The following is a 282820-nucleotide window of genomic DNA, read 5'->3' on the forward strand; positions in this document are numbered from 1 at the left end:
TCAAGAAAAACAATGCAGACTGACCAAGAAACAGTCAACCGGGTTGTTCCTTCGCAGGATTGTTAGAAGCACATGTAACTTTCCATGTGTATGTAAGAAATTAATTTGACATGCCTATGTGTTGTTATTTTTATCTATGAGTGCTGTGTCTTCCTGTTAACGGTTTGTACAGAATGCAGACCCACCAGTTGTTCTAAGAACAATAAACGTCTATATAAACTTTTCTATAGTTTCTGAGCATTCAGGTGTCATTGCTCTCCTCCTTCCCATAACCTCTCTCCTGTCTCTTGTTTAACTTTTCAGCATTTTGTATCATTGATTCCAGATTTAGGCTGGGGCGCAGTGGGTAATGCTGTCGCCTCACAGCTAGAAGATTCAGATTTGAATCCTTTCTGTGTGAGTCTGCGTGGGTTCTCTCTGGGTTCTCCTGCTTCCTCCCACCTCAAAAAAATATGCACTTCAGATGAACTGATCATTCAAGAATTGTGAATAGGTGTGTGTGTGTGTGTGTGTGTGTGTGTGTGTGTGTGTGTGTGTGTGTGTGTGTGTGTGTGTGTGTGTGTGTGTGTGTGTGTGTGTGTGTGTGTGTGTGTGTGTGTGTGTGTGTGTGTGTGTGTGAATGATTGTCTTTTGTGTGGCTACACAGTGTACCGGCACCACTTTTGGAGTGTCCTCCACCTCTTGCCAGTAAGTTAGCTGGGATAAGCTTCAGTAACCCCCATGACCCACAAAAGCGGACAAAGGAGATTAGAAGATGAATGATTGATTCTTGATTTCTTCATAGGACCATATAGTACCTCAGTCTCTCCCTATGAGTTCCGGTCTTCTGTTCATTGGTTATTGGCGATTTGATCCAACTTCCTGGAATTGGTCTGACGGTCCAAGACTACAGCTTCTACATTGTAAACAAACAAAGCCAGACTCTTCATAGAAAATGTTTTCTTTTCTTTGTTGGACCAAAGATTGGATGTTTGATTTGGACTGAAGTTTTGGTGGTGTTTTACAGAAACAATTTAGGTCAACGTGGTCCCCATGGTAGGAGCACTTGGGGCAGTGACCCCCAAACTGGAAAAGTGGCTCCAGCAGGTTCTTGGAACAACATTTGAAGCCTCAGTCCAGAAAAGCGAAGTCCTTAGATACTGCACAGAACCCTCAGACCCCCAGGCCTCGGGTAGAGGACCTGAGCTTGAGGATGACACACAAATACCACCCTAGAAGGATGAGAGGGAAATTATTTATATTATCTATCTACAGTATCGATATACTGTATCTCTCTCTCTTTATATACAGTGTGTGTGTGTGTGTATATATATATATATATATATATATATATATATATATATATATACAGTCAAACCTCGGTTTTCGAACGCTTCTGTTCTCGACCAAATCGGTTTTCGACCAGAAAATCCGAGAATTTTACGTCTCTGAACTCGACCAAAATTCGGCTCTCGATCAAACCGAAAGAAGCCGAACGTACCTGAACGCGACTCACTTGGGAGCCGAGCGAACTGCCCAGGATGCTTCCTCCGTAGCGCATTCATGTTCAAAGTTCGATAGGATATCTTTTATTAAAATAAAACACAGTGTCTATTTCTAATAGTAAAAAAAAACTTAGAAAAAGTTGTTTTTTAGACTTGGAATGGATTAAAAGGATTTACATTAATTATAATGGGAAAAATAGTTTCGGATTTCGAACAACTCACTTTTCGAACAGCCTTCTGGAATGGATCATGTTCGAAAACCGAAGGTTGACTGTATATATATATATATAAATATATATAAATATATATATACTGGATATATAAACACACACAGACACGCACATTCCAACAATCAAAGGATGGACGAGGAAACAATCTCTTCATGTGAAAAAATAACTAGTGTTTTTTGGTGTTAATGCACATATATAAATGCCCGTGACACACACACGCACGCACGCACGCACGCACGCACGCACACACACACACACACACACCTTCGGCTTTTATAAGTGGAAATTTTAGCTCATAACATAGTCAATGAGATGGTAGACAATTTCAATATCACATTTTGTCTTTTCTCTCACTTTATCTTTGCCCTCCTCTTCTCGGTAGATGGATGAACATCTGTTCACCATCAGTGTTAAGAACCCACATGTCAACACAAACACACAGTTGCAGCTATATGTGTGTACAAGAGGGTGGAAGTGAGGTTAACATGTTCTACATGTGATAACATGTGTTGTCTACAAATGAACTCCAGCTGGTTATGGTCCCTTTGAATTCATAAATTCACATGGATACAGCAATCGCATACAGATTTTTATATTTAATTTGTCAAAATCCAAGTTAAAAATATGACAACATAAGTTAAGTATATGCATTTTACTACAGGATACATTTTACTACATTGCACTACAAATTTGGTAAAATCTTCTTAACTCTAAAACCCACAAGATTAGAAAACAATGTCTCTCTGTTCTTTAACCTCCTGAATAAAAATGTTAAAAATAATAGACAATAAAAATAAAAACAATAACACAATGGATTTCAACCCAAATTCATTTAATGGAGAAAAAAATCAAGAATCACAAAAACACAGCCATCTCTGACAATAGAAAATGTGTATAAATAAATAAACGTGTAAAGATTCTTGAGGTGAGAAGCTGAAGGTTTCTCCGAGACTGCAGCTCCACCTGCTGTTAGATAAAAATGCCTCATGAGAGCAGACATCATCAATACTTTTCAGACTGTACATGAACTCATCAGCACACCTTCTAATAACTAAAGCATTAAGAGTTCTGTCACTTCAGCTTGACATCTGCTTTAGCTGTAAAAGATCTTCAAACACGAGAGGAAGATGAACCTACATCTCTATGTTTTAGTTAATTTTACATAATTTAGGAGGATTTTCTATTAATTCTATTTTTTCAGTTCACTGTGTTTGTAAAATACATTTCAGCAGTTATGTTTCCTTAGTTTTCATTCTATATCTTTGTTGCTGTTCTAACTTGCTGGTAATAATCTGATTTCACATTTGAGTGCACTTTCAAACAGCTCTGCTGCAAGAAAATCTAATCAAGAAGATGGACAAGAAAATTTGGATTAATTTGCCAGTTCTTTTTTTTCTTTTTTATATCTGGACTTTTTCTGAAATATCAGTCAACATTTATCACAAATTCTTTGAGCCCAAAATGATGTTTGTTTTGTCTAACCAGCAGCCAAAAATGAAGTGAAATGAAGTTAAAAGTCAATAGTAATGGTTTATACTTCAAGAATCACACAAGCTAAACTAGTGGTATGACACCTTTGGAAAAAGTTCTTATCTTAGTATGATACTCACAAATCTACAGTTTTACTTCCTGTTGTTCAAACTTGATGAACAATGGTTGCATATTCATAGATTAAGAAAAATAATTTTCCATATTCGAATGGCATGCGAGAGGAATCATTCCAGGACCAGAGAAGAATAGAGAAGTGAAGAATAACTACTGCCTGCCTATAATTACTGCCAGGTAGGAAGCATCTGTTTATTCTATTAAAAATCTAAATCTATTCCTTACAGAAGAAGCTGCGGATTACTGAAGTATGATGGTACATGAACATATCAGACTAGAAATCACAAGGTTGTTTTTTCCTGCACTGATAAGAGACTTGAAACTGACTAAACCTGTTCAGTCAAATTATAGATAAGCTCACAAATTAACATTTATTGTTCAAAAAATAAAAATAAAAGATTTAGCCGGAAACCTGAAAATAATTATGAATACTTGGTATTGTATTTTTGGCTTTTGTCCTCTGTCTCCAGTATTCATGCAAAGCTACACTAATCAATACTTGGCTCCAACGTTGGACCCAACAGACGTACATTACCCGTCATAACTTAACATATACCTTCTCATTTAATGGTTTACAGTACTTTATTTTAATGACTGTTCACGTTGTGGATTGCAACTGTCGACATCAACACTATGGACAAAGAAATATGGAGTTATGTAGTTAAAAAATATAACACAAAACCTGTTTTACATGTTATATAGATGAATGAGAAGGTGTGTCAAAACTTCAGACTGGAAGTGTACATACCACTAAACTGTTCTGTTCCTCAGATAGTTTTCATTTTGTTGTCAGATAAGTGAGAAAATATCTTGCAGATGTGGAAAAACATCCAATAATTACACATCTATCTCACAATTATGCAAGATTCCAGAGTATCCTAAAAATGTGACTTAACTGCCATTTAGTTGTTCACTGACAGTGAAATATTTACTTTTACATCAGTATCTCACATTCTCGCCAACAAAAATAGAAAATACACAACACCTAATAATTTTACAATCAGTGCAATGAGAATGTGTGTGTATACGTGTGTCTATATGTATGTGTGTGCGTGTTATAATAAGAGTTCAATCACTTTCAAGTGAAATATAGTATTTCTAACTGTATTTTGGTATTTTTAGATAAAGTTCACATTAGGTGCTTTGTTAATAAACATTCACATGAACGGGTGTTGACCCTGCTGATGACCTGGTTCTCACTGTTCCTGGTTTGAGGGATCATGTTTGGCATCAGTTTTGAAAACTACCTCAGAGATCAGATCAGATTCAGTGTCATCAGATGGTTCACATGCAGACTCAGGCGTGACTTTGTCTATGATTGGTCGGGTCCATTAACTCTCTGTCCGTCATGGCATCCTGTATCTGTTTGTTGAGCTCAGCGATGATTCGATCTTCATGAGTGTAAACTCCTGTCCGCAGCAGAGTGTCCCTCTCCTCTAAAAGACGGCTCAGGTGATCTTCAGCGCACTCATTCAGTGTCTGAGGACCGGTGGGGCCACTAGAGGATGGGAAGTGGTCTAATTTTTCCTCCTGCTGTTTTAATCTGAGACATAATATGAATAATTTGATTAAACATTTTTAAGGAATTAAAAAAATTATTCAATACAGTTAGAAATGTTAGCATGCTGCTGTTAAAGTGCATTGAATAAAACAGTTATATGTTTTTGTCTATATGAATCTATTTTAATATTAAGACTCAAATTTCATCAAAATGCTTAACCAGAATGTTGGCTGATGTTAACGTTTCACCAACGCTCAATAACAACCTAACATAATTTTGTAGAACACTTTAAAATGACATGTTAGAAGGTTTGGTCAAATGAACATTTACTGTAAAATTGTATACTATAACATGACAAAACAAAACATACTAGACTGTAAAACTTTTAAAAGCTGTAGGTGATGTTTCTTTTCTTTTGTAGATGATTTATCTTCAGATGATTGCATTAATTGCTCAAGAAATTGTTTATTCTGTACAATGTCAGAACAAGGAATATGAAACAAGAAAAAAGCGAACCAGCAAATTTACAGGTTCTCAAAAAATGTTTCAAACACAGAGCATTTCTGAAATTATGGATTTTTTAAATTTACAAATTAATTAGCAAACTCCTTTATCTTCATTCATTTTAATGTATTAACTCAAATGCTCAAAGCACTTATGTCTCTAAACTTTGACTCAATAAAGAGATGGATGCTTCTGGTAAGAAGAACCATTTCTCTTAATGATTATGAATGTGTAACTAATTTTGAAAAGTGTATCAAAATAAAGATCAGACATCATCATCATCACTACCTGTTGAGTTCATTCCTGATGTTTTCCAGTTCCTGTCTATCTTGCTGGACTGCCTCCCGCTGCTCTGTTGCTAGGTAACGCTGCCTCATGGACTCAATCGCTGCTTGCTCCTTCTTCAAATGTGCGATTGCATTTTCTTGCTCCCGCTGCAAACACAAAACACAAATCACATGAGCTCAGAGAGTTAATTGTTGGCTGTACATATTCTTATCATGTGAGAGTTTATGGTCACTCCACAACCAGCACTGTGATTTCAGACGTGTTGACTTTGTCCGGCTGTTGTCTACATATCAAATCTTAACTGAGAATATTTAAAAACAAACCTCTGAACCCACTGCTGAAATGTGTGCATTTAGATGCCAAGGAACTGCTTTTCTTCATTACGCAGTGTAGCGTTCAGTGATTAATTTGTCTGGTTTTACATTTTCATAAAGCCTCCCTGAGAAAAATGCTGCATGACCTGAAGAATTCACACTAAGACCAACACTAACATGATGAGAACAGAAAGAAAACTTCATAAAAATGTCTAAAAGTCATATTTCTCTCAGCTGCTCTGACCCTCAGACTGGCCAGACTTCCCAAAATTACCCATAATACCAACCCGGGCTTTACAGACTTACAGCTGGATACTAATAAATCAAGAGAACTGTCTGAGGAGGGAAAACAAAAACACTAATCTCTGATTATAAATCAAGTTCGATACAGTTTAAAGGTTGCAGGTTTATATCCAACCACCTGGTGGGAAAATCTAGCTTCAGAGAGTGAATGTATGATCACACACACACACAGACATGCACGCACGCGCACGCACGCACGCACGCACTCACACACACACACACACACACACACACACACACACACACACACACACACACACACACACACACACACACACACACACACACACACAGAGATTTCTTTTGACTCTCCCAGTTTGAGCTGACGTTTGCAGACTAGAAGATTTTCAGATAGTGTTCGAGTCTGGATCCCTCGTTCCTACAAATGTCAACATTGAAACAACACCAACATTTGAATGAAATAATAATTTCTTCTTCAGTTAAATCAAAGATTGTTTGAAAGAAATGGCTGAAACCTTGTGGTTGTCTGGTCACTCTGCTCTGATTTGAACCAATTACCATTAATCATTGTCAGGGTTACAGCATGACAGAGTCTAAAAATGATGACAAACCAGATGCCTGATTGTGGTGGAGCTGGAGAAGGTTTAAAAAGATAAAGAAACAGCAGTGTGCAGCAGGAACATACTCTTATATTCAGGCTGAGAGAATACTTACTACTATTACTACATTTTACTGCTGACACTAAAGAGTTGGTCAAAGCCCTGGTCATGGGCCAATTTATCTGGCATAATAGTCTCTTAGTACACTTAGACATCTTGTCATGGACTGACAAGTGTTGGATTAACGTACAAACCAAATAACAAATGAATCAAATTCTTTAGCTAACAGGGCAAAAGTGGAAAACATGCCAGCCAGCAGACTGCAGGCAGTGGGAAGGTGATGTGAGAACCTGGAATCTGTCTGTGTTCTGGTGATACAGAGCAGAGCGACCAGCCAGCTGACTTTGGATGGGAAAGCTAACATTTTCACATTATTGCGGAAAGCTTCCATTTTCACACGCCTGACCATCTCAGATCCTAACAGAAAAAAAAAAAAAAAACAACCACATTCACAGTCACATATTAAAAAACACAATCTCTCATGAACACATCACACACACACACACACACACACACACACACACACACACACACACACACACACACACACACACACACACACACACACACACACACACACACACACACACACACATACACACACAGATGGTGTGTTGACACAGGCCCAGCTCTCTGTGGACCATTAGCCGTCTGTATTACAGGCCGTTTTAGGGCTAATTACTACAAAAACAAACATGCTAAACATTTTCTCTAGTGCCCGCTGCCAAGGACAATCTGAGGCCGGGTCCTGAAACAATTAGAGGATGAGGTGATACTGAGGCCTCGATGGGGGAGAGGAGGAAGACGGGTTGAAGGAGAAAAGCTATTAAAACTCAGGGCGCTGCAGCAGATACGTTTTACAGTTACATCATGGACCTACAGTCACAGATAGTTCATAAGCCTGGATAATGTAAACCATTCACTGTGAAGGGTTCCCTACACCTGCTGACCTTACTGCAATCAATGAAACTACCTGTATGCTTTATTTTCTCCCTTTTATTAATGTATTGTTGCTCTTTCATAAAACTATTTCCATCACTATATTGATTTGTATAGTATGAATGAAAGAATTTACAGCTGCAGCACGCTAGGTGTAGAAGACAAGAGTTTCTAACATTTATAATAGGGGGAATTATTTGTCCACTCTAGTGTTTGTTATTTATTGGTGTTAATGCACATACAGTATATACTTAACATGTAAAAGGCCCGTGAGACAGACATGCACGCACGCACGCACGCAAACACACACACACACACACACACACACACACACACACACACACACACACACACACACACACAAAGAGGCCTGCAAGCATGCAAGCGTGGTGCGCCCAATGAGAAACTTATAAAGGGGATGGGGCCTTGCTAAAAGGCAATTCGGCAGTGCCCAGGAGGTGACTGTTAGTTCATACTCTGAAATTTTTTTCCCGACATGGATCTTGACCCGGCCACCCTCCAGTCCCCAGTCCAACAAGACTTAGTGGATTGAGCTTCTGTCGCCCCATAACATCTGAAACATCTGTAGCTGGCTGTCAAAAGCTGGGCTGCAGTGATTTATGCAACAAACATTAAGTTCAAATGAACATGGGTCACGATGAAGATGTCCAATAATCATTCATTAGGTGACAGATCAACCCTCTGGGGCAGCAGAAAGTTCTCCACTTGTTTAAATATTATTAAAGAGTAAAACAATAAATGAAGAGGATGTTATTCTTAACATGCATGAGATCACAAAAGAAACATGATATCATGTACAAAGCAGCTTGGCAGCAGAAGATACGTCCAATAGTTCAGACGGGTCAAAAGACGGCAAACTAGATGAAACCCAGGCAAGCTGCATTCAGAACAAACACAGTGAGGGTGGGGTGTTGGATCAGGGGTGTTTTTTGGTGTAAATGACCAGTGTGCGACTTCTCCTCCCCCAATCCATTACTCCCTTCTACTTTCAGAGGTCAACAGTTGGAGCAGATGTGGGAGGACGTCTGGTACAAACACTTTAAACCCATTGCTCACATGGGGACTCACTTCTCTCACATGTAAGTTTTCTGAGCAGCTCTCCACCTGCAGTGGTTCAAGGGAAGTTTATTTTCAATGCTGTTTTAGTTTTTTTCTGTATATGATGGGTAAAACATGGACACTCGCACCAGAGACACTAAGGAAGAAGGGTAATCTTGTATGGACAGGTAGTCCTCAACATACAAACACAATTGGTTCTAAGAGGCTGTTTGTAAGCTGAATTGTCGTGAGTTGTTATTTATTAAATTAGCATCATTTAACACCTAAATGATTCCTAAATAATTTAACTCCTACAGGGGACAACCTGACAACATAAATACAACCCCCTAAAAGTCATTTTGATTAAGTTGTTTTTGATTATATGTCGGTTTAAAAGAAATACAAAGAAAAATAACAATAAAGTTCAAGCCATTTCACTCAACTAAATGCCCATCCACCACAAATATTGGACTCTTATAATCACTAGAAAACTAAAGCACATAGTATCATGTTACTGTACAAAAAATAAGAATAAAAATCATATTAAAATACGTATGTGTAGTTCCAATATCTACCATTAAATGTCACTTGTGATTCATGTGATTGCTCTAAATTCAAATTAGTGTACAATATACTTTTGCTCCTTATAATTTAATCCTTGAGGAGAACAAGAATAAGACACTTCAAGGAATTCTCAACCAGTTTCTTAAGCGTAATCAACAACAATAGCTAGAGTCAGCTGTTGATAATGACGATTCAATGTATGATACTGTAGCAGCGTGTAGCTACAGGTAGTGGCAGAAAGGAACTGCAGTACAATAGTTGGATATGGCAGTGCGCGTTTGTGTATCTCCGAATGTTCGTGAATTAAATGTTCGTAAGTTGAGGACTATCTGCACATTGCAATTTGAAACAGCTATATTAGAGGAAAACTACATTTGAAAATGTTTTATTTTTGCAATTGTTTTTGTTAGTTTCCTGTTGGAAAGGTTAAAGCAACAAATCCTCTCAATATTTTTCGCCAATTGTTTTTTTTAGTGATGACTAACTGACCAATCATTTCAGTTCTATTTTAACACAACACACACATTTATGATCATTTATGCTTTCTTCAATGTATATTGTATATATTTTTTAAAAAACCACTTAAATTACTCGAATAGCTATTTAGGTACAATTCATTATTACATAATGTTCTGCATGTATGTCTGTATTTTTTTGAATAGATATTTTTACAAGTACCAGGTTGGGGCTAAATTAACCTAATATACACCAGCTGTAGCTTTTAAACCATTCTCAAAAGAAAGTGTGAATGAGGTCCTGCCAGAAAGAGTAAAGGTTAAGTTTTATTATGAAGGTGTCAGAATGATTTAGATGAAACAGAAATCATGCAAGCAAACAATGAGTGAAGGCCTTCTGCATCAACTACCAGACAGCGAAGGATGACATGTTTGAGATGAGTGGCCTTCATTTACATTAAGATGTGATAAATTACACTGCCTTGGGTATGGTAAAGTATATATTGTGCAGCCTGGGCATGAATCATGGCAAGAATGTACTGTAAATGTAAACCATAAACACTGAGTTGGTATTATTATCATCTATCACTGCTGGTCAAGATTTAAGTGAACTGGTACCATAATCAGTGGCCTGAGCAAGGGTCTAAGGAACCTGTCCCATCTAATCGTAACTAGAGCTCTGATGAGATTAGATTTACACACATGGTTAAAGAAGTCTAAAGTTGCTTTATATCAGCTGTAACCGTGTGGATTTAGTGTCTGGAAGGGTTAAGATCAGTATTTTCAGGCTGCTCTGTTCACTTTTTAAAGCGATAAGAAGGAGATAAGAGACACAGGAGTAGAGTTTAAGAATGTGGTGTGTTTGTCTGCGATAGAAGCTGCTGGTCTGGTCCATGTACCTCAAAATATAAAGATAAAAACTGATCCCACTGTTACTCTTTGACTACAACTGGACATGGTTTGAAAAGTACTGTTATTCACAAAAACACACATCTGAATTTCATTTAAAAGAGGCTTAGGGTTACATACATTAAATGGCAGAATGCAGTTCTTAAAAGTTCATAAATGCAAATACAGGTCCTTCTCAAAAAATTAGCATATTGTGATAAAGTTCACTATTGTCTGTAAAGTACTGATAAACATTAGACTCTCATATATTTTAGATTCATTATACACAACTGAAGTAATTCAAGCCTTTTATTGTTTTAATATTGATAATGTTGGCAAAAAAGTAAAGAAAAAACAAAAATCCTTATTTAAAAAAATTCGCATATTTCATCCGACCAATAAAAAAAAAAGCGTATTTAATACAAAAAAAGTCAACCTTCGAATAATTATGTTCAGTTATGCACTCAATACTTGGTCAGGAATCCTTTTGCAGAAATGACTGCTTCAATGTGGCGTGGCATGGAGGCAATCAGTCTGTGGCACTGCTGAGGTGTTATGGAGACCCAGGATGCCTCCATAGAGACCCTAAGCTCATCCACAGTGTTGGGTCTGGTGTCTCTCAACTTCCTCTTCACAATATCCCACAGATTCTCTATGGTGCTCAGGTCAGGAGAGTTGGCAGGCCAATTGAACACAGTAATACCATGGTCAGTAAACTATTTACCAGTGGTTTTGGCACTGTAAGCATGTGCCAGGTCGTGCTGAAAAATGAAATCTTCATCTCCATAAAGCTTTTCAGCAGAGGGAAGCATGAAGTGCTCCAAAATCTCCTGATACAGTAGATAGCTGCATTGACCCTGCCCTTGATAAAACATACTGGACCAACACCAGCAGCTCACATGGCACCCCAGACCATCATTGACTGTGGGTACTTGACACTGGACATTATTGCGTTTTTGAGTAATGAACCTGGCTGGGAGTTTTTAAAAGCCTCAGGAATCTTCTGTAGGTGTTTAGTTAATTTGTTGTTTCAGATAATCAGGTTAATAGCTCATTTAGAGTACCTTTTCATGATATGCTAATTTTTTGAGATAGGAAATATTCCAGTTGGTGTGCAATGAATCGAAAATATATGAAAGTTGAATTTTTATCATTACATTATGGAAAATAATGAACTTTATCACAATATGCTAATTTTTTGAGAAGACCCTGTATTGTTAAATGATTGAACTCCATTAACTGACTGACTAACATACTTGAGTGTGCATTCTCAATTTCCCTTCGGGGACAATAACAGTATATAAAATTCAAAAAATAAATTAATAAGTACTCCAAATGTCTACAAACCAGTTATGGTGAATATATGGTGAAATCTCAGTTTTGCTCTACACCCTTCAAACATTAGCACCACTATACTCCATGAATGCCAGACAATGGTGACATCTGCTCTTTGTGAGACAGCTTCGTACAAAAAGACTAATGGCACCCTGACAGAAGACGGACCACCAAACACTGAGTGTGAATGCTTTGACAAACTGAGAACAAGATATGATGATGGTGAATCAATGCCAACAAACTGACTAATCAACAAGGATGTGTGTTAATTTAGATACTGAAACATTTGTTAAATCTTTCACAGTTTTCACACCATAAACCGGATCTGAATGTTTGTCCAGACTTAACTATTTAACTATTTCACCTTCCATCATCCTGGTTTATTTTTGTAAGGATATTTTTCTTTATAAAAACATCTTCAGATGTATTTATTTTGGCAAACGTCCAGCTGTTATGAAGCAGAAATAATTACATAACAAGAACCAAGGCAGTCAGAGACTGTAATATCTTGCGAAGGGTAGGTCAGGGTACCCTGAAAGTAGTACCTTACAAGTGCATGCACTAACTATGCTATGCACTAACTTTGCTTTGATCTATGGTCTTACGTCGGCCTTCTCCCTCGTCTATTGATCTTATCCAGTTCGATACAGACAGACAGACAGACAGACAGACAGACAGACAGACACAGACAGATAGACAGACTTTATTCATCCCAAACTGGGAAATTTAAATGTTACAGTAGCATTTAAATATAAGAACAGACAGAAACTGGGAAAATATACATTGAAGAAAATTCAGACAATAAGGAAAGGGAATAATAAAATATTAACAATATTAACAATAACAGTACCCAAGCATGGCTGGCATCAAGTTATAAATAGTGTGGCACTCTGTGGCCATACACAGGACCTAATCAAAGCCATATCTAAAACCTCAGACTGGTGGAACTCTATCTGATATTTTAGAGCTGTTGTATAGAGCAATGGCTTTGTGGCAGGAATGACTGCCTGTACATGTCCTTTCGACTGCAAAGCTGTAGCAGTCTATGGGAGAAGGAGCTTCGCTGTAAGTCTGGTGTGTGGTGGAGAGGAGGGGGTTTGGGAGAGATTGGTTTGGTTTATGTTGAATTATTAGTTGTTACAGAATAGTTTACTCCTGGATCAGATAGACTGTTTTTACGTCATCGTAAAAAAGTGATTTTCACAATAATAACGTCCAGGCCATAAAACTGACACAAAAATGAAATAAAAATACTTCACATTCATTGGAAACCATTTAATAATGACACTTTTTCCTAATTTAGTATTTCATTATCATTACCAGTTACACTTAAGGTGTCGCACTGATCTGTTGCCAGAGATCTCAGATCAATTCGATAATCAACAGAATTCTTTAGGAGACTAACCACTGCTTGGACTTTTGTACTGACATCTAATGTTACTGTTACTATTTCAACATATTCTGTCCTACTTTCTTCTTTATGTATGATAAAAATGACCAAGTTTAGTTGTCCCCCTAACCATTTAAATGTCAACTTAAGCTGTCTAAACCATATAGTCTTCAAAAATACCAAATTTAGCTCCTCTGCTCAGAACTTTAATCTCTTTGTCCCAATATTTTTGCTTGAAAAGACCAAGTTAAGCTCCTTGTCCCAATATTTTGAATATAAAAAGACAGAGGCCAACTCTCTAATCTAATACCTCAGAGCTGTCTGGATATTAAATCTCGTTCTGCCTCTCTGGCTGCCCGCACCTCCTGGTTTGAAAAGCACATTATTCCTCGGACAAGAATTTTTATGATCCAACTTGAACTAAACAGCACGCCATGCAAGGCGCTGAGAGGAGAGAATAAATAGACGACGAGAGGCCGGGAAAAACCAAACAAGCGCCTGCTTTAAAAACCACAGAGCGCCAAGACGAATGGTCGTGTAAACACACGCCTGATATTTTATAAAAAGTGAGAGTGTGACATCTGAATAGTTAGTGGTTGGCTAGTTTGTAGCTCAAAGCAATCCCAAAGATGATTAATAGTGGGTAGTGACACTTAGTACTGAACCCCCTTAGAGATGCATAAATCACACTATGTTTTCTTTACAATGACGTACTTAGAGGGGGGATGAAGAAGGGATGGCCAGGGTAAGAAGGAGCGAATGAAGGAGAGCCAAAAGGGCAGGAAGAGAAGAAAAAGAACAAAAAACTGACCTGAGGTGTGAGGTGTGAAAAAGAAGAGCATAGGGCACAAGTGCATGAGAAAGGTGAAAGAACTACAGACAGGAGAAAGATTAGACCATTTGATGGATGTAGAGAGCAGAAAAAAAAAGAATGAGGGGGTTACTGTAAGATAAAGTGAAAGAGAAAATGGAAAGAGTGAAGAGGAAGAATGAGAGTGGGTGAAAAAATAATGAGTCAAGAAGGGAGAGATAAAGAGAGAAGGGAGAAAATGAAAAACTGACAGAGGTGACAGAAGGGACGAATGGGAAAGGAAAGAGACGTGAAAATAAAGAGGGGGAAGTGATACAAAAGAAAAGAGTAACAAAAAAAAGTAAAAATGTCTATGCAGTTTTCCAGCTGGTTAACGTCAGTAACAGTTATTAGTTTGTCAGATAAGGTCTGTGTATGTGTGTGTTTACATTAGTCTTAGGCTGACTAAAGCCCCACTTAGTGCTGCGTTTTTGTGTGTGTGTGTGTGTGTGTGTGTGTGTGTGTGTGTGTGTGTGTGTGTGTGTGTGTGTGTGTGTGTGTGTGTGCGTGCGTGCTTGCGTGTGTGTTGTTAAGACCTGGTGGCTCTCACACAATTCATTGTCTACTTCACCTCAACTAAATATTTGGTTCTAGTGTAAAAACACACCTCTCTCTCCCTCTTTCTCTCCCTCCTTTATTTTTCCCTTCACTCAGGCTAATTTAACCAAAGGGATGATACGTTTCCACGGCAGCCTTTCAGCAGGTGTTAGCCACGACATGCCGGGTGTCAAAAATGTCCCTTGTGTTATTTCCTTCCCTCTGCAGCTGACTGAACCCTGCTTTTATAGAAAACCCCTAAAAAGAATTATTTTCTGTTCTCAAAAACCTCACATTCAACTTGATCACAAATCCACAAGCATCACCATCGTGATCAGCTGGGTTGTGAAGATCTATGAAACCTGATTCCTGAAATTTGATGGAGAAAAACGATGAAATAAATTAAGCTGAAAAAAATAAAGGATAAGCCTGTCAATGGTGGTTGATGCACCAAATAAATGAACTCTTTCATGCATGTGATCGGCCATCAGTGTGGTAATGTTTGATGAATAATCAAGCATTAATGATTAAATTAAACTAATAGCTTCATTACAGCACTAGAAGTAGAGGTAATTAAAGTCAAAGTACAAGTACAAGTTTAATGTGGGATTTTGATGTTTTGCTGCTAATATTTCTGTATTTGTGCTAAACTAATTGGAATCTAAGCCCCAGTGTGTACATCCTCAGCTGCCTTTCCACACATTAATCGCATACATACAGTACATATATACTGTACGTACTTGTGTACTCGTGTATTTGTAGTTGCTTCCACAACTGTGATGAAGTGTCAGCTGAGAGATGCCGGATGGGCTGAGCTCAGTTTCCTCTGCTTGCCCCGTGTCTTTAAACAGAGCTGTTAAATGTCCTAACACTGTCAGATCTCCTCCAGCAGCAGATTAAAAACCTCTAGTGTTTGATCTCTCCGATGTCCCAACACAGAAAAACTACTATTATCTGCTGTGAAATATGACTGCTGTCAGGACAAGCCTGAGCCTGGCTTTCCATGATGGAAAGCTGAATATGAATCACTTAACTGTTTGTCATGAAATTTAAAAACAAAAACAAAGAAAAAACAAGACATTTGAGGACAATAGCGATGACAATGGGCAACCCTTGAACTACTTTCTGCTATTTTATGAGCCAAAAAAATAAAATGATTTACCGTATTTATTCGAGTATAACGCGCAAAATTTTCTACCTAAAAAAGAACTCAAAGTTTGGGTGCACGTTATAAACGAGGGCTGGGGTGACACGCTTAGATGTATTAGTATATTATTTGCGCAATAACTTATTGGTCGAAGATATCGCTGACCACAATCGCAAAACATTGAATGCAACCACATCTCTCGACCCACAAAACGTCCATGGTCGATTTTTAGTAACAGTATCCAAATCATTTACGTGGGCGATCTAAAATAAATACCGGTAATTCATGATGGCTCATGCGCATCACTCCTGCAGAGGCGAGGCGTATCTAAGGAAATGGTATTCAAAAATCAAATGCCTCATCAGCAGACCTTGTCGGATGGTGTCATTTCCGAGAATTCTTATTATCCGCTGTGACGTATGATATTTGATTATTGATTAGCATTTTATTAGCTACGCCTTGTCTCTTCATTTCCTTTCCTCGCCTCGGCCACACTGAAACGTGAGTTACCGGTAAGCATTGCTGGTGTATCTGATGATGAATCGGACTTTGAAGGATTTTAAATACCGGTAAATATTGTTAATTTTATTTTGGTATTGTGTTCATAGTTTACGTTGTCAATAAATGATTTTTATCATGGACGCACGTGTTTAACAATGTTTGGCACTTACAATGCTTTGTCTGAGCCGAGAAAAAGTGAAACAAAATTTTATACCGATTTTTAATCGAAAATTAGGTATGCGCGTTATACTCGAATAAATACGGTATTTAAAAAAATGAATTCACAGGACACTAACTGTTAGTAGCATGCTGTCATCAGTTTCTCTGTGGTGTCTGAATTTGATTCAGTTAAAACAACACTGCCTGACATGGAACCTATTCAAGTTTCATTGGCTAAAACAGTCAAAATGGGGAAAACTTCACAAATAGGTCTTTAGAAAATGAACTGTGTTCAGTCTCAGGAACAGTACCTGTTTGATCCTGGCCAGCTCTTTTAAGGCTCGCCCCCATTGCTGCTTGTAGTGCAGTTTGGATTTGGTGGTAGACTCCAGCTTCCTCTCCAGTTCCACCTTCAGAACAACAGATTACAAAAAACTGGACAGTTAATATTCTCCTTCTGCAGACTGATAAACAGTCATGTTCAAAAACAGACATGTTCACCTAATTGGATAAACTGGCTAGGGCTAAAATCTCTATTACAATTACCGTATCCAATTATTATCAATCATTATCGATCATTAATGTTTAGGGAAAAGTCATTTTACTGCATTTTCTGCACAAGAATATCAGAATGAAGAGAAACACTCTCTTCTTTGACATCAAATTAGCATTTCTTTGGTGTTTCTCTTAAAAACCTTTGTGTGTCCCTTCATTAAAAAACAACGCAGAACAAAACAATTTCTAAATATTTTGAATCACACATTTTTTAGATATTAATCATATATTATCTTACAAGGCAGTTGTCTTCTTTGTTACATCACTTTTATATTCTTACATTTAGTACAGTAATTCCTTTGGTAAACCCATGGATTTTTCTAAAATATTTTGACGTTTCATGGTTTGTTCGTCTCATGATTGCACAAGAGAGAAACAAAACAGATACTAAGTCACAATTAAAGTCACCCCTGTAAAGTAAAGCTGTAAAACCAGTGCCTGGTGTGTTACAAATATTCTGTCAGTCGTCAAATTTAACTAAGTTCACTTAATGAAATATCTGAAAAAAAAAACTGAACTACTTGTACTTGTGTATTTTAATCTTATGTTACTTTATACTCTTACTCTCATACTGTTCTCATGACTTGCCTGTCAGATCGATTACTATATCAATGAACTAGTAACTTGTTCTTCACTACAGGTCACACAGACCCACATTTGCCAGCTGTGACTGTCAATGATTCTAAAAAAATTTGAAATTGCTCATTGAGCATAATGAATACTGTTATCTATGGTACCTCAAGCATATAATGTATACTGTCGCTCATACACATTTACAGGTACACACTTTACACAATCATCTTTTCGCTGGATTGTGTTGGTTTTGTTTTGTTTTTTGGACTGGACCAGTTACTCATCACATATTTCTTTGGTATTTTTCTTGGTAACTTGATGAGAATAAAGGACAGCCAGCAGATTACCTTCTGTAGAGTAAGTACATTGACCTCTGACTGCAGTTCAAACCCAGGACTGACATTCTGTTGTTCTCTGTAGAGCTGGAACTCTTTCTCCAGCTGCTTATACCGAAACTCCCCATCTGAAATCTGGAAAACAGAAAGCGAGGAGAAGCTGTAAGAAGAATTTATTTTTATATAAACTAATTCTTTAACAAACTCCTCTCCGTACCTGCTGCAGCAGCCGGGCTCTCTCCTCCTCCATCAGTCGCTCTTTGTCTCTCTCCAGCGCCACTCGGTGGTCACACTCCTGCTGCAGCCTCCTACTGGTCTCCTGTATCTCCCTCTGGGCAAGTTCATTTTCTGCCAGTAGCTTCCTCTGGATCAGATCATGCTCCACCTGCAGCGACCTCTGCAGCCTTTGCGTCTGAACACAGTCAAAGGTAGAGGGATTCACTCTTTAGTTCATTAGATTCAACTACAAACATGAAAAAAATAACACGTTGTAATTCACTTTATAAATCATATCACTGAAAAACAAACATGAAACATGAAAACATCCATCCATCCATCTACCTCCGCTTATCCGGGGTCAGACGAGCAGCGGCTCGACTCAGAGTCCCTCCCGGATGACCGGACTTCTCACCCTATCTCTAAGGGAGAGCCCGGACACCCTGCGGAGGAAACTCATTTCGGCCGCTTGTATCCAGGATCTCGTTCTTTCGGTGGGGGCAGGAACATAGATCGACCGGTAAATCGAGAGCTTTGCCTTTCGGCTCAGCTCCTTCTTCACCACGACGGACCGATACAGAGTCCGCATCACTGCAGACGCTGCACCGATCCGCCAGTCGATCTCCCGTTCCATCGTAAACTCACTCGTGAACGAGACCCCGAGATACTTAAACTCCTCCACTTGGGGTACGATCTCATCCCCAACCCGGAGAGGGCACTCCACCCTTTTCTGACTGAGGACCATGGTCTCAGATTTGGAGGTGCTGATTCTCATCCCAACCGCTTCACACTCTGCTGCGAACCGCTCCAGTGAGAGTTGGAGATCACGGCTTGATGAAGCCAACAGCACCACCACCATGCAGAGACGCAATACTGAGGCTACCAAACCGGACACCCTCAAGGCCTTGGCTGAACCTAGAAATTCTGTCCATAAAAGTTATGAACAGAATCGGTGACAAAGGGCAGCCTTGGCGGAGTCCAACCCTCACTGGAACCGAATCCGACTTACTGCCGGCAATGCGGACCAAACTCTGAAATCGGTCGTACACAGACCGAACAGCCCTTATATCAAGGGGTTCGGTACCCCATACTCCCGAAGCACTCCCACAGAACCCCCCGACGAACACGGTCGAACGCCTTCTCCAAGTCCACAAAACACATGTAGACTGGTTGGGCGAACTCCCATGCCCCCTCAAGGACCCTACAGAGGGTGTAGAGCTGGTCCACTGTTCCACGGCCAGGACGAAAACCACACTGCTCCTCCTGAATCCGAGATTCGACTTCCCGACGGACCCTCTTCTCCAGAACCCCTGAATAGACCTTGCCAGGGAGGCTGAGGAGTGTGATCCCCCTGTAGTTGGAACACACCCTTCGGTCCCCCTTCTTAAAAAGGGGGACCACCACCCCAGTCTGCCAATCTAGAGGCACTGTCCCTGACATCCACGCGATATTGCAGAGGCGTGTCAACCAGGACAGCCCCACAACATCCAGAGCCTTAACTCCAGGCGGATCTCATCCACCCCAGGGGCCCTGCCACCGAGGAGCTTTTTAACCACCTCGGTGACCTCAAGCCCAGAGATAGGAGAGCCCGTCTCAGAGAACCCAGACTCTGCTTCCTCATGGGAAGGCGTGTCGCCGGAATTGAGGAGGTCTTCGAAGTATTCTCCCCACCAAGTCACAACGTCCCGAGTTGAGGTCAGCAGCGCCCCATCCCCACTATACACAGTGTTGATGCTGCACTGCTTCCCCCTCCTGAGACGTCTGATGGTGGACCAGAATCTCCTCGAAGCTGTCTGGAAGTCGTCCTCCAAGGCCTCACCGAACTCCTCCCACACCCAAGTTTTTGCCTCAGCAACCACCAAAGCTGCATTCCGCTTGGCCAGCCGGTACCCATCAGCAGCCTCAGTAGTCCCACAGGCCAAAAAGGCCCGATAGGTCTCCTTCTTCGGCTTGACGGCATCCCTTACTGCCGATGTCCACCAGCGGGTTCTGGGGTTGCCACCACGACAGGCACCGACCACCTTACGGCCACAGCTGTGGTCGGCCGCTTTGACAATGGAGGCGCGGAACATGGTCCACTCAGACTAAATGTCCCCCGCCTCCCCAGGAACATGGGTGAAGTTCTGCTGGAGGTGGGAGTTGAAACTCCTTCTGACAGGGGATTCCGCCAGGCGTTCCCAGCAGACCCTCACAATACGTTTGGGTCTGCCAGGTCGGACCAGCATCTTCAGGATTTTTTAAATAGAGTGCATTATCTCAACATCGCAAAAACAGGTGAGTCCGACCTCCAGCTCAGCCTCTGCCAGCTGCTTCTCTCTTCTCTCCAAATCAGACAGAGTCTTCTGGAGTTGCTCCTCCAATGCATTATACTCCACCTCCTACAATGACGAGGAAATACGAGTAGTTAGAACAAGAGTCAGGAGTCAGATTTGACTGCAGCATGGGTCAGTGTAAACAGGACATGTTATATATACAATGTAATGTCTCAAAACAGTGTGTATTGGTATAAGTTGCTGTAAGCTCTGCACCTTCTTCTTGACCAGAGCTTCCCTCTCTCTGTCTCGCTTCTTCCACTCCTCTGCCAGAGCCTGCATGTGGTTCAGCTCCTTCTTCCTCAGCTGAAACCAGTAACACATTTACTGTATACAATTTTTTTGGTTCACATTTCACTCAGCATAATGTCAAAGATGACATTATTTTACAGAATACAGTGTATTCTGTAGGAAGAAGTAGGTTCATGTTAAAAAATAATCAAAGCAACACATTTTCCAGATGTGGGCCTAGTTAATAAATGGACCATTAAATACTGTGACTACTTATTCATGTATTCTACTCATTACGTGTAAGGAATAATAAAGATTTAATATCTAATTGTTCATGAAGTAAAAGTAAGATATAAATAAATAAGCAGTGCTTAATTTTATTGGGGGTTTTTATTTGTCCATCTATCTTCAGTCTTGTTCATACCTGATCATCAAACAGATCTTCCTGCTCCTCCTTCCACAGCTCCAGCTCCAGTGCGGTGCGGTATTCTGGGGTGTCTCTGGGACCGCTAAGGGCTGTGGGGGCCACTGGGGCAGGATTCAGGCAGGGATCAGTCGGTCTGGATGCTGTGGGGTGGCAAGGTGGCCGTGTAGGGACTGCAGGTTCATTCTGATGACATGCAGATAAAGACCAGGAAAACATGAATACAGATCTTCACACAGCGGTCTGTCAGTTTAGTGGGTACCCTAGAGTCATGCAAGGGTTTTGCAGCTTAAAGAAGAAAAACTGTGTGTCTGCGTCTGGATATTAAAAGTCTCTTAATATCATCATAATATAATCATATCATAATCATAATATAAATGTCAGGACATACCGAGAGACATTTTATGTAACAGCCAAGATATCAACAACCAAGAATGACTAACATACCAGAGTGTGCATTCTTAATTTTTACGCACACACACACACACACACACACACACACACACACACACACGTCACTTTACAGAATAAAGTGGTACAACAAACTGCTCCATAGAGGGAAAATGATGCACAAATGACGAATCAAAGTTATAGAACATTTATTATTGAACTTAAGGTATTAAAATTAAACTACAGTATGACTTAAGACATTTTAATATCAGAAAATATATTTATTGGGATTTAATATATTTAAATAAGCAAAAGTACTCATTCATTTATTAATAAATTGTGTGATCAGTAGTTTAAATAAAGCCATTTCACTAAGTATACACACTATTTAATATGTTACTGAATCACACCAGCATGCATGATACGACCAAATTCTGAATGTTCACACAAACAACGTACCTGTAAAGAGTCAGACACTAATATTTCTCTGGCTTTAACAAATCCCAGGTCCTCCAGTGTCGCCACATAACTAAGTTCTGCCACCTTTCCACTGAGAACAACAGAAGCAGCTGTTGATCCCTGGTTGACATGCATCATATGTCTGTCAGTCTGGGATGTTTCTTACTGGTTTGTTTGAACCACAGGCACCCTTTCTTGGTGACTTTGTCTCCATCTCTGCACTCCTGTTGATGCCAGGAACCTGCTCTTCTCAGACCTTAGCAAGTGAGACAGTTGGATGGAGGCTTGTCCGATAAGCTGGTCTCTTCTGGTGGAGTCTTTGTGCCACACCTCTGCCACCAGAGGAACTCTATACGATGCAGACATGCACCATGTGAATTCAAACATGAATTTACAATACTCAGAGAAAAAAGATCCACAAACATTTCCAAAATCCTCACTTTGATCCATATCAGTCTTTAAAGATTATTGATCCCTTTATTAGTCCCACCTAGGGGAAATTATTTTTTCCACTCATGCTAGCAATTATTACACACGTGTGTATGTATAATATATATATATATATATACACACACACACACACACACACACACACATATATACATACATACATATATTTATATATGGTACAAGCCTGAACGCACACACACACAAGGAACCTGTAGGGCATGCAAAAGATGCTGAGATAGAAAGGTGGGGCGCCCCAATGAGCAACTTATAAAGGGGGACGGTATCTTGCTCAGGGGCACCTCAGCAGTGCTCGGGTAGCGAACTGGTACCTCTTTACTGCCAGTTAATAACTGGCCACCCTCTATTCCCCAGCCCAACATTTAGTGGACAGAGCTGCTGTAAAGCTATCCCATGAATCTCATCTCTTCTGTTCCAGGGCCACCTATCAACTTTTGTTAAACCCACTGAGTACTATTCTGATAGCTATCTAACAGACAACAATGAAACTGTAGCCTCTATGGCAGCTGGAGCAATGTCAACATACAATCCTATTGCACCCCCCATTGGACAAAAATTGTTCTGCAGGAAATACACAAACATTTTGGAAACATATTTTCTGAAAGGATTTGCTTACTCATTATACACAAGGATATCATTTTAGGCATAAAAGTGCAATATTGGAAGGTAAATTGAGTTTTCAGGCACTTGCAGTTCCATTCCATAGATTCTTAAAAGTTTTAATTACGTAGCAGATTACCAGTAAATAAATTTAGGATTTGTGATGGCATAACAGGATACCATGTATTTAGTACACGCTGTGTTGTGCATTATCCACCTCTATTTTAACTACAATAAATTAAAGAAACTGATATTCAAACAATTTCTTATGGTTTACAGTCATAGTGTGCTCTTTACCTGAGGAAGGTGTCCTGTAGCTGAAATGGCAGAGCAGCAAATTCAAAAGCGCAGTAGGACTGAGGCAGCGACACCTCCATGTTCCTCTGTACCTCCACAGGAGGGTTGGTGATGATGGGAGCTGGACTACCAAAGAACCGGTACGAATACCTAAAATAGAGGAAACATTCCACCATCAGTAAACATTAGAATAGACTGCTGGGCTGATATTTGGATATTATGCTGCGATCCAGTCCAAATGTAGATGAAGTCTATTACCTGATCATAGCAGCAATAGAGTGTGTCAACCTGAGACTTCCCAGGCTCTGGAGCTCCAGAGTGAAACAATAGTGATGGGCAGAGGATGGAATAGAGACTTTGGGAGCAGAGACACTGAGAGATGATGCTGCACCATCTGCTGCAGCTTCAATATGATTCTCCTGTGGCACAATAACCTGAAAATCTGGAGCTGGACACACAAACTTTCAGTGAGCATTTTCCTCCAGGATGAATGAATTATGTGTGTATGTGTGTGTATGTGTATGTGTATGTGTGTGTGTATGCGTGCGTGCGTCCGTCTGTTTATCTATCTATCTATCTTATCCAGCTTTGGCTCAGTCCAAACTGAGGGGTGATTTTTGCTGTTCAACCTCACCTGTCTGTCCTCATTTCTCTTTACCTTGCTGAGGCTCTTCCAGTAGACTCTCTGCATCGCTCTCTGTATGAGAGGAAGATGGAAGAAGAGGTGGAGCAACAGGAGCTGATTCTGGAGGTTTTTGGACTGGAGAGGAGCTTTGAGGTCTCTTCTCAGGAGGAGGAGCACTGTGAGGGATAGGAGGAGGAGGAGGAGGAGGAGGAGGAGGAGGATGAGGATGCGACTGCATGTGAGTTCCATTTCTTTCTTTGATCCTGTCAGACTGGAGAAGAAACAGAAGTTATTAGATCAATGCAAAGTCATGGTGAGTGAAGCCAAGTGTCACTGTGTTCAAATCACAGGACACCCACTGTAAGAGTCAGTGACAATTACGGTGAATTAAAATTGCTCAAGGGTGTTTGCTAAGTTTGCATACCTGTGGTGGGACGTCCTCCCTCCTCAGGGTAACAGATACTCCTACAGTTGGCTGCAGGTCGGCAGGCAGAGCCGGCAGCTTCTGTTTGATCTGTGTTGGAGGATGGAGCACAAACGCTCCCTCCACAACTGCTGCCTTCTTCTCCAGATCCACAGAAACAGCTGACAGATTAGAAAGAGAAACATCTGTGCTGCCAAGAGAATGATTCCCACAGCACAGGTGGATCTGAGGACAGACAAGGTCATATAATGAAAACCAAGAAGACGTGGATGTGAAAGAGCTATTCATCAGACACTTCATCACCTGCAGGCTGGGCTGCTGGGACAGGAAGGTCTTGAGGATTCGCTGGCTGCTCCGGATCCGAACAGAGGCACGCTCAGGCTCAAAGTCAAGGCACAGCAGGTTATGGAAAGGCTCACTTGTGATGTCATTTCCTAATATAGAGTAGTAGAAGAAGAACTCTGACCCCACTGCAGACAGTTTCATCGTGTTGGGAATTAACTGTGGGAAAAGAGCATTTGGTTGATTTTCTTGGATTTGGCAGGTCAATAAATTGTTTAGTGATTGTGATTCAAAATATTTGTCAGCTAAAGCAACAGCCAATAAATGAAAAGTGCAGTATGTATAATTTCAGAAAATAAATTTGATTAGCAGCTGTTTATAACCAAATGTCATCATAATCGTCTTTAATTTAACTCAGTTTTACTTTTGTTTTAAAAAAGCCCTGTGTCTTTGTTTAGCTTAGTTGCACTATTTAAATTGAGCAAAATTAATGAAAACAATCACAAATTGAGGTAAAACCTCAAAACAATAAAGTGAGAATCACAGTGAGAATAAACAAGACAGATTTCATTCTACAAACACAAAAAATTCTCATTGTGGAATTATTTTGGCAACGTTATTTAATTATCTGGAGAGACACTTACAGTCTGGGAACAGTTTAGGTCAGATGCCCTCGCTCAGAAAAAGTGCACTGTCCTCACCTGCTCCAGTTTGGTAGCAAAGGCCACAGTAACTGACAGCACGAACATGTCAGAGCAGTGATCTGCAGGGCCGACTTGATGATAACCCTGGTCTGGAATCAGTATGGCTTCCAGGTTTTCTGGAAGAAAATCAGTCACTGCAAGAGAACCTAAAATATGAGTTCAGCAACAATTCAGAGAAAAAAAAGGATTCTTTGTATTCATGTAAACATTTCCCATTCACGTTCTTTTCTACACTTTCTGAGGTTGTTCATTGTACAAAACTAACAATATTCATTTCCATTCTTCTTTTCTAGGACCTAAGAAATATGTCAGACATTCAAATGTTTTATCCTGTGGCAAAGATTTTAGTATTCAAGTGTGTGATGTATGCTCTAGTGTTTTTGCCTTGTCACAAGGCACTAAATTATTCATTTAGTGATGTTTTTGTACACCCAGAACTATTATTCAGTAGAAAATATGCAGAGTCATGTATTATAAGATATCAAAATACATTAAATTTCATTCATTTCATTCATTTATCATTTCTTACAAAGTTATACTGCTTCAAGCTATAATGACTAACAGTTCTACAAATTCTATATTTCATGTGTCAAATTTCTTCAGTCAAGACATATTTTCTGCAGCATATACACAACAAAGTGTTGAACAAAGTGATAAACCATAATTAGAGCTTAAAAAGGATTTTGGTAGAAAAAAGTCAAATGCTGTACATTTACTGCAGAAAATAGCCAAGAGTGATGTTGGAGTATTTGAATGACTGGAGACTACATGACCAAACAACACAAAAAAATGTTCTTTAGAAACAAATGTAGGTCAGCCATCGGGTATGACAATAAAGTCGACAGACGACCAACAAAAGAGTGCATCACAAAGGCGCTTCTCTTTGAGAGACTGTTTTTAGTCACATCACTGATTAACATGGTCATTCAGCATCATGCTGGTTACCAGTGCACCACTGAACAGTTAAGTAATATACGAAAGCAGTGAAATGGACATGCAAACCTTGTCGAGGTGGGGCCTTCTTGGCTTTGAACCTCTCAGGAGATGTCACGGAGGGCTCAAGCACAATGCTGACGAGGAGGGATGGCTTCTGTTTGGTGTATTTACTGCTAAGTAATGGATACCAGCGAGGCTCCTGAAAACAAAAGTCACCTTCACACCACTGAAAGCAGGTAAAAATATGTGTTTTCACCAGCCCCAGCAGATGGACTGATTCAACTATTTGAACAACTCGAACATGTTGCCACAGACGGAGAAGAGGCTTACCTGTCTGACCTCCTGCACAGATCGGAGGTCCAGGATGATGTAGCCAACACTCTCTTTTCTCTTACTCACAGGATCCAAAGTGAAACACTGAAGCTTGATGGGAGTTCTCTGCAGTCTGGAAGGGCAGTCATCAGGATGCAATAAAATATTACAAACATTAGTAAAAATGTTGTTCACCATCAACAAAAACGTCAATATTGCCAACAAATACAGATAGTCCTCAAGACAGGAACATCCGACTTACGATCATTTGTAGATTCGAATAACTCTATGTCCGAATACTAAAGTTCCCTAAATGGCGATTATAAATCAATTAAATAATGACCTACAAACAATTCATCTTACAAAAAGCTTCTCGGAACCAATTATGTTCATATGTTGAGGATTACTACTTGTTTATGAAGTGTTATTTCTTCATGGGATTCTAAATATGTAGCTACATTTATTTGTATTATAAAGTAGTAAGCCAAAACAGACATTAACTAGCAATTATTTTAAAATCAATGAATAATTTATTAATCTAGTTTGTTGTTGTGAAATTTAAACCACTCAGTTAAGTCCACAAAGATGCAGCTTGGGGTCTGGAGGGTAGCTGGATCAAGTCCAGCATGGATCAAAGTATGGAGTGTGAACTGCAGTTATCACCTCTGGAGCACTGCCGAGGTGCCCGTGAGCAAGGCACCGAGACCCAAAACACTTTTCCAGGGCGAGGATGACCACCAGTCCACTATCTCTCTCCATGACTGCACGTCTACAGGCCGTGTGTGCGTGCGTGCGTGCGTGTGTGTGTGTGTGGTCAGTCTGTATGTGTGTTTAATATATAGAGTGTAAAAAGAATTTTCCCACTGAGGATTAACAAAGAATTTTACAATTTTAAATGATGCAGACCTGTGTTGGTGAAGCGTTCGACGGTTGAGTTCCCAGGCCAGCTCGGTGTTGAACTGTGGCTGATCTCTGTGCTCTACTGGATCTGTGGCCAGCTGCTCACCATCAAAACTGGCCTGGACCACCAGACTGAGCCGGGTAGTCTTCGGGAAGTGACGACCTATGTATAAAAAGACAGGTTTACAAGTCAGTTCAAAAGATTTTACCTTCAGTCTCAAAGCTAGTAAAACAATTTTGGACTTGTTTAATGGCACTGCTCATCCAGCAACCACTTTATTCTGCCATTGTTTCAGATTTCCTGCTTATAAAGAGTTAGAAAAAAGTGTTTAAGACACATAAAAATGGTTAAGAGAGACTAAGAGAGAGTTTTTTTTAATCAAAGAAAAAAGTCCACTGTCACTGACTTAACATCATGGAAGGCTCTTGCTGCTTTTCCGTGAAGATCTTTAACACTTACTCTCCCAGAATTCTGCAACTACTAGAACACCCATAGGCAGTCATTTTGACTGCTCAAACATTATTTGTATATAACTTAGATGATTATTGAAAATATCTAAGAATAAATTGGTGGAATAGGTAAAAACACACCAGGACACTAAATCAAAGCTATAATGATTGAGTGTTTTATTTATTTAATTGACAACAAGATAATTTCTCTTCAATTACATATCCAAACTCAAACCATGAAATAAAAACAAATGTATCTCTGTGAAACCGAAACGAATGTATCCTCATCTTTAGAACTTAACAGTGCAAATAATAACCAGGCAGTCACAGAGTGCAAATTCATAATTTTACCCTGACCTACTTGTATAGGTCAAAGATCAAAGTTAGTGATCTGACCTACTGTCATTGATCAAAGCTAGCGTTTATCTATGGTCTTACTCACACTGACCTTCTCCCTCGTCTTTCTATCTTCCTGAGTGTACACAAGTTGAAATTTTACCCTGACCTATTTTTTTCCAGGTAATTTTTTCCATCTCATTTTCATCCCCTTTGCCGCCCTAGTAATGTGCTTATGGTTTCATCTTTCTAACTGCAATGGTTGCAAAGAACATCAGTGTTTTCAGCTCGCTGGCAGCCATCACACCTTTTTGGAATATTCATAATAGTTAATAATTTTCATTGTTAAGGTCTAATGATGACCCCAACCTATTTTGAAGCAGGGTACATTTTTTTAAATTTCACAGAGTTACATTTGTTTTTAGTTCAAAGTTTGAATTTAGATGTGTAATTGCAGAGAAGCTATGTTATGTCAATTAAATAAATAAAACACTGAATCATTATAGTTTTAATTAAGTGTCCTGATCTGTTTTTACCTATTCTATCAATTTATTCTTGGATATTTTAATTATAATCCAAATTATATACAAATAATGTCCGAGCAGTCAAAATGACTGCCTATGGGAGTTCTAGGTAGAAACACTCATATCTCTTGTGTTTTGAAATTTTAATGATCAAACAATGTCAGAATAAAATATACCGTACACACATTTAGGAAAAGTCAGGGTCCTATTGGTACATAGTTTTTTTTAAAGCCAAGTTATGACATTGAAAATTTTGAAAACAGTCAAAATGACTGCCTTGGGAGTTCTAGTGTTAAGACTACAAACAGAGTTTGTATGAAAGAGCACACACTAAAGTGTGATATATGATATATGAATGGGATTAATAATCACAGGAAAGAACATATTCAATATCACAGTGTGTCTAGAAGCAAATACACAGTTGGAAGCTAAATGAATCCACTTCAACCCCTGAATTGCATCTCTCATAAGAGCACCCGCTTGCAGATCAGATGTTTAAAATACTGTCACCTTCATTAACTTACTTTAGCAGGAGCCACACAGTGTTCAAAGGACTAAATTTAATCGTTGTGTGCCTGAACACCAAGACATAGCAAGAAACAAAAGTCCAAGAAACACGGCTTTCTTCATGCTATTGTTTGGAGCATTGACATAAATGCATATTGTCCATCAGGATTTTCAGGAACACTGCCAGAGTGGGCTACATGCGATTTGTAGCAATAACAGCTAATGGTTCTGTTTTAGAGACGCGTGTCATTATGGGATAGAATGGTGAGACAGCAGTAAAAATGGTATGTAGTTAGGGGAAGAACAATTGTTTTACCGCTGTGCTAGTTAAACATCGTTGATTTGGTTACTAGAGATGATAAATGGTACGTGTTCACAATAAACAGATTCTAAAATAGAAATCGAATGACAGGGTTTCAGGCTCCGCTTAATACAGGTGTTAAACACAATATCAACCATGAGAAACTTAGAGATTAATGACATGAGGTTGAACAGGTTGTAGTCCGTCTGCTGCTTACCTTCTACGATGGACACGACGATAACAAGTTTATCCGACTTGGAAGCCATGACATTTGACAAAACTAACAGGAAGCGTTTCAACTCCTACTTTCTAAACTACAAAATGTTTTTAACTTATTTCACGGGTGATAACTAACAAATGTAAATAAATTGTAAACAAAACCCAGATTTTGTTTACCAGTAAGTTGATTGACCGTTAGAGGAAGCGAAGAGACGCTTTGTTGTCAAGCTTTGGCGCCACCCATTTTGTTTCCAGAGCGGAAGTGATATCAGAGACACGCGAGACTGAAGCGACTCCTGCTGGTCGGAAGGAGAACAGCAGCGCTAGGACGCCACATTGTGGTCTACAATGCTAATCTTATAGCTAATTATAGTAATGACTTTATGGATTCGGATGATAAAAATATTAAATAAATGTTGATATAGATAGATAGATAGATAGATAGATAGATAGATAGATAGATAGATAGATAGATAGATAGATAGATAGATAGATAGATAGATAGATAGATAGATAGATAGATAGATAGATAGATAGATAGATAGATAGATAGATAGATCTCTCCTGCTAGAGTGGTTCTTTCTAATTTTTTTATTGCCTGTGGGTTTGAGAGGACTGTAATGTCATCTGTGCTGTTTGTCGTGCATATATGGTACATTTGACAATAAAGTTGACTATAGTATGACTATGCTAGATAGAAGAAGTACATTTGAATGATTCCCATAGGGAAATAGTTATATTTTCACTCGTGGTTAGTAATCATGCATATATATGTTTTTGTACCGGCCCCTGAAACAACCAAGCACACACACAAGGAGCCTGTAGGTATGCAGTAAATACAGGAAGGCTGAGTGACAGGCAGCCCCATCTTTGGAGCGCATCAAATGTGGAGGAGACGGTGCCTTGCTCAAGGGCATCTCGGCAGTGCTCGGGAGGTGAGCTGGCACCTCCCACTGCCAGCTAACACTCTAAAGGTGAATGGTCGGGAGCGGGAATCGAACCGCTGATCTCGGATCATTGGACAACCTGCTCTACCGACTGAGTTACCGCCCCCCCCCCCCAGATAGATAGATTGATAGGGACACACTTCATTAAAGGGGGGATTATTATGTGTTTTACAGTTCTTGATACTTTTTAAATAATGCTTTGACTTATAATAGTGTTGTTAATGCATTCGTTAGAGTAATCACAGTAAAAAAAAAAAGGACTACATTTGTAATAATACTTTAGTCTCCTCTCTAAGTGCTCCAATACATAAATTAACCTGCTATTCTAATTTAATTTAATTTTTTTAATTTAATTTAATATACTTTAGTAATCCCCAAAGGGAAATTAAGAGCACACTCTAGTTAGTCCAATCAAATCACATGCATATGTGTGTACAGGCCCTGAACACAGAAACACACACACATGGGGCCTGTACATATGCAGAGGTAGAGTGACGGGCAGTTCCTTTGTGGTGTGCTCCAAATGAGCAACTTGTAAGGGGGATGGCGCCTTGCTCAAGGGCGCCTCGGCAGTGCTCCGGAGGTGAACTGACGCCTCCCACTGTCAGCTCACCTCTAGGTGTTTTTTTTGTAGGAGCGGGAATTGAACCGCCGATCTCTGAGCATTGGACGACTCGCTCTACCACACGCTTTACAAGTGAGCCACTGCCGCCCCATTAATTTTAAGCAGGAATCATCCATACATCCATTTTCTTTCGCTGTATCCACTGCAGCAGATCACGGGGAGTTGGAGCCTATCCCAGCTGACATAGGGCGTGAGGCGGGGGAAACTCCGGGCACGACGCCAGTGCGCCATGGAGCCAAACACAATGACAGACCACCACGCACACACACACACTCCCTCCTACGGGCAATTTGAGACCGGCCAATTAACCTGAAGTGCATATTTTTGGCGGTGAGAGGAAGCTGGAGAACCAGGAGAGAACCCACGTAGACATGGCGAGAAGATGCAAACCACAGAGCGGGACTCGAACCAGGAACCGCCTTGTTGTGCGGCAACAGCGCTTCCCATTGTGCCACCGTGCCGCCCAGGAATCATTCAATAGTGGAAAAAAACATGATCTTTTTTACCTCTAGTAGATCCAGTAGAAGCCTACATAATCTATTGTACCTCAAGGCATCTTCTGTCATTCACCATTAAGTGTGCATAAATAAACTGAATAAATGTTAGAAACACAGCAGTAAAATATACGTAGGAATCTTGTTAAACTATTAAACACTGAAAAGGTTAAAAAATTTTGGAATCACATAATAAAAAAAATAAACATACAGAAGAATATATATATAAACATCCTTTAATCATGATTGCCAAACATATGAATTAAGGCATATACAGTATAAAAAAGCAACAGCAGGATTCATGTTTATACGATCTCAGTGTGTTGTTAACTGGATATACTGGGTGAACAAACTGAACATATCAAGCAGCCTTTATAGGACAACACTGTGTCTTCCAAAATATGACAGCATTTTGTAAACATAGTTCATAGCACTATATTCAAGTAATAGAATGATCACTGATAAGATGCAAGTAAGGTACGGTGTAAATGAAGCAGAGCGACTGATAGATGAGGGTGGGCCATTTGTATTGGGCCTTTACATATTGTGATTAATTCCTGACTCCATCGTATTATCCTTTTCTGCATTATGCCACACTGACAGAAAGGAAGGAAAAAAGTAGACCCTGACTCTTTCCCACTGTCTTCGTTATTCCAAGATGATTCCTGTAATGCTAGCCATATTGCAGTGACTCAACCAAAGCTCAAGCTTTGTGAATTTAATTACATGTGTCACAGATTTTTGTCGCTGTTTGTTATAAATCAAGTCAATTTAATTTTAATTTAAAATTATATTAGTAGCCAATTTGGCCGCACATTGTTGACAGGCTAACTTTATTTAGCATAGGTCTTTGTCGGCATGGACAAGATATCATCAATTCCTACTTACTACTTACCACTGACTGAACAATTGGTGTCAATTTGGGATTACATTAGTGAACAATAATCAAACTGTGCAACATTCTGAAGAACAAGCATCCACATCATTGATGAGGAAGACAATGTGGACAACAATGGGACATATCAACAGTCAATAATTTGAATTCATTAAAGACATTTGTACATATCACAATTGCAAATGATTTGTTAACAATGGCTGACAACATATTGTAATGACAGAGATGTTTGTTGATTCTGGGGGATGGGAATTTCACAAGCCAATTGGCTTCCACCCGTCAACCCTATATTTTTCGGATGTTGTTGTTGATGTAAATTTGATGAAGGTGTGAAGTCTGTTATATTAACATGTCCGGGAAATAAATAAATAAATTAAACATTAATCAAAAGTTGTCTTTAGAGTAACCAGTTACAATGGAGGACAACGTGAAAGTATGAGGTCAAGTCGAGGTAAATTGGGGCAATGAATATCAAGAGTTTCAGAACAATAAAATCCAACCCCATTCTGCCTTCACATAATTTTTTGTAAGTCATTGCTTGCATTCTACTACTTCCAGATGCATCATGAATGCACAAAACTTTGGCAAATGATCCTGAACATGACAGTAATTTACAGCCGGATGGTAGCAATGTCAATGGCATTAAAGGACAGAATTGTAAAGGGCAGCCAGAATGAATTCCTGTACTTGCAACTGTTGCAGAATTCTGTTGCAGAATAGAGGAGCACTGTTGTAGAATAGAGTAGTTTGACATATTCTGAAAAATAAAATATTTCAGTTTCTATCTATCAGAGGCTCTGCGGTGAGTTAGCTCACTGGTCAGATCTTGGAAGGAGGAGCAGGGTAAAGGATTGTGGTCCGTCTGATGAGGATGCATCTCCACTGGCATTCCCAACAGAAACATTTGGGTATTTCTGTAATGGACAATTCCAGTGTGATTTATTGAATTTCAGCACCACTGTGTTTTTTAGTGCTATATTGTAGAATATACTTTAAACAAGCTTTAATTTGGGTCATAGTTTGTCTTTCTGATAACTGATATACAAGAATTGATCTCAATGGAGAAGTATGCTTTTGAGTCGCTACTCTATAAAATAAACAGATTTGTTTAGCATCTTCAAGTATGCTTTTATCATTAAAGTCATACATTTAGGAAACGTGTTGGAACAAACACTCAAACAACAACGCTTGTTTTTGCAATGAACTCACTACCGTACCTGAGCAAAACATCAAATTCTTCAGTCTGAGTATTGTGGGACAAATGCTGCAAAACTCAATGTAAAAACTGGAATTATCCTTCAGAGGTACCATGCCTAAAAGTATGACTAACATGTATATTCATGTTCAAACATAATATCACGCCTTCACACACACAAACAAACACAAGCACTGAATTAATCACCCAACGTATGCCTTCTGATTTCAGAATTTTAGTCATTAGAAATCTGTTGATTGTATTTTAATTATATTATACCATATTAACAATAGACGGTACTTACATCCACGAAGATCCACTAAAATCAGAACCCTCCATTAATCAGTTCTGTACCAAAGTCTGATGGCGTCTGTTTTGACCCACTACGTTTCACAAAAATTCCCTCTGAAGAATTCACATAAACCTGCTGGAATGTCAACAATTACATGAACACATAATCTCTTTGATGGCACTAAGAACTCACTGTTTCATCAACTGTTTAAATAATTTATCAGCTCTGAATACTTGAAGTTTTATCCCAGATCCTTGCAGACTCTTTCAGATACTTTCCGAGTATTTGACATTATTTGACAAAAGGTGAGTCTAAATTTCTTCACCTCAGCAAAGGAAGTGTCTGTACATGATAGTTGGCTCCTAGTCCAATCTAGTTGCCATTTTTGTTTGGGGCATAGTCCAAATTTTTAATTGTTCATAAAGCGTGAAGTAAACAGTGGTTCATATCTGCTGTCTTGACTGCAAACATTAAGCATCAAGTCCAATCAAGCTTTGTAAGCTGTTATAAAAAGCTTTTTCTCATGTGGCCCAAGAGAGACACTGTTTTCCACAGCCTTCCATCACAGACACAGATCATTTGTAAATGCTCACGAGTTTCTGGCTTAATTTTGAAGAGGATCAAGGTCTGCTGATGACAAAATACCTGTTTAAAGTTAATTTGGCTAACATTCTCCTCATGAGGTCCATTTTAGTACCAATTCTGGAACTTTCAATTGTTTTACACAAATAGGTAAAAAACAGCAGTTAGAGCACACCGTCCACTCTGAGAATCAAATTTCAATTTTAACTTTGATGCAACCGTAGTTAATAAGTTCTTCAAATCAGATTTTAATATCTTCAATCCTAGGACAAATCCCAGGGCAAATTCCTTCTTGAGTATAGTGTGAAACAACTTCTAGGTCAAAATGAAAATCAATTACTCAACGGACTTCAAGATGACATGGATCTGCCAACTAACTGCTGTAATCTATAGTCAACTGTTTGTAGTGGTAAAAATACAGATCCCATGTAAAATTACTCGGATTGACTGGGTTGGGTGAGCATTGTTTGAAAGCTGTAATCCTAACACTGAGAGGCACGACTGGGGCTAACATTTACAAAACCACACACACACGCACGCACGCACACACACACACACACACACACACACACACACACACACACACACACACACACACACACACACTCACACACCACACACTGCTAAGCTCTAACCAAATGGAATATGTGCAACATAAATTACATCAATAGAGCTTGTGCCTGAGGTACAAACTGCTGCAGGTGAACTGACTTCGGTCAATAAAGACATAGTGTTTCTTTTTCTGCTGTTTTTTCTGCTCTGCCTGCTGCACCCCTGCATGGCAAACGGACGTCAACATAGAGTATTATGAAGCATGTTAGTGCTTTGACATGAATCTGTACAGAATATATACACCACTGGGTCCCTACATGGCACGAGGCAGGTCAATGTGAAGGTTTACTCTCACATAAAGACATTACAATCAACATGGTTACGCTCAAGTACAGGTCAGCTTTACAAATGTAGGGTCAGCACTATGGAGGGAGGAGGACCACTTCAATAAAGAGAATAATAAGGGTAATAATAGACTTTTTAGCTTCCTAATGCTGTATCCCAATAGGAGTTAAAAAAAAACACCAACAGTATTGGGATAATGTAAGCAGTACATTCAGTCATATCATCATTACAATACACTACAATAAATGTGCATTTTATAAAGCCGTGTCTGGGCTGAGTGCACGGTGCTCTGGTTTTATTTTATTTTATACACGCCACCTGCTACTGTCAAAATCCTGCAAAATCGAAAGCTTCAAAAGTCAGTGATCTGTATTTGTACAATTAGATCGTCCTTCAAAAAAAGTCCCAATCCCACTTCCTGTCCCTCAGTTGGCCCGTATGTTCTTCCAAGACATGTTACAAAAGAGGTGGCAGCCATTAGTAAGAAATGAAAGAGGTTTTTAAATTTCTGTTTTCTGCCTCTCAACGAGGCGAAGCTTATTCAACACCACGGAATTGATGTCTGATAAATCTGTTGTTCCTCATGTGACTCGTGGTCACATGGTCCTACTTCTTCCCTTCGCTGTCTGTGGAGACAAGAGGAGAAAACATAGATTTCAGTCACAAACAAATACTGTCAGAACACAAATACTGCAGGTCTGTTTGGACTGGAAGTGATGTGATTGCTTCCACAAACTACAAAATTGAAGTGCTGGTAGTTTTGCTTGAATAAAGCAGAATAGAAGTAATTTGATATGTTTGATTTGGATTGTTGAGCACACCTTAATGAAAAATGCTGACAGAACAGACAGTTTCATCAAAAATTGGTATACGAAAGATTTCACTCATGATCTGAAACTAAAACCTTTGGCTGGTGTTGATGTGTGAACTGTAAAAGACCAGGCGCCTGGCAAGACAAAATGCCATTATTTGTGAACTGAATCTCAAACAATATCTTAGCAACACTCATCAAAAGTCACTGATTCAAAGGGCAAGAAGAGGGGCAACAAGGCAAAACCAAGACAGGGAGCAAGAGCAACACTTATCTTGAACAATCTGTAAATGTTCTGAGTCATATCCTACCCGGGTCATTCGTATAAAAGTGTTCCAAATAATACCAGGCAGCACTCACAGAGGACAAGTCTCTGCCAAGGTAGCTGTGTTTGCTTGTCATTACACCTAAAAACTGCTGTCCCAGTATGGTTTGACCCCCATTATATGACTCACTGGATGAAAACCTACCCCTCAGGACTATGTTCAAATCTGTGGCGTGATTATTTGTCACCTCACATCAGTACGTTAAATGTGAGTCATATTAACCAGATAAGGAATATTACTGAACATTATCAACAAAAAATTGTGTCTGTCAGAAAATGGTTGTTGACAAGAGCTGGGAAGTAGATAAACAATTAGTGCTCCTCAGATATCTAAATACCTAAATATTAGAAAACACTGCAGCTTTTGGGATGTGTGGAAAACTCCATGTATTATTCCTTGTTTCTCCACTGTCAGCATCATTCTTCTCTATTTCATTGCAATTACCATTTAAAGGTAACTGCAGTCAATGCGCCAAAAAGGCATTCATGACATTTTGCTGTTCAACTGCTACCATGGTTCTCTTTGAAATATTCCACCATTTTAAACAATGGCAGTGATATATAGCTCATGAGAATATATGGAAATTTCTGCAAAGCAGACAATGATCTCCTGGACAACACTTTAGGCAGCAAAATACCGGCTTCAGAGAACTGATTAAGCACTGAGCTGTGATTCCCAGAAGGGAAGGCTTATATATTTGATTTATTGACGGGCCAGATGCTTGAACATGACTCAATTCTCAATTTTGTTCTGCACCCAGCTCACGTTTTATCAAAGATACATTTATCCGGTTCATTTCATAAGTTCCAAAGTTAGAGGACAATGATTCTGTGAGCCAAAAAGTTAGTGAGCACACTGCTTTGAACGCAGTATTTTCTGTTTGGAGAGTACAGCCTGTTGCATTTAAATGCAAGCCTATTATTTAGCCTTAACTTTGAGTGAAAACTACCCAATGGACATTTTAGAAAATGCAATTCCCAAATGACAAAGCTGCTCTGAAAATATAAACCTTAATCTCATTTTTGTAATGCATTTTTTAAAACCACAACAGAATGTTTTATAATCCAAATAAGCAGGAGCATAGAATTAATGAATTCATGTAAACCAATTGTACTGCAACAAATTAGACAAATTAAATAGTCCCAGGACGACATAAATAAATTGAAAAAGATCAGACTAGGAGTTGGCATTCATGTTTGATTATTAAACTCTGGTTGTCATTATTAAGAGCAGTTTTTGTGTTTCAAACGTACCAGTAGAGGAATGCCCTGACACCTGCTGACTGGAGACCAGCGACCTGGAGCTCAAACCTTCAACACAGTGAAAGAAACAGCAGTAAAAACAACAAACATCAGAAAATAAAGAAAATGTCCTGTAATCATCAAATTATATTATATATATTTTTTGTATTATATTATATATTATATTCCGAGTATATCATATTATATTATATTATATTATATTATAGCATATTGTAGCATATTATATTGTAATGCCAAGTCAGGTCAGATCAGATTCCTTTATAGACAGCTGTGGAAGAAGAAGAATAAAAATAAATACACTGAGGGAAATTATTATGTTTGTGGATTAAATTTAGCTGAGATTCAGTACAGCTGTTTATTCAGATTTTCTTTTTCACTTGTCTCTCTGAAAAGCAGCATACTTGACTGACTGGAAATGTAACATTCACAAAAAAACAACAGTTATTTAACTAGCATAGTACAACGAGGAGGAGGAAAACAATGTGTTATTTTTTTGTCCACAACACTCTCTACTTCACTACAGCTCAGACGGAAATATCTCACCTTACTACATGTATCTGTTACAGAATGCCAAATTACTGTTGCACACAAGTTTATGAGAAATAAGTTTCATTACATGGCGGGTCCGGGTTCGAGTCCCGCTCTGTGCGGAGTATGCATGTTCTCCCCGTGTCTGCGCGGGTTCTCCGGCTTCCTCCCACCTCCAAAAACAGCACTTCAGGTTTATTGGCCGGTCCCAAATTGCCAATAGGAGTGAGTGAGTGTGTGTGTGGTTGTCTGTCTTTGTGTGTGTGGCTCCGCAGCACACTGGTGTCCCCCGCCTCACGCCCCATGCCAGCTGGGATAGGCTCCAGCTCCCCGTGACCCGCTGCGGGGAGCGAAAGCGAAAGAAAATGGATGGATGGAAGTTTCCTCATTAGATTAAAATTACCAAATAATGTAGTTCACTAAGAAGTGACCTAAATCATAAATTTATCAAGCAGTTGACATATGATTAATTAGAAACAATACTTTTTCATGTAAAATTTCTAAATATTCCATCGTTTCATTCTCTTAGTTTTCCTGCTCTTGCTTTAAACTATTTATTACTATTAAACCAATTATTTTAACTGTTTTCTGACATTTGGACTAAACAAGTAATGGCACAGGTATTTGAGACAGAATTTTCTGACTGTTTAATGAATATTAACAATTTCATGAGAATATAATAGTTGTAAAGAACATACAGTATTATAAACTCACTACCGTGGTTTTCAAAAGTCACATTTCTTTTATTATACAGCACAAAATCCATCCATCCTTTTTCTTGAAATGGAGACGTTAGCAATCGTCTCATCTACAGCTTATCTGCCTTGCGGGTCACAGGTCTGCTGCAGACTATCCCAGCCAAAAGCGGGCTACAACCCCTAGATAAGACACCAGCACATTACGGAGCCACAGGTAAGACGAACAAACATACAATGTGGTGTGACCAAGATGCATGTTAGATGCATGTTTTTTGGAGGTGAGAGGAAGCAAGAGAAACCACAGAACCCACACAGACATGCGGAGAACATACAAATTGTGCATGGGAAGGAATAGAACCAAGAACCGTCTTGCTACCCACCGCATCACAGTGCCACCCATATGAAATCATATGTATAAGATAAGATAAGATAAGATAAGATAAGATAAGATACGATAAGATAAGATAAGATAAGATAAACCTTTAATAGTCCCACAGGGGAAATTTGTACAACTACGACAGCGGGGTGTGTGTGTGTGTGTCATACATACACACATAACTGTAATTGTATTTAACTGTATTTGTTCATATTTATTTATTTGTATTTAACTGTATTTGTATTTATTCATAACTATAATACTGTATTAATATTTCTAGGCAATGCAATGGTTGACGATATCATTCCAAACACAACTAACCGTAGTCACTCAGTTTGACTCATTGTGATGTCATACCTTGGTAGATGTCATACTGTCCTGACATCAGGTTGTAGCTCATACCCAGGTGTGTGTGATGGTGTTTGTGCAGGTGTCGGCCGTATGACATGTGGTTCCTCTCTCTTTCCGCGTCTCTCTCTCCCTCAGGGGAACCCTTCTCACCTGGCTGTATGAACACAGACATTATCATCCAAACTTACATTAAAAGATTAAAGATTAAATTCATTCTGTTGATTCCTCAGAGGAGAAATTATCTTTTCACTCATTCATGTACATGCATATATATATATATATATATATATATATATATATATATATATATATATATATATATATATATATATATATATACATATACTATTTTTTCCCTGAAAACACCAACCATATACCTCACCATATACCTCAACCTTTTTATTCCTTATTGCTTCTCTTCCACCTTTTAATGCACCCACATCGCGTCAAGTTCCTCGTGTGGTAAGCTTTATTGTACCTGGCAATACATTATTTTCTGATTCTGATTTCTGAAATGAATTAACTTTTTACACCTTGAATTTATTTAGTTGAAAAACAAATTGAAAGTAACTGGAACCCGCATCTGCTGGAAACACTGAAGGGATATCTACAATGCATTATCACACATATGTAAAAGCACCGGGGGTGGATGAGATTTGCCCTGAGTACCTCAAGTCTCTGGATGTGCAGGGACTGTCATGGTTGACACGTCTCTGTAACATCGCATGGCAGTCGGGGACAGTACCTCTGGATTGGCAGACCTGGGCAGTGGTCCCTCTTCTCAAAAAGAGGGACCGGAGGGTGTGTTCCAACTATAGGAGGATCACACTCCTCAGCCTCCCAGGGAAAGTCTATTCCAGGGTACTGGAGAGGAGGATAAGACCTATAGTCAAACCGTGGATTCTGCAGGTACAATGCGGTTTTCGCGCCGGTTGTGGAACACTGGACCAGCTCTACACTTTCCTTCGAGTGCTCAGGGTTTTTTGGGAGTTTGCCCAACCAGTCCACATGTGTTTTGTGGATCTGGAAAAGGCATTCGATCGTGTCCCTCATGGTATCTTGTGGGGATTGCTACAGGAGTATGCTGAGGGCTGTCCGGTCCCTGTATGACCGAAGCCAGAGCTTGGTTCACATTGCCAGCAGTAAGACAGACCTGTTCCAGGTGCATGTTGGACTCTGGCAGGGCTGCCGTCTATTACTTGTTCTGTTCATAATCTTTATGAACAGAATTTCTCGGCGCAGCCAGAATCCGGAGGAAGTCTGGTTTGGGGACAAAAGGATTGCATCTTTGCTTTTTGCAGGCAGTGTTGTCCTGGTGGCCTTAGCAAACCTGGACCTTCAGCGTGGGATGGTTTGCAGCTTAGTGTGAAGTGAGTGGGATGAGGACCAGCACCTCTAAATTCGAGGCCATGGTTCTCGACAGTAAAAGGATGGTGTGCCCTCTTCAGGTCTGTGGAGAGTCCTTGCCCCAAGTGGAGGAGTTTAAGTATCTTGGGGTCTTGTTCATGAGTGAGGGAAGGATGGAACGTGAGATTGACAGACGGATTGGTGCAGCTTCTGCAGTGATCAGGTTGCAGTATAGGTCCGTTGTGGTGAAGAAGGAGCTGAGTCACAAGACGAAGCTATTGATTTACCGGTCAATCTATGTTCCTACTGTCATCTATGGTCATGAGCTTTGGGTCATGACCGAAAGGACAAGATCCCGGATATAAGCGGCTGAAATGAGTTTCTTCCGTAGAGTGGCTGGGAGCACCCTTAGAGATAAGGTGAGGAGCTCAGTCACCAGGGAGGAGCTCGGAGTAGAGTCGCTGCTCCTCTGTCTCGAGCGCAGCCCACTGAGGTTGCTCCAGACATCTGTTTCAAAGGCCTCCTGGACGCCTCCCTGAGGAGGTGTTCCGGGCATGTCCTACTGGGAGGAGACCTCGAGGAAGACCTAGAACACGCTGGAGGGACTATGTCCTCGGCTGGCCTGGGAACGTCTCGGGCTCCCCCCGGAGGAGCTGGAGGAGGTGTCTGGGGAGAGGGAAGTATGGGCATCCCCCTTGAGACTGTTGCCCCCGCAACGCGGCCCTGGATAAGCGGTAGATGATGGATGGATGGATGGATGTATAGTTATTCTTGTAAAGTGATGATAAAGATCATAATATGACTCTTGTTAATTTATTATCAGCATAAGCCTTATTTACTGTCAAAATACATTTTCTAGTGTCCTCGTATTCTGCTTTAAAATTGCCTGTAATATCTTGTCCACACTTCTGCTGTTCCTGGTTGTGTGTAACAAAAACAGTGTGAATGTGTGTACAAGAGAGTGTTGTCTCACAGCAGGTGATTTTCCATGGTATTGATGGCTTTGCTGCTGCAGCAGCTCCATGGCTGAGGAAGAGGAGGATGAGTCGTTGCTCTGTTTGCTGCTAACAACTCCTCCTCTGCTGGGTGGAGTCACCTCTGACTCCTCCCTGCCCGCTGTCTTACCGTACAGAGGGTAGTGGAAACCTACAGAATAAAACCAAAGATACACACACACACATAGCCACAAAAATACACACAGATTATGAATTCATACAAACATGGAGAAGAAATTCTACATTTTGAGTCTTAAATTTATGATATCTAAAGATCACAGTTGTGAAGGGCCTTGTGTGCGACTACTGGCAGTTAGTGGTGTAGATGTAAACATTAGTGATTCCTGTCACTTATAGTAATCCCGAAAATCAGAAATCATTACATATTAGTGTTGTCTCATTATTAGGGAAATTCACCACATGTAAGGTAAAATACAGAAAGTATATTGTCTATGTGGATACAGGGCTTGTTTCAAAAGAACATGCTAAAAAAAATTACTGAAGGGCACAATACTGCCAAATTGTGCCCTTCAGTAATTTTTTTCTTTGTAAAATATTTGTTTGGTACATCATGACACAATAGGTTCTTTTTGTTTCCCAGAATAGCATCCATCTTTATCTATCAAGCTATTGGCTGCTTGATAGATAAAAGTATGGACCACCTGATACATATTTACACATTCAGCAGGCACAGACTGGAATGATAACCCCAATGATGAGGTGTTTGTTAAAGTCTAACAAATCTAACAAAGTCCAATAATCTTCTTAAAGCTTTAGTTTGATTTTAATCTCCATCTTCTGAGAGAACTATCTGACTTTCAACTGTGTGTCTGTCGTCTGGTATCAGGCAGGAAGAACTTCTACTAAGAAAGTTCAAGAAATGTCAAAGAAAAACTTTATAGCAGACAAAAATTATTATTTAGACTCTTACCTGGATAATTGTGAACCAGGGTTGGGGACACCCCTCTATAGGAGCCCCCGCTGCTCTCACATATTGTTAGGTATGGCGCATAAGAGGTGTGCTGGTACTGGATATAGGGCTGGTGGGTGGTCATGGGAGGAGATACTGCTGCCCGGGCACACTGGGACTCCTCAGATAGCCCTCCCAGCGGCTCCTGACCTTGATCATCTAGCCCCTCCAGCCTATCTGACTCATCTGTGTCGATGCTGGGTAGCAGATCGTGGGATCCATGTAACCTGATTTTTTTAGCATCTCCGCCTCCACCCCTCTCTGCTCCAACTCCTCCTCCTGAAGTCATCTTGGCCCCGGCAGGCTCCATGGTGGCTCCCCACTCTTTTCCCCTGTCTGCTTCACCCTCCTCGGCCTCCTCTCCATGCTGGCTCTGTAGCTCTGAGTATTTGCTGTGAACCAGGCAGTGAGCCCAGGCCGGGCCGTCTGAGGGCTAAATCGATGAGGACAAGTGTTGGTGCTAGTTGCAGTGTTTCCCCTATAATTCTTTATTAACAGTGGTGGGTGGAAGTCACTATGGGGTTTGTTCAATTTCAGTCCATATCCCTGTCCCAGTTTTTGTTTATATGGCCGGTTGCATCTCCTAAACTAAATACCTACTTTAAAACTCTGTTAGCCCTTCAGCGGTTATTTCGTTCTTGATTTTAGGATGGAAGGGAAGACAAATTAATAACTTCTATTTGCACATTTTCTTTTTAGCAGAGTTGGCAACCTTTTTTCTGTGGTGGCCCACCTCTGCTGAATGACTATAGAGGAAACACTGTGTACTGGAGTGAACAGAACCATAGACAGACCATCTATCACTGGCTCTGGGTGTGATGTCGATGAAGGATGACGATGTTTCGACAGCAGGCGGTCATTCACAGGTGGAATATGAGGAGTGTGGCGTCCCTCTAATGACACGAATTGAGACATGTCTCACACATGGGCAACTGCAGAATTTAGGCCAAACTGAAGAAAAAAAACAACCTACCCTTCAAAACACAGCTTTCATTCAATTCATACAATCTTTTTTACATTACCCAGAAAGCTAGAGTTAGCATTAACTGCATCATGAGAGGACATTGTTAAAAATCTGTACAAGCTTTCTGAAAAAGCAGCTCATATCAAAAACATTTATAGTGTTTCGTTTGTTTCAGTGTTTGTGTTACATTTACAGCTAAAGTGAATTATACATTTGCCTCATTACTTTTACTATAAACATTAAAACATTTTTATCCATTAATCAAACAGCATGACTTCATTTTCAAAAAAAATGACCAAGGTCATATGTCAAAGAAGAGCTACAGCACCACAGAAGCCACATGGTCTTTGTTATTAGCACCTATTGGTTTGGCTGTACACAATGTGTGATCAATCTCTTTGTGACACTCAACAACAGTCAATAAAGCACACCAACAACACCATCAGCGGCGACGACGGGTTATAGACAGAGGGAAAAACTTACACTGGAAAAGGAAACATTTGAGTCCAGATCTGTCTGACTGTTTGGGTTGTGGAGTGAAGAAGAAGAGGAAGAGGAAGGTGACTTGATGTCATCGCAGTCTTTCATTGAGATTGGGTGCTGGTCCATCATTCCACTGTGCACAGCCTTTATGCCTAGACTTTGTCCCCTCTCCACCCTCTCACTCATCTCCACGTAGGACAGGATGGGTTTGGGACAGCATCCTTTAGCACTATCTGGACCTTTACCTAGCATGGGTCCACCACTTAAACCCCCAACCATATGTTTATCATCATCACTGTCTCTCATCCCATGTCCCCTCTCACTCCTCTGCTTGGCACTGTGTGTCTGGTCACAGCATTTAGAGGCCAGTAACAGTTTCTGGTCCATGTACAATCCTCTGGAGTACTGGCCATAGTACAGTGATTGGGCCAAGGCAGTCTGAGTCTGACTCATAGCCAGTTGGAGCTGAGACTGAGGTGGCCCATCACTTTTCTTTGAGTCTGAGAACTCATGGGAGCAGCTTTTATTATCCTCTTTCACATCATCCTTCCTGTCTTTCCCTTTTCCATCAAGAGCAGAGCTTTTGTGGAAAGCAACACTGCTGCTGTTTTGTCTATCAGACTGCATGTACCCCTGCAGGTAGTACGGCTCATAGCTGTGATAATATGGGGATTGGGGGTCTTTTGATGATGGAACAGATGCTGCCGGTGGGGTTTTAGCTGAATTACCATGATTACTGTTAGAGCTCACCTCTGAAGAGGTTGATGAGCTAGACTTGGATCTGATTCCATCTGAACGACTTTCGGAAGATCCCCCATCATCTCCGGCATCTGAGATGTCGGAGTAGGCAGGGCTGTTGTTCTTACTATTGCTGTCTGCTGTTGCCAGACAACTACCACTGGAGTCAAGCCTTGATGAGCCACCGATGGAGGGACTGGGGGCATTGTCAGTGAAAGTGTAGACCTTATCAGCCTCAGCTCGAATACTGGCCATCCTGCTCTCCTGGCTCTCTGTGAGCCCATTGATTACATCCTGTTTGCTGAGATGCTCCTTCAGAAGGCTTCCAGAAATTTCTTTGACTCCAATTTTAGAACAAACACCATCTTCAATTTTGATTCCATTGTTGTCTCCATTAGGCACCCGAGTTGTCACCTCTTTATTATGTTTGTCCTTCAACCTACGCTTCTCTTTCTTTCTGGTCTCTTTGCTGCAGGTTACAAGAGTGGCTTTGACAAGGCTTGGTTCAACAACAATGCTAAGCTTTGGTTTGATGGGTTTCAGGGGAAGGTTTTTACTGGTGAGCCCTACTACTGCCATGGGGGAGGGCTGCTGTGAGGTGGCAGTATCTGCTGCGCCGCTTGGATATGCTGTGTTGGGTATGGCAATAAGCTTAGGAGGAGCAGGTGCTGGAGCGATTGGTCGATTGGTCCGTGACTTGGACAACTTCTCTACCTTTCCATTAGTCTTCTTGCCTTTATCACATGTTCCTCCTTTCTTATCAATTAGACCTTCTGCTTCCAGCTTAGGCATTTCCACCATGGAGTTTCTGTCTGGCACCATGCAATTTTCCAGAACCACAGTCATATTGGAGATAATGGGCAGATTGCTAAGGTCATCAATCAATCCATCTTTCAGCAGTGAAGTTCTTCTTGTCTTGGTATTGGCCGTAGGTGTGTGGTCAGTACTGAGGAGTAGCCTTCTGTTCTTGGGTGATCCCACAGTGGTAACCTTATACAGAGGAGCAGCTTTCTTAGAGGAGCTATTACCATTGGAGTTGTTATTTGTCTCTGAAAGATCGGATGTTATGCTGCTGATGGTGTCCTCACAGTCCGATAGCCTTTCCTCACTTTCCCCATCCTTTGCGGGCTCCATCTCAGGCTTCCTCTGCTCCTCAGCTTCCAAGTGTGCATGTGTCTGGTGGTACCGCAGGCCATTGATGTGCTTGTAGCGTTTAGTGCAGTTGGGATGGGGGCAGTCAATGAGGATGGGTGGAGGAGGTGGTGAGGAGGCACAACCTCCCGGGTCCATGAATGAGGGATCGGATTTTCCCTGTGGCGTGGATGGGGCACTGCGGGATTTGGCTCGAATCCTTTTCCCATTTCCATTTTTGATGTCGTCCGAGGACACCAGGCTGAGATCCAGGTCAGCTGGTAGTTTGTTCTTTCGTTTCCCGGAGGAGAGAGAGGATGTGCTATTGGCAGATTTCACCTCCTCAACAGTAAAGAAAGAAGGAGGTGTTCGGCAGTTGTTATTGATGAGGTTCAGGCTTCCTCTCCGTCCCTTGCTGTGGGTGGGGGCAGTGGTTCCAGCCACAGCACCTCCACGGCTCCTATGCTGTGACAGACCCCTGACTTTGGCAGCTGGGGCTGGTTCAACGCAGGGTCGCTCAGCCATGGCCATCCGCATCCGTTTTCCTCTGCCACGCCCACCTGGAAACTCAGGGTCACTGGAGGGAGACTCACAAAACCTAGAACAAGCAAAGGAAATACAATAGATAAAGGAAGTTCCTTTCAATAAGCAGTGTCCACAGCAGCGCTGTGGTGTGAGGTCTTTATTCTGACCAAATAATCATCATATTTACATTAAAAGATGGTCACTGAAAAGCTAAGCATCTACAGACATAAAAATGACTAGTTGTGTTAATGGATAATATAGTGCTCCATCAAACAAACACACGTCAAGTTAAATATGTGGAAATAGTGACAAAAATATGACATTGACAATGATTATGCAAAATTATTGAGGTTTATTCAAATCATTGTGATGATATAAATATGCATGACTTGCATATTGACGTTACACATGTATCATTTCAGATTGTTTTAGTTCACCTAATATGTTGTATTTTTGAATTATTGAGGTTTATTCAAATCATTGTGATGATATAAATATGCATGACTTGCATATTGACGTTACACATGTATCATTTCAGATTGTTTTAGTTCACCTAATATGTTGTATTTTTGAATTGTATAATGTAGTTTGAATTGAGTTGTAAAAAGCTTGTTAAATCCTAATAAATTAACTTAAAAAAAATCAATTTCCCCGGTTAGTCAGAATGCTGCTGTTCTCCTTCCTGTTGCTGCTTCTTGAATGATTTTACCCCATGAACAACTTGTTCATATTCTCTCCCAAACTGAACTGTTGTACCTTCTGACAAAAAACCTTGGAAGATAGATTATCATTCAAGACTCATGTGAACCACTTTACTGAGACGTCAAGGATAAAAATTGATTTTCTCTGCACAAAGCCTGCTTCTATTTTGATCACATAAGAAAAAAAAAACCTGTACAACCCATGGTTATCTCTGGATTTGATATTGAGGGATTTTGTATTCGCATGCTGTCATCTCAGCTTTGAAAGGTTTTGATGCTGTTTACCACAACACTTCTCATCCTAATACTGAATATACTTCTCTACTCCTCTCTGCCAGGAAAGTGAAAATAGATTGTGTTATATGTTTATATACAGAATAAAGCTCTACTCTCAAAACTTGACCCCAAACCTTGCATCAGTGCTGACCTTTAAATGCACTAATGACAACACATCATAGGACCGCTTGATGTAAAATACTGAATGACTGTACTCTGACCTTGGTAAGACTACTTTGGGTGTTAATCACCATATTGATGGAACAGATTTCAACTAAACATTCTTGTTCCCCTCTGTGATGTTAAACCAATGATATCTCACATTTCCTATGATGTTTGTAATTGCTTTTTACACCAGTGTCTCTAAGTGTCACTGGAGCCGCTGGATGTCTAGATAACATTTTTTGTATTTAATTTGGCATTTCCAGGTTATTTATTCGGCGGATGCTTTTAGCTGGGTTTGTTTTTCAAACTCAAACTACCTTTCTTTATTTTACTTTTTTTACTTATTATTTAATAATTACATCATTTGGTTAGAGCTTCATTCAAAGGTAGATAATGAATCATTTAATTTAATTCAGATGAATTCTATAATACATCCTCATTTGGCCCAATGCTAAAAGCTATTTAGTTCTTTTATAGTTTTTGAAATTAAAATGTAATTACCATGACAACAATCATTCACACTCATGAGCAATGAATGCAAGATTTCAGGGACAGTCACATTTTTCACTTGACAAAAAATACACACACACATTTGTCTAACAGTTAGGATGGAGATTGAAGGGAGCTTTTGTTCATAGCTCATGAAACAACAGCTAATAGCACCTGAGCCAATTTAGCTGCTAAAGTCTTAGATGATTTTAAAAGCACATTAAAATATATAGTTTTTAGTCAATCAAATAGACAGTCAGAAGAAAGTGAAAGAAGAACAATGACAATGAAATCATGCAAACTAATACTAACAACAAACAAAGCAAATATAGACTCATTATATGAGGCCTATCCTTGAAATGTGTTTACAGTTATAATTAGAATTGATTTCAAATTGTAGGTGTCATAGTACGTATTTAAATACATACAGAGTAATGCCTATGTATATATGTATATATCAATGGTGGGCCATGCATTTCACACCTAGACCTTCAGTGATGTTATCCTTAGTCAAACTTGCATAAATAAATCCCATCATGAGCAGCTCCCACCGCTGCCACCAATGTAGCGTTCAGGACTGAGGTTTATAACTTCTCTCAAATGGGACAAAAACTGGCGACAGCCCCAGTCCTTTTATTGTCACTGGCACGGAAGAATCGAGAGGTAGAACGTTGGTAGAAGGATGCTGAATAGTGAATATATTGGTAGAAGGATGCTGAGTTTTGAACTGCCAGGCAGGTGGCCTAGAGGAAAACCAAAAAGGAGGTTTGTGGATTTAATGTGGGAGGACATGAAAGTAGTTGGTGTGAGAGAAGAGGATGCCAAGGACAGGATTAGATGGAGGCAATTGATTTGCTGTGGCGATCCTTGAAGGAAAAAGCCAAAAGGAAAAGAAGAAGAAAGAAGACAGAAGAATCGAGCGGCCACACCTTGCATAGAAGTCACTCAACTACGTCACAGAACAAAACCGACTGAAATGACCATCATTTGTGACACCGCAGCTAGAGAAACTAAATACAGACATACACTAACACACTACTAGATGTTGCATCATCTCTATCATGTATAAAACAGGCAATTTTCCAGCAGGGACACACGTTTCTTTGTGTATTTCCACTACAATCACACAGCTGTGCAAGTGCACCACATCATTTACACACATTGCAGAAGAGCAAGCTTCTTTTTTTTTTTTTAGTATATTTGTCATTTTATTTCGTTATAATTGATTTGATATAAATGAAATGAAATTACAAGAACATTAAATATGAAAACTTAGATCAATTAAATGCTTGTACTCACCGAAACAGCTGTTCAAACGGCTTATTTAAACACAAAATCCATTCTACTTTCATTCCTCAAGAACACTCCATTTGCTAGAACAGGTTATTAGTTCAGGTTAGCTAGATGAGGTTAGCTAGCTCAGGTTAGCTAGAACAGTTTAGCTAGAACAGTTTAGCTAGAAGAGTTTGGCTAGTTCAGGTTAGCTACAACAGGTTAGCAAGAACAGGTTAGTTCAGGTTAGCTAGTTCAGGTTAGCTAGAACAGGTTAGCCAGAACAGGTTAGCTCCTTCAGGGATCGGACGGTCGTCTCACTAGAACTCCTCTTCAAATGTGCATTTGCATGGCGCCGCCTTCTCAGAGTGAGTATCCAATCACAGAACACGTACATGTCAGGTGAACGTGAAGCCAGCTAGAAGGCCATAGTGTCGCCAACTCGTGATCTGATTGGCTATCGCATCTATTAACTATATGTTCCCATTCTCTCACAGTGCAAGGAGACTTGCATTCTAGATTTTGAAGGTCCTGGGCAGATTTCATTCAACCTATCAACACAAGCCTGCTGAATTCTGATTGGATAAAACCCATGTAACCTCAAAAATAGAACACTGACCCAGTCTTGGCCTATGTCATATTATATCGAAATGTATAAATACATATATTTATACATATATTTGAATATATTTTTAAGGAAAATGCATTCAAATATAATTAAACTTTATCAGAAATATCATGATTTCTGGTTATGTTAGACCAGTGGAGAAGATATAGATATAATATATGTGTGTGTGTGTGTGTGTGTGTGTGTGTGTGTGTGTGTGTGTGTGTGTGTGTGTGTGTGTGTGTGTGTGTGTGTGTGTGTGTGTGTGTGTGTGTGTATATATATATATATACATACATACATACATACATACATATATACAGTTAAAAAAAAGTCCCTCTCACCCTTGTGGGGTGGTATCTGTGTGTCATCCTCAAGCTTAGGTCCTCTACCAGAGGCCTGGGAGTCTGAGGGTTCTGCGCAGTATCTTAGCTGTTCCTAGGACTGCGCTCTTCTGGACTGAGGCTTCAGATGTTGTTCCAGGAATCTGCTGGAGCCACTCTTCCAGTTTGGGGGTCACTGCCCCAAGTGCTCCTACTACCACGGGGACCACATTAACCTTAACCTTCCACATCTGTTCCAGCTGTTCTTTCAACCCTTTCAACCCACAACCTCCTGCATTCAAGTCAGTTGACTTAACCACTGTACTAAGCAGCTGGATAGTACAGTGGTTAAGTCTACTGACTTGAATGCAGGAGGTTGTGGGTTCGAATCCCGGTCGGGACAAATATATATATATATATATATATATATATATATATATATATATATATATATATATATATATATATCCGGAAAACACACAGCGGACTCCTGAACCCTTTGGTTCTATGGATGTCTTTTCTCCATTACAGATCAGTCAGCTGATTAAAATAGTCTCCTCAGCTAAACCATCCTCCTGTCTATTAGATCCAATTCCAACTAAATGCATCAAAAAAGCCTTACCTTTACTTAACAACCACTTCCTTTGTATAATTAACCTGTCATTATCAACTGGATATCTACCATGGTCCTTTAAAGTAGCTGTAATCAACCCACTTCTCAAAAAACCTAACATGGACCCTATTGTTCTAAATAATTATCAACCAATCTCAAATCTCCCGTTTTTTTTTGTTGTTGTTTTTTTTTAAATTTTATATACTCGAGTAATCCCCGAAGGGCAATTAGTGGCACACTATATTTAGTCCATATCAAATCACATGCATGTTAGTTAGTGTGTACAGGCCCTGAACACACACACACATACACACACAGGAGCCTGTACTCATGCAGAGTAGGTAGAGTGGCGGGTAGCTCCTGCTTGGTGCGCCCCAAATAAGCAACTTGTAAGGGGGACGGCGCCTTGCTCAAGGGTGCCTCGGCAGTGCTCCAGAGGTCATCTGACACCTCCCACTGTCAGCTCACCTCCGGGTGTTTTGGGTGGGAGCGGTAATCGAACCGCCGATCTCAGATCATTGGATGACCCGCTCTACCGCACGCTCTGCCACTGAGCCACTGCCGCCCCATTAATTTTAAGCAGGATCTTGGAGAAAATAGTCACTAATCAGTTTTGTGATTCCTTTATTTGAGAATTTCCAGTCAGGTTTTAGGGAACATAATAGTATGGAAACGGCACTTGTCAAGGTTAGCAACGACCTTCTAACCGCTTCAGACAGAGGACTTGTTTCTATATTGGTTCTCTTGGACCTTGGTGGGGCTTTTGACACAATTGACCACAATATTCTTCTGACACGACTGGACAAAACAATTGGTATTAAGGGATCAGGATTGAGCTGGTTTGAGTCATATTTAACTGACCATTCCCAGTTTGTTAACGTTAATAACAAGAACTCCCAGTCAACTACAGTTAGCTATGGAGTTCTTCAAGGCATCTTCATCTCTGCTACTTCCAGCTCTGTCTCCTGTCTTTTCCTCAGGGACACTGTCTCTAGACCAAACAACATCGCTGGTCTCACCACAGTTTTGTACACCTTTCCTTTCATTTTAGCTGAAACTCTTCTATCACACATCACACCTGACACTTTTCTCCACCTGTTCCATCTTGCCTGTACATGCTTTTTCACCTCTTTTCCACACTCTCCATTGCTCTGGACTGTTGACCCTAAATACTAAAGATCCTCCACCTTCTTGATGTCTTCTCCCTGCAACATCACTTTTTCACCTGGGTCATTCTCTTCATGAACTGTGATGCAAACATCACAGTCCATGGAGATTCCTGTTTACCTTGTCTGTCATCTTGTCCATTGCCATAGCGAACAAGAAGGGGCTCAGAGCTGATCCCTGATGCAGTCCCATCTCCACCTTGAACTCCTCTGTCACACCTACAGCACACATCACCACTGTCTTACAGTCCTCATACATGTCCTGCACTGATCTAACATATTTCTCCAACACTCCAGACTTCTACAATTCCACAGTTCCTCTCTGGGCACCTTGTCATAAGCTTTCTCCAATTTTACAAAGACACAATGCAGCTCCCTCTGGGCTTCTCTGTACTTCTCTATCAACATCCTCAAATGAAATACTGTACTCTTTTGGCATGAAACCATACTGCTGCTCACAAATGTTCACTTTCTGCCCTTTGTCTAGCTTCAACTACTCTTTCCCATAACTTCATTGTATGGCTTTGTTCTTTTGTAGTTGCCACAACTCTGCACATCTCCCTTGTTCTTAAAAATGGGCACCAGAACACTTCTCCTCCATTCCTCAGGCATCTTCTCACTATCTAAGATTGTGTTGAACAACCCAGACAGAAACTAAACTGCCACCTCTCCTAGACACTTCCATACCTCTGCAGGACCGAATGCCTTTCCACTTTTTGTCCTCTTCAATCACTTCCTCACTTCATCCTGACTAATCTTTGAGACTTTCTGGTCCACAACAGCCACCTCTTCTAGTCTTTGTTCTCTCTCATTTTCCACATTCATCAACTCTTCAAAGTACTGTTCCCTTCTATTGACTACTGGCACCTGTCAATACACTTCCCTTCCTATCTTAATCACCCTAACCTGCTGCAAGTCCTTCCCATCTCTGTCTCTCTGTCTTGCCAACCTGTATAAATTAGTCTCTCCCTCCTTACTGTCCTACCAAGTACACAAGTCATCATAAGACCGTTGTTTGGCCTTTGCTTTTCTACTTTCCCCTTACGCTGCATCTTCCTGCATTCCTGTCTACTCTCCTCAGCCCTCTCAATGTCCCACTTCTTAGCTAACCTCTTTCTCTGTATACACTCCTGAACCTCCTCATTCCACCACCAAGTCTCCTTATCTACTTTCTTTCCAGATGACACACCAAGTACTCTCCTACTTGTCTCCCTGACCACATTAGCTATCTGGAAGCACTTCCTGACCACCCAGAAACAGTCTTAACTCCTTCCTAAAAGTCGTGCAACACTCTGCCTTTTTCAGATTCCACCATTTCATCCTCTGCTCTGCCTTTGCACTCTTCATCTTCCTCACCACCAGAGTCATCCTTCACACCCCCATCCTATGCTGTTTGGCTACACTCTCGCTTACCACTACTTTGCAGTCACTGATCTCCTACAGATTACACCCTCTACACAAGATGTAGTCTACCTGTGTGTTCCTACCTCCACTCTTATAGGTCACCCTATGTTCCTGCCTCTTCTAGAAGAAAGTATTCACTATAGCCACTTCCATCCTTTCTGCAAACACAACCACCATCTTTCCTTCTGCATTCCTCTCCTAGATACAAAACCTACCAATCACCTCCTCATCACCTCTGTTTGCTGCGCCAACATGTCCACTAACAAGTCTCTCACTTCTAGATGTGCTCTGAATCACTTCATTAAAGTCCAAACAGAATTTCTCCTTCTCCTCCAGCTCACATCCTACCTGTGGAGCATACTCACTAACAACATTGATCATTACACCTTTGATTTCTAGCTTCAGACTCATCACTCTATCTGACATTCTTTTTACCTCCAAGACATTCCTAACAAACTCCTCCTTCAAGATAACTCCTACTCCATTTCTCTTCCTATCTACACCATGATAGAACAACTTGAAGCCTGCTCCTAAACTGCTAACCTTGCTACCTTTCCACCTGGTCTCCTGGACACACAGTATGTCTACCTTCCTCCTCTGCATCATGTCAACCAACTCTCTACCTTTTCCTGTCATAGTTCCAACATTCAACGTCGCTACTCTCAGTCCTATACTCTTGGCGGTCCTCTTCTCTCTCCCCACGAACACACTTTCCTCCTCTCCTTCTACCAATGGTAGTCCAATTTCCACCGGCACCCTGTAGGTCAACAGCGCCGATGGCAGTCGTTGTTAACCCGGGCCTTGACCGATATGGTATTGAAGTCATAGATTTGATTTGCATATTGATTTGGCAAAAGTTTTACGTCAGATGCCCTTGCTGATACACTCCGCTGTATTTATCCGTGCTTGGGACTGGCACAATAAGACACTGGCTTGTGTCCTTTTGTGGTTAAATTCGCCCTCTTGTGGCTACATGTGGCTTGCCTCTATTTTGGTCTATTTAAGGTTACTTGGTCAACTTATTACATCCCGCTTCAAAGCAATGATGTATTGTAATTGTTAGTGTTCATGTGTTCGTCCGTCCGTCCGTTAGTCCACCAAATATCTTCGCAACCGTTACAGACAGCAAGATGAAACAAAAAGCACATTACTCGGGCAGCAAAGGGGATGAAAATAATATTATAACCTTGACCTTGAGAAAAGTACATGAGGGTCAAATTTCAACTTTTGTACCAGGAACCAGATAAGATAGACAGACACGGGAGAAGGCCAGTATGAGTAAGACCATAGATCAGAGGTAGTCAATTAAAACTCACAGAGGTCCAGCTATTAAGATTTCCTCTTAGTAAAAGGTACGAACCCAAGTCCAGTTTGTGTCTTATGTCCACATATTCATGGTTTAAACAACATTTATTGTCAATTTTCAATGCAGGATATGTTTAACTGAGAGCACAGCTGGCCCCTTTACCAAAATAAAACTAGATTCAGGCAAAAATAATTAAAGCCTTTATGTGAGATTGAAGAACACACAAACCTCAGAACTAAAAAAAGAAATTACGAAGAGTGAACTGAGTCGATTAACCCTTTTTTCTCATAAATTAAAGTCGTCCCAACCTAAAGAACTGAAGGCCCACACTTCAAGTCAGTATAAAAATACAGTATTAACATTGTCTGAAAGCCATAAATAAAAAAAATATTGGTTGGAATGGACTCAGTGCCATTCTCAAGCAGACAAGGATGTGTTCATTGGTGAGCCTAGAATGGTAATTGTTTATAACAACGTTCAAAAACAAAAAAAAAGCTGACTTTCAGCTTTAAGTCGATCCAAACACTGTCAAAATGTGCAGTGCTACTGTGGTTGGATCAGGGAAGACACTCACGCAGTCTGTAGCCAAAATACTCTCTTAATGCAGCATTTCCTTACAGATCAATGAACTGAATCTACAAAGATCTTGCATGTGTCCACTCGAATGTCTATGTCACCTCCTTGGAAAATATTCGTGAAGGAACCGGACATACACCAGAAGCTGGACATCACTTGTAACATCTGTAGACTCATCAATGGCCAAAGATATACATGGTGAATGCTGAATAGCTGCATCAAGCAATATTTCTGGTTTTCTGGTTGCTGTTGAAGCTGACATCGGGATTTGTTTGAGTTTTTCCACAAATCCCATCTTTCTGTTTTTCCTCAAATAATGTCTCAACAACTGTGTTTAAGCACTTCTTCACAACTGTCCCATCACTATTTTTTATGTTGCCCCAAAATTCACGATACCTTAAGTAACATTTGTTCAATAAAGGTATCGTTTACTGGGCTGTAAATGTATGCGTGATGAATAGATCTCTCATACTGCACTTGGAGGTTCAAAGCCCCAGACATCAATAGCGACTTTAAATCCAGTCCTGAAGGACAACATTGGAATAAATACAGTTCAGGTGTGTGGGGAGCTGTTAAGTCAGAATGAGTAAAATAGAGTTGTAGTAGCGATCCAGGAGAGTTTGGACCAATATGCACATGCCTGATTGTGCATGTGTTGGTATTGGCTTGTGGTAGGAGGAGTGGCACTGTGGGTGTCTTCAGAAATTAATAACTAATGCCACTCAACTGTGTTGCCCAGTTACTAGTAGTTATGGCGTGGGTAGGACTTTTGAATGCTTTGAATGCCTTTGGACGTATGGTATTGTGAATGCATTTGACATTATGGTTATCTGTATCATTATCTCTGTTTTATGGGCACTCAAATATGACTAAGTGTCAATCGGTGTGCAGCGTGCACGTCATCAGTTATCTCCAATGTTTAGCCTGCGCTGTGGTAGCTGTTTCATCATTTGATCATTCCTCAGCCGTAACAAGAGTAAGTTTGAACAACGTAATATTAGTTATAAAGATCCCTGTTATACATGTTTTCAGCATTTACACTGAGTTAAACTAACAAGTTAACAAGTACCTGGCTATAGACTTAAATGTACTCTTCAAATATGAGATTTGCTGAGTTTTGTCAACAATGCAAATAGGGGAACCTAATGTCAGGCAGCAAAATGTCACTTTAAAAGCCAATGGTTATACACATTTTTTAAAAAACATTACAACTGGTGTCTGTGGGAGTTCATGGAATTTTGTGTGAAAATGTGTTTGTGTGATTACTGAAGAAGGCATAGTCAGACGTGCAATTTGGTAGTTCAACCTCACAGCTGACAGGGGGAACTCCAGAGGTGGCATGGTACTTGAAATGAGGACCCACCAGTTCCAAGTTAAAGCAATGTTGTCATGTTTGGTTTTCATTTCTTCCATCATGATTATTATCATTCATGATATTCTTTTGTAATTGATTGCCCAGAGACACGCGGCAGTAAAATGATACAAATGATACATAATACAATTCATGGTTGCGTTTCATTTTTCCATTTACAGTATGTTTTAAACCTCTTTTCTGGTAAGTCTCACTGATAATTGATAGCTCTCAGCTGTAGCAAAGCTATTATGCTGCTACACAGGACAATTTAACCAGAGACTCATAGTCTGGGTTGAAGAATATGGTTTTAATATATTTTCAAGTCTTGACTGTATTAAATGATTTATTCCTATTAATAAAGGCAGATGGTTAAGGGAAGTATTCAAGCCTTTTCAAAACAACGTTGATGTTGGTCAGCTAGATTTGGGATATTTCTGTTGCTGGTTATGGCCAAATAAGCCATCTTGAATAATGGATCTGGGCCAGATGAGCCGCTTTATGAACACTTCCAGACCGGGTTCGGACGGCTGAGCTGCTTTATTAATGGATACGGATTGGCTCCGCACCTGATGTGGTTTGGATCCATGGTCCTTGTCTGCTCCGGGTTTGTCATTTTGTGCAATTGGACTCCATTCCCGGCCCGGTTCACAGCTCCGTAGCGAAAACTGGTGGCGAAACCAGGGCGGTTCCGAGGTGGACTGAAAAGGCTATCAGGGTCTGCTGTAACAATAAGTGGTAGCTGCAGCAAGTTGTCTCACTTCCAGGTGCACTGACAGCGCAGGGTAAACAAACGATCTGATTGACTGGACTGAGTGGCGCTATTACCGTATTAACCTGAGTAGCCGCGCGACCGTCAGAAAAAAATGCTTCACAAAAATCTACGCTCATTAATTTATCGTGGTATTTATCATGATATCATTATCCGATGACACTGCGATAGTGGCATGTGTCTGGGAGGGTGATGAGGGGCGTACAGGGCATTGGTGGCTGACTTCGTGGAGTGGTGCCAACAGAACCAGCTCCAGCTCAACATCTCCAAGACGAAGGAGATGCTGCCGGATTTTCGGCGGTCACCCCCCTCTCCACAGCCAGTGATCATTGAGGGCAGTGAGGTGGAGGTGGTAGAAAACTATAAATACCTGGGACTGCAGCTAGACAGCAGACTAGACTGGTCACTCAACTCGGACTGTGTGTGCAAGAAGGGGCAGAGCAGGATACTTCCTGAGGAGGCTGGCTCTTCATCATCTGTCCTAAGCTCCTTCTCATGTTCTATCAGTCCATAGTCTCCACTGTGCTGTCATATGCCATTGTGTGTTGGGGTGGGGGGGCCAGGAAAAGAGATATGGACTGTCTGAACAGACTAATCCGCAGAGCGGGCTCAGTGGTCGGGCTGAGCCTGGACTCTGTGGAGACAGTTCTTGAGAGCAGGACCATGTCTAAATTCAGGGCCATCATGAACAACACCAGCCACCCCCTGCACACCACCTTCTCTCAGCAGAGAAGCACCTTCAGCGGCAGACTGCTGTCACACAAAGCCTCCACAGAGAGGCTGAGGTCCTCCTTCGTGCCCCGTGCCATCAGGGTCTACAATGACTCTCTCAGGAGGAGTGGGGGGGAGGTGGTGAGGTCAGCACGCGGTTGAATGGATTTCATTTAATATTATACTGTTTATATTTTAATTTTATACTGTTTATATTTCAATTTAATTTTATACTGTTTACATTTTAATTTTATACTCTTTATATTTTAATTTCATACTGTTTATATTTTAATTTTATACTCTTTATATTTTTAGTTATAGTTTAGTATATATAGTGCTGCATGTGTCTGTTAGTGTAGTGTATGTCTTGTGGTATGTCCTGTGATGTCAGTGTTTCTTTTTCTCCTGGTGTTTAATCCACTATTTATTCGTGATGTAATGCCAGAGCAGTGGATATGTACAATTTCCTCCAGGATTAATAAAGTATCTATCTATCTATCTGGAGTTGTCACGGGTCCGGACAGAACCATGACTCGGTCCGGATCTGGACGGCGGTCCGCGATTTGATAGTGCCTGCCATGGATCAAAGCCAGTGCTTTGATCTATGAAAGTATGGCAGAGCACTAGCTCTGATTTTTGACCTGTGCAAGTAGGTCAGGGTACAATTTTGAATTCAGGGGTGTCGCGGGATGTTGCAGTCTGTGACTGCCTTGGTTCTAGTTACATCCTAAAGTGGCTAATCAGTTTTGTGATTTCCTAAAATCCAACAGTTTATTTGAGAATTTCCAGTCAGGTTTTAGGGAACATCATAGTACGGAAACTGCACTTGTCAAGGTTAGCAACGACCTTCCAACCGCTTCAGACAGAGGACTTGTTTCTACAGTGGTTCTCTTGGACCTTAGTGCAGCTTTTGACACAACTGACCATAATATTCTTTTGGCACGACTGGACAAAACAATTGGTATTAAGGGATCAGTCTTAATGTGATTTAAGTCCTATTTAACTGACCATTCCCAGTTGGTTAACGTTAATAAAGACTCCTCCCAGTCCACTACAGTTAGCTATGGAGTTCCTCAAGACTTTGTCCAATATTATTTATCTTACAGAGTAGAGTAGAACTTTATGGATCCCTTAAGGGGGTTCCGTCAGGGAAATTAACTTCTCCATCGCAGTACACACAGCAGTGACTAAAAACACAGAAAAAGCACACAGAGAGCACCAGCACATAGAAAGCAGTACCAACACCAAATAGAAAGAGTAATAAATAACCCATCGAGAATATACAAACAGAAAGGTAAAAATAGGCATAGGAATAAAAAGGCATAAATAAACAGACGTGGTTAGGCATGGGTAGAGTGAAGTGTCTATAGTGTTTGCATTGTTTTTGGTGTATGTGTGTATTATGTTATACATGCTTCCTCTAGGTAATTTGATAAGGAAACACTCCATCATCGTCCATTGTTGAGCCAATGAAACGCAATTGTATCTCTCGATTAAACCTGATGAAGTCAATCAGTTGTGCAAATTACAGGTGTGTATCAAAGAGATTAATGATTGGATGACCAATAACTTTTTGCATCTAAATTCTGGTTAAACTGAGGCCATTGTGCTCAGCCCAAAAACCGTTACGAAGGTAGTGCCCACTGATGTAATAGCCTTGGATGACATCACATTTGAGGCCAAAACCACTGCGAGGAACCTAGGTGTCATCTTTGATCAGGATCTCTTGTTTAACACACACATAAAGCAGGTTTCTAGAACGGATTTTTTCCATCTCTGAAACATTTCTAAAATCAGGTATATTTTTAAAGGTAATGATGCAGAGAAATTAATCCATGCTTTCATCACCTCCAGACTAGATTACTGTAACTCACTTTTTTGAGGCTGCCCCAAAAAGTCACTGAAGAAACTTGAACTAATTTCGAACACTGCTGCCCGTGTTCTGACTAGGACCAGTACCCGAGACCATATTTCTCCTGTGCTGGCTTCTCTGCACTGGCTTCCTGTGAAGCTAGGATCTTCTTCTTTTCCTTTCGGCTTTTCCCTTCAGGGGTCGCCACAGCGAATCAATTTCCTCCATCTAACCCTGTCCTTTGAATCCTCTTCTCTCACACCAACTATCTTCATGTCTTCCCTCATAACATCCATAAACCTCCTCTTTGGTCTTCCTCTAGGCCTCCTGCCTGGCAGTTCAAAACTCAGCATCCTTCTACCAATATGTTCACTATCTCTCCTCTGGACATGTCCAAACCATCTCAGTCTGGCCTCTCTGACTTTATCTCCACATCCTCTAAGATGTGCTGTCCCTCTGATGTGCTCATTCCTGATCCTATCCATTGGTCACTCCCAAAGAGAACCTCAGCATCTTCATCTCTGCTACCTCCAGCTCTGCCTCCCGTCTTTTCCTCAGTGACACTGTCTCTAGACCAAACAACATCGCTGGTCTCACCACAGTTTTGTACACCTTTCCTTTCATTTTAGCTGAAACTCTTCTATCACACATCACACCTGACACTTTTCTCCACCCGTTCCATCCTGCCTGTACACGCTTCTTCACCTCTTTTCCAGACTCTCCATTGCTCTGGACTGTTGACCCTAAGTACTTAAAAACCTCGACCTTCTTGATCTCTTCTCCCTTTAACCTCACTCTTCCACTTGGCTCCCTCTCATTCACACACAAGTACTCTGTCTTATTGCGGCTAACCTTCTAGGATGGATTTTAAAATACTCCTCCTTACTTACAAAGTCCTTCATGGCCAGGCACCGACCTATCTGAAGGAACTTTTAGTTCCATATAATCCATCTAGAGCATTATGCTCTCAACATACTGGCCTATACTGGTTCATAGAATATACAAGAGTAGGACACAGGCTAGAGCCTTTAGCTATCAAGCCCTTCTATTGTGGAACCACCTCCCTCCCTCAGTTCGGGAGGCAAACACCCTCTCATTATTTAAGACGAGACTTAAAACTTTTCTTTTTGAAAATTTTACAATTAAGGCAACTTAGGCTGCTAAGTTTTTTCTTATAGATCTACACTGCTGGAGACTCAACATCCAGACTTACTGAGCTCCTCTTTCCTCCTCCTTCTCACTAACCATCTCTGTTACTCCTCTTCCTCTACGACCTCACATTCCAAATCTCCAATCACACCCTACTAACTCAACTTCTTCCCTGGAGTCTCTGTACTCTATGTCCTCATAGGTTTTCTTAGGTTCACCCCTCATCCACCCACATGCTGTGGACCTGCTCAATCCATCCCACCAGTATCACCCCTCACCTAACCACCAGCTGGGGTCCGGCTGCCTTTCTTCCTCCGTGCAACCATACTGTTCTACCCCTCATCTGCTCATCCGCTGTGGACCATCTGCTGTGAACCTGCTTCTCCCATCCCACCAGTACCACCCCTCACCTAACCATCGGTTGGGGTCTGGCTGCCTTTCTTCCTCCGTGCCACCATACTGGTCCACCCGTCATCCGCCCATCCGCTGTGGACCATCTGCTGTGGACCTGCTCCTCCAATCCCACCAGTATCACCCCTCACCTATCCATCAGCTGGGGTCCTGCTTCCTTTCTTTCTCCGTGCCACCATACAGTCATCCATGCAGCTGTAATTGTGCCTTGAATTTACCAATTACATGATGGGGAACGTGTATTGAAGTCAACAACCTAGGAGTCAGTGAACGCATCCTGACTTTTTTTCATCCCCAATTCAGTGCCTGCATCACATCATCTAACTATAACCATAAAGACACTGACCATCTGGTCTATCTGACACTCTCTCTCTGTCTCTCTTTCTCTTACCCTGTCCTTATCTTCCTTTTGTTTTTTTCCCCACCCAACCGGTCAAGGCAGATGGCTACCCATAAGAGTCTGGGTCCTGCCCAGAGTTTCTTCCTCAACGAGGGAGTTTTTCCCCGCCACTGTCGCTTATGATTGCTCTGGATGGTTCAGTTGGGTTTTTCTGTCTGTTAAAGCGCTTTGAAATGTCTGTTGCCATGATTAAGCGCTATATAAATAAAACTTGATTGATTGATCCTGCTTCAAAGCGGTGATGTATTGTAATTGTCAGTGTCCGTTTGTTCGTCTGTTCGTTCGTCTGTCCGTCCGTGCGTATGTCCACCAAATATCTTCGCAACCGATGCAGATAGAACGATGAAACAAAAAGCACATTACTCAGGCGGCAAAAGGGATGAAAATGTGATGATGACCTTGAGCTTTAGAAAACTAGGTCAAGGTCAAATTTCAACTATTGTACACTCAGGATAAGATAGAAAGATGAGGCAGGAGGCAAGTGTGATTAAGACCACTGATCACAACTAGTGCATAGGTAGATCAAAGCCAGTGACCTACCCTGAAAGTAATTCAGGTAGGTCGCGGGATGTTGCAGTTTCTGACTGCCTTGGTTCTAGTTTCTTGTGTTATTTTGTTGCACGTACGCGGTGCATTTGATCAGACAGAGCTGAAAACTGCTCGTGCTGCATTGGTCATTACCTCTACTCCAGTTGTTTTTTAACTTTTTTTACCTGCTAACTTTCTAGTTCTCACCTCAGTTCAAACTAGAACCAAGGCAGTCACATCCTGTGACGCCCCTGAATTCAAAATTTTAACTGACCTAATTGCATAGATCAAAGATGAAAACTTCTGCTCTGACATATTTTCGTAGGATACAGATACGGATACAGATAATTTAGATGATTGAACAGATACAGATGCAGATTGTATTTTTGCCTATCCCTAATATACACAGAGAGAGAGAGAGACAGAGAGAGAGAGAGAGAGAGAGAGAGAGAGAGAGAGAGAGAGAGAGAGACAGAGACAGAGACAGAGACAGACAGAGAGACAGAGAAATACAGATATATACTAACCCTCAGCTCACTGTTTTTCAGAACTTTCCTAAACTGCTCAGATCTCAAGTCTCAGCAGGGAGCTGAGAGGGAATTTGTAGATGTTTGGGTACGCTATAGAATATCTTATTGTATGTGTTGTTCTTTGTGGCTTTCAAATTCCCTGTTGAGAAGCACAGAGGCAGAAAAAGGCAAATAAAACATTGCAGAATGAAGTTTCACCTTGGAGGAGCCCAGTCGTGTTTAGTGCAGTCTAACAGAGTTCCCACGTAGGTTCTCTTCCTCCACGTCACATTCACCACCAGCACACCTGACAAACACAGTAGAAAGTGGGTTTATGCTAGACATTTAGATGATATCTGAAAACATAAAGAAACAATATTTCTGGTCTTTTCTTGGTGACACTTACAATGCATTAAAAAAAAGAGAAAAAAAGACCTTAAAATTAATTTTCAAAAGCTCATTTATTACTGGCTTGCAAAAAATCAAGTTAATTTCAAATACATTATATTCTGTCTCCACTTTTTTCATACCTTCTGAGCTTCACTAGGTTATTTGTATATGCTGTACAGCTAGTCCTCAAACTACAGAAGCTGTTCATAAGCTGAATTGTTTGTAAGTCGTTATTTGCTATATTTTCACCCTCAATTGCTATTTGAGGTCATTTGAATCCCATTACTACTCTGAAACAAAAGTACTATTTCCTAAGACTTACCAGAAACAATTAAAGGACATAAAAACAACACGTAAATGAAATAAAATACAGGTATACATCAGCTTGCGCTGTTTTAAGTTAAGACATTCTCAATTATACGTAGTTTTCCAAAAAAAAATTAAAATCAACTCAGTGGTGCCCCGGTGTCGCACCCAGAGTGTCCCCAACCTCTCACCCGTATGGCCTCTGGAATAGGCACCAGCAACCCCTGTGACACACAATAAAGTGGAAGAAGCGAGGAACAAGATGGATGAATGAATAAATGAATGAATGAGTGAATAAATGAATGAATGAAAAGCAAGTCCCCTACAAATACATGCAAACCTTGGTTTTCGAACGCTCTAGACATCGAACAAATCAGAATTCGACCAAAACATTCAGAATTTTTTGTCTTAGAAGTCAAACAAAATTTGGAAGTCGAACAGGAAATGAACGCATTTTTGGGGCGACTGTGGCTCAGTGGTATCGTGGGTCATCCAATGATTTAAGATCGGCAGTTCAATTCCCGCACCTGCTGAGTCATTTGTCGTTGTGACCTTGGGCAAGACACTTTACCCTCCTTGTCTCCAGTGGTGTGTGAATGTGTGTGATTGTTCCGCTGGTGGTCGGAGGGGCCGTAGGCGCAGATTGGCAGCCACACCTCTGTCAGTCTGCCCCAGAGCAGCTGTGGCTACATACATAGTCTACCATCACCAAGTATGAATGAGGAGTGAATGAATAATGGGTCCAATGTAAGCGTCTTTGAGTGTCCAGAAAAAGCGCAAATAAATCTAATCCATTGTTATTATTATTATTATTATTATTATTATTATTATTACTATTTCTCACCGCCAAGCACGAAAAAAGGCGAGAAAAGTCAAGAGAAAACGTGACGGTAATGTGCTTTTTATTTCAGTTTACTGAATTCAATAATTTTTCACTTAATTTGCATTCTATTGCCTATGGTATGAGTTATGGTACCGTAAACTTCTGCCCAAAGACGACGGTAACTCGTACCTTAGGCTGACCTGATCACGTTGATGTTTTCTTTTTTCTTTCTTTCTTCCTTGTGTTTGCTTCTTTCTTTTACATTTCTTTGATATGTTTCATTACTATACTTCTTCTTTTCCTTTCGCTTTTCCCTTCAGGGGTCGCCACAGCGAATCAGTTGCCTCCATCTAACTCTGTCTTCTGCATCCTCTTATCTCACACCAACTACCTTCATGTCCTCTTTCACTACATCCATAAACCTCCTCTTTGGTCCTCCTCTAGGCCTCCTGCCTGGCAGTTGAAAACTCAGCATCCTTCTACCAATATATTCACTATCTTTCCTCTGGACACGTCCAACCATCTCAGTCTGGCCTCTCTGACTTTATCTCCACATCCTCTAACATGTGCTGTCCCTCTGATGTACTCATTCCTGATCCTATCCTTCCTGGTCCCTCCCAGAGAGAACCTCAGCATCTTCATCTCTGCTACCTCCAGCTCTGTCTCCTGTCTTTTCCTCAGTGACACTGTCTCTAGACAAAACAACATTGCTGGTTTCACGGCAGTTTTGTACACCTTTCCTTTCATTTTACCCGTTCCATCCTGCCTGTACACGCTTCTTCACTTCTTTTCCACACTCTCCATTGCTCTGGACTGTTGACCCTAATTACTTAAAATCCTCCACCTTCTTGATCTCTTCTCCCTGTAACCTCACTCTTCCACTTGGGTCTCATTCTTCTCATTCGCACACATGTACTCTGTCTTACTGCGGCCAACCTTCATTTCTCTCCTTTCCAAGACAAATCTCCACCTCTCTAGATTCTCCTCCACCTGTTCCCTGCTCTCACTGCAGATCACAATGTCATCTCCAAACATCATAGTCCATGGGGATTTCTGTCTAACCTCGTCTGTCAGCCTGTCCATCACCCTAGTGAACAAGAAGGGGATCAGAGCTGATCCCTGATGCAGTCCCATCTCCACCTTGAACTCCTCTGTCACACCCACAGCACACCTCACCACTGTCTTAAAGTCCTCATGCATGGCTCTAACATACTTCATTGCCACTCCCAACTTCCTCATACAATACCACAGTTCTTCTCTTGGCACCATGTCATAAGCTTTCTCCAGATCTACAAAAACACAATGCAGCTCCGTCTGGCCTTCTCTGTACTTCTCTATCAATATCCTCAAAGCAAATACTGCATCTGTAGTACTCTTTTTTGGCATGAAACCATGCTGCTGCTCACAAATGTTCACTTTCTACCCTTAGTCTAGCTTCCACTACTCTTTCCCTTAACTTCATTGTATGGCTCATCAGCTTTATTCCTCTGTAGTTGCCACAACTCTGCACATCTCCCTTGTTCTTAAAAATGGGCACCAGCACACTTCTCCTCCACTCCTCAGGCATCTTCTCACTATCTAAGATCCTGTTGAACAACCCAGTCAGAAACTCTACTGCCACCTCTCCTAGACACTTCCAAACCTCTACAGGTATATCATCAGGACCAACTGCCTTTCCACTCTTCATCCTCTTCAATGCCTTCCTCACTTCATCCTGACTAATCTTTGCTACTTCCTGGTCCACAACAGTAACCTCTTCTAGTCTTTCTTCTCTCTCATTTTCCTCATTCATCAACTCTTCAAAGTACTCTCTCCATCTTCCCATCACATTACTGGCACCTGTTAATACACTTCCATCCCTATCCTTAATCACCCTAACCTGCTGCACGTCCTTCCCATCTCTGTCTCTCTGTCTTGTCAACCTGTATAGATCAGTCTCTCCCTCCTTACTGTCCATCCTATCATCCAAGTCATCATAAGCCCCTTGTTTGGCCTTTGCCACCTCTACTTTCACTGTACACAGCATCGCCCTGTACTCCTGTCTACTCTCCTCAGTCCTCTCAGTGTCCCACTTCTTCTTAGCTAACCTCGTTCTCTGTATACACTCCTGTACCTCCTCATTCCACCACCAAGTCTCCTTATCTACTCTCCTTCCAGATGACACACCAAGTACTCTCCTACCTGTCTCCATGATCACATTAGCTGTTGTTGTCCAGTCATCTGGAAGCACCTCTTGGCCACCCAGAGCCTGTGTTAACTCCTTCCTAAAAGTCATGCAACACTTCCTTTTTTAGCTTCTACCATTTCGTTCTATGCTCTGTCTTTGTCCCCTTCAACTTCCTCACAACCAGAGTCAACCCACACACCAGCATCCTATCAATTTGATATATAAATGACATTATGAAATAAGTGTCTTGGAACGGATTAAGATCATTTACATTATCTGTAATGGGAAAAATGTATTTGGAAAACAAATCAGTATTTGAACAGCTTTCCGGAATGAAATGTGGTCAGAAACCGAGGTTTGCCTGTATTGTAATTGCACTTAAAAGCACATAATAACATGTTACTGTAAAATAAAAAGGAAGAAAAAATAAGAATAAAATAAGTATGAATAAGAATAAAATACAATAAGAATAAGGCAGTCAGAGACTGCAACATCCCGCAAAGGGTAGGTCAGGGTACCCTGAAAGTAGTACCTGACAAGTGCATAGCTTTGACCTTTCAGGGTCAGTCAAAGCTTTGACCATAGATCCAAGCTAGTGCATAGGTAGATCAAAGCACTAGCTTTGATATATGGTTTTACACTGGCCTTTTCACTCATCTTTCTATCTTATCAGGTTCCTGAGAGTACAAAAGTTGAAATTTCACCTTGACATATTTTTCTCAAGGTCATCATCTCATTTTCATCCCCTTTGCCAACTGAGTAATGTGCTTTTTGTTTCCTCTTTATATCTGCAACGATTGAGAAGAACAGAACCACGGATCTGTTCTACACTAATGCTAAGGAGGCATACACCACCACCACCACCCTCCCTCCACTAGGTAAATCAGACCACAACCTAGTGTACCTACAGCCCACCTACATCCCGCTGGTGAAACAGCTGCCAGCAACAACATGACGACGGAAGCAGAGTAAACCTTGATGACGATTAAAATGTTCCAACATAGATAACCACAAGTTAACTCCCAACATGTAGAAAAACATCTTGTTGTTCTTGACCTTGTGTGTGATCTAAACTGTTCCGACGCCTGAGCGCGTCTTTATCTAACCCTGCTCTATCCATTTTTTAATAAAAGAAAGCAGCCGGGTGGGACAGAGTCAGAGTCTACTTCGAATTGCACCAAGTCAAGTGCATCTCTTCTGTGCCTCTCCCTGCTGCAGCTGGTAAAACTTTAAAACCTCTCTGGGTGCCTTTGTCTGATGACCCTGGTCTAGCTTAGAACAGTTTTTGAGTGAGTGTTCGAGATTTAGACCCAACATTTCTCTGGTGCCGAAACCCGGGACCCAAGACCTGGACTTCAAATCGACGCGGGAACGCAAAGGCCATTGAACCAAACCACATTCCATCACACTACGTTCGTCGCTCCGAAAAAGGCCAAACTCGACTTCCTGTGCCGAAGAGAAGCTCCAGTGACGGGTTCCCCGTGAACCAGGGCAACATAGGACAAGGTAAAATCTGATGAATAAAAATAATTCAAATGAAATTTTGTTGTGTTGCAAGGCTGGACCATATAATACCAATTTAAACAAGCAAGAGATCTCCTAATAGGTTCAGTCCGTCCGGGACGACTGACCGGGCCCCCTCCCACCTAAAGTAACTTGTGAGAGCTGGAAAAGGGGTGCCTATTGAGTTGAGTTAGGACCTGAATCTTCCTGCATTCACGGCAGTGCACGTCGAGTTCCGGGAACCGACCCACGGTGTCTCAAACTGATTCCGCGGCGAAAAAAACGTTAAGAGTCCGTCAAGACCGACATAGTGTGTCTTCGGTGCAACGTTTCCGCGTACCAGAGTCGACTATAAAGAAACCCTAAATTTTAAGAACCAAACGTTGGTCCAACCTTCACAGAAAATACGTTAAAAGCCCAGAGAAGGAAAAGTGCACTATAAAACGGTTCGAGCCCAAAAAGTGTTTCATTGTTTCAAGTCATGTCTGTCTTCGATGTGTCCACTGCTTGGCTGTAAATGCGAAAGTTAAGAGTGACACACACACACACACACACACACACACACACACACATACACACACACACACACACAATCATCCTTTTAATTGTAAGACATTATTACTCACATTTAATGTAAAGAACATTTCCCCCACATGAAATTTCTGAAATATTCTGATTTTATTTAAAACTGGAATTAATTTTTCTTTTTCTTTTTGTTTGTTTTAATTCCTGGTTGAAGTTTGGGACACTACAAGCCCTCATTCCTCACGCACGCACGCATGCACGCACGCACGCACACACACACACACACACACACACACACACACACACACACACACACACGCACACACACACGCACACACAAACATTTGCACCATGGGACAGACCCAAGCAAAAGATATTGCAACCAAACCCGACGTCCGCTTTATGCAACAATGTCATGCGGACTCATGTAAATTTCTGGAGAAATGGATCAAGAAACACAGATTCAACCCATGTTTGAAGAACTCTGAGGAAATGACAGAATTGGTTGGAAGATTGCGAGAAGAGCAAAAGGAAAAATTGAGGAAAGGAAAGAAAACGAATGTGAAAGATGAGGAGCTGAAAATGGCCAAACTTTGGCTCAAACAAAGCACAAAAAGAGTCCTCGCCATCCGAGAGAAAGACGAGAAAAAGAAGGCAAAACAGTCAGCCACGATGGCTGCGCTGGGCATCTCCCCAGACTATGAGACAACGCCCAAACAGCCATCCGAACACTCGACTGAAGCAAGTGATCGCCACGAAAGCCAAAGCAAGTCTGACGAGAAACAGGAAGATCCTCAGAGCACCCTCGAGGGGCGGACCCAAAACAACCGCCTCAGAAGAAATGCCAACCCACGCCTACCAGATGATAGCTCACCCTCCCTCACCCATTATGCTCGCAGACAGCAAGAACGCTTGTATCCTGAGCTGCCACAAGAGGGCGTGCAAACCTCACCCCAACAAATGAACAACCCATTCGCCACCAGCAGCCCTCCAGCATACACAGGCAGCCCACAGTTTCAACCACTCCCCAAAGCTGATGGCCCCCTCTCATGGCCCGAAAGCCCAGCCCAAACAACTGGAGCCGTCACTCAATACCCCATGTTCGCCGTTGCAAATCCGGCCTACACAGGCCAGCCGGATGGCCAGCCACCAACCATCCTGGTACACCGCCCATGGACTCAGCAGGAATGCGCCGAAGCTTGCAAGGGCCTTGGGGACGTCGAAAATAACCCCACAGAATGGACAATGAACTTCCGCAGCTTGGCTCTAAGCTACCACCTCAACGGCAGAGAAATGGAAAGCGCCCTTAGAATGGCTCTAGGACATCGCTGGAGCAGAGTGCGAGGCTCCTTCAACCCGAACGGAACCGATGGCGCCCCCCTCCCACACGACTCAGACGACCTAGCCGAAAGGACAGCAGCAGTCGTCCACAGAGTGGAACAAACCTTCAGAAAAGTCCCAGACTACTCCAAGATCTGCCAGTGCCGCCAGCAACCCTCTGAGTCTGTCGAGGAATACAGAGCCCGCCTGGAAGAGGTCTTCAGAGCCAATAGCGGCCTCCAAGATGACCAAAACCCAAATGGTGCTTACCAAAGCCAACTTAAGAGTCACCTCATGGATGGCATGCAAGAGTCCATCCGAGGATTCATCCAGAAACACCTCATTACCTGGAGGACTGCCACAGTCCAGGAAATCGTCCAGTGGGCAACGCATGCCACTGAGGTGCAACAAAAACGCAAAGCTTCGGACGCAACAGCCAAACTCATGACTATCCTGGAAGGAGTCGACGCCCTCACCACGGTCGACCCCCCAGCGCCGACTGGCATTTACTACCAAAACGCCCGTCGCAGCAGAGGACGAGGCCATCCCAACCAGGACCACAGACGCTACGCACGCCGCACGGCTACTCAAGACGACATCTGCTACAACTGCAACAAGGCAGGTCACTTTGCCCAGGACTGCCCCCTTCCCAAAACTGGATACAGAGGCCCTTCAAGACGAGATCCCCCGTTCAACCCCAGTCATTCACAATGACTAGCACGGGACCGCAGTGCGGACAATGGAGGAAGTGACACACAAGATCCAGACGCTCCCCTCCAGATCCTAGACCTGCAGGCCATTTTCTCGTCCCTAGTAATTCCAACTGAAGCCACCAGAACCCTTCTGGTAGGCCCACTGCAGACAGCCGTCATCTTCATCTGTGACACTGGAGCTGAAGTGTCTCTCATCCCTGATGAAGTTCCAGGTCTGAAACCCTCCGGTCGGAGCATCCTGGTGGTAGGGGCCTCTGGAAAACCAACGCCCAACCCCTGGTCCAAAAAATGTAAAGTCATTGACGAAGATGGAACAGAAGTCATGACCACCTTCGTTCTAAGCCCACACTGTCCAGTCAACCTTTTAGGCCGAGACCTCCTTGTAGCACTCAACCTCAGTATAATTGCTGACGGGACGACGCTCAAAGTCTCTAAAGTGGACAACACATCACTATTGGTCCTCGAAAGTCCGTCCACGCCTACCACTTTCTATGCCTTGGACCTAACCACAGCAGGGCCCTCTTCGGTGACCCTAGACCTCCTCGCACAGACCAAATCTTCAGTCCCATGCCTTTCTACAGTCATCCAAACGCAATTCCCCCTCCATGTGACCATCCTCCGCCAATGGCTATTGAGGTTCCACCGCTTACGGCCCTCACAACTACACATCAAATACCTTTTGTGGGGTCCGGACTGGGCCTGTGCAGTCACAACCGTCCAGGAGGAACTATCAGCCATGATGCCCTGTGATGCAACGCCGCATGTATCCTTAGCTCGTTCTGCTGAGATGTCATGGCAACAGCTGAACCAACACACATCAGCAACTGAAAAGACACGTCACTGGGAACAAGTTGACCCAACCACTTTTCGTTTGGACCATAGCTACTACGGCACTATGTGGAAACGCCCCCTCGGATGGACTACTACAGCCTCTCCAACGACTCACTTGTCTGCCTGACAACCAGTCCAAGCCCTTCATGTAGCCTCCGACTTCCCACAGATTCCACTGAAATTCTGGTCCACCTCCAAAGCCGACGTGGGTCTGTTGACCACAGCCTCCCAAGTGACAATCGAACCAAAGACAATGTACAGACCCAGAGTGAAGCAATACCCCTTAAAGCCCGATGCCAAGGAAGGCATCCGTCCCGTCATTGCTACCATGATTGCTGCCAAAATCCTCGTGGAGTGCCCCACAGCTGAGTGTAACACACCCATCTTCCCAGTTCGAAAGGCAGACTCCACTACGTGGCGCCTGGTCCATGATCTCCGAGCAGTCAACCAAGCCATTGTCCAACGAGCCCCGTGCGTTCCAGATCCACATACTCTACTGAATGAGCTCCGCCCGGAGCAACGATGGTTCACAGTCATCGACCTCACCAATGCCTTTTTCCCCATTCCTCTCCACCCCTCTGCCATGGGTTGGTTTGGGTTCACTTTTGATGGAAAGAAATACACCTATACGAGACTCCCTCAAGGTTTCTCCGAGAGTCCCACCATCTTTTCTCAAGAAATCAACAACTGCATCGCACTCCATGGCCATGCCCAAAGCACCCAAATCCTGCTCTACGTCGATGACATCCTCATAGCCAGCCCTACACCAGACGAAAATAAACTCGAAGCTGCATCCTTGTGTACACACCTGGCCAGCACAGGAAACAAAGCCTCACTTGCCAAGATACAATGGTGCCAGCAGGAAGTCACCTTCTTGGGCCACAGGATCTCCGGAGAAGGTCGACAACTGACCGCAGAAAGAAGAGACGCTGTTCTACAAGCACCTCGCCCTGCCACGAAGAGACAGATGATGGCCTTCCTGGGTCTGACAAACTACTGCCGTGCATGGATTGCGTCCTATGCTGAGAAAACACAGCCACTACTAAACCTCATATACTCAGAGGATTTGCCCCTGTCTGCCCGCCTGGATTGGACCCCCGAAGCTGCCGAGGCCTTCACAGCACTCAAACAAGTCATCACTGACTCCGGGGTCCTGGCCCTACCCAAGTACAAAAAAACCCTTCACCCAAACGGTTGATTGCAAAAGCGGCTTCATGACATCTGTCCTCCTCCAACCCCATGGCCAAAAGCTCAAGCCAATAGCCTACTACTCCAAGAAAATGGACCCTGTCGCCGCTGCGCTACCCCCATGTGTTCAGGCCATCTGTGCCGCCGCCATGGCTATCACCATGTCAGCCGAATTGGTCCTGTTCCACCCTCTGACCCTACTTGTTAACCATGCAATCGATATTTTGCTCACCCAAACCAAAATGTCCTTCCTCTCGCCAGCTCGACATCTCAACGTCACTGCTACGTTGCTCTCACAGCCCCATTTAACCATCAAACGGTGCGGCACCCTGAACCCAGCTACACTATTGCCTACTGCCAAAGATGGTGACCCACACGACTGCCAAGAACGCACGTCCGTCTGTTGTAAGCCCCGAAAACATCTTCAGGACACACCACTTTCGACTGGTCATATTGTGTTTGTTGATGGTTCCTCTTCCAAAGCCCCTGATGGATCGAACCACACTGGCTATGCCGTAGTCACACAAACCTCTACCCTAAAGTCTGGAAAACTGCCTGGCAATTGGTCTGCCCAAGCTGCAGAATTAACGGCCCTCACAGAAGCATGCAAACTTTTTCGTGGAGATGACGTCACAATCTATACGGACAGCCAATATGCCTTCTCCACACTCCACATTTTTGCCGCCCAATGGGCCAGACGCGGTATGAAGACCTCCTCGGGCCGACCCGTCATGCATGCCACGCTCCTCCAAGACCTTTTGGAGGCCGTCCTCCTACCCAGAACCATAGCAGTTTGCAAATGTGCTGCCCATACGTCAGGCACCGACCCAGTCTCCCTAGGCAACGCCAAGGCTGATGCAGCCGCCAAGATTGCAGCCAAACACGCCGTCTCCATGCACCTTCATCAAGCCTCCAAATCGCGTGTTCCTGAATCGATCCCCCTAGAAGTCCTCAAAGACATGCAATCGGCTGCCCCGGACAAAGAAAAGACCTCATGGATGCTGTCTGGTGCTACCTTCACCGACGACCTTTACCACGTTGAAAAAAAACCATGCATTCCCCGCAGCTTGTTCCACACGATTGCTGTGCTGAGTCATGGCAAGAGCCATGTCTCAACAGGAGGGATGATATCAATAGTGGAACAAGCCTTTCATATGTCACAAGGCCTCCAAACTTTCTTCAAAAACGTTTGTAGGAACTGCATCACATGCTGCCGCCACAACAGCCAAGGCAACGTTAGACCAAAACGAGGACAACATCCAGTCGGCTCCTACCCATTTGAAATCATCCAAATGGACTTCATCGAGCTTAACACAGTCCAAAACTACAAGTACTACCTAGTGTTGATTGACACACTAACCAAATGGGTTGAACTAGTTCCATCCAGACATGCAGACGCACTCAACAGTTGCCAAAGCCTTATGCAAACACATCATCCCAGAACACGGTATACCACGCGTCATTCGTAGCGACAATGGTACACACTTCGTCAACGAAATTGTCCAAAACATAAGTAAACACCTTGGCATCGAACTAAAACATCACTGTGCGTATCACCCGCAAAGTGCAGGCCTAGTCGAAAGAACAAACGGTACGGTCAAATTGCGACTCCGCAAAACCATGGAAGAAACCAAAAAACCATGGCCAGAGTGTTTAGACTTAGTCAAAACATACATGCGCATCACACCCGCAAACACAGGTCTGACACCATTTGCAGCGGTACACGGCCGACCATTCAACCTCCCACTGTGGGAAGGTCAAACGGTACAAGAACAAATAGGCCAGCTCGATCCCCTTACAGAATGGCTGTGCAAACTCTTTGAAAAAAGAGAAATCCAAAGAGCAAATGATCTGCCCCCTTCCTCTTTATCTCTGTCGCCCACACAGGAGCTGCTGAGACCTGGGGACCTGATCTTGCTTAAGGTGATCAAGAGAAAAAACTGGTCAAGTCCCAAGTGGGACGGGCCCTACAGAGTATTGATCACCACCCCCACGGCCGTCAAAATTGCTGAACGAGACACGTGGATACACCAGTCCCATTGCAAGAAGGTCCAAGAATTACAATGAAGGTTCAGCAACTCCTGGTAACAACCATTGGACTCCTGATGGCCACTCCAACTAACCAGCAGAACATCCAAGCAAAAATCTGGGGGGACGAGTACAAAGCAACAGAATGCCCAACCACCACCAGCTATGATAGAGGTGTTCGACCTTACACATACTGCCTACCCCTCAATGGAACCAAGGCATCGATCACCATCCCCTTGGAAGGACTCACCACCTACTGCTACCATTGCAACTCCTGGAGGAAACAAGCCAATAAACAACGACACAACAGAGTCAAATACCACGACTTCTACTGGTATGCTGGAGCACCAAGGAATCCTCAAGTGGTCCACTATGGCTCCAACCAAGGAGAGCCCTACGAGGAACCACGGAGTGAAGTCTTCCTCTACACATATTGGCCAACACACTCCGGCGATCAGTACCAATGGGCAGTATCGAAAACTGCCAAAGCCTACCGTCAGCTATTCCCCAAGATGTCAACAAACGACACCCACATAGTAATAACAGTTGTGCCCACCACCCCAGGATGCGTCAGATTCAGCCTGTCCCCAGCAACAGATGGCCCGGACCCAGAATTCAAAATTCGCGTCTGTGTCTTATCACCTAAAACCATTCCCTCCGTAGTCGGAGGCAACCCTGCTCTCCCAGCAGCTAAAAGACTCATCGCCCCAGCCATTATCCCGCCAGTACCACATGACGACCCCAGCCACTTTGGGTCTACATGGACTATACACGACAATGAGAACGACCCCGATCATGCTTCTCCGTTCCACGCCAACCTTTGGTGGAAGTACGCCAACCTTACAGCCCATAAAGCCAACAAGTCTGGTTGCTATGTTTGCTCCATCCTCCCCCACGCTGTGTCCCAACCACACCTCTACGCATCCCCACTCAGCGAAACCCACTCTCTCAGCATCCTGAACCAGACCCTGGGACTCACCCCCACAGACCCAAACGCAACTCGGTATACCCTACTGCCACGTTTGACCAACGCTAATCCCCTAGGTCTTAGAGCAACTCTCAACCACAATGACCTAGACCACTGCACTGGTATCAATGGCACCTGCTTTCAATTGTGCGTCAACATCACTGGAGCCAATCTGAAAGGCTCCATCATTCCAAGTCACTGCAAAACAATCCGTTCCATTCCCTCTACTACTCACACCATTGCCCTGGACGAGATTTGGTGGCTCTGCGGTTGGAGAGTGTATATGGCCCTGCCCTGAAATTCATCTGCTATCTGTGCGCCAGTTCGCGTATCCGACCACACCTACCTTCTGACTCTTGAGGACCTGCCCACCAGAAGAAGCCGATATGTGGATTTCAAACCTCATGATCCCATCTGGGGATCCGATGTCCCCTCGGAAGACAAACATTGGACGACAGGACAAAAAGTCCTCCTAGCCCTTTTTCCAAACATTGGGGTAGGAAAAAACATGTTGCGCCTTGAGACCATCGACTATCGCCTCCAAAGTTTTATCAACGCCTCTATCACCGTCAATGATGCCCAGAACAAAGAACTTACTGCCTTACGTGTCATGGCTCTCCAAAACAGGATGGCCCTCGATCTTAGTCTCGCCCCCCAAGGCGGTGTCTGTGCAATGATTGGTGAATCCTGTTGTACCTACATCCCAGACGAGAACTCCACCATCATCGATGCTATGCGTACTATGACGAATCTTCGCCGCGCCATGTCCGCGGACCCTCACCCCCAAGCAGGCTGGCTCGATTGGCTCTTTCTGGCACATGGTCCAAAAGTGTTGATAAAACTCATCTTTCCCTTTGTCGCCGTCGTCATCCTCTTCCTCCTGACATGTGCCTTTTGCTCGTGTTGTGTGATCCCCATGTCTAAACGCATGATGAGCCAGATGTTCGTTGCCCACCTCCATGCTTATAACCTTGTCAAAATTGAGGATATTGACTCTGACATTGACGAGGAACTATCCTCTGTCTAAAGGACTTTCTCCTTCGTCAGGGGGGCAGGCACCCGCCTGGTCCCCTGCTGCGTGGTATAGCCACCACCAAGCACCCGTCGCAACTTAAGCGATTGTGGCGCCTTCGGTCAGGCTCACCCTTTTCCCACAGGTCATCCAGGTCATGAGACTGCCGCTCCATGCGGAGGGTAGGAGGGGAATTTTCCCTAACTTTGCATTTCTCCATGTTCCCATTCCAAATTGCTTAGGGTTTTTCGCCCCTCCCTGGGTTGACCACCTGTATGTGAAGTTTCTCCCATGATGACACGATAAAAAGCTTTCGAGACAAGTTGTGTTTGATGTTTAGAAACCCACAACAGGAGGGAAATGTAAGATAAGCTAAAATTTAAATGAAGTATATGTGTGTTTCTAAAGTGTCATAATCTATCTTAGAAGTGCTGCACCCGAATGTACTAACAAAAACATCCTGTTCCAGTTAATCACCTACTGCAGACAGCTACAACCTTGATGATGATTAGAATGTTCCAACATAGATAACCACAAGTTAACTCCCGACATGTAGAAAAACATCTTATTGTTCTTGACCTTGTGTGTGATCTAAACTGTTATGACCCCTGCGCGTGTCTTTATCTAACCCTGCTCTATCCATTTTTTAATAAAAGAAAGCAGCCGGGTGGGACAGAGTCAGAGTCTACTTCGAATTGCACCAAGTCAAGTGCATCTCTTCTGTGTCTCTCCCTGCTGCAGCTGGTAAAACTTTAAAACCTCTCTGGGTGCCTTTGTCTGATGACCCTGGTCTAGCTTAGAACAGTTTTTGAGTGAGTGGTCGAGATTTAGACCCAACACTGAGGAAGGCCAAGGAGGCGTACGGGAGGAAGCTGGAGAAGCAGCTGGGGCGCAACCAGGTGCGGGAGGTCTGGAATGGGATGAGAACCATCATTGGACACAGGAAAGGGCACAGCACTGCGGAGGGGAACAGTGAACGAGCGAATGAACAGCTTTTTCAATCAGTTCAGCTCCCCCACCACTCCCCGCTCCTCATCCCAGGCCTCTCCCGGCCCTGCAGACTGCTCCACTGATGCTCCCTCCTCCTGTGCTTCCTCTCCTTCCACCCCTGCCACTTCTCCTTCCACCCCTGCCCCTGCCACTTCTCCCGAGCCCACTCCAAGAGCTGCGAAGCTCAACGGCCCCACCTCAACCACTGGACTTCCAACCTCGCCAGGACTTCCTGCTCCCACCACGACCGAGACCGTCATCACTGCAGGCCTGGTGACGACAACGCTGCAGAGGCTCCGTCCCTATAAGGCGGCTGGACCGGACAAGATCTCCCCAAGACTCCTCCGAGCCTGTGCTTCGGAACTAGGGGACCCCTTGCAGCGATTGTTCAACCTCAGTCTGTGGCTGGGGAGGGTCCCGTCACTGTGGAAGACCTCCTGCATCGTCCCGGTACCCAAGAAAAGACACCCTACTGAGCTCAACAACCACCGACCGGACGCTCTTATCTCCCACGTAATGAAGACCCTAGAGCGACTGGTCCTGGAGCTCATGCGTCCACAGGTGCAGGTTGCAATCGATCCTCTCCAGTTCACCTATCAGGCCAAGGTTGAGGTTGACGATGCTTTCTTGTACCTCCTCCACCGTGTGCTCTCCTACCTGGACACCGGGGGCTGTGCCGTCAGTGTGCTCTTCTTTGACTTTTTGAGTGCCTTCAACACCATCCAGCCCCGGCTCCTACAGGACAAACTGACCTCCATGGCTGTGGACCCCTACCTCGTGTGCTGGATCACAGACTACCTAACGGACAGACCCCAGTACGTACGTATGGGGGACTGTTTTTCTTCTATGGTGACCAGCAGCACGGGGGCGCCACAGGGGACCGTGCTCTCCCCCATTCTCTTCACCTTCTACACATTGGACTTCAAGCACAACTTGGATACATGCCACATACAGAAGTACTCCGATGACACTGCGATTGTGGCATGTGATGAGGGGGAGTACAGGGCATTGGTGGCTGAATTCGTGGAGTGGTGCCAACAGAACCAGCTCCAGCTCAGCGTCTCCAAGACGAAGGAGATGGTGCTGGATTTCCGGCGGGCACCTCCCTCTCCACAACCAGTGATCATCGGGGGGCATGAGGTGGAGGTGGTAGGAAACTATAAGTACCTGGGACTGCAGCTAGACAGCACTGGTCACTCAACTCGGACTGTGTGTACAAGAAGGGGCAGAGCAGGATGTACTTCCTGAGGAGGCTGGCCTCCTTCAACATCTGTCCTAAGCTCCTTCTCATGTTCTATCAGTCCGTAGTCTCCAGTGTGCTGTCATATGCCATTGTGTGTTGGGGTGGTGGGGCCAAGAAAAGAGATATGGACCGTCTGAACAGACTAATCCGCAGAGCGGGCTCAGTGGTCGGGCTGAGCCTGGACTCTGTGGAGACAGTTCTGGAGAGCAGGACCATGTCTAAATTCAGGGCCATCATGAACAACACCAGCCACCTCCTGCACACCACCTTCTCCCAGCAGAGAAGCACCTTCAGCGGCAGACTGCTGTCACACAGCACCTCCACAGACAAGCTGAGGTCCTCCTTCGTGCCCCGTGCCATCAGGAGGTACAATGACTCTCTCAGGAGGAGCGGGGGGGAGGTGGCGAGGTCAGCACGCGGTTAAATGGATTTAATATAATTTTATATTGTTTATATTTTAATTTTATTCTGTTTATATTTTAATTGTAATCTTTTTTATTATATGTACTGTTAATGCTACATGTGTCTGTTAGTGTAGTGTATGTCTTGTGGTATGTTCTGTTTTGTTTTTGTTTTTTCCTGGTGTTTAGCTGAGCAGTGGATATGTGCAATTTCCTCCGGAATTATTAAAGTATCTATCTATCTATCTATCTATCTATCTATCTATCTATCTATCTATCTATCTATCTATCTATCTATCTATCTATCTATCTATCTATCTATCTATCTATCTATCTATCTATCTATCTATCTATCTATCTATCTATCTATCTATCTATCTATCTATCTATCTATCTATTTGGTGGACATACTAACAGACGAACGAACAAACGAACAGACAAACAACGAACGGACGAACAAACGAACACTGATAATTACAATACATCACCGCTTTGAAAGGGGATGTAAAAAATGAAATGCAGTACAGGTACAGGTCATTTCGAGTTAAATCTTTTTTGATTGCTGTATATGTCGGTTTAAAAAACATTTACGGAAAAATGATTTACGTCATTTCACTTCTCTTAACGTCTATACAGGACTAATATTCAACTATTAAAACTGTTAAAAGCACATAACAAAATATAACTGTACAATGAATGAGAATAAAAAAGTCAGTCAGTCAGTCATTTTCATATTACTACCGCTACATCTGCCGCAGCGGGTCACGGGGAGCTGGAGCCTATCCCAGTGGCATAGGGCGTGAGGCAGGGGACACTCCAGGCACGATGCCAGTGCACCGCCACACACAAAGACATACAACCACTCACACACACACTCACTCCTACAGGCAATTTGGGACCGGCCAATCAACCTGAAGTGAATGCTTTTGGAGGTGGGAGGAGGCTGGAGAACCCGGAGAGAACCCACGCAGACACGGGGAGAGCATGCAAACTCCGCACAGAGCGGGACTTGAACCCCGGTCTGCCGTGTTGTGAGGCGACAGCGCTAACCACTGCGCCACCGTGCCGCTCAAAATATGTATGTATTATACATATATCTACTGTTAAGCGTCACTCATGATTCATGTGATTGCTTTGATTTACAAGTAGTTTACAGTAAACATGTTGACAATCCACTATACGGTACTGTAGTATGTAGCATGTAACTTACCTTTAGAGCGTAGGAAGTGGGAGGAGTAGTTATCAGTGAGCAGCAGAGTTGTCATCGGAGAGATGGTCACCACTACCACTATCTTCACTAGCCTTTGCTTTATCATCTATAATAAACAGTAAAGTATGCAAGCCTGCCGCGCTGAGATAGAACAACAAGAGGGGGAGACAAGTGTTGTGCTAATGCAGCGGTGCTGCTTGGTGGGTGTTGTGATACAAAGGGGAACTGTAGTACAATAGGTAAATAATGTTTGTTCATAAACCAAAATGTTTGTAAGTCTAATGCTCATATGTTGATGACTATCTGTACATACATTCAATTATGGTCTATATCAAGGACATAGACGGCTGTGAATTGTCAACATCAACAGCTGACTCTGACTGTTGTTGTTTGATGTGTTTAAAAAACTGGTTGAGAGTTTCATGAAGTATTTTCTTCTTCTACTCATGGATTAATTTATAAAGAGCAAAATCTTACTGTAAACTAATCTGAATTCAAAGCAATCACATGACTCACGAGTGAAGCTTAATGATAAATATTGGAGCTATACATACGTATTTTAACACAATGTCATTTTTTTATTACGTCCCGCTTCAAAGCGGTGATGAATTGTAATTGTCACTGTTCATGTTTTTGTCCATCCGTTCGTCCCTTCATTAGTATGTCTACTAAATATCTTTGCAACCGTTGCTGATAGAGAGATAAAACAAAAAGCACATTATTCGGGTGGCAAAGGGTATGAAAATGAGATGATAACCTTGGCCTTAAGAAAACTAAGTCAAGGTCAAATTTCAACTTTTGTACACTAAAGAACCGGCTAAGATAGAAAGACGAGGGAGAAGGCCAGTGTGAGTAAGACCACAGATCAAAGTTACTACTTTGATCAATGATAGTAGGTCAGAGCACTACTGTAGTTTGACACTACTATGTCGCAGACAACACAGTAGTGATGGGACGAATCCAGAACGATGATGAGTCCAAATACAGAGATGAGGTGGAGCACCTGGTGCACTGGTGCAGACGCAACAACCTCTGCATCAACGAGGGGAAGACCAAGGATGGTGGTGGACTTCAGGAGGGAAAGACACTCCACCCCCCCCGCACTATAAGGCGCACTGAATTATAAGGCGCACCCTCAATGAATTGTTCGTTTTATAACTTATTTCATATATAAGGCGCACCGGATTATAAGGCGCACACAATAAAAAATAAATAACACTTATTTGATAAACTGCAGTGGCTGTAGTTGCGCAATCCATCCACTAGATAGAGCCGCGCTGCTCAGGCAGTCATGATTGTATTCATGACTTCCTGACAACCTTTGAATGGCCCCTATTGTTATGTCAATAAGCCATTCTGAGCCTCATCAAGGAAAGCTGATCACTTGATCACTTTGCTATCTTAGAAAGAAGTCAAGACGCATATTAAAAAACCTGTCAATAAAAACTGGTTAAATTCATTACGAGTGCAGTCAGTGCGAACAGAGAGGATTATTTCCTAATCTGAAGTTCGAAGCAGATATTTAAGCTCAGACGTTCGGCCTCGTTTATTAATTAAATATTGTTTTAACGTCGGTGTCTCACCGCCGTGAATCTCACAGCACGTTGCTGCAGACAGAATACACAAGTCTAAATGCACCCCTGTGCCGCCCGCCCAGAGCTATCAACTACATTTGTAAATCAATTGCAGCACACCTGTTGGCACGTTTGTTTAGCAGTGACTGCTCTTGAAATTTCAGAAAAGGCTGGAAGTTCAGCTTTGAGGGTCTTTCATTCACCTTTATGCCAGTTTCTCCGTGTGTTTCCACAGACTAATAGAATGGACCGTCACTAGATTCCAGATGACAGCACACTGGCATTTTTCAGACCAATTAGTTTAAAGTGGGTTATTTCCGACGCCAAATAGTTAGGAATTACTGAGATCAGTCAGTCAGTCAAACTTTATTAATAGAATTGTTGAAAGTTCCTTATGTTTTGCTACATAATCACCGGTGCTCCTACAGTCTGTTCTACTGTCTGAGAGCAGCTCAGTCAGAGCCGGGACTTCAGTGATGCCCCTTGACTACCGTTGTTAGGGGGCGTGGGCCCGAATGCTTTGTGAGGGGGCTCCTCTGGTGGCGGATGCGGCATGACTGGTGGCCAGACTGCCGGCTTTTTTTCGGCGATCATGTTTTTAACCAAAATTAATATGAATATTAATCCATATATAATACGCACCGGATTATAAGGCGTACTACGGGTTTATGAGAAAATTTAAGGCTTTTAGGTGCGCCTTATAGTGCGGAAAATACGGTAGGTCAGGGCAAAATTTTGAATTCAGGAGTGTTGCGGGATGTTGCCGTCTGTGACTGCATTGGTTTTTGTTATGTGTTGTTTTTATATTGTCAGGTTGTCCTCTGTGGGAGCTAAATCATTTAGGAAGCATCTTAGGTTTACATGTTAGGTTTCTGAAGTATTGACAGTTTTTTGACAGCTGAACGCTGAACTCTGGAAGTTTTGCTATTTGATTTCAACTATTGGTTGACTTAACTGAGAAATTGAATGGAAAAACAAGTAGTGATGTATTGTAATTGTCAGCGTTTGTGCGTTCATCCGTTAGTCCGTCTGTTAGTCCACCAAATATCTTCCCAACAGTTGCAGACAGAAAGATGAAACAAAAAGCACATTACTTGGGTGGCAAAGGGAATGAAAATGAAATGATGACCTTGACCTTGAGAAAACTAGGTCAATGACAAATTTTAACTTTTGTACACTCAGGAACTGGATAGGACAGAAAGAAGTGGGAGAAGGCCAGTGTGAGTAAGACCGTAGATCAAAGCTACTGATTTGATCTATGATAGTAGGTCAGAGCATTAGCTTTGGTCTTTGACCTATGCAAGTAGGGTAAAATTTGGAATTCAGGGGTGTCGCAGGATGTTGCAGTCTCTGACTGCATTGGTTCTTTATATGTTTTTATTTCTATTTATTGTACAGCAACACGATATTATGTGCTTTTAAAGTTTTCATGTGATTTTAAGAATCCAATAATTGTGGCAGAGATATGTGAAGTTGAGTGGAATGACATAAGCGTGATTATTTTACCGAAATAAGATCAAACTCGAAAAACCTGTAACTGTATTTTATTCTATGATATGTAGTTTTTATGTCCTGTTACTGTTTATGGTCTTAATGAATAGTACTTTCATATTTAGACTAGTAATGGCACTTAAATTCTCAAATGGAGAATATAGGTTGAAATCTAATAAATAACGACTTACAAACAATTCAACTTATGAACAACCTTTCGGAACCAATTGTGTTTGTATGTTGAGGGCTGTATATATTGGTAAATTTAAAATTAATTACTTTTTCTTTTAGTTGGAACCAAGTAACCACATAAGGTGAGGTATATTTGTACTGTACTACTGTAGCGTGCCTTTACAGCGAAGGAAGGGGAGGAGGAGGGAGAAGTTATCATCACCACTACCGCTATCATCACTTGCCTATTAGTTTTTACCAATACAACTAGCACTAGCCTTTACTTTATCAGCCTTGATAAACAGTAAAGTATCCAAGGCTTACAAAGTCTGACACCTTAAGATGCTCACAGAGACATGTACCAGAACAAGAGGGGGAGATGAGTGTTGGAAATGCTCACACAGCTGTGCTGCTCAGTGGGTGTTGCATTGGAAAGGGGAACTATAGTAGTCAGATATGGCACCGCGCGGTTGTTCATATCTACGATTGTTTATAAATTGGATGTTGATATCTTGAGGACTACCTGTATTTATATATGTATACTACAATCAATCTAAGCTTTTCATGCATTGTCATTTTCTGTACTTCTATCTGGGAAAGTAATAAAACACTGATGACAGAAAAATATGAAGCAATCTGAAGAAAAATAAATACTGTACCTTGGAATAAAAAAAAAATCAATGTGACGATTCTGAGAAGAGCAGCAGTTAATGGGTCGGAAATAAAAAGCTGGCAGCCTGACGGATGGAGTTCACGGTCTTAAGAAGCTCAAATTGTTTTCAAAATGGTCCAAATTGTTAGTCACAATCTATAAAATTGCTTATTAGTCAGCAATGCCTGACGAAGAAAATACAGTCCTACATCTCTTGTCAGGTTTTTGGATGGAAGTAGAGCTTCAAAGTCTTCAAGATTTAAGCTTTAATAAAAACAAATGATGACCCTTAAGCCAGCTGAAATACATGTCTCTCTCCTCTTTTTCTTTCTCACTCACTGACATTTGAAAACCATTAACCTCCATTTTGTGATGTGCTTGCGGCAATGTCAAGCAAATCAAATTTTAGCTGCATTATAGCCTTAAAATGAGGTTTGACTGCAACACACGACTTCTTGATCTTCAATTAAGCTTGACAGTTGCCACTGTCACAAGGCCCTCTCACAGATAAATGAGAACTGGAAACACTGCCAAGAGTGTCATTGCCTTCAACAAGAGGTTGGGGGGTGATCAAGCAGACTTTTGCTGTTCATCAAAATTAATGAGCTTGATAGGAGAAACAACGAGAATGCAGTGTCCTTTTTAATATCCTCTTAAGCACCAAAAACAAAACACTATATTTTATGGAACACATATATTTACTCAAGTTCATTGACAACTATCATCTTAGAATGAAATAGTTAAATGAAAAAAATTTTTTTTATTCTTTTACACTTAATATGCCGATTATGGTCAGAACAAGTTTAGCAAGTTTTGAAATAAAATTGTATGTTTAATTCTTGTGTATTTCATACAATATAAATATCATAAAATGTTCATATTCGGTATCCACAAAATGACTTTGTTCTCAGAATGGGGAGGGGGCTGTGCTGCCCTGAGACGATCGGTGAATCTTAGAAAAACTGTAGATAATTAAAGTATTGGCTTTCCCATATGTCCAGGAAACTCAGACCTTGTACGTCCTTGACAGTACAGTTTCCTCTTCAGTGGTGGAGGATGCTTCAGTCCAATAAATCAAGGTTGATTTATGATTTACAGCCATTATTTCCAAAGAGGATGTGGGACATTTAGAAGATGATGTTAGCCATGTCTCTTGAATAAACTGCAATCTATGATGATGAAGTTAGTTTCACAAAAATAGAAATGTTTCATTCCAATAAAAATGAAACTAATCTTGTAAAATTACCGAGGACATTTCTTGCTCTAGTTCATTCAGGTCCCACATTCATCAATCAAGGAAGATGTGAGGATTACTTTTTCATTTTTTAAGCATCTAGGTGTCATTTGGGTCCGGTTCAGGGTCAGCACTAACAGCAGAGGTTTTACTGTTCACTCCTACTTTGGTGGGCCTGAATTGTGATGGTATTTTTATTTTTAGTCATCCTAACTGTGTTTCATCTTCAGAAAATGTCCAAACACTAGAGTGCTCTTCATTTTTTGTGTCATTGCTGGTGTTTCTATCAATAGAGTGATTGAACTTGTTTGAGCCTGATAAGACTGAATTTGTATAGAAATACTGTAGCTGAGTTAGGTTACACCTGTACAACAACAAACAGCTCATGTATGTGTATTTATATGATGGAGAGCAGAGATCACAAAGGTTTCAAGCATCAGTTATTTCAGTGACTTTCTACTTTCTGTACAGTCTCCTGCTCCTTGCCTACTGCACATAGTTTCAAAAGACATTGAGTGAAAATCTCACATTCATTCCTTCTGTTAACTGCTTTTACAGCATCTTTATTGTCTCATATGATGCTTTTCATCTGATTTTCCTGAACTCAAAGAAAAAACATGTTACGGAGAAAATTCTATGAGCCATTTAAAGCAATCTTATCCAATTCTCTGCAACACCTATATGTTGCATCAGTTCATTGTTCTCTACACCTCTTTGGAGTTTCAGTATTTGTACTTTCAGTACTGTATTTCCACATTCATTTTCTACTCCTGAATTGCTTTACGTTCATAGCACAATCTCTGTAGTCCTACACCATCGTGAGTCCAGGGAAATGCGTTTCTGTGGCACTGAATTGTTTGATATATTACATTGTGCCGTCAAATACAACAGAGATTTTGCACAGAGAAAAGTCTCTTTGAGCAGATGAAGAGTTACACGGATACTTGTTTTAACACAAAACAAGCATATTTTTCTAAGTTAATAGAAAAAGTATTCCTGCCAGCATCAAGCGTTCATCTTAATGTATGTGACTTCCCAAATTACTCCAGGTGGATAAAATCATATAAATCTTCATGTTTATCAATGTTACCTAACATGGCTTTAAGTAAAATATTGTAGTTCTACAAATGGCTTGGATTGGGCTGAGGTTAACACAGACCAACAAACTAATAATCAAGGAATCAGACCCAGGAATATCTATTTTTCACCTCATGTAATATTTTAACTACTGACTAAAATTTGTCAGTTGATGGTGTTCTTAAATTGGCAACATTACATTGTCTCCCCACCTGTATATTTGAATAAGCTCACTTGAAAAATCTCGTGGTGTCACTCTGTCACCAACTCCACCCACTACCTGTCAATCAAGCAGCTAACCAATCACAGCGCCCAACCAATCACGGCTGCATCTTCCAGAAGGAATCACGTGAACAATATGGCGTAAGACGGTATTCTTTTAAGGAGATTGGAAGACGAAGTTGGGATTAAAAACTCAGCACTAGACTGGTTTAGGTCATATCTATTCGACCAATTTCAGTTTGTCTATGTCAATAATAAATCTTCAGATTGAGGGACTCTCACCTGTGGAGTACCTCAAAGATCTGTTCTGGGGCCTATTCTGTTTAATCTGTATATGTTGTCACAATCCGCTCCTGGTTTTCCCCTCATCCGCCCAGCTCTACCTGCCTTCCACTCCAAACTCATCAGTGCAACTGCCTTCACCTGTGTTTCCTCACCTGATTAGCACCTGCCTGCTCAGTACATATACCCTCCCATTCCTCTGAGTCTCTGCCAGATTGTCTTTGTGTCATGCATAGCTCTCTCGTGTTGATCTCCGGACTGCTTCCTCGGTTTCGACCCTGCCTGTCTACGACCCGTCTTCCTCGTCTCTGCCCCGGTAAACTGACCAGCCTTCTGTCCTTGACTACTCTGCCTGCTCGTTCCTCGTCTGATACCTGTCACCTGGGATTCCTGTTTACGGAGACTGTCTGGAATATTGCTGCCATTCTGTGCGAACCCCAGAATAAACTGTTAGACTATTACTGATCTGGTCTCAGTCTGTGCTGTACGTGGGTCCTACCTCTGACCCGTTACATATGTTACCATTGGGAAATATTATAAGGAAACATAACAATAATTTTCATTGTTATGCTGACGATACTCAATTATATTTATCAATTTAAAAAATGAATCTGATCAGCTAATTACATTGGAAACCTGCCTGAGGGACATTAAATCCTGGATGGTTCACAATTTCTTAATGTTGAACAGTAACAAAACTGAAGTTATTATCATCGGGCCGAAGCATCTTAGAGAGGATTTCTCTAACATTGCAATTCACTTAGATAGCATTGCTCTACCCTCAACAAACAAAGTCAGGAACTTGGGAGTGATTTTTGATCAAGATCTGTCTTTTGATTCTCATATCAAGTTTGTATCCCGGACAGCCTTCTTACACTTGCGAAATATTGCTTAAGTTAGAAATTTCTTATCCTTTAAAGACACAGAGAAAATCATTCATGCGTTTGTTACTTCTAGATTGGATTACTGCAATTCCTTATTATCGGGTTGTTCTAGCTCCTCTAATAGGACTCTACAGTTAGTTCAGAATGTAGTTACTGACTCAAACTGGGAGGAGAGAGCACATCTCTCCTGTCCTAGCGTCACTTCATTGGCTCCCGATTAATTATATAATACAATTCAAAGTCCTCATGATCACATATACAGTAAAGCTCTCCACTGTAAGGCTCCGTCTTACATTGAAGATCTTATTGAAGTGTATCACCAACCCAGTGCCCGTCGATCCGAGGATGCAGGATTTCTGGTGACCCGTCGGGTTTTTAAGAGTAGAACAGGAGGCAGAAGCTTCAGCTATAAGGCCCCTTTACTCTGGAACGATCTCCCAGCCTCGGTCCGGGGGGCAGACACCCTTAGCTTATTTAGAGTAGATTAAAAATCCTCCTCTTTGACAGAGCCTACAATTGAAAAACACATACCCCACTAGATATGCTGCTATAGGCTTAGGCTGCTGAGGGTATTTTTCTCCTCTCCCATTAAAGGGAGATACTCTGGAGCTCCTGTCACTTCTCTTTCGCTTTCTTTATCTTTCTATGCTCCTAGAATTTATTATTACTGTCAAATCACACTCTTTGTCTGCACGATACTGATGCTGTCTTTGTGCCTCAGTTCCACAGGTGGACAACGCTGATGGAAGACAGGATATCCAAAGGCCTGGAAACCCCGCCCCCAATTCAGCGACAGCACACTATGGACATTAAACTCAAACTGGCCTATCTGCCACTCTCTCACTCTCTCTCTCTCTCTCTCTCTCTCTCTCTCTCTCTCTCTCTCTCTCTCTCTCTCTCTCTCTCTCTCTCTCTCTCTCCATCTGTCTCTTACTTGACCTATCTCTGTCCCCAATGTATTTCTCTTTCCCAACCAACAAGTCAAGGCAGATGACCGCCCTCCAGAGCCTGGATCCTGCCCGGTGTTCCTTTCTCAATGAGGGAGTTTTTCCCTACCACCGTCATTGTATTATATGCTTGCTCTGGAGGGCTTGGTTGGCTTTCTATCTGTAAAGCGCTTTGAAATGTCTTAAGATGTGATTAAGCGCTATATAAATAAAAGTTGATTGATTGATTGATAAGACATATGTTATGTTAGGAGAAAAAATAACAATACATATACAATACATACTGGACTTCCCAGTTAACATAATTTTAGAGTGTCATAACTGTTCCAACAATTTTCATGTTTTTGAGCAGAGAGTCCAAACAGTAGGAATTACACAGAAAACGGCAACAAATTCTGAGTGAAACTAACTGGCTAGCACGAACAGTCTGTCCAGCCATGGTTTCTGTTTGGAATGGGACAATCGATGTAGTATCCAAAATGCTCCCACGGCATCTGACAAAAATGGTCTTTCAGTAACTACATACAGTTCCGTTCATGTAGTCAGCTAACAGAACTATCACTTCTCTAACATTATTTTCCACTTGCTCTTTTGACAGGTGCCTTTTTCTTTAACGTTAGCTCCTTTCCCAATCTCACAATTAGCTTTCTTTCTCCAGCTAGCCTGCTAACATTCATCTATGGATTCGCAATACCCGCCCAGCACAATCCATGATTTGCCAACACAAAGTCGTTACATCACCACGTTCATTTTTGACTATGTTGGGTGTCCTTGGTGTATAGTACCAATACATTTGTTTTCATATGTTTGGTATAAAGTCTGATATTATTATTTTATTGTGGAATTTCCAAGGGGACCTCGTAGTTTTTTTTATTACATTCATTCAGGTGGAGCTTTCATTCATGGTGGCTTACAGTATAATAAATGCATTTATTAGATACTAAGGGCGGCACGGTGGCGCAGTGGTTAGCGCTGCTGCCTCACAACACGACGGACCCGGGTTCGAGTCCCGCTCTGTGCAGAGTTCGCATGCTCTCCCCGTGTCTGCGTGGGTTCTCTCCGGGTTCTCCGGCTTCCTCCCACCTCCAAAAGCATGCGCTTCAGGTTAATTGGCCGGTCCCAAATTGACTATAGGAGTGAGTGTGTGTGTGAATGATCGTTTGTTTCCGTGTGGCTCCGCGGTACACTGGCGTCGTACCCGGAGTGTCCCCCGCCTCACGCCCTGAGACTGCCAGGATAGGCACTGGCTACCCCGCGACCTGCGTTAGCAGATTAAGCGGGTTGGAAAATGAATGAATGAAAAATGAATAGATACTAAGGATTAGTAAGCCAACCAGTCACAACTCTAGGTTGGAACATTCATCCTCAAACAGAAATTGAAACTACAAGTCAACAACATGAAAAAAAAGAAGAAAACGAACCAAAACACAACAGTTCATCTTGAAAAATTGTTCTCACTGGAAAAGCTAGCCAATAACATTTTAGGGAGTGATGCACGATGTGGCAAATGATATTTGAGAAGGATGCGTGGTGCCACCAATGTCCCTCATGTTAGGCACACCCTGTAGACTGTTTATAGAGATACATAAATGAGGAATTAAAAACTGATCTGATCTAAACTGTTCCTTTAAACTTCATAATAAGAGAATAGAAGTGATTCCTAAATCAAGTGTGTTATTCCTTTAAGGGCAATTAACAGCGGGCAGCTACAGTTAAACAGTCTAATCATTAACACAGTTTATACATTGTTTGTAATCGCTGTGATTTTCTGGCATCCATTCAGACAAACAGTGAGACAGTCAGTCAGTCAGAAAAACAGTCTGTGGAGTTGAGCCAATCACCACCTGATTAGCGCTCATCAGACCCTGGTCTCCTGCAGGGAGGAGGAGAGGAGGCGGAGTGGGCTTAGAAATGGTGGTCTCATCGTCTTCTTCTCCTTTCTGTCTTTCTAATTAGTATCCTGCTAAATTAACATCCAACCAACATCTTACCCTCGTATCACTCCTCCCCACAGCAGCAGGGAGGACTTATCAGGATGAAAAAGGAAAAATACTATCTTGTGTCTCTTTGTATCTTTGTCATACTTTTCATCTCTTTGACTCACTTGACATTGACTGTTGAAGTGATCATCTGTTTCCAACTCCATATTTACATTCCTCTCCATCTCTCCAGCTCACTGTTGGTTTAGAAATATAGACAAACCCTCTGTTGCCGTTCTGTCCATCTTTCACACTTCTCTCTCCATCTTATCTGTACATTCTGTCAGCCTGGACTTATCCTTCCTTCTTCCATCTTTCAGTGTTCTTCACACTTGTATATTCAACAAAATGAATACTGCACATTTCATTGTAATGATATGATAATATGCCTCACTATATTTATGTTTGTTGTAAATACCTAACAGTACACGCAGTAAATAACAGTCCAGGTTCATTTGCAGTTATTTATGTATCCAGTTATCATGTTTTTCTTGTGCAGCTCATTCACATAAACCTGAAAAAAATGTTTTGATGTTTTCTGTTTGCACTTACTTCTTCAACTGAGTACCTGATGCATTCAATACTGCTTGTTTTTTCTTTGCTTCTTGGAAGGAAACCTCACAAACATAAACAGACTTTTTGGTGTGCAGGTATGATGAAGTGAGTCTTTTTTTATTTTAAGATACAATAAAGATTGTCAAATACTCATGCAATTTCTTTGCAAACCTCTCCGCTCTCCAAATTCTTCTTTGCCACTATTTGAATAATAAGGATTTTAATTACAATAAACCACACATGATAAAGGTTTGTAAGCATTAACAATACCGGTATCCTTCCACTCCATCAAACCAAACCTACAGTACATCTATATAATTCAAAGAAAAGATTCAGCAGTGGAAGGGGATATTGGCTACAATTTTAATAGAATTATTATTAATATTATCATACCATCCTGTCATTCACACGTCTCATGCTTGCTCTGTCTTAATTTTCTGCTGTCATTGTCTGGGGCTGTCAATTGAGATATCAGTTGTTCTCATCAGCTGGTTAAATCTCATCAATTACACAGTGACGCACCCGCATACATGCATGAATCTTCCTCCCTGGGCCATGTTTTGTTCTTTTTGTTTGTGTGTGTGTGTGTGTGTGTGTGTGTGTGTGTGTGTGTGTGTGTGTGTGTGTGTGTGTGTGTGTGTGTGTGTGTGTGTGTGTGTGTGTGTGTGTGTGTGTGTATAGATTCCTGCATTAATATGATTATATGATTATCTCTATCCATCTTCTCCATTCCTGTTGCTGTAATGTGCACCCTCCACTGCCTTATCAACCCTCAAATATTACAAATTCACCAACTTCATCATTTCATCAGCCTTCAATCTGAGAAGACTCATACACCACCACAACCATGCACCAAGATTTACTTTTCAGATCCCTCCAACTTTCAATCACTGAGGTGCTAAAGCACCAAAGCCTTCCAGACAGAATTATCATACATTATCTGCTGTAATAAACGAGATTCACCTAAATAATGACTGTTGATTGGAAAATTCTTCATTATCATATAATTATAAAAGATATTGAAACACAAAATGTATTTTTTCTCCGTATGTCTACACCTGTGAAAACCGGTTTGGAACTTAGCCCCCTGACGCTTCCAAAACATCAAAGAAGGAAGTGCTAACAGTCCTGTGACGTTCTCTATCTGCAACAATTTTTTCATGGTTCATTCAAATCTGGATTTGATTGAAATCCCTTACAGAACTAAATATCTGAACACATCAGATAAAAATCTGCTAGTATTTTTAAGGGAAACTTAATTTAGCTCAACTGTAGTTTATAACATACATAAATGCATGTTTACGTGGAAAAAAAAAAGTCCAAGGTGACATTGTATTGTTTTTCTGAGCCATTGGAAAATCGTTACAATGGAGACCTTGAAACTACTGTATTATGTTAAGTGACTTGACACATTGAATATTCTCAGAATTGTGTACAGAGCTCCATTGAAGGTCATTGTGAACTCTGGTTCTTCATTTCTTGCTTTTGTTTGAATTTTGAATCTTTGTAGGAGTAATTTCAGTGTTTGTCATTTTTATTTTCTTCCTCGAATTTCTTATTTTTCCACTCATGTCAAGGTATGGAAGCAGGCAATTAAATCTCCTTGTAAGTGTTTTTGCTGTAGCCCTTTTTTAAACTCTCTTTAGAGATGGAAGCAGAAGATGTATAATTCACATTCTGTATTTCCTCCCCTGGATTCACCATCTTTCTGGCCTGGTTAGGAGCGCTCTTTGGTTTAGGATATATTCCCCTGTGCTATGTTTGTTTTTCTTCTTATTCTCCTGTTTTATTTTTACACTTGCAACTTGAGTATCTGCAGTTAATTAACACTGGGCTGGAAAACAAAATTCTCTCTGTCAAGCGAGATGGACACAGAGAAATGGGATTTATTCATTAGCAGCCTGCAGTAAGGTATTACACATCCACTGAGAGGCCGCAGCGCTGAGTGCTGTCCTCGTTAACAGCCTATCAAAGTACAGCAGCGTCAAAATCGGCGGGTGAATCATCAGGCTTTCTGATCCACTGCCCAGTACTCCCATGGTATCATTTTGTAGTGTTGGACAGGAGGCTGGTTCTAGTTTTCTTTTTGCATTGGGCTCATGATCCTGTGCTGCTCAGTGCCAAAGCTGCTCTTATGATGTCATGTTTAAAAATAACATTACTTTGTCCTTATTTTTGTTTTGAAAGTGCAAACTATCCATAATTACAAAGATAAGAATCTCCTTTTCCCTTGCGGCTTATGTTTATATAACTCACACTAATTTTAATGAAGCCATTTGGCCAAAGAGACAAAATATTTTTCCGGACCAAACTGTGTTGAAATATAAGCTTCTTTTTATATCAACAATTTCACTACTTACTAAGAGGTAATATTGCAATGTGAAGTACAGGCTGTGCCAACCGGAAAAGGTGCTTAAACGGAGATAAAACATTGCTGCTTTCCCTCAGTGACAAATAATACCCCAGGAGCAGCTAGTGACCTGATGCCCAAACCATGTGCATCACTGTCTTTCAGAACTATAAAAATTGATTCATAGGACTCGTTTCTGATCTGCCACACAGATTTGGCCTGCTTGTTTCTGGATCAGAAAAAATACTGCAGCTGATCTAGTTTAAAATGAATTACCATTTATTGTTGGATGGAACCAATTGACAGCTGTTTTCCTGTGTCAGAACTGGACAGCCTTGTGTCCCACAATATTTTGACAGGTCATAGAAGTCAAACAGTAGTTATGTTAATGTCCACTCAGAGGAGGACATTTAGTATAACCAAGGCTTCATTAATGTTACAACACACACACACATTTATATAAACAGTTAAAGTTGTTGGTTTTTCCAGGAGGCACGATCAGTTTTATTTTAGAACCACAAAAAGTAAGCCAATTAAACCTTAAAGGCCACCTCTAAGGAGGTGTGAATGTTTACTACTAGGCTCCCTTAGAGGTTTGTGAAATTTGGGTGCTGAACTGCAGTCTGCAGTCTGTCCTACAAAATGACACCATCTTCAATTTTAATGAGTAGAACCAAAACAAACCATTTGCTGAAAATTCAAACCTCAGTATTTATAGTGTGCCCTTGTTCCTCTCAGTTAATGTGTTCGAGGAACCGCATGTGATTAACGAATTCTGCGACAGAAAGACAAACTATTTATGTTATTATTCACGATAATTTAAAGGTTTATAAACCCTCCCCATACTGATATTAAACCACCTTCTATCTGTATTACCTTTTCCCACACTCTTATCGACTGTGTAAAGGATTTTTGTGTTTCATGTAAGTCAAAGACTCACGGAACGGAGCGCACTTCCAGATGCCGTCAGCCAATAGAATAGGAGTATGGTATCACGTGACTGCCTACCAAAAATCCGCGATGAGGTGAAGTCGCGAGTGTTGATGCGCAAATGTGCGAGGGCGCACTGTAAACCTGGTTTTCAACTGGCAAACAGCCAGTGTTCTGCTTTCAGTCAGGCTGTGTTTAGCTTCACTTGTGATTGTCAGCTTCTGTCTGTAAAGTCTGTTTAGAGATTGAAATTAAATGGGCAGGTATTATCACTAATGTGCAAAATGTGACACTTGCAGGGAAAATAAACCTGACAGAGTGCAGTGAAGGGTAACTCTGGGCTTTACAACGCATCAAGGTAAAGACAAGTTTCAAAGTCAAGTCTAGTTTGAGGATCAGAAAAGCCGCTAATGGATTTCCACCTGCCTGACACCACTGAAGCGTGACAAAAGCATTTTATTAAGTCATGTTTGACACTTAAGACTTTCCACATCTTCACATCACTTTGTCCCTGTCTGGAAACATTCACATTCAGCCATGTCAGTCTGTTGTATAAAAATATATTATCTTTGTTTTTTGCATGTTTTAGCCCATTATCTAGAATTACATACTAATGTCATTTACTGTTCGATGTAATGCTGTCTGTCCTTAACTATGAAGGCAGTGACTTATTATTTTTTTAGTTGAGAAGGAAAATAATAACATTACACAGAAACTATAGAAACATTATAATAAAATAAAAAACACACATATACTGTACATACAGAAAGCAGGAAGGACTGAAGACGTTGAGAATAAACAAATGTTCTTTTTATCTCTAACCAAGCTTCCATTCCTTTCATTTATAAGGAATGGAAGCATTTGCCTATAGTGACGGTGGAAAAATATAAATAATATGGACAATTATAGTGTTGGTATTTTAGATATAATTTCTTCTCAAAAATATCTTTCACACATTATTAAGGAAATTACTATTATAGCACAATTAATGAGTAGTTTTAGTTCCTGTGAGAATAATAATGGGTTGAATTTATATAGTCCTTTTTTCTAAGGACTCACACTAAGACTTACACCAAATCCATTATTCATTCAGTCCACAGTCACACTGGTGGCGGTAAACTATATCTACTGCACAGCTGCCCTGGGGCAGACTGACGGAAATGTGGCTTCCTATCTGCACCAATAGCCTCACCATCACCACCAAATACATCCAGACACCATTTATAAACTTTTAACATTGAGACGATAGGAGTGATTCTTGAGGCAATATTGGTGAAGTGTCTTGCACGAGGCAGAGAATGACTGGGATTCAAACCCCTGATCCATTTTGTTATTAGACGACCAACTCTACTTCATGAGTTGCTAACCGTTTCTATGTGGCAGCATACTGAAAGATCTAGAAGCAACTTGATCCTTCAACTAATAATGACCTTTATATGAATTCCGCATTCGTCTATTAGCACTTCAAAGAACACGGTATATTCCATTCACCTCCATTGAACTGTGATACTGACATACTCCTTACCTTCCTCAGTCTCATGCCAAACGATGCCTTCCAGGTTGACACTGGTCCCCGGCTGGCACGGGCCCAGACAATCACCCTCTATTGCACCTGAGACGCTTCCATCCTGGGTGTTAGTGCCTATAGACCTTGTCCTCACAACTAGCTGCTTAGGGCTAGAAGTGGGGAGGGCTGGTGAGGAGAAGGAGGGGGTGGAGGGCAGAGAGGATCCGGGATGACCTGTAGCTGGAGGAGCTGGCACTGTGAACATGGGGTCCACCTGCAGAGGAAAGATGAGCAAAGAGAGGATTCATTAAAACAGAGATAAATAGCTGTGCATGGCAATGTGAAGTTTCACTTCATTTACATTTTATTTTTGGTATTAATTTTCCACTTAGAGATTTAATGAAATTTATGTGCATATCTGTGCTTCTTCAATACAATTCAAAAAGTACTGGAAGAAAAGGACAGAGAGATAAGATCAAAATGACAAGCAGAAAGATAATTACTGTTACGATATTACTGGTATGAATCTGCCTGAAAGCTGCCTATTTGAATGTGGAACGAGGAGACATTTTTAAAAATGTCATACCATTCCTTTTTCTAACCTCAGCCTGACTTACCACCGTCCTAAAATTAAGCACCAACAAATCATCTTTCATCTATATCCGGACTTTTTTTTTTTTTAATCTACCATTTATTCATCAAGAGTCCATAAAAATCACCCTCCATCACTAGTGTCTGGGAGGAGAAACTGTTTTTCCTACTAGCACATGCAGTACATTACGTAAAGAAGCTTGCAAAGCGGTAATAAAACAACATGGCTGGAGCTCTTCAGCGTGGCGATAACAGAAATAATGACTCCCCTGTTGACATGGGGAGATAGATTTGTATGCGGTTTAAGTCTTCTTTAGGGATCCACTTCTCTAAAATGAGGATTTCTGTGGTCCAACAGTTTAACAACACATTAACAGGGATCAACAACCCAGTTGCTAGCATCTGCTTTATATCTGGATCAGTTTTTTGAATAACTTACTCATTACCACACTTCCAAAATTTCAAAGGAAATTAACCGATTGAAACTTACAGATTTTCCAAGAAACGCAATGCAGCATTTTGCAAATTGTAGCTATGAGCTATTGATTTGACCGTGAGGGTTTTTATAAAATACTACATTACATTTAGCTGTGATCAACATTTCTCTTAATAGATTGCATTTCCCAAAACTGTATTAGTTACATACAAAAACAGTCAAAAGGTTATGAGGTAAACATATAAAAATAAGTCTACTATAGTACATTTTTGATTCTATTTGTCTATGTAACCTTGAAAGAAATCTACCTACAATTGGGAGAAAAATAGTGGATAAATGTTAAATTTTCATGAAAAAAAAAAGTGCTTTAAGCTACAGCCTACTCCTAAAGTTACATTCTCTGATTAGAATGTAAAGGAAAACATTTGTCCCACTTTGAATGAATAAATTAATAACACAAGCCAGAAACTTGACTGAACATGAATTAATACTGCTGAAACTAGGTCCCACAGAAGAAACTAGGTCCCAAACAGAAGCTGTGCTACCTGAGAACATCCATACATCTCAACCATCCATTTCCTTTAAACGCTTATTCTCTGCAGAGCCTCAGGGGGCTGAAGACTGTCCCAGCTGACATGAAGTCAGGGGCGGGGTTCATTCTGAACTAGTCACAAGTTCATTACAGACAAAGTAAACAAAAATGCATGCTCTTATTTATACCAGCAGACAATTTAGATTCCCCAGTCACTATGCAGTGGATGTTTTTGGAAGGTGAGGAAGTCGGAGAACTAGCCCAAAAGAACAGGCACAGAAAATCACCTGGTTGAGCTTCAAACCGAGAACCTTCTTGCTTTTGCAAAAGTCTTCAACATCAACTAGTCTCCATTAACTGAATTATTTAAATAAAATACTATATTCACGTAGAGCAGAGGACCATTGAACAAGCAGAGAAAAAACACAGCACTGACTACTGTCTCGTTGTTGTTATGGCTGATGTGCTGGAGGCATGCTGCATGTGCTGTTGTCTTTTTCACCATTTTGTTGAGGACATTCTGCTGTAGACTCTGTTTCATCTTGTGTGTTGTATTACTGACGTATGTGATGAACAGCTAAACTTTGTACATTTGTGACATAATTTCTACTGAGGTTATAAAGAAACTGGTTAGGTACACTGTTTGGTCAGAGATTATTATCACAGCATCTTCAATATGGATTATTCTACTTAGCAGAAACTGATGGATGTAATTTCTAAACAACCAATCAACTTAACTGTCATTGTAGGAGAGGAATCTTTTAGAAAAATCTCTCAAGAGACGAACTAGAGATGTGTGTCGCGTTGAAGATTAGTTTTGCATGGTATCCCTATGATAACCATGGCTACCATGCTTGAGTGGAAAATGACCTCTGGGAAAGTACTTGATACCAAAAGGACCAAAAACAGTGTTCGAATTTTAAGTGTGTGAGTGATGTAAACCACTGCCATCACCACAGTTGCATGTAATGAAATACTAAGTCAGTGATGCCTGTAAGAGCCACACTCTTATCTTCACCGCTTAATATGGTTCCAATTATAGTAGCTCAGGGAAATGGTTCTGCTGAAAGGGCAACAGCAATCAGCATTGAAGGATTTTTCTCAACGTTATGACTCAATAAAGATTGCAGACTTGAGAGATAACTCATTGCACAATATTCTTGCTGTTTTGACAATGAAATAAATAAATAAAGCCTTTTCACAAAGCATAGTCTGTAAATACTTGAGAAAACATTGCCTCTTTGCCAAGTCCAACACAGAGCTCTTGATGGCGTTTGGTGTCCCAGATGATGAGCTTGAGCTTCTGTTTTGTTAGTATGAAGATCAATCAGTTGTTCACACACTTTACTCTGCACAATGAATGAGAAATTACTATTTTTTTCTCACCTGTTTGGATTTTAAAAAAAAGATGTATGTTTGCTTTTCTTCTAAGCCTCTCTGCTGTTTTTTCTCTATAGCACCTCAAGCTGCAGCAGCTCCTGCCAAGGTTACAAATGAAGTTCCAGCAGAGACTGTGACCAGTAAAACTGATCAGGATGTCCCTGATCAACTAGGATGTTTTCTATAATGCTTCAGTATCATTTTCTCTACAATTATTTATTGCTATATTGCACAACTGCTTCTCAATATGTTAGTGACTGAACCACAAGAGAGTTCATTTGTGGGGCCAGAACTATTTATGTGAGAATATTTCCAGTCATGCTAACTGCTGTTAACTTACCTTATCATTATGGCTGTGAATAGCAACACAACTGCTTTTCCCTCCTCTGCTCCTGTTGTGCTATATGTCGAGGGCACATTTCAATACTTTAGGGATTAGGTTTAGATTTATATTACCATGTTTCATTTGCACTGCATCTACAGTCCAATACTATAAGAGGCTTTGCTATGAGGCTTTGTTGTGTTATGTTAAACCCAGATAAACAATGCAAATTTATCATGCCAAATAGTAATAAAACAAAAGACAGATGATCCTCTGTGTTTCCTGAAACCTGCTAACTCCCACACAGATGCTGACAAAGACCACCCAGGACTTCTTCTGTGAAAGCACAAAGCAAATTAACTATAAGAGTGGAATCACAATCCCCAGTGTTTCCTGTTCCACCGTTAACGCCCCACCACCACCCCCCCTCAGATCCCCAGAATAACATCTCTCCATTGCTATTCACAGAGCAGTCAAGGCAGGCACAGAGTCACGCGGCAAAATAACAATAAAAGCACAAGCTGGCTCCCGCGTGTGTCAAATGCTTCAGACAAATCATCTTTTCTTACACTCTTTCTTAATTAAAAACTTCAACAATACACTAACAACATAACAGAAGTGCAGACTTAGCACTGAAGACAAGACACATGGAAGGCCTGTGCACTGTGCCAGCCTGAGCAGGATAGTTAAAAAAAAAAAAATCATTGGACATATTTCTTTTAAGTAACTGTAGAGCTGAACAGTGAGCCTACATTAAACTGGGTGGGTATTCCATTTCACACAGAAGTTGACACACCTCTGTGGCCAGAGTATGTGAGGTTCTCATTAAATCAGTTTTATATTCATCCATTTCATATTTTGTCTCCTCTTGTTTCTTTGTACTCCTGCATTGCCCTTTGTCATTGTCCTGATTGACCTCCTTTCCTTCTGAGCCACTTGGTGACATCCTCACCTAATGTCCTTGCAGCCAGTCTTTATCGTCATGTGTAAGTTTGCTTCAGTTTTAACCCTGCCTGGCCCTTTACTCTGTCCTGGCCTTTTGTCTATTGTATGGTTTGTCTTTGTTTTGGATTACCTGAGCAAACAGACATAATTCAGAAAAGGCTATGATTTTTATCCCCCTGTATCAAGAGTTGTGTTTCTGAATTCTGTTTTTTGCTCATACCGGTTCTGAGATCATTTCATCATATTTGTGTCTGTATGATGGGTTGACTGTCTGGTACAGATAAACACTGATGTGGTATTAAGTGTCACTGCTTGTTGCACAAGAGTCAACTAGCTTGAAAGTTGTTGTTTATGAAGGTAGTACTCATGATGATTTGAGGTACGTGCTAATGTCTACATGCAAATATGATTACATTCACAATAAAGTCCTGGCTTTATAATGATTAGTTTTAGTTGATGGTTGGAAATTATGGTTAATATGGAGCTCAACTATCTGTCTGTAGGGTAAAAGTAAATATAAAGTAAATATATAAATATAAATATATATAAAATAAATATAAATCTTAAGATTGGAAACATAGAGGCAGCACAGCCTGTGGATTATTCCGGAAAGCGGACTTAATAAACCTTGAGCTCTAATAGTCAATTTGAATTACATTTGACATATTAAACCAATCACACGTCATTCAGTGCCTCTACCAGTAGCCTTGAAGCCAAATTCAGTGTTTCAATGCATACAAATGTCCTCGTCTTTTATATCCTGCTTGGTAAAGTAAGGCAAGTTTCATTCAGTCAACACAAAAAAGGCAGAGAACCACCACCACCTCTGACAGAGGCAGAGGAACTAGCCTTGAGCAGGAACACTGATGATGAGACATTGCCTACAGAGGCTTACGGAGCCTTAAAGTACATCGCATTATTGATGATAAGTACTTTAAGATTCTGGCCATTAAATATTGATGTTATTTTGATTCTGCTTTAAACCGGGCAAATGAACACAGTGAGGTGTTCAGTAAATAAAAGGTTAATTTTGCATGTAGAGCTCTAAAACTTAATGTTGTCCTGTTTCCCAGTTGCCAGTAAAGGGCTTATACAGAGCGATATTAATAAAGGTGGCAAAAACTGTACAAGAATTATCCTGAAGCAGAAAATAAGAAAAATAGATCTCAACAATGGATTACTTGAACACCAGTTAGAGGTCGCTGCAGTCACAGGTGAATTATGTTAATTGCCGGACTAATGTAACATTTGCATTTTTATTTGTTGGAAATAAAAAGACAAAATGAGATGTGATTGACTGGATTTTATTTCACTACTGCTGTGCTGTGGGGTGGTCTTATTTAATTCATAAAGCAATTACAGCAAATGATGTTGTCCCACTGCTCATCTCAGAACATCTTCAGGGTTGTTAGGATGGTCTTCAGGGTTAATTGTAGGGCAGGGTGTTGCTCTCTTCTGATAGTGGTGACATTCTGAAGAATAACACAATAATGTGACACTCTCTGGGGTTATCCTGAGTTTATGCAGACAATGGAACGAGGTTTTGATTATAGCTATGGTCATTTAAACCCAGACTCTTGTCCTGCAGAGGGCCACATTAAAATGCCATTGAACCAGGAAGAAGGCAAGCATGGGTACACTCCATCGCCAAAACTGACTCTTTATATTAATTATATTGTGGCTACATGTCAAGGGGCACAGGAATGTTTGTACAAAACTTGACTTGCCATGTGCAAATATGTTGCTTAAGGTTACACTAATAAAACATCAGTGAGGCATGCTCCATCAAAGAATGGGGATCTCAGGGTCAAAGCTGTCCGGTCACAGATGTGCTTTAGTTTAATCAGTTTTTGCCTCTGTTTGTTCAGATTTGTCTGGTCTATTGTTTTCTTTCATTTTAAAAATAAATAAAACCTCATTTAAAAGTTAAGTTCCTGTCATATGTCATGTCACTGTGATATTTCTATCTGCAGCCTAATAGAGAACAAACCACCAAAATAAAAACCCCATCATGTTGCTGACTACAGATTTGTATTAGACAATTCAGAAAATACATAAACACATTTTACTTTATGTTCAAATATTTAGAGTCTTAAATGGATATTTCCTTTAAACATGAAGATTTTTCCTAGTCAATAACTAGCACTTTCCTCAACATAGCCACACTATTTGACAGTTAACACTCATATGACTTTTATCAACTGAAACACACTGTTGTTTGGGTATGGGATTTCATCTAGTAGTCCATAAGCTAATGGTCATATTCACAGTATCAGTTCTTTTCTTATTTCCTCCTCATGCTGATCAAATCTCTGAATCAATTATTTTGGATTTTTTTCCCTGAGACTCAAGCATTTTTCTTGGTGAAGCTTTTCTAAAAAAGATAGAACTAAAGTAGTGCTGTTTTCACTAAACCACACAGGAAAAAGATATACACAAAGACCCAAATAACACTAAAATATGCATGGCCCCTGGAGCTGTACACAGACTGAGTCTGTCCTCCTCAGTTTATTTCAGATAAAATCCACCCCCATCCTTCTGCACACAGTAACACAGTCACCAAACAAATTTCTAAACCTTTGTGCTCCAAAAAAAGATGTTTTGTTGGATTTATTTCTTGTTTGCAAAAATCACAGACATTTAGCCCCATATCAAAATAAAAAAACGACCAATTGCACTCACACAAGCAAAGAAGATGATATTGTTGTGGTTGTAATATTTATATCGGAGGAATACATTATTTTTTCAATGTTATCTCAAAAAATATTCAATACACATGCCATCATGTATTTTGGAAGAAAAGATGACATTGTGATAACACTCTGGATCTCAACAAAAGGTACTTCTAGCAGTTCTTGGTATCTTAAAAAGATATCTCGTTTCCACAATTCTTGAGATAATGACACCTTTATTAACATTGATTCTAACTAATTAGTGACCTGCACTATATTCAAGGCCTATATTTGCACATTAGCAGATAATTACAATTGTCTATAGGTTACAGATAATATTACAAATGTGCAAGACTGGAGGAAGTATTGTTCAGCATTAGAGACAATGCCTTCATTCATGTTATGTGTTACCCAAGATCATCCTAATCCTAAAAACTCCAAGACATTGTTTTCTTCACGTTCATAAAATCCATAAACTATATTTCTGTTGTCTGTGTAGATTCTCACTCATCCAGGTCTAGGTAAATAAAAAACAGCAAAAAAGAATCAACTGGACTTGCTTTAGGTTGGTTGGTTTCATCAATCCAGGGTTCTTTCTGTTCTGTGAGGACTTAAGAAGCCACTTGGATGAGAGGTGAAACATCTTCAACCAACCTAAAGCAAGTCCAGTGGATTCTGTTTCACTCTTCTTGACATATTTTTGTTGGCTGTAATTTCTGCTGCCTGGGGAAATCATTCAGTCATCTCTATCTGTCATGATGGTCACTGATGGTCACCGATGAAGGCAATCAATCAACTCAATCAACTTTTACTTATAAAGCAATGACAGAATTCAAAACATTCCTGCCATGCATTGGCCTATATATATGGGACCATACTCTGATCAATTACTTTGGCTATCTTTCGCAGCCTTATTGACGTCATCAGAATGTAGTGAGTTCAGGGAAAAAGAATGTGACCAAAAATGTCGTCCATGTACTGCAGGTGTGGCATTGACTGTATTGTTCTATTGTACTATTTGGAAATCTGAAAGAAGGCTGTGAATATAACCGTGACTTTTCTTCCTTTTCCCAGTTTAGTCTTGCTGCGCCACAGGAATTTCACCCAGGGGAGAAAATAAATGAAGAAAGAAAATTGTCCATTGCAGTAAATCATATATAATAATTAATCTGCGAAAAGTGTCCAGGGTAATTGCGATTGAAGGGCATCTGCTCTGAACAACGGTAAGATGAATTCTGATAAGGTCCTAACACAGGTAGTGCTGGCGACTGATTCATCGACTAAAACTGATGAGGATGAGACTAATGACATGATCACATTGATAAATCTCCAAATAGATGCAGGTGACGAGGAGGTTGAGACCATGCATAATAGCAAGAGAAGAAAAAAGATATGCAAGATGATTATGTATAAAGAGATAGCAGCGAATGACAACTAACAATGTCGTATCAATGCACTGAAGGACAGACGTGACTGGCTGAAGCAGACAGCTGGTGTTTCAGTCAGGGTGCAAATGGGTAGCCTTCGTCACCAAACATGTCCTGGAGATTTATTATTCATCTTCTGCTCTGCCATGTTTTAACCTCTGTAGACTTTACAGTCCTATTGGTCAACATCCACTGTTGAGGAAGGCAAAAAAAGAAAAGAATTCACATTCTTACAACATGAAAAAAAAGTTGGATCAGGCTATTAGGAGATGTTCCTGAGCCAATGCTTTTATTCAAATCATTGTGATTCAGAAACTGTACTTCAAATCTGCTACTGTTGATGTATCTTATCAAGAAAACAGAAACATACAGAAAAGCTTTGTCTGTAAACAATCAACCTCTTAATGCCTCCCCAGTGTTAAAATGCACAGGGTGCAGTGAGTGGGAGGAAAGCATATCCGGTGCAGTTCAACCTAAAAGGGACTTATGTTCCCTCCGACACGCTGGAGCTTTGTGTTGATGCTGAATCCAAATCAGCTTTACAAACACGCATACAGAACTGGATTTATCCAAATTTATCAGGAGAGGGAGTGGGATGTGTGGAGAGTATCAGGAGAGCTGGCTGAGTTTGCTATTAATTCTGCTTCAAAAAATCAATAATTAAACAGAGACAATTCATTTCATGCTCATTTTTTAAAAAATATTCAGTCCCATTTTTGTGCACCTCAGACAACAAGGACTCAAGTGCTAAAAATAATTTTAATCAATCCAAATACCCAGTTATCTGTCTGTCTTTTCAATTATCCACCCAACTCTTTACCCTCTCATCAAGCTCTGTTTTTTTATGAATGTGGGTAGATAAAACTGAATTGTGCAGCCTCGTTAGAGGAAATGCCGCATTAACTGCATTTATCACTCTCTCTTTCTCTCTGCTGTTTCATCAGCTCTGATCCAATCTGTTCTTAGTCTCTCTCACCTCTCTGTTTTACTTGTCCTAGCCCTCATCTTTTCTTCTTGTCCTTGATTGTTCCTCTGCAGCAATTCACGTCCTCCATTTTTCCCTCTCTTACCTCTCATCATCTCTCCTTTCCACTCTTCTTGTTGCCTCCTGTTGTGCATCAATGTCTTAATTATTTTGCACCTCTTTTCTTCCCCTCACTTCTCCTTGTCTTACTTCTTGTCCTTTTGTCTTGCTCATTCTTTACATTCCATTTCATCCTTACTCCCCTCTTTATCATTTTACCTTCCCTCTGTGTTTTTTTTATTGTACTTTGCCTTTCCCCGGTCTTGTCCTCATGTCCTCCCATCTCTCCCCTCCTCCCCTCTCGCTCCGCCTCCCCTCCTATTAAATCCCCCAGTGAGCAGCCACACTGACATTTTTTCCCAGACAGAAATCATCCCTGATTTTATTGTCAGGCTGCTGAAAGAGGCGGATGTGCGTGTGTGTGTGTGTGTGTGTGTGTGTGTGTGTGTGTGTGTGTGTGTGTGTGTGTGTGTGTGTGTGTGTGTGTGTGTGTGTGTGTGTGTGTGTGTATGTGTAGCCGTTCTGTGGTGTGTGGTGGAGTGTGTGATGCATGTGTGCTGTTTTTTTGTGTTTTGTGAAAGGTAGCCATCTTTTTTTTACACAGTATTCTCTCTCCAGTCTTTCATCTCTCTGTTCTCTTCTCCATTCCCTACAGTATCACCCTAAGAACACACAAACACACACACACACACACACACACACACACACACACACACACACACACACACACACACACACACACACACACACACACACACCGCTTACCTTCGTACTGAATGACAAGCTGTAATGGCATGACATTACTCACTGCCACAATAACTCCTGCTGCTGCATATCATTTCAAACCCAACAACTGCTCTCCTTCCTTAAACAACACCACTGCTGCACAACCATTAACAGTAATTATCTTAGCCCCATTCTGCATAAATTAATCTCTGAGAGTTGCAGTGTCTGCAAGCAGTATTTTCATAATGATAGAATTATAAAGCATCTGAACTAAGTGAGACACATGCTTTCAATCTGGCAGCTGATGTAACACCAGAGACACTAAGCTACTGCTAGGAAATATTAAATCTTTAGAAAAGCAGAGCTGACTTGCCTGACACAGAAATTGTACGTGTACAGCACATACACATACAACACATTTCAAGTAAATACGAAATGCCTCGGAACAATTATCTTTTCATTCAAATTACATTTTAATTGCACAATAACCCAGCACGTGGAACACTAATGTTGACTTCTAATTTTCAACAGCAAATATGTATGTTGATACTAAACAAATCAGTATGATGCTCAATGACAGTGAATTTCATGTGATTTTGTACACTAATAGTAACTAACTATCAAGTAGTAACTCTATGAGAGAAGAGGATGCAGAAGACAGGGTTAGATGGAGGCAAGTGATTTGCGACCCCTGAAGGGAAAAGCCACAAAGGAGGGAAGAAGTAGTAACTCTATCTATCTATCTATCTATCTATCTATCTATCTATCTATCTATCTATCTATCTATCTATCTATCTATCTATCTATCTATCTATCTATCTATCTATCTACCTACCTACCTACCTACCTACCTACCTACCTACCTACCCACCCACCCACCCACCCATCCATCCATCCATCCATCTACAGTCAACCCTCGGTTTTCGAACATAATCCGCCCCAGAATGCTGTTCGAAAAGCGAGTTGTTCGAAATCCGAAACTATTTTTCCCATTATAGAAGAAGAAGAAGAAGAAGAAGAAGAAGAAGAAGTATACTTTATTTATCCCCGCAGGGAAATTACACAGTCACTCAATACATGCTGTTGTGTTAGTTCTTTTTAACAATCAATGTATACACCGGCCCCCTGAACACAGCACACAAAGGGGCCTGCAAGCATGCAGTTAGTACACATCAAGCAACACACGTCAGGGAGGCAGAGTGACGGGCAGCGGCTTCTAGAACGCGCCCCAATTGAGCAGCTTGTGGGGGGGACGGTGCCTTGCTCAAGGGCACCTCGGCAGTGGCTGGGAGGTGAGCTGACGCCTCCCACCGTCAGCTCACACTCCTGGTGGCATCCTGGCGGTAGCGAGATTCGATCCACCGATGGTTGGGGCGATCTGTCTACAAGACGTCTGCTCTACTGCTGAGCCACTGCCGCCCCCACATTATTTAATAATGTAAATAATTTTAATCCGTTCCAAGTCTAAAAAACAACTTTTTCTAATTTTTATTTTACTATTTTACACCATAAACTGCACTGTATAGTGTTTACCATAGATAAAAAGGGGTAGAAATAGACACTGTATTTTATTTCAATAAAAGATATCCTATCGAACTTTGAACACGAATGCGCTACGGAGGAAGCATCCTGGGCATTCGAGTTCGCTCGGCTCCCGAGTGAGTGGTGTTCAAGTACGCTCGGCTTCTTTCGGTTTGGTCGAGAGCCGAATTTTGGTCGAATTCAGAGACGTAAAATTCTCGGATTTTCTGGTCGAAAACCGATTTGGTCGGGAACAGAAGCGTTTGAAAACCGAGGTTTGACTGTAATTTTCCTTTCAGTTTTTCCCTTCAGGGGTTGCCGCAGCAAATCAGTTGCCTCCATCAAACCCTGTCTTCGGCATCCTCTTCTCTCACGCCAACTACCTTAATGTCCTCTTTCACTACATCCATAAACCTCCTTTTTGGTCTTCCTCTAGGCCTCCTTCCTGGCAGTTTAAAACACAGCATCCTTCTACATATATATTCACTATTTCTCTCTGGACATGTCCAAACTATTTCAGTCTGGCCTCTCTGACTTTATCTCCAAAACCTCTAACATGTGCTGTCCCTCTCATGTAATCATTCCTGATCCTATCCATTATGGTCACTCGCAAAGAGAACCTCAGCATCTTCATTTCTGCTACTTCGAGCTCTGTCTCCTATGTTTTCCTTAGTGACACTGTCTCTAGACCAAACAACATCGCTGGTCTCACCACAGTTTTGTACACCTTTCCTCTTTTTTTAGCTGAAACTCTTCTATCACACATCACACCTGACACTTTTCTCCACCCGTTCCATCCTGCCTGTACACGCTTCTTCACCTCTTTTCCACAATATCCATTGCTCTGGACTGTTGACCCTAAGTACAGTGGTACCTCTACTTACAAATGTCTCTACTTATGAAATTTCTACTTATGAAATTTCTCAGCAGGAATATATTACCTCTAGTTACGAAAGAAATTTCGACTTACATAAGGTAACAACATATTATCGGCTGATACTCGCAGCTCCCACAGGTTCCTGAACACAACATTCTTATAGCTACTCTGCCATTGACTATTAACTAGTATCTTCCTGGTATCCCATTGGCTAAAAGGGACCTCTGTGTGGAGCTAGATCGGTGTTTATGCAGGATCCTCGTCATTCGGCTCTCAACCCATGAGGTGTTCTGATAGTTTTGCGCAAATATACTGTTTTAACTTTTTGAGTATTCGCTTTGGACCCAAAGAAAGTGACGGAGAAAAGAGGAAAAGAAAAGATGAAGAAAAGTTTTTTGTCCATACAAACAAAGCAAGAGATCATAGAAAAGCATGAAAAAGGGATGCATTTGGTTGCTCTCACCAAAGAATATGGCCGTAATGCATCTACAATCGCCACGTTGTTAAAACAAAAGGAGGTATAAGGAGTTTAAGGCATTGCATGGGTGGTTGGAGAAGTTCAAAAGGAGGACTGGAATTCACTCTGTTGTTCGGCATGGTGAGGCAAGAGCGCATGAACCAAAGAGGGCAAAAAACAATGACGACAGCAGTTAAAATATAAGTACCTGGGGCTGCAGCTGGACAGTAGACTGGACTGGTCGCACAACCTGGACTGTGTATACAAGAAGGGTCAGAGTAGGTTGTACTTCTTGAGGAGGCTGGCCTCCTTCAACGTCAGCTCTAATCTGCTCAGACTGTTTTACCAGTCCATTGTGTCCAGTGTGCTGTTTCACGCCATTGTGTGTTGGGGTGGTGGTGCCAGGAAACGGGACACAGAGAGAATCCACAGGCTCATCCGGAGGGCTAGCTCTGTGATCGGTCAGGATCTGGACTCGATACAGACTGTCCTAGAGAGGAGGACTATGTCCAGGTTTAGGTCGATCCTGGGTAACACCACCCACCCCCTGCACACCACCATCACCCAGCAGAGGAGCTCCTTCAGCGGCAGACTGCTGTCACCAAGCTCCTCCACTGAGAGACTCAGGACCTCCTTTGTGCCTCGTGCCATCAGGGGGCACAACCACTCTCTCAGGAGGAGGGGGTCTGAAGCCGCAGGGTCATCAAGGTCGGGTGAGAAGGGATAGACGTGGGGGGTCTGGGACGCACTGTGGATGCGCTGTGGGACACTTTGTGGGGGTCCTTAACCAGTTAACAGCTCGGCTCATTCACGTGTTACTCATCACACTTCATCGACTCCCAAAGCTCTTTCTTCTCCTCTTCTCCCATGTGCCTATGCTTCCTTCCTTTTATTTTAGGCTATTCTTTTTCCTGTTGTTATAATTATGTAACAGCATGTATATAATGTTACTTATACTTTCTGTCATGTGTGTATTTATTGTATTTATTGTATCTCTTGCGAGCAGATGTCACCTGAATTTCCCTTGGGATCATTAAAGTATATATCTATCTATCTATCTATCTATCTAAAAGGTAAATGACGATCATTTTTATTCTTTGCTCTATTCTTTGTTTTTTATGTTATGCACAATTATCATTAATGTGTAATAATTTAATTGTAACATGTATTTGTTACATGTTTTGATGCATTTTCGTGCTTTATAAAACATTTATGTCTGAATTTTGGGGGGCTTGGAACGGATTAAGGTATTTGCATGAAAAACGCGTCTCTACTTACGAAATTTTGTACCTACGTAATTTCTTCCGTAACCAATTAGAGGTACCACTGTACTTAAAATCCTCCACCTTCTTGATCTCTTCTCCATGTAACCTCACTCTTCCACTTGGGTCCCTCTCATTCACACACATGTACTCTGTCTTATTGCTGCTAACGTTCATTCCTCTCCATTCCAGGACAAACCTCCACCTCTCTAGCTTTTCCTCCACCTGTTCCCTGCTCTCACTACAGATCACAATGTCATCTGCTAACATCATAGTCCATGGAGATTCCTGTCTAACCTCATCTGTCAGCCTGTCCATTACCACAGCGAACAAGAAGGGGCTCAGAGGTGATCCCTGATGCAGTCCCATCTCCACCTTGAACTGCTCTGTCACGCCTACAGCACACGTCACCACTGTCTTACGGTCCTCATACATGTCCTGCACCGCTCTAACATATTTCTCTGCCCCTCCAGACTTCCTCATACATTATCACAGTTCCTCTCTGGGAACCCTGTCATAAGCTTTCTCCAGATCTACAAAAACACAATGCAGCTCCCTCCGACCATCTCTGTATTTCTCTATCAACATCCTCAAAGCAAATACTACATCTGTAGTACTCTTTTTGGCATGAAATCATACTGCTGCTCATAAATGCTCACTTCTGCACTTAGTTTAGCTTCACCTACTCTTTCCCTTCTCCTTTGTTCTTAAAAATGGGCACCAGCACACTCTTCTTTCATTCCTCAGGCATCTTTTCACTATCTAAGATCCCGCTGAACAATCCAGTCAGAAACTCTACTGCCACCTCTCCTAGACACGTCCATACATCCACAGGTATATCATCAGGACCGAGTGCCTTTCCATTTTTCATCCTCTTCAATGCCTTCCTCATTTCATCTTGACTAATCTTTCCTACTTTCTTGTCCACAACAGCCACCTCTTCTAGTCTTTGTTCTCTCTCATTTTCCACGTTCATCAACTCTTCAAAGTACTCTTTCCATATTCCCATCGCACTATTTGCACCTGTCAATATACAGTACTTCCATCCCTATCCTTAATCACCCTAACCTGCTGCACGTCCTTCCCATCTCTGTCTCTCTGTCTTCCCAACCTTGTATCGATCAGTCTCTCCCTCCTTGCTGTCCAAACTAGCATACAAGTCCCACTTCTTCTTAGCTAACCCTTTTTCTGTATACACTCCTGGACCTCCTCATTTCACCACCTCATCTACTTTTCTTCCAGATGACACACCAAGTACTCTCCTAACTGTCTCCCTGATCACATTAGCTGTAGTTGTCCAGTCATCTGGAAGCACCGCCTGACCACCCAGAGCCTGTCTTAACTCCTTCCTAAAAGTCATACAACACTTCTTCCTTTTTCAGCTTCCACCATTTCATCCTCTGCTTTGCCTTTGCCCTCTTCATCTTCCTCTACACAAGATGTAGTCTACCTGTGTGTTCCTATCTACACAAGATGTAGTCTACCTATCTGCTCCTGTTAGTAGTCCTCTTTCTTTATGAGTAATAAAGTTTATATATTCATTCACTCATTCATACCTGCTGGTGGGAGAACTCTGTGATGGGTGCGCTTGGTTTATAATACCAATACATTTGTTTTCATATGTTTGGTATCCCCGTGGCCCGATTCTGGATAAGCGGTGGAAGATGGATGGATGGATGGTATGAAGTCGGTCATTGTTTTATCATGGAATTTACACGAGTTCCCACTAGTGTGTGTGTGTGTGTGTGTGTGTGTGTGTGTGTGTGTGTGTGTGTGTGTGTGTGTGTGTGTGTGTGTGTGTGTATATATATATATATATGGGATGTCACTCTCACCCTTGTGGAGTGGTATCTGTGTGTCATCCTCAAGCTCGGGTCCTCTACCAGAGGCCTGGGAGTCTGAGGGTTCTGCGCAGTATTTTAGCTGTTCCTAGGACTGCGCTCTTCTGGACCGAGGCTTTAGATGTTGCTCAAGGAATCTGCTGGAGCCACTTTTCCAGTTTGGGGGTCACTGCCCCGAGTGCTCCTACTACCACGGGGACCACAATAACCTTGATCTTCCACATATGTTCCAGCTGTTCTTTCAACCCTTGATACTTCTCAATCTTTTCGTGTTCCTTCTTCCTGATGTTGGCGTTAGCTGGAATCGCCACATCTATCACCATTGGTCTTTTCTGCTCTTTGTCCACCCCTTCAGTTCTGATCATCTTGACTCGTCTTGATACCATCCGGCCACATTTGTCTCATCCAAATGACATCCCTATGTCGTCGCTGTAGACCCTGGTGGTGTGGATCAGTGAGTCAATTTCTCGCTCATTCCTGGCATACAGCTTGATGTCATCTATGTAGAGAAGATGGCTGATTGTTGTCCCGCTTCGGAATTGGTATCTTTGTGATGATGTGACTGAGGGGGTTCAGGCCTATACAGAACAGCAGTGGTGATAGTGCATCCCCTTGGTATATGCCGCACTTGATGTTAACTTGGGTAATTGGCTTTGAGTTCGTCTCCAGGGTTGTCTTCCACATTCCCATTGAGTTCTTAATGAAGGCTCTTAGTGTCCTGTTGATCTTATACAGTTCCAGACATTCCAGTATCCACGTGTGTGGCATTGAATCGTAGGCTTTCTGGTAGTCTATCCAGGCGGTGCACAAGTTGGTCTGCCTATTCTTACAGTCTCTGTGTACTGCTCTGTCCACCAGTAGCTGGTGCTTGGCTTCCCTGGTGTTACTACCAACTCCTTTCTGTGCCCCGCTCATATATTGATCCATGTGCCTACTCATCTTAGCTGCCATGATGCCTGATAGGAGCTTCTATGTTGTACAGAGACAGTTTATTGGCCGGTCGTTGGATGGGGTAGATCCCTTCTGTGGGTCTTTCATGATCAGGACTGTCTTGCCTTCAGTCAACCATTCTGGGTGCATCCCATCCCTTAGCAGCTGGTTCATCTGTGCTGCTAGACGCTCATGGAGTGCTGTCAGCTTCTTTAGCCAGTATGTATGGATCATATCGGGGCCCGGTGCTGACCAACTCTTCATCTTGACACTCTTTCTTGGATGTCTGCCATTGAGATGGTTACTGGTTCTTGTTCTGGGAGGCTACTGTAGTCAGTCCTCAGGTCCACTAGCCACTGGGCACCGGTGTTATGTGATGCTTCCCTTTCCCATATGCCCTTCCAGTATGTCTCCACGTCAGCTCTTGGGTCTGACCGGCTGCTGTTATTTCCCTGCCACTGAGAGTACACCTTTGCTGGTTGAGTGGAGAAGGTCTTGTTTATTCTCCTGGCCTCTATCTCCTTGGTGTATCTCTTCAGTCAGGTAGCCAGAGCCGTTAGTCTCTGTTTGGCAGTTTTGACTGCTTCAGGTATGGAGAGCTTGTTGTATTTCCCGGGTACCCCTTTATTCACCATGTTCCCCTTATGCAGCTCGGCTATCTGGCTGACTTCTATCCATGTCGCCTTTATCTTGGCCTCTAAATGTCTCTTCCATAGAGGGTATTGCTTGTTATGCCTTGCGTTGATCTTATATCCCAGCATCTCGAGGATTACTGTTGCTGTACTGTGAATCAGCTTGTTGGTCTCAGCTATGTTCCCTGTGGGGATGGTTCTTATTGCAGCATTCACATCTTGTAGCAGATCTTCTGAAGCTACTTAGCTTCGGTACTTGTCGGAGGCTCCAGGTTTCTATGTGGGTCATGATCTTCCTTCTCAGGTCAGCAGCTCTTGGATTGAGGCTATGTCTCTTGGGGCTTGGTACGCAATCTCGGATTGTGGGGGGGGGGGTGTGAAATCCTCCCGCTGACCTGGCGTCCTGGCTCCCCCTTGCCGTAGCATTGTTGTAGTATTTCATCGATCTCTAGTTGTGGTAGCAGTTTTCGGTTACGAATGTTGGAACACTGGGCTAACACCTGTTTCTTTGTTAAACCTTGATTGTGGGTTTTGAAGCATCCATTGGTCCCACATCCGCCCCAAATATCCCCTCTCTCTGGGATTACTCATGTAATCCCAGAGCATTCCAACAACTCCGTATTCTCCTTCCTTGTCCATGTGTGTCTTGTTCCAGTAACCCATTTCTCATCAGATTGCCCTGGTCCCCTAGCAACTGACGCTATACAGTATATATATATATTTTTTTTTTTTAAATTTTTTTTTTTTTTTAAGACTCCACATGTTTGTTTTGGTTTGAAAAGCCTCTAGAGTCCCCAACCCCCCGGGCCACGGACCGCTACCGGTCCGTGGGTCATGTGGTACCAGGCCGCACAGAGAGAAAAAATAATTTACATTACTTAAGTTTTATTTTATTTCGGTGTCTGAAAGATGTTTTATTTTGAAAAGTGACATCTGCCGAATGCATATGTCTGTCCTGCTTGACAGGTCTCGGTCATGTGACAGGTTATCAACCCACACAATTAAGCGTCCAAAAATGCGCCAGTGTTCTGGATTAAAATCAAGGCAGATTATCCTGAGATCGCCCAAAAAGTATCAGAAATCCTGCTTCCATTTCCGGCGTCCTATCTTTCTGAAACATGATTTTCTGCGGTGACCATAAAGAAAACCAAACTGTGGAGTAGACCGGACGTACGGGACACTTCAGGTGTCATTGTCTCCCGTTACCCCTAGATCAGCGGTCCCCAAGCACTAATTCTCATGATTGTAATTATTATTTGATTGACTTGTTCACCCTTGCATTGGAAATGATGGTATTTCTCTTACGTTGAATGTATGATTGCAAGTCGTTATATTTCAAAATAAACCTCATCAGTGCAGTCACTTAAATCTAGTTTTTATATAATTATGTATTTCTTACAATTATTTTGTTTACAGAGATGTTGATTATCAATTTATGAAAAAAGGTTGTTTATTGTCTGTTGATGTCTGTATTTTACAAAAAACCACCGTGAATGATTTATCATTAGACTACAGCTGTCCTGGCATTATTAAAGGGACAGTAAAGTTAATTTTAAGTGGGATATACAGTATGTTATTCATCATTACAAAAAATAGAAGAAAAAATAACTTTTATATGTGTAGCATCATCCCTTTGGTCAGAAAAGTTTAAAATCTTTGCCGCAGCAGCTTCTGCATTCAGTTGTTACGTGGGCGTCATAGTCACTGGCGCCCAACATAGCTTGGCAGCCATAAGAAATTAAAATTAACTTTACTGTCCCTTTAATGATTATCGAGCAAATGAAGACCGGTCTGTGAAAATATTGTCTTAGATGAAACTGGTCCGTGGCACAAAAAAGGTTGGGGACCGCTGCTCTTGAGTATACCCATAAACAAAGCATCATCTTAAACATTTTTGATAGAATTGTAGAAATTCTTTCATTTATTTATGCAGCGAAGAGCTTTTAGAATGATATAAAATATTGCAAACAGAGTATAACTCTAAATTGCTTAAGATTTTGGACACGTCCACATTCAATTCTACCCCACTAAATTCCATCACACTGACCAAATCAGATGATAAGATCTTCAGTCTGGTTTAAGATGAGTCACTCAGTCTGAGCAGAACTGCAAACCTAGCTGTGTAAGAAGTTTTAAAAAATGTTCCTAGATTAAATGTAAAAGGAAAGAGAGGAGAAGGATATGTGATTCTTCAGACGTAAAGAAGGAGGTGATATTTCCTCTGTTTCAGTGTTTCCTTCAGTATTGGAGGCTGTGGTGAATGAAGGCAGAGGAAAACCTGCCAGAGTGGGTGGGTGTACCATTATATCATGAAGCCCTTTCAAACTGGTAAGCATTGATACTTCAGTGGCTCTCCTACAATTAAATTAGGGGTGCTCCCACCCCCTCTTTAAGGTCAAGTTAATTGAATTTTTCTTTCGATTTACAGTAATGCCAAATCGCAAAAGAAGTCACTTAAGGTTGTCTTTCCTATGCAAAAGACTACATAAACGAAATAGCCTATTGTTATTTACCAACAGTATGTTGTTTCTGTTTGGGTAGGAAATACTAAATAAAAACTGCCAGCGATCCATCTAACAAGTTATAAGTGACCAGCAATTTTTTTCTAGTCGCTATTGTCTTGCATTGATCATGCAGATAATTGAGCACAGATTTACTACAGGCAATTCAATTTAGCAATGTTAACACAATATATTAGTACAGACATATCGTTAAGTAACTCACTTCCCCTTTCTAGTTTTATCTTTATGTCCATGTATTCATTATAACAGGTCTAATTGGATTTTCTTCGTCTGACTAAACAATCTTCTACATAGAGAATTAATCTGGACACAAGAAATAGTTTTGCTTTTATCAGCTTACTTCACTTAAAAGAAAACAAAATGGCCATCTTGTAAAGATTTTTAAAAATTTAAAATTAAAGCAAGGCATGACTGAGCAAAGTTCAGCTGCTATACTTTAACACCAGAAACTAAGTGTTATAAGCTTACACTTAGACTTCCTTTTATTATCATTGCACAGAGACTCAGAACAGTGAATCTGGCGATGAAATGTCGTTGCTTGGCAACCGGAGTACACAGCATTTGTTCGCATCGCTATTTCTATAGTGTTAGGAAACATATAAACAGTGTGAGGATAGACATAGACATGTTTTAAGTGTTATTAACAGTATGAGTCTCATCAATAAAATTTAATAAATAGTACATTATATTGCACGGAGCCTAAGGCCTGGCATGTAAACTTGAAATGTTGTACATTTTTATGTACAATTATGTACAGATTATAGATATATTATAGATAGATCATATTACATAATTATAATTATAGTATATATATATATATATATATATAATGTATATATATATACTGTGTATATATATAATGTATATATATACACTGTGTGTATGTGTATATATATATGTGTGTGTGTGTGTGTGTGTGTGTGTGTGTGTGTGTGTGTGTGTGTGTGTGTTTGTGTGTGTGTGTGTGTGTGTGTGTGTGTGTGTGTCTATATATATATATATATATATATATATATATATATATATATATATATATATATATATATATATATATATATATATATATATATATATATATATATATCAAGAAGACCTACCAATGGCTGAATAAAGATGGACTGACAGACAGCACAGAGGCACTGATCATGGCAGCACAAGAACAGGCCCTAAGTACAAGGGCAATAGAGGCCAATATCTACCACAGTAGATCTGACCCAAGGTGCAGGCTATGTAAAGAAGCCCCAGAGTCAGTCCAGTATGTGGTAGCAGGGTGTAAGATGCTCGCCAGCTCAGCATACATGGAAAGGCACAACCAAGTAGCTGTGATAGTGTACAGGAACATCTGTACCCGGTATGGACTAGAAGTACCCAAATCCCAATGGGACATACCACCGAAGGTGGTTGAGAACGGCAAGGCTAAGATCCTGTGGGACTTCAGCTTCCAGACCGACAAACAGCTACTGGCTAACAAACCGGACATAGTGGTGATGGACAAAGAGCAGAAGAGAGCAGTGGTGATAGATGTGGCGATTCCAGCTAACGCCAACATTAGGAAGAAGGAACACGAAAAGATTGAGAAATATCAAGGGTTGAAAGAACAGCTGGAACCGATGTGGAAGGTTAAGGTTAATGTGGTCCCCGTGGTAGTAGGAGCACTTGGGGCAGTGACCCCCAAACTGGAAGAGTAGCTCCAGCAGATTCCTGGAACAACATCTGAAGCCTCAGTCCAGAAGAGCGCAGTCCTAGGAACATCTAAAATACTGCGCAGAACCCTCAGACTCCCAGACCTCTGGTAGAGGACCCGAGCTTGAGGATGACACACAGATACCACCCTGAAAGGGTGAGAGGGACATTTTTTTTTTTTTTTACATATACAATAAGAATAATAAGAATAATCGATTATATTATATAATTATGTACAGTGTCGGTACTTAGCAGCTAACATTAGAGAAGAATATTGCCCATGGGAATGTTGTAAAAGGCACAGAAGTGCAGTTTGAGATCATGAACGGACCGGGGGAGATTTATCTGGCATTTAGCAATCTAATGGCCAGGGGAAAGAAACTGTTTTTTAATCTTGTTGTTTTGCAGCGGATGCTGCGGAACCTTCTGCCTGACGCCAACAAGGAGAACAGTCCATGGTGAGGGTGGGTACGGTCAGACTGAATCTGGTGTGCTCTGGCTAGGCAATGTCCTGGTTGGGGGGGGGGTGAGGTCCCCATGATCTTCTCCGTTGTCCTCACCACTCTTCGCAGAGACTTCCAGTCTGAGGCCCTGCAGTTCCCGGACCAGACGCAAAATCAGCTGGTCAGCAGGCTCTCGATGGTCCCTCTGTAGAAGATGGAGAGGATGGGAGGGGGGAGGGATGCTCTTCTCATCCGTCGCAGGAAGTGCAGACGCTGCTGTGCTTTCTTTGCCAGGGAGGTGGTGTGAAGTGACCAGCTGAGGTTGTCTGTGATGTGCACCCCCAGAAACTTGGTGCTGCTGACGACCTCCACTGCTGTGTCATTGATAAGTAGAGGTGTGTGGCTGGGTCGGGATCTCCTGAAGTCGACGATGATCTCTTTTGTCTTGTTGATGTTCTGGAGCAGGTTGTTTCTCCTACACCATTCCCCCAGATGTTGGACCTCGTCCCTGTAGGCCAGCTCGTTGTCATCTTGAATGAGGCCCACAACTGTCGTGTCATCCGCATATTTCAGGATGTGGTTGGTTTTGTACCTGGGACGACAGTCATAGGTCATCAGGTTGAACAGCAGGGGGCTCAGGACACAGCCCTGGGGGGAGCCGGTGCTCAGGGAGATGACACTGGAGGTGTTGTTGCCCACTCGGACAGACTGGGTTCTATTGGTGAGGAAGTCCAGCAGCCAGTTGCACAGGGGGGTGTTGAGCCCCGGAGGGCCCAATTTGCATACCAGATCCTGGAGGATGATCGTGTTGAATGCTGAACTGAAGTCCACAAAACAGCATCCTCACGTGGGTGTTCTTCTCCTCCAGGTGCTTCAGTCTCAGGTGAAGAGCAGTGGAGATGGCGTCGTCAGTGGAGCGGTTTGGTTGGTACGCAAACTGGAACGGGTCGAATGATGCGGGCAGTTTGGATGTGATGTGGTCCTTAACCACCCACTCGACGCACTTCATGATGGTGGATGTCATTGAGGCAGGAGATGGTTGGTTTCTTTGGCACTGGAATGATGGTGGCTGACTTGAAGCATGGGGGGACAATGGCCTGGATGAGTGATGTGTTGAAGATGTTAGTGAACACATGGGCCAGCTGGTCTGCACACTCCTTGATCAGTCGTCCTGGGATGTTATCCGGACCAGCAGCTTTCTATGCGTTGACCTTTCTCAGAGCTTTCCTCACAGCAGTGCTTTCGAGCCTGAGGACCTGATCATTAGGATGGGGGGTGGCTTTCCTTGCCAGGGTATTGTTTAGAGCTTCAAATCTTCTGAAGAAGTTGTTGAGCTCGTTCAGGAAGCCAATGTCTTCTGGGCAGCGGGAGGGTGTAGCTTTGTAGTCTGTGATGGACTGGATTCCCTGCCACAGCTGTCTGGTGTTGCTGGGGTCCTGGAAGAAACCATGTACTTTCTGGCTGTGGGCACGCTTTGCCGCCATGATGGCACGGTTCAGATTGGCCCTCGCTGATCTGAGTGTCACTGCGTCACCAGATTTGAAGGCTGCATTACGCTCCCTCAGCCTCGTACGCACCTCCTTGTTCATCCAGGGTTTCTGGTTGGCCCGTGTGATTATTTTCTTGGTTGCTGTGACCTCCTCCATGCACCACTGGATGTAGTCAGATACTGATACAGCGTACTCCCCCACATCCGTGTGCTGATTGTCCGTCGCAGCCTCCCTGAACATGCCCCAGTCAGTACACTCGAAGCAGTCCTGTAGTGCTGACACAGCTCCCTCAGGCCACACTCTCACCTTCTTCACCTCGGGTTTTTCTCTGATGAGCAGGGGCTGGTATGCTGGTAAGCTTTAATATTCATGACGGACGTTCAGCCAAAAGTGAAGAACAATTATCAGCTTTGTCTTGTGAAATGGCACTTTGTTCATGTTAAGGCAAAAAATCTGTCAGGATATAGAGGCAATCTAAATTTGGGTCACATGCTACTTAAAGCCAACCCCCTCCACTATTAGGTCTTTCTCATCATCCACCCTGCAGCTGTTGTGATCATCTCTTATTGAAAAGCTTGCAGTGAAGGTGCATCAAAGAACAGTGCATCTCACCCAGATGTTAAAGATATGAACAAAACATGTTTTTTTGCCCTGTAAACAAGGTTGCATCTTCATAAAAAAGACAGGTTGGATGGACAATTAGCCAACTGCTCATCACGAATCCACTGAACTGTCCAAGGAGTTTTTGTATATGATAAAAATTTGGTTTTCATCCGCCACTTATGCTGTCATTTTATTTTCAGCATACTTTCTAATGGCAGTTTATATCATGAACACCTAATTTATTCAGTTGTCTGTTCTATCTGTCACATGTTGTATTACGCCCATGTCAGAGAACACAAGGTTAATAACATACTGATCCCTATAGTCATTTATAATGAGACGCTATATGTATATTTTAATTTTCAGTAGAATTATGTTTTTCTTGAAGCTCGTCAAATGAAAACTCACAAAACCAATTCCCTCGGTTATGCTTTTAACTTCTTATTCGTCTTAAATTCTAGAAAATGCTTTTTTTGTCACCTTGTACTTAAGCAGGGAACACCCATGGATATTACGGTCAAGGCTGTGTGGTTTGAAAAGCGAAGCCAATGTGGAACTGCCTTAAGCATTCTGTTACCCTCTTGAGAAACTCAAATGAAGCCCAATTGTGTGTAAACAGTTTCTTAATGAATTTATGGTCTCTTTTTTTCATCCCCGAAGTCCTTTGCAATACAGCAAGATGGTCATTTTACACATTATGACCCATTTAGAGTGAATTGAGGATAAAGCAGGGTTTCCTTTAGGCTACTTTGTAACTGAAATGACACTACCACAGCTTGTGCTCGGATTCTCATTGAGATCCAATCAGAACAGAGATAACTGTCCTCTATTTAACATATAGTCTGTGAGAGCATCTGTAGCAGACAACTGTCAGATGACAGTTCTATGTTTTTTACATTATGCACAACTCTCAATTATTGTGTAATAATCTAATTGTAACATGTATTTGTTACGTTTTGATGCATTTTTGTGCTTTATAAAACATTTATGTCTGAATTTTGGGGGCTTGGAACGGATTAGGGTATTTGCATGGAAAACGCGTCTCTACTTACAAAATTTTGTACTTACGAAATTTATTCCAGAACCAATTAATTTCGTGAGTAGATGTACCACTGTATTCACTCTCTGTCCTCTGGACATGTCCAAACCATCTCAGTCTGGCCTCTCTGACTTTATTTCCAAAACCTCTAACATATAAATTTATTTTCATTTCCATTTTTATAGTCGTTATTAACCTTTTTTTCTTTTTTTTTAGTGTTGTTTCCTGAATGCACCTCAGTAATCAGAATAAACAGAATGATTACTAATATGATTTTTAAATAACATTATAGTGAGCCTGTAGAGAAACAGAGTATTATTTCATCTTAGTGATAAATTGGAATTGGAGCCTCTCACCCTTAGCCATCTGGGATAGGCTCTAACGTCAACCCTGACCCAAAAGGTGAAAAAGCAGCTGAAGATGAGACAATTATGTTCATGTTGTCTTCGAGAAAATGGATGGACATACAGACGGATGGATGGATGGATGGATGGATGGATTGATGGATGGATCAATCAAGTTCAATCAAGTTTTATTTATGTAGCACTTTATCATGGCAACAGACATCCATCATGAATGGATGGATGGATGGATGGATGGATGGATGGATGGATGGATGGATGGATGGATGGATGGATGTGCAAAATTGCAATTTTGTGCAATTTCCTCCAGGATTAATAAAGTATCTATCTATCTGGATGGACGGACGGACGGACGGACGGACGGACGGACGGACGGACGGACGAACGGACGGACAGACAGACAGATGGATTCATCCATCCATCCATCCATCCAACCATCCTGTTTATCCCTGTGGATGATTAACTTGGGTAAGCAAGTAAAGGTTGTGTGAGAGTTCATGCTTCAGTGCTTAAATGAGATTTTCCTGCTCACCTGGTCAACAAACATTTTCACTGACCTTCTCACCAACAAGGTCTTCTTTGTTGAATTCCATCAAATTCCCATGTTGTTGGGGTGAAATATGGATTTGTCCAAGACTGGATAGAATAATTCAAGCTATTTCATTTACTCCTAAAGATTTTTATCACAGTTATCCTCAGAATGGTGAGGTGAGGCATACTGATGAAGTACGTGTTTCAGAAAAAAGAACTTTCAAGGTCACCTTTTCATTTTAAAAAAGCTTCTAAAGCTTCTGATTTTTCACAGATTCACCAGGGGGGCTACTTTTTGCCTTCTGCCTGTCTGATTTCCATGTTTTCAAGCAATAATCTCCTGTCAATCACAATTGAGTGGAGACGACAGAAAAGACCAAAGTAAAACTTCACGAAATTAGCTGGTATGAGGCACAGAGAGGGAAGCTGGGTTTTTAGGTGGAGCTTTATTTGAGGACTTGTTTCTTAAGAAAATGAACAAAAAATGGAAAGATGGTTATTTTTAACAAGAATAAGAATCTGAAAACTGGCACAAAACAGTAACATATTTAGTAAGAATCAATATTTAAATTGTGATTTTTTTGTTTCTCTCTTTCTCTCTCTGTTTTGGAAATTGGCCACCTGGACAATATATGTTAAATAGCCTTTGAAGTCCTCCATTTTGATTCAAACATCACATAGCATTGAAGATCTTTTTCGGACATGTTCCACACTTGCCCAGTATTTACAGGTCACCCAAATGATAAAAAGGCCTTTGGCGTGTCTGCATCACTGTACTGATTTGTTCATGTAGCACAGATGTGCTCTAAAAAAGGACATTTAATATCACTGCGTTTCAAGTAAATAGCAAAGAATCAACACAATCAAGATCAAACACAAAGTACACAAGCGGCTCGGACAAAAGCAGGCATTTCATCCAGGTTTCATAAATACTCGTAACTAACATGTTCTGAAAAGTTTACAGGACTGCAAGCCAGACAGAACAATAAATAAATGCTATTATCTACAACATTCGCATTCACAATTTGCACACAAAAAACCTTAAAATTATATTAGGTCTGATTGTTGTGACTTTATTTGAAGGATGTGATTTGCTACATAAATATTCATAACTTAATAATTCATGTCAGACAGTTCATCCGATATTTGTTAAATATGTAGTTAAAAGAATATGTATTTTATTTCATAGTATTTTTATTAGGAAAAGGGGAATAAGTTAGGAGCTAAAAATTGAAATTGATTACTTGTTTATGGCGGTCTGATTTTAGTGATGCACTAGGTGCGAAGAAGTAGAAGAAGCAGAAGAAGAATTGTTGTTGTTAGCAGGCAAGCTAAGAAGCCTCAGTTGTTTTGGGAGATGTACAACCCTTTTTTTGATTCAGTAAAGAAAGCTGCCTCAGTACAAGGACAGAGTCTCGTCTCGTCATTTTGTGGAGTTTAATTCATTACATTTTTTGGTGCCGAAACCCGGGAGTGGGATAAGCTACAAGACGTGGCAGACGACGATGCTGAAACGCGACCGGACTTCGGAGAACGTGTTGAAAAGTTTAAACGGAAACGTCGGACAATACGGAGTTCAACTACGAGGCTGTTGAATCAGATGGATGCTGAATTACTAAAGGATGATTTAGATATGGATCGTGTACGGGAGATGCTGGCTGTGTTGTCAGCAAAGGAGGACAGCTTGAGCTTGCTTGATCGGGAAATTGAGGAGTTCACTTCTCTGGACGACGTGGAGGCAGAACACAGAACTCGCAGAGGAATATAAGGACCATATCATCGGGATGAAATCACGAGCTCACAGGATGCTAAGGGCTCATGAAACTGTGAGTAACGCAAACCTGCTCGTCTAAGTGATGCAAGTGCCAACTCGGCTGGATCTCATCACAGCAATACCTCAGTAAAGTTGCCAAAACTGATGATTGAGAAGTTTAATGGAGATGTAAGTTTGTGGCAGAAATTTTGGAGCCAATATGAAAATGCTATTCACAGCAATTATGTACTTTGTAAGAGAGAAAAGTTTAACTACCTGAAAACGTACCTGACAGGACCGGCTGCAAAGGCAGCAGCAGGACTCACACTCTCAGATGATAACTATGATGCTGCAGTTAATATACTCCAAAACAGATTTGGAAGGAAGGATCTCATTGTAAATGCACACATGACAAAGCTACTGAATCTCACTCCTGTGAAAAAAATCCTCTGAAGTCAGTGCATTGAGACAGCTATACGATGAATGTGAAATACAAACCAAGAATTTGGAGTCACTCGGAGTAGTATCAGATACTTATGGAAGCATGCTATGCTCAATACTACTGCAAATGATGCCGGAGGACATGGCTCTTGAATGTAGCCGTCAAAAGGGAGAAAGTGATGAATGAAGGGTACCTCTAACGTTCCTGCAGAAGGAGGTTCAGAGCCGAGAGAGAACTTTGCAAATGATGAGATCATACAATCAAAAAGAGAGCCAGCCCACATACAAGCCATGGAATAAATCGCACTTCTCCAGCGACATGAAACTCAGGAAACCGAGCATGGCATCTGCAGCTGCGTTACATACAGTTACCCGAAAGACACAAAACTGCCTGTTCTGTGAAAGCACTAAGCACAGATCAGAAAAATGTCCAGACCATGATGTTGCTGCTCGCAAAGACAAACTGAAACGGCTAGGCAGATGCTTTATCTGCTTGGGACCTAAAGACATCGCAAGGTTCTGCAGATTAAAGGGCATGTCATGTGCTCCATGTAGAGGCAGACATCATGTAGCCATCTGTGAAGGGAATGAAGTGCGCACACCTGCAACTCCAGAAAACACATTTCTTCAGTCATTCCCCAAGTTGAACAGACCAAAACTGGCTGTGAGAACACTGTATTATTACAAACTGCCAAGGCATGGGTGATAAGGCCCACTGGTCGAAAGATTTTTCGTTGCTTGCTGGATGGAGGAAGTCAAAAAAGCTTTGTGCATGAGAACGTAGTGAAAGCATTAAAGCTACCCATCATCAAGCAGGGGACCTTCCACCTACATACCTTTGGCTCCTCCGCTCCGACTACAGTGAAGCGCAACATCGTGAAACTCAATTTAGAGAATGTCTGGGATAAGCAGCAGAGTATCGAGATAGAGGCAGTAGTAACACCTCAAGTTTGTACGGCTGTTTTGAAGGTTCCTGGTGAGCACATACAAACTGAGATGAAGAGGAGAGGTCTATTACTCGCTGATTTTCCTGGAGATGAAAAACCCGAACTTTCTCTGCTAATTGGCTCTGATTACTATTGGAAGATAGTAACTGGACATGTAGAGAGACTGACAGAGAGCTTGATGGCGCTAGAGACCACATTTGGACGGGCAGTGCAGGGCCCAGTAGCATTGTCCAGTATGACAGAGATGACATGCATGCAGATCCAGCTAAGTGAGGCTGCGCAGATTGATAAGCAGCTACATGCATTATGGGAGCTGGAATCACTGGGCATCATAAATGAAAAGACGGAGTGCCCAGAGGGAACGGAAGCTCTGCAGAGGTTCCATCTACAAAGATGGGCGTTATCAGGTGGAGTTGCCATGGCGACAAGATCATCCTCCGCTCCAGAACAACTACCACATTGCTAAGAAAAGGCTGGAAAGTTTGAAGGTGAAACTTAAGAAAGATGTTACGTTTTTCAGCAAATACAATGATGTGCTGGAGGACTACATAAGACAGGGAATAACTGAGGATGTGCCGAGCGATCATACACCAGTACCTGGCAGTGAGACTTACTACGTACTTCATCATGCTGTATTGAGAGAGGATAAGGTGACAACAAAACTGCGAGTCATGTTTGATGTTTCGTCCCATGAAGATGGAAGTACTGTCTATGACTGTCTATTAACAGGTTCCAACCTGAATCCGGATTTGATAAGTGTCTTGATTAAATTCAGGCTGCATGAAATTGCATACATGGTAGATCTCAAAAAGGCATTTCTGCAGATATCACTGTCAGAGCAAGACCGAGATGCAGTAAGGTTTCTGCGGATAACGTCCACCATCTGAGGAGAAGGATGAAAAACAGCGCGTGTTAAGGATGACAAGAGTGGCTTTTGGAGCTTCTTCAAGTCCATTCTTACTTGCAGCCACCATAAGGAAACACCTGAAGCGATATGAGTCCGAATACCCACAGGTGGTGGAGAGTCTCAAAACCTCACTTTATGTGGATGACTTTATTGCAAGTTCAAAGGAGGTGTTAGAGGCACACTCAGTGACAATTAAAGCAAAGGACATCATGGCTGCTGCAGGTATGGACCTTTGTAAATGGATGACCAACTCCCCTGAGTTGAAGGAAGAATGGCAGGAGAGCCACATGGACTTTGCTGTAAAGCCAGAGACGCACGGGTCAATTCTGAAGGTTCTGGGCTTAGTGTGGAAGCCAGCAACTGACGAATTTGTGTTCGAACTCAGGAAATTGACCTTAAGTGAGAGGCAGAACACAAAGAGGAGTGTCTTGCAATCATCTGCTCGCATCTTTGATCCTTTAGGATTTGTGACCCCTTTTACAATCAGGATAAAGTGCATGTTCCAGGAAATGTGGGAGAGGGGGCTCAGGTGGGATGAGGAACTGCCACCTGATCCAGCAAGAAAATGGCAGCAGTGGTGTTCAGAACTCCCTCAACTACACCAACTGTCAATCCCAAGGTGGTACAGAACAGATATGCAGTCACAAAACAAGTTAAAACTACATGTGTTCTGTGATGCGAGCAAAAAGGCTTACAGTGCAGTTGCTTATATCCAGGGAGAAACAAGGGATGGAGAAATGAGTTAGTCTAGTTGCATCCAAGTCCAGAGTTGCCCCACTCAAGAGGAAGACACTGCCTCGTCTGGAGTTAATGGGAGCTGTAATAGGAGCCAGACTAGGGGGCACTCTCATGAAGTTACTGCAAATAGACAGAACACAACTCAGACTATGGACAGACTCAAGGATAGTGTTACATTGGATATGTAGTTCCGCACAGAAGTGGAAACAGTTCTTTGCAAACTGAGTGACAGAAATCCAATCACTGTCTGACCCAAAATCATGGTCACATTGTCAAGGAAAAATAAATCCAGCTGACCTTCCAACCAGAGGTCTGTCTGTACAGGATCTAAAACAGAGCACACTGTGGTGGAACGGACCTAGTGCTTTAATGTCATGTGATCAGTTGGGAGGGGCCAAGAACTTTGTTCAGGATGAGGAGGTGAACTCTGGACTCAGAAACAAATACCAAGTGACTGTACAGCTAGTGAATGAGGAGGAAAAAGAGCTCACACCAGTTTACACCAGTGTTGTGCCTGGAAAGATACAGTAGCTTGAGAAAGGTGTTCAGAGAGACAGCCTGGATAAAGAGGTTCTTGACCAACCTGCTTGCGACCACAAAAACACATGGTGAGCTGACTGCAGAGGAGCTGCATGAAGCTGAAAAATATTGGATCAAGGTGACTCAGAGTCAGAGTTTCAGCTCGGAGATCAATCTCTTAAAAGCAGGAAAAGCCCTCAATAATGACTCCAAAATAAAAGAGCTAAAACCATTTCTGGATGAGGATGAGCTGCTAAGTGTTGGAGGGAGGCTCCAGTTTTCAGACTTGACAAACAGAGAAAAGCACCCATGGATTTTGCCTAACGATCACAGATACACAGAAATGTTGGCACAGTACCAACATGAGAAAGTGATGCATGCGGGTGTAAGAGACACTTTGGTTCAAATCAGAGAAAGATACTGAATTTTGAGGGGAAGGCAGATAGTTAAGAAAGTTGTGTCACGATGTACTCTTTGTAAGAGATTCAGGGTAAAGGCTGGACAACAGACTACTGCACCATTGCCCAAGGACCGAATAACAGAGTCACCACCATTCGAAGTCACAGGAGTAGACTTTGCAGGGCCGCTCCATGTGAAGGCACAGGGTTCCATAAAGAAATCATACATCGCATTATTCACATGTGCAGTGACGAGAGCAATCCACTTAGAACTAGTTTCTGATCAATCTGCAGAAAAATTCCTGTTGGCCTTGAAAAGGTTCACCTCAAGGAGAGGATTATGCAAGGTGATCTACTCCGACAACTCAAGAACATTCAAAAGAGGTGACAAGGACTTAAAAGAATTATGGGAAAGCGTCAAAGATCCACAGCTGTTGGAGTTTTTCTCAGAAAAGGGCATCACCTGGCGTTTTATAGCTGAGAGAGCGGCATGGTGGGGAGGATTTTGGGAGAGACTTGTGCAGTCTGTTAAAGTTATCCTAAGAAAGGTACTTGGGAGAGCTAATGTCAGTTTTGAAGAAATGTGCACCATTCTGACGGAAGCTGAAGCGGTGATAAACTCAAGGCCGATAACCTATGTGCACAATGTGGTAAAGGAACCACAGCCGCTGACACCTGCTCATTTTCTAGTGGGCCAGAGACTCACTAGCCTTCCTCCAAAATCATCTCCGGCGGATCCACACCATCCATCAGTGAACAAGGAGGAGATGACTCAGAGATGGAGGTACAGACAAAGACTCATGACCAGCTTCTGGAACAGCTGGCGAAAGGAATACCTGTTGGACTTAAAATCAGCTCATCGCTGCGAGACGCCACAGCCTTCCCAGCTGAACATGGGGGATGTTATTCTCATCGGGGAGGATAACACACCAAGGCAGTCCTGGAAACTAGGAAGAGTTGAGGAACTGCTTCCAGGTCATGATGGAATTGTCCGCTCATGTGCCGTTAGCACTACTTCAGGGACTGTTTTACGTAGACCAGTTCAGTTGTTATATTCTCTGGAGATTTAGATGACACATAGGTCATCGGGGGGAGGATGTTGTGACTTTATTTGAAGGATGTGATTTGCTACATAAATATTCATAAGTTAATAATTCATGTCAGACAGTTCATCTGATATATGTTAGATATGTAGTTAAAAGAATATGTATTTTATTTCATAGTATTGTTATTAGGAAAAGGGGAATAAGTTAGGAGCTAAAAATTGAAATTGATTACTTCTTTATGGCGGTCTGATTTCAGTAACGCACTAGGTGCGAAGAAGTAGAAGAAGAATTGTTGTTGTTAGGAGGCAAGCTAAGAAGCCTCAGTTGTTTTGAGAGATGTACAACCCTTTTTTTGATTCAGTAAAGAAAGCTGCCTCAGTACAAGGACAGAGTCTCGTCTCGTCATTTTGTGGAGTTTAATTCCTTACACTGATGCCTTACCAGTTCATAAACAAAAATTAGTAGCATGTTTAATCTAACTTAGAACATAGAAGCAGTCTGTGGAATGTCCTCTTGCTTACGCTGAATGCTGTAATAACACCCAGTATGCTTGTAGCCCTTTCACCATAGAAAGGGCTACAAACACAACAGCTGCACAAATGGATTTGATTACAAATAATAAATGCAAACAGAATTATTCTGTTTTATTGTTTGTAGCATAATAATATGAATACTAGGTGAAAAAATATTCATTTTAATTAATCGTAACCTGACTTTTTGAAGTGCTGAAGTGCAGCCACGTTAAAAATGTCGCCTTGATATTTACTATTAGTCAAACCTGCAGTACATTCACAAAACGTGCCATGGTGGCAGGGTTAGAAGGTTGAAAGAGTATTTTTCATGATGAAACAACAAAACAACCAACTCATGGGACAGCAAGAGTCCAAGATAGAGACCATCTCAATGCATTTTGGTGGAAAGGCCTAAATGCAAAAACTGATTCAGGGATGACAATTTTAAATAAGAAGTGAGCAGGACCCTGAATAAATCCTGCTTTCTCACACGGAAGTTAGAATACAAAAAAATGCACCCTCATCTTTCATGCAATATGTTGGTTAGACTTTCAAATAGAAAAGCAGTTTTACTTCTGGTAGAAAGGAAAGGGAGCTGCATTTTTTTCCAACAGCATATACACTAAGCTGAAAAGTTAAGCAGACTGACAATAAATTCAACATTCGATGTGGAACCTTATAATCAGGGCATTCTTTTATTCTGTTTTTTCACAAGTAAAATTGTTGTTTTACTTGTAAATATACACATACTGAAACAATTCAGTTGCACCACATTGTGTCAAGACAATATGATACACAATATTTTTATTCAATCTATGTTTGTCTTGCTTGCAACCAGTTTCAGGTAAATTTTCAAAGAAAATTCATGCCTTTTTAACTGGAACAAGGGTTGGCGCTATCTAATTGATCAGCGTCGCATTGATTTATGCCTGTTTATCCCCATGTTATTCGAAGGATTGAGGCACTGCATTGTTTTTTCAGTGGTCTCCTTCTTAATGCAGGTTTGATCTCTGGATTCTGCTTCACATAAAGATGGATAGCCTTTTTAAACCAAAGCTCAGCATTTATAAGATAGTGGATATGACACCATCTAACTGCTCTAAATGTTTGAAAGTCTTTCCTGGTATCAGAACTGACATCAGGCAAATATGAGTCAAATCCTTAGTGCTATAAAATCCACATAAAGAGTTGGGAGTTAGACATTTTGTGCATTTAGAAAATGTGTTAGGGTTTTTGGAGAGACATCATACTGACTGGTTGCTTTTGGCCATCTGAGCGTGCTGCCTGACTTGGGTTCACTCCAGACGATCTCATTTGAAAATCAAAGTATGACAACATCAAAGTGCTGATGATTATCAGGCTCAGGAGCAGACTGGACACATCATGTGATGTGGGTTTGATGCATCTGAAGACAGATTCCCTCTTTCTGACAATAAGACAGCAAAATAAATGGACAGTCCACTGACTTTCACTTCAGGAGGGGTCTGAACTTAATAACTGTTAATAAACACAAACAGTATGATTTAATTATGTCTTTCCACTTTCTCTGTCATTAAAATGGGTTTGATAAATAAATGATAGATAAATGATGGAATCCTGGACTTAAATCAAAGCATCTTTCTGCTACTTAATGATCTTCAATAAGAATTGTAAGAAAGAATCTGAATCTGTCATTATTGTTTGGATACTAATACTAACCTCACAGTTTGAATAATACGATTAATCCAAATAAAACTCATTCATAATTAAAATGAAATTGGTTTATAATGTGGTGTCATACAGGAACATGTATTAATAAGCAAATGCTGTAGTGCTTAAGATCTGAATTTTATATATTTCCCTCATATTTTTTACAAATCTGGACTTTACTAAAGTGATTGCTCATTTCCTTCTATTATATGGTGTTAATGGTTTAATTATGTCATTTTGTGACATGCTGGTTGCAGGATGTAGATGTTGTAGCTCCTTGCTGATTCTGTTAAAGGTGTCCATCTGTCATTCTGCCCCACCCTTGAAAGTAATAGCTCAGGAGATTTGGCACAAATGTCCTCTCTGCCTGTAAGATTAAGTGACTAGATTTTAGTGACCACAGGTCAAGGACATTCACCTCACAACAGCCCTACTCGCATGAATGTTTCTTCAGGGGAACGCATCGAGACAAAAGTCTCTGTTGTGGTCCCACCTGGGGAAGGAAACTGTTACCAAACCCTGTTCTGTCTGAAGTGTCAGAGACAAAAGGATGTATGATGTTTCCACAATGATCAAAATCCTCTCACCACTTCATCTCTTGTGGCTGCAGGAGGTTGCAAAAAGTGCATCAGTTGCAAGAGGATTGCTCTTTAGTTCACAGGTCTTTGCTTCTGTCAGGGAGAATATGTGACCCTTCTCTGAGATCTCTCACTTAATCAAACATCAAGATGTCACAGCAAGACCCATGGAGAGTAGTCTCCTTGTAATGAACAATTTACACAATTTATACAGAATGGTTCAAATAGTACACACAGCAATTACATCTGCCATTTCAAATAAGTGAAGCAGCAAAGATAATAGCTTCATTCAGGAGACTTTCAAGGTAATTCAGGAAGGAACAAATCACATTCACATAAATACATACTTACGATCAGAGGATGAAAGTAATGAAGGTGCAATTGCTGTCTTTCAAATTTATTTTTGTATTAATGTTGCAGTTTCACATTATGTTCAATTTTGTTTCAGTCATGTATTGTTGCCTGACATTGTAAAATATATTATTTATTTTATTACTTTCTTACTTGTGTATATTTGTGGAGGTTAAACATCTACACAGCATGGGGTTTATTTTTGTTTTATACCAGAAACCATCAGAATCTGTAATGGCTCGTACATAGATGTTTTTTACTTATATAAAGCCGTATTGTATATGCGCCAAATCATTAAATGAATAAAGTTTTCATTGCACAATCATTTTGTTTTTCTGCACTCATCCCTCCTGACCATCCTGATGCTTGTTCACTCAACATCGGCTGTTACCTGTAGCATCAATCCCTGATAACAACTGTCCCTGAATGACCTGACCACAGGAAGCACAGCCTTTGCAAACGTGCACCGTCAAAACTGGATGATGTTTTAATAACATATCAGATCTACGGCTGCATTTTATGATATTTCCAAACAAGAACATAAAACCACTTAAGAGGCTTGAGGAAGAACCAGACTTTAACAGATATCATGAGGCTGGTGTGAAGTGATCGAATTCCAGCTTAATAAACCAATAAAATCCCACTGGAGTAGAGTGCATTTGTCTTCTCAGCTTCATCCAGCCTGCAGCAATCCAGGCAGACAGAAAGAAGAGAGCGTGCTGCAGCTGCTACCATTCACAGACAAACTCAAGTGCATCTTATTGTCATGCAGATGACAGTCTGAGCTACAGCAGCAGCAGAGCAGCTTTTATTTCTGTCAGTGAGGCTGGATCCGATTGGAAATAGCAGCTTGATTATTTAAGTCGTTATTTAAGATCATGTACATGTGACCCTTATAGTATTTGGTGTGTTCAGCCAAAGCAGGACTCTGATCAGCCGGTCTACAACTCTGGTCAAAACTGAAATATATCAACAAATCCTGGGTAGATTAACATCCGAGTAGTTTCACAAATTCATGCTTCCCAGAACCCAAATGGCTTTGTCATCCTCTTACTTTTCGTCCAGCTCCTATCATCAGTCTTCTTCTTTTCCTTTTGGCTTTCCCCTTCAGGGGTCGCCACAGCGAATCAAAACCCTCCATCTAACCCTGTCTTCTGCATCCTCCTCTCTCACACCAACTACCTTCATGTCCTTTTTCACTACATCCATAAACCTCATCTTTGGTCTTCCTCTAGGCCTCCTGCCTGGCAGTTTAAAACTCAGCATCCTTCTACAAATATATTCACTATCTCTACTCTGGACATGTCCAAACCATCTCAGTCCGGCCTCTCTGACTTTATCTTCAAAACCTCTAACATGTGCTGTCCCTCTGATGTACTCATTCCTGATCCTATCCTTCCTGGTCACTCCCAGAGAGAACCTCAGCATCTTCATCTCTGCTACCTCCAGCTCTGTCTCCTGTCTTTTCCTCAGTGACACTGTCTCTAGACAAAACAACATCGCTGGTCTCATCACAGTTTTGTACACCTTTCCTTTAATTTCAGCTGAAACTCTTCTATCACACATCACACCTGACACTTTTCTCCACCCATGGAAAAAAGGTGAAGAAGCGTGTAGAGGCAGGTACTCGTTTCTTTCCCTCTTTTCCACACTCTCCATTGCTCTGGACTGTTGACCCTAAGTACTTAAAATCCTCCACCTTCTTGATCTCTTCTCCCTGTAACCTCACTCTTCCACTTGGGTCCCTCCCATTCACACACATGTACCCCTGTCTTACTGCGGCTAACCTTCATTCCTCTCCTTTCCAGGACAAACCTCCACCTCTCTAGCTTCTCCTCCACCTGTTCCCTGCTCTCACTGCAGATCACAATGTCATCTGCAAACATCATAGTCCATGGAGATTCCTGTCTAACCTCGTCTGTCAGCCTGTCCATCACCATAGCGAACAAGAAGGGGCTCAGAGCTGATCCCTGATGCAGTCCCACCTCCACCTTGAACTCCTCTGTCACACCTACAGCACACCTCACCACTGTCTTACAGTCCTCATACATGTCCTGAATCACTCTAACATACTTCTCTGCCACTCCAGACTTCCTCATACATAATCACAGTTCCTTTATGGGCACCCTGTCATAAGCTTTCTCCAGATCTACAAAAACACAATGCAGCTCCCTCTGGCCTTCTCTGTATTTACTTCTCTGTCAACATCCTCAAAGCAAATACTGCATCTGTAGTACTCTTTTTTGGCATGAAACCATACTGCTGCTCATAAATGCTCACTTCTGTCCTTAGTCGAGCTTCAACTACTCTTTCCCATAACTTCATTGTATGGCTCATCAGCTTTATTCCTCTGTAGTTGCCACAACTCTGCACATCTCCCTTGTTCTTAAAAATGGGCACCAGCACACTTCTCCATTCCTCAGGCATATTTTCACTATCTAAGATCCTGTTGAACAACCCAGTCAAAAACTCTACTGCCACCTCTCGTAGACACATCCGTACCTCCACAGCGCTATCATCAAGTCAAACTGTTTATTTGTCCAACACTTCAGTTTAAACAGTATAAGGTAATTACATTCCCACCACCTGCACTTTGTGTGTAATGCTAATTATCAAATGTTGACAATATGATAAATAAATCTAAAGTCGGTAGCGCTGTCGCGCACAGTAAGGTGGTCCCGGGTTTGTGTCCCGCTTTGTGTGGAGTTTGCATGTTTTCTCCGTGTCTGCATGGGTTCTCTCCAGGTTCTACGGCTTCCTTCCACCTCCAAAAACATGTGCTTCATGTTAATTGGATGGTCCCAAATTGATTGTAGGTGTGAGTGTGTGCGTGCATGTTTGTCTGCATCTCTGTGTGGCTGTGCGGCACACTGGCGTCCTGCCCGGAGTGTCCCCCGCCTCATGCACAAGTCAGCTGGGATAGGCTCCAGCTCCCTGCGACCCACGTCAGCAGACAAAGCAGTTAAGAAAATGGATGAATGGATGGAAAACTAAAGCTTAACTTATTTGCAACAGCAAATGTTTTGTTAAAGAAACATAACTTTAAATAACCTATTAATAAAGTATTTTACTGAGTATGTGACGTAACCTTAACCTTACTGTGCTCCTCATGAATCATAATTTAATCCCAAACAGGACACGAGGCATCAAAATGGCTGTCCTTCATTTTCTTGGAACGTAAAGGGAAAAAAACAACTCCTCCTCTTTCTTTGAATTTAGTCCAAAATCCATCTGTGTCTTCATTGGCACACTCCAAGTAACAAACATTCCTAAATCCGCTTTTTTATCTGGATGTAATCTAAATTTTATTTTTTGCTACCCAGCCAGTAAACAAACAAACCAACAAAACCCCAAACTGATTGTATAACTTCATTTCAGAGCGAGTAATTCACTGAAAATGTCTAATTCAAGTTTTGACAGGCCTCATGTCAGTTAATTGAATTGATACTTTCAGTGATGTATGTGTTCATGAAGTGTTAAAACTACCATACCATGCTCAGGCACACGCGTCCCTCCTTCATATCTAAAGTTAGAATCGTGACAAATCTTTATGCAAAGCAGCACCAATGGCAGAGCTGAATCACACATCAAATAGTTGTCAACCAGAAGCTACGACGTTAAAGGAGGAGGCCTCAGCGAGGAAGAAACAGAGCAGTGAGGAAAAATAACCAGCTTATATAGTTCAGCATATTAATGGATCTTATGAAAGAAAATTAAAATGTACAATGAGAACAATCCTTCACAATCAAAGTGAATGTTTAAATGAACCACTGCATTCATGTGAAGTCATAACCTCCTTCCTCCTAGTAATAAATGTTATCTCTAACTATAAATAGACATGGACATATTTACCTAAGTGTATGAGTGGTGTTATAAAAATAATTTCTCAGAGATAGAGTTACTCAATCAGTATTTTTCGTGTTGGTGCAGTCAGTCAGTACTGTACACTCTTCCACCATGTCTATAGCTGGTGTAGTGAAAGCAGAGCAGCAGCTCCAGTCCTCCATCTGTCGATATCCGATCCCTTCAGTCAGTGTTCAGTGAAGGTCACCCCCATCTTGAAAGCACTCAAAGATCATCACTCTGTCCCATAATTTTACATGAGAAATGGAAAATAAAACAGACTTCAATGGTTTATGCGAGAAAGTGTAAAGCCGTTGCAGTCTGTGCAGAGAGCTGTATTGATTAAATAAGAAGTGTATCTGTTCCAGCAGATGTGCCCAAGATGATGCTGAAAAACAAGGATGAAATGCCTCCTGTGTAGACAAGCTGTAGGGTATCAGCCTTTAACTGAGGACAGGGACTTCTGCTGTCTCTATGAAATATGTTTAATATGTGTAGTAATGTCTAGTAATCTTCTTTAACTACAATGTTATTTCTCAGCTCTCTATCCAGGCTTAATACAGATATTCCATCTATTCAACACTGCCACGGTTGTTCCTGTCAGCGGGGATGTGACTGTTTAATCCAATTTGGATTCAATTAAAATGAGATGCATCATAAAATCTCATATTCTGCTTATGATTTGAGTTGAGTCATTTAAATGTTCCTACAGCTCTAAAATTCTAAAATGAAAAAGCAATTACAGTGTTTGATTCAAGACTAATTAAACACACCCAACCTCACACCAAAATAGTTTATTACTTATGGGCTATGATTTTCGATATATTTTCTTTTTCTTGGGACATAGAACATACATCATTTCCATATCAAACATTCTAATTCTAATTCTGCATTTGTTCTTATATCAACCCCAGTTTTTCCAACAATATTGACACCAAAACAAGTAGATATATTTAAACAAGCTAATAACAGATTTCATTTGTCCACCTCTCTCAGTAGCTTCTGGGACATGTGATCAGATATCGATATAGAAATTCTGAATAGTCTGGCTCACACCACAGGAGAATCAGGCCAAGGATCCTGTCTGTCACCTTGGCTTGTGAACACATGGGGAACACCGATTTTCAAAAATTGTTTGCTAGATGGATATGAAACCTGAATACATCACTATTTGCAAAGCCAGACAACAACAAAGCATGAGTGAGTCATCCCCAATAAACGGCCGTAAACATTTAGGTCATAAGCAGAGATTTTTTCAGTGAAATATAGTCTCATTCAGATTTTTGCCTTCTGTTCATCTTATTTCACACTGTAAAAGCATTGTTGCACCACTCCAATCACCATTTTGTTCTGCCTCCCCATGAGATCACATTAGGTGTTGCATCACGCCCTCTGACACCATGGTCTTAACCTATTCTGTGGATGCACAATTACTGTTCAGTTTTGCAGCGTGTGCTGGTTTAAAAATGGACAGGTAATCGGTGAAGTTAGTCCTCATGCATGTGATGCAACATGATTCCAGACTCGATCAGGTTTTAAAAGCTTAAATGTGACTAAATATAAGAAACAAAACCATTTCTTCATCTGAGCCATTTAATCTGCAATGTTACTTCACTGAAGAAAACAACTCCCATGATCCTACACTACAAACAGGATGTCTTTTGTTTATGTTTTGATTACAAATGAACAAATGTATAATATCAAACTACATATTGTGCTTTAAATATCACATTAAAAATAACCAAATGAAGCTAAAAAAGAAGAAAAAGAAAGGTACTTTAATAATCCCCTTGGGGAAATTATTTTTCAAATCTATGTATATACAGGCCCAGAAACAAACAAACAAACAAACAAACACACACACACACACACACACACACACACACACACACACACACACACACACACACACACACAGTATTATCTGCATGCTTACTTGCAGATAATACTGAGAGGTGGAGCGGCGGGCAGCTCCTTCGTGGTGCGCCCCAATGATCAACTGTAAGTGGACAGTGCCTTGCTCAAAGTCATCTCAGCAGTGCTCAGTTTGTGAACTGGCACCTCTCCACTGTTAGCTCACAAACTGAACATTTTGGTCCACATGAGCCTAGAGCCAGCTACCCTCCAGTCCCGAGCCCAAGACCCAGTGGACTGAACTACTGCTGCCCCAAAAGGGTTAAAAAACAACAAAACAAAAACAAAAAAATGTCAGATTAAAGACCAAAGAGCGGACTACAAACTCAATAATTCAAATACTGATGATGTGAAGGGAAGAGGCACAGGCCTTCACACACTGCAGAGGTTAAAACCCCCGACTACAGCCACAAGTAAGAGTTCTACCCTCAAAAGGATTTTTAAGAAAGCAAAAACAGATTAATATTGATCACATTTCGTCTAACAATCATCTGTGCCAACATTTGGTTGGCTTTCTTTAAATAATAACATTTTAGTGTCAAAACTCATCTCATAGTTCAGTTTTAAATGTATTAAACTGAAAGTTTCACCACTACCATCATAGGTCTCTTCATCGGCACCCAGATCTCTTCTGACAGGGAATGAATTACAGTCACCACAGAGGGTGAGCGTGCGTGTGTGTGTGTGTGTGTGTGTGTGTGTGTGTGTGTGTGTGTGTGTGTGTGTGTGTGTGTGTGTCCCACTGAATGGGAATCCTTCAGATCAACAAATAAACAAAGCAGCCGGGGCAAGCCAGCGTTCCTCCTGTCAGCAGCATCTGCCAGCAGTAGGGAGGATGCTTTGGTTTTTCCTGCATCGTCTAATCCTGCATCCACCAGAAAAACTGAAAAAAAAAGCCTCCTTGTAGACATCCTCCATCTGTTTGTTTTTTTCTGCGCCTGTCAGACTCTTTCAGTGTCCTCTGCTGTCAGGTCCAATTCTCCCCTCTCTATCAAACATCTCTTTCACCATATCACCTCTCCACCCATCCCTCCATCTTTGTCTCCCCTGTGGAGGAATTACTTAAACCCGAAAATAATGTTAGTGTCAACATCCCTGTTAAACCTTGACTAGAAAAAGCATCCCAGAAAGGCTTGTTAAACCTCAGCAGTCCTTTTTGCAGTATTTATCTTATTTCTAATCGTTTTTGACCCACACACTTGGCAAACGATTATCAAAGCACATCATGCCGTCACTGAGGGTATTTCCCCAAGTTAATTGTGCAAACAAAGCCTATGTACATGCCTGAAAGGAGGATTTCAGACAAGAGGTTCCTTCCTATTCACTCTCATCTTTTTGAATTGAAGAACATCTCGATGTACATGGAAACAGTTGCATTCTCCTTTAAACCCTTTAAAACAAGGAGGATAAATGATTCTAAAAGGAAGAGAAGGAGGAGGAAGAGGAGGAAGAGGATGGATATAGAGGGTGGATACACTGCTGCTCCCTTATCATCATCATCCTCCTTCTCTCTTCCTCTCCCCGCCAAAAGAAAAAAAGGGGGAAAGAATCCTTTCTATGCATCAGCATGGTAAATATCAGCAGACAAACTGACAGTGGGAACAATGACACCACCTGGGCAACAACAAAAGGAAATAAATATCATGAGGCCGGTCAGCGCTCCATCCATTTAAACATTCCTGCTGTGTGTCTGCAGGCTTCTTTGTGGCCTCCACACCTGCATCTGGTTGACTGTGTGTGCTCTGAATATCAAAAATATTTAATTTCTCTCCTTTTTTTTATGCCTACCACTTCTAAATGAAATCTGTCCGGCCGATGTGGAGGAGCTGCAGGTGTGAAACGATGGCTGCTGTGTTTGTTTGTCTGTTGATGTCTTTCAAATCCGCCTCTAGACAATAAAAGCTGCTTACCTTCTCTGCTCCTCGGTGTTTCTTGGCCGCCGGCGTGTCGTCATGCTGCCGCCTGACAACAATAGCACCTCCGCCGCCGCTTTTAACTCCACAATCCAGCGTGGATTTGCTGGCAGCGCCGCCGCCGCTACTCCCGCAGTTATTGTTATTGTTTACGTTGTTGGAGTTGCTATTATCTCCCATGATCCTGGAGTCGGCCGCGGCGCAGTGACAGTGTCCGGGGCCGTCGCGGCAGAGATGATGCTCTGGCAGCGTTGACGAAGGGAGGAAGACAGAGGGAGGAGGAGACGAGCCATCGCCGGGCTTCTCTTTCCGCGTCCGGACAGGAGGAGCGGGCAGAGCGGCTGCGTCCCTCTCCCTGTCTCGGTCCCTCTTCCAGCCCCGGATCACGTTCTTACCCTTCCTCTCCTCTTTGCCTTTGGCGCAACTCGCAGGAGAGGCCGTGGTCACCTCGGAGACGCAATTGTTGCCGCCGCTGCAGCCGTCCGCGTCTCTACCGACCGCTGAAATCATCTCCAGATCACCGACGCTGCGTCCTTGAGCCTCGCGACGCTGCTGCTGATGTTTACCGACCCCGACGCACGAGTCGCTACCGCCGCGCACCGCGACGGCAGCCGGCGTGCGATCTGCCGCCTCCGGTTCTTCCCGTTCCTGCCGACCGCCTCGGCTGCGTTTCAGCGCGGATCTCCTCGGCTCCGACCCGCCACTGCCGCCGCTACCGCCGACAGGTAACCGGGTCTGGAGCGAGGGCAGGGCCGTGTGTCTGTCGGCAATGCCAGCGGCGCTGGAGGAGGAGGTAGAGGTGTTGGAGATGGAGAAGGAGGAGGAGGAGGAAGAGGTGGAGGAGGAGGAGGAGGAGGAGGAGGAGGCAGTGTGGTTGGGTGACAGGTCCCTGCAGTCCGTCAGCAGACCTCCATTCTCCTCAGCTCTCAGAAAACGGTTCATCTCCTCCTTTTTCCGCGCGTCCTTTGTCGATCTCCGCAATAATCAGCATTCAACTCATTGTCAAGCCGTCGCAGTGTGTCGGAGAGCACCGACACAAGCAGGTCGGTTGTAGGCTGCTGGATCAGGCCTGCTCCATCACAAACTACTACACGGGCTGAATGACAGCTGACAGGGGTGCTCGGTGGGTATGATGTAAGGTCCCATTTACTAGAATAAAAGAAAATAATCCCTGTTTTAGAGCTATAAAATTGACAAAGTCCATCCACATCCCCAAACCCACTATGAAATTAAGACATTGTTCTTTTATCGAAGAAAAAAATATGTGCCTAATAGAATATAGTTCTACTCCCACGTAGCTTCATCTCATTGTTTGTTTTTTGTAAGGTGAAAGTGTTTTGTTTCAATTCTCTTCCCACGAGAATATTTATCTTGACAAATAATTGAGAAGCCACAGATTTGATTTATGAAGAGAAGAGACGCACTTTCTGTCAGAAGATGGCGCTGGGGTACCACCAGGGGGCGCTGCAGCATTTCGTTTATTGTGAAAATATAAAATCAGGATATAGACTTACGGTACTGAAAAAGGATCTGGGTCAGGAAAAATTACAGGGTTCCATGTAATACTGTATCTATAGGTTGCATGACCTTTGCACTCTGTACTGTTGTCAAACCAGACAGAGCCACTGCACAGATGGTAACATACGGTAACATCCTGTTTATTTGTTGAGTCAAGGAGTGTCATTTGTAACCAGAGCATTTCCTCCACGAGGTCAAATTGATGAAATAAGTGGAGCACAGAAAAAAACAAAACAGAGTAACATGAGCTGAACTAGATTTCTCCTCTGTGATGGAGAACTAAACTCCACTTGGCTTATTTCTGTCCAAAAAGATGAATCTGATATCCAAACATCCCTCTGCTCTTTTCAACACAGCTGGGTGTCGTTCTCGGCGGTAAGTACATCTTTTGTTGAATTAGTGTCTATAATTCTTTTACGCCTTGAACAGTCTCAGCTATTAAGTGTTCTGACAGCACTTTTCAGAAAGCTTGTTCTGGCATTTTGCTTCCTTATTATACCAAATTGTAACTGGACAAGGCAATAGGGATGACATAGACCTGTGCTGTTGTGCCTCTTTTAACAACAACTTAACAGCTCCTGCTGCTGCTTTTTTCCTCTTTTCCCATATTTCTTCTGTTTCCTGTGGCGGGACTTTACAGGTGAACATCCATTTGAATCCCTTTGGCAAAAACATCACCAAATCTGGCATGGATTTCTCATCTCAGTCATCTGGTTATTTGATTTGACACAGACCTTTTATGGGACTATGCCTTCCAGTTCATCCTGGCCTGGGACCTGCCGTTAGGTATGCAGTAGCTCATGTCTGCCCAGTAAATGAGGAACAGGCTAGGGTCAGTGTCTGGAGTAAGGCTTGCTTAAGGATAGCTGTGCAAGGGGGTGAGAGGAGGTAGAGAGATGTTAACAAAGGCTCCTTCATAAATCAGTAACTTTCTCTCAGCATTCAATTACATGACACAAGTATTTTGAATCTTTTGAAAACAGTCCAGTTGACCCTGTTCAGTTTATTTAAATTTTTATACTGTAGTGCTGATTTTAATTTCTATTCATTCAAACACAGCATCTTTAGTAGTTCATACAGATCTGTGTGAACAAGGATGATGTCCACAATGTTGCCCAGCAAACCTTAGTAGAACTTTACTTTAAGACAATGGAACCACAGTGTTGTGGCTGCCTTGCTCAATAACACCTTGACAAGGGGAAAGAGAAGGATGGGAGATAACAGTCGACAATATCATTCATTCATTTTCCAACCCGCTTAATCCGCTAACGCAGGTCGCGGGGTAGCCAGTGCCTATCCTGGCAGTCTCAGGGCGTGAGGCTGGGGACACTCCGGGCACGACGCCAGTGTACCGCGGAGCCACATAGAAACAAACAATCATTCACACACACACTCACTCCTATGGTCAATTTGGGACCGGACAATCAAGCTAAAGCGCATGCTTTTGGAGGTGGGAGGAAGCCGGAGAACCCGGAGAGAACCCACGCAGACACGGGGAGAGCATGCGAACTCCGCACAGAGCGGGACTCGAACCCGGGTCCGCCGTGTTGTGAGGCAGCAGCGCTAACCACTGCGCCACCGTGCCGCCTCAGTCGACAATAAATGTTGACGAATAAATTAATAAATGTCCTCTGCCTTCACAGTTGATTTCATTTATATTCCATGCAAATTACCTTCTTTCTCTTCTGCATTCATTGAATTTGTGTTTTAAGACTTTTGTAAAACTGAGATTGGTTTCCCAGCTGAGGACTAGATATCTTAATATCTCCTTGTCAGAGTGTCAAATTACAGTAGTGTTGATATAGACTTAAAATTTTGATTTAGTCTCTCAAACACTGGCAGAGTCGAGGACAGGTCAACGTATACAAATCAAAGTAGTTGAAACAGACGCCACTTCAAACACACATGTTCTCTGCAGTGACAGAGAACATTGCAGTGGTTCTTTACAATTTTCTAAATAAAATCTTAAATGAATGTGTTGATTTTTCATGTTTTTGGCAGAAATCCCAGTGTGCAGTTCAAGCAGTTCATGTTTGCGCGTTCAAAGGGTGCGCAGTCCGTGTTTACACACCACAATACACAAGCCACTGTAAGTTCTGATGAGCCTCTCTCACTGTACATCTTATTGTCACGTCTCCTGCTTGATTTGCACAACAGTAACTTTTCTGTACTGGTAAATACTCTAAGGTTAATTTAACACAAACATCAAAAGAGTACGAAGAGATGTTTGCGCTGGTACAATACGTACGACGACAAGAACTCTATTTCTGCCAATGGAAGTAATAAATTAGAGAGCAACACAAAAAAAATGAGTACCGGCAACAGGCATATTGACAATTAATTTACCGAGCTCGATACAATGATCATGTGATCATTGGAAATTATTAATTCGAAAATAATTGAGAACTTGAGCGAAACTGAAAAAAGGTGAATCAGCAAAAGCTGAAAGTAGAATCAAAAATCACCTCCAAAAAATGATTCAGTGAACAACTCAGTTCTATTTGTATTTCAAAGTACAGCATTTGTTTATGGCTGTGTACATGATTGTGTGCGGTTGAGTGTTTGCATGGTGGGAATATTTTTGTTATTAGTTTTTTATGTTTTACAAAACACCCCAACTCTCAAGTTCAAGCACATAGTTCAAGCACATTTCTCAAAAAACATTTTTTTCTTCAGTGTGTTAGTGAGTTTAAACTTCTGTATAAACTTCAGACACTTATGCACAGATTCAGTTAACACTGAACAGTTCAGAGTACCTCCAGTCTTTACACTAATGTATGCTAACCACCTTCTGATACATGAATTTGTTTAGTCCTTATGGGATTAACTGTGTTTACCAAATGTTAATCTGTAATGCATTTGTGCATCGGATTTTTATTTATCTTTGTGTTTCTGTGCTGGTTGGATGTGATTGAAAGAGAACAACAGACTGACATAACCCACATAACATGTTTGTTGACTGTGACGGCAGCCAGTGACCTGCATCTGATGCCAGTGACACACACACACACACACACACACACATACACACACGCACAGAAGCAGGATAATATTCCAATCACGTATCTTCATTAAGATTGAATTCACACAGTTTAAAGTACGTTCATTTCACTGTACTGTGATCGGTTGGGGATGTATAGAATTCCTGTCCATTATATGTTTCCCAGACAGAATACTGTGAAAGATCAGTGAAAGTTGAGGTGACACAGCACATTAGCAGGAAATGTGATCTCAATTGCGACGGCCAACTTAAAAACTAGTGCAAAGGTAGCCAATGCCTGGTGCCAAATTCAAATGAGGTCACAACGCCTCAGGGGATCACAATTTGATTTGCTGCAAAAAAAAAATTTGGGTGGATAATTTTCTTGACGAAGGTCCAAACTTATATGTCAGCAAGAAGCACTGTGTTTGTGCAGTGGTACTTTGTTAAAATACAGTGTTAATTCTATTCTATTCTATTCTATTCTATTCTATTCTATTCTATTCTATTCTATTCTATTCTATTCTATTCTATTCTATTCTACCTAGTCCTGTTCTATTCTATGCTATTTAATTAGTGAAAGGAAAATTCACTAATCCCATTTTCAGACATCATGAGTTTCCTGAACCGTCACCATAGAGGACTGGTGACAGCATGATTCTTCTCTGACCATAGTCCTTTACACACATACAGTAAAAATAAAAAGATTTTGAAAAAAAAGAGACGGATCAGATGTCTTCCTGTTTGTCCAGCTATGAAAGACAAGACATGTAAGAAAAAGAGTTTCATTCCTTTGTAAACTGAACCAGGAAGAGTGACGTGGGGAAACTCTGACACCAGATATCTCCACATTTCATGCCTGTGATGATTTGTAATGAAAACAACTAACATGCAAATTCAGCAACAGAGAAGAGAGCAAAAAAGTAACATTACTCTCCAAATATAACTGGGTAAAAAGTCATTAATCACAGGTTTAAATAGTTGTGTGTATTTGTGTGTTTTCCAAACACAGAAAAACACATACAGACACACACTCACTACCCTGTTCTACCATCTGATTGGCTGGAACACTCGATCAGGAGGCCCAGAGGACACTCCCACAGGCAGGTGGAGGAGCAGAGGATCAAACTGCAGGTTCAGTCCAGGTTCCAGGTCACCCGACAGCAGGCACACAGGATAGCAGGACTTCTTGGTGTTGTATGGGAACAGCTTTGGGGCGTGATGACAGAGGAGTGTTTGAACCTGCAGACATCGCAGGACGATGCCAGGAGGTGTAACCGAGGACCTGCAAAGCATGAGGAAAGGGATTATTAGTGAGTTTGACTGCAGACAGGGTTAGGACAAGTCTGTTCTATAGCAGTAGACTGGAAACACATATGTAGTACTAGTATCTGAATAACGCAACTAGCATGCCAGCAAGAGTTTGTTCATTTAGTAGAATCTATTGTTGGTATACTTGTATACAAATTTCGGTCTTTTAATCTATGTGTTGATGTTCAAGCATTAATATCAGCTGATTAATTAGTAATTTTTTGGATTTTCAAATATCTTGTAAGTCTGGATAAAATCTCTACAATCTAGGACCTAAAAACCCAAATAGCCATTTTATCATAACGTTACTGTATGTCTGCAAATGGGCTCTCAATGTTTGGCTTGAGATCCTTTGTGGTTTCTTTTGAGAAACCTGGTGAAAGCTAGTGAAAATGCTGGTTAGAGCATAACAGTTGGTCAGCTATGCACGATAGGTATATTCTATTGGTATATACCATCTACCTGACATTAGCTCTGTGCTCCAGTAGACCCAAGTTGCTGCTAAGTGAAGTCTTTTGCTTCTTCTTTTTTGTTGTGTGAATGTTGTTGTCCTGCTGTCTGCAGTTCAGATGTAGAAAACGTTGAAGAGCGGCAAAGATATGACAGGATGGTCAACGAGTGTCTGCAGACTGATGATCTGGACCAACAAGAGCACAGCAGGAAGAAACCAGTTTTGGTTAGGTAAATTACACAGTCACATTTTATGAAATTTACCACCTAACAAATACGGGTCCTAGCATAATATAAAAAGCCACTTTTGGGCTTAAAATCATCAATCCTGTGATGACCAGTGGTCACTTCCTGTAGTTTTAATTTTCATTCAATTACAAGGAGGAATCAATAGTCAGCTAAATGTTTCACATACAGCATGTGAGCAGAACACAACTCAACCTCCTGACTCATGTAGCTCATGTTGGATGTCAACAGAACATCAGCATAGAGTTTGTTCTCTAAGGAGTGAATCTGAGACTTTTCACAGTGTCATGAGCATCCGTCTTACGTTCATTTGAAAAAAAAAAAGTTGCAGTTTTTTGAATTCATGAGATAAATATCCAAACTCTCAAATTACACCAATTAATCGCACCTCTAAATACATTATGTATAATGAATCATTTATGAAAGAGTAGTACTTCATACTTGAACTTCGTGAACTACCCATTATTACACATGTTAATAGCGTGTCAAACCTCAATAAATGCATGAACAATGAATTCATACAGAGCTGAAGTAGCTGAGTCATCTTGATTTATAAATGATGTTCATGGCGTCTTTGACAGATGTAAACTACATTCTCATTTTTGACTCACAATTGTCGTGGACTATAAGCTTCTACAGTTTAGTTGGGAAAGTAGTCACTCATAATATTAGCAAATTTCGACTGATAATACAAAGCCTTTCATGGACCTGGTAAAGAAAGTAAAACATTCTTTTGCAAAACACACCAGACACGTGGAAATCACCAAATTACTCAGTCAACATATTGTTATTAAATAATTTGTCCTCTTGATTTGGCCAAGTAAATAACAACAGTTGCAGTGAGGTCCTTTGGTCTTTTTTCACATAAAACTGAATTTATTGGAATACACACAAAGATAAGTGAGGAATGGCCGGCAAAGGGTTAATGTGATGTCATAACCATGCCCCAATAGAGCATTTATCAGTGTTTACGTAAGAAGAGGGTCCCATCATTAAGGTCTGCCAAATAATGTTTGGATGACCTGCACTGACGCATTAATTAGCTGCTCATGCATCAACTCTCATCAACTAGAACCAAATCCCAACATCCCACAACACCCCTGAATTAAATTTTTTACCCTGACCTTCTTGCATAGGTCAAAGATCAAAGCTAGTGCTCTGACCTACTGTCATAGATCAAAACATAAGCTTTGATCTACGGTCTTACTCACACTGACCTTCTCCCTCGTCTTTCTATCTTATCCGGTTCCTGAGTGTACAAAAGTTAAAATTTGTCATTGACCTAGTTTTCTCAAGGTCAAGGTCATCATCTCATTTTCATCCCCTTTGCTGCCCTAGTAATGTTTTTTTTGTTTCATCTTTCTATCTGCAAAGGTTGCAAAGATATTTGGTGGACTAACAGACGGATAAACAGACGGATGGACAGATGGACGGAAGAACACAGGATTACTAACAATTACAATACATCACCGCGTTGAAGCGGGATATAATAACTACTTACTCATGTATATAAATCATAGTTCAAGCTTTATACTGTATACATGCGGTAATCCTTTCAATTGTGCCATAAAGTGATTTATTTGTTCTTCCCTCTATCATAACATCTCAGGAGACCAAACCAATGTATAAAAATATTTCAGAGTCCTATCATTCTAACGTTTTTATCAATGTAATAAGTTAATCATTATCTCTCTGTATTGATACAGTATTTGTTTTGTCTGCAGGTCAAAGACCTTCGACCACTCCCTGTTGACTCAGGTCCAAACAGACTCAGATCCCAAAATAGAGAGGAAGAAGTCCCATTACAGCCAGGTTAGCATTCGCTCAGCTTACTTTTAATACATCCTTTTTGACACCTGTAAACATTACAGCATGGAATCAATCAGACAGGTAACATCAAAATCATCAGTAAACAAACTTGATTTGGGCTCTTTATTTCAATGGGATGCTAAAAACATATGTCCAAAGTATAATCCAACCTACCAGAAGCACATTTTGACTAACCTGAATGGCTTCTATAGCTCCTCAAACATGATAAATACACACAAAAAGCAGTTTACTGGTGCTTCACTGCATTTACAAAAAACCATTTTTTATGATTAATGTGAGTGTGTGAACATTACTGTAATCTAACTGTGTGTGTGTGTGTGTGTGTGTGTGTGTGTGTGTGTGTGTGTGTGTGTGTGTGTGTGTGTGTGTGTGTGTGTGTGTGTGTGTGTGTGTGTGTGTGTGTGTGTGTGTGTGTGTGTGTGTGTGTGTGTGTGTGTGTGTGTGTTTGTGTGTGTGCGTGCGTGTGTGCGTGCGTGCGTGTGTGTCTTGTTTCAGCTTTCAAAGAGTAACTGTCAGTACCATAAAATATTCAAGGAAATCAGCAAAGAAGAGCAGCTCAGACAAAGTGAGTCCTTAATGATCACAGTGATCTGCTTCACCTTAATCACTGAAGGAAATAATAATTCAATATTTAACACTTTAAACACCAGAATAGAATATATATAAAACCATGTGTATTGAAAGGGTTCTGATTGCTGCAATTGCTCCTGGAGTAAAAGTAAACAATTTTTTTGATGAAAGCCAGAATTTTCTTACCATTTTTAAACTTCTATAAATGTAAAACGTTGGATGGGTTAGATCTGCATGTTTTCAGAGCCCTACATTGTATTCAACACCCTTCCTTTCCACTAATTTAACACTTGTGTTTTACATTCCCCTCAGTCACTTGATGCTATTTACCCATTTGTCAGGTTACACCTGTGCTCTGCAGAAAGACATCCTCTACCAGGGACGAATGTTCATCTCTGATCACTGGATCTGCTTCCATTCCAAGGTCTTTGGCAAAGACACGAAGGTACCATAAACCAGCATAGTTCACAGCAGACGTACTTGTATTACAGAGCAGTCTACTTCTGTTTTCAGTATTTTTTCCATTTTTGTTTGTTTTAGGAAAAGCAGCTTCTCTTTTGCATTCTTTTTTCTTTGCAACATGAAAACTTTTCTACCCTAAAGGTATTTGGCACTTCACTCGCCCAGTCAGCCAGCTTTGAGGAAACGCTGGCAGCAATAGTTGAAGGTTAGGTGTCATACCAGAGAAAAGTTCCAACTTTTGCATCCAGAGTCAGAATTCTGACTTCCTTCTAGCTTCCTTTACTTTTTTTGTTTCATTGTAAGAAAAAAAGTATTTTCTTAATTTAGTTATGGGCAAGCCCTTGACTCATGAGCGTCACCACATTTTTTTTTGCTTCAGGTTACACATGATAGGCATGTGGTTCAAGTAGTCATTCATCAACTGTTTAAATGTTTCTACCCATTTTCAAACTGTTTCCATGGTTGACTTCTCTGGTAGTTTATTGAAACAAACCATCTTGCAGGTTACTTTGGCACAGAGCTACGTCTTCAGTGTTTCCTGGTGCTTTGGTGACATATTAACATGTTATTTTAACATGTTACGATAGGACATGTTTCACTGCGGTGAATGAAGAAAGGTGCCAGCAGCGGGTATGATTTCAGGAGAAGTGTCAACATTCTCATGGATTAACTTGAGCTAAAGTGTTTGCTCAGAGTTCAGATGATAATGACACATTCATGTTTAGCTGTAATAGAGCACCTGTAGTCTTTTCTAGCTGACCATTTTGACTCTAATGTGTATTTTTGCTTGTGGAAAAGGAACCCACACAGACATGGGGTTATGTCAAAAATGTAGGAGAGATCAGCACTTTGAGTTTATATGTTTATAAATTTTATGTTTTATGTGTTTCTTATATTTGACAGAAAAAAATAGTGTTTCTCTACTAAAACCAACCTTTACCTAAATCTCCCGATGTGCTTCAGTTTCCTTATGTGTTGAGGTTTCATAGCATCTATGACAGTGTGACTGCTGATTCCCACAGGATAAATGGCTCAGTGCCAACAGACAGTAAACCAGTTCCTGTACAGCTGAACTCAATCTTAGTGTTTGTCCATCCCAGATTGCCATCCCTGTGGTGTCTGTTACTCACATCAAGAAGACCAAAACTGCCATACTGGTGCCAAACGCTCTGGTGATTGCCACGAGCAATGACAGGGTGAGAGAATGATATGTTTTACACTCCTTCCTTTAAACACCATTGTGTTTCTGAATTAAAGAAGTAAACCTGTTGTGTTTTTTATTGTAGTATGTGTTCGTGTCTTTCCTGTCCAGAGACAACACCTACAAGATCTTGATGTCCGTCTGTCTCCATCTGGAGGTATGAAAGTCATCCCACATGCAGCCACATCTTCACTTTTAAGAAGGATAAAAATCATGTTTAACTAAATTTATAGTGACATTGATTTTTAAATAACGTTCATAGGCCAAATACACAAATAAAGTAACAAGGGTATGAGAATGGTGATGGTTAGATGCATTCCACAAACTCTTGTAGTCAAATCCACAAATACATTCATTTTTGAAAAGCATTAACATTAGGCAAAAAATTACAATAATAATTTGTTTTGAAATGTGTGAAAAGTTTTTTCTAAATTGTTTAGATGTTTTTTAAAGTTCATTTAAAAAAAATTTTTTTTCAGTATTTCTACCCACTTCTTTGATTCAATTTACAGGAGAAAAGTCCTTGTAGCAGCCCTATTCCCTCTTCAGCTGAGAGTAGCTTCAGAGGTCAGAGGTCATCTTTATCGCCTTGTTTTCCTCTGGTAAATCAGACACACGCGCACCGTAACAGATTAATCCCCAGTATAGTATTGTACATAACACTGGCTACAGCATGACAGCTGTAGCTGTCATGCTGTATAAAAAAATGCTGTATAAAAATGTATAAACAAGCCACTAAAATCACTTTGTTGTCTTTGTTGTCCCTCCCAGTGCATCTGAACATTTTGAAATCATTTTTTTAAATGAATCACCAAATCAAAACTGAAAACTGGCGATCACAGACTGGGAGCAGCAATAGTGAATATTAACAGGCCTTAAACTAAAATGCACCCCCCTTACATGTGCAATAATTTATTGTTGATAGGTATGTTTTTGTTTTGTTTTGTTTTGTTTTAATCATAGTTTTATGTGTGACTTTCAGCATCACTCATCTTTCATAACATTAAAAACCAGTTAACATACCTGTTCAACAACCATGTAAAAGGACTTCATATTTTATCTCATGCGTTCAGTGATAGCACAGTAATAATTAAATGATACACAGGCTGGTTTGTGTCTGTGTGTCCATGAAGAGTTTTCCAGGTGACTTCAGCGACCTGGATGGAGCCATTGGACAGAGGAGGCAGGACCTGGAGGAGAGCAGCAGCTCTGACTCCCAAACACACGACTACGAGAAGATAGCAGGTAACCAACCAGTCAGGTCAGCATCAGGGCAGCGTCTCTTCAGTTTACTTCCTTCATGTTTACTCTTTTACTCAGTCTCAATTATTTATTTTTCCTTACTTCTACACTGCCTCAGTCCTCCCGCCTGTGATTGCATTGACATGATAATGTATGTTCCTTTACAGAGTCAGAGTGAAATACACTTTTAGCTGCTGGCTGTTTTACATGTTACAAGTTCTCATACCCTCTGTAGATTTTTTGTACAGTTCATGTCTTTGTGTTTTCGGGATTTTTATAACACAGCTCTTAATAATTACTTACTCTGAGGAAGTGTGGTTTTGAATGTTGGATTTTTGCTTGTTCTTTATTTTTCTGAGTACATCTTCCAATACTGAAGCTGAGAGTACCTCAAGATTAAAGATGAATAATAGAGGATACTGAAACCTCTTACTGTGAAGTGGAGTTGCAGTTATGTTTTTCAGGACCTTTGCAAGTGAGGCTAGCACACAGATGGCAAAACAAAGCGAGTGCCTTGCTCACAGACCCTGCAGCAGGATGAAACAGCAGCTCAAAGGAAGGCCTTCCCACTCACCCTGTTTTGTTCTTGTCTCTTCAACTCTGCCTGCAGAGTTCTCGGTTCCTCCGTTCCTGGATGTCTTGAAGAACACACACAACACAGCTCCACCTGAGCATGTGGACTGTCAACACAAAGTCAAGAACCAGAAGAGCCCAGACAGCAAGCTGCACAAAGCACACAGCACTGGTATGAATATTCTATCTGCTATATCCATATGTCGGTGTGTTCTACTTTTATTCAGGTTGACTCAAATGCCCTCATGTCTCTCATCTAAAATTACCATCCAAGTAACATTTCAACCCTTTGTGATTTCCATCCCTGTCGTTGTTGTTGCTGCTGATGTTTTTCACTGTTTCAGAACAAAAGGATTATAAAATGTATTTTAGAGTTTGTTGTTTTTCCAGGCTCGGAGTTGGTGGTTAACGGTACAGCATCTCTCAAGACTGTGCTGTTTGTCTACCTGTTTCTGTGAGCTTACTGACATTCATTCATTCATTCATTCATTTATTCATTCTTACCATTCATCCAATAATCCCTTTAACTGATTTAGTGTGTGTGTGTGTGTGTGTGTGTGTGTGTGTGTGTGTGTGTGTGTGTGTGTGTGTGTGTGTGTGTGTGTGTGTGTGTGTGTGTGTGTGTGTGTGTGTGTGTGTGTGTGTGTGCGTGTGCGTGTGCGTGTGTGTGTGTCAGAGTGATAGTCTTGGTTTTGTCTTCCTGTTACCTGGCCTTTAAGATTATCTCTTTGGAACAGAAACTGATGACGCTCAGCTCCATTAGCGACTTCTCCCACCAGGAGTGAGTAGAAAATGAAATTAAAACCATCTAGAGGTTCAGGCCCCGTCCACACGTAGCCGGATCTTTTTGAAAACGCATATTTTTTTGTTGCAGTTACGCCTTTCATCCACACGACAATGCAGATATCTGGGACGAAAATGCAAATTTTTTTGAAAACGCCGCCCAAAGTGAAGTTTTTTGAAAACGCCGGGTATGCGTTGATGTGTAGATGTTGTAACCGAAACTTCTTCTATCCGGGGGGGGGGGGGCGTCTCCCCTGCAGCGAAAACTGCTGTGACAGTGTGTGTGAGCTGTCTCTACATATACAACAGAATGGACATAGTTAAAACCTTCTATTTTTTGATGTATAACAGCTCCACGTCGAAGACACGTTGATAAACATTATTTATTTATTCAGTTTATTTTTTTTCTTTCCAGACATGTTATTACAACATATTTCACTTTCGTCAGTGCTAAAAGATCATCAACAACATCCAAAAAAAAAAAAAAGGGTTAACGGGTAGAAGCTATTGGCTTGTAAGATTCCCGTCCCCTAAATCATTAACAAAACATCTCTCTCATTAGAATATAAAATCAACAAACTCAGATATTAAAAGTCTTCAACCAGCTCATACACTGAATTCTGACAGACATTCATATCCTTATCCACTTCCAGGTGTTAGCCTTTTACCCTAGAGTATAGCCATGTTTACATTCTTCCTAGGAACACAAGGTTTGTTAACATCATAGATAGTCAAAACTAGATGTTGACCTTGCCAGTGTTCTCCACAAGAATATAATGATCATATTCACCTTTCAGCAGACAGTGTTTATACAACAATTAACCAGTTTGTTGCAGACACTTTAACAGTTTCACATGATATTATATTGTCAAAAGATCTCAACATGCTCTTTAAAGTCTCAAAGTTAATGTTATTCCATGTTATCACAAATACATGTTGTTGTTTTTTGTTTAAGGGTTTTTGTTTGTTTGTTTTTTGTTCATTAATCCATGTTTCTGACATCAATGGTGTGGATTTTTTCGACTGTTCCATGAAATACTTGACGTGTCCAAAATCGTAGAGCTCCCAATATTGAAGTGACTCTGTTGTACTGATCTTTGGTGTAGTAACAACTCTTGTCTGTCTTTTTTGCTCATATTTCACCAACTCCTCTGCACTCCTAATCACCATTGTTTTCAACTGGTCTGGAGAAAGCCTCTTTGTTTTGATGAAGATCCTGCAGAAGATCCTGAAGATCCTGATCCACAACACCTGTCCAGGTGTTGTGGATCAGCCCATTCTTCTTCAGTTGTCGAGCTTTTTTAGCGATATCAGCATTCTTTTTAGTGAGATTCTCATTAATGTAGACATTTTTTCCTTTCAGTTTGAAGCCTTGTTTCAGAAGAGCAATCTTGTGTTTACGATTGTTGAATTTTATCAGCACTGCAGGTGGTATCCTACCTCCAGTTTCTTATCAAGTTCCCTGTTGAACTTTTCGAAGTCACTCCTTAGCATCACAGTTCTCTGTAGCTCATCCATCCCAGAGGCCAGCCGTTCAAGAGTTACTTTCATATTTTTATTCTCATGTTTATTTTCAGACTCCTCGGATTTCCCTTTTCATTTCTGCATTTTGAAGGAGTCAGTGAGAGTTAATGAGTGTTTATCCAATACGAGTTCGAGAGAGATAGCAAAGTTAGCAACAACGAGAGACAGAAGAAAAGACATCTGCTCACATTGAAAGCCGGAAGTGATGCTCGACAGTTGAAATTTTGTTTGTCTGTGTCTTTCTTTATTAGTCATAAAGTTTATATATTTATTCATTCATTCATTCACGTTCCTTGCCAAAGACGCTGTCGCCAGTTCTGGGTCAGACCGGGACGCGCTGTCTGCTGGTGGGAGAACTTTGTGATGGAGGTGGTCCTCCAGGATGAATGATGTGAATTTCCACACGTCCTGGTCCTCTCTCCTGTCGTTCTCGGACTTGTTACAGAGTTGTTCTGCTTCAAAGTACTTATGCAATCGCATGTGGATAGAGTTTTTTTTAAAAACGCGTGGATGTATGGATGAAAACGTGTGGATGCAAAAATGTTTTCTATGTGGGCTGAAAAGAATTGCATTTTCGAAAAGATCTGGCTACTTGTGAACATGCCTTCAGTCATTCATCAGCAAAGACGAAAAAAGCATTACAACATTATGGCATGTGCTATTACACTCCCTTACTGAGTTTAGGAATGATTTAACTGTGTTTGATTCAGAATTTACACACTTTTCATTCATTTGGTTTTGGCACTGCACAATATGAAGTTACAAAAATAAATGCATTAAATCTTACATACGGAAATATATCCATACTCCTTAGCAATGTATTTTCAGTTTCAGTCTGGCACATAAAGCACAGCACACAGTAATAATTAATTTCTTTCAAATTAAATTACATGATCTCACTGTTTGTTTGTTTGTTTGTTTGTTTGTTTGTTTGTTTTTAACCATTGTGATGTTTGAAAGATCCATCTGAAATGTTTTGATAAAGAACTGTGTTGTTTTTTTAGGAACAACTTTCTGCGGGACAGCGACATGAACCTTTTCTCTGAACTTCTGACCATCAACCTGATGAAGCTGGAAAAGGTCTGTTTCGAAACTCGGTCAGGAGATGTGTTTAGTTTTAACATCTGCTGTACCTTCAGAGGACATTTCTCAAGTGTTTCTCAAACGATTAGGAAGTTCAGTAGAAGTTTACAAGAGCCAGGGAATAAGAATAAAACGATGCTACAACTATTCAATCCCGACACAGAGTCTGGAGTTTATTCGGTCAATGTGAGCTTTAGTTGCTCTGCCATGTGAAACTTTTATTTTGACCGTCATACACTCAATTAGAGGGTAAGCATAAGGATGTTTGGCCTTTGTACAACATCCCTTCATCAACACAAAGAAGAAAGCTCTGGGTTTCCAGGAGAGAAGTGTAACTAGATCCTTGCTGCCGTTAATCAAACATTTATAGTCAACGATCTCACAGAGTAGGGTTGATGTCATCTGAAAGAAGAGCTTGTTTCTCATCCATCAATCCGTATTCGGTGTGTCTCAGCCACATTAACATGTCAGACAGACGCAGATCTAATTACAAAAAGCTGTGGGAAAAAAAAGGCAGACACAAATTTCTTATGCAGATGGTGTATTTTCTCTTTGAAATTCTGGGTTCTAATCAATTGTACATTTACACAATAGTATCTTAATTTCCAACTTTCATATTGAGAAAACTTGAAATTAAGCGTAGACTCATCAGCAACTCAACATCATACTACCATAGTACATCTTATAGTTTATTAATTTTGTATTATAACATGAAACTCACAGTCAACACAAACTATGTTCTCATAGGTGCAAAAGAACCTGCAGAGACTGCTGGACGAAGCTGCATGATTTTGCTGGAAACCACTTCAATGAAAAGTGACATAACATTAGACCATGAAGCATTGTTTAACAACGGCCAGTTGCCCTGTAACTAAACCCAACATCAGTGTCATCGTGTACTGGCACACCATGGAGTGTAGGTCCACATCAGTGCTTCCAGTGACAAGTCAGACCACTGGAGGTCAGCAACTACGAGCATTTAAGCTTTTATTAGACGAGTCTGTGATTACAGGCCAGCTAACATTTCATTAGAAACCAGATCTGCTGGTTATCCTTTAAATAGTAGAGTAACCTGATAATATTATATCTGACTGACGCTAATGTATCAGAAAAAGTAGTGTCAGGGCTCTGACTTTTCCAGAGATCAGTAGTACAGTATTATATTTTGCGGGTATAATGTGCAAATTCTGTCGTTGTATTTCATTTCAAAGTAGTAAACGTTGTCTCATTCACTCTGATGTGACTCAAGCCTGCATTTATTGAACATCTGAAGAGATCAGTGTTCTAAGCAGTAGATGTTTCTTCTGACTTTAATCTGTTCAGCTAATCACAGTGGAGAGCTTGGTCAGCTGAAGTGGAACTAGAAAGGAAAGGTGTTTACGTGACGATTTAGGATAGAAAATCAATTCTTGACTTCATCATATGCTGACATGTCCGGGATTTCCGCATATTTACCTCATGTTGCTGTAGAAATTTCTGTTATTTCTGATGATCATTTCATTGTATTGTAATAAATATAATGTGGGAGGTTTATGGCAGGCCCTAACAGCACCTCCCCTCTTCAAGAAATCAATGATCTTATGACCTGTTTTTTTTTTCTGAGCTTGCAATAATTTAACCAAAAAAAACATCTGCATTTTTTACAAACTAAAAATATTTTCTTTTTACTGTTTAAAGTAAAAAAAAAAAGCAGAAATGTTGAGTTGTTGACAGAGATACTGACTCTAGACTGATGGTGGTCTAGGACCCAACAAGGGCCAATCAGTGGTCTGAATACTGACTGGTATGTTCAAACATAAGCCTTTGCTTTTCTATAACCATTATTCATTTCATATTTTTTCCTCCATGATCTAGGTGTGTGTTCCGAAACACGTATCTGCCACTTGTTGTAATAAGATTTGAGCTCTCATCTGATTGACCAATCACATTCAGCTACATCAGAGTCTACCTAAACTAAGTATGATCACCTCATAAGAAAAGCCAAATTTATCTAAAGACAAAACTGAAAATGTATAAATCTAAATGGAAACATGAGATAAAACCCTAAAAATGTTTTTGGATTTTTTAATTTTCCAAGAGCCAATTGTAGGTTCTCCAAGCGTTATTGAACACGCAGTTGTTTTCAAAAATTAATAAATGCTTCCACCATGTGATCAATAGTTTCCATCGATAGTAAACAACTTTCATTAAATGTAAAACTTTTGTATTTTTCTTTGTTTTAAAGATATTTTAAATGATGCTACTGTTATTTTTCATTTGTAGAAAGAGACAAATCTGCCACTGTAATAATTCTTAACACTGGGCCACTGGATGTCTAAAAAATCTCTCTCACTTCACACAGGTAAAAGGTTCACTATGTATGAATGTATCTGAATAGAATTACATGTATGAAACCCATTCTGATTCAAGGACTGCCCAGATTCAAATGACTGTTACGGACATACAAGTGACTGTGATTTTGTGAACACAGGAAATATGTGCTTGATGATGTGCATTTATTTCCTCTGTTGGATAATAAAGTTGTATTTTAGTAAAGTCCTGTGTCTCTCATGTATCACTGGATAGTTTTGTCATGGATATAACCATCAATGTCTCTATAAGATTATAAAATGACCAACAGGAACACAGTTATGTAAAAATGTTTGCTGTTGTTATTCTACAAAGAATATTATTCTACAAAGAATTATTTTCTTACACTCACAAATTAAGGGATTTGGGACTTCAGGCTGAAACACAATGATAAAAGACTTGTTGTGGCATACCACACCCACCTCTGTCACAGCATACACTATATGACTTGTGAGATTAGACTAAACTTGAATTATAGTTAGAGTCCACCCAGGAACATTTCAGTCATCAAGAGGTACTGTATCTATGGACCAGATCAAGGAGGACATCATTAATGTCCCGGAAACATCCACAAATCTTTTTTCCCTGAAGTCTCAACATCTGGAGCCTTGAGTTTAGCTTCATCTCCTGATCTCAAAGACCGACAAATGGGAGAGGGTCATCAGCTCTAAGTTTGTTTCTCCTGGGGATGACACTGATGGATTCACCCCATCCATGAAGTCCAACCTGCACCTGTTGTGTTAACTGGAAGGAGGCAGCCCCACAAAAACTTGTGAAAACCTCCAAAGTGAACAGAACATAAAGGCCAGTGATTAAATGTCAATTAAACTACTGTTAGACTGAATCAGCCCTTTGTGAATGATTCCCATTGTTTGTTCAAGTAATTCTACCCTATACCCATCATGCAATGGGAGGTTTCTAAGGTGACCTGACTATCAACAAAAATGACTGCTGCACCAAAGAAGGCTCACCAGCATAAGTGAGTACTGATAGAATTATTATCATTATATTGTTATTTTTTTTATTAGCCATTGTAGACCATATGTGTCTCAGAAGCTTTTTCTTGTTAACATGTGTAAGTAAAATGATACACATAGCAAACCTGGAAACATGACGTTTCTGTGGTCACAGTTTGCAATGTTGTCTTAAAGCAATAAGGCGGATTTGGGACCTGGTGACCTTACATTTATTTATTTATTTATCCAGTTTATTTTCTTCTTTCCAGACATGTTATTACATTGCTATAAGATTGAAGAAGAGCATTTTGGCCTCGCCATGTTTCGTCTCTGTGACAGATTTTTGGTGAAATCATTTAATGTGCAAAACTTTGCACATTAAATGATTTCACCAAAAAGATGCGAATCAAACCTACGACTTCCATACCGGATCGGTCGAGGCCCGGGTTAACAACAACCGCCATCGGTGCTGTTGACCTACAGGGCGCCGGTGGAAATTGGATTACCGTTGGTCAAAGAAGGAGAGGAGGAAAGTGCGTCCGCTCGTAGAAAGAGAAGAGGAACATCAAGAGTATAGGACTAAGAGTAGGGACGTTGAATGTTGGAACTATGACAGGAAAAGGTAGAGAGTTGGTCGACATGATGCAGAGAAGGAAGGTAGACATACTGTGTGTACAGGAGACCAGGTGGAAAGGTAGCAAGGCTAGAAGTTTAGGAGCAGGGTTCAAGTTGTTCTGTCATGGTATAGATGGGAAGAGAAATAGAGTAGGAGTTATCTTGAAGGAGGAGTTTGTTAGGAATGTCCTGGAGGTAAAAAGAGTGTCGGATAGAGTGATGATTCTGAAGCTAGAAATAGAAGGTGTGATGTTCAATGTTGTTAGCGGGTATGCTCCACAGGTAGGATGTGAGCTGGAGGAGGAGAAGTTCTGGTCGGACTTTGATGAAGTGATGCAGAGCATGCCTAGAAGTGAGAGAGTTGTCATTGGAGCAGACTTCATGGACATGTGGGTGCAGGAAACAGAGGTGATGAGGATGTGATGGGCAGGTTTGGTATCCAGGAGACGAACGCAGAAGGACAGATGGTGGTTGACTTTGCAAAAAGGATGGAAATGGCTGTAGTGAATACTTTCTTCCAGAAGAGGCAGGAACATAGAGTGACCTATAAGAGTGGCAGTAGGAGCACACAGGTAGACTACATCTTGTGTAGACGGTGTAACCTGAAAGAGATCAGTGACTGCAAAGTAGTGGTAGGCGAGAGTGTAGCCAAACAGCATAGGATGGGGGTGTGTAGGATGACTCTGATTGTGAGGAAGATCAAGAGGGCAAAGGCAGAGCAGAAGACGAAATGGTGGAAGCTGAAAAAGGAAGAGTGTTGCATGACTTTTAGGAAGGAGTTAAGACAGGCTCTGGGTGGTCAGGAGGTGCTTCCAGATGACTGGACAACTACAGCTAATGTGATCAGGGAGACAGGTAAGAGAGTACTTGGTGTGTCATCTGGAAGGAAAGTAGATAAGGAGACTTGATGGTGGAATGAGGAGGTACAGGAGTGTATACAGAGAAAGAGGTTAGCCAAGAGGAAGTGGGACACTGAGAGGACTGAGGAGAGTAGACAGGAGTACAGGGAGATGCAGCGTAAGGTGAAGGTAGAGGTAGCAAAGGCCAAACAAGTAGCTTATGATGACTTGTATGCTAGGTTGGACAGTAAGGAGGGAGAGACTGATCTGTACCGGTTGGCAAGACAGAGAGATAGCGATGGGAAAGACGTGCAGCAGGTTAGTGTGATTAAAGATAGGGATGGAAGTCTATTGAGTCTATTGAGAGAGAACAAAGACTAGAAGAGGTGACTGTTGTGGACCAGGATGTAGCAAAGATTAGTCAGGATGAAGTGAGGAGGACATTGAAGAGGATGAAGAGTGGAAAGGCAGTCAGTCCTGATGATATACCTGTAGAGGTATGGGAGTGTCTAGGAGAGGTGGCAGTAGAGTTTATGACTGGGTTGTTCAATAAGATCTTAGATAGTGAGAAGATGCCTGAGGAATGGAGGAGAAGTGTGCTGGTGCCCATTTTTAAGAACAAGGGAGATGTGCAGAGTTATGGCAACTACAGAGGAATAAAGCTGATGAGCCATACAATGAAGTTATGGGAGAGAGTAGTGGAAGCTAGACTAAGGGCAGAAGTGAACATTTGTGAGCAGCAGTACGGTTTCATGCCAAAAAAGAGTACTACAGATGCAGTATTTGCTTTGAGGATGTTGATAGAGAAGTACAGAGAAGGCCAGAGGGAGCTGCATTGTGTTTTTGTAGATCTGGAGAAAGCTTACGACAGGGTGCCCAGAGAGGAACTGTGGTATTGTATGAGGAAGTCTGGAGTGGCAGAGAAGCATGTTAGAGCAGTGCAGGACATGTATGAGGACTGTAAGACAGTGGTGAGGTGTGCTGTAGGTGTGACAGAGGAGTTCAAGGTGGAGGTGGGACTGCATCAGGGATCAGCTCTGAGTCCCTTCTTGTTCCCTATGGTGATGGACAGGCTGACAGACGAGGTTAGACAGGAATCTCCATGGACTATGATGTTTGCAGATGACATTGTGATCTGCAGTGAGAGCAGGGAACAGGTGGAGGAGAAGCTCGAGAGGTGGAGGTTTGTCCTGGAAAGGAGAGGAATGAAGGTTAGCCGCAGTAAGACAGAATACATGTGTGTGAATGAGAGGGACCCAAGTGGAAGAGTGAGGTTACAGGGAGAAGAGATCAAAAAGGTGGAGGATTTTAAGTACTTAGGCTCAACAGTCCAGAGCAATGGAGAGTGTGGAAAAGAGGTGAAGAAGCGTGTACAGGCAGGATGGAACGGGTGGAGGAAAGTGTCAGGTGTGATGTGTGATAAAAGAGTTTCAGCTAAAATGAAAGGAAAGGTGAACAAAACTGTGGTGAGACCAGCGATGTTGTTTGGTCTAGAGACAGTGTCACTGAAGAAAAGACAGGAGACAGAGCTGGAGGTAGTAGAGATGAAGATGCTGAGGTTCTCTCTGGGAGTGACCAGGAAGGATAGGATCAGGAATGAGTACATCAGAGGGACAGCACATGTTAGAGGTTTTGAAGATAAAGTCAGAGAGGCCAGACTGAGATGGTTTGGACATGTCCAGAGGAGAGATAGTGAATATATTGGTAGTAGGATGCTGAGTTTTGAACTGCCAGGCAGGAGGCCTAGAGGAAGACCAAAGAGGAGGTTTATGGATGTAATGAGGGAAGACATGAAGGTAGTTGGTGTGAGAGAAGAGGATTCAAAGGACAGGGCTAGATGGAAGAAATTGATTTGCTGTGGTGACCCCTGAAGGGAAAAGCCGAAAGGAAAAGAAGAAGATTTAATGTGCAAAACTTTGGTTCACAGTGTTTGAACCAATTGTCTCTTCATCTCCATTTTGAGGCAATACTCTCACATCCCAACGTTCTCAAGACGACATCCTATGATCCCCAAACTGTATGTGATGCCATGGAAACAGGACATGGTGAACCAGAGAGCCCTCGTGAAGGTAGATACAAGGGAAGGAAATATACATACCATGTGAAAATGTTCAATCATTTTCAGTGGATGTGTGTGTGTGTGTGTGTGTGTGTGTGTGTGTGTGTGTGTGTGTGTGTGTGTGTGTGTCAGAATGCTGCTTTGGCAGAGATCCCCGTTGTTCCCCATGAGGAGTCGTTGTGGTTTTGTGGTGAGGAGCGTATCTGCCACAATCAGGATTCTGGTAACTGCGCATCTTTATCCTCCCCTTCCTCACCTCTTATCCAGAGAGGACTGACAGCTCATCGCTCCTCTCACCTCTCCAGGTAAAAAATACCCTCAGACCTCATTCCTCATGGTCATGTTGGAATCACATATACAGTCTAACAAGTTGGTTTTTTTTCTGTTTTGACAAATAATTTTGATAATCTCTTGAATGACATGAGGCAACAACAAACCAGTATATCATGTTTCCATCAGTTGTCCCTGATGGAATATGTGTTAATCCTCTCTTTCCCTGCAGGTATAACAGCTCAGTGGTGACAACCAGACACCTCTACCAAGCCTGAAGATGCAGCAGAAACACCAGAGGGCATTTAGAGAAGCAATACCCCTGTCAAGCCCAACCGTAACCCTAACCTACCCTCCTCTGCCTCTGATGGGTTTAACATGGCAAAACATTTTGTAGTCCTGGGCTGAAAGAGCTCTGACTCCCTGAGAAATGTTACTGAGTCCTTCAGAGGAGCCCAGTGGTTTAGGTGGGGAGGCTTCATGATACATGTTGGTTATGCTACTTTATGATTATTCATGCACTTAGTTATCATACTGTGAAAATGATCTATCAAACACACAGGATCATGCAATAAATGTGTTGTGTCAGACTCAAGTAACAATGATAATGATTGGAAGGTTCTTAAATCTTCCTGATTCACAACAAAATCTGATCGTCAAGTCAAGTTAACAATACGTTCACTATCTTAGTCCTTAGGTTGGTTAAGATTAGTGTTTTAAGTATAACTGGTTTAACACGGGTTCTGACTGTCTGTACTTGTACTTTATTTATTGTACAGTGATTCTCTGTAGTATTTAGAATGTTGACAAAGAAAGCAATTGTTGTTCCTTATGCTAATCACATACACACCCACATGCTTCACCTCCCTGTGTACCAGTCTGGGCCTCTGAGAGAATGTGTGTGACCAGTAGTGATGTTAAAGTGCTTTGTTTCATGCTACCACACACACACACACACACACACACACACACACACACACACACACACACACACACACACACACACACACACACACACACACACACACACACACACACACACACACACACACACACACACACACACAATCGTTGAGGTGGCTCTTTAGTCATATGATGATGGTTCTGCTTCAGACGTTGTACCCCAACACGTCCACAAACAGATTTACGCACCAGCATTATCTCATTCTGACGATCACACATTCTCAACTGCACGCGCCAGGACGCGTGCCAAAGTTTGATGCGTAATGGACACCGAACATTTCGTTTCCCTCCCCCTCTCTGTCGTTCCACCGACATGCTGGGACGTCTCTGGAGTCCAGAAAGAGGAGGAGAAGGATGACAATAAGGTGTTTGAGTCATCTGAAGGGACGATACCCATTTAGTGATGATGGACAGATAGAAAGAGACCCGGTGACACACAGAGAACGGGTTATGTTGTCTTTTGCGCACTGAAAAGCGACTTGGAGCATCCAGTTAACAGCATTTCTCCAAAATTTCTGCAAACTTATTTTTAAACTAAATATTCAGTTTGGACTTCAGATTTGTGACGCTTGTTTGTAACTAAATGCTGCTGCGCCGTTGCACGGACCTCACCCAGGTTTTGGATTCGGTATTTAAGTGTTTGCATCAGTGACCTTCAGACAATTTTGTCGTTTTCCGAGCGGACATGTCGGGACAGAAACCTTCTCTGAGGAGCCGCTTCCAGGTGGATGTGGTAACAGAAGCATCATCTGCCTCACCTACCCCTGTCCCACCCGCGGGATCCAACCCCTCCGAGGAATCCAAAAGCCGGTTCAGATTAGTAGGCTTCCTGGATCCGGGCGCACTTGGCAGCGCCATGGACATCGGCCTCCCGCCTGATGTGTTCCATGAACCGGACACGGCGAGGAGCGACTCCGTCAGCCTTCATTCAACGGGAACGGGTCACACCCACGTCTCAGACTCGCACTCCAACACTTATTACATGAGGACCTTCGGACACAACACCATAGATGCTGTTCCCAACATCGACTTCTACCGACAGACTGATGCGTCCTTCGGGGAGAAGTTGACCAGACCGTCACTGTCGGAGCTGCACGATGAACTTCATAAAGTAATAAAAGTCCATACTTTTAATGAGTCCATCGTTACAGCACGTCAAAAATCTTCTAATGGAAATATTCTATACTTTACTCTCATAAATTACGTTAATGTGGGGTGTAGTTAGACCTTTACGCAGAGTATCATTTGAGTGGAAATATTTGGAGAAGAGACATTTTATCTCTAAGCAGATGAGTAGTAGATGAGTTCCTCCAGGCCTGAATGATCTTGAAAAGAATCAAAATGTATTCTTAAGAGTACAAACACTATAATAATAATAATAATAATAATAATAATAATAATAATATATATGTTAAAAGCAGAAGCCTCATCTAAATATTCATTCGATTTCAATGTTGAGTGGTCCACAGGTTACATATGTCATGAACATAGAACATTCCCCTGTCTGACTAATATCTGACACCCTGAGTGGGCTCAGTGACATTATGACCCTAGGCATCCCCTGCTACAGTCCCACTCCTCTGATACAATAGGTATCTGTGACGACAAGTATTGTACATCAAGACTAAGTATTCTGCCCGCAGAACACTAGATGAGGTTAGAACTCTCTTTACAATAAAGTAAATAGGATTTGTGTGTGTGTGTGTGTGTGTGTGTGTGTGTGTGTGTGTGTGTGTGTGTGTGTGTGTGTGTGTGTGTGTGTGTGTGTGTGTGTGTGTGTGTGTGTGTGTGTGTGTGTGTTAAGATTAACACATGCTGTATGGTAATTATCACTTGATCTTTGCATGCTATGTCGGTCAACTTTCTGGGGCCGCAAACTGGACTACCCACCAATCCTTGGCATTATGAATTAAACATGACTCTGCACACTTACAGTTCTCATGCATTTTCCAGGAGTTGTAAGCATAGGTAGTCGAACGTCTTTTGAGAAAGTTATGTTATGTTGTGTATTTGATATCAAAGAGTAATTGCAGGTTCAAATACTGATTGGTAATTTGAGATTACCAATGTTCAATATGAGACACCTGTTACTGTTTTACCGTAAACAGTGTCAGACAATGCAAACTGTCGTCAACACTGTCAACATTAAAAAAAATTGCTTTTTTTTACATGTTGCTTATTATATCTGTAAGTTTTCCTAAGCAAAGTTTCTTTGTGACTTTGGACTAATTATTTGGATAAAAATTCAAATTAAAGTAATTATATTCAGATTTACTGAATTATATTCAGATTTACTGATTTTTCCAAAGAAATATTACAGACTTTCACCAAAGCTTCATTTTCTCTGGGGGCTTTTTGACATTTTTCATCCTTTCTATGATTGATTGTCAGGGGCCACTTGAGGATGGTCTGGCCAATGGAGAAGAGCTGTCAGCCTCTGAGGAAGCTGCAGCCTTGGCAGCAAAGGAGGCAAAAGGAGGAACAGTCAAGTTTGGTTGGATCAAAGGAGTCTTGGTTAGTGTTGAGAAATAATATTAAAGGAGCATCCCTATGACGCTTAGCCCTGTGGTATTAAAGTTGGTTTGATTGGATAAACATTACTAATAAGGGAGATGACTTTTAAATTTAAATTTCATTTTAGTACTCTTCTCCTACTTTCATGCTGATCCACACAAATTCGCCTGGCTGTGTGTTGCAGATCCGCTGCATGCTGAATATCTGGGGTGTGATGCTTTTCATCCGAATGTCCTGGATTGTTGGACAGGCTGGAATAGGTAACTACAGGAGAAATCTAGGCTCCTTTTCTGGGCTGTCTGGGCTGGCAGACAATAAAAGGAAAGTTTTCAACTTTTCCCAGTATTGATTCAATTATTTGTTTGGTTTATTTCCTGTTTGCATGAACACTCTAAAAGTTGGGAATGGATTTTCATGAAATTTTTTCATGATCAAGGAATTGTTTTAAAGGCCAAACTATCGTGGGACAATTGACTTACGTATATCAAATCAGGAATCAGAGCTGCACTGATGGATGTTTGTGCTCTCCAGTTTCTGTCTTGCTGACTTTAACTCAATCATTCTTCACCATCCAGCTGGCAAAATTACTCACTAGAGAAATAATTGTGGATTAATAAACTGCTGAAAGATGTTTCCAGTAAAGGCATTATTCGATGACAAGTTATAGTAAATACTATTTGAAACTATAGCAGCCAGTTGTTTGAAGAAATCATGTTTGTTTTATCCAAATGTTTCAAGAAGTTTCAAAAAATCGGCAAATGTATTGTTTGGTTCGATCTTTTTGTGCAACATGCTCACATTAAAAAAAAATAGAACTAAATGACAGTTTTATCCATTAAGGCATCATAAAATTATTACCAGCAACTGAAGTAAATATGGCTGTTCAAACTAATGAAATAAGATGTTTAATAATTACCGGTAAGTTAAACACAAAGACAATGACAAGACAAGTCAAGACAATGTTTTCTTCTTGTTGTTAATTGAAGTTATTTTCATCCAAAAGGACTGACCATCGCAATCATTATGATGGCCACTGTGGTCACTACCATCACCGGTCTGTCCACCTCTGCTATAGCAACCAATGGCTTTGTGCGAGGAGGTGAGACAGAAAAGTCTATTCCCGTCTTTATGCCTTTATATGTTTTTTTATTATGTGCTAACAACTATCAATCACAAACAGTGGTAAAACCACGACCAGACCTTTTTCAAAATGCTGAGGTGACAGATGGCCTCATCTACCAATCTACCCCCTGGGGACATCCTGGGAAAATTGTTACTCAAATTTTATATTTAAAGCCTTGCCACTTTTTAATGGCTTTTTAAACACTAATGTCTACCAGTTAACTAATCAATGCTTGTATTGTATTAACAAGCATTGTGTCATTGCTGTCCAGGAGGAGCATACTATCTCATCTCCAGGAGCTTGGGGCCGGAGTTTGGAGGATCCATTGGTCTCATCTTTGCCTTTGCCAATGCTGTGGCTGTGGCCATGTACGTTGTTGGCTTTGCAGAGACAGTTGTTGAGATGCTTAATGTGAGAAACACTTTGGTATAACCGTTCAAATTGTCTACCGGTAGTGAAAAGATTATAATACCTTGCTTGCTGTGGTCGTCGGTTGCAGGATGTTGATGCTCTGATGACCGATGAACTGAATGATATTCGGATCGTTGGAACTCTGACCATTATTCTCCTGCTGGGTATCTCAGTGGCTGGGATGGAGTGGGAAGCCAAGGTTGGATACCTGCTATGCTACTACAGTTTATATGTCCATAGCTAACAACACATAGAGTGTACAAGTGAATTGAAGACATTTTTGATATTTTGATATAAATTATGAATGTCTTTTTAAGTGACAGCATTTCACTGATGTTTTATTTATTTATTTATTTATTCAGTTTATTTTTCTTCTTTCCAGACATGTTATTTCAACATATTTCACTTTCGTCAGTGCTAAAACATCATCAACAACATCCAAAAAAAAAAAAAGGGTTAACGGGTAGAAGCTATTGGCTTGTAAGATTCCCGTCCCCTAAATCATTAACAAAACATCTCTCTCATTAGAATATAAAATCAACAAACTCAGATATTAAAAGTCTTCAACCAGCTCATACACTGAATTCTGACAGACATTCATATCCTTATCCACTTCCAGGTGTTAGCCTTTTACCCTAGAGTATAGCCATGTTTACATTCTTCCTAGGAACACAAGGTTTGTTAACATCATAGATAGTCAAAACTAGAATTTGACTTTGCCAGTGTTCTCCACAAGAATATAATGATCTTATTAACCTCTTTCAGCAGACAGTGTTTATACAAGAATTAACCAGTTTGTTGCAGACACTTTAACAGCTTCACATGGTATTATATTGTCAAAAGATCTCAACATGCTCTTTAAAGTCTCAAGTTAATGTTATTCCATGTTATCACAAATACATGTTGTTGTTTTTCTGGGTTTTTTTGTTCTTTTATCCATGTTTCTGACATCAATGATGTTGATTTTTTTCGACTGTTTCATGAAATACTTGACGTGTCCAAAATCATAGAGCTCCCAATATTGAAGTGACTCTGTTGTACTGATCTTTGGTGTAGTAACAATTCTTGTCCGTCTTTATTCCTCATATTTCACCAACTCCTCTGCATTCTTAATCACCATTGTTTTCTCTGGTCCGGAGAAAGGCCATTTGTTTTGATGAAGTTGTTTGTCCAGGTGTTGTCGATCAGCCCATTCTTCTTCAGTTGTCGAGCTTTTTTAGGGATATCAGCATTCTTTTTAGTGAGATCCTCGTTAATGTAGACATTTTTTCCTTTCAGTTTGAAGCCATGTTTCAGAAGAGCTGTCTTGTGTTTTCGATTTTTGAATTTTATCAGCACTGCAGGTGGTCTCCTACCTCCAGATGGTAAGGTGACAAGTCTCAATCTAGTCCGGCTTGAGTACTGTTACTTCTTATCAGACTCACTTGTGGTGAGTTTGGATCAAAGTTATAGCTGTCATCATAATAGCTATGACCCTGATAATTAATGTTCTCCTTTGTTTGCTCCTCAGATTCAAATATAATCAATTCTCTATCCAATTTGATTAAGATCATCAACATATCATAAGAACCACTCTATATTAATTAATATATTTTTATTTTTTTGTCTGTCTCTTTCTGTTAGGCTCAGATTGTCCTCCTGGTGATCCTGCTGGCAGCTATTGCTAACTATTTCATAGGAAGCTTCATGTCCATAGAGAGCAAGGAACCCATGGGATTCTTCGGCTACAATAGTCAGTCTGTGCTACATTGGTGTTGACTACAATTAATTTTTTTCTGTGGTCCAATAAGTCAGACATGTCCTAGTCTTTTTTAAGCATGGAATATTATATTAAATTTGTAGAATGACTGGTATATGTGTTATATTCCCTTCCTACAGCTGCTATCTTCTTAGAGAACATTGGTCCAGATTTCAGAGATGAGGAGACTTTCTTCTCCGTATTTGCAATTTTCTTTCCTGCAGCCACTGGGATCCTGGCTGGAGCAAACATATCTGGAGATCTCAGTGTAAGATTTATGTTTGGAATCTTATATTAAATGTGAGTTGAAATCCTTTGGTCCCCAAACCTGAATCCCTTCGGATCCCGGCTGTGCCTAGTCATTCTGTCCATAAAGATTGTTAATAGAGCCAGTGATAAAGGGAAGCCCTGCCGTAGGGCAACATGCTCCTGGTCTGACTCACTGCCGGCAATGCGAACTAAACCCCGCCTTCGGCCAAACGGGGATCAGGGACCCTAACTCCCCACAAGATACCACGAGGGATGCAGCTGAATACCTTCTCCAGATCCACAAAGCACATATGGACTGGTTAGACAAACTCCCATCTTCAAGCGCTCGATCAGAGTGTAGAGCTGGTCCAATGTATTGCGACCTGGACAAAAACCGCATTGTTCCACCTGAAACTGAGGTTCAACTAATTGTACAGTATAATCTTCCTTTCCATTACCCTAGAATATAGTTCTACTCAATAATAGAGTGGAATAGATTAGATAGAGTAGATCTTTACTCAATAAAGTTCTACTCTACTCTACTCTGGACTTCCCTGGGGAGGATGAGAAGTGTGATCCTCCCGTAGTTGTAGCACACTCCTGTCCCCTTTCTTTAAAAATTGGACCACCATTTCAGTCTTACAACCCAGAGGTACTGTCCCCGACTGCCATGCAATGTTACAGAGATAAGTCAGCCAAGACAGTCTCTGCATATCCAGAGACTTGAGGTAATCAGGGCGAATCTCATCCACCCCTGTTGCCCTGCCACAGACAAACTTGGCAACCACCTCAGTGACTTCAGCTCAGGTGACAAACAAGTTCACCTCTGAGACTTCCGCCTGTGCTTCCTCCATTGAAGACATGGTAATGGGATTGAGATCCTTCCCCTGCCCTGTAAATATCCAGACCCATGGACAGAGGCCCGGCCATCTCGAATACAAGCCCCAACTTCGGGCCTGGCTCCAAGGAGGGGCCCTGATTGTCTCATACCGGGCAACATCATAGTCCTTGATTTGTTTCTTGTCATAGGGATGTTTGAACTGCTCTTTGTCTGCCCTGTTGGTGAAAGTCAGAAACACTCAGCAGCTTCAACTGTTAGGTTGCAGTAGTGATGGAATTGGCGGTGTGTATACCAGTTCTGATAGCAGTCTTGTTTGCTCTCAGAGGTGCAGCAATTGAAAAAAATATTTCAAACACTTGATTTGTGTCTTAGCCATAAAGTCATTTTGGTCCTACATTCTAAGTTAAAACTCTCTGGGCCAGTGCTAATCCGACTGAGCAAATAATTAATTGTACAATAATTAATGGTACATCTCCAGGATTAGCCTCAGGTCCTTTCTTTCTTTTTCTTTACATTTTACCGTTAGATTCTTATAGCTACAAATTAAACATTATTTATGTTTATATACAGATGATACAGCACTTTATGTGGTTGATATCCTCTCAATATTCATGTAAGTACAGTATTATTTCAAAAGCCCATCTTATGGTCCACCTTTATTACTTTAAGAGAAAGAAAAACACCTTTTCTAAGTTAAACATTATAATTTTTTTCTGATTGATTTGAGAAATTCTGCTGCATTTAAAGCTTAGATGCTTATGTCCTTTCAATGCATTTATACATTTGTTGTGCAACTGTTTTTCAGCTTCGCAGAAATGAACTCAAATTCATTATGTCCACATCTTTAGGACCCTCAGTCGGCGATCCCCAAAGGAACTCTGCTGGCCATCCTCATCACAGGAGTCACCTATGTGGTTGTTGCCATTTCTGCAGGTATTATAGAGTTTAACTCTTAATAACCAAAAGACTTATTTATTTAGGTTCTATTAAATATATATTTTAATCTATTTTTTGGAAAATTACAAGCCATATATATACCTGATTTTGTCAACAGTTTTGTTTAATTCAATGTAAATCTGAGGCACACCTTTTTTCTGTTCAAGTCCATACTATAGTGGTGATTTTAAATATTAAGCTGAAAGTGAACATACATCTAAATACTGTAAAGGTGATTGAACCCAGGGTTTTTCTCCTACAGGTTCTTGTGTTGTCAGAGATGCCACCGGTGACCACAACGATACAGTAACAGATACTGTGAACTGCACCGATGCTGCCTGTACACTGGGTTATGACTTCTCCATCTGCAAGGAGGGGGGGTGTCAGTATGGCCTGATGAACGACTTCCAGGTATCACCACAGCTTAGAAAGAGACTCTGCTCACTCAGGGCTAGATGTGAGGAAAATTGATTTCAGAATTTTCTAGTGATAATCACTACATTGTGTACTTTTCATGAGTCACATTATAGACCTTTCTAAGAACTGTGATGTGAGTACAGTGAGCAAAAGGCATTTCATGTCACTTAGAGCACTCAGAATGTAGGTTACGTAAAGACCAGCACACACTCGTAATGTGTACGTCAAAACACCCACAGCTATTGTTTTCCAATGGAAGCCCACACACTGGCGACGATGCCGTGACAGGATACGACACGCTCCTGTTTCCCATTGTCGACACACAGCAACACTCCAGAACAGATTATTTCATCACATTCCGTCCCAGGATAAATCAATTCAATCAGTTCATCTTGACAGCATGTTTTTTTTGGATGTGTGCAGCATGTTTCACTTCAAGTGTCGCTTGGTGCTATTTTGCATTGTCAGCGTTCGTAGACCTATATTTCATCTGCAAGACCAGGATAAGCCTAATATTAACTTTTTTATGTAGTTGTAAAATTTGTATAACTGTGTGGTGGCAGTTAACTATTTTAATTTTCATTACGAAAACACACACTGTATGGATTTTAAACACACACTGATTGCATTGCGAATATGGTTATCTGTGAGCACAAGACACAAAACAAGTTTTTTTCTTCAAATAAAATATCCTTGTATTTCATGCCATTTATTACTATTTCATCTCAATTTAATTTCATACCACATTGAATATGTATGATCTGTTCAAATTTATTTTCAAGTGAGTTATCTATCCGTCATTGTATGATTTAAATATTCTTTATTCTAAATCCTCAAAGGATATTTGTATTGACGCAATATTGATTTTATATGATGACACCTCTGCTCACTGTATTAATACCTTGATGATAATAACAGATATTAGATGATTGCTATTTTAATTAACAAGTTGTCTTGATTGTGTGAATCCTGTGAGACTGCGGCTGCAGTGCTGATAGATGCCTTTCTGTGTGTGTGTGTGTGTGTGTGTGTGTGTGTGTGTGTGTGTGTGTGTGTGTGTGTGTGTGTGTGTGTGTGTGTGTGTGTGTGTGTGTGTGTGTATGTATGTTTTGTATGTGTGTGTGTGTGTGTGTGTGTGTGTGTGTGTGTGTGTGAGAGAGAGAGAGAGAGAGAGAGAGAGAGAGAGAGAGAGAGAGAGAGAGTGAGTTGCTTCCAAACGAAGTGCAGCGGTGATAATGGTGACGGTTGTTTTGAGTCACAAGGTTCTTGCTGGTTGGAGACGTAGCTGAATGAAAGCATTGACAACATCAACCTACACACACAGACAAACAGACACACACAGACACACACAGACACAAACACACATACGCACCCCCACACACACACGCTCACACACACACATACAGGCAGGCATCTATGACAGCACAGCATCAGTCTCACAGGATTCACACGGTCAGAAAACTTGCTAAATAAAATAGCTTCCATCAAATTTCTCTTAGGGCGGCATGGTGGCAAGGTGGGTAGCGCTGTCGCCCCACAGCAAGGCGGTTCCAGGTTCAAGTCCCGGTCTGTGCCGGGTTTGCATGTTCTCCTCGTGTCTGCGTGCGTTCTCTCCGGGTTCTCTGGCTTCCTGTCACCTCCAAAAACATGTGCTTCAGGTTAATTGGCCATTCCAAATTGCCAATAGGAGTGAGTGTGTCTGTGCGTGTTTGTATGTCTTCTGTGTAGCTCCGTGGTGCACTGGCGTCACACCCGGAGTTTGCCCCGCCTCACGCCCTATGCCAGCTGGGATAGGCTCTGGCCCCCTGTGACTCACACAAGTGAATGAAGTGGGTGGGAAAATTAATGAATGAATAATTTTTCATATTATGAGTGAATAAATCCAGTGAGCAGAGGTGCCATATAAAATTAATATTGTGTAGTGAATAAATGCAAATGTGAAATTGTGTGTATGCGTGCGTATTTGCATGTGTATGTGTGTGTGTGTTATCCAGGTGATGAATCTGGTGTCGGGCTTCGGTCCTCTGATTTCTGCAGGGATTTTTTCAGCTACTCTGTCCTCAGCTCTGGCCTCGCTGGTCAGCGCACCCAAAGTCTTTCAGGTATGAAAATTTGTTCTATTTATTATTCCAGAACCAGCACCAGTTTGACTGAGCCCAGTCCAACCAGGTTTTCTTGGGCCTGAGCACACTCCCACATCCAAAGTCAATGATTTCACCACACATTATTAATTCATCCATCCATCTTCCACCGCTTATCCGGAATCGGGTCGCGGGGGCAGCAGCTTCAACAAGGAGCCCCACACTTCCCTTTCCCCGGCCACATCCACCAGCTCCGACTGGGGGATCCCAAGGCGTTCCCAGGCCAGTGTTGAGATATAATCCCTCTACCTGGTCCTGGGTCTACCCCGAGGTCTCCTCCCAGCTGGATGTGCCAGAAACACCTCCCTAGAAAGGCGCCCCAGTGGCGTCCGCACCAGATGTCCATACCACCTCAGATAACTCATTTCCACGCGAAGAAGGAGCGGCTCTACTCTGAGCCCCTCGCAAACAGCAGTGTTTCTCACCTTATCTCTAAGAATGAGACCGACTATCCGCCTGAGAAAGGCCATTTCCACCGCTTGTATCCGCAATCTTGTTCTTTCGGTCGTGACCCATCACTCATGACCATATGTGAAGGTAGGAAGATTGAACGATAGATGGAGACCTTTGCCTCTTGGCTTAGCTCCCTTTGTGGCAACAGTGCAGTGAAGTGACTGCAATACCGCTCCTGCTGCCCCAATTCTCCGTCCGATCTCACGCTCCATTGTTCCCTCACTTGTGAACAGGACCCCAAGATACTTGAACTCCTTCACTTGTGGAAGGACCTCATTCCCCACTTGGAGAAGGCAGTCCACCGGCTTCCTGCTAAGGACGATGGCCTCAGATTTGTAGGTACTGATCCTCATCCCCGCCGCTTCACACTCGGCTGCAAACTTGACCAGTGAGCGCTGCAGGTCACAGGCCAATGACGCAAACAGGATCACATCATCTGCAAAAAGCAGCGATGCAATCCTCAGCCCACCGTACTGTAACCCCTCCTCACCACAACTATGCCTCAATATCCTGTCCATGAAAACCACAATGAGAATTGGTGACAAAGGGAAAGCCTTTGAGAAGGCCAACAGCCACTTGGAACAAGTCCGACTTACTGCCGAGAACCCGAATGCATCTCACACTTTGGGCGTACAGGGATTGGATGACCCTGAGGAGAGGCCCCCTCACCCCATCTCCCGCAGTATATCCCCGGGGACCCGATCATACGCCTTCTCCAAGTCCACAAAACACATGTAGACTGGATGGGCATACTCCCAAGCCCCCTCTAGGATCCCTGCAAGAATAAAAAGTTGGTTCGTTGTTCCATGACCAGGATGAAGCCCACATTGTCCCTCCTCAATCTGAGGTTCGACAATCGGCCGGACCTTCCTTTCCAGGACCTTGGAGTAAACTTTCCCAGGGAGGCACACACCCTCTGGTACCCCTTTTTAAAAAGAGGAACCACCACCCCATTTCCACGCAATGTTAAAGAAGTGTGTCATCCATGACAGCCCCTCAACACCAAGAGCCTTCAGCATTTCCGGGTGAATCTCATCAACACCCGGGGCTTTGCCACCATGAAGTTGTTTAACTACCTCGGTGACTTCGCCCAGTGAGATTGACTCTAATCCCCCATCATCCTCCAGCTCTGCGTCTACAACAGAGGACGGGTCAGTTGGGGTAGTTGGATTCAGGAGTTCCTCAAAGTGTTCCTTCCACCGACCGACAAACTCCTCAGTCGACGTAAACAGTGTCCCATCCTTGCTGTATACAGCTTAGATGGTCACTTGTTTCCCCCTCCTGAGGTGTCGGACAGTCCTCCAGAACAACTTTGGTGCCGTCCGATAGTCGTTCTCCATGGCCTCTCCAAATTTCTCCCACACCCTCTGTTTTGCCTCCATCACAGCCGAGGCTAGAGTCCTTTTGGCCCGTCAGTACCCTGCAACTGCTTCAGGAGTCCCCAGGGAAAACATGCCCCTGAAGGCCTCCTTCTTCAGTCGGACAGCTTCCCTGACCTCCGGAGTCCACCACGGTGTTCGAGGGTTACCGCCCCTTGAGGCACCCAAGACCTTGAGACCACAGGTCTCAGCTGCAGCTTCAGCAATGGAAACTTCAAACATCGACCATTCAAGTTCGATGCCCCCAGCCTCCACAGGGATGCACGAGAAGTTCCTTCGGAGGTATGAATTGAAGTCCTCACGGACATAGTCCTCCTCCAGATGTTCCCAGTTCATCCGCACTACTCGTTTGGGCTTACCAGGTCTATCCAAAGGTTTCCTCCGCCAACGGACCCAACTCACCAGCAGGTGGTGATCACTTGACAGCTCTGTCCCTCTCTTCACCTGAGTGTCCAAAACACACGGTCGAAGGTCAGATGATACCATCACTAGATCTACCATTGACCTCCCACCCAGGGTTCTTTGGTTCCAGGTACACTTATGAGCATCCTTGTGTTTGAACATGGTGTTAGGTATGAACAATCCGTGACTAACACAGAAGTCCAACAACATAACACCGCTCGGGTTTCGATCAGGGAGGCCATTCCTCCCAATCATGCCCCTCCAAGTGTCTCCATCATTGCCGACGTGTGCATTGGAGTCCCCCAGGAGAACAATGGTGTCGCCGACAGGGATCCCGTCAAGGACCCCATTTAGGCACCCCAAGAAGGCAGAATATTCTGAGCTGCTATTTGGTGCGTATGCACAAATAACAGTCAGAGTTTTCCCTCCCACAGCCTTCAGGCGTAGGGAGGCGACCCTCTAAACCACCGGGGTAAACTCCAACACAGCGGCGCTCAGCCGGGGGCTTGTGAGTATCCCCACACCCGCCCTGCTCCTCACGCCTGACGCAACTTCAGAGTAAAACAAGGTCCATCCCCTATCTAAGAGTTTGGATCCAGAACCGAGGCTGTACGTTGAGGTAGGCCCCACCAGATCCAATTGGTAACGCTCCGCCTCCAACTGGTAACGCTCCGCCTCCAACACAAGCTCTGGCTCCTTCCCTGCCAGTGGGGACGTGACATTCGATGTCCCCAAAGCCAGCTTTTGCCACCCGGGTCTGGTCCATCGTGACCCCCTGTCATCACTGCCACCCATATGGCAGCGCACCCAACCCCATCGATCAGCCCTGTGGGTGGTGGGTCCACAGGGGTGGGAAGATTCCACGTTGCTTTTTCGGGCTGAGCTCAGCTGGGGCCCGTGGCAGACCCGGCCACTAGGTGCTCGCTGACGGGCCCTCCGTCCAGGCCTGGCTCCAGATGTGGGCCCCGGGCTTCCTCTGGGCAGGGTCACTTGTTTCCCTTTTTGTTCTTGCATGAGGTCTTCTGAACCATTCTTTCTCTGGCCCTTCACCTGTTTGCCTTGGGTGACCCTGCCAGGAGTACAAGACTCCCGACAACATAGCTCCCAGGATCCTTAGGGCACACAAACCTCTCCACCATGATGAGGTGATGGTTGCCTGGAGAGGACATTATTAACATTATTAATTATGCATTATAATTATTATCTCTGTCACTCTGAATATCTTTACAAATGAAATGAGTGTATTCTGTGTGCCATGATTCTAGGCTCTGTGTAAGGACAACATCTACCCAGGGCTGGGTGTGTTTGCAAAGGGTTATGGGAAGAACAATGAGCCACTCCGTGGTTATGTCCTGACCTTCTGCATTGGCCTCGCTTTCATTCTCATTGGTAGGGCTACCTCAAACACAAACTTTAATATTTTCCATGAAACATTTTATCGAGCTTCTCTGTTGCGGTCTTTCAGCTGAGTTGAACATCATTGCTCCCATCATCTCCAACTTCTTCTTGGCTTCTTATGCACTCATCAACTTCTCTGTCTTCCACGCCTCCCTGGCCAACTCTCCAGGTAATTTCTGTCACTTTGATGAGATTTAACTCAGCTCTATTGATGTCAAAGTTGACTTGAAATTCAAGTTTTAGAAAATGGCTCTATCTGGAAAATATTAGAAAATAAAAGGTCTAATTTCACTCACAATTCTGAAAAATTTTGGGAAAAATATTTCACACGTCTGCCTCAATTCATACACATGCTTGTCTACAGGTTGGCGCCCGAGCTTCAAGTACTACAACATGTGGGTGTCTCTGGCAGGAGCGATCCTGTGCTGTGTGGTGATGTTTGTCATCAATTGGTGGGCAGCTCTGGTCACTCTTCTCATCGTCCTCGCTCTCTACATCTATGTCAGCTACAAGAAACCTGGTAAGAAGCACCGATCTCACATTTTATCAGTTATAGCCACTGATAACTGTCATCAAATGAATTTCATGCATCAGTAAAAGAAAATAACTTTTATTTTAATAAACAATAGCCCTGCATGTCATTATAGAAAATCAGATTTTGATGATGATTTATCAATCAATTAACCTTTATTTATGTAGCACTTAATCACATCATCAGACATCGCAAATCATGTTAACAGACAGAAAAATCCAACAGAACCTTCCAGAGCAAGCATAAGCAAGAGTGGCAGGGAAAAACTCCCTCATTCAGGAAGAAACTCAAGTCAGGACCAAGGCTCTGGAGGGCAGTCATCCACCTTAAAAAGAAGTCTTGGTTCCAAATTCTCCGTTTCAGCATCAATAAATTCGGTGGTCTTTCACACACACTCATTCCTACGGGCAATTTGGAATGGCCAATCAACCTGAAGCGCATGCTTTTGGAGGTGGGAGGAAGCCGGAGAACCTGGAGAGAACCCACGCAGACACGGGGAGAGCGTTGCGAACTCCGCACAGACCGGGACTCGAACCTGGGTCCGCTGTGTTGTGAGGCGGCAGCGCTAACCACTGCACCACCTAAACGTAAAAGTATTGCATTAAATTATTATAGCAAAATATATTGAATCATAACTTCTGGGTTTTAATTTGTATCATCAACAGCATCTTGCAATGTATCACTGAGATTAAGCCATAGATTACATAAAAGTTATAGCTTACATTTTTTAAATTGTTTTCTACAGACATTCACAAAATGTCTATGATATGCATATACTATGTCAAACGTTTACATGTTAATGAAGCAGTATGTCATAACCTCCATTGGCTGTGGTTGTATTAGCAACATAAGTGTGAGGGTGAAGTTTCAATTAAAGTAATGCTAAAACAATCCAGTTTTTCTTCATAAAATAACACAAGTAAGAGAGAAAAAAGGAAACATGATTTACATACTTTATTTTATAAAGTAGTTCTGTTGAGAAACTCAGCTCCACAATGTACCGCTGTTCTGGGTACCATTTTTATTCAGCAACACTGGTCATAGCCCATCTCATTCCACTCAAACTGCACACAGTTCTAACTGGTTTGCCTGCTGTTTCCTGTAGATGTGAACTGGGGTTCATCCACTCAGGCTCTGATCTACAACCAGGCTTTAACACACTGTCTGAACCTCACTGGAGTCGAGGACCACGTGAAGAACTTCAGGTCAGCTCCATAGGCTCCATAGCACCATGACCTATTGATTGTATTTTATGCTTTACTATACAAAAACCTTCATTAGCAACTGACACAATTTTGTAGAAAAGGTAAGGTTTAAAGGAAGTTAACTGACAGCCTTCAAAATGTCAAATCCAGTCTTGAGCGGTGTCTCACCGACTGATCTCCATGGTTACAGGCCACAGTGTTTGGTGCTGACTGGGTATCCAAACTCTCGTCCCGCCCTGCTTCAGATGGTTCACTCTTTCACCAAGAATGTCGGCCTCATGGTTTGCGCTCACATCAGGAATGTGCGTACAGATAACAGTTGTACCTGACCGTCATTGATTAGGACGATAACATCACAATCAAAATCCACTGGTGGTTTATAGACATCTAACTGCCTGTTTCTCTCCTAGCTGAGCCGGCGACCAAATTTTAAGGAGTTGCATCAGGATCATGCCCGCTGTCAGCGCTGGCTGAATAAAAAGCGTATCAAGGCATTTTATACAAGTGTAATCGCTGATAACCTGAGACACGGCACACAGTTCCTCCTGCAGGTAGAAACACTTACAGCTCCAAACCTCTAAAACACATGACTTTTCCTGGCTGGTATATCACATCAATATATCACAATTTTCTTTATTAAAATACTGCCATTCGAAGAATGATATTAGATAATTCATCAGTTTAATTTTTTTTACATTTCACGTCATAATTCTGTTCTGTGTCTTCAGGCTGTTGGTTTGGGTAGACTTAAGCCCAACACATTGGTCATTGGTTTCAAGACCAACTGGGCTGATGGAGACATGAGAGATGTGGAGATTTACATCAATACTATACAGTAGGTCACAATACGCCTTTTAAAGGGGCCTAAACATTAGCTTCAGTTGATCTAGTTGTGTCTGTAGTATGGGATCATTTAGGCAACACAAATCACTGAAGTTCAATCCTTTTGTATTCTTATAAAAAAAGAATGAAAAGCAAAATATTCCTTGAGATATTAAAAATTAAATTGGAAGATGCTTTTTTGATGGAAAATTCTTCGTAAAAAAATTTCTTGGGGAACATAACATTACTTCTTTTGTGACATAGTGATGCCTTTGACCTTCAGTTTGGAGTTGTAATTCTTCGACTGCAGGATGGACTTGACATCTCTCACATTCCTGGACAAGGTACGTCAATGTGTTCCTGTACAACCCTCTACTGCATAGACTGTAGCTGACTCTGTCTGTGCTAATAGATGAGCTGCTGTCGTCCCAAGAGAAGCCTCCCATGGACCAGACGGAGGTGGTGGTCTCCGTCAGTCTGGCTAAAGACTCTGACTCTGACTCCTGTCCTTCAAAAACCACCAGCAATCAGAGCAGCCCGCTCATTATAAAAGGTAAACAATGTCATCGTCAGACAAGCGTGAACACTGCTCTGTCACCTCACATGTGTATCGTTACCTTTGATCCAGGTCGATCCAGGAGTGTCTATACACTCGATCTATTCACTCCTCTCAGGAGTGTATATGTATTTCTCAAACAGGGAACCATTCCAGTACACTCCAGTGACACAATGTATTTTGTGTTTTACATTTTTGTGTCTTTTTTTTCTATTATGGCACATTGAATTAAGGACACCTAAATGTATTTGTGTGATTAAAGAATACTTGCAGTACATACTAATGTTTTTTACCTAACAGATCTCCTGAACACATAGCCTTCCTTTATCAGGTTAATGTAGTAGCTAATTGGTTGTCTGGTCTGATGATCTCCCTTTTTTTATCTGACATTGAGGAGAGAAAGAACAAGAGGATTTTGAAACTATTTAGTGTGTTTTTACCTAGCCCTTTTTGTATTATGTCACATGATGTTGTCAGCTGCTGAGACCAAGTCTGCTCTGAGTCTGACCGACCAGCGTCTGTTGGACACCAGCCAGCTGTTTAAGAGGAAACAGGGCAAAGGAACCATAGACGTTTGGTGGCTATTTGATGATGGAGGTCAGTGTCTGAAATGATGATGATGACTTGCTCAACAAAAACTTACTGAGTGAATATACTACAGGTTAACAGTTATGAGAGGAAAAAAAAATCAAACATGAACTACAAGCAATAAGGTGGTTTTTTTTGCATTTGCAGGTCTTACTCTGTTGATTCCCTTCCTACTGACCAACAGAAACAAGTGGGGTGACTGCAGGATCCGTGTCTTCATTGGTGGAAAGATCAATCGAATTGACCATGACCGCAGGGCGTGAGTCACATAATCTACGACTTCATTCACTCAACAAATATTTCATATGGAAGGAAACATTATGCAGTGTTTTTACTCTGCCTGCTCACTGTGTGTCCCATCAGGATGGCCACTCTGCTCAGCAGATTCAGAATCGACTTCTCTGACATCAACGTCCTTGGAGACATCAACACCAAACCTAAGAAACACAAGTACAACATCTGAATGAATCTGCAGCTCCCTACGTTCACTCAAATGTGTTATGATTGATTTTCATTCAGCGAGCAGATGTGACACTTGATGTGTCAAAATGAAGTGACAGGTCCATTGAATCTATCAGGAAAAGCTACGTGCCATGACTTCAAAATAAAAGAGAAAGATGGTTTACATGGATTTAAAATGATATGGATAGCAGGATCTTTGAAATGCAACAAAAAGGCTTTGAATTTGTTGAATTGTAATTAGCGGATGGAGGGTTTATAGCTGAGTACTTTATGATATTGCTGTAAACAGAGTGTTCTCTCCATGTGGGTTTGCAGTAAGTTGTGCTTCAAAGAACTGATCGAGCCCTATAGACTGAAGGAAGACGACATGGAGCAGGAAGCTGCAGAGAGGCTGAAGGCCCAGGAGCCCTGGAGGATCACTGACAATGAACTGGAGCTCTACAAGGCTAAGGTCCACTCTCACAGGGAAAACATGTCAAGAGAGTTGTCTAACAAGAAAAGCTGAACGTTAACTTACTGTGTGTGATTTTCAGACCAATCGTCAGATCAGACTGAATGAGCTGCTGAAGGAACACTCCAGTACAGCAAAACTAATCGTCATGTAAGAACTCCAGAGTTCGTTTGAGTTTGTCCTCTTCATTATGAATATCAGATCCTACAGAATATTATAAGATACTTAATCATCACATGTTTTGTTTTGCTTTTTAATTATAATAAAACTCAATGTACCAAAAGTCATCAAAGCTGTGACAGGATTTGAGTTTGAATGTTAGTTCCTTGAGTTTGAGCTCATCTTGTACACGACTGCAACAAATAGCGAGTTTTATTATGGATGTATTGTTTATTCAGTAACAACTTCAGTAATTGTTTTTTATTATGAATATTGTAAGAAATGACAAACACAGGTGGACTGTCACCAGCGGGTTAAATGAGATGGGTACACAGGATTCACATGATCATAGTATTTTATCAAGAAAATTCAGGGCCATGCATGAAATTGTTAGTAAGAGTATACTAAATATGCTATATATATTATATCTGGCTAATTATAACTGACCCATTGTTTCAGTTGTACTTCTAGAAACTGTTGAGCACTTTTTCATAACATGATCATCAAGTTTTTTTCTGTATGAATCTTACTGAACACATATGCTGTCATTTATCATTTGTTTGGAAGAAAACTTTGTAGTATTTAAATTGGTTACATACATTTAATAAAGTTAGAAGTATTTTAAATGCACTACTAAATTAGTTTCAAATACTCCTGGTACAATTGTCAGGTTTAAAAAAACGAGGGAGAATTTTTTGTAAATCAATGGGAGTGTTTAAAAATTCTGTATTTTCTTTATTATTTTTCATCCTGTGTCCAATAAGTGCATTCATTTCTCCTTGTGTGTCTGTAGGAGTCTGCCTTTGGCCAGGAAGGGTGCGGTGTCTAGCGCCCTCTACATGTGCTGGCTGGAAACCCTGTCCAAAGACGTCCCACCTCTGCTGCTGGTCCGAGGAAACCACCAGAGCGTTCTTACTTTCTACTCCTAACCCACAGCCATAAAAGTGTGTCATAACCATTCACATATATAGAAACGTATCCTTGTTAATTTATTACAGTATTGTAACTTAAGCTGAAAAAAAGACCAGTTTTTAAAAAAAATTTTTTTAACAAGTTAATCAAAACCGATGGTCATTTAGTTTCTTTTACCTTCACTGATATCTGCCTTTTATGTGATGGAGTAATTAAAATGTGATTTAACAGATTTTGTATATTTTTATTTATATATAATGATGAAATCATTATTTTAGAATGTTTGATGATATTCAGCAGACATGTAATTGAGAAGATGTATTTTTCACTGGGTTTCATACAGCAACACCATCTCTGTTAACATTATCTGATATATTGTTTTATTAAAAATGAACTAAATTACATTTTCTTGTCAAGTCATTTTTTACACGTCTACAGTTATTTCCCAATTTTTGTCACGAGAGCACATTAGTGTTATGATTTTGTGTCATCAGTGAAAGAGTGGATACAAGACCAAATAGAAAGGATCACACGAAAATAAATCAAATTGACCTAAAAGCATATCTGATGTTTGGCCATTGTTCTACTTAGCTAATGTTTACAAGGTTTTTTGTTTTCTCTGGTGAGCTGGGATGCAGAAGTAACTAAATCTGCTCATGACAACCCGTGTCTAAATGTAATATGATAGTCAATTTTATTACCATTACAGCCAAACCATTTTTAAAAATATTATCACAGTGAAAAATGACTCAATGCAATGGTTGTCCAAGTGGACTCAACGGCCAGTGTAGGTGTCTCTAGAATTTACATTTAAACATCTAACGAAATACAGCATTTAAATAAAGTAGATGCTTTTTTTCCCTGTTACGTTGGCAAATAGTGACTTCTTGTGGACATTAAAGGCATTATTTTAGTTTTTTGCTGGTAATCATGAAAAATGTTTGTGGACCACAAAATGCACCACAAGATGGGATGGATTTCTGAATTTCTCACAGATGGAATTTCACAAAGTTTTCCAAGTTTCCTCCAGAGATGTAAGTATTTCACAAAAACTCATGAGTCTGGTATTTTATTGCCATTTGTTTTCTAGCAAATTTGGTAACTTACCTATCATTAAAATTATTTACTGTTACTTGTTTTAAAAGGCAATGCAAGTGATGAAATTAATGGAGGAATAAATGACATTAAAAAAATAATTTACGGAGAGATGGAAAAGTAATATTCCAACAGACAAATTTTAACGCAAGTAGTTTAACTGTATTTCTAAGAATAATATATAAAAGCAATTTTAAGTATATAATTTCTGCTACCCACAGTACAGAGATTACTTACAGCTGCAAATTTTGTCACAACATGATTAAAGCTAATCTGCAAAAACATTTATACTGGTACAGAATGAAGTTTTTCAGTCCTGGATGGATGAACTTATATATTATAATTTAGTTGCCTTGCCAGAGTGCATTAAAAGCTTATTTCACTAAGAATAGAGATGACAGGGGAAAAGATGCTGCTAACACTAACTTGGTAAATCTAGTTCCTATGTTCAATGTTTGCCAAATATAACAGGTTAACAAAGCTGCATATGTAAGCACAGTAATGCCTTTTGAGTTTGACCACACTCCATCCCACAGTGGCTAAGGTCGAAAAAGACTAACCCCTTCACCAGCCCCAAAAACTGCTGCTGAAGGTCTGAAACTTTTTGACTGGACTGGTGCATTGACTTTTTCACTCTGTGAGCTGCCTACTTAACTCATGTCATTATTTTTGCCACCTCTATCTAAAATGTACATGGTACCTCTACTTACGAAATTAATTGGTTCTGGAAGAAATTTCGTAAGTAGAAAATTTTGTAAGTAGAGACACGTTTTCTATGCAAATGCCCTATCCATTCCAAGCCCCCCAAAATTCAGACATAAATGTTTTATAAAGCATAAAAATGCATCAAAAAATGTAACAAATACACGTTACAATTAGATTATTACGCAATAGATGAGAGTTGTGCATAATGTAAAAAACAAAGAATAGAGAATAACAATGACGGTCATTTACCTTTTAACTGCTGTCCTCATTGTTTTTTGCCCTCTTTGGTTCATGCGCTCTTGCCTCACCATGCCAAACAACAGTGAATTCCAGTCCTCCTTTTGAACTGCTCCAACCACCGACGCGATGCCTTAAACTCCTTAAACTTCCTTTTGTTTTAATAACGTGGCGATTGTAGATGCATTGCGGCCATTTTTTTTGGCGAGATCAACCAAACACATCCTTTTTTCATGCTCTTCTATTATCTCTTGCTTTTTTTGTACGGACAGAAAAACTATTTTCTTCGTCTTTTCTTTTTATCCTTTCTCCTTCATTTTCTTGGGGTCCATAGCGAATACTCAAAAAGTTAATATATTTACTAGGGCTGTCACTTAAACGCGTTAATTAGATTAATTAATTACGCCGTAAAGTAATGCGCTATAAAAATTAACGCAATTAATCGCGAGTGGCAAGTCAATGCGCAAGCATTTTAAATTTGGCCCATTGAGTGACCCGTAGGCTGCAATGGCACTTCAATTCATAACTGAGCCACTAGTCAAAAGCAGGACGACTGACAACAGAAATGGACGCAACACAGGAGAGCGAGGCAAGTTCACTCGGACCTTTGGGCGGAAAGTAAGTTTATTTATAAAAAGAACAAAGACTATCAACAAAAATGAGGACGAGCCAGCAGCAAAGAAGAGCCTCCTCCTGCTGTCTTCAGACTTGGACGAGGAGCAGGGGCCTCTAGCCCGCTACAAAGCTGAGCCGTGCATCGGAGTGCATGAGTGTCCACCGGAAGTGGTGGGCACCTCACGCAGGAGCTTATGAACAGCTGTCCTCTCTTGCGCGCAAATACCTGGCTACCCCTGCCACGTCTGTGCCATTTGAGAGACTCTTTTCACTCACAGGTAACATCATTCGAAAGAAGAGGGTAGCCTTACTCAGACAATGTAAACAAGCTTGTTTGTCTGAGCAATTGGATCAAGGACACAGAGTTGTCTGTTGTCAGTTATTTATTTCATTTAACTGTATTTGTATTGGTTTGGCTCCACAGTGCACTGGCGTCGTACCCGGAGTGTCCCCTGCCTCACGCGCTATGATGCCAAGATAGGCTCTGGCTCCCCGTGACCCACTGCGGCGGACACAGCGGTGGTAATCTGAAGATGACTGACTGTATTGGTTTGCTGATGTGCTTGACCTTTTTTCTTTTAAATTTCATTTATAAAGCACACTTAACCAATAAAAATGTGGATTTCAAATCTTCTCTTCTTGGTGTATTCTATTGATTAGTCATGCACTACAATTTTGTAATGTCCTAGAATTCAAATTATTTACTTGGCGGCCTTTAGCAGGTATGAGATTAAAATGCGATTAATTAATTAATTACAAATCCTATAATTAATTAGATTTTTTTTTGATTGCCTGACAGCACTAATATTTACGTAAAACTATCAGAACACCTCATGAGTCGAGGGGCCGAATGATGAGGACGCTATACAAAGACACCGATCTAGCCACACACAGAGGTCCCTCTTAGCCAATGGGATGCCAGGATGCTGGGTACTAGCCAATGGCAGAGCAGCTATAAGTGTGTTGCGTTCAGGAAACTTTTGGGAGCTGCGAGTAGCAGCCCATACTGTATTTTTAGCTTTCGTAACTCGAAATTTCTAATGACATTAATATTTTCCTGTTGAGGCGTTTCGTTAGTAGAAAATTTTGTATGTAGAGACATTCGTAAGCAGAGGTACCACTGTACTTGTATAGCTGTATGTTCACAATTTTCTTTTCTTTTACTGTTAGGGAATGACCAAACAATATTTTTGTTGCAGTGACAACATCTCAAATAAAATTTATGTCTTATGAAAAAATAATTGTGCTCTTGAAAGAATCTGTCGCAGCTCTCAGTTCAGTTCTGAGTGTTCTGGTGAGGGTACTAGATATTCGGTGGATAGTTTTTAATACAATAAAATAATACAATAATAAAATAATATCCTTTCATTGAACCAAAAATCTAGATTGTTGTGTGTCAAATCTTTCAGCACTTTGGAGGCCCCAGGAAGTCTCGAGGTCATGAAAGATTCTGCAAAAATTCCTCCGGGATTAATAAAGTATCTATCTATCTATCTATCTATCTATCTATCTATCTAGAATCTAATCTGTTTTTAGAAATGTTTGTGTAAATGTCAGTATCTTTTAATAATTTTGTTTGCACTAAATGTCCGCGTGACTGATTAGGTTATGTCATCAGCCTTGTGAAACTGTCGACTAGATGTCTCTGCTAACTTCTTGAGGTCACGATGTGCCTACTGAAACTGGGGGAAAGATTAGTGGAGAGCAGAGGGGCCAAAGTTAAACAACTGATTCGCACCTCCCATAGTCACGCCTTTAGAGTATAAAAAGATATGGGATCCATTTCCTAGTTTGTACTTGAAGTTTAAAATAAAATATAAACAGTGTAAAATTAAATTATATCCATTCAACTGCGTGCTAAAAAAAAGCCACAATAATCAATGAAAAACACTTAGAAGGAAAAACGCTAATTGGTCTGCTGTGTCTCTCTCTTGTAACACTGGGAACACCACGTTATCAATCTCCACGTTATGGGAAGTTACAATATATTTAGAAGTTATTCACTTCGCTTTTTTTTGACTGTGTCTGTTGTGAAAAATATATATCACGGAGCTCTCTCTCTCTGCGTGCCGTTCCATCCATTCCTCCCTCTTCACGTGTCCACAGGGCCGATCCGGCTTTTTTAACTCCCTGGTTCAAGGGAACGTCCCCCCTCCACTCAGGGAGCGTCTACAAATGCATGAATTTAGGGAGTGTCTGCAATGAAATGAATTACTATAAATAACCTGGGTTACACTAACAACGGTGACCACACCCACAAAACTATAGCAAGCTAGACGTCAAAATTACAAATTACCACTGCTCGAGAGAATTCCCTGACGAGCCCCCATTTTATGTTACAACCCTGCAGAATGTGACTATGATATGTGACTAAATGGCCGTAACATAAACCAAAAACCCGGAAAATAATCCAACAGGAACTCGAGCAGCTGAAATGTAAAGAAGTGGAGCAAACACAAAAGACTTTTCAGTTGCAACTGGTTATTTTATATATATTTAAGACAAGACTTGAACACAAAATCAGTGAGACTGCCAAACTACAAAATGATGTCACATGGTCTACGGCAGCGGTCCCCAACCTTTTTGCGCCACGGACCGGTTTCATCTCAGACAATATTTTCATGGACCGGCCTTCATTTGCTCCATAAGCGTTAATGACGCCAGGACAGCTTTAGTCTAATAATAAATCATCCGCAGTGGTTTTATGTAAAATGCAGACATCAACAGACAATAAACGACCTTTTTTTCTTTAATTAATAATCAACATCTCTGTAAACAAAATAATTGTAAATAATAATTATATTAAAAACTTGATTGAATGACTGCACTAATGAGGTTTATTGTGAAACATAGCGACTTACAATTATACAATTATATATATAGGGTATGTTTGGGGTGAGGTATGCAATTTCAGGTAATTGTGGTAGCTGACTACAGGTGGAGTGATCAGCAGGGTAATTCGAAGCTCCTTGTTGGACAGCTCCAGGCAGGCACTGGAGCTGGATTGGATGATCTGGTTCTAAGAAAAAACAAAACACAGAACACAGACACACCACACCACAGCCATCTCTCCCAGAAACACCCACATGCACATTCACACCTACACACAGTACACACAAAATACACATGTAGGCATACGTAACATTGGCACCACTCCACAAAGTCAGCCACCAATGCCCTGTACTCCCTCTCATCACCTTCCCGGATACATGCCACTATCGCAGTATCATCGGAGTACTTCCGTATGTGGCATGTATCCGAGTTGTGCTTGAAGTCCGATGTGTAGAGGGTGAAGAGAATGGGGGACAGCACAGTCCCCTGCGGCAACCCCGTGCTGCTGGTCACCATAGAAGACAAACAGTCCCCCATACGGACGTACTGGGGTCTGTCCGTTAGGTAGTCCTTGATGCAGCTCACGAGGTAGGGGTCCACAGCCATGGAGGTCAGTTTGTCCTGTAGGAGCCGGGGCTGGATGGTGTTGAAGGCGCTTGAAAAGTCAAAGAAGTGCATCCTGACGGCACAGCCCCTGGTGTCCAGGTAGGAGAGCACACAGTGGAGGAGGTACAAGTGAGCGTCGTCAACCCCAACCTTGGCCTGATAGGTGAACTGGAGAGGGTCCATTGCACCCTGCACCTGTGGACGCATGAGCTCCAGGACCAGTCGCTCTAGGGTCTTCATTACGTGGGAGGTAAGAGCGACCGGTCGGTGGTCGTTGAGCTCAGTAGGGTGTCTTTTCTTGGGTACCGGGACGATGCAGGAGGTCTTCCACAGTGACGGGACCCTACCCAGCCGCAGACTGAGGTTGAACAATCGCTGCAGGGGTCCCCTAGTTCCGAAGCACAGGCTCGGAGGAGTCTTGGGGAGATCTTATCCGGTCCAGCCGCCTTACAGGGACGGAATCTCCGCAGCGTTGTTGTCACCAGGTCTGCAGTGATGACAGTCTCAGTCATGGTGGGATCAGAAAGTCGTGGCGAGGTTGGAAGTCCAGTGGTTGAGGTGGGGCCGTTGAGCTTCGCAGCTCTTGGAGTGGGCTCGGGAGAAGTGGCAGGGGCAGGGGTGGAAGGAGAAGTGGCAGGGGTGGAAGGAGAGGAAGCACAGGAGGAGGGAGCATCAGTGGAGTGGTCTGCAGGGCCTGGGACGAGGAGCCGGGAGTAGTGGGGGAGCTGAACCGATTGAAAAAGCTGTTTAGTTCATTCGCCCGTTCACTGTTCCTCTCCACAGTGCTGCGTCCTTTCCTGTATCCGGTGATGGTTCTCATCCCATTCCAGACCTCCCGCACCTGGTTGCGCCCCAGCTGCTTCTCCAGCTTCCTACCGTACGCCTCCTTGGCCTTCCTCAGGCAGAGTCTCACTTCCTGCTGGGCCTTCTTCATCTCCTCCTCGTTCTTGCTCCTGAACGCCCGCTTCTTTCTGTTCATGACAGCCTTGACTTCCTTTGTTACCCAGGGTTTGTTGTTGGGGTAACACCTGACTGGGGCCACGGTGTCCACACAGAAGTCCATGTAATCTGTAAAACATTGAGCTGCCCCCTCAATGTCCTCGCCATGTGAGCCCACGATGACATCCCAGTTGGTGGTGTGGAAGCAGTCCCTCAGCATCTCCTCTGCTTTCGGGGTCCACCTCCTGACCTGTCGTGTTGTTACTGGCAGCCGTTTCACCAGCGGGATGTAGGTGGGCTGTAGGTACACTAGGTTATGGTCTGATTAACCTAGTGGAGGGAGGGAGGTGGCGGTGTATGCCTCCTTAGCATTAGTGTAGAACAGATCGATGGTTCTGTTCTTCTGTGTGGGACAGTCTACACACTGGACCATTGTGGGGAGAGATGATTCCAAGGTGACGTGATTAAAGTCACCGGTGATAAAGACGAGCGCCTCCGGGTGCAGAGTCCGAAGAGTGGAGGTGGTGCCACAGATGGTTTCTCATGCCGTCTCAGGGTCCGCGCGTGGAGGGATGTAGACGGCGAGGACAATAATCCGGTTAGAGGCTCTAGCCGTTAGTCTAGCCCTTTCGACGCGACCCGCTCGGCATCCGCGATATCTCCATCGGAGCTCAGCGGGGATGAGATCGCCTGTTGCTGGGTCTCCTTTGACCCCCAGATAAATCAACTCTTCCCTGGAGTCTTCTTCTTCTTTTCCTTTCGGCTTTTCCCTTCAGGGGTCGCCACAGCGAATCAATTTCCTCCATCTAGCCCTGTCCTTTGAATCCTCTTCTCTCACACCAACTACCTTCATGTCTTCCCTCATTACATCCATAAACCTCCTCTTTGGTCTTCCTCTAGGCCTCCTGCCTGGCAGTTCAAAACTCAGCATCCTTCTACCAATATATTCACTATCTCTCCTCTGGACATGTCCAAACCATCTCAGTCTGGCCTCTCTGACTTTATCTCCAAAACCTCTAACATGTGCTGTCCCTCTGATATACTCATTCCTGATCCTATCATTCCTGGTCACTCCCAGAGAGAACCTCAGCATCTTCATCTCTGCTACCTCCAGCTCTGTCTCCTGTCTTTTCCTCAGTGACACTGTCTCTAGACCAAACAACATCGCTGGTCTCACCACAGTTTTGTACACCTTTCCCTTCATTTTAGCTGAAACTCTTCTATCACACATCACACCTGACACTTTCCTCCACCCGTTCCATCCTGCCTGGACACGCTTCTTCACCTCTTTTCCACACTCTCCATTGCTCTGGACTGTTGAGCCTGAGTACTTAAAATCCTCCACCTTCTTGATCTCTTCTCCCTCTAACCTCACTCTTCCACTTGGGTCCCTCTCATTCACACACATGTACTCTGTCTTACTGCGGCTAACCTTCAGTCCTCTCCTTTCCAGGACAAACCTCCACTTCTCTAGCTTCTCCTCCACCTGTTCCCTGCTCTCACTACAGATCACAATGTCATCTGCAAACATCATAGTCCATGGAGATTCCTGTCTAACCTCGTCTGTCAGCCTGTCCATCACCATGGCAAACAAGAAGGGGCTCAGAGCTGATCCCTGATGCAGTCCCACCTCCACCTTGAACTCCTCTGTCACACCTACAGCACACCTCACCACTGTCTTACAGTCTTCATACATGTCCTGCACCGTTCTAACATACTTCTCTGCCACTCCAGACTTCCTCATACAATACCACAGTTCCTCTCTGGGCACCCTGTCATAAGCTTTCTCCAGATCTACAAAAACACAATGCAGCTCCCTCTGGCCTTCTCTGTACTTCTCTATCAACATCCTCAAAGCAAATACTGCATCTGTAGTACTCTTTTTTGGCATGAAACCATACTGCTGCTCACAAATGTTCACTTCTGCCCTTAGTCTAGCTTCCACTACTCTCTCCCATAACTTCATTGTATGGCTCATCAGCTTTATTCCTCTGTAGTTGCCACAACTCTGCACATCTCCCTTGTTCTTAAAAATGGGCACCAGCACACTTCTCCTCCATTCCTCAGGCATCTTCTCACTATCTAAGATCCTGTTGAACAACCCAGTCAGAAACTCTACCGCCACCTCTCCTAGACACTTCCATACCTCTACAGGTATATCATCAGGACCGACTGCCTTTCCACTCTTCATCCTCTTCAATGCCCTCCTCACTTCATCCTGACTAATCTTTGCTACATCCTGGTCCACAACAGTCACCTCTTCTAGTCTTTGTTCCCTCTCATTTTCCACGTTCATCAACTCTTCAAAGTACTCTTTCCATCTTCCCATCACACTACTGGCACCTGTCAATAGACTTCCATCCCTATCCTTAATCACCCTAACCTGCTGCACGTCCTTCCCATCTCTATCTCTCTGTCTTGCCAACCGGTATAGATCAGTCTCTCCCTCCTTACTGTCCAACCTAGCATACAAGTCATCATAAGCTTCTTGTTTGGCCTTTGCTACCTCTACCTTCACCTTACGCTGCATCTCCCTGTACTCCTGTCTACTCTCCTCAGTCCTCTCAGTGTCCCACTTCCTCTTGGCTAACCTCTTTCTCTGTATACACTCCTGTACCTCCTCATTCCACCACCAAGTCTCCTTATCTACTTTCCTTCCAGATGACACACCAAGTACTCTCTTACCTGTCTCCCTGATCACATTAGCTGTAGTTGTCCAGTCATCTGGAAGCACCTCCTGACCACCCAGAGCCTGTCTTAACTCCTTCCTGAAAGTCATGCAACACTCTTCCTTTTTCAGCTTCCACCATTTCCTCTTCTACTCTGCCTTTGCCCTCTTGATCTTCCTCACCACGAGAGTCATCCTACACACCACCATCCTATGCTGTTTGGCTACACTCACCTACCACTACTTTGCAGTCACTGATCTCTTTCAGGTTACACCGTCTACACAAGATGTAGTCTACCTCTGTGCTCCTACCGCCACTCTATGTTCCTGCCTCTTCTGGAAGAAAGTATTCACTACAGCCATTTCCATCCTTTTTGCAAAGTCAACTACCATCTGTCCTTCTGCGTTCCTCTCCTGGATACCAAACCTGCCCATCACCTCCTCATCACCTCTGTTTCCTGCACCAACATGTCCATTGAAGTCTGCTCCAATGACAACTCTCTCACTTCTAGGCATGCTCTGCATCACTTCATCAAGGTCCGACCAGAATTTCTCCTTCTCCTCCAGCTCACATGCTACCTGTGGAGCATACCCGCTAACAACATTGAACATCACACCTTCTATTTCTAGCTTCAGACTCATCACTCTATCCGACACTCTTTTTACCTCCAGGACATTCCTAACAAACTCCTCCTTCAAGATAACTCCTACTCCATTTCTCTTCCCATCTACACCATGATAGAACAACTTGAACCCTGCTCCTAAACTTCTAGCCTTGCTACCTTTCCACCTGGTCTCCTGGACACACAGTATGTCTACCTTCCTCCTCTGCATCATGTCAACCAACTCTCTACCTTTTCCTGTCATAGTTCCAACATTCAACGTCCCTACTCTTAGTCCTATACTCTTGGTGTTCCTCTTCTCTTTCTTCGTGCGAACGCACTTTCCTCCTCTCCTTCTTCGACCAACAGTAATCTAATTTCCACCGGCGCCCTGTAGGTCAACAGCGCCGATGGCGGTCGTTGTTAACCCGGGCCTCGACCGATCCGGTATGGAAGTCATGGGTTTGATTCACATCTTTGATTTGGCAAAAGTTTTACGCCGGATGCCCTTCCTGACGCAACCCTCTGTATTTATCCGGGCTTGGGACCGGCACAATAAGACACTGGCTTGTGTCCTCTTGCGGCTACATCCTGTTGAACAACCCAGTCAGAAACTCTACCGCCACCTCTCCTAGACACTTCCATACCTTCCCTGGAGTACACCAGCATATTAATACACATTGTCTAAATTTATGTTAAAATAATATACACAGAAACATAGGGAAAAAAACGCAAAATTAAGCATAACAAACTCGCTCAGAGCAGAGGAAACTGCAGCCTCCTCGCCCATGCGCAGAACCCCCCCCAAAAAAAACATTCATCTATTACCATATTAAAATCTCCCCCTACTAAAGTGAAATTTATGGCGAACGAGTTTTCGTAATCAGAGATGGAAACTGTGCATGTAATTGGCTGCTCTTTTGGATGGATGCAAGGTTTATGTACTAGGTTGATTGGATTGGTTAGATTTAGTCATTAGGCGTGACGATTGGCTCAATATTCACGTAATGGCTCAATCGTCACGTAATGTCCAGGATAAGCCAATCAGAGGCAGAGGAGGGCGGGCTCAGCTTTCACAACACACAAATTCGTGTCCCGGGCAGCGACGGACTAGAAGCTACAAGTAGCAGCGGCCAAGGTGAGCCGTTAATATTCATTTATATAAAGCTGTTCAACGTTTTAATTCCACTAGACATGTTGTTATTTTCAGGTTAGTGACTTGAGTTTGAAGGCTGGTTCAGAGGAATAGGGATTTGTTTTAAAGTAACGTTACAGCCGTCCTACTTTAATGCTAGCAGGTAACGTTACACACTGATACAGTACTTACATAATAACACAGCAGCCCTCAGACTGTCAGACCCATTGTTGTACTCGGCATTAGTATTAAAACCATCGCAGTGAATACAGTCACCATTCACTCAAAACTGTGACCTTTGCTTAGAAAGTTAGCAACCTCTCCACTGGAGAAAAGAAAGCTAACCTTTTAATCATACCGCAGCTTCGTTACTTTTGACGTTCCAATACTTTACCGTGAATACATTCAGGTCGACGGTAATGGAACAACTACACAGAGCAAACGTATTTCACTATGGATTTTCTCCTTCAAGCCTTTTTTTTGTGATAGTGCGATCTTCATGATCTTCTTCTCCTTTCAGCTATGCACTTTAGTTGACGACCACCTCACTTTTGCAAACTTCCTGTTATAATGTACTAATTTTTATATTGTATTTCCCTTTGTTTATTGGTGTTTAGTGTTTGAGTGTTTAGAGTTTTTGAAGTTTTATCTAATGAAAAATTGTAGAATGTTCTAAATATTCTAAATGTGATTGAAGTTTTTTTGCAAAACATCTTCTTCTGAAACACTATAGTGCTTCATCTAATGTCTTCTTCTTTTCCTTTCGGCTTTTCCCTTCAGGGGTCGCCACAGCGAATCAATTTCCTCCATCTAGTCCTGTCCTTTGAATCCTCTTCTCTCACACCAACTACCTTCATGTCTTCCCTCATTACATCCATAAACCTCCTCTTTGGTCTTCCTCTAGGCCTCCTGCCTGGCAGTTCAAAACTCAGTATCCTTCTACCAATATATTCACTATCTCTCCTCTGGACATGTCCAAACCATCTCAGTCTGGTCTCTCTGACTTTATCTCCAAAACCTCTAACATGTGCTGTCTCTCTGATGTACTCATTCCTGATCCTATCCTTCCTGGTCACCTCAGCATCTTCACCTCTGCTACCTCCAGCTCTGTCTCCTGTCTTTTCATCAGTGACACTGTCTCTAGACCAAACAACATCGCTGGTCTCACCACAGTTTTGTACACATTTCCTTTCATTTTAGCTGAAACTCTTCTATCACACATCACACCTAACACTTTCCTCCACCCGTTCCATCCTGCCTGTACACGCTTCTCCACCTCTTTTCCACACTCTCCATTGCTCTGGACTGTTGAGCCTAAGTACTTAAAATCCTCCACCTTCTTGATCTCTTCTCCCTGTAACCTCACTTTTCCACTTGGGTCCCTCTCATTCACACACATGTACTCTGTCTTACTGCGGCTAACCTTCATTCCTCTCCTTTCCAGGACAAACCTCCACCTCTCTAGCTTCTCCTCCACCTGTTCCCTGCTCTCACTACAGATCACAATGTCATCTGCAAACATCATAGTCCATGGAGATTCCTGTCTAACCTCGTCTGTCAGCCTGTCCATCACCATAGCAAACAAGAAGGGGCTCAGAGCTGATCCCTGATGCAGTCCCACCTCCACCTTGAACTCCTCTGTCACACCTACAGCACACCTCACCACTGTCTTACAGTCCTCATACATGTCCTGCACTGCTCTAACATACTTCTCTGCCACTCCAGAATTCCTCATACAATACCACAGTTCCTCTCTGGGCACCCTGTCATAAGCTTTCTCCAGATCTACAAAAACACAATGCAGCTCCCTCTGGCCTTCTCTGTACTTCTCTATCAACATCCTCAAAGCAAATACTGCATCTGTAGTACTCTTTTTTGGCATGAAACCATACTGCTGCTCACAAATGTTCACTTCTGCCCTTAGTCTAGCTTCCACTACTCTCTCCCATAACTTCATTGTATGGCTCATCAGCTTTATTCCTCTGTAGCTGCCATAACTCTGCACATCTCCCTTGTTCTTAAAAATGGGCACCAACAGACCTCTACTTCATTCCTCAGGCATCTTCTCACTATCTAAGGTCCTGTTGAACAAATCAGTCAGAAACTGTACTGCCACCTCTCCTAGATACTTCCATACCTCTACAGGTATATCATCAGGACCGACTGCCTTTCCACTCTTCATCCTCTTCAATGCCCTCCTCACTTCATCCTGACTAATCTTTGCTACATCCTGGTCCACAACAGTCACCTCTTCTAGTCTTTGTTCTCTCTCATTTTCCACATTCATCAACTCTTCAAAGTACTCTTTCCATCTTCCCATCACACTACTGGCACCTGTCAATAGACTTCCATCCCTATCCTTAATCACCCTAACCTGCTGCACGTCCTTCCCATTTCTATCTCTATGTCTTGCCAACCAGTATAGATCAGTCTCTCCCTCCTTACTGTCCAACCTAGCATCCAAGTCATCATAAGCTTCTTGTTTGGCCTTTGCTACCTCCACCTTCACCGTACGCTGCATCTCCCTGTACTCCTGTCTACTCTCCTCAGTCCTCTCAGTGTCCCACTTCCTCTTGGCTAACCTCTTTCTCTGTATACACTCCTGTACCTCCTCATTCCACCACCAAGTCTCCTTATCTACTTTCCTTCCAGATGACACACCAAGTACTCGCTTACCTGTCTCCCTGATCACATTAGCTGTAGTTGTCCAGTCATCTGGAAGCACCTCCTGACCACCCAGAGCCTGTCTTAACTCCTTCCTGAAAGTCATGCAACACTCTTCCTTTTTCAGCTTCCACCATTTCGTCTTCTACTCTGCCTTTGCCCTCTTGATCTCCCTCACCACGAGAGTCATCCTACACACCACCATCCTATGCTGTTTGGCTACACTCACCTACCACTACTTTGCAGTCACTGATCTCTTTCAGGTTACACCGTCTACACAAGATGTAGTCTACCTCTGTGCTCCTACCGCCACTCTATGTTCCTGCCTCTTCTGGAAGAAAGTATTCACTACAGCCATTTCCATCCTTTTTGCAAAGTCAACTACCATCTGTCCTTCTGCGTTCCTCTCCTGGATACCAAACCTGCCCATCACATCCTCATCACCTCTGTTTCCTGCACCAACATGTCCATTGAAGTCTGCTCCAATGACAACTCTCTCACTTCTAGGCATGCTCTGCATCACTTCATCAAAGTCCGACGAGAATTTCTCCTTCTCCTCCAGCTCACATCCTACCTGTGGAGCATACCCACTAACAACATTGAACATCACACCTTCTATTTCTAGCTTCAGACTCATCACTCTATCCGACACTCTTTTTACCTCCAGGACATTCCTAACAAACTCCTCCTTCAAGATAACTCCTACTCCATTTCTCTTCCCATCTATACCATGATAGAACAACTTGAACCCTGCTCCTAAACTTCTAGCCTTGCTACCTTTCCACCTGGTCTCCTGTACACACAGTATGTCTACCTTCCTCCTCTGCATCATGTCAACCAACTCTCTACCTTTTCCTGTCATAGTTCCAACATTCAGCGTCCTTACTCTTAGTCCTATACTCTTGGTGTTCCTCTTCTCGTTCTTCGAGCAAACGCACTTTCCTCCTCTCCTTCTTCGACCAACAGTAATCCAATTTCCACCGGCGCCCTGTAGGTCAACAGTGCCGATGGCGGTCGTTGTTAACCCGGGCCTCGACCGATCCGGTATGGAAGTCATAGGTTTGATTCGCATCTTTGATTTGGCAAAAGTTTTACGCCGGATGCCCTTCCTGACGCAACCCTCTGTATTTATCCGGGTTTGGGACTGGCACAATAAGACACTGGCTTGTGTCCTCTTGCGGCTACATTAGTGCGGCTGCAAAATGTTTGAATGTGATTAAAGTGTTTTTGCAAAACTCTAAAACAAATCTCCTTTCAGCTTTTCCCTTCAGGGGTTTCCACAGCGAATCAGTTGTTTCCATCTAATCCTGTCCTTTGCATCTTCTCTCAAACCAACTACCTTTATGTCCTCTTTCACTACATCCATAAACGTCTTTGGTCTTACTCTAGGCCTCCTGCCTGGCAGTTCAAAACTCAGTATCCTTCTACCAATATATTCACTATCTCTCCTCTGGACATGCCCAAACAATCTCAGTCTGGCCTCTCTGACTTTATCTCCAAAACCTCTAATATGTGCTCTCCCTCTGATGTACCGGTACTCATTCCTGATCCTATCAATCCTGGTCACAACCTCAGAATCTTCATCTCTGTTACTTCCAGCTCTGTCTCGTGTCCTTTCCTAAGTGACACTATTTGTAGACCAAACAACATCGCTGGTCTCACCACAGTTTTGTACACCTTAGTGTGAGCTTCATAATAGTGTGATCTTCGTGATATGATCGTGTAAACTTAACCCTAGACTTATTAATCACTGTGGTCTAAGTTTTTTTATAGAAATTAAGCGATTCAAGAAAACTTTGTCACCAATAGTGGTTTTCTTCAGGATGTCGCTCAGTCACCTGAAGATCTGTCCAGTTTTGCAACAAGCTGAATCAGCAGTTTCATTTGCATCTGATCTGTATTTTGTTATCTTACACTTGGTAATTTTTCTGTGAACTGTATAAATTTATGCTCTCTGATTCACCAGATCCAGAGTATTACTTGGGTCCAGATCAGAATTTGATGAGTGATGGATTTTGTTGAGATGGCATGACATAATTGTTGTTGAAGCATTATTGGTATCACTCATGATATCCAAAAGTCTTCTAATTGTCTCTATGACACACAAAACCTTTATAAAATTACTGGTGCAGATGATAATCTGCTTCACCACCTAATGGATGAGTGAATGGATGAGTGTGTAAAATTCCATGTAGAGGTTGTTTGAGAGAGGAGAATGCATGATTAGAACTCAATAAATGCATCAGGCTGGGCCGAAACCTGTGAGTTATTATTATATGAGGGACACGAGCTGCAGAGTTATGCTGCTTAAAAGGTGTGGAGACCACAAAAGCTCTGCTAATCATCCTTTCACAGAGGACTGAAGTGAGGCTTCAAGATTATCATGTAGGCCTCTCTTTGTTTGGGCACACACTGAGGTCTCAACGTCATTAAATCATCCTCCAAAATCATCTTTTATTTTTAAAGCCTGATCCCAAATTTGTGATTTTTTCTTTTTTTTTTCATCAGGCAGCCAGAATGACGAGCCTCCGGCTGACCATGAATGAGGAGATGGTGGAAAGGTTCTTGGATGCTGCAGCCACAGGAGATCTGACAAACGTTTCCACGCTGCTATCCCGTGTCCCCTCACTTATTAACCAGAAGGGATACAGAAGCTGGACTGCACTGATGCTCGCCGCACGAAATGGACACTTCCCAGTGGTGGAGATGCTGCTGTCACAAGGGTACAGGAAGCATGGATGAAACAATACAGTGCAAAGAGTTATATATGTAAAAGTGATTAAAATACTCAAATCAATACATTTTTCATGTGGAATATGCATTTAAAATGGCAATACTTATTTCACAGCAAGAGGTGAGAAAACATTTATAAGCCTCTACATAATAAACATCATGACAGTATAATTTTTGTATCGTAATGACATGGCTGTATTAATTAAACCACTCGCTTTTTCATTTAAATAAATCAGGCGTAATATCTAAGTATTCACTGACTATTTTACAAAATGTTTGTAATTAAACAGCAGTCAGTAGCCTTGCATTCCTGCAAAAAATCTGTTTCTTCTCTAATGTCCTCGGTTTTTAATCTCCAAGCTGTGACAAGTTCTCAGTGAACAGCTCATCGCAGACGGCCTACGATATTGCCAAGTTCTGGGGCCACAGACATATTTGCAACCTACTGAGCCAGACAGACGATTGCTGCCATCGCATACTGACTGGCTCCGACCTTAGCCAGCAGGAGAACTACTTCAACAGAGAGATGCTGAACCGTTGGAGTGAAAAAAGGATGGACAGCAAGTGGTTGGAGGTCCAACAGAGCAATCCAGAGACGGTCTACATCCTGTTCTCCAAACTTGAACCCATGGTCAGCACCACCCAAAAGGACAACGATGCATTGGTATGTTGCTGAAACAATGAAGTTATATACACAATGAAGTTGTAAAACTCCCAGAGGCCTGTGTCACTGTCATTAAACTGGGGTTTCAGAACCTAAAGCCTCACATGATGCTTTGAATTTGCATTGTTAATGCGCACATTCCAATAACTGAAGCATGGAGGTAGATACATGTGTGAAAATCACCTCTTTTGATATATGTCATGGTATTAAAAGGTATAATTGATTGAGTTTCATTCAATATTTTCATTAAAGATTTTATTTTATCAAATGTTACAAAAGAGCTTCAAACACAAACCAAATAATTCTTCAGTCAGAAAAGAAAAAGTTGATGGTTGTGATTTTCTGACAGGAGACAAAGCTGTGTCGGTTCAGATATGAGGTGGTTAAAGACATCCTGAAGAAACCTGCAACTGTACTCATCTTCCTAGGAGTGAACAAGAGGAAAAAACCCTACTCTTCTTCTCCCTCATCCTCATCTGCCTCCCATCAGAAAAAGGAGGATGTCTGTGAACCTCCTTCTTGGTTTGCAATCGGCACAGATGAAGAAGCTGCTGAGCTTCTTAAACGTGTCAGAGAGAAGAACTGCTCCTTCCCAAAGTCGCCCCACAGAGATCTGCTGAACTTCAGTGAGGAAGAGGCTGGTGAGGAAGATGTAGTAGCTTTTGCTTTTCTACTCAGATCTTCCTTTGACGGGATGAATACAGGTGATGTTATGCCATTGCTATTTGTGTTTAGATTTTGTTTAATGAACTTTTCTTCATGCTCCAGGTGTTGTGGCTCAGGCTCGGTCATTGCTGGCTTGGCACAGCCGCTACAGCTTCTGTCCAACATGCGGGAGCAAAACCACGATCATGGAGGGAGGACACAAAAGGAGCTGTGTGAATCAGGACTGCCGGAGCCTGATTGGGGTCCACAACACCTGCTACCCACGAGTTGGTACGATTCTCCTCTGACACCTCAAAAATATGCTCTGGATGAGTATAGGTAGTCCTCAACATACAAACATTGGTCATTGGTTCTGAGAGGCCCGTTCGTAAGTTGAATTGTTCTTATGTTTTTATTTTCATTATAATCTATAATCGCCATTTGAGGTTATTTAAATGTCATTACTAATAATACAAAAGTTCTATTCCCTAAGACTTACCAGAAACCATAACAGTACATAAAAGCAACACCTAAATACAGTCAACCCTCGGTTTTCGAACATAATCCGTTCCAGAAGGCTGTTCGAAAAGCGAGTTGTTTGAAATCTAAAACTATTTTTCCCATTATAATAATGTAAATAATTTTAATCCGTTCCAAGTCTAAAAAACAACTTTTTGTTTTTTTAAACTATTTTACACCATAAACTGCACTGTATACTGTTTACCATAAATAAAAAAGAGTAGAAATAGACAGTTTTATTTTAATAAAAGATATCCTATCGAACTTTGAACACGAATGCGCTACAGAGGAAGCATCCTGGGCAGTTCGCTCAGCTCCCAAGTGAGTCGCGTTCAGGTACGCTCGGCTTCTTTCGGTTTACACCATAAACTGCACTGTATACTGTTTACCATAAATAAAAAAGGGTAGAAATAGACACTGTATTTTATTTTAATAAAAGATATCCTATTGTACTTTGAACACGAATGCGCTACGGAGGAAGCATCCTGGGCAGTTCGCTCGGCTCCCGAGTGAGTTGTGTTCAGGTACGCTCAGCTTCTTTCGTTTTGGTCGAGAGCCGAATTTTGGTGGAGTTCAGGGACATAAAATTCTCGGATTTTGTGGTCGAAAACCGATTTGGTCGAGAACAGAAGCGTTCGAAAACCGAGGTTTGACTGTAAATAGAATACTGTACTGTAGTACTTCTTAATTTCTATCTCTGCTGAATGAATTTTGTCCTCAGGGATGTGGAGGCTAAACCAAGCTTTGAGCCACAGAGATATTCCTCTGCGCTTACTTGAATGACGCGCTGATGCACTTCCTTGTATCAAAAGTCTGACACGACACTTCATGCTTGATTGCTCTGTTTTATTTCCATTAAAGTTCTGTTAACTCGACCAAAAGTTAACATTTGAGTGTCCGAATGATCCCAGGAACTACGTTGTTAGGGGCTTTATGCTCCTGCTATGGTCTCCCTTGGCAAACAGGTCCTGGGTGACGAGCCAGACCTAGAGCAGTAGCAAAACCCCATGGCAAAAAAAAAAAATCAAGGACCATGATGTCAATGGTATGGCGCAACCAGGGCCCCATGCTGGAGCCAGGCCTGGGGTTGGGGCTGGTATGCGAGCTCCTGGTGGCCGGGCATAGCCCGAAAGTACGACGTGGGCCCAACCTCCTGTGGTCTCTCCACCCGCCGAGGAAACCGTAGGGGACAGGCGCAGTGTGGATTGGGTGGCAGCCGTCAGCGTGGGGCTCAACGACCCAATCCCCAGACAAAGAGTCTGGTTCTACGGACATGAAATGTCACCTCACTGGAGGGAAAAGGAGCCAGAGGTTGTGAGAGAGGTTCAGAGATACCGACTAGATATAGTCAGACTCACCTTCACTCACAGCTTGGGCTCTGTAACCCAAACCCTTGAGAGGGGCTGGACTATCCACTTTTCTGGTGTTGCCCAAGGTGAGAGGCGGAGGGCTGGTGTGGGTTTGCTTATAGCCCCACAGCTCAGTCGTCATATGTTGGAGTTCACCCCGATAAATGAGAGGGTCGCATCCCTGCGCCTTTGGGTTGGAGACAGGTGTCTCACTTGTGTTTCGGCCTACGGGCCAAATAACAGTGCAGAATACCCGGTCTTCTTCGAGTTCCTGGGAGGGTACTAAATAGTGCTGCGACTGGGGACCCCATTCTTCTTCTTGGGGGCCTCAACTCTCACATGGGCAATCACAGTGAGACCTGGAAAAGGGTGATTGGGATGAACGGCCTCCCCGATCTGAACACGAGTGGTGTTCTGTTATTGGAATCCTGTGCAGGTTGTCCATAATGAACACGTTGTTCAACCATAGGGATGTCCATAAGTGCCAATGGCACCAGGACACCCTTCGACAGAGGTCAATGATCGACTTTGTTGTTGTATCATTAGACCTCCAACCATGTGTCTTGGTAACTCGGGTGAAGAGAGGGGCAGAGCTGTCAGCCAATCACCACCTGGTGGTGAGCTGGATCCGCTGGCAGAGTTGGGGACCAGACAGAGTTGGCAGGTCCAAATGTATTTAGAGAGTCTGTTGGGAACGTCTGGCAGAACCCTCTGTCAGTGAGGTGTTCAAGTCCCACCTCTGGGAGAGCTTCTCTCAGATCCTATAGGAGGCTGGGGACATTGAGTCAAAGTGGATCATGTTCTCCACCTCCATTGTCGAAGCGGCTGCTTGGAGCTGTGGTCACAAGGTCTCTTTTGCCTTTCTTGGCGGTAACCCCTGAACCCGATGGTGGATACCGGAAGTAAGGGATGCCGTTAAGCTGATGATGGAGTCCTCTCAAATCTTGTTAAATTGTTGTACTCTGGAAGCAGCTGGCAGGTACAGACAGGCCAGGCGTACTGCAGCCCGAGTAGTCGCAAAGGCAAAAACTCAGGTCTGGGAAGAGTTTGGGGAGGCCATTGAGGAGGACTATCAGTCAGCCTCGAAGAAATTCTGGCAAACCATTCGGTGCCTTAGGAGGTAAAGCGGTGCACAGCCAATTCAGGAGGAACAATGTCATTTTTTTCGTCCCGGTTGCTGAACACTGGGACTAGCTCTACACTCTCCATTGAGTGCTCCAGGGTTCATAGGAGTTTGCCCAACCAGCCCACATGTGTTTAGTGGATCTGGAGAAGGCATTTGATTGTGTCCCTCGTGGTATCTTGTGGGGTAGAGGTAAGATCGGGCCTAAAAAATTCCAGCCTGACCCAAGCCCGCGGGTATTAAAGCCCAACCCGGCCCGAGCCTGAGGGTATTAAAGCCCGACCCAACCCGAACGTAATTATTGACATTTTGAGTGAAATTTGGGCCCGACCCGGCCCGAATTTCGGGCCGTGTCAGGCTTGGATTTGGGCTGAAGATCTCACCTCTACTTTCTGTGCGTACAATCGGAAAGGTAAAGTGACAGGAGAAGATAAAGCTGACACACAGAGGGAACTGAGCTGACCCAAATTTCGGATCGGGTCAGGCTTGGACTTTGGCTCAGGCTTAAGATCTTACCTCTATTGTGGGGTGTGCTTCGTATGAGGCTCGGGGCCCTTTGCCAAGGGCTGTCTCATCCTTGTATGACTGAACCAGAGCTTGGTTCACATTGCCGGCAGACCTGTTCCAGGTACATGTTGGACTTTGGCAGGGCTGCCCTTTATCACTGGTTCTGTTCGTAATCTCTATGGACAGAATTTCTAGGCGCAGTCAGGATCCGGAGTGAGTCGGTTTTGGGGACCAAAGGATTTAATCGCTGCTATTTGCAGACATGTTGTCCCATTGGCCTCATTAAATCTGGACTTTCAGAGTACACTGGGATGGTTTGCAGCTGAATGTGACGCGAGTGGGATGAGGATCAGCACCTCTAAATCCAAGGCCATAATACTCTACAGGAAAACGGTGGTGTGCCCTCTTCAGGTTCGTGGAGAGTCTTTGCCCTAAGTGGAGGAGTTTGAGTATCTTGGGGTCTTGTTCATGAGTGAGGGAAGGATGGAATGTGAGATTGACAGACAGTTCGATGCAGCTTCCGCAGTGATGCAGTCGCTGTATAGGTCTGTCCTGGTGAAGAAAGAACTGAGTCGCAAGACGAAGCTCTTGATTTACCGGCAAATCTACGTTCCTACTCTCATCTATGGCCATGAGCTTTGGGTCATGACCGAAAGGACAAGATCCCGAATACAAGCGGCTGAAATGAGTTTCTTCCATTGAGTGGCTAGGCACACCCTTAGAGATAGGGTGAGGAGCTCAGTCACCAAAGAGGAGCTTTGAGTCGAGTCAGTGCTCTTCCACCTCGAGAGGAGCCAGCTGCTGTGGCTTGTGCATCTGTTCTGGATGCCTCCTGGACGCTTCTCTGGGGAGGTGTTCTAGGCATGTACTACCAGGAGGAGACCTCGAGGAAGACCTAGGACACACTGGAGGGACTATGTCTCTAGTCTGGCCTGGGAACGCCTTGGGATCCCCCTGGTGGAGCTGGAAGATGTGTCTGGGGAGAGGGAAGTATGGGCATCCCTCCTGAGACTGTTGCCCCCGCGATCCGGCCCCAGATAAGCGCTTGAAGGTGGATGGATAGTTAACATCAAATAGCAAAACATTCAGAGTTCAGTGTTAGCATCAGTTAAATCTTCCGGGCAGAAATCTAACTCAAAACATGGTTCCTACATATCATTTAGCTCCTACAGAGGGACAACCTGACAACATTAAAATAAAATAAAATTAAAAAAACATATACACGAGTTAAGTCACCCCTTGATTATATGTTGGTTTAAGAAATACAGTATTTTGGCCTGTGAAGAATATGTATGGTTGGTTGATGGATTTTTTGATCTACCGGTCCATTTGGCTGGTGAGTCAACAAGTTAATGGCATAACTGGCGCTCAATACTTATTCTAAAGAGGCCTGTGAAGAATATGTGTAAATGCTTGCAGGGTGTTGTTGTAAAGATGTTCTGTGTTTGCTTTAGTAAAGGAGCGAAGGCTTTGAATTCATACATGGAGGTCTTCTGTCTCGTGCCTGTTTTCAGACCCAGTGGTGATCATGCTGGTGATTCACCCGGATGGAAACCAGTGTTTATTGGGAAGGAAGAAAGTCTTTCCTGCGGGCATGTTTTCCTGTCTGGCTGGATTCATAGAGCCTGGTAATTGTAACACATTGACTTCAGTCACATGAATTTAAGTCTGAAGCCTGAATTAGTCAAACTTCAGAGAAATAGTTTTTCTCCTGTGACTGTGTACACGTATTTAGCTCCCTGCAGTATGTCTATAAAGAAAATCTTTGCTGGTCATGTCCCTTCAGGGGAGTCGATCGAGGATGCAGTGAGGAGGGAAGTGGAGGAGGAGAGTAGTGTTAAAGTTGGACCGGTTCAGTACATCTCCTGTCAGCCCTGGCCAATGCCGTCCAGCCTCATGATTGGCTGCCTCACTATCGCTATATCAACCGACATCAAAGTGGATGAGACTGAGATTGAGGAAGCTCGATGGTTCTCACGGCAACAGGTATGAGCGTCAGACATGTACTACTGTATTTCTGCTATTAGGACTTACAGCACTAGATGACATAATGATACAAATATACTACTACTACTCCTACATGTTTGACAAATATTTTGTTATATAAATATTAAAGTATTAACAAATATAGTATTAATCATTTCTTTTGTAGTATTCTAAATGCATCATGATTAGAAAAAATTTAATTTCACTGCTACTTGATAAATCTGATGAAGGATGTTTGACCATATGCAGTCTTCAAACACAGTCCTTAAACACATCCATGGACTCAGTGTTATGCTTTTTTTGATTCATTCATTCAGGTGATTGAGTCATTGCTGAAAGGACCCCACCCAGCTTTCAGTGTCCCTCCCAGACAGACAATCGCCCACCAGCTGATCCGGCATTGGATCGGAAAGAATTCGAACCTCTAACCTGAAGCACTTGACAACCTTTGGAACTGACTCCAGATCATGGACACGTACAGTTTATCATTTATCAGCCTTTAAGTTAGTTTCTCCTTCAGACAACATTGAAGGTTTGGGAGTTTTTGTTGTTTTTTTTCAGGTAGACAAAATCATCTCTATCGGGATATTAAAGTATTTTCACTGATTATTTTTGTGATCCATCAGCCACACACTCCAGTGGACGATAAATGTAATTGAGTTTAAAAAAAAGAAAATTGAGTCATTAATTACGGTATATAATTTAACTAAACTGATCTCCTGATTAACATTTTTAACCAATCAAAACTGCAAAATGGTCATTAATGGCAGTGATCATAATTGATACATTTTATATTAACTGAAATGAAGAGGTGTTACATTTCTTCATGTAACTAATTATTATTGTGGCATGATTTGTCCAGTTCATTATTTTTTATAAGCGCACATAACATAATATTCATTCATTCATATTCACAACCGCTTCATCCACTGTTGTGGGTCGCGAACATTACATATAATATATAGAAATACTAAAACAGAAGGAGAGGAAGAAAGTGTGTTTGTATGAAGAGAGAAGAGGAACGCCAAGAGTATAGTACTGAGAAAAGGGATGAACTCCTTCCTGAAAGTCACTCAACACTCCTGTCATCTTCCACCATTTCGTCCTCTGCTCTGCCTTTGCCCTCTTCATTTTCCTCACCACCAGTCATTCTACACACCACCATCCTATGCTGTTTGGGTACACTGTCGCCACCACTACTTTGCAGTCACTGATCTCCTTCAGATTACACCGTCTACACAAGATGTACACTGTGTGCTCCTACCCTCACTCTTATAGGTCGTGCTATGTTCCTGCCTCTTCTGGATGAAAGTATTTACCATAGCCGTTTCCATCCTTTTTGAAAATTCAAATACCATCTGTCCTTCTGCATTCCTCTCCTGGATACTAAACCTCCCCATCACTTCTGTTTCCTGCACCAATATGTCCATTAAAGCCTGCACCAATGACAGCTCTCTCACTTCTAGGTATGCTCTACATCACTTCATCAAAGTCCAACCAGAATTTCTCCTTCTCCCCCATCTCACATTCCACCTGTGGAGCATACCCACTAACAACATTGAACATCACAGCTTTGATTTCTAACTTCAGACTCAGCACTGTATCTGACACTCTTTTTAGCTCCAGGACATTCTTAACAAACTCCTTCAAGATAACTCCTACTCCATTTCTCTTCCCATCTACACCATGATACAGTGGAAATAAGTCTACACACCCCTGTTCACATGCTAGGTTTTCGTGATGTAAAAAAAACTATAGACATATTTTTCCACAACTTTTTCTAACTTTATTTTGACCTATAACCGGCTTTGTGAGTTCGGTCCTGGTGAATAAAGCATCGGGGTGCCCCACACGACAACGTGAGGTCCGTCACAATCAAAGAATATAAACCACTGTTTGACGAAGCCAAAACGGCTCCGTGAGTGAGAGACCATAGCTAACTTGCCTAGCAGCCCGAACCTCCGGGTAGACGCCGGAAGCGTGACAGCGTGAGGTTTCCAAGTGAGCTTATTCAAATGTATAGGTGGGGAGATGTTTAACCGGTGTCAGCACTCACCTGTCACCAATGAAGCTTCCTCTGATCAACCCTAAATAAAGTTCAGCTGTCCTACTAGGTTTTTCCTGACAAATTTGTAGCCACATCTTCCAGCACAAACCATGGTCCAGAAAGCTTCCAAAGTGTCAGAGGGATCTTATTATTCAGAGACATTAATCAGGGGAAGGCTACAAAAGAATTTCCAAATAATTAAATATACCATGGAACACGGTGAAGACCATCATCATCATCAAGTTGAGAATGTATGGCACAACAGTGACATTACCACGAACAGGACGTCTGTCCAAAATTGATAAGATGAGAAGAAAACTAGTCAGAGAGGCTACCAAGAGGCCGACAGCTACTCTGAAGAAGTTGCAGAAATATCTGGCAAGTACTGGCTGTATAGTGCATGTGACAACAATCTCCTGTATTCTTCATATGTCTGGGCTATGGGGTAGGGTTTCAAGACGGAAGCCTTATCTAACAAAAAAAACCCGTCTGAGCTCGGCTGGATTTTGTAAGAAGACATCTGCAGTCTCCCAAACACTTTGGAAAATGTGTTATGGTCTGATGAAACTGAGGTTGAACTTTTTGGACATAATTCCAAAAGGTATGTTTGGCGCAGAAACAACACAGCACATCACCAAAATAACCCCATACCTATATTGAAGCATGGTGGTAACATCTTCTTTGGGGCTATTTTTCTTCTGCTGTAACTGGGGACTTTGTCAGACTGGAAGGAATTTGGAACAGTTCCACATACCAGTCTGCGTTGGCACAAAACTTTCGGGCCTCTGTGAGAAAGCTGAAAATGACGAGGAATTTAATGTTTCAGCACGACAATGACCCAAAGCACACATCCAAATCCACAAAAGAATGGCTTCACCGGAATAAGATTAAAGTTTTGGAATGGCCCAGCCAGAGTCCAGACCTGAATCCCATCGAACATCTCTGGGGTGATCTGAAAAGGGCTGTGCAAAGAAGATGCCCTCCCAATCTGAAAGATTTGGAGCAGTTTTGCAATGAAGAGTGGGCAAATGTTGCTACCTAAAGATGTGCCACGCTGATTGACTCTTACCCAAAAGACGCTGCTGTAATAAAAGCCAAAGGTGCTGCAACAGTATTAGTTTGAGGGTGTGTGTATTTTTGCAACCAGGTTATTTGAAGATTTTTATTGTTTTTTCTTAAAGGTTTAATTTCGTTTTTCAATTGCCTTTTACAGCTTAAAGGTCACATTAAAGGTAGAAAAAGATGTGAAATCGTCTGTCTTGATGTAGTGTTTTTACATCACGAAAACCTAGCATTTGAACAGGGGTGTGTAGACATTTTATAACCACTGTAGAACAACTTGAACCCTGCTCCTATACTTCTAACCTTGCTACCTTTCCACCTGGTCTCCTGGACACACAGTATGTCTACCTTTCTCCTCTGCATTATGTCAGCTATCTTTTCCTGTCATAGTGCCAACATTCAACGTCCCTACTCTCAGTCCAATACTCATGGTGTTCCTCTTCTGTCTTCCTACGAATACACTTTCCTCCTCTCCTTCGACCAACAGTAGTCCAATTTCCACTGGCACCATGTAGGTGAACAACACCAATTGCTGTCGTTAACCCGGGCTTCGACCGATCCAGTGTGGAAGTCATAGATTTGATTCGCATGCTTGATTTGCCAAAAGTTTTACGTCAGATGCCCTTCCTGACACAATATATTCATTTTATTGACTCACAGCTCAGTTTCCAGATTAAAGATCAGACTTTCATCTTTTTCTGAAATAAACATTTTGAAAAATTTTAAATTTCAAGAGAACATCCCAGAGGTCCAGTAAGTTTGAAGCATAATTCTTCTCGTAATTTAAATTAAACGTGAGTCAAATAATATCAGATTAATTATAAAACACCCTAACCTCCAAATCTGTCATCAATGCTGCTGCTTGGATTTCTAAAACGAGCTGTTTAAAGGTCCTTTCTTTGTGGACCACGGCTAGCAAATGCTCGGTGAAACCTGAATGCACGAGCTAAAACAGTAACACCCACATTTCAAGAAAGAAATTACTCCCTTGCCAAAAGCAGTGATTTAGGTTCGTCATCCAAAAAGCAGATTATCAGTGGTTCTCAATTTGATCGGGATCAAAACATTTACGTTATTATTTTTCACATTTGCAAACAGAGTAAAAATGTCTCTGTAAATAACTTCTTGAAATCATCCTGTGGTAGATGATGCTGAGAATTTAAAGTTTATTTCATAATCACTTTGACAACTCGTTTATTTTTTTTGACTCGTGTTTGTGATGCTCAGACAAAATGACGTCCTCCTGTAACAGGGTTTTCTCTGACAAAACAATATACTTATGAATAATTCAATCTGTTTGTTGACCTTTTTTCTCAGAGTGAAAACAGAAAACAATTTAATCCTCATTATTTTATTTTTCACTTCCTTTCTTCAAAAAGCATAATATCAGCTCATCTCTTTTTTTCTTATAGAAAATGGAAACAATAAATCGCCTTGTACAAACATTTAAAAATGACTAACAGGAGAAAAAATGAAAAGGAGAATGAAGAAATGCTGTACAGGGTAATGCAGAGGATTCATTCTGTCTGCCTCTGTGCTGTTTCTCCTCACTGAGCAGTGAATTACAGCAGTCAGCACGCTTCCTAGGCTCACTCTCCATTTATTTACACACTAAACAGGCAGAAAAGTACATTGCTACTGCTGTAGACAACACCAGCACTCCCTACTGAAGTACACTGAGGTGTTTTCAGATTTCATGACCTCTGGGCTTGTGAAATCAGTTTCAGGTATGGTGTGTAGGATTCAGAGGACCTAATAACAATTTTTGTAACATCAGTTTGATTTTAGAAATATTGTATTTTGTTTCCTTGAGCCTTTTCTAGCTGCATGGCCGCCTTCTGTAAACTTTCTCTGAGAGGGCCGTTCACATTTTTAACTCAACCTACAGGTTTGGAAATGGAAGGTCATCCTACACACCGGACTTATGAAATGTCGAATCAATGAATGTCGGACCCCCTCAGTCCAGAAGAAAAAGTTGTCTTGGCAGTGGTTTTCACCCAGCAACAGAGATAAACAGAATGACAGGAAAGAGAATCTCGTTATTTACAAAAAAAATACGAGGAGAAACCTAACAAATAATATTTATAGCATTATTCTACTGGCGCTCTGTGATCACAGCCTGGTCTGCTGAAATGTTCACAATTTCAAGAGTAAGCTGTGAAATCCCAAAAGGTTAATGGTGGATTTTAAAAAAAGGCATCAGATGCCAAGAGTAGAGTTGATGGTGTGGATAAACCTCAACACTTGACAGAAAACTGTTTTCGACCCTTTCAAAGGCCAGTTTGATACACGTATTGGTAATACACCTTGTGTGGACATCTACTGGGGTCCACGAGGCTGACAGCAGCCGGTGATATTTACAATCGGTCTGCTTGGATGCGACTGTTGCTGGCACACATTTACAAAGTCTCCAGAACACCCGCTGAGCAGCGAATTAGTGGTAAATGACTCGCAATATTTCAAAGAAAAATTTTTTTTGTCAGCCTTTCTGCATATTTTCCCAGGAGACAATCAAGTATAAAGGCAATCTGCTATAATCTGAGATGTCATGATTAAGGTCCAGACCTGTGACTTTTTAAGCACACCCATAAAGATTTTTTTAAATAAATATTCCATTATGCAAATTTAACAGGCATAACGAAGTTCATATAAAAAAAGCTTACTGTGAAGAACATCTGGTGACAAGACTCAAAGAGCCGTCAGAATGGCTTCTAGAATAGACAGCTTGTGCTACAACTCATCTCAGACTAGGGACAGTCTGATTTGGTGTATTTTATTCATCTTACTCGAGTACAAAGTAGAAACTTATCTTCTGTGCTCTCTGTTGAACTCTAACTTCAATTGCTTTAAGCACTGTTGGATGCTTTTGAGAGATACAATCAGCTTATCAAACTCAGTCTCACCACCAATGTCTCTACCTCCATTTCAAGGAGATTAATTCCATATTTCACTGGGTCATTAAATTTCAATGGTGAGGTAAATTACTTTTGTATTTAACAGTGATCAGTTTGGTATTAGCATTGTCACTTTATAAAGACACCCAATACACTCAAAACCTCACCTGTCAGCAGATTCAGTTTTTAAAAGCCGAGGTGATTGGACACTGCAGATCAAGGTGTGATTCTGTGAATCAAATCACTTTGGTATAAGAACATGGCCCTTGTGTATCCATTGAGTCCCACCGTTTCTCTTTCTGTCTTGACGGTGATTCGGTGGGACAAAAGGGTGTTGATGCTGCAGGAGGCAGGAATCCACCTGTGATCATCTTATTCTTGAAGTTCATGTTATGTACGGCTGAGGTGCATAGGTCAGGAAAAAAATACAGGTCAAAATGAAATATGGATTTATAATACAAAAAATATCTATATATTGGCACCCACGTCTTCTCAGTGAGTGATAGAAAACTGTCCCAGTGTGGACAGGCTGAGAATGAAGTTCTGACAAAACTCCCAGGATGTTTTGCAGCCAGAAGAGTGTGACAAGCTTCCCCAGTTCAGGAAAACAGCATGGAGCCAGGAGGAACCAAACTGGTTTCATAATGAGTCCAAGTGTGTTTGTGTGTTTGTTTGTGTCTGTGTGTAGCAGCAATGTAACTATTTGTTGCGCAGCAGCTCCAACTGATCCTGATATTCAGTGAACAGTCTCTGGAATCGCAGGTTCTCGCCAATGACGGGCAAAACCTCGCGCAGTAACTCTCGTTTGAGAAGACCCTGTAAGCGGAAAATAGATTAACACTGACAACACATTCACATAAAGAACTTGAGGCAGAGCTAGCTGTGACAAACTTAGTAGAAGAAAAGTATGATCAAATAATCAGGAATGGGGATGACAGAAAATATGAGCATTTCTTGAAGTAGGTATAAGATTCTAAAATAACAAATGGAGAAATAAACGTTTATCAATCTTTTAACAAGAAAACATTTTGACGAATGCTTTCAGCATGTCCAACTGCATTTTGACTGGCCTCACTGGTATTTGTAATTTTTTTTATTCCAAGTTATTTTTCTTAATCTTTGATTCTGAGTGGATAGGTCTGTACAGGTCGGCGCTGGCTGAATGTGTGATCATGTGATGTCAGATTAAATAAAGAGTTGCAACTTCTTGTTGCTGATCTCTATATGTTTTTGTTTTGGCTGCATATATCATCTTCTTGTCCTTTCGGCTTTTCCCTTCAGGGGTCGTCACAGCGAATCAATTGCCTCCATCTAGCCCTGTCCTTTGCATACTCTTCTCTCACACCAACTACCTTCATGTCCTCTTTCACTACATCCATAAACCTCCTCTTTGGTCTTCCTCTAGGCCTCCTGCCTGGCAGTTCAAAACTCAGCATCCCTCTACCAATATATTCACTATCTCTCCTCTGGACGTGTCCAAACCATCTCAGTCTGGCCTCTCTGACTTTATCTCCAAAACCTCTAACATGTGCTGTCCCTCTGATGTACTCATTCCTGATCCTATCCTTCCTGGTCACTCCCAAAAGAACCTCACCATCTTCATCTCTGCTACCTCCAGCTCTGTCTCCTGTCTTTTCCTCAGTGACACTGTCTCTAGACCAAACAACATCGCTGGTCTCACCACAGTTTTGTTCACCTTTCCTTTCATTTAAGCTGAATCACACATCACACCTGACACTTTTCTCCACTGGTTCCATCCTGCCTGTACACACTTCTTCACCTCTTTTCCACACTCTCCATTGCTCTGGACTGCTGACCTTAAGTACTTAAAATCCTCCACCTTCTTGATCTCTTCTCCCTGTAACCTCACTCTTCCACTTGGGTCCCTCTCATTCACACACATGTACTCTGTCTTACTGCAGCTAACCTTCATTCCTCTCCTTTCCAGGACAACCCTCCACCTCTCTAGCTTCTCCTCCATCTGCAAACATCATAGTCCATGGAGAATCCTATCTAACCTCGTCTGTCAGCCTGTCTATCACCATAGCAAACAAGAAGGGGCTCAGAGCTGATCCCTGATGCAGTCCCACCTCCACCTTGAACTCCTCTGTCACACCTACAGCACACCTCACCACTGTCTTGCAGTTCTCATACACATCCAGCACCACTCTAACATACTTCTCTGCCACTCCAGACTTCCTCATACATTATCACAGTTCCTCTCTGGGCACCCTGTCATAAGCTTTCTCCAGATCTACAAAAACACATTGCAGCTCCCTCTGGCCTTCTCTGTACTTCTCTATCAACATCCTCAAAGCAAATATTGCATATGTAGTACTCTTTTTGGCATGAAACCATACTGCTGCTCACAAATGCTCACTTCTGCTCTTAGTCTAGCTTCAACCACTCTTTTCCATAACTTCATTGTATGGCTAATCAGCTTTATTCCTCTGTAGTTGCCACTACTCTGCACATCTCCTTTGTTCTTAAAAATGGGCACCAGCACACTTCTCAATTCCTCAGGAATCTTCTCACTATCTAAGATCCTGTTGAACAACCCAGTCAGAAACTCCACTGCCACCTCTCCTAGAAACTTCCAAACCTCCACAGGTATATCATCAGGACCGACTTCCTTTCCATTCTTCATCCTCTTCAATGCCCTCCTCACTTCATCCTGACTAATCTTTGCTACATCCTGGTCCACAACAGTCACCTTTTCTAGTCTTTGTTCTCTCTCATGTTCCACGTTCATCAACTCGTCAAAGTACTCTTTCCATCTTCCCATCACACAACTGGCACCTGTCAGTACACGTCCATCCCTATCCTTAATCACCCTAACCTGTCCTCTTCATCTTCCTCACCACCAGAGTCATCTTTTACACATCCATCCTATGCTGTTTGGCTACACTGTCACTTACTGCTACTTTGCAGTCACTGATCTCCTTTAGATTACACTGTCTACACAAGAAGTAGTCTACCTGTGTGCTCCTACCTCCACTCTTATAGGTCACCCTATGTTCCTGCCTCTTCTGGAAGAAAGTATTCAATATAGCCGTTTCCATCCTTTCTGCAAAGTCAACTACCATCTGTCCTTCAGAGTTCCTCTTCTGGATACCAAACCTGTCCATCACCTCCTCATCACCTGTTTCCTGCACCAACATGTCCACTGAAGTTTGAACTCCTCCTTCAGGATAACTCCTACTCCATTTTTTCCCTATCTACACCATTATAGAACAACTTGAACCCTGCTCCTAAACTTCTAGCCTTGCTACCTTTCCACCTGGCCTCCTGGACACACAGTATGTCTACCTTCCTCCTGTGCATCATGTCAGCTAACTCTCTACCTTTTCCTGTCACAGTTCCAACATTCAACGTTCCTACTCTCATTCCTATACTCTTGGCATTCCTCTTCTCCCTCTTCCTATGAAGACACTTTCCTCCTCTCCTTCTTTGACCAACAGTAGTCCAAGTTCCACCGGCACCCTGTAGGTCAACTGTACGAATGGCAGTCGTTGTTAACCCTGGCCTCGACTGATCCGGTATGGAAGTCATAGGTTTGATTCGCATGTTTGATTTGGCAAAAGTTTTACATCGGATGCCCTCCCTGACGCAACCCTCTGTATTTATCCAGGCTTGGGACCAGCACAATAAGACACTGGCTTTTGTCCTCTTGCGGCTACATTTTGGCTGCATATTTAATACTTTCTCAAAATGTCACATCCCCATCTTGCCTGTCCACGGTGCAATCACACAAACGCATTTCGGTTCCATCAAACAAGTAAAGCAAACAGACGCCCTGCTGCAATTTCATTGCACTCAAACAAAATGTTCAGCAGATTAAGGCCACTCCAAGCCTGCTCTGAAACCTGTGAGAACAGGAATAGAAAGAGGGAACAATGAACAGTGTTGTGTCGTACCAGAGTTGTGGGCTCCCAGGCTGTCGCCGCTGATTTGTGGACGGGACCCAGCAACTCCTTACAGACTTCTCTGAGACGATACTCTGAGCCTGGTGGAAAAACACACAAATAATTAGCATCAAACTGCTCACCACTCCTTTTCCATCTGCATTTCACGCCATCAGATAGCGACAACATGACACCTTCATTGACGAGGAAACGGGTGTAGATGAGCAACCAGTAACGATACTCCTGCGCCGACTGCAGAGTCAGAGCTGATGCCAGCTGATTCTCCAGGAAAGCCAGCGTCATGTTCTGCTGCAGGTGATGGGGGGTGGAAGAGAGGCGGGATGCTAGACGACCGGCACTGCAAAAGCCACACACATTCTTTATTTCTTGTCACGTGTACTTTGGAGCAAGATCTGCTGGCGTTAAGATGGAGACATTTAAAGTCAATCACACCTGAGGTTGCGTCCTTGCACGACAGCCAGTGGCCCCGAGGACGCAGGTGCATCATGGGTAGGTAGGCAGCTTCTGAAGTCAGCACACTGGACCAGAGAGTCGCCTGTATCTGCTATCAGGGTCCTGACAGAATTAAAACAAGACTTAAGAGTTGAAGGATCCTTCAAACCAAATTGATTATCGGTATTATAAGGAGCAGCTTTTCTAGCAATGTGATCCTCAGATATTTCTCACCATGTCTCCAGTGCTGAGCTGAAGCAGTAAGACTTCCCATTAGACAGCCCAATGACTGGAACTCCCTGCTGAGTCAGCAGAGACTGAGACACTGTGGTGTCAGCACCTACAATACAAACCAAATGTGACAAACACATGGTGACCAAATAACTCACTGACTTTAATGGAAACTTTACTCTTTGTTCACTGTTGTTTAAACAATCATTGTGTAAAATCTAAATTATTTAATGGATTATCTTATTTATTTACATGTATTTACTTCAGTTAAATGAAAATAAAACTTATTATTACTAATTGTTCCTTGCTCTCTGCAATTAATATACAATATTTTCCACACTATAAGGCGCACCCAAAAGCCTTTAATTTTCTCAAAAAACCAACAGTGCGCCTTATAATCCAGTGGGCCTTATATATGAAGACGTTTCAAAATAGGCCATTTATTGAAGGTGCGCCTTATGGTCCAGTGCGCCTTATATATGGAAAGGTTTTAAAATATGCCATTCATTGAAGGTGTGCCTTATAATCCAGTGCGCCTTATAGTGCGGAAAATACTGTACTTGTGCATGTAGGCTGAAACAGCTAGCATGGTCCTGTCCAGTTTAAGCTACTTACAGATCACATTTAAAATAAAATCAATATTGTTTATTTACACCAAACTCATGAGGAATAAAAACTCAAAATCTCATCATTATAGGTGGATTTACTTTGAAAAATGTCGGAACATCTCACCTGATAAAATGTTCAACAGCGACTCATTCTTCACCAGAGCCTTCTGTTTCTGAACGTCCCTGCAGACAGACAGGTGACAACTCAAACCATGTCAGGTTAATTGTGACAATTTTAACATGAAAGCTAGCTCTCCATCAATCCGTATAAGAGCAAATTAATTTGTAACAACCTAAACAATATATAGTGGTACCTCTACTTACGAATGTCTCTACTTACAAAATTTTCTACTTACGAAATTTCTCAGCAGAAAAATATTACCTCTAGTTACAAAAGAAATTTCGACTTACGTAAAGTAAAAATACAGTATCGGCTGATACTATCAGCTCCCACAGGTTCCTGAACGCACCATTCTCATAGCTGCTCTGCCACTGGCTATTACCTAGTATCTTCCTGGCATCCATTTGACTAAGAGGGACCACTGTGTGGAGCTAGATCGGTGCTTATGCAGTGTCCTTGTCATTCAGCTCTCGACCCGTGAGGTGTTCTGATAGTTTTGCGCAAATATACTGTATTAACTTTTTGAGTATTCGTTATGGACCCCAAGAAAGTGACGGAGAAAAGAGGAAAAGAAAAGACAAAGAAAAGATTTTTTTCCCATATAACACAAAGCAAGAGATCATAGAAAAGCATGAAAAAGGGATGCGTTTGGTTGATCTCGCCAAAGAATATGGCCGTAATACATCTACAATCACAATGTTATTAAAACAAAAGGCAGTTTAAGGAGTTTAAGGCATCGTGTGGGTGGTTGGAGAAGTTCAAAAGGAGGACTGGAATTCACTCTGTTTTTCGGCATGGTGAGGCAAGAATGCATGAACCAAAGAGGGCAAAAAAACCAATGAGGACAGCAGTTAAAAGGTAAAAGACCATCATTTTTATTCTTTACTCTATTTTTTGTTTTTTACATTATGCACAACTCTCATTTATTGTGTAATAATCTAATTGTAACGTGTATTTGTTACATGTTATCATGCATTTTTATGCTTTATAAAACATTTATGTCTGAATTTCTGGGGGCTTGGAACGGATTAGGGCATTTGCATGGAAAACGCTTCTCTACTTACGAAATTTTCTACTTACGTAATTTCTTCCGGAACCGATTAATTTCATAAGTAGAGGTACCACTGTATAGGGCTGGGCTGAGGAACCGCTTCCATCAAAACTGGTGTGTGTGTGTGTATGTAGTATTTATATACACATACACATCAATTATGTACACATAAATATTATGTAACCGGGTGGAAACACGAAACCTAACTTGCTAAAATATGTGGAGAAAAAAAACGTTAAAATATGAGAAACATATTAAACTTCATTTCATTTTATCCCAGAGGTCTTTTGCTTCAGTAGGAGGTCCTGTGAAGAAAAACTTTAAAAAGTGATTCCATTGGTTCGTTTCAGTTGAGCTGAGTTGTTATTGGCTAGGGCAACGTATATCCCGCCCCCTTTCACGCGAGGAACGCGGTAATAGTGTGTGAAAACGAAACAAACTGAGAGCAGCAAGACGGTAACAGAGACATGGAGTATTTATGTGATAAAAACTTGTAAAAATCTTTATGTTGGTATGAGAGACTGTGCGAGCAGATAAAAGTTTGTGAACCACTGAAGCGACCCTGGGAACATCAAGTGGTTGTTTTATTACTTTCTTGTCCCGACTGGGTTTTTTTGATACCCTGAGATTCTGGACCCTGGATTTGGAATGATTCTCTCTCTGACGAGGAGATGGCGAGCTACCCGAGTGAGCACCTGGACTAAGGAGGGACCTTCCCATTCTTCATGTGCTCTCCTGCCAGAGTGGTAGGGCTGAGAAAAGGGACTTCCTAGGACAGTTGAACTGAACTATTTTTGGGAAAGATATTTTATTTTATTTCATTAAGGGTGCACCCAGTAACTAAAGTGACTAAATTGTTATTTTGTTAAAAGTGTTAATACAGTGTTACTGAAACTGACCCGTGTGTTCTCCTTTCTTACTCATTGCGTGTCCAACCTTTTTCCAACCTAGCCCTACAAACCTAGTGTGTACTTTACCTGTAAAGGGGGTTACAATTACAAGTGCTACAAAATGTGACCAGAGCACCATTAAATGGCTACAACGTTAATGTTGGGTCGTATTTCAAATGTGGAATACAACCCAAAATAATGACCCAATGACATCCAACAGAATCTGTGAGCACTAACCAGACAGACAGCGCTGCTCCAGCAGTCAGAACCATCACAAAGTGGGCGGAGCAGTGCAGCGCTGAAACGGGCGTGGCCAGCTGGATAGAGGGGAGGAGCCGCCTTCCGCAGGACGAGAACACAGACAACATTCTATCCTGACAGACAACGGCAAGGACATCACTGTGGAAAAGGGAACGCGGGGGAAAATAAATACATGAAGTTAATTTATTCAGAATATTTTCAGCACAACAAGCACACAAGCTCTTTCTGTTCCATTTACAACGGAGCGTCCTACCTGCTTCCTGCAGCTGTGACCACGGAACTGGGCAGCAGAGTGTTCCAGTCTCGTCCATCTCTGGAGCATCGCAGTTGACTGAGCTTCGAACCTGCAACCACCGACACCTCGTTCTCCACCTCCAAGATCACGGATGGCTCCAAGCTCAACTGAATGAACGAGTTTGTTTACAGGTTAGGAACCATCTCATCCTGATTGAACATCAGGATTGTGGAGTGTTCCTTAACTCACTGGCTGTCAATGACATCAATTCAATTTTTCAACAGGAAGAGCTGGCTGATGGTCTGGCAGAGTTTGTCAGTGAAATTCACGCTTCTAATCATAGAATTTATTGTAATGACGACTGATCCAGTTGCGGAACAGAGGATGGCAAATCAGAGAAAGACATAGAAGTTGTGGCAGCTTACGAAGCAACAGAGTTTGTCAGTGCTGTATGTCAGAACCCACCCGTGAGTGAACATGGTATCGCTCTGAGTGAAGCATCTTGCGATTGGTCAAGAATAGAAAGAAAACACCAGTAAATGTCCGAAGCGTCGGAGAAAGTCTTAGAACACTTCAATAGCTACAAAGCGCTGGCAGCCAATGAGTTTATAGGACAAGTCTGTGTTGATCAGAATAAGTCAATTTGTTCTATTTACTTCCTTTGTCAAAAACAGATTCAGGTGCAGGAAAAAAAACCAACAGTTTCAGGAAAGCAGCATCAATTTGTCATTTCATATTGTTAAATTATAAATGATAAATATAATTTAAAAAAAAAAAATATATATATATATATAAACATGTCACTTTCACTTGGTTGCAAGTACATGAGTCTTCCAAAGACACCCCCCCCAAAAAAAACAAAATCGAATGTTGTGTCACCTGCAGATTGAAGGCCTTCTTCATACTTGGAGTTGGAAGTTTGAGAGCCACGACAACGGCTGTAGAACCAGCTGCTCTGCTGGGCTCCCGCTCTGCTGGAGCAGTTATCTGAGAGGAAGAGAAGGGACAAAACACACTAAACTCTGTACAATTATTTTAGAGACATCTACCCCAAAGGGCTTCAGTGAGACTCTTTTTTGTATTACTTACTACTTTGCTTAAAAATATTTAAAAAACAAAAAATCTTTAAATATATCTGACAAGCTCTAATGGAATTCATATAGAAATATGTCCTTCTGTTTGTTTATAAATATTTTTATATCAAGGCATGGAACTCTAGGATTTAATTTTTGTATCACTGGTTCCTCATCTACCCGTTCTGTCCTACCTGTGTGTAAGTTTGGATGCTGGGAGGAGCCATCTTTTCTTTTCTGGGTCGTCCCTTCTTTCTCTTCTCCACCACCTCTCCTCCGTCCATCAGCAGATCTGGTTTTCGTTTGTTGAATGACAGGTTCTTGTTGATGGTAGCCATCTTGTCTTCGCTGTCACTGCTGGTGTCATCTCTGACTGTCAAGTCTTTCAGGACAGAGGTGCCGTCTTTCGGTCTGCCAGAACAACAGAAAAGCCAAGGTTTGTTTTACTCTTTTCACATTTCTTCACTACCTCACTCATACTAAGCTGGTTACCTGTCTAGAGGCAGGAGTCCAGTAGTGGAGGAGATGGCGGCTGTGACCCCAGGTGTGGCCTTTGACCTTTCTGTGAACCTGGAGTCCAAAGCTTTCATCGGCTCGATCTTGGAGGCAGAAGTGAGCAACAGACATTGCTTCCCACTGGAACAGAGAGAAACCAGAAATTAAGAAGAGAAAAACACATCAAACATTAACTCATTGGCTGCCAGCGTTTTGTAGCTATTGATCTCCTTTGGATGACTTTCTCTGACACTCCAGACATTTATCAGACTGATCGCACTCTCACACTTCGCTATGAGAGTGCAAACTTTGTTGCTTCGTAAGCTGATACAACTTTTCTTTGATTCACCATCCTCTGTTCCGTAACCAGATCAGTCGTCATGATGCCAAAATCTGATTAGAAGCATGGTTTTCCCTGACAAGCTCTGCCAGACTGACCCCTAGTTCTCCCCATTGCAAAAAGTCATCGATGTCTATAGACAATGACGGCCAGTGAGACAATGGAGGGTAGAAAGGAGAAGGTAGATGATGAAGAGTCAGAGATCTGTTCATGAAGTACACAGACACGTAGAACAGACACAAAAAGAGGGGAGACTAGAGATATGGCAGCTTGCTGTCATCTTTACCTATCCTTGTCCTCCAGGGCCTTTACAGTGCTGGTCGGTGGAGGCGAGGTGAGCATGGGGTCGTGGCTGGGCCTCAGGCCCAGAGAGGAGGCCTGTCCTGGGCTGGAATCGGAGCTGAGCTGGGAGGTGAGCTGGTTGGACATGGAGGAGCCAGAGGGCAGGATGGGAGCGCTGTTGAACAGAGCCGGCGAGAAATCCCTGGAGGGGAAATGGGGACAGTGTTATTTCTGAGACAATTACTGATGCTTGGTGCTTCAGTTAATAATATGGCTTCTACTATCAGGAATTATCAGCTTTCATCACATGTTGCATCCTCCTCCTCATCATCATCATGGGAAATTAGATTGAAGGGGAGAGTGGGTATTACATTCAAGGAACAAAGATATGAATTGCTGCAGTTTCCCATTTCTGCTGTCCCATGATTGGTGGACACCAATGCTGGTGTTCCCTCCCTGACTGTACCCGTTGAGGCCCGTGACATCAGAGCTCTTGATTTTAGACCAAATATCTGACACCTGTTGTGTCTCATTGTGTTGACGCAGATTGACCTTTTTTTCTGTTTTCAGGAGTGCAAGCAGGTCTCTCATCTGTTTTTCTGAAACAGGCAGATAGTTTTGTGAAAGGGGACCGGTGCAGAAGATAAAACAACATCACCCCTCTTTACTGCAGTGCAATAAGCATCTGGCAAGTTTAATAGGTGATAATCAGATGGGCCTTTAACACTATTCAGTCAACTGTCCTTTTGATGGATCTGTTTTGTGTTCAAATTTTTATCTTCACGAATGTCACTAACATATGTTGCTACAGATGAAGCTCTTTTTGCGTTGTGTTAATTTCACAATATCAAATATACTTTTACTTTTTAGAAAAAAATAAAGAAAATTTCCAGCTGGTGTCTGTGGTACCCAAGCATAGTTTGGAAGGTTTCTGTTGCATCAGTCATCTCTTAAATGCATGTTTAATCCACCGGAGAAAATCAGAAGGTTTGTTTCGTGTTTACAAACCCTGTGTCCAACTGAGCAATGCACAGTGGGGTGATACGTCTTCTACCGTCAGCTGTCCTCGTCTCCACTTGCTTCTTCAGAAGATTCTGCAAGACGACCAAATACAAGACAATTAAGTACCAAAACTATTCTTGTTTTGACAGCCTTTCAAATGTAAAAGTTCAACAAAAAAAACCATAATATTGCAGTACAAACTTTATAAGAGATTTCTGAATATGTTGCTTCGAAAATGGACTTTGTTCTACTTTGTCTAATTTGTATTTCTTAAAGAATTTCATCTACTTTATTTTAATTAGCTATTCTTTAATTTTGTAAAAAAAACCAAACAAAACAAAAAAAGTAAGTAACAGGGACTACATGGAATTTTCCTTGTAAATGGAACCTTATAATATTTTAAACCAACTCAAATAAAATTTGTATATACCAGGCACCATTTGGCCACATCTGTTTACCTGCATTTGTGATATACATTTAAAGAAGCTCATTTCAAGACAGATGACTTCTAAAAACTATCTACCAATGAACAACCTGACTATCATTTCTATCAGCTCAGTCTTTGTCCGGAATCAAACCAACAGCATTTAAATTCTTTTTGCTTCTTGGATACTGCATCTCATTTCCCCACCTTCCTGATGTCCTCCAGAGACTCTCCATTCATCACACTGTTGAGTTTGGGGGCCGAGGATTCAGGCCCAGCGCTGCCTTGTCCTGAATTAGCCTGTGCTGAGTTCTGTCGCTCCTGCTGGTATTTGAGCATCTCAGGGTTCTCGATGATGGTGGTGGAGAGCTGAGCCTCGGTGCTGGTTATGGCCAGACTCTTGCCGTAAATGTTTTGGTGGATGCTGTTCTGTATTTCACAGAAAAAGAGATGAAAAGTCTGGTACCATCTATCGATGGAAAGACAATATCCAAACAAGAATAAACAAAAGAAGAAGAAAAGGCTGAAGTAATTACGTCTGGATGTTTTTGTTTTGCACCACTGATCAAATCTTTTCTTCTGGGATGACAAAGACTAAACTAACAACAACTAGCAAACAAAAATCACAAAGTTGAGGTTTTCAAAATGAGAAAATAGAAGACGAAGACACTAGTATTATAGCAGTGTTTTGCTTTTCATTCCAAGTACAACAGTTGTTAATCAAATACATTCAGACTTTAAGTGCATATTATTTCTGTTCATCTGTTCAGCATGTGCAACTTCTGGACAAGAGGTTTTCTGGGGGTTTTTTTGCCTGATGAAAAAGAAATGTTTCTGTTGTCTGGTTTAAACAGTGTTGGAAACTCTCTTGGTAGAAACCAAAATCATTAACATAAACATTGTGTTCTCTCAAATGATGCCTCATAAAGAAGGTGAAAGAAAGAAAACCAATGCATACGCGTTCTATCACAACATACTGGTTGAGATTATCATTAGAAAACTAAGATTTATGACTACAAATAAAGACTCCAAACAAGATCTGGTCTCAGTCTGAAACACATTTGTTGTTGTTTGCTGGGTTAAACGACAACAATCTGTGATACTGTAAACACACATTCAGAGGATCAGATTGTAATCAGATGCCTGATGTGTGACGAACCTTCTCCTCCTCATTCAGTGGGTCTCCTAGTTCATCCAGTGAGAAGTCCAGATAGGCCACCGTGCCATCCATTGAACACACTAGCATCCCCAGACCAGTCAGAGTCCTGACACACACACACACACACACACACACACACACACACACACACACACACACACACACACACACACACACACACACACACACACACACACACACACACACACACACACACACACACACACACACACACACACACACACATAAAATCAAAGAAAGAAAGAATATATTTAATTTGTACAAGGATTTGTTTTACTTTTTACTTGGTTGTTTTATGTTGGAAAAACTTGGCAAAAAATTGTGTTTTGATGAAAGCTTGAAAATCTGCTGAACACACAGATGAAACTCATCGCTCATTACTTTGTTGGTGGTGGGCGACAAAAACATGACAGAGTAAAACTCACCACGAAATGTCCATAATCGACTTGTCAAACAGGTCATGAATGACCACAAGGGGGCGCTTCAGAGAGGTGAGCTGAGGAAAAGATATCACAAAAGTTTTACTCCTTGGATCCTTCAATATGTTGCTATTACAGTATGTCATTTAACATCAGTCTTCTAAAATTACAACTGTACAATATTTTGGTTCCTAGTCACACTAAAGCAGACAGGTGCATTGGCTCAGGGTTTCTACTTTCTGTTCTTGTCAAATAGTAAACTAAAATCACTCGAGTACTCTTAATGATAATATACAATATACTGTATATTACAGTTGTTATATTTAGCGGAGTTGAAAACTCACATTTTAACTAAGGACACTCTACAGCACAAGTGTATTGTCAAGGCCTGGTGGCCAAATGTGGCCCGCTGCATCATTTCATGTGGCCCGCAAGAGCATAAAAGATCAGAGTGTCTAAAAGTAAATAGGTCAAAAGTGTGCTTTGACCAAAATAAATATCCCACAATGCAGTAATTAAGCCCACTTTAACATTGACAAAAACGTTTTGAACAATGTTAATGTCATAACTTGTGTTTGATGTTATCTTTCTTAATTCATTTGATAGTTTAATCCTTGATTGATGGAGTTCTGTGGGTTTAATAACCTGACAAATTTAAAGGATTTACAGTATTTTACAACAGGGTAACAAACAAACATTTTTTCTGTGTAACTGTAATGTTTGTAACTTAAATAAGTAATAAATTCAGAGTTATTTAACATTAAGGAGTGGTTGAATTTATTTTAATTACATTGAGTTAAATTTATAAGTAACATCTGGCACTTCGAGTACAGCCATTCTGCTGATGTAGCCCTCTGTGGAAATGAGTCCGACACCCCTGCTCTACAAGTGAATAGATGTCAACCATCATGCACAACAACCAGAAAGAATGAAGTCGTCAACTTGCCCAAGAAACCTTCATCTCTGGTACTGATTGTTTTACCCTTTCTTTTCACTCAGACAAACAGTATTGTGAACTGACCCAGACGGAGAGCGACCGGTCTTTGCTGCCAACGGCACAGCAGCAGTAGGGACAGCTGGGTTTGGTAGAGCTGCCGTTCTTTTGCTTCTTCTTGAAAATTTTTGGGTTGAACTTCTACAATGACCGAAGCAGATCCACTGGTAAGCAAAAAAGGTTTGGGTCGGACAAATGCTTAAAATGTGTTGTGAATATCCTTACCACAACAGTGACAGCTTTACGGTGGCCCACAAAGTCCATATTAGTCTTCCAGCCATCTCTCTCCACAATCTGAGCGGTGGGACCCGAGTTGTTCATGGCGTGAGCAGAAACCAGGTACTGACCGTCTGGAGACCAGGACAGACGTAGGACATGGGTCGTCCCACCACACTGAGAGAGCAGAGAGAGAGAGAGACTGTTTCAAACTTTTACTGGCAAAACTTAACATTTTGCCTGTGTTCAAAATGTCAACATTCATCTCCGACAGCACCATCAAACACAGCTGACAGTGTTTCTGTACCTCACTGAAAGGTTTGGTAATGTTGGCCTCCATCTGCCAGTCCACCGTCCTCCACACTTTGAGGCTGTGGTCGTCAGCCTGGGAGGCAATATACTTCCCCACCGGATCCCACGTCAAGCCTTTAACCAGTCCAGTATGTCCTCGCAGACACATCACCATCTCTGGGACACACAAGATGACAGACACACCAGCTGTCAAGAGAGAAATCTGCCCCCTGCTCTAGAAGCAGGTTGTACTGGACGGTGTTATAGAAGGACACTGATTACTATAAAATATAAAGTCAAGAACCAAACAAAAAAGAACTGCAGAAGTTTTATCAATAAATGAATCCAATATTCCAGGTTTTCATATATCTACTGCTTTTCATTGTCTTGTTTAATAGTAAGCTGGGTATATGAGTTTTAGTATACTTCAGGATAAATGGGCGACTTCTGACATCAAAGTGGGCTTAAATAAATTTTAAGGAATCAATATTTAATAGAGCACTTTATAGGTGAATAATGATAAATTATCACAGAGTTTTAGCTCATGAGATTGAATTGTGAGTTGCAACTCCAAAATAAAGTTCAGTACAGTGTACAAAGGAGTTACAGCATTTTTAGTTTTAATTTTTTAATTCTTGGGATCAGTTGTCGCTGGTTGATGTTACAGCAGACAGTTATTATAAACCAGTTGACGGCTGTAGATTTGTATTTATTAAATGTGCCTCATCTAACTACAAATGTGCTACAAAAAATGTATTTTCCAAAATGGTGAACATTATTAATTTAAATTCAAGTCAAGTGTGATTTGACTGATTTCCACATAAATTTTTCTCTGTGTTTGAAGTGACAGAGCGACTTCTGGTTTCTTAACCTCCTACCTGGAAATTTGCGAGCGTTCCAGATGACGATGGTGTTGTCGACACTGCAGGATGCTAACCACACATCATGAGGAGACCACGCCACATCCATGACATCTACATGCACAACACACTCCAGTCACTACCTGATAGTTCTAGTCAACAGTTAGGGTAAGGATAGGAGCATTGTGTCTTCTTAATTTTAAGTGGATATACTGAGAATGGACTGATCCATGTCATCATAGTCCTGCGTATATACTGTATGATACAATGCACCAACAAACATAGGTATGAAGAAAATTTCAAGATGCCAAACATGAAACTCGGTAATACTGGATTTAAAAAGCGCAAATAGAAAAGTAGAGAAATGCATTTGAAACACACAAAAAAGCATAAAAACATTTACACATAATGACTATATTGTAAATTCCTTCCTTGGTTAGTTATTCACGGCCAGTGTATAAACATGTTAGTGTTTTTTGTGTGTGTCTTACCTCCAGTGTGGTTCCTCAGGATGGTAACACATCTCCACTGCTCAACGTTAGCCAGTTTACTGCTCGACCCGAACACTGTGCTCGGGCCGATGAATCTACAAAAAACCCCACAAACATTCAAAATGAACGTAGCATCGACCAGAAAGCTGCGTGATGAAGTCAGTAAAACATATCAAGGACATTCCTTTGGCACCAAGAAGCCCAAAGGTCCCAATACGGTGGTTAGCAACTCAATTGACAAGAAAGTAGACTGGGGGAGGCACACTGATGCCCTTTACAAAAAGGGCCAAAGCCGCCTTTTTTCCTGAGGAGGCTGAGGTCCTTCAACATCTTCAACACCATGTTGTGGATGTTCTATCAGTCTGTGGTGGCCAGTGCACTCCTTTATGCTGGGGTGTGCTGGGGCAGTGGTCTGAGGGTGGGGGAACCCAAGAGACTGGATAGACTGATCCATAGGGCTAAAGACATTGTGGGAGTGAAGTTAGACTCATTTCTTGTTGGAGAGGAGGACATTGTCCAAACTAAGGGCCATCTTAGACACTGAGTTCCACCCAGTGCACAGAACACGGATGGTGACTGAGGAGAACCTTCAGTAGCAGTAAATACACTACTGAACACCATAGGAAATCTTTCCTGCCTGTGGCCATCACGTTTTGTAATGCCGCAGTGATGAGGAGAAATGAAGCGGCAGTTTTGTTGTTGTTTGAATCTGTATATATATTTACATATAATTCTATTTATTCTTTTATTTATCTCTGATCTCCTTTTCGTAAATATCTACTCTTGTCTTACTTTTACTTACATTCTACAGCGGAGTGAATGCAAGGAAGGACAACTTCCCTCTCAGGGGATTAATAAAGGATTCTGATTCTGAATAGTACAGTACTCCCCAAATCTGGCAAGAGGACATTCTTAAGTAAGTAATGGTGTCTGCAGCATATGATTAATCATAAACACGCAAATGTTTACAGTCAATCAGTGTATTTCACAGAACAACTATATTTGACATATATACAACAGGTCTAGCTTCAGGTCTAGCTTGCCGTACGTCTTCAATTGGTTCTAAGAAACACGATGCAAGGTAAAAAACTACATATGTCGAATGAACTTCTCTCCAGGCTAAACCAACAATAACCTTTCCTAGTTTTGTACTTTACTGATGAATGCATCTTTAGTAATAAATGTTTAATATGAATCTATTTTTAATGTAGTACAAAAAATATCACCACTGAAATTATATGTTTTTATTCTTATTTATTGTACAGTAATATTATATTATGCGCTTTTAACAGTTTACCAGGGATTTTATGATTCCATTTCTTTTTTGACAACCAACTTACAGTATAATTGAGAACGACGTAACTCAAGACAACGTAACCCGAGGTATACCTGTATAAGCTAGCACCACTGCCAAATGTAGGAGGGACAGAAGAATCTGGACTGTGTCAACTTGTGCATAAAAAATACTGAAGAGCTGTTATAGTAAACATACTTTCTCTGCAGCTGGTTAGGTATGATGTATAAAGATGTAAACCACTGTAAAAATCATTGAAAGCCCAGTGCTCGTCCCGAAGTTGCCTCATCAACTACAAATCCCTTTTCTTATTACAGATCTCAGCTTTGATGGATATTCACACAAACCAAAACATCTAACTGAAATTTAGAAAAGTAGCAGTTTAAAATAGACAAGGAAGCATCAAAAATCTAACATTACTGTAAAAATACATCAATAGTTGACTTTGCATGTGTGTGTGCGTATGTGTGTGTGTGTGTGTGCACATACGCGGCTCTCCTCCACACCATGACCAGTTTGTCGTCTCCTCCTGATGCCAGGTACAGACCGTTGTTGGACCAGCGTACACAGTTCACACACGCTGCAGAGACAAAAACCTCTGATTCCAGTTTCAAATCAAATAGTTTAACTTGCATGGATTTGTTCTAACAAGATGATCCACCAGGGTGGGCATTAAATACACTAACAGTGCAAAAAGTTAACAAACCAACTGCTCGTACATTTACTTGATCTTTTCATACTGCAACTGTTTACTGTGCTTTCCTATCCGCAGAAGGACTGGTGATTTTATTTTGTCTGTTTGTGTAGAGAACGCCATAACATTCAAACATGGAGAATGAAGACCTGGATACACAATTGAAACCTGTGACACACATTAGAATGTGAATTCTCCAAAATTGAGGCTGCTGTAAGAAATGTTTCTTCTTGTGTTGGCTGAGTAAGATAGTAAAGCTTACTCTTTTCGAGAAAAAATCATCACCATAATCATATTTAGTATTTGGGTCTCTCTATTTCCAGAGACCCAAATACTAAATTTCGAACATAAAAATAATTCAACAAAGGATGCTGCTTAAATCACATAAATCCTTCAGTGTCCAGTTTATCATCATTGTTAATCCATAATAACTGTTACTTAATAGTAATTGAGAGTCACGGTCTCTCTGTGTGCACAAAAACCTCTATCAAAGCCGAGTGACATAATAATATGAAAGCTCAAATGTTCCCTAACTTAAAAATAAGAAAAACATAAATGCCCTAAAGAATATTAGTCTACCAAGAAAAATCTTTTGTTTTTCATTTCATTGAAGAATAATCCAGACAAAGATGGTCACCTAGGTGATTGTCCATTTGGCAAAGCATTTTGGGAACATTCTCGTTCTTCTCGTCCTCCTCTCTGAGGACTGGCGACATGTTCCATATCATCACCTTGCCAGAATCCTCCCCTGAAAACAAATCAAACATTTTAAAAATCGCAACTCATAAAACTTTGAGCTTGATGAATAAGAGGGAAGGATGTCTGAATTTGAAAACCTCATCTGAGGGGGTTAAACATTTTATGGGCAGCAAAATGACTTCTTTCTGTAAACAGAAGCTGAAAACAATTACGTCAATGTGATACGGACTCAGCAGTGGGAGTTTCACAATTGAAACAAAGACTAACTTTTCCATCAACCTAGCATTACAGTACATGAAATACTCAATTCATATCAGTGCAACATCCCAACACTAAAGCAGCCCAGTGCCACTGTTAACTGTGGTATCAGTCTTACCTTGCCCACCCGTTGCAAATTTTGTTCCATCAGGGTGGATATCAACTGAAAATATGGGTTTGCCTGTAAAACAAACATCAGTACTGAATTGAAATCACTGTTTGAAAAAAATCCACAGAGAAAAACAGGTCATGTACATTACTGTTGAAAAGTGATGGAAAACAAAAACAGACAACTCAAGGTCTCTTGATCTGGTTATGTACGCTCAGGTTGATGAATTTTTTTTAGAATTTCTGGACTGTAATTTTCCACTGCGTAGTCAATTTATAATTTGATTTTCTTGCTTTACAAAGTTTTCCAATGACTAGATTAACTCAATATAGATTTTTTTTTGCCCACAAAGACACTGGGAAAATATTCAAAGCCTCAACTCTGGTATTATGTAGCCCAACTATTTCCAGATTATTAAAAAAAACTGCACCAGGACAAAACTAAATATGTGTATTGTTATTAAAGATGTTATACAGGGCTGGTCAAACAATCTTTGTCACATTACCTGTGTCAGTGCGAGACAGCACAGATGAAAACATGCATACCACAGTACACTTCAATTAGTAACATACAGGATGTGCAAGAATAGACTTTTAAAGTCTCTAAATGTATCTAATTTTGTTTTGGAAAAGACTGATTTTACTGTTTTTACTGCATGCGATGACTATTTAAGTCATCTACTTTATCAAAAAAGACTGATTCCCTCATATAAGACCTGAGTATGTGATGTTTTCCCAGTTTTATGGCACAATAAAGTGAACAAAGGTCCAATGTTTGTGAGGTGAAAGGACACCTTGATCAGACCAAAGATCTGACCTTGGGTCCCGAGAAAAAGTGAAAAACGTTTTTTATCATCAACAATCTGATTATATGTAACTGTGATTATTAAAAAAAACAACCAAGTAGCATTAACAGATCATCTCATAATACAAAAAAAGTCAGTCAACTTTATTGTCAAATGTACCATATATGCACGACATACAGCACTGATGAAACAGAACCCAACAGAACCCTCCAGAGCAAGCACAAGTGACAGTGGCGAGTGGTGGTTTTATTTTTTAGGCTATTTTTTTTCAGTGTTTATTTCTGCCATCCTTTATGCATATCTAAGTGTATACAGCATGGATGCTGTTGAAATAAAACATTATGACTGCTGCACACTGGAAGGAGAAATTGGCTCAGTATTTCGTGTCAAAGAGCATTAACGTTAGACCCGAAATTCTTTTCACAAGAAATACACACATCTGGACTTGCTTTCTATCTCCGTTTCAAATGACATTTCAGTGTTTTCCTTACTCGATGATTAGTTAATTTAATAACGACTCTGAGCATATAATTCCATGTGGTGACAGTGTATGCAAATATAAAGTGCCGAAAGCTAACTCTGTCGATAATGATGGCTAGCTACACCCTAAATTGAAGCTTTTACCTTCACGGTTAACTTTCATGACAGCTTGGCACTCCACCAGAAAGCACTACTGTACTTAAATCCCACGTCGAGCTTGCCCGCTGTCACTAAAATAGGATATCTGCTAATATGTCGTGTGGTGCGTCAAAAACATAAAATAATAACTTATCTTGAGATAAAAACTTCAACAAGAGTCATTTGGCAGGTAAGTTAGCTAACGGTTTGTTATATAGGCTAGCTGGGGGGTGGGGGTTAACTCGCTAGCTAGCTAGCTAAGGTTAGCAATTATAAATAGATTTGCAACAAGCGAAAGAGAGTAATAATGATAATGACAAGAGCACCAAATGTGTGCGTTCGGCGGCTGAACTGAGCGTGGTTAAGTACGTGAGAGGTAAACACAAACTGTGACAAGTCAAAGAAGTGTTGCCCACCACCATCATGCCTCATCAGTTCACCCCACAACCCTACTCCGACAACAAAAGCCCAACTTGGTCCAACTGATTCCTGTGCAAGCTTACCGTTGTGGCTCACCCAGCTCGGCTTCAGCAGCTTCATTTTTAAAATTTCCTCCTATCTTATTCTCGACAAACAATCCATCCAACGATCGGTTCAGTTCCAGAGCTGCCTTTGTTTCAAACTCCGACTCACACTTTGCTGTTCTTGTGATTTAACTCCATCTCCGCAGTTGCATCCCGGTGTCTAGGAGCCGAGCAGCAGCAGACAGGCTGCTCCGGACGACATGCGACGTGACACCAGGCAAATCAGGAAGTGTTTCCGTTATTTTTGACCGCGGACCGGAAATGTGCGGTGGGCTGTTGTCACAATAATTTCTCATAGCAGGAAAAATGTGGGGTTTTTAAATACATGATGTAAGCAAAGTACTGACAAAAAAATTAAATATATTAATGTTAATATTTACTGAAATTTTCCAAAAATCAGGGCACCAAATATAAAACACGTCACGTCGATATAAAGTTGTATTATTACGACTTTAATTTTGACAAGTAACAAATTCTGATGTGCCGCCTCCGAATTCAAAAACTGTAACAACATGAGCAGTCACGGGTTAAAGCTTAATTTAGTCTTACAGAAAATATTTTTTATCTTTGACAGATATTGAGACAGTAGTACATCTATTATGCTGAATTGTGCTTGTTTAATTTACTGTATTTTGTCCACTAATGTCTAAACTATTTGTGATTTACATTAACATGTTTACTATTAAATAGTCATTACAATTATTCAGTTGTTAGAAAACCATAGATTGATTTTTTTTTAATTTTATGTACTATTCTGATCCCTTAAGGGAAACTAAGAGCACACTCTAGTGTGAAACACTTCAGTTGCATGCATACATGTTAGTGTGTACAGGCCCGTGTAGCACACGCACACAGGGTGGCCTGTAGGCATGCAGGGGGGTTAGAGTGGTGGGCAGCTCCTTCATGGTGCGCCCCAAATGAGCAACTTGTGAAGGGGGACGGCGCCTTGCTTAAGGGCACCTGGGCAGTGCTCCTGGGCAATGCTCCAGGCTCCACTGTCAGCTCACCTCTGGGTGGTTTTTTTTTTTTGGGTGGGAGCAGGAATTGAACCAACAATCTTAGGAGCATTGGATGACACGCTCTACCGCCTGCTTTACCACTGAGCCACTGCCGCCCCCAGAATAGCTCGTGTCTGCCTTAGAGATAGGGTGACAAACACTGCTATTCGCGAGGGGCTCGGAGTAGAGCCGCTGCTCCTTCGCGTGGAAAGGAGTCAGCTGAGGTGGTTTGGGCATCTGGTGCGGATGCCTCTGGGGCGCCTCCCTAGGGAGGTGTTCCTGGCACGTCCAGCTGGGAGGAGGCCTCTGGTCAGACCCAGGACCAGGTGGAGGAATTATATCTCAACACTGGCCTGGGAACGCCTTGGGATCCCCTAATCACAGCCGGGGAAAGGGAAGTTTGGGGCTCCCTGTTGAAGGTGCTGCCCCCGCGACCCCCGCGGATAAGCGGTGTAAGATGGACGGATATTTTGATATAATGGAGGCTAAAACTTTAAACGATAATAAAGCCCAAAATGTTTGAATCATTGCTGCCTTACAACAATACACTTAAGTGTTAGAGATTTAACCCACATAAACATTTCACACAAATTTGTTTTCACACTGACGTAATGAATTAATGAAATCTGTATAAATCGCTTAATTTGAGTTCAGACAGTCATGTATGGATGTGTGTCCGTATCCTTATGTGTGTGTGTGTCTATATATATATATATATATATATATATAGACAGATAAATAGGATATATATGTAAACATCAAGTAAGATATCATGGCTTCACAGATCCAAGGAACAAATATAAAACATTTATTATTTCACATCAAAAAAATCACATCACCTGAAAAAAGTGCAGTTGTTCCTTCTTGAGGAAGAACTTTATAATTATCCCTTTACCAGATAATCCCAAGAAAATTGTTACAAAAATGTTACAAAAACACTCATCCCCTGGTACGAGGTTTACAATTGGTTATTTCTATTGCTGATGACAGATATATCACAGAATGTAAGTTGGATGATAAAGTAAACCCTTTTAATTGAGTGAGCAGTGAGTGTAAAGAGCAGAATCACTTCAGAAGTCATCAGTGGAATGAAGGTCCTGTAAAACTCCTTAAAGACATTTTATTTTAAGGGAAAGCACCAGAACACCAGAGAATATTAATGCGATGCACAGGAATTCAAACATATCTGATTTATGTGATTATACGGCGTAACACACCATGTGAAGACTAAGACAGGTGCTGTGTAGTACACTGATTGGTTAAAATGTAAATATTGATTATTGGTGTTATATTATTAGGAGCAATGGTTTGAATAATTTTAAAATAATTTTTTTCACCATAACACTTTTGAAATTTCATTTCCCTGATTTTTAAAAATAAAAAAAATTATACTTAAAGTTTTGGGTGGGAACAAAATGTTAATTTTAAAGTGTAAAGTTCTTAGTGTTACATGTGACATTCATTACATGTTATTGACATTAAACCCGTGCCGATACAAAATTAGAGGTAAGTGGCAGGACTGAGACTCGCAGGGGCAGTACAGCCTTATCACTTACTGGAGGTAGAGCCACAAAAGAGTCCACTTCACCATACAAACAATCACAGGGGTCCATTTCACCAAAGTGATCCTGAGTTTCCCGGATAGGTTATGGAGCTGTGATTAAATTGTATCTTTATTACATGTATTTATTTTTTTCTTAAGACTTGACCTGTTAAAAACTGTTTTTATTCGTCTAATAACTATATTATTTAAAATCAAGATGCAAGTGGGACCAGGCCTCATCAACACATATAGATTAACAAAATATCAGAAACACATCTCAGTTCTGTAGCAACGTCATCGACACCTTACAAAAAGTTCATACATTTAAAACTCTATCCCAAAATGTCCAAAAATGCTCAATGTGACCTTCATGAAGACAGATTAGATTAGCTTAATTGTTTTTGAGGCTTAAAAATGATCACACATGGACCAAGGGCTGAACTGACCGTTCATAATAAAAGAAGAATGTGTAGCTTCAAGGACCAGATGTCCCCCTGAAAATAGCTTCAATCTGCTCCAGTGTCTTACCCTTTGTTTCTGGGATGAAAGCAACGGTAAATATGACATTGGCGACGCACATAGCGGCAAACAGCCAGAAGGTTCCAGCACTGGTTAGAAGGATCTGGACAAAAAAAAAATCATACTTTTACTGAAATAGATGAAAAGCCCAGAGAATGAGGCTTTATAGTGTTTCAGTAGATTACATACACAGACGAATGGATAGGTTGAAAAGCTAGAGCTGCAGGTATGATTACTTACTATGACATAATTTTCTGATTATTTTTTTCCACTTTGATAAATTAAGGAAAACTAATTCAAGAAACTTTTTTCAGTCTAATTTTTTTGTCTACTTTCCTAATTTCTCAGTCTATCCCAAATTTTTTACCGACTATATTTCTTCTTATACCTCTCTGCATATCTTATTCCAACACCATGTCTTCCTTAATCTGTCCTGATATCATACCAACTACCTTCCTAGCTGTTTAAGAAGCTACCTCAGCATTTCTGTAGTCACACCCAAGTCACCCTCTGATTAATTATTTAACCTGCACTCTAAAACTGTTATTAGGAGATACTAATATCTTCATCTGTGTCCTTTCTGGACAATATGCCACACAATCAATTTTTTACCTCGCTAAAGCTCTACACATTAAGTACTTTACTGCTGAGAACTTACCATCATGTCTTGGAACGTTTTGGTGATGACAAAGGCCAAGCCCCAGTTGGTCAGGACACAGGCAGCACTGGCAAACCCCCTGACTTTGACAGGGAAAATCTCTGACATGACCAACCACGGGATTGGGCCCCATCCAAGAGCAAAACCTGGACACAGTGACAAATTAATGCATATGATTCATGTTCTTGGAAACAACCTAGGTAGTTGCCTTAAATTTTAAAATTGCTTTATTCTTTGCAGGGGACTACATATTTTGTACCTGACACCACACTTAACTTGGAGACACTGCTCATTTATTCATTCATTCATTTATTCATTCATCTTCTTCCGCTTTGTCCGCCATAGCAGGTCATGGGGAGCTGGAGCCTATCCCAGCTGGCTTGGGCGTGACACAGGGGAAACTCCAGGCGCGACGGCAGTGCACCGCAGAGCAACAAAGAGACATAGGCAAACACGCACGCACACTCATACCTACAGACATTTTGAAGCCATCCAATTAATCAGAATTGCATGTTTTTGGAGGTGGGAGGAAGCCGGAGAACCCGGAGAGAACCCACGCAGACACTGGTAAAACATGCAAACTCCACACAGAGTGGGACACAAACCCAGAACCGACTTGCTGTGCGGTAGCAATGCTTCCCACTGCACCACTGTGCTGTTCTTGGAGACACTATAACTAACGTTATTTTGATACTAAATTCTTCAGGGGAAAACATATAGAATAGCTGAAACCTAATGCAAACCCTTTCTCACAAGTCCTCACCCTCTGGTTCCCGATCAGCTTTCTGTCCTCCTAGTCTTTAGGGGCCAAATATGTCATGTACAACACTTGTAAATACAAAAAATGTATATGGGAAGGGCTTTTGTGTCTTACTGCGGATGAGTACATGTTAACAATTTGAAATTAAAGTTCTTACCTGTGATGAAAACAACCATGCTGGCCAGGGCCAGCCAGGACAGGCCAGGGTGAGGTCCTTCACCAACAGTGTTTTGGATGTCCAGCAGCACAGTGCTGTTTTGAGGTTTGGACATTAGGTAGAAGTAAACTCCAAATGTTGATGTGCTGATTGCCATGGCAACACCTTTGTCATCAATGCGAAAACAATGTTATGGCTTGACATGCTTGTTTTTTGCTAAAGAAAGAGTTGAAATGATGAAATTATTTACTTAAAAAAGAAGTCTAAACCCACTTACTATAATGTTATAAATCGATAATCAAATTACATGCCTTTATTAGGGAATTTTAATTGGAGAAATTGTGGCTTATTGTCAGCGACTTCCAAGTTTTGGCAGCCAGCATTTCTTCATATATTAAAAATGTATGCACAATTTATTAAAACAACTATTTAATTTGATGGAAAATACCTGAGATGACAAGAAGGATTTTCCTTCCAGCTTTGTCCATGATTAAAGCTGCCACTCCTGTAAAGACCACCTGAATCACACCCACGATCACTGAAGCCAGGTCACTCTTCTGCAAAACGACCACACAGTCATAACTATTCATTTATCCATCTATCCAATTTCTTCAAGACAAGACAACCGTAATCCTCTCGTCTTTAGCTGCTTTTTCTGATCATGGGTGTTGCTGGAGTATATCTTAGCTACCTATGAGTGAGAGGCAGGATGTGACCAAAACACATCGCCAACGTGTTGCGGGACCACCTATTCGTCTACCAAAACACAAATTTATTTTCACATTAAGTTAACAAAAGTGCTAAACATGTATGGACATAAGATTCTGTGGAAGGTTTAACTCAGGAAAGCAAAAATACTGTATTTCTTTGAATTTACCAGAGTTCAGGTGATCAGAGCGGAATGCTGTACAAAACCATATATTAAACTTCATAGATTTGACTGATTATATTTTCTTGTCTGTTTGTCGTTGTGTATTTTATCTATGAGGCCATGGTAAATTATGATGTTTTTGTATTTATGTTCTACTCCCCACTGTTACTTGCCCACAAATAGATAATCTGAAACCTCTCACTTTAAAATTTGCTTGTTGAAATATGGATTCAGCATAGAACATGATAGCATTGATTCCAGTCATCTGCTGAAAAAACATAAGCATGATGCCAATCATCAGAGGCTTGTAGACACCAGGATCCTTCAGGTCAGACATCTGGAAGTTGGAACCCTGAAGAAGACAATTCAGACAGTCACTCTTCATTGTCTGAGACAATAAACAAGACTATTTGGTCCCTTCAACCAGAGCAGTCTCCTCAACTTGATTACAGGCCACATTCTCATTGGCTGATGTAATCTACCATAGCCATATGAACTAACCACTGACTAACCAGCTCATCCCAGGTATCCTCAATGCGGGAGCACTCCCATTCAATGGGGGCGTCTGGTCCTCGCAGGAAGCGTAGAGCCTCCTCTGCCTCACGCCTCTTGCCTTGTGACAGCAGGAAGCGTGGGGTCTCTGGCATGAAGCACATAAAGACGATCAGCAGCGTCGGGGCTATAGAACTGCTGATCGCCAGCCAGCGCCAGTCCAGGAAGAGACCTGGATGATGAGATCACATGGTCAGAATGAAAAGCTTGAAACAGACAGCACTATGGTCAGTATTTTCTAAATGATGTGAATAACATAACATTAAACGCATAATGTAGCAGATTTATTGTGTCATTGTATTGTACTTTATCCTGGATGAAACCAACTTCATCTTCAACCAATAGTATTTTCTGCACTATAAGGCGCACTGGATTATAAGGCGCATATAATAAAAATGTTTTAAATATTTAAAAGAAACTTGTGGCGGTAGTTGCGCTATCCGTCCACTAGCTAGCGCATTCATGACTGTGAGTACCTTTAGTCAGCTGTGAACGGCCCTATAGTTATTTCAATGAAGCCATTCTGCGCCTCAAGGAAACCTGATCACTTGATCACTTTGCTATCTTAGAAAGAAGTCAACACTGATATTAAAAAATCTGACATTAAAAACTGGTTTAATTCATTACGAGTGGACAACACGTTCGAACAGGGCAGATTACTGTATTTCCTGATCTGAAGTTCGAAGCGGATATTTAAGCTCAGACGTTCGTCTTCGTTTATAAATTAAATATTGTTTCGATCCATCGGTAGTCCAGTCACAGGTGACGTGCAGTGCACTGTGTGATCTTAACAATTTATAACGAGTTTTTAATGTCAGGCTGGTAGTTTATTGGCAAATGCGACGCTGTTTAAATCATAGTAACATCGGTGTCTCACCGCCGTGAATCTCACAGCACGTCGATGCAGACAGAATACACAAGGTTAAATGCGCCCCGTGCCCCCCCCCCCCCCCGTAACGTGTTGTTTCAGGTATCAACATTTGCAAATCAATTGTAGCACACTAGGCACCTTTGTCTAGCAGTGATTTATGGACCGTCACTAGATTCGAGATTCCAGCACAACGGCATTTTTTAGACCAATTAAGTTTAAAGTGGGTTATTTCCGGCGCCAAATAGTTGGGAAATACTGACATCAGTCAGTCAGTCAAAGTTTATTAATAGAATTGTTGAAAATTCCCTTTTTTGCCACGGAATCGTAGCCCCGTACCGCTGCTCTCCCCAGGCTCAGGCTTCTCAGCCGACAGGTGAGTGAGAGTCGGCACTTCAGCGACGCCCCTTGACTACCGTTGTTAGGGGGCGTGGTGCCTTGTGAAGGCGCCTCCTGGCGCGGCATGACTGCCGGCCAGACTGCCGGCTTTTTTTCAGCGATCTTGTTTTTAACCATACTAATATTAATATTAATCCATATTAATCAGAGGCGCATCGGATTATAAAGCGCACTACGGGGTTATGAGAAAATTATAGGCTTTTAGGTGCTCCTTATAGTGTAATCCATTCATCACACACACACATAAGTCAAATTCAGATATTTTAATTTCATTTAGATTTTTTTTCGATTTAATTTTCGCAAGATCAACTAGTAGTCATTCCTTACTGGCCGTTAGTAAGAATACAGGAAGCTAAAAAAAGTTATTCTTAATTTCAGCCGAAGCCAGTTTTTTCTTTTCTTTGCATCTCATTTAAATACCGGTACCCATTTCTAGACTTACCAATCAAAAGAAATGCAGCTCACTGTTATTGATCTTTTTGCAATCTATCACTATTTCAATGCAATATCAATTTCTCCATATAAAAAAGAGAGAGAGAGAGAGAGAGAGAGAGAGAGAGACAGACAGACAGACAGACAGACACTTTATTAATCCCAGAGGAAATTGTACAACTGAAACATGTTTTTTGTTACTTTTGAGATCTAACATTTTTATGACAAGATTGAAAAGCAGCTGCTACACCACTGCTGTTAGAGAACATTTTATTTCATTACATTAATATAATAAAACAATTCTCCTATTTTACCCATTTAAATCATTGAGGGGCTGTTGACCCACAATATCCTGAAGAAATTTACTTAAGATAATTTGATTTTTTTTTTAAAATCAAACTGTGTTCTCTTTATGGCACAGACTGAACGTCCTATAATAGACTGAAGTCTGTAGGACAGAGGAGCTCTATAAGAACCAGTTTTCCACTCCACCTAGTGCTTCTAAAAATATACTTCTCTACTGATCTGATTGTTCCACTTAATTTTTTTTTTACACTTTTCATTTTTTGCTGAAGAGAAACGGACAAAGATATCTTAAGGAAAAACAGATCTTTAGGTCATGGAATATTTGACATATAATCAAATATATGATCATCTGAATCAATGTAAAATGTCATGTCAACAAAGATTCTTGTACAAACCTCTGATATCCCCGCTAATGTGACACAGCTGGTTCTATAAAAATGAAAAGCATTCTTTAAACAATATTTGTCAGAAGCAGCCACGTTCAGTGTAGCTGCAAGAGGGCAAATGCAGCCGCAAGAGGGCACAAACCAGTGTCTTATTGTGCTGGTACCAAGCCCGGATAAATACAGAGGGTTGTGTCAGGAAAGGCATCTGACGTAAAACTTTTGGCACATGAAACATGCGAATCAAATCTATGACTTATATACCGGATCGATCGAGGCCCGGGTTAACAATAACCACCATCTGTGCCGTTGACCTACAAGGTGCCTGTGGAGATTGGACTACTGTTGGTCGAAGAAGGAGAGGAGGAAAGCGTGTTTGTAAGAGAGAGAAGAGGAACGCCAAGAGTATAGGACTGAGAGTAGGGACGTTGAATGTTGGAACAATGACAGGAAAAGGTAGAGAGTTGGTTGACATGAGGAAGGTAGACATACTGTGTGTCCTGAGACCAGGTGGAAAGGAACCAAGGGTAGAAGTTTAGGAGCAGGTTTCAAGTTGTTCTATCATGGTGTACATAGGAAGAAAAATGGAGTAGGCGTTATCTTGAAGGAGGATTTTGTTAGGAATGTCCTGGAGGTAAAAAGATTGTCAGATAGAGTGATGAGTCTAAAGCTAGAAATCAAAGGTGTGATGTTCAATGTTGTTAGTGGGTATGCTCCACAGGTACAATGTGAGCTGGAGGAGAAGGAGAAATTCTGGTTGGACTTTGGTGAAGTACACCTTATAATTCAGTGCACCTTGTATATGAAAAAAGTTTAAAAATAGGCCATTCACTGAAGATGAGTTCTCAGCTCTCAGCAGTAACCTCAACCCCCATGCTGTTGCCTATCTGGTCAACAGCACAGACAGAATACACAAATCTAAGGTGCGCCCCCCACCCCCCCACTGTTACCTGCTGTGTCTGGTGTCACATTTGCAAATCAATTGTAGCATGCCAGGCACCGTTGGCTAGCAGTGACTTGGCTCTTGAAATTTGAGAAAAGGCTGCAGAGTCGGGAATACAATCCCTTTAGCGCAGTTCAATCTAGTGGATGCATAACGCAACCACAGCTACTCTTCTATGCACTTTATAATATGGTGCGCTCTAATCTTGTGAAAACTGTTTCAAAATAGGCCTTTCATTCAAGGTGGGCCTTATAATCCAGTGTGCCTTATAGTGCGTAAAATACTGTAGATAAAGAGACTTGGTGGTGGAATGAGGAGGTACAGGAGTGCATACAGAGAACAAGATTAGCTAAGAAGTGAGACACTGAGAGGACTAAGAAGAGTAGACAGGAGTACAGGGAGATGCAGCATAAGATGACAGTAGAGGTAGCAAAGGCCAAACAATGGGCCTATGATGACTTGGATGCTAGGTTGGACAGTAAGGAAGGAGAGACTGATCTATACAGGTTGGCAAGACAGAGAGACAGAGATGGGAAGGACATGCAGCAGGTTAGGGTGATTAAGGATAGGGTAGGACGTGTACTGACAGGTGCCAGTAGTGTGATGGGAAGATGGAAAGAGTACTTTGAAGAGTTGATGAATGAGGAAAGTGAGAGAGAACAAAGACTAGAAGAACTGGCTGTTGTGGACCAGGAAGTAGCAAAGATTAGTCAAGATGAAGTGAGGAGGGCATTGAAGAGGATGAAAAGTGGAAAGGCCCTCGGTCCTGACGATATACCTGTGGAGGTATGGAAGTTTCTAGGAGAGGTGGCAGTAGAGTTTCTGCCTGGGTTGTTCAACAGGATCTTGGATAATGAGAAGATACCTGAGGAATGGAGGAGAAGTGTGCTGGTGCCCTTTTTTAAGAACAAGGGAGGGAGTGCAGAGGGATGTGCAGAGTTGTGGCAACTACAGAGGAATAAAGCTGATGAGCCATACAATGAAGTTATGGGAAAGAGTAGTGGAAGCTAGACTAAGGGAAGAAGTGAGCATTTGTGAGCAGCAGTATGGTTTCATGCCAAAAAAGAGTACTACAGATGTAGTATTTGCTTTGGGGATGTTGAGAGAGAAGTACAGAGAAGGCCAGGGGGAGCTGCATTGTGTTTTTGTAGATCTGGAGAAAGCTTATGATTGGGTGCCCAGAGAGGAACTGTGGTATTGTATGAGGAAGTCTGGAGTGGCAGAGAAGTATGTTAGAGCAGTGCAGGACATGTATGAGGACTCTAAGACAGTGGTGAGGTGTGCTGTAGGTGTGACAGAGGAATTCAAGGTGAAGGTGGGACTGCATCAGGGATCAGCTCTGAGCCCCTTCTTGTTTGCTATGGTGATGGACAGGCTGACAGACGAGGGTAGACAGGAATCTCCATGGAATATGATGTTTGCAGATGACATTGTGATCTGTAATGAGAGCAGGGAATTGATGGAGGAGAAGCTAGAGAGGTGGAGGTTTGTCTTGGAATGAAGGTTAGCCACAGTAAGACAGAGTACATGTGTGTGAATGAGAGGGACCCAAGTGGAAGAGTGAGGTTACAGGGAGAAGAGATCAAGAAGGTGGAGGACTTTAAGTACTTTGTCACATCTCTGTACTATTTTATCCTGTTTTCCTGTCACTAAAATGTCGTGCCATTCCAGATCCAGTCCCACTTGTAATCAGTTAATTCCCTGTACCTGCCTTTCCTTCGCTCAGCTGCAGCCACTCCCTAATCAGTCACCACTCTTCATGTACCCAGCTCAGCCTTCAGTTCTCTGCCAGATTGTTAATGTTCGTCCTGACCTTCCAGCGTTCGTCTCTGGCATATTTGGATTGTGTGTTTGACTCTGCCTGTTTCCCCAGACTCTGCGTGCCCCTCCTCGGATTTGTCTGCCTGGTTCATTGGATTGCCTTCAGTGTTTGACCCGCCTGATTACTGGACTCTGCCTGTTTGCTTGCCGTCTGCCTGAGTCTTCTGTTTGGACTGATTCCCCGGTACCAGAGTTCTGCCTGTCTTATTAAACCTGTTTTTGGACTTGACTCGCCTGCTTCACTGTCGTGCTTTTGGGTTCTCACCACCAGTCTTGTTCGAGCCGTGATATATTTAGGGTCAACAGTCCAGAGCAATGGAGATTGTGGAAAAGAGGTGAAGAAGTGTGTACGGGAAGGGTGGAACGGGTGAAGAAAAATGTCAGGTGTGATGTGTAATAGAAGAGTTTCAGCTAAAATTAAAGGAAAGGTGTACGAAACTGTGGTGAGACCAGTGATGTTGTTTGGTCTAGAGACAGTGTCACTGAGGAAAAGACAGGAGACAGAGCTGGAGGTAGCAGAGATGAAGATGCTGAGGTTCTCTCTGGGAGTGACCAGGAAGGATAGGATCATGAATGAGTACATCAGAGGGACAGCACATGTTGGAGGTTTTAGAGATAAAGTCAGAGAGGCCAGACTGAGATGGTTTGGACATGTCCAGAGGAGAGATAGTGAATATATTGGTAGAAGGATGCTGAGTTTTGAACTGCCAGGCAGGAGGCCTAGAGGAAAACCAAAGAGGAAGTTTATGGATGTAGTGAAAGAGGACATGAAGGTAGTTGGTGTGAGAGAAGTGGATGCAGAAGACAGGGTTAGATGGAGGCAACTGATTCACTGTGGCACCCCTGAAGGTAAAAGCCAAAAGGAGAAGAAGTCAGAAGCAGCCATGTTCACATGGGGCAATCATTGCGGCTCCCATTGAAGCAAAAGCACAGGTCACTGATCACCTCAGAGGATGATCACATCCATCTCTTCATTGCAACCTTTGCTTAGCCAATAAAGGTAATTCTAATAGAAGGTTCAGTCGGAATCTACAAAACTGTAAACCATTAGTGCCTCACACACAATCAATCTGTCAGCACAGAAGATCTTAAACACTCACTGAAGTTCAAAGGTGGATGCCAAAGAAAAGTATCACCAATTCAGTTATCTGACCAAAGAGTTGAATAATGGCCCGATTCAAGTTTTTGCTACAAGATGTGCAAACCCTTGGAACAACTTCTGACATAACATTACAGAACTCCACTTGTTGACACAAATATCGCAATGTCTAACATTATGTAAGTTTGGACAAATCCAAATATTGGACAAAGAGGTGGAGCACACACATCTTTTTTTGGTATAATCACCCATGCAGGAAGCCATGTTATTTTTTCAGTATTTGTACAAGATGTTCTTCAAAAGGCAGAAACACCACAAACATGCCCAGGAGGTCGAAACAACTGAGTTCATTGAAAATCAACGCTATTAGCCTCAAAGATCAAAACAGTTTTCATGTCCGTCAACATGTGTATTTTAGTATGACACTTTTTAAAGAGAGTGACAGTTTTGGCGACAGACTGGGGCTGCAGGTTTAGTACTTCATTATCGGCTTCATTTATCAGATACGAAGTTTAGATATGAAGTTCACATCTTTTCTGATTTTCAAAGACCAAATAGAAAGTCAAGAGACTTCTTACCTAAAAGTTGCTACACACACCACAAGCCTTGATTTAGTCACACGACTGCCGTACTGGGTCGTCTAACCACTAAGAGGGTAATTAACTGCCAGAAGTTCAATTATTATTGCTAAATATTTAAGTTACTAACAATTATTTAATAACTCATTAAAAACTTAATGATACTTTTAGTGGTTAACTTAACCTTTTAGGCGGCACGGTGGCGCAGTGGGTAGCGCTACCGCCTCACAACACGGCGGACCCGGGTTTGAGTCCCGCTCTGTGCGGAGTTCACATGCTCTCCCCATGTCTGTGTGGGTTCTCTCCGGGTCCTCCAAAAGCATGCGCTTCAGGTTGATTGGCTGGTCCAAATTGCCCATAGGAATGAGTGTGTGTGTGTGCATGGTTGTATGTCTTTGTGTGTGGCTCCGCGGTGCACTGGCGTCATGCCCGGAGTGTCCCCCACCTCACCCCTATGCCGCCGAGATAGGTTCCGGCTCCCCGTGACCCACTGCAGCGGATATAGCGGTGGTAATCTGAAGATGACTGACTTAACCTTTTATGGAAAATATAATTGACATGTACTGTATGTTGTAGTGAAATTTTAATTTGATGTATTGTATAAATATACAGTATATCACTCCATCTTATTAATTACCTTAATTCAAATTTCTAAGTCATGAATTTTTGAGACATGGTCCAAAATATTTTTGTGAGATCACAGTGAGCTTGATATTTAAAATCCAATCAGCTCAGCTGATTTCAGCCAAGTGGATGTTTGTGTCAAATAGAATGAAGTTCTGTCCTGGTTATTGTGAAATATCACATTCACAAGTATATGATGGATGTACAGACAACCTGACTGATGCCTATTATCTTTTGATATGAGGGTCTTCAGAAAGCTCTTTATGAAAAACCATGTTGTCAGATGTCTGGTGTTAAAATTAATATAGATTAATACAAATAGAAAAGACAGACTTCCAATTCTGCATTATATAACCAAAGGATGCTGTAAAGTTGTAATGAATGATTTACAGCTTGTAAACCTCTGTGTTACAGTCATATTGAGGTTATTCTTTACTCTACGTTGTTCCTTTAAACATTCAGCCAGTTTCAGAAAATCAAATTCCCATTTACGACAGCAGAAGACGTTCAGATGAGCTACATACCAATGAGATAAGCTCCCATGATGCCGAGCACCACCATGAATTGTACACAGCAGCCTAACATCCCACGTACTCGCTCATGTGCCGTCTCAGAGATATACAGCTGTATAGGGAGAAAAGAAGAAAAATGCAGAACAGAAGGAAGATCAGAATTTCTGACAGAACAGTAATCGACCAGCACTCAACAATATTTTATTTTATTGATAGAAAAAACAACGAATGAATCTTGAAAACTTGGGATTTATCAAGCAGGGTCATAATAACTACTTTGTTACTTCAATAGATACATTTTTGAGTTCTACGATTTACAATAATTTTTGTTAATTATTACATTAATTATTTCAATTATTAGTCAACTAACATTAAAACCTGTGAACATTTTTTTGAACCTTATGTATTTTAGTCAAGGCTGGCTAAAGGTGGACTTCCAATGTCACGTGATTTTATCAAATTTCTTTTCTATGAGATACCATATATTTTATACAATGACCATTTTAATGTTCTCTGTCTCACTCTAAATTTCTCCAATACTTTGATCACCAGCTCCCATACCTGATGCCTCTCATTAGAACGGAATGAAAGTTTGTCTGAAAAAAAAAAAACTGATCCAAGTTATTATGATTTACTCTTAAATTTAGCAGCTGCCGTGCTGAGACATGCTTACTCTTCCTCCCAGTTTCAGGATGATTCATCAATTAGTTTATGTGTAAAACAACCCTTCCACTAAAGTTAGTGAAAAATTGCTAGGTAATTCTTTTGTGATCCTACTAACACGGAAACATACATACAAGTTACGGAACCAATGACCTGGTAGAGACAAAAGTTATAATTAATTTTTAAACAACACTGAAAAAGAATGACAAATACTTCTTACTGGGACAGTGAGTGACGTGACTCCACTAGCAAGGCCAGTGAGTGATCTGCCAAGGTAAAGCATCCACACGTTCTGAGCTGCAACGATGAGAGTGAAGCCAAGGACGAATGGAAGAGAGCAGAACATCAGGCTGAGCTTCCTGCCGACCTTATCCACCATCCAGCCACCCAGCAGGCCACCCAGTGCCGCTCCCACCGTCACTATGGACTAAAAAACAGATCTGAATTTAAAAACAACTTCAGGAAGTTAATAAGGCGTTTTACCTTGAGGTTGACTGACACGCCAAAAAATTTAGATCTGCTAAGGAATCGTGACTTGCTCAGTAATATTCAGTTTGATGCTAATTTCAATTACAGTAAATTATTTACATCATTATTCTAACACCAAAGTAGCACAACCCCTCAAAAACAAAGCCATTACCGTACAGTGCTGAATGATTTTATAGACACAGAATTTGTTGGAATTACATAGATGGCATGAACAGTAGAAGAGTTACAGTAGTTCTAAGAATTTAGTCATTTTCCTGTCCCCGGCAACAGTATTCGGTGCTAAAGGGAAAAATTAGAGACATCCGTTAACAAACCAACAAAAAAAAAAAAAAAAAAAAATTAGATGCTTGTTATGTGACTTTTTAGTGGATCTTACATTAAACTTCCAGCTCTTCTTTTGAAATGATGATCAACCAGAACAATGTAATGGCCAGTCATCTAACACTGACTGCATCTGAAATTGTGCATAAATCACTATGTATGCACTACAGTATAGCCATCTTCATCTGGAATAGGTTGTGTAGATTTGTGTGTATTAAGAAGAACAAAACATGAGTCACACAAGTGTCAAAAAGTGACAGTAAATGTGACTCCAAGTCTACTTCCATGAAGAGAGCGTCCACGTGGGTCATTCTATAAATATAGAATTGGATGAACTAAATTAGAACATATTTCAATTAAGTCAAGCTCTGCTCATATACAGTGTATTATAAAATGGAGGCAGCCTTGTCAGGCTGTTGAGCCTCTGCCAGAGACAAGCTAACCTTATCAGAATAAACAGAATACTGTACACTGACTGTCTCATGTTACCATCGGAATGAACCACACACACACACACACACACACACACACACACACACACACACACACACACACACACACACACACACACACACACACACACACACACACAGACACACACACACAAGAACCCTAAATGACAAACGTTAAGGACTAAATAGAATAAATCTAAGGCTAATTATGGAAAGCTGTGTCACTGTCTTCTTATTTGAGTATTTCAATATTATTATTATTATTATTATTATTATTATTGAGTATATATGATCCAGTGAGGATTTAGATACAAATTACATGTCCATGTTTACCTCTAAACACAAATGTTGTCCCCTACAAGAAATCGAAGTCAACCAAATTCACTTATGCAACTACAGGAGATCTTTTATGTATTTCTTTATATGATGATTACAGGCTTTAAACTGAAGTCAATCCCACAGGGTGCATTAGGGAACCATGTGATGACTAACATTGCTGACAAGATAAAACTACAAGTCAGTGAAGTCATGTGACGTCAAATCGTCATGGCTGCCATCATACCCCAAACCAGGAGGCCTGGTCATCGTTCAGCCGCAGCCGAGGGTCTGAGATCTTGGAGAGTTCAGGAATGGCAGGAGAACTGTATCCCAACACGAACCCAAAACTCATAGGACCCAGGACAGCTGCAAATGTTGCCAGGTACAAATTTTTATTCTTCACTTTACTGCAAAGAGAAAGAGTAACAGAGAGTTATGAAAAGGTCGAAGGTCAGTGGGATAAACATGAACACAATCAGCAGCTTTCAAAAAATCCTTCTGCACATTAAGAAGTCCCACTTAAAGAGTAGAGTACCACAGGTTTTTGCATGTCATTACTTAGAATTCATTTATGTTCATGTTCTATCGACATATAGGGTGATCAAAGAGTGTTAAAAGTTCGATAAAACATGTTTTAACAGTAGCAGAAAGTAAAATAAATGTTAAAGGCATAACTTGATTTCAGTAAACCTTGTACAGAGTAGTCCTGTGATCATGTCTGATGTTATCAAATGGAGCATTATAGAGGTAGATGATTTTACTGATGTTGTAATCAAACATATGACTACTTATCAGTGTGTTTGCAAGCTTCAACTCTTAAGACATTTTTTAATATATCTTTGTATCTTGGCAGAGCAAACCAACTTCTTTGTGCAGAAGGGTAACACCAAAATTATGATGTAACATTTTTAAAATGTCACCCGACTTGATTGGATCCAACTAGTTGGCAAAAACTAGACACACTGATCTTTCGAAAAACAGAAAAAGTTCATTTTAACGATTTAAATACCTTAGAATTTTTTGCAAAACCACTGACACGGTTCTTTAACAAAGCATATTTGTATGTACTAGTTCTGATCACATCTGGCTAATCTTTAGAGTTGATTACACTGATTATACAGAATGCAGTTGAAATGATTATCTCACTATCGTCCTATTCATTTAACAATTGACCTCAGATAAGCCTCCTGCTCGGACATGAGTCCCGTCGGACTCTCATCTTCACCCTCGGAATCCAGCAGCCTTCTCCTCTCGCCCTGGATGGCCATCCTGACAGCAGCTGAGCGTTCTGGTCAATACTCGTGATCACCTTTCACATGGATCCCGGGTCAGGCTCGTCTACAAATCCCAATCAACACTGAATAAATTGACAATTTGCTGTGACACGTGGACGAAATCGAAGGGAATATACTATATCAAAATAAGTCGCAAACAAAACATCCACTCTTTTCAAACATCCTAAAATCAGAAAGCAATCTGTACCGTTTAATTCGCCCCCGACCAGACACCTACCGTCGGAGCTTTCCGTGAATGCTGCTCCTCACGCCGGTTTTTTCACGACTCGTTTTGTCAACATTTGAGTCATCTGATCATCTGACCGGAAGACGTTGTTTCCTGATTTCAAAATAAAAGTCGCCTCGCAGAAAGAAGTTATTACAGTACAGTATATACAGTACAGTATATGAAATGTAAATGTGAAACTACCGCTGTGTCCCAATTCAGTGGTCAGATTATTTGAGTATTGCATTTGCAGAATTTTGGATTAATTTCTTACAATATTTGTTAAACTGAACATCTGATCCATTATTTAATCAATGCTAAATCGAATTATTGAGCAAATTCTTGTTTTCACTGACAAGCCGAAGTTTGTCGAAAGAGAGAAACGCCATGACCGCTAAAAATGGAGTCATTTCTAGATGTAAATCAGTCACCCATTAAAGATATTCACTAAATCTGTAACCAGAATCGTATAGAATCTATATGTTTTACGCATATGCAATATTTTGGTTGTACTTTTAAACAATACTAACAGCGGTGCATGCTATATATGACACTATATAATCTTGGTGGGATTAAAACGACACGGAAAAGACGTGGTGTTATTATCTTGTTCCAAGTTAAAACTCTTTGTTTAAAGACAGAACCCCGCCCGCCTTTAGCTCTAGGAGTGCCGTAGTTGGTTTCTATGGTGACATGTCAATTTACCTGACATAAGCAATTATAAGATGCAGCCTGGATGAGAAATACAGTACTGTACTGTCATATTGAAGGAGTAGCCTTAGAACTAATATTAGCCATTGCATCGAGACAATGGCCACTGCTGCGAAGAGCAATGAACTCACGGTAAACAAATGTTTTTTAATTAGCAGAGTTACCAAGAATCTCCAGCTAACAGCTAAGTAAATGTTGAAAAAGAAGATTAAGATATAGTTCTATTAACAAAAAAAAAAATCTTTCAGTTTGTTCTGTGGTACAGCTCGAGTGTAAAGTTTTTTTCTGAACTGATTTACCCCCACAGGCTGAAAACCTCCGTTTATTTCTCACAGAGCAGCGGGAACATGTCCGGAGACCAGGGCTGCAGGGCAGTCAGATCATCCACAGCAGGGCTGCAGAACTGTGAGAAACATAAATTACATTGAGTAAAGGGTCTTTGCTTTGTTCTGTGTAAACTTCAAACACAAAGCCAATCTTGTGCCTTCTATATGTTGGTTGATATTATTTCCATTACTATTACTACTATTGATGTTTTTCTTTGCAGTTTTGAAAGTGGAAAAGAGGCAGCAGGAAAGTCCAACTACGAGAAGGCTGTGATCTACTTCTCTAAAGCTATCTCACTTCAGCCAAACCAGGTGCCTAATAAAAGGGAAACCTTACCTGTGTGAAATCCTACTGTATTTAATGACTCATGTTTCAACAGTAAATGATGAGTTTAATGAATTTTAAATTTATTATATTTTTGTTTGTTTTTTTATTTGTTTTTATATCAAGTATGTCAATTTTTTGTGTCAACCAAAAATGGCATTGAATCAATTTTATTTCTAAGCTGCTTCTGGTTATAATCCAAAACTCTATGCAAATGTTAAAGCAAACATCAGTTCACCGCAGACCCATGTGTGTGACCTCTCTGCTGGTTTCATTTCACCAGTGTGTTCACGTTCCTGATGCTGTTGCTCGTGTCTTCTGGTGCGAGATGTTCTATTGCACTCCAGAGGCACTGTTTGTATTTCTGTACTTCCTCTTTTTACATTGGTATGAAAATAATCACCAATTGCTTTTTAGACTCAGTTACATGTAAGTCAGGCAGAGGCCTACCTTCAGCTGTGTGACTTTCAGTCAGCAGCGGCCTGCTATAACAGGGCGGAACTCCTGGAGCCCACAGCCTTTAGGACCCGTTTAAGCTTCATCTACTATCTCCAGGTATGACTCTCCAGAGCACATCTCTGATCAGGTGGGAGTTTAATGCTTTTCCTGAAGTATGGACACAAATATAGTATCAGAACAAATGAGTGACATCCTAATAAACACTAGTAAATGGGTTTGTTTTTATGAGTAACCTGCTACTCACTGAGAAAGGTACGGCGCTATAGGAAACGCTCAGCTGATTTGTTGATTTAGATAGCCTAAGTAAAATGGTTTATGTCTGTTTATGATCAAAAATAGTAATGTTGTATACAAGAAATTAAATTATTCATCATAGTAGCATTAACCAAACATTTGAATTGTCTAAACAGATTTGATTTGTCAGTCAAAATTTAATTTCCAGAGCAGGAAACAATTATTATGTTTCTGTGATTCTGATGATACACTTATTACAAGGCAGCCTTTATGGAAAAAAATCTGATAAATGTCTAGACTTCAAAAATTTAATGGGGCTCGTTGTGTTTCGTCTCATCCCCAGGGTCAGTGCTTGTTTGATCAAGGTTTTTACCAGGTGGCCCTGGAGACCTTTGGCAAAGCTGCAGAGATGAAGCCTGGCTGTAGGGCCTACGAGGTCAGAAGGTCAGGACCCACACTGCTAAACCCAGAGTAAAGTTGTGCTTTTGTGCTTGGACTGACATAATTAACCTGAAAACAACATTTTGTTGTTATACAGACATGTCCTGTATGTTTCAATATATTACCATAACACATGAAATAAATTATAGGACATTTACTCATATTTGAGAAGCTTGAAGTACTGCTGTGTGATAGATTTGATATTTGCAATACAGTTTTGTTATTTATGATTCTCATTCTGGTTTTGTTTGTAATCGACCCATTTTGCTCATTAATGTATTTTGTATCTTTCAACCCAGACTGGCCTGTCTGACAGCTGCAGGCCACCATGGTGACTGTCTGAAGCTGGTGAATGACTGGATGCTGTCTGATGGTCACACCTCTGACCTTTACATCCTCAGAGCTAGACTGCACAAACTACTTAACAAGGTTACAAATGCAGGGACCGTTTATACTTCAAGCGCCTGATGAACAGCAGTATATGCTCTTTACATTTCATGTTAGCTGGTGTTAATCATGAGTCAAGATAATTCATGAGAGAAAGATGAGTATTACCTTGTAAGAGAAAAAGACTATGTTTGTACTGGTCAAAGTTGCATTCTCACTATAAAAAATAAAACAAAGCATGGGCTTTTTCTCATGCAGACATTGCTCTGTTATGAAGACATTAAGTCGGCGTTGGCATTGAACCCCACGTGTCCCAATGCTGGAGTCATGCTACTGCAGAGTCATGAAGTTAGTGAACAGGCTAGACAGAAAGCTGTGGACAGAGCCTTGACTGGTCAGCTGCCTGAAGCCCTCTGCTTGACCAATATTGCTCTGGAGTACTGCCAACAAAACGCATGGCTCTACATGTTCAGGTGAGTCCAACCAATGTGAAAAATACATGACATTTTACAAATGAGAGTATAGAAGGATGATTCCTGTGGAACACATCTCTCAGTTACAAAATCACTCTCTTCTGTGAAGTCTCATCATCTAAGGACAGTGCTCTTGTGGCTCAGAACTTTGACCTTTCATCTGAAAGGATCTCAACAGTATAGCGTGTATTCTGGGGTCACCCTCTGAGTCACCAGGAACTATCTAGATTTTCCACAATCAACTTGTTTTCCAGGCTGTCCATTCCTTCAGGTGGACAGAGAGGATGAGAAATTGATTCGGACAACTTAACAACAATCCTCAACCATTTTCCTCCCACAAAACTTCTGTCCATCAGGGGGATTCTGCATCGGCGCCTTAAAGACTTCAGAGCAGCCATTGAAGATCTCATCCAGGCTGTGGAGCTAAGTGAGGAGAAGGAGGAGATCAGAGGTCAATCAGAGGCCTTTGTACAAGAGGAGGCCCATTTTCAACTGGTTCTCACCTTCAATGACCTTGCCATTCAGTGCTTCAGCAGACGCCTCTTTGCTGAGGCCACTCTGCTTCTCAACAAGGCCATCGAGGAGGAGAAGGGGCAGGCAGGCCTCTACTTAAACCGTGGAGGTGAGGTTTGGACTGTGTGTATGTGTGTGTGTGTGTGTGTGTGTGGTGTGTGTGTGTGTTTATGGATTAAAACACCTTAATAAATCACAGTGTATCACAGTGTATCATAGCTGTGAATCAGTCTGCTACTGCTGCAGGTAGAAAGTTATTTTTATCTTAAACCTGCAATGTCTGTTTATGAAAGGGATAGAACATCTAGTGTTGCGTGTGGTACTGAAACAAGTGGAACCCGACAAACCTGATCAACATTCCTTTGCGGTCGAGTAGACTATACTCTGCAGTAATGTGAAAGGAACACTGCATAACACAAAAAAGAAATTATTCCCTTACTAAATTTATCCTCAGCAGTGGTGATTTTGAAATTCTTAATACACACTTAATAAAGCACTACTGCTCTATAAGCTAAAATAAAACTTAGCAGAGTTTTGACCTCCATTTAGGCCCAACAGTCACCTTTAATTCAAAGACGACATCCAAAGTCAAACTGATTTACTGGGTAGATTTAGATAAGCACCAAATTACAAAATGTCACAGATATCAAAGACTTCTAAATTAGCTTGTTTTCTTTATTATTCCTGAGAATATACATAAATTGCAGAAATGTTCTGTAATCTTGCATTAATAAAAGGGAGACTGGATCTGGCCCTTTATCCACATCAGACTTTTAAGGGGGTCAATTCTGGGCTCAGACTGATCTCTGTATTTAGTAATCCATTTGATAATCAAAACAACCTATGGAATTAGTTGAATACATGATTTACAGTTATCTGATTATTCATTAATTAGCTGTTATTTCTTATTGTTGACAATTTTCTGATTTTCACTGTTTGATATTACTGCAAACTTTAGCTTTGGACAAGCCTGTGCATATGAACCTAGAGCATCTTTCATTGTCGTTTAAAGTTTTAAGTTGTTGTGGACTAACAGATGATTATGTTGGCCAGTAGGATGCATTTATTTGTATTTGGGTAGGTATTCAGTTGTGTGTGCATACGTGTGTTTCAGACTGCTTCTTTAAGCAAACCGAGTGGTGGTTTGCTCTGGCTGATTATCGGCAGGCCGAGGACATGATGCAACCTGATGACCCCACTGTCCGACTTCGACTTGCAGTCCTGCACAACACACTAGGCTTTCTGCATTTCCAGGACGGGTGAGAACATCAGAAACATGTTCACAGGGGGAAACCCAGAGGGAAAGGTCACCTTAAATTACTCAGATCCCATGTTCATGAGTGTATTTGTGTGTCTGTGCAGGCATTTTCGGGAAGCAGCAGACATGTTTTCTCTGGCTATCCAATACAATCCTACAGCAAGTCAGTACTATGAGAACAGATCTAAGGCCTACCGGAAACTCCTAAACATGAAGTGCGCCAGACAAGACTTCATCTGCATGCTGATTCTGGAGCCCACTAATGAAGAGGCTAGTTCTTCATCAGTTCAGACCCACTGATTCATGTGATTCATATGAAACTAACACAATGTAACATCAACCTGTCCATCTCATTGTGAGGTCATCAAGGAGATACTAAAGTTATGTAAACGCTAAAGCCTGACGAGTTTGACAAATCGTTGTATCTGGATATTTTTTTTCATTTCATTTATTCGTCATTCCATGGTGCTGTAGATATAGCTTTGTTTCATTGAATATTATGGATTCTTAAGTCAAATACCGTATTGGCCCGAATATAAGACGGTGTTTTTTGCTTTGAAATAAGACTGAAAAAGTGGGGGTCGTCTTACATTCGGGGTCTAGACGTTATATCCATTCATAGCACTAGATGGCGCCTGATATCTTTAAAGCGGAGGCTGAACTTAACTCCACAGGCAAACGCGAACCCCTGTCACGAAGAACAAAAATAATAATAGCGGTAGCACGAAGAACAAAAATAAAAATAGCGGTAAGAAAGAAAAGAGAAGAAAATAAGAGAAGAGATAACAGAAAATGGAGAAACGTAGCGACAATCTGGAGAAAAGTGGGTCGAAGATCGGCCAGGTTGGCAGCTGAGGAGAAGTTATGATGCAAACTTCAAAATGATGGTGATAAATGAGGCAGAGTCTTCAAACAATTGCAAAGCAGCTGTGAAATATGGTGTCACAGAGTGTAATGTACGGAGATGTGCTGTAATTATTAAATTAAATAAAAATTAAATTTGGTGTTCAAAGTCTTTTTCAAACTTGAGTCTTGAAAAAGAGGGGGTCGTCTTATAATCAGGGTCGTCTTATATTTGGGCCAACACGGTAATACATCTGGTTTGTAAATAATTTTCTGGTTGATCACATATAATAAATTCTGCTTAATTGTTATTTAGTTAATAATTATATAGTCCTATTAGAAGACTGTGACTTCTGTCGTAATTAACATCTATTTTATTTATATACCAAGATTGTGTGACTTTAAAATATTGTCTGTGTGTGTGTCTATGTCTGTATATCTGTATGTAGGTATCCCCTATGCTCATGCATCTGTTCCCTGGATATAGTGTGTCTGATGTTTTGTCGACCCCAGAAGGACAAGCGGTCAGAGTTCAGCTGATGGACACCATCCAGGCCTGCAGTCCATCCCCAGATCAACAAAGGTCTGCAACACAACAATAGCTAGAATGCTGGGCCATATCTGTTTTACGTTGACCATGGAACAGCAAAGCAAGTTTCAGTCAGATGCACTGGTTCACATTAGCAAAATAAATCTGTTGTCAACACTGGATATTCTGAGTGAAGCCTGTTTGCTGCTTGTGCCAGCTGAGAAGCTGGATAGAGGACCCTTTCTAATTTACTTTCCCCATCATTGTTGCTGATGGTATATGTGTCAAACTGACAGTGAGTGCCTCCAGTCAGGCAGGGCTATGCCAGATGGGTAGAAAAAAGCACAACGACAATCTGCATGGGCAAACACATTGATAATTCTGATGTTATTTTCTTCCGACATTAATAATATATTTTTTATTACTGTTCTTACTAAAACAACACTCTGATTGTTGTTGATGGCTGATCTGGTTGTTAATGTGTATAAATGTGGAGCGGCAGTTTGGTTTCCCTATTTTAGACTGCATGTAAAAAGCAGAATGCTATTGAGTCTTGGGTTCTATGTGTTCCCAGAGTGAATGAAAGTCTCCAGAAGATGACTCTGACAAACACGCTGAGCCCTTCTGAAGAGTTGTCTGAAGCAGGAAAGGAACTGAAATTGTGTGTGAATCAAGAGGAGATGCAGATGCTGGTGAAGAGCTCAGTGCAGGTACTAAATACAAATTTGCAAATAAATATTAACATAATAATAATAATAATAATAATGAGTGTGTGTGCGTGCTTGTCTGCATCTCTGTGTGGCTAAAAATGGCATATACTGTAAAGTATATTATAACATAAAACCAGATGACAAATTCTTATGGAAGTACAGTAGTAAGAAATCTTCTTATTTTTCAGATCTTCTATTAGGTATCAATCCTAAGATTTAATAGATTAAATTTTTAACAACCTGATTGACACATTCAAGCTTTGATTAGCAATTTGAGATGAAAACAATATTCACATGCTAATGTTGACACATTTCATCAAAATATTCCATACTTCTTACCGATACACAATCATAGTAGCTGTAACTAAACACTTGGAAAACCCACCGTTATCAGAAATTTATGAGAAACAATCAATCAATTATTAATGTGGACTTTACAACAGCTGCAAGTTAATGTTTTTGAAATTCTTATGATTAACTTTTCTGAAATCACTGGTATGTTAATTTTCATCATTTCTTAATGCAACTAAAAGGAAACTGATAATAACAAATTAAAAATAAAAACACAGAGAAGTGAAGATCTTTGTTCCTGTAATCGTCCACGGTCCACAAAGTGGATATTGAGGAGGTTTGAAATGTAAAACCATCTTGTCATGATGCTGAACTACAGCTGTTCTTTTGTGTTGGCTATGGCAGGTTAAGGAAACCGTTTCGATCATTTCTCCATGAAGATCCAACTGTCCATCACACTGGGACGCCACTCATCACACACCAACACCCTTCACAAAGTGGGACAGGAGCAGTCCATCTTTCCTTGTGGTTTTAATAAAATACAACATTGGGGTGTTGCGAGGAGTCCGTCTCATTGGTGATGATGGAATTATGTTCAATGAGTTTTAAGAAATCAGTGACAAATGTTTTATCTACATCTGTTATGTTTTTATAAACAGCCTTTTCAATCGAACTGTGCAGACTGTTCATGACTTTCAACAATATTTTTCATATTTAAGATCTGGCACAGCAGGAATCCTTCAATCCAAATTTATTTGAACCTAAACAAGAGACAGACTACAGAGTGTAAATCAGTACTGAAAAATCAATGTGCTACTCCTTTAATTATGACATTACCATTTATTACTTATTACAATAGGTGGCAGCAGAAGCACAATTTTAGCGGAAAGCTGTTTCCAGGATTCCCCACTACTGCATTTAACCAGTAATTTCTTGCTTTACAAGTGAAATGAGTTCCAAATGTTTGAGTACTTGCGCTACACACTGTATACATTTTACTGCATTCCAGGATGTCTAATTTGATCAAGTTTGCTTAATTATTTTGAGACCTGAACTGGACACATCAATATTAAACCAAATAAATGATAAATCATCATTTAATAAAACTGTGATGAATACAGTTTAAACTTTTTTCATCCTTGACTTTGAGCCAAGCCTTTGGAAACTTTAGTGAACAGCAAACCCCTTTGATATGAGACAAAAGGTGTCTACCAGTTGCTGTTAACTAAAGCCTGCTGAGTAATTCCACACAAGTCATTGCCAAACTACAGAATCTCACAGAAATATGCAACCAGAGATAGATACCAGCTTAATTACAGGTTCACTTAATTTTACTTATATTCTTCTTGTTTTTATCTCTTGATATTCTTCTCTGTCGTCCTCAACGACTTCCTCAATGACATTTTTTGAACATTAATTACAAATGCCTTGCATTTCCCAAATGCCAGGCAAAGCTGCACACCAAATCTGTGACACTTGGTCACAACACGGTTTCTTGGACAATTCTGCTTAATAAACAAGATGACATTTGATTGATTGATGAGGTGCAGCAGGATCTCAGCAAAGTCTCAGCATGCCTTCCAATCCAACAAAAACGCATCATCTGGAAAGTTGATTGAGCTTAAAATAGTGTGCACTGCCCATCTTCTGACCACATCTAAAGTCAAAAGTGTTAAGATCTTTAAAAGCTCACAGTTCAAAGGCAGAAAGTTGGTTGTCATAGAGCCTCGCGTAGAAAGCTATCTATTGTACATATTGGAATGAAAAACTTACTTTTTTGAGCTGCCATCGTAATGATTCACTTGAAAAGGCAAAAGGTGTTGGGGAGCTTGAGAGAAAAAGTATACTTTTGTATACTTAAATAGTGTTTAATTGACAAGCGTGTTTAATTCATTCCCCAAAACATGTAGTTGATGTAGTTCATAGACAGAATATTATGGATTCTATAATTCATACATTATCATCTCAGCAGTAAGAAAAAGCTTAATAGCTGTATTCTACCACTGTTGTCTGTGAACATAAAGCCTAGCCATGAGGAGAGTGGGCTTTATGTTAAACTGAGCCCTGTCCACCCATAAGTCTGTAAAATAACTGTCCAGAAATCACTGCATAATAATATGCGTGTGTGACAAATTATTCTTAAATCAAAGACCACTCACATGTGGAAGGCAGTGGCTCATGATCATGATAATACAAATACAATTTCAGATGCGGGGGTTAAATAAATGTCAGTTGCTTGAAAAATAATCATAATTATAGTCTGAACTGCAATATTTTATCTCAATTATGAAAAGCTCCATAGACAGATACAAAATTACATTAAATTTTCACCATCTCACCATCCACACCATCAAAACACATTCTTGGCATATAGTTTGAGCACAGACTTCATATCTTAGTGTTATAAACACATCTTTTCCATAAACTACCCAATAAAAAGCCACATGAACCTATGATCTGCTGGTTTGGGTTTTCAAATTTTCAAGCATTCAAATTATAGATAGATGAGCATGGTAATTAACAGTAATCATTCAGTCATTATAGTGTATATGATACAACATACACCATGAAAGTTTAAGTTGTATGTAAACAAATACAGCAGTATATTTGTATTTTGAAAACAGACTTTTTCAAAATGCATTTCCTAGTACATCACTACGTCAGCAACTTGACAAAGAGGATGGTGGTTTCACCGCTGGGTGCAGGCTTTCCGGGTCATGCATTAAAGGGGAAGTACATTTTAAAGTACAAAGTGAAGTGAAATTTTGGAAACAGAAGTATGACAACCTAACAGAGCATCTACAAGTGACAATAATATCACAGACACCTTTAAGTTCAATAACAATTTTGAAAATCCATGTCATATATGTACAGTACATGAAACAAGACCGACATAGATTTGATTTCTTTTTCCATGTCAAAAATAAACATAATATGATGATCATTTCTCTAATCTGACTCTAATGTTGCTGGTCGATAATGGCCAAAGCAATGACTAACTGGTGCTTAATGCTTAATGGGCCTCACAGGTAACAGGAGTGTTAGTGTGTTTCTCTAAGAGGCAGCTGATCTTGCAGCATTAGCAACAGCTGTGGCAACAGCTGACACAGAGAGAGGACCTGTGACACAATGAGTCCTGTCTCAGCGTGTCTGCTTCCTATACCAGAGAACTAAAAGAACAAACATACTGAACACACTGCAGTCTGTGACTTCATGCTGTGCACTGTAGTGCTTTATTAGCTAATGAAATTGAATACAGTATATTTTCTCTCTGCCTTCTCTGAATGGGCCATAGCATGTGGAATACTGGAATGGGTGTTCTTGTCTGGTATACGTAGAAGTCATATTTTTTTATTTGTTCAGATGTATTTCTTCATTATATTTCAATACCCACTGAAATTCCACGCCATCGTGGAATGTTGGTACAGACGACCACGGACGAGACGACCACGCTCAGCCTTGTGTCAATCAACACTTATTGTGTTGACACTGTTAATGTCTGCTGAACAGCGTGACCTGCAGTGGACAGGCCTGAGTTCAGTCCCTCAAGTTGTATCTGATCCTGTGTTTCTCTTTTCTGAGGACATGTTGTGTTCAAAGGTTGGGTAAATATGGAACTTCTTGGAACTTCACATTGTGATGCTTCCTACAACAACTTTTAAGGTTAGGCTTTAAAATCTACTTCGACTAGTAGGAGGATCAATTGGTTTTGGTTTTCAAGTTGTAATGATAAGCTACGGCTTTACAAATATTAGAAAGTTTTCACAGGCATAGCAATACAGTCTGAAATGTGTGTGGGCTTCAGCCCATCAACAGAGCCGTGCGGGATAGACAGTGGTCGTAAAGGAGCTGAAAAGTGTTTCACACTTTTGCAATAAAAGGCTCAAGTTACTGTCCTGTCAAGGCCGGGAAGCGCAGCCAGCTTGGGTGGTGCCAGTGCCCCAGCGAGCCAGGTTCCTGAGGCCAGACAAAAACACCTTTTTTCTGGGCATGGGAGCTGGCGGGTTGGCCCCAGCTCAAAATATTCCCTGTCGGAGGAGAGCTTCATTCACGTTTTGGTAGGAGACTGTTTTGTCTAAAACACACATTTGTAGTTTTTGAGTAGTGTAAGGGTCATATGACATACATGAATGCACATCTCCATGTCCTCGAGTAGAAGTGTAAGGGGATATGCAGGTTTTAAATTGGATTAGACTTGCTAGACAGCAGTGAGCCTTGAAGCATGTGCCAGTCAAGAATTTTCCTCTGGTTAGCTTCTTATGACTGCATTATGATGGCTGATGATGGAGGCTGTTTAAGTAGCATCTATTGATAAATCAGGTTCACAATATTTTCCTTTAATTTTTTTTAAAAATTACAGATTGATTTAAAACAAATGCACACTACTGAATATCATCTGTACTGCAATAAATAACAAATAGAAAATTACAGATTAACTTTTTCACTGGAAACATCACATAGTCTGAGCAACACGCTAGTGACGGAGGGTGTAGACAAAGCTGTTCTGTCAGTGAACCAGAGTTAACAGAGGGGAGTCAGAGTTCACCTGCTGATCCAGAAACACATTCAGATCTTTCTGAAGAGTTACAGACTGATGTCTGGGCTACCACCTCCTCTTACCTCCCCATGACACATTTGGGAACTTGTGTATCTATAAAAACAATAAAATTTGCTTTACAGTCTCGTAAACGATTCCAGCCACGTGGTTTCTTTCCCTGAGAGAGATGGAAAAGAGAAAGAGGAGGGTGTACAGACAGACAGAGGCGAGTAGACGAAAGGTCTCCCCTGAGGAACATTTCTAAAGACAATTTATATATTTTGGAGAGATAAAACATCTGCTTGTTTGTTCTTCCCATAAATCTTCCAGTCAGTTTTACTGTCTTGTCTCAGCCACTGTCTCCCTGTTCGTGCTGTGTGTGTTCTTTTGTAGAATTCTTTCTGTCCTCAGCTTTGGACAAGTGCTTTAGACAGCTGTGTTCCTATTGGGTCTTTGAGGGCAATGCAGACCTGATTCCTCATTTGCTCTTGCCCTTAAATTTTAGAACCACATCAGGGTGCTTTTGCATCTTTACCTTCTGGCTGTGGTATCTGCTGGATTCCTAAAGTCGTGGGTGACCTTAAATATTCTACCAGCCAAAAATGATTTTTTTTTGGAGTAGAAAGGAACGTCCACATGATGGTTGGTTTCCAGCTGAAGTAGATTCATTTACCAGCCACATACAAGTTTATCAGCATTTGCATGACAGTTATTTGGTGATTTATCACATTTCCTGCTCTTAGCTGACTCTGCCTGATCTTCAGGATAAAGTCTTCCTACGATAGACGAGTTGTGGGTTATTACAGTCACTTCCAGCCATTCATCTCTTTAAGCTTGCTGATGCTGGTCCCTTTGATAGGTGTGGAGATCGGGGGATTGTGAAGAGGCAGAGTGGGGGTACTACAGGCTTGTTTCCATAGCTTTTTAGTGGGGATTGTCCACACTTTCTGAGATGACTTCTTCTTTGGCTTGTCCTTATTGTCTTTAGAAGTAGCAGGGGACATGGTCTGAAGAGGGAACAATTATGAAGCCGGATCAGAAGGACATGTGGGTTTGATTGTACTGATAATAATGCCTTAATAGATATAATAAATGCAACATACACAGCAGCAGAGAGTGAAGCAGCTCAGTTTAGCAGCATTTTGCCCTGTCCCTGCATAGCGGTTCTTCTTTGGCAGCAACAGAATGAAAGACACAGCCAGAGACAAATGGTAGAAGCTGTGGACATAGGCGTAGTCCCATTCCTACAATGAAGAGAATACAGCAAAATCTATTTGAGGTGACTTGATTTATTATTAACTTAAAAACAAAAAAATATATGTAAGTAGGTAACTTCTGCCTTTTACTGTTTCTTTTTAATTTGATGAAGCAGTTCAAATAGAAATTAAAAGGTTATGTGACAATATAATACTTGTAAACTGGGCAATACATGAATTATGTGGTTAAATTAAGTAAACTGAAAATATAGCCTTATGGCAAATAATCATACGACCTATGATCCTGAAATTTTGTAATACTTGTGTTAGAATTAGTTTTACTTTGATGATATCACCTCAAAGTAGAAACGCAGCATCAGAGCCAGAGCGCCGAAGCAGCATCCTGGACCGACCTGCTGTGTGTAGACTGTCTTTTCTGGGTACACTGCCTTTAATTGCTTCATCTTCTGGAGCTAAAATTATACAGTAATGATATCCATAGGTTAGAACATGCACATTTGAAGAGGATTGATGGATTTAATAAATGTCAGAAAATGTGAAAGGAATTTAAAAAAATAAGCAGAAGTGAAGGTAGATTAAAAAGGAGTGCGTGGAATGGTTGATAGGGGAGGTGAGAAAACCAAATGAAGAGAATGCTGGAGAAAAAAGAAGCAGAGAAAATATGAATGGAGAGGGCAAAGGTAAAAGTGGACTAAGATCATGACAAAGATGTAAAAAAATGGTATAAAGTAGATGGACAACCATTTAGATAAAAGAATAGAATAAACGTAAAAAATGACTGTCATGAACAGAACAGATAAGCATTTGGCTATCATTGCATGAAAATGTTTACATACAACATTCAACACCAACTCATACCTGACAATGGATAGTAACTAACCCATTTGACAGTGATGATAAACACAGCTGATCCAATGGGCCCAGAGTAGATCCCATAGCCCCAGCAATCCTGGTAAATCCTCACAGCAATTGTCAGTACTCCAAACATGGTTATACTTGAGCGTTGGGGTTCATCAAAGTCTCCCAGAGCTGGAGCAAGTACACGCAACACATGTTGAACTGTTTTGTTACTTTTATCTCTAATATCAGACTGACATGCTAACATTTATTTTCCATTAAACACCGTAAAAATTACTCTCCTAAAAGGATCCCAAAGCTCTCAGATATCCAACAAATCCTGTATTTTCATCATGGTGTTTACCAGGAAGGAAAAACACACTTCAAATATAATGTGTGTCCTTTTGAAGCTCTTGAAGAACATGAACAAACATGGATGGATGGATGGATGGATGGAGTGATGGGTAGGTGGGTGGATGACAGACCACTTAGTAAGGTCAGCTGTTAATACATTTTGTTATATGTTGTAGGACCGCAAGGGAGAAAGGATGAGTGTGTGTGTGTGTGTGTGTGTGTGTGTGTGTGTGTGTGTGTGTGTGTGTGTGTGTGTGTGTGTGTCATATAAAATACCAAGCATGTGAGTTGAAGTCAAACACAGCATATGCTATCAACAGCTGTTGCAGACTGAGCTGGTAGTAATAGTATTAGTATTAGCCTTCTGTATGGAAAGTGCAGTTGTCAAATATAAACTAATAGTCAAATATTTCCTTTAATGAAAATACATTTTTCAGAGGGATCAATGAAGTAATTATAATAGGTTAACCTAGTTACATGGTTTACTGCGTGACCAGTGACAAATGCAATATGTATCAGGGTTAACATCAGAAAGGTGCCAATCATAAAAAGGAGTGAAATAAGTCAAACTGAAGAATTAAAACTTGTAAAATGATTAAATGATATAGGAGGAAAGAGATGACTTTGTGTAACTGTGAATTCAGACAAAAAAGCATAGGTTTGAAGTTGTTTTAAGAAATTTAGATGCGATTAAGGAGCCTTCCAGTCTGATCCCAGGTGTTAAAAGTATTACACGAGGACTTACCAATAAGTGTGACCCACATGGAGAGAGCTGTGCCATAAACACTGAAGTACTCCAGAATGTTGTACCTCATGAAACACAGGATGGAAAGCCCTGGTCCATCACAAGCATGGTAGATCTACCAAAAGACATACATGATCAAGTCAGACAGACAGAGTCAAAATCTAGGATTTTACTTATGACCTCCAGTTGGACTTTCAGCGGCTCAGTTATACAAAGAGTGCAATCACTAATAGCTGCTTAAATATATATAAAACATGTAGCTAGAGATAATTTGTTGTTGTGTGGCAATACAGTATTCAATGCTTGCAATTTCTGAAACTTCAACAATCTACAAAACTGCAGTCATTATATAGTATTAGATTTAAGCAGTTTTGAAAGACAAAGTCTTCAGGTCATAACCAGAGACATCAGTGCTGTCAGCCACCTGACATTTCCCTCAAACACAAAAAATAGAATCCTAACAAGAAGAAAAATCCATTCTCACTGCAGTGAAAAACATGGTGAAGAAGTAGACCATAGCCTCCATGTGGAAACCTCTCTTGGCAGCCACGCTTGCTGTAGGCAGGAACACCAGGCTGCTAACTGTAGGAAGGAGCATCTTGGCAATAAATGCACCCATGGTGAAGAGACAGTAGACACAGCTCACAAGAAAACCATGAATTGTAGATGAATGTCCTTCCAAGGCTCCTTGGTCTTAGATATTGAGTAATTGAGAGACTATATTAAAAGTGATGTCACTTAAAAAAGTAGGTGTCCTCAATTCCTTTGGTTCTTAGTGTCTGTCCAGTGGAACTAATGGTGAGTGGATGAGCTACACACACTCTCATGAAGCAGGATCGCGTGCGCACACACACAGCTGTCCAGTTTGGCTCTTTAAAATTTAAATGTCCCCCTGGCTGGCATTTAAATTTTACTTGTATGTGCACTGTCATGGTTGGGCAGCTGTTTGCATACCAGTGCCACATGGGAGAGGCAGCAGGCAGGGTGAGGGAGGACATGCCATATTGTACTATGTCAGTTTCGATCCAGGGATAAACACTATAAAATGATTCTCAGTGTTTGGTTTGCCTTGTTTTTCAGAACAGACAGAATAGGTTTGGATACGAAGTGAGAGTTTGAGACAATACAGCCTTGAGTAAGATGCAGACTACCAATCCTGTCTCTAGATAATTATTATGCTTATAAAGCTCACATGGCCTATGTCATGTCTTCTCACCAAATGAGCATACTTTTCTCAGACTTTAAAGTAAGATGTCAGGCACAATGGCTTTACAAGGATCTTGGAGTGTTTTGTGGTCATTATTGAAAACCGGAGTTTGGATGCTTTGGTTTTGGTGACCAGTTACAGGGAAATGTGACCTGTGAATTTTTTTTAGTGAGGTGACTCCATCACATTGTAACCAGGTCTACCAATATACCTATAATCATACAGTAAGTGTCTTGCTGTAATGTAAGTCTCCATGGTTTAAAATCAATGAAGAACCTGTTTGTTGTGTGGTGAATGAATCCCAAAGATGCTAATCTTAACATCTTGGTCACAATCTCCTTATGAAGGACAGTTATGTGGTAAAGTTATGAATGTAGTTTTTCTATGTTCTATAGACCCAGCACTGGGTCTATTAACCAGGGTTAATACTGTCATTGTTTAAAAAAACCCCAATCTGCTTCTCCGCTTCTGAGAGATTAGTAAATACTGTATATAATACCAGATTTCACTGCCATCGTCTCATCATGAGTCAGATAAAACAGCTGCCTTTGCTGCTGCTGTTTTGGAATTTGTAAAGCAGACCCCTGGTCAGTACTGAGCTATAAAGGACATTTCCATTCATGCATTATAACATAAATGTATTTCTAAATGAAAACAATCTCTAGGGCTACATACATCCTATACAAGAGGATGTAGCTGGGCCAAAACAAAAGCAATTCAAACACAACATATGTAAATGAATAACAAGTTGAAAAAGTAACCTGATTCCAAATATACCCTATGACAGCTCGACCTAAGAGCAGGTTCACAATGATCCACTAATTGCCAGCAGTACATTTTCACTTTGGAGTTCGTCAAGATTGCTAACTTCATCATGGTGTCATACTGACATACTAATAAATACAGTAAATAGAACCCTTCTTGACCTAATAAAACTCTAGACTTGGTATGTAAATTTGCATGTTGTAGGCTGAAAATCCAGAAATAAACAAAAGTAAACAAGTTTTGTCATGTACCATATAAGGCTGATTTCTATTTGCTTCAACTCATTGAAACCATATTTGTCCCTGCAGTAGACTGTTGTCTGCTGGGAGGATTTCGGTATGTCTTAAATGATCCCATGATGGGGGGGTGAGGCAGCAGTTGCCCTCCTCTGCCCTCTACTCAGCTGTTACACCTGCTCACAGGCTTGAAGCAGCAGCACAAAGGGTATAGTATTTCTGAGGACTTTTGCCCCACAGCTAAGATTCTCAGAGTGTTTCAAGAGTCCGAGAGGCGTGACCATGCCTGGAAACAAACTCTTAGCCGCGATGGTTTTGGAAACATTGCTGTGGTCTAACCACGCCCTCTGCCGGGAACTTCTCTGCAGATTGAACCCTCCTGTTGGGTTTAAAATGGTTCTGGAACCGTCGTGTTCCCATCTTAACCTGGACAGTATTGTATGTGTTTCTATTTAACAGACAATGACTGTTTATAAGGTTGTTTGTATTTAGCGATGTGTGCATATTGAATAAAATAAATGTAATTTTTTAACCCAGCTGTGGTTAAAAAGTTGTGGTTTACCACCACAACATTCTACTACATTCTGTGATAGTAATGTGCATATATCCTTCACCTGTATTGACAAATTAATGTTGAAGTGCATTGAGCCTTCAATTTTGCCACTGTTATTAAAGGCTATCAAACCTAACATACCCCACACATGATCTGTTTCAGCACACAGTTATGTTTCTATGTTGTGTGCATGGGGAGATGTTGACACCTTTGAAGCCTACAAGTGTAAAGTCCATACTTCTTTAATTATTGGCCATTATTTGTGGGTGAAGAAATTTACACCAACAAGATCCCTGATTACAGCTGTATAAACGAAATAACTTGCTGGATTCCTGAAGTTGATACTGATAGAAGAATTTTAAAAAATCTGACACTGGTATAGTGTGGTATCGTGGTGTAGTGGGCAGCACTGTTGTCTTGCAGAGGTCTCATCTCTGAGGAGTTAACCTGTCCTCCTTTACTTCTGCATGGGTTTCTTTTTCAGTTCAAAAGCATATTACTTAGGTGAATTGGGTATTTCACATTCTAAAAATGTCAGCGCTCTCTGTTGCTCAAAACATGTAATGGTGACACTGAATTATTTCAAATACAGTTTGGCCAGCTTATTTGGAAAGACTATTAATTTGTTACTTGGCCAACATGAACAATAATACTTATAGAACATCTACAATAGGTTAACACAGTTTTTTTTAATATGAGATACATACTGATTTTTTAAGTTAGGCTCAAATTCAAGCTTATTGGAGAGGAATATAGAAAAAGGAAATTCTTATTTGCAATTTGGTAATTACAAGATTATCTGGCTGTCATATTTAATAGCTGTGTGTAAACCCTCTGCATAATGTTTGCTATGTACATTTATCAAGGCTTTTCTTATCAAGTTTACATAAAGAATAAATCCAAGTGATAACCGTTGAATCCTCTTAAATGACATCAACATTTTAAGTACATGATTCTCAAATTTGGAAATCCAGTGAACTAACATTGCTGAATGTGCCTACGATTATTCATACAGTAAAAAGTTTGCTTGGGTAAAAAGTATCTGAGGGATCAAAAGAGCTCACTGAAAGAACATGGATATTTTTACTGTAAAAGCTCATCCAGTGCATCTTTTAGACTCACTACAGAGTTCTGTGGCCTGTGGTGACTTTCTCTCTAGGAACCCTCAGTCTAAACATGATGGTTTAGTGTGGGAATGTAGAGCAGATTTCCTGTACACATCTGAAAAAACACAAGGCTTTCTTTTGATTCAGTAATAAATAGCCGTGACCTCTAGCCCTTAGGTCTTCTTTCACAAATAATTGGAAGGCAGTGCTTATGTTTCAGCCAGCAAATCACACAGGATAAATGGGAACTAGTGGAGTGCTTCACCTCACCTTATGGTGTTTACTTTACCGTCAGTAAATGGTCTTCTTGACAAATGTTTTTTATTTATTTAATTCAACTTATTATTTTTATTCTTTCTTTTTAATTCAGTCCCCTACCCAGTTGCTCTTTTAATCAAGGAAAAAAGTCAATGGGGAGGAAATTGTGTTTTTTCCTTCAGTTTCCCTTACAGGAACTTTTGGCTGTTCTCCTCCTTCATCAAATTTTAATGAAAAGTTAAGCCTTGTTTTTCTCTGGATGCCATTGTTTGAAGGGTTGTTTAAAAATCTCTCAGACCAAAAACAGCTGTAGACCATGAATGAGATAATGTTTAAATATCCTTTAAAGAAAAATGGATTAAAAGCACAGCACACTGGTCATTTAAGGTTATGTACAGTATAACAAAGCAATGTAATATAATCCTAAAAGGAATATTTGCTGTGTTGTAAAGTACATAACCTTTAGATTATAGTAAGACATCATTTCAATTACACCTCCTACTTTGTTTCTTTCCACTTACGGTAGATGACTCAAATAGAAAACAAATTGAATTTTGATTCTTTGTGACTAATTATGATCATGTTTGATAGAGTTTCAATGGTTTCATGACGGAAAATGTTGCTTTGACAGGCAATCATGTTTTCACAATCTGCGGTGATTCATTCTGGCTCCATGTCATTAATGTCTTCCACTGCAAATGCACTGGAGTAGCTTTCTTTTTTCCAGGACCATTTTTGAGTAGTACAGGAACTGGTGAATTTAAAATTTACCAGGAAAAAAAATACAGAGACAAGGTTTATATTACCTAATAAATCAAACCAATGATCAGCCACTTAACTTATAAGCACTCTTACAGAACATCAGAATGTGTGTGTGTGTGTGTGTGTGTGTGTGTGCGTGTGTGTGTGTGCGTGTGTGTGTGTGTGTGTGTGTGTGTGTGTGTGTGTGTGTGTAAATAAATGCATGAACATAACTAATTGCATGTATATATACATGCATATACATACACATACGTATATGTTCATACACATTTGTACATATACTGTACATACATATACATAAAATACAGTATGCATGTCACTGTCATGCTGTGAGGTTCATGGCTGGTGACGCACTGGCGTTCAACTAAGTTTTACGAGCCAAAAAGAGTGGTGTATTTGCCATCATACTAGCAGCCTGATATTAAAAACTGGTTAAAAATCATATACAATGCAAATGATTGGACTACCAATCCAAACAAGGTTCGATTAATAAATGAAGACCAATGTCAGAGCTCAAAGATTGTGCTTATTGTGCCGGTCCCAAGCCCGGATAAATACAGAGGGTTGCGTCAGGAAGGGCATCCGGCGTAAAACTTTTGCCAAATCAAAGATGCGAATCAAACCTATGACTTCCATACCGGATCGGTCGAGGCCCGGGTTAACAACGACCGCCATCGGCGCTGTTGACCTACAGGGCGCCGGTGGAAATTGGATTACTGTTGGTCGAAGAAGGAGAGGAGGAAAGCGCGTTCGCACGAAGAAAGAGAAGAGGAACACCAAGAGTATAGGACTGAGAGTAGGGACGTTGAATGTTGGAACTATGACAGGAAAAGGTAGAGAGTTGGTTGACATGATGCAGAGGAGGAAGGTAGACATACTGTGTGTCCAGGAGACCAGGTGGAAAGGTAGCAAGGCTAGAAGTTTAGGAGCAGGGTTCAAGTTGTTCTATCATGGTGTAGATGGGAAGAGAAATGGAGTAGGAGTTATCTTGAAGGAGGAGTTTGTTAGGAATGTCCTGGAGGTAAAAAGAGTGTCAGATAGAGTGATGAGTCTGAAGCTAGAAATAGAAGGTGTGATGTTCAATGTTGTTAGCGGGTATGCTCCACAGGTAGGATGTGAGCTGGAGGAGAAGGAGAAATTCTGGTCGGACCTTGATGAAGTGATGCAGAGCATGCCTAGAAGTGAGAGAGTTGTCATTGGAGCAGACTTCAATGGACATGTTGGTGCAGGAAACAGAGGTGATGAGGAGGTGATGGGCAGGTTTGGTATCCAGGAGAGGAACGCAGAAGGACAGATGGTAGTTGACTTTGCAAAAAGGATGGAAATGGCTGTAGTGAATACTTTCTTCCAGAAGAGGCAGGAACATAGAGTGACCTATAAGAGTGGCGGTAGGAGCACACAGGTAGACTACATCTTGTGTAGACGGTGTAACCTGAAAGAGATCAGTGACTGCAAAGTAGTGGTAGGTGAGAGTGTAGCCAAACAGCAAAGGATGGTGGTGTGTAGGATGACTCTGGTGGTGAGGAAGATGAAGAGGGCAAAGGCAGAGCAGAAGACAAAATGGTGGAAGCTGAAAAAGGAAGAGTGTTGCATGACTTTTAGGAAGGAGTTAAGACAGGCTCTGGGTGGTCAGGAGGTGCTTCCAGATGACTGGACAACTACAGCTAATGTGATCAGGGAGACAGGTAGGAGAGTACTTGGTGTGTCATCTGGAAGGAAAGTAGATAAGGAGACTTGGTGGTGGAATGAGGAGGCACAGGAGTGTATACAGAGAAAGAGGTTAGCCAAGAGGAAGTGGGACACTGAGAGGACTGAGGAGAGTAGACAGGAGTACAGGGAGATGCAGCGTAAGGTGAAGGTAGAGGTAGCAAAGGCCAAACAAGAAGCTTATGATGACTTGAATGCTAGGTTGGACAGTAAGGAGGGAGAGACTGATCTATACCGGTTGGCAAGACAGAGAGATAGAGATGGGAAGGACGTGCAGCCGGTTAGGGTGATTAAGGATAGGGATGGAAGTCTATTGACAGGTGCCAGTAGTGTGATGGGAAGATGGAAAGAGTACTTTGAAGAGTTGATGAACGTGGAAAATGAGAGGGAACAAAGACTAGAAGAGGTGACTGTTGTGGACCAGGATGTAGCAAAGATTAGTCAGGATGAAGTGAGGAGGGCATTGAAGAGGATGAAGAGTGGAAAGGCAGTCGGTCCTGATGATATACCTGTAGAGGTATGGAAGTGTCTAGGAGAGGTGGCGGTAGAGTTTCTGACTGGGTTGTTCAACAGGATCTTAGATAGTGAGAAGATGCCTGAGGAATGGAGGAGAAGTGTGCTGGTGCCCATTTTTAAGAACAAGGGAGATGTGCAGAGTTGTGGCAACTACAGAGGAATAAAGCTGATGAGCCATACAATGAAGTTATGGGAGAGAGTAGTGGAAGCTAGACTAAGGGCAGAAGTGAACATTTGTGAGCAGCAGTATGGTTTCATGCCAAAAAAGAGTACTAAAGATGCAGTATTTGCTTTGAGGATGTTGATAGAGAAGTACAGAGAAGGCCAGAGGGAGCTGCATTGTGTTTTTGTAGATCTGGAGAAAGCTTATGACAGGGTGCCCAGAGAGGAACTGTGGTATTGTATGAGGAAGTCTGGAGTGGCAGAGAAGTATGTTAGAACGGTGCAGGACATGTAAGAAGACTGTAAGACAGTGGTGAGGTGTGCTGTAGGTGTGACAGAGGAGTTCAAGGTGGAGGTGGGACTGCATCAGGGATCAGCTCTGAGCCCCTTCTTGTTTGCCATGGTGATGGACAGGCTGACAGACGAGGTTAGACAGGAATCTCCATGGACTATGATGTTTGCAGATGACATTGTGATCTGTAGTGAGAGCAGGGAACAGGTGGAGGAGAAGCTAGAGAAGTGGAGGTTTGTCCTGGAAAGGAGAGGAATGAAGGTTAGCCGCAGTAAGACAGAGTACATGTGTGTGAATGAGAGGGACCCAAGTGGAAGAGTGAGGTTAGAGGGAGAAGAGATCAAGAAGGTGGAGGATTTTAAGTACTTAGGCTCAACAGTCCAGAGCAATGGAGAGTGTGGAAAAGAGGTGAAGAAGCGTGTCCAGGCAGGATGGAACGGGTGGAGGAAAGTGTCAGGTGTGATGTGTGATAGAAGAGTTTCAGCTAAAATGAAGGGAAAGGTGTACAAAACTGTGGTGAGACCAGCGATGTTGTTTGGTCTAGAGACAGTGTCACTGAAGAAAAGACAGGAGACAGAGCTAGAGGTAGCAGAGATGAAGATGCTGAGGTTCTCCCTGGGAGTGACCAGGAAGGATAGGATCAGGAATGAGTATATCAGAGGGACAGCACATGTTAGAGGTTTTGGAGATAAAGTCAGAGAGGCCAGACTGAGATGGTTTGGACATGTCCAGAGGAGAGATAGTGAATATATTGGTAGAAGGATGCTGAGTTTTGAACTGCCAGGCAGGAGGCCTAGAGGAAGACCAAAGAGGAGGTTTATGGATGTAATGAGGGAAGACATGAAGGTAGTTGGTGTGAGAGAAGAGGATTCAAAGGACAGGGCTAGATGGAGGAAATTGATTCACTGTGGCGACCCCTGAAGGGAAAAGCCGAAAGGAAAAGAAGAATGTCAGAGCTCAAAGATCTGCTTCAAACATCAGATTAGAAAATTATCCTTCTTTTCAAACTGTCATAACTGTGTTATGTCAGGCTGTTTATTTTAATGGCAAACATAGTACAGTGGTTAAGTCAACTGACTTGAATGCAGGAGGTCGTGGGTTTGAATCCTGGTCAGGGCAAGCACTATCCAGTCAACTTACTTGAATACAGGAGGGTGTGGTTTCGTATGCATGAGGATGTGGTTTCGAACCTCAGTCATGGTGAACACTATCCAGTGAGTTTGCATAGGCAAGATCCTCAATGCTACACATCAGATATGAGCTAACACAATAATGACAGAGTTATACGAGCCGAGTCAGCAAGGTCCGCGTCAGTTCCTAGGGAACCAGGGCAATCTGATGAGAAATGGGTTACTGGATCAAGACATGCTTTGAAAGAACCCAGAACGTGGACGGCAGTGGCTCAGTGGTAGAACACACAGTAGAGTGGGTTGTCAAAGATCGGCGGTTCAATTCTGGCTACCGCCCAAAAAAACACCTGGAGGTGAGCTGACAGTGGGAGGTGTCAGGTCACCTCTGGAACACTGCCGAGGCACCCTTGAGCAAGGCGCATTCCCCCTTACAAGTCGCTAATTTGGGGCGCACCACTAAGGAACTGCCCACCACTCTACCTCCTTTGCATGCGTACAGGCCCCCTTGTGTGTGTGTTTGTGTTCAGGGCCTGTACACACATATATTTGTATGATATAATCTAACTAGAGTGTGCCACTAATTTTCCTGCAGGGATTAAAATCAGTATAAAAAAATAAAAAGGCAACCAAAGAAATAGCTGTTAGCCCAGTGTTCCTACATCCGTAACCAAAAACTGCCATTAAAACTACAGATTGATGAAATAATACGGCAAGGGGTAGCCAGGACGACAGGTCAGCGTGGTAGTGAAATCAACATCACCCCCAAATCCGAGACTGGGTACCAAGCCCCAATAGATATAAACAACTCAATGCAAGAGATGCTGACCTGGGAGGAGAAGAAAAGAGCGTGACCCAGCTGGAAACCTGGAGCCTCCAACAAATACCGAAGCTGAGTTGTCAAGTACCTTCAGAATATCTGATAGAAGATATTAATGCTGCAAGAACCATCCCCACAGGGAGACCAACAAGCTGATTCACCATACAGCAACAATAATCCTCGAGATTCTGGGAAATAAGATCAATACAGGGCATAACAAGCAATACCCTCCATGGAAGAGATGGTTAGAGGCCAAGATAAAGGTGATGTGGATTGACGTCAGCCAGCTAGCTGAACTGCAGAAAGGGAACATGGTGAATAAAAGGGTACCCAGGAAATACAACTAGCTCTCTATACCTGAAGCACTCGAAACTGCCAAGCAGAGACTAACAGCTCTGGCTACTCGACTGAAAAGATACACCAAGGAGAGGCCAGGACAATAAACAAGAGCTTCTCGACTCAACCAGCAAAGGCGTACCCTCAGTGGCAGGGAAATAACAGCAGCTGGTCAGACCCACCAAGAGCTGATGTGGAGAAATACTGGAAGGGCATATGGGAAAGAGAATTATCACACATCGATGCCCAGTGGCTAGTGGACCTGAGGACTGACCACAGCAGCCTTTCTGAACAAGAACAAGTAACCATCTCAATGGCAGACATCCAAGAAAGAGCGTCAAAGATGAAGAGTTGGTATGTACCGGGCCCCGATATAATCCATGCATACTGGCTAAAGAAGCTGACAGCACTCCATGATTGCCTAGCAGCAGAGATGAATCAGCTGCTAAGGGTTGGGACTCACCCAGAATGACTGACTGAAGGCAGGACAGTCCTGATCATAAAAGACCCACAGAAGGGATCCACCTCATCCAACTACTGGCCAATAACCTGTCTCTGTACAACAAGGAAGCTCCTGTCAGACATGTCGTGTCATGGCGGCTAAGATGAGTAAGCACATGGTTTAATTTTTGAGTGGAGAACAGAAAGGAGTTGGCAGTAACCAGGGGAGCCAAGCACCAGCTACGTGTGGACAGAGTAGTCCACAGAGACTGACTGTACACCGCCTGGATTGACAAGCAGCAAGCCTACGATTCAATGCCACACATGTGGACACTGGAATGTCTGGAGCTGTATAAGATCAACAAGACACTAAGAGCCTCCATCAAGAACTCAATGGGAAAGTGGAAAACAACCTTAGAGGCCAACTCCAAGCCAACTGCCCAAGTTAACATCAAGTGTGGCATATACCAAGGAGATGCACTATCACCACTGCTGATCTGCATAGGCCTGAACCCCTTCAGTCAGATCATCACAAAGAGTGGTTATGGATACCAATTCTGAAGCAGGGCAACAATCAGCCACCTCCTCTACATGGATGACATCAAGCTGTATGCCAGGAAGGAGCGAGAAATCGACTCACTGATCCACACCATTGCTATAGATCCACTGATCTATAGCGACAACAAACATTTGTACGGATTGGACAAATGTGGCCGGATGGTATCGAGAAGAGGCAAGATGATCAGATCTGAAGGGGCTGACCTACCAGGGGGAAGGATAGGACACATCAAGGACAGCTACAAATACCTTGGAATCCCACAGGCTAATGGCAATCATGAGGAGGCCTGAAGGAAGTCAACCATAGCCAAATACCTCCAGAGTAAGGCAAGTGTGAGAAGTCAGCTGAATAGTAGGAAAAAGGTCCGAGCCATCAACATGTATGCACTGCCAGTCATCAGATACCATGCTGGGATCGTAGACTGTCCAAAGGAGTAGATAGCCACAGATATCAAAACTAGAAAGCTCCTCACCATGCATGGAGGGTTTCACCACAAGTCCAGCACCCTGAGGCTGTACACTAAGCGGAAAGAGGGAGGCCAAGGACTAGTGAGCATCAGGGCTAGTGTCCAGGATGAAACATCGAAAATCCAACAGTACATCAGGAAGATGGCCCCAAAAGATGAACTGCTCAGTGAATGCCTCAGACAGCAGAAACCTGACAAGAGAGAGGAGGTGGAGGAGAAAACATGGAGGAACAAGCCACTATACGGTATGTACCACCGTCAGATAGAGGAAGTGGCTGATATCATGAAGACCTACCAATGGCTGGACAAAGCTGGACTGGCAGATAGCACAGAGGCACTGAGGCACATGGCAGCACAAGAACTGGCCCTAAGTACAATATGTACCACAGTAGATCTGACCCAAGGTGCAGGCTATGTAAAGAAGGCACAGAGACAGTCCAGCATGTGTAGCAGGGTGTAAGATGCTAGCCGGGTCAGCATACATAGAGAGGCACAACCAAGTAGTTGTGATAGTGTACAGGAACATCTGTACCCAGTATGGACTAGAAGTACCCAAATCCCAATGGGACATACCACCAAAGGTGGTTAAGAACAACAAGGCTGAGATCCTGTGGGACTTCAGCTTACAGACTGACAAACAGCTCCTGGCTAACCAACTTGACCAAGTGGTGGTGGACAGAAGAGAGCAGTGGTGATAGATGTGGCAATTCCAGCTAACACTAATATTGTGAAGAAGGAACACAAAAAGATTGAGAAGTATCAAGGGTTGAAAGTAGAGCTGGAAAATATGTGGCTAACGTGGTCCCCGGGGTAGTAGGAGCACTTGGGGCAGTGACCCCCAAACTGGAAGAGTGGCTCCAGCAGATTCCTGGAACAGCATACACAGTACAACACACACAGTACACTGTGTGTGTGTGTGTGTGCGTGTGTGTGTGTGTGTGTTTGTGTGTAAAAAATAAAAAATCAAACAGGGAAATTACCTTTTTTTCCATCTCCAAATGCTTGCACACGTATACAGTACACACATACACACACACACACACACACACACACACACACACACACACACACACACACACACACACAAACACACACACACACACACACCTGCATTATATCGCTGTGAAAACTTGCGGCACAAACCGAACCACTACCTCAATCAGGCCATGCCCACATGTAGCCGCATAAGTGCGTTGATCAACACGTTTATAAGCATAACAACACCGACCTTCATCACAGAGTTCTCCCACCAGCTGGAAGCACATCCCAGTCTGACCCGGAACCACGGTTAGCGAGGAACGTGAATAAATGAATGAATGAATATATAAACTTTATGACTCATAAAGAAAGAAACAGATGAAATGTAGCCGCAAGAGGACAATGTAGCCGCAAGAGGACACAAGCCAGTGTCTTATTGTGCCGGTCCCAAGCCCGGATAAATACAGAGGGTTGCGTCAGGAAGGGCATCCGGCGTAAAACTTTTGCCAAATCAAAGATGCGAATCAAACCTATGACTTCCATACCGGATTGGTCGAGGCCCGGGTTAACAACGACCGCCATCGGCGCTGTTGACCCACAGGGCGCCGGTGGAAATTGGATTACTGTTGGTCGAAGAAGGAGAGGAGGAAAGTGCGTTCGCACGAAGAAAGAGAAGAGGAACACCAAGAGTATAGGACTGAGAGTAGGGACGTTGAATGTTGGAACTATGACACGAAAAGGTAGAGAGTTGGTTGACATGATGCAGAGGAGGAAGGTAGACATACTGTGTGTCCAGGAAACCAGGTGGAAAGGTAGCAAGGCTAGAAGTTTAGGAGCAGGGTTCAAGTTGTTCTATCATGGTGTAGATGGGAAGAGAAATGGAGTAGGAGTTATCTTGAAGGAGGAGTTTGTTAGGAATGTCCTGGAGGTAAAAAGAGTGTCGGATAGAGTGATGAGTCTGAAGCTAGAAATAGAAGGTGTGATGTTCAATGTTGTTAGCGGGTATGCTCCACAGGTAGGATGTGAGCTGGAGGAGAAGGAGAAATTCTGGTCGGACCTTGATGAAGTGATGCAGAGCATGCCTAGAAGTGAGAGAGTTGTCATTGGAGTAGACTTCAATGGACATGTTGGTGCAGGAAACAGAGGTGATGAGGAGGTGATGGGCAGGTTTGGTGCCCAGGAGAGGAACGCAGAAGGACAGATGGTAGTTGACTTTGCAAAAAGGATGGAAATGGCTGTAGTGAATACTTTCTTCCAGAAGAGGCAGGAACACAGAGTGACCTTTAAGAGTGGCGGTAGGAGCACACAGGTAGACTACATCTTGTGTAGACGGTGTAACCTGAAAGAGATCAGTGACTGCAAAGTAGTGGTAGGTGAGAGTGTAGCCAAACAGCATAGGATGGTGGTGTGTAGGATGACTCTGGTGGTGAGGAAGATGAAGAGGGCAAAGGCAGAGCAGAAGACAAAATGGTGGAAGCTGAAAAAGGAAGAGTGTTGCATGACTTTTAGGAAGGAGTTAAGACAGGCTCTGGGTGGTCAGGAGGTGCTTCCAGATGACTGGACAACTACAGCTAATGTGATCAGGGAGACAGGTAGGAGAGTACTTGGTGTGTCATCTGGAAGGAAAGTAGATAAGGAGACTTGGTGGTGGAATGAGGAGGCACAGGAGTGTATACAGAGAAAGAGGTTAGCCAAGAGGAAGTGGGACACTGAGAGGACTGAGGAGAGTAGACAGGAGTACAGGGAGATGCAGCGTAAGGTGAAGGTAGAGGTAGCAAAGGCCAAACAAGAAGCTTATGATGACTTGTATGCTAGGTTGGACAGTAAGGAGGGAGAGACTGATCTATACCGGTTGGCAAGACAGAGAGATAGAGATGGGAAGGACGTGCAGCCGGTTAGGGTGATTAAGGATAGGGATGGAAGTCTATTGACAGGTGCCAGTAGTGTGATGGGAAGATGGAAAGAGTACTTTGAAGAGTTGATGAACGTGGAAAATGAGAGGGAACAAAGACTAGAAGAGGTGACTGTTGTGGACCAGGATGTAGCAAAGATTAGTCAGGATGAAGTGAGGAGGGCATTGAAGAGGATGAAGAGTGGAAAGGCAGTCGGTCCTGATGATATACCTGTAGAGGTATGGAAGTGTCTAGGAGAGGTGGCGGTAGAGTTTCTGACTGGGTTATTCAACAGGATCTTAGATAGTGAGAAGATGCCTGAGGAATGGAGGAGAAGTGTGCTGGTGCCCATTTTTAAGAACAAGGGAGATGTGCAGAGTTGT

General features: G+C 41.6%; 9 protein-coding genes across 18 annotated transcripts; 4 read left to right on the top strand and 5 right to left on the bottom strand.

Annotated features, from left to right (window-relative positions):
- Nucleotides 1-2529: 2529 nt before the first annotated feature.
- Nucleotides 2530-30283, bottom strand: cep120 (centrosomal protein 120). Of its 4 annotated transcripts, XM_068309693.1 has the most exons (20): nt 30052-30283; nt 27723-27879; nt 26835-26949; nt 26571-26703; nt 25566-25714; nt 24886-25083; nt 24583-24807; nt 24192-24429; nt 23792-23981; nt 23534-23683; nt 22335-22517; nt 22169-22259; nt 21320-21505; nt 20881-20970; nt 20638-20730; nt 18354-18548; nt 18149-18271; nt 16985-17083; nt 5613-5758; nt 2530-4862 (listed from the first exon to the last, which is right to left on the bottom strand). In XM_068309693.1, the coding sequence occupies exons 1-20, from the start codon at nt 30098-30100 to the stop codon at nt 4616-4618; spliced, it is 3057 nt and encodes a 1018-aa protein (XP_068165794.1). In that variant the 5' UTR covers nt 30101-30283; the 3' UTR covers nt 2530-4615. The 4 variants fall into 4 exon arrangements, with proteins under 4 accessions (XP_068165794.1, XP_068165785.1, XP_068165776.1 ...); XM_068309684.1 differs by having other exon boundaries at nt 24583-25083; nt 25566-25684; XM_068309675.1 differs by having other exon boundaries at nt 24583-25083; nt 25566-25702.
- A 6170-nt stretch (nt 30284-36453) lies between these two features.
- Nucleotides 36454-142277, bottom strand: znf608 (zinc finger protein 608). Its single transcript, XM_068309658.1, has 9 exons — nt 141333-142277; nt 97557-97812; nt 64286-64373; nt 45092-47558; nt 43606-44077; nt 42653-42825; nt 40339-40486; nt 38371-38427; nt 36454-36606 (listed from the first exon to the last, which is right to left on the bottom strand). Exons 1-9 carry the CDS (start codon nt 142275-142277, stop codon nt 36587-36589), a joined length of 4626 nt encoding a protein of 1541 aa, XP_068165759.1. The 3' UTR covers nt 36454-36586.
- A 4713-nt stretch (nt 142278-146990) lies between these two features.
- Nucleotides 146991-159643, top strand: LOC137592851 (GRAM domain-containing protein 2B). Of its 2 annotated transcripts, XM_068311309.1 has the most exons (14): nt 146991-147146; nt 147709-147825; nt 149565-149652; nt 150166-150235; nt 150582-150685; nt 151803-151898; nt 151989-152060; nt 152416-152505; nt 153037-153148; nt 153756-153890; nt 154109-154172; nt 154395-154499; nt 157030-157105; nt 157856-159643. In XM_068311309.1, the coding sequence occupies exons 1-14, from the start codon at nt 147055-147057 to the stop codon at nt 157895-157897; spliced, it is 1263 nt and encodes a 420-aa protein (XP_068167410.1). In that variant the 5' UTR covers nt 146991-147054; the 3' UTR covers nt 157898-159643. The 2 variants fall into 2 exon arrangements, with proteins under 2 accessions (XP_068167410.1, XP_068167412.1); XM_068311311.1 differs by lacking the exon at nt 157856-159643 and having other exon boundaries at nt 154456-154499; nt 157030-157088.
- A 5900-nt stretch (nt 159644-165543) lies between these two features.
- On the top strand, nt 165544-185250 carry LOC137592191 (solute carrier family 12 member 2-like). Its single transcript, XM_068310156.1, has 26 exons — nt 165544-166270; nt 167551-167673; nt 167858-167933; nt 168677-168772; nt 169068-169207; nt 169296-169406; nt 170831-170939; nt 171086-171213; nt 172884-172968; nt 173234-173382; nt 175383-175490; nt 179029-179152; nt 179229-179330; nt 179526-179681; nt 180799-180898; nt 181089-181200; nt 181309-181449; nt 181627-181733; nt 181985-182064; nt 182133-182273; nt 182754-182873; nt 183012-183123; nt 183228-183314; nt 183642-183777; nt 183860-183927; nt 184730-185250. The coding sequence occupies exons 1-26, from the start codon at nt 165845-165847 to the stop codon at nt 184863-184865; spliced, it is 3273 nt and encodes a 1090-aa protein (XP_068166257.1). The 5' UTR covers nt 165544-165844; the 3' UTR covers nt 184866-185250.
- Nucleotides 185251-196218: 10968 nt separating this feature from the next.
- nudt12 (nudix (nucleoside diphosphate linked moiety X)-type motif 12) lies at nt 196219-209079 on the top strand. 4 transcript variants are annotated; one of them, XM_068309876.1, is made up of 9 exons: nt 199681-199750; nt 199913-199990; nt 201455-201669; nt 202040-202343; nt 202693-202984; nt 203112-203279; nt 208001-208114; nt 208273-208472; nt 208790-209079. In XM_068309876.1, exons 3-9 carry the CDS (start codon nt 201464-201466, stop codon nt 208898-208900), a joined length of 1395 nt encoding a protein of 464 aa, XP_068165977.1. In that variant the 5' UTR covers nt 199681-199750; nt 199913-199990; nt 201455-201463; the 3' UTR covers nt 208901-209079. The 4 variants fall into 4 exon arrangements, with proteins under 4 accessions (XP_068165974.1, XP_068165978.1, XP_068165976.1 ...); XM_068309873.1 differs by lacking the exons at nt 199681-199750; nt 199913-199990 and adding an exon at nt 196219-196285; XM_068309877.1 differs by lacking the exons at nt 199681-199750; nt 199913-199990 and adding an exon at nt 196219-196285 and having other exon boundaries at nt 202178-202343.
- A 2483-nt stretch (nt 209080-211562) lies between these two features.
- hira (histone cell cycle regulator a) lies at nt 211563-235489 on the bottom strand. Its single transcript, XM_068309872.1, has 25 exons — nt 235278-235489; nt 233361-233423; nt 232923-233033; nt 232081-232171; nt 230298-230392; nt 229825-229920; nt 228963-229123; nt 228665-228832; nt 228467-228580; nt 227452-227522; nt 227006-227111; nt 226054-226275; nt 225429-225514; nt 224425-224622; nt 223796-223939; nt 223498-223714; nt 223110-223217; nt 222249-222397; nt 221972-222133; nt 219797-219855; nt 219068-219173; nt 218834-218956; nt 218575-218738; nt 218393-218481; nt 211563-215291 (listed from the first exon to the last, which is right to left on the bottom strand). Exons 1-25 carry the CDS (start codon nt 235312-235314, stop codon nt 215175-215177), a joined length of 3057 nt encoding a protein of 1018 aa, XP_068165973.1. The 5' UTR covers nt 235315-235489; the 3' UTR covers nt 211563-215174.
- Nucleotides 235490-237096: 1607 nt separating this feature from the next.
- Nucleotides 237097-253139, bottom strand: slc2a8 (solute carrier family 2 member 8). Of its 3 annotated transcripts, XM_068311419.1 has the most exons (12): nt 253077-253139; nt 252738-252902; nt 251809-251971; nt 250205-250411; nt 249334-249433; nt 241317-241528; nt 241007-241156; nt 240382-240490; nt 239934-240098; nt 239017-239162; nt 238368-238461; nt 237097-237950 (listed from the first exon to the last, which is right to left on the bottom strand). In XM_068311419.1, the coding sequence occupies exons 2-12, from the start codon at nt 252830-252832 to the stop codon at nt 237943-237945; spliced, it is 1449 nt and encodes a 482-aa protein (XP_068167520.1). In that variant the 5' UTR covers nt 252833-252902; nt 253077-253139; the 3' UTR covers nt 237097-237942. The 3 variants fall into 3 exon arrangements, with proteins under 3 accessions (XP_068167520.1, XP_068167517.1, XP_068167518.1); XM_068311416.1 differs by having other exon boundaries at nt 237097-238461; XM_068311417.1 differs by having other exon boundaries at nt 237097-238461; nt 253047-253101.
- A 630-nt stretch (nt 253140-253769) lies between these two features.
- On the top strand, nt 253770-261657 carry LOC137592928 (tetratricopeptide repeat protein 16). The gene is made up of 13 exons (XM_068311415.1): nt 253770-253907; nt 254083-254180; nt 254323-254413; nt 254844-254981; nt 255463-255563; nt 255860-255989; nt 256206-256420; nt 256777-257042; nt 258048-258192; nt 258296-258461; nt 259484-259617; nt 260138-260273; nt 260970-261657. The coding sequence occupies exons 1-13, from the start codon at nt 253875-253877 to the stop codon at nt 261000-261002; spliced, it is 1686 nt and encodes a 561-aa protein (XP_068167516.1). The 5' UTR covers nt 253770-253874; the 3' UTR covers nt 261003-261657.
- Nucleotides 261658-263012: 1355 nt separating this feature from the next.
- On the bottom strand, nt 263013-269034 carry mymk (myomaker, myoblast fusion factor). Its single transcript, XM_068311199.1, has 6 exons — nt 268739-269034; nt 268255-268369; nt 267199-267347; nt 266654-266770; nt 266205-266345; nt 263013-266108 (listed from the first exon to the last, which is right to left on the bottom strand). The coding sequence occupies exons 1-6, from the start codon at nt 268871-268873 to the stop codon at nt 265908-265910; spliced, it is 858 nt and encodes a 285-aa protein (XP_068167300.1). The 5' UTR covers nt 268874-269034; the 3' UTR covers nt 263013-265907.
- Nucleotides 269035-282820: the final 13786 nt, after the last annotated feature.

This window comes from Antennarius striatus, chromosome 3 (genome assembly GCF_040054535.1).
Source record: "Antennarius striatus isolate MH-2024 chromosome 3, ASM4005453v1, whole genome shotgun sequence".
NCBI lineage: Eukaryota > Metazoa > Chordata > Actinopteri > Lophiiformes > Antennariidae > Antennarius > Antennarius striatus.

Excerpts from the sequence above, each read along its gene's own strand:
- cep120 (XM_068309669.1), bottom strand. The coding sequence starts at position 30,100 with ATGGCTTCCAAGTCGGATAAACTTGTTATCGTCGTGTCCATCGTAGAA. Across the intron at positions 25,084-25,565 it reads TTGCTACCAAACTGGAGCAG|TTAATTCCCAACACGATGAA; the intron begins GTGAGGACAGTG and ends CTTTTCCCACAG. Across the intron at positions 22,518-23,533 it reads CTACAGGACACCTTCCTCAG|AGTTCCTCTGGTGGCAGAGG; the intron begins GTAAAGAGCACA and ends TGCATCGTATAG.
- znf608 (XM_068309658.1), bottom strand. The coding sequence starts at position 142,277 with ATGAACCGTTTTCTGAGAGCTGAGGAGAATGGAGGTCTGCTGACGGAC. Across the intron at positions 42,826-43,605 it reads CCTGGTTCACAATTATCCAG|GTTTCCACTACCCTCTGTAC; the intron begins GTAAGAGTCTAA and ends TTTATTCTGTAG. Across the intron at positions 36,607-38,370 it reads GTCAGGGCATTCCTCTACTG|ACAGCGAAGGGAAGAAGTAG; the intron begins GTACGTTTGAAA and ends TTGTCTCCACAG.
- LOC137592851 (XM_068311309.1), top strand. The coding sequence starts at position 147,055 with ATGACAGAGGAGTGTTTGAACCTGCAGACATCGCAGGACGATGCCAGG. Across the intron at positions 150,236-150,581 it reads AGAAGAGCAGCTCAGACAAA|GTTACACCTGTGCTCTGCAG; the intron begins GTGAGTCCTTAA and ends CCCATTTGTCAG. Across the intron at positions 153,891-154,108 it reads GCACAAAGCACACAGCACTG|GCTCGGAGTTGGTGGTTAAC; the intron begins GTATGAATATTC and ends TTGTTTTTCCAG.
- LOC137592191 (XM_068310156.1), top strand. The coding sequence starts at position 165,845 with ATGTCGGGACAGAAACCTTCTCTGAGGAGCCGCTTCCAGGTGGATGTG. Across the intron at positions 175,491-179,028 it reads GCGCACCCAAAGTCTTTCAG|GCTCTGTGTAAGGACAACAT; the intron begins GTATGAAAATTT and ends CCATGATTCTAG. Across the intron at positions 179,331-179,525 it reads CTCCCTGGCCAACTCTCCAG|GTTGGCGCCCGAGCTTCAAG; the intron begins GTAATTTCTGTC and ends GCTTGTCTACAG.
- nudt12 (XM_068309873.1), top strand. The coding sequence starts at position 201,464 with ATGACGAGCCTCCGGCTGACCATGAATGAGGAGATGGTGGAAAGGTTC. Across the intron at positions 201,670-202,039 it reads GAGATGCTGCTGTCACAAGG|CTGTGACAAGTTCTCAGTGA; the intron begins GTACAGGAAGCA and ends TTAATCTCCAAG. Across the intron at positions 208,115-208,272 it reads GGCTGGATTCATAGAGCCTG|GGGAGTCGATCGAGGATGCA; the intron begins GTAATTGTAACA and ends ATGTCCCTTCAG.
- hira (XM_068309872.1), bottom strand. The coding sequence starts at position 235,314 with ATGAAGCTGCTGAAGCCGAGCTGGGTGAGCCACAACG. Across the intron at positions 232,172-232,922 it reads CCAAATGGACAATCACCTAG|CGTGTGTGAACTGTGTACGC; the intron begins GTGACCATCTTT and ends TTGTCTCTGCAG. Across the intron at positions 223,940-224,424 it reads GCCCTGGAGGACAAGGATAG|TGGGAAGCAATGTCTGTTGC; the intron begins GTAAAGATGACA and ends TCTCTGTTCCAG.
- slc2a8 (XM_068311416.1), bottom strand. The coding sequence starts at position 252,832 with ATGGCCATCCAGGGCGAGAGGAGAAGGCTGCTGGATTCCGAGGGTGAA. Across the intron at positions 249,434-250,204 it reads TCACGTCACTCACTGTCCCA|CTGTATATCTCTGAGACGGC; the intron begins GTAAGAAGTATT and ends CTCCCTATACAG. Across the intron at positions 240,491-241,006 it reads TTCAACAAGCAAATTTTAAA|AAGAGTGACCTGGCTTCAGT; the intron begins GTGAGAGGTTTC and ends GTCGTTTTGCAG.
- LOC137592928 (XM_068311415.1), top strand. The coding sequence starts at position 253,875 with ATGGCCACTGCTGCGAAGAGCAATGAACTCACG. Across the intron at positions 253,908-254,082 it reads CGAAGAGCAATGAACTCACG|GCTGAAAACCTCCGTTTATT; the intron begins GTAAACAAATGT and ends TTACCCCCACAG. Across the intron at positions 254,414-254,843 it reads TCTCACTTCAGCCAAACCAG|ACTCAGTTACATGTAAGTCA; the intron begins GTGCCTAATAAA and ends ATTGCTTTTTAG.
- mymk (XM_068311199.1), bottom strand. The coding sequence starts at position 268,873 with ATGGGTGCATTTATTGCCAAGATGCTCCTTCCTACAGTTAGCAGCCTG. Across the intron at positions 267,348-268,254 it reads CATGTGGGTCACACTTATTG|CTCTGGGAGACTTTGATGAA; the intron begins GTAAGTCCTCGT and ends TACTTGCTCCAG. Across the intron at positions 266,771-267,198 it reads TTATCATCACTGTCAAATGG|CTCCAGAAGATGAAGCAATT; the intron begins GTTAGTTACTAT and ends GTATAATTTTAG.